We start from the raw sequence: 267,927 nt of genomic DNA, 5'->3' as shown, positions 1-267,927 counted from the left end.
TTCAGTCAGATATGAAGAGAACCACTCCAAAGTAGACCCCTGAGAAACCCACCTGGTGTCTCAGCCTGTAGACTCTAAGAAGAGCTGATTTCAGTGGGATGAGCTCTAAAAAAGTCCGACCTAAAATAATCAAGAGTGCTCTGTTTGTCCAAAACAGCTAACCAAGAAGAATAAGACTTAGGAATGTGTTGGGATATCTCTCCCCTTTTTTGATTTGACCATTTGACCTTTATTACCATTGATTGCTAAGATTTTAGAAAATGTTCTACCTTATTCTTCTTAGTTCGGCTGCTCCCTTTTGCCTCCATCTCACCCTATCTCCAGCATCCTCTTCTGTCACACAGCCCTCTGCAGGTCCTCCTTCTCTACATCCATGAATCTTCTCTGTGGTCTTCCTCATTTCCTCCTGCCTGGCAGCTCTTATTCAACATCCTCTGCACAAGACTTGCCTCTTTAACTCCAAAATGCTCAATCTGAGCTTTCCCTCTGATATACTCATTTCTGATTTTGTCCATGCTGAAAACCACCCACTGAAAACCTGCCACCTCCATGCTGCCATGTCTTCAACTCTGCCACCTCCAGCTCTGCCTCAAGTCTTTTGATTAGTCCCACCATCTCCAAATCATACATCATAACATGTCTCGCTACAATCTTTAAACCTTCCCTTTCACTCCTGCTGGTATTCTTCTGTCACAAATGAATAAGTAATTATTACCACTAATAATTTACTTCTTAGCATTAAAATATAATCCTTCCAGCCTGTGTTGGTTTTTCTCCCCTGGTTTCATCACACAGCATGAAGACATACAGCAGAAAGGTGTGGATTTGACTGAGAGTAGTTGTCTGTCTCTGTGTGTTAGCCCTGTGCCACACTGGCTTTAATTAAAGAAAATTAGCACTGTTTAAATGTTTAAAAATTTCTAGCAGTATCATATACATTAAATACCTATAAACACAAAAGATTCCCTTGCAAGGATCTCCTGATTAAAATACATACAGCAGTGATAGCAGAGAAAACTAAAAGGGAAATCAACATGATGCATGTGGTTGTGGTGAGCGTAGCCAGGGGTTTGGAGTAGCACAGATTTGTACTTTCACCTCATCTAACTGAAGCTTATAAATATCTAACAATGCTTAGACCCATATTACTATGATACATACCTTTTGTTTAAAGGTTCAATGTGAAAAATCTCACCACTTGGTGTCAGTAGATTGCAGATTGCAGGCAACTGAATTCTGTTTTCTTACCCCTCCCAATTTGAGTGCAAAATCCTAGGTACGGTGGCTGCTGTAGGACAAACATGTTTTAGTCCAAGAGAGATCAAAAACATTAAATCTAGACTGCACGCCATAATGGCTGTGGCCAGCCACTCTGCATTTCCCATCTGTGTGGCTGGTCTCTAGCCACGTATATAAAATGCCATTAGACAGAATGGTGATGTCCATCTTGGCCACTGTGTTCAAGATGGTGGGGTACATGGTGGTTTCTACCAAATGGTGCCTGCTCCGATGTATTTTTACTGGCTTAATTCTGAGTTTGAGAATGTGCTATTAAATAATTGGAAGATGTAGTTACTCACTAATAATTGTATATTTATGAATACAGCATTCTTTTTTTCCTATTAAATAACCTCATAAATGACTTACTGTACCTTTAATGAGCACCTTATTTCACATTACTGTATAGATGAAAGGGGCTAAAGAAGTTCTCAGCTTTCTAACTTTGTTTCACTGCATTAGACTATCACCAATTTGAATAACCCACAAACCCCCCAAAACAGCCAAAAACAAAACTTTTCACTGCAGATATGTCATTACTAGAGAAAAGTTTGAATAATAGTTGCTGAATGACTGCTGCAACCATTATGCTAATCTCTAGGTGTGCAACAATAAGATGAGATTATTAAAACATCAGTCCTTCACATTAAAAGGTAGAATGCATATCCCTGTTACATCTCCTCATCACTCCACAGTTCTGATAAACAATAATTGAGTCTTTTGTTTCCCTTCAGTGCCACTTTGTGTCACATGTCTTGACTTCAGTCTGATTTTATCTATACACCAGGTTTTCCTTTTTTTCACACCCTTGCAAAGTGTTAAAACCTCTTTGCAAAGTTTTGTGCTCAGTTTTTATGTACAAAAATGAAAAAAGGTGCTTGCAGTTGTTACTGCAGGCGCAGAGGGAACAAGCTGAACTCTCTAAATCTGGCCACAAACTGTATAGTTTAATCCAGCTTTGACTAAAGTGCCTCTCACTCAGGAGCTAAACTCTAAAATGGAAGCCTTTGTACATTTTTTTGTGAAAGAGCAGCTGTGACATGCTGAGAGAGAAAAGCACAGATGAGAACTACAAAATAATGAGAGGATTTTGGAGGTTTTGGAGTTTAATGGTCTCTGCTGAAGCCAAAGATCAAAAGGTCAGGACCAACAAGACAGAAATGAGGAGCTGCATTTGTGGGGGGTTAGACCAAAAATACCATCAGAGTTCAGTTGGAGCAACAGATTGGTGCACATAAAGACTTGTCAGACTTGACGCCACAAGAGTTGATAAAACTCAGTAACAGAAATTTTTATAGTTTTTAAAAGTTACCAGAAGGGCAGTTATTTAAAAATCTGTTATGCATAACAGTGATATACAACAGTCATGTGAGAAGAACCATTATGAATGTGTTTTAGCATATATTTGGCAAAGATGTATTCATAATGTATCAACATCAGTAGCGACAATTTGTACAATATAGAGTCTTGCATTTTTTGTGTCAAGTCAATTTATGTATGAGCACATTTAAAAACAACAAACATGGACCAAAGTGCTCCAACCAAAAGAATAAAACAGTAAAAACATTAAAAACAATGCAAACAGAAAAATGAAAACATGAAAAATCAAATGTAAAAGGGCCCCAATGCAGGACTCAGAGGCAGGAGGTAAATTTAAACTTTGGCTTTGTTTGTGAGAGGACACATCATAAAGCTGGACTGGTTGAGAGCCGGCAGCACAAGACATAAAAGAACTTAGAACTAAACTAAAAAACTATGAACTACAAGTTATGCACGTAGCATGAAACATGACGCACACAGCAGGGCAACACTGACCATACAGAGACAAGGAACAAGTGAGAAGACTGACAATACACAGAGGGATAATGAGGGAATGGGCAACAGATGAGGAGCACAGCTGAACACAATACACAGACGAGACAAGAAGAAGCAAAACTAAACACCATCACACAGGACAAGAGACTGTCAAAATAAAACAGGAAGTAACCAAACCTAGAATATGCAGACTTAACACACAGAGAGACTGGCACACAGACAGAACCTAAACATGACCAAAACAGAAACCTAAAAACACACAGAGAAACACGGGGAAGTCAAACTAAACACAAGACATTAGACAAGAGACTAAGACATGAGAACAAAACAGATAAGCTATAACAGAAAACCACGGTAACCTAAAATCTTAATTCATAACTCAAAGAAACAAGGCGCACTGGGCCAGTGGCCCAGGAGCATGACAATTACTTTCTCAAAGTCAGCAATAGAGAGACAGGGCTTAATGTTTGCAGGGTTCCTCAGCTGGAGAAAACCAGCTCTGACAAAAACATTTATTTGTTAATCTAATGGGAAGCTGTTGTTAAAAATCACTCGCAGGTCTGCAAAGGGTATTTTGGAATTTTCTGAAGGGCCAAGATCACCTTTAAAAGAGGAATGAGGGTTATTATGTCTGAATAGTACCCCATCTGTTTTTTGAAGACATTTAAAGCCATCCGTGATTTCATGTCTGCGAGACAGGTTTTCAAAAGGCTTTCAAAAGAGAGTGAAAAACAATTTTCTTGGTATGTCATTTAAAAAAAACCCCAACGTAGAGTCATGTCATAAAACCTGAAATGCTCAAAATAATCACACTGATACAAATAACTCTAATAAATTAGTTGCGGGAGGTGGTGTGCTGGTGCCAGCTAGGGGCAGTGAGAAAGGTACCGGCACCGTCCCAGCTTCAGGAAAGAAGGGTGACAGGGTTAACCATCCTAATAATTAATGTTTTTGAATCCCCTCGAGACGTCTATATGGTGCCGAGTCCGACCCTGTGGGTTTGATCCCTTTTAAAACTGCTTCCTGAGGAGGGAGACAGTTTATTAGGGATTGACAGATTTTCTTTGCTTTGATGACTGACCCAGCTTTGTATAATCTGTTTAACAGTCAAATCAAACTAATCATACAACCTTCATGGCAGAAGAAAAATAAAATAAGCAAGCAAAAATAAATAAATAAAAAATCAGGCCAAAAACACTTGGACATAGGCATAAACATGGTGGAACCTAATGACACAACAGTCAGAACACCCGTGTTAAGGCGAGGATGTACTTGCATGACGAATCCAACTGTGGAAGTGGGTCCAGCTGAGCTCACTGGGAGGACTGGCAGCTGATTAAGTGGTTTTGTGCAGCCAGGTGACTGGAAAGACTGAAGACATCTGAGGGAAACACAGGAAACAAAGCAGGACTTCTGGTGGCGACTGGATTGTCAGTTTAGCTCAGGGAGGTTCCTAACAGAGTGAAATGACCCAGAAGTAAAATAAGAGCTGGTTGAATTCTCTAAATGTTAACAAAAGGTGCTTCAATGCTTCCTTTAATACCTCTTTTAACATAAGATAACCTGGACCATCCTTTAAGAACGGAAAGGAGATAATGCTGTCACACAGCTCCAAGTGAAATTTAAAAAGTGATGTGTGGTATAAATGCAGTAATTTACACTTTCCAGCCAATAACCGGCTGTTATGTTTTGAACAGTTTGTTAAGCCCACAGGTGAAATCTGAATGCAGCTCTGATTTATTAAAATATGCTGTTATGATGCGGTTTTCTTAAATGAAGCACTGCAACATGGGTTTCAAAGCAAAGTGTGAATTGGAGGATAATGTAGTTTGCATTGGACATGTCCTCATTTACAACACTAGGTTTTATTGGTGTTTTGCCAACATTTCATCCTTGGTAATAAAGGAATGTTTTTCAACAGTTTTTTTCATGTTGGTGTAACCAGCATAAAACAACACAGTAAGATCTCATGGGGCAAAGTATCTAAGATGGACTTTTGGTAGGTCATCTTCAGGGCACTGCAGCAGACCCATGTCAGCATCATCTGATATTGTATTATTAAGGAGCCTAGTGAAAGTGATGTTTGGTTATCTTGTCCTTCACATTTTTCTTCGACCTCACTGATTTCACAAAAAAGGGATTAAAAATAAATAAATAAAAAGGGAATTTTCAGCTATTTTACTGCAACCTCAGAGCAAAACTTTGCACATAATCAAACTCACTTCAGTCACTTCAATAGATAGCATTATGAAGTGGTAGTAATCATTCATGTCTGCAGCTCATATCTCTCCAAGCCAATCTGATCCAGTGACCTTGAAGTTATTAATCTTGTTTTCCAACCAACCAGCTGCTTCCACCCTGAATTATAATGAACCATTTTGATGTCACTGATTTTATGTACTTGGGATTTTCTTGATGAGATTTTTCTGCTAACATTGAAATTGCACAGTAGCCGGTGGTTCCTCCACAGAGAGGCTGTTGTGGCTGCGCCCCAGGCCCAGTGTCAGGCTCTGTCAATGGGGACAATCATTAGCCGCCTCCCTGAGGAGCTTTGTTTCCCCTCTCAGCATCCACTCCACTTCACCCTCAGCCCTTTGTGGTGCCTGCTGATAAGGCCAAGCTAATATCTGCTCGGCTGCTAGCTGCATAGAAAATGATAAACAGGGACTGAGCTGCTGTCCACAACATCAGGACAATAGAAACTGGATTCTAGCCCCAGGGCTATTGTTATTCTAGCAGAGGATGGTGTATGCACAGCCAAAATCCTGGCCAGGTAGTTTAAACAAAACATGAGACGGTGAAAGGGTGACAGCAGTTACAATGGCTGAGTCAAAAGCAAAATGTCACGATTTCAGCCTGGTGTTCACAATCTCAACAGGTCCCTGAAAAAGATAATATAGCCGCTGGTTGTTTCATCGATTGTAACAGCATATACATATGCTAAAGGCTTGGTTTGCCCATCAGACATGCAGCAAGACAATTTATACAGTACCAGTCAAAGGTTTGGACATATATATAAGCTTTATAAACCCTTCCCACACTCCTATAAATCTTTCCCACTATCTTCCTACAACTTGAATGATGAAGATGATGAATTATGTAGCTGTGCAGTACTGATGGCGATGAAGGTGGTGCAGTACCTTTGCCCTCTGCCATTACTTCTATTTCCACTAAAGCCGTAAGAGTAACTTATCGCTTCGTCCATGTGATGAATATAGTTACGGGGTGTTACAGAAATACCTATATACTGCAAAATCCCACAATATAGTGAAAACTCAGTGAAACAGAATTAGTAATATTTTAAAAAAAAAATCCATGATACAGTGAAGCCGCAATAAGTGAACCACATTCTCATATTGTTCCCCTGCCAATGAGAGTACACCTTGGATGGCCCAGTGGAGAACATCTGGTTTATTTTCCTGGTTTCCATAGCTCTTGTATACGTTTTCATGTGGTTAGCCAAGGCTGTGAGTCTTTGCTTGGCCGTTTCTAAGCCGTCAGATATGGACAACTTGTTGTACGTCCTAGCCACCCCTTTCTTCATCAACCCTTTCTGGAGCTCTGATAGCTGCCTAACTTCCCTCCATGCCGCCTTGATCTTGGCCTCTAGTCTCCTTATCCAAGGAGGGATACTGCTCCTTGTGGCTGTTCAGCTTGGAGCCAGTCATCTCAAGGATGATTGTTGCTCTGGTATATATATCAGCTGTTTGGTTTCAGTGATTGTCGCACTAGCGATTGTCTGTAGTACTTCAGGCAGGCTTGGTAATCGGCCATGGAAGGTCCAGATTTCCAGCTTAGTCATGAGCTTCTCTTTCAGGTCAGCTGCTCTGGCATTCAACATACCAGCTGTTCTTGGGTCTTGGTACCCAATCTTGGAGTGTGAGGATGATAACATCTCCCCTCTTACACTAGGGCAGTGGTTCTCAAATCCAGGCCTCGTGGCCCGGTGTCCTGCAGGTTTTAGATGTGTCCCTGATCCAAAACACCTGAATCAAATGGCTGAATTACCTCCTCAGTATGCAGTCAAGTTCTCCAGAGTCCTGCTAATGACTTCTATATGTGATTCAGGTGTGTTGAAGCAGAGACACATCTAAAACCTGCAGGACACGGGGCCATGAGGCCTGGATTTGAGAACCACTGCACTAGGGTGACATGTGTACTAGCATTCCAGAAGTTCCCTCTTCTCCTTACTTGTCCACTTATGCTGTAGCCTCATTCCAGTAGCCCATTTCTCATCAGTATATCCTGGTTCTTCAACATCTGCTGCGGACCTTATTAATTTGGGTAATATCTGAGCTGGTATCACAGTTCAGTGACTCCTAGCAAACAGCTTCTGGATACAGAGGTCATGGCAATTAAAATGGAAACTTTAAGCCTTAACAAAATTTAACCAGGTGGGTTTAAATGAATAAAATAAACCTGCATACAACAGATACAAACAGGGGAACTTAGCCATAGACAATAAAACTGTTTTGTAGCAGTGGGGCCCTGGAGAATCATTGTCAAGTGGCTACTAGAGGAATTGCAATGTGTGGCACTTCTGAGCTACTTTTAGCTGCTCCTTTATTCACAAGGGGTCACCACACAGGGGTAGCTCTGCATGCTTGATTTGGCAGCTTTTTGAACCAGATGAACTTCCTGATGCAACCCCCAGAGGGATTAGTTTTTATTCCCAGAACTTAAATGCGGAGCTTTTGCTTATTAGGCGAATATGTAAACTTCTACAGCATGAAGCCACATTGGCTTAAATTTTTATCCAAACCAAACAAGTATTTCCATTAGAAGAAGAATGCCTTTATTGTCATTATACAGGATGTACAATGAGATTAGAGAAACAAATGGTGGATTTGAACCCAGACCTTCTCGCTGTGAGGCCAAAGTGCTAACCACTGTACCAACGTGCCACCCCGTTGGTACAGGACATTTAGTAGATAAATGTCTGTGGCAGGAAGTTGGTACAGTGGTTAGCACTGTTGCCTCAAAGCTAGAAGCCTTTCTGTGTGCCTGTGCTTATGCTGGTTCTCTCCAGGTTAGATTAGCTGGTGATTCTAAAGAGTAAGTGGGTGTCTCTCTCTGTGTTAGGCCTGTGACAGACTGGCAATTTGTCCATGGTGTACCCTGCCTCTTGCCCTAAGACAGCTGAGCTAAGGTCCCAGCCCCCAATCACCCTGAACTGGATAAGCTAGAGAAAATGGATGGATGTGAATCTCTGTATATTTGTATACTTCCTATTTTGTGACCTTTTTAAAAAATTTTCTGCATAACCCTAACCAAACAGTGAGAAAACACAAGACTGTGTGAAAACCAAACTTAAAAATGGCTCCAGATGTGAGTCAAACTCTAGTCTCCTGGTATGTGTTTTAATCCCCAACATATCTCTGAATGACAACTTTATTGCTCTTTTGAAGTGGAGCTTTCGCATTGGTGGTTTCAGACTGTAGGAACTAAAAACCGATATGATCATGTAGTTGGAAGCCTTGTTACCTTTAAATCTTCCAGTTAAAGATGGATTTGTGGTTTGGGGGATTTTTCTGTGATGTCTTTTTGCTATTATCAATATAAAGATTGTCACAAAAGGAACATTAACCACAACTTGAAACATATGACACAGATGACCTAGTTTTATCTTAATAAAATCAGAGGAGCAATCACTTAGAGAAAATCTTGCAGCCACCAGGAGATAAAATATTCCTGGCAGAAGTGGCTTTAAGCACACAGGCACTTCACGCTTTTACTCTTTACCCCACTTTTTTTTTTTTTTTAGGCATTTATGTGGAGTGTGCTGTTTGGGATTTAGGGTGCAGGAGGTGCTGAGGAAGGAAGAGGCAGAATAAGATACAAGGATTTATAACAAAATTGCTGCATTCATGACTCCACGAGTTCTGAAATTGCTTTTTATATTTGTGTAAACAACTCATTACCATTTTAGCAAGAATAGTGCAATTTCCAAATAAGATGGCAAATATCCTTTTGAAAAATCATTTGTGTAAGCGCCGATAAGATGGCTTTGCCTCTTTGCTAAGAATTGAACACATTGTCAATCATTGCCTCCACTTTTCTATAGTAAGCACCAAAAACAAAGTCTGATTTAATTTAAATTTTAATTATTAGGATCTGAGTGTGAGTGGTTCCTTGTCCCACTGTGTTCTCCCCACACATTCACAGATAAGATAGACTCCAGTGCCCCCACAACCCTAGTTAAATAAGTGATTAAAAAACTGACTTATAGTGCTGTGAGAAAGTATTTGCCCCTTCCCGATTTCTCACTTTTTTTCCACATTCGTCACAGTTATGTTTCAGATCATCAAACAAATTTTTATATTATTAACCTAAGTAAATACAGAAGGCAGTTTTAAGTGATGATTTCATTTATTAAGGGAAAATAGCTATCCAAACCTACCTAGCCCTGTATGAAAAAGAAACTGCTCCCCCTGTGATTAACCACATTTTTTGGAAAGCTGAGTTCAATTTGACCAGCCACACCCAGGCCAGATTACAGCCAAATTAAGAAATCACTTAAATAGAGCCTATTTGACAAAGTGAAGTAGGCAAAAAGAACAGATAAGAAACAGTCACTGACATCTATCAGTCTGAAAAGGGTTACAAAGACTCCAGTGAACCAAGGGGAGTGCCATCATCCCAAAGCAGAGAAAACTTGGAACAGTCGTGAACCTTCCCGGGATTGGCCGGCCTACCAAAATTAATCCAAGAGTGCACTGACAACACATCCAGGAGGTCAAAAAATAACCCAGAACAACATCTAAAAGAACTGCAGGCCTCACTTTCCTCAGTTAAGATCAGTGTTCATGATTCAACAATAAAAAAGCAACCAAAATGGCATCCATGGGAGAGTTCCAGGGTGAAAACCACTACTGAGGCTGTTACGTCTGGCACAAATCTAACAGGATTTCATAAAAAAGAACATCATACTGGCAGACAAACATGGTGGTGGTAGTGTGATGGTCTGGGGCTGCTTTGCTGCTTCAGGACCTCGATGACTTGGCGTAATTGATAGAACCATAAATTCAGCTCTGAAGGAGGATTCATGACCTGAAGCTCAAGATCATTTGGACAATGATCTGAAGCACACCAGGACGGTCCACCTCCGAGTGGCTCAGATTCCTGTTTTGTGAGATATTTTTAAAAAAGTAATTTGCTTTTATTTTTGTGCATTACCCCAAAACAGTGTGAAAATGTAAGACTGTGTGAAAACCAAACTTAATGTGTTTTAAGCCCCAACATATCTCTGAATGATAACTTTGTTGCTCTTTTGAAGTGGAACTTGGTGGCTTCAGGCTGTAGGAACTAAAAAAAACTGATATGATCATGTAATTGGAAGACTTGTTACCTTTAAATCTCTCAGTTAAAGACAGATTTGTGGTTTGATGGATTTTTACCTCTTGCTCTGTCTATGATGTCTTTTTGCTTATATCACTGTACAAAAGATTGTTACAAAAGGAACAATGACCACGACTTGAAACATAGGAAACAGATGACCTAGTTTTTATCTTAATATGACTCACTTAGAGGAAATCTTGCAGCTATCAGGAGATAAAATATTCCTGGCAGAGGCTCAAAGAAACCAAAATGAAGGTTTTGGAGTGGCATAACTAAAGTTTTGACTGAAATTTAATTGATATACTTTGGCATGACCTTAAATAGGCTGTTTATGCTTGAAAACCCTCCAGTGTGGCTGAATTAAAACAATTCTGCAAAGAAGAGCGGGCCAAAATTCCCCCAGAGCCATACGAAAAATTCATTGCCAGTTATTGCAAAAGTTTGATTGCAGTTTTTGCTGCCAAGGGTGGCACAACCAGTTATTAGATTTAGGGACAATTACTTTTCCACACAGGGGCAGGTAGGTTTGGATAGCTTTTTTCCATTTAATAAATTAAATCATCATTTAAAAATATCTTTTTATTCAATTCAATTCAATTTTATTTATAGAGCACTAAATCACAACAGTTGCCTCAAGGTGCTTTTTATATATACTCAACTTATCTTTGTATTATATTAAAATGTGTTTGATGATCTGAAACATAAGTGTGACAAATGTGCAAAAAAAAAAAAAAAATCAGGAAGGGAGAAAATACTTTTTCACAGCACTGTGAACACAAATGTAGACTTGGTGAGCTTAATTCACCAAACCTTAACCAAAGCACTTTAATTCCCCAGAATAACCAGAAATAAAACATGAATGCTGAAGTGGCTCTAAGTAGATAATGTAGTGTGTGTGATGATCACCATTATTTATTTCATTTTATTTTTTTTTGTGGAAAATATATACAGTATACTTTTATTAAAAACCCTGCCAGAAATAAACGTGAGAGGCGTAAACTTGCCCATCACTGGGGGTGAGGTCACTGAGGTGGCTAAACAACTCCTTGGTGGCAGGGCCCCTGGGATGGATGAGATTCACCTTGAGTTCCTGAAGGCTCTGGATGTTGCAGGGCTGTCTTGGTTGACACGCCTCTGCAACACTGCGTGGGGATCTGGGGCGGTGCCACTGGATTGGCAGACCAGGATGATGGTCCCCATCTTTAAGAAGGGAGACTTGAGGGTGTGCTCCAACTTTCAGGGGATCACACTCCTCAGCCTCCCCAGTAAGGTCTATGCCAGGGTGCTGGAAAGGAGGGTCTGTCTGTTAGTCGAACCTTGGATTCAAAAGGAACAATGCAGTTTTCGTCCTGGTCACGGAACGCTGGACCAGCTCTTTATCCTCTCGAGGACATTCGAGTGTGTGTGGGAGTTTGCCCAACCAGTCTACATGTGTTTTGTGGACTTGGAGAAGGCATTCAACCGTGTCCCCTGGGGTGTCCTGTGGGAGTATGAGGTGACTGATCCATTGTTGCAGGCCATTCAGTCTCTGTATAACTGCAGCGAGAGCTTGGTCCCTAAGTCGGACTCATTTCCTGTGGGTGTTGGACTTCATCAGGGCTGCGCTTTGTCACTGATTCTGTTCATAATTTTTATGGACAGAATTTCTAGGTGTAGCCAGGTGGCGGAAGGCTTCTGCCTTGGTGGCCTCAGAATCTCTGCTCTTTGTGGATGATGCGGTCATGTTGGCTTCATCAGGTGGTGGCCTTCAGCTCACAATGGTACAGTTCGCAGCCGAGTGTGAAGTGGCTGGCATGAGAATTAGCACCTCTAAGTCTGAGGCCATGGTCCTCAGCTGGAAAAGGGTGGAGTGACCACTCTGGCTCAGGGTTGAGTTGCTGCCCCAGGTAGAGGAGTTCAAGTATCTTGGGGTCTTGTTCACAAGTGACGGGAGAAGGGAACAGGAAATTGACAGATGGATCGGGGTTGTGTCTGCAGTGATGCGGACGCTGCACTGGTCTGTCGTGGTGAAGAGGGAGCTGAGTGTAAAAGCGAAGCTGTTGATTTACTGGTCGATCTACGTCCCTACCCTCACCTATGGTCATGAACTTTGGGTAGTGACCGAAAGAACGAGATCGCAAATACAAGCAGCAGAAATGAGCTTCCTCCGAAGCTGGCCTCTCCCTTAGAGATAGGGTGAGGAGTGCAGCCATTCCCGACGGGCTCAAAGTAGAGCCGCTGCTCCTCCACACCGAGAGGAGCCAGTTGAGGTGGTTCGGGCATCTGACTAGGATGACTCCTGGGTCCCTCCTGGGTGAGGTGTTCTGGGCATATCCTACCGGGAGGAGGCCCTGAGGCAGACCCAGGACACGCTGGAGAGATTTTATCTCTCGGCTGGCCTGGGAACGCCTTGGGGTCCCTCCGGATGAGCTGGTGGAGATGGCTGAGTAAAGGGAGGTCTGGGCTTCTCTGCTTAGGTTGCTGCCCCTTCAACCCATCCCCAGATAAGTGGAAGAAAATGGATGGATGGAAAATATGTACAGTATACTTTTATTAACAACCCTGTCAGAAATAAACATGCTTTGAAAAAAAAATCAAATACATGAATCTAAAAAGCAAAAAAAAAAAAAAAAAGGAACAATATTAGAGCTGCAAGGTTTTAATCAGTGTTATAATTAGAAGGAAATTAGAAGCAATTTTTGGAGTGATTTAAGTTTCAGTTCAGCAGGTTTTGAATTTGAAGAGAGAGAACTCAAATGAAATAAAGAAAAAATATATTTTTAAGAATCCTTAAGACACACTTGATTAGATTTCAATATTTGTGAGAAATTGAAAAGTCCACCAGTGATTTGTTTACAGTTAAAAAGGGTCACAATCCGTAAACCTCTGATTCGTCCAACCATGAAGGTTCAGTCTCCAGCTCCATTGACTTGCGCAAAGTCATTATTAACGTCATCTCTTTTATGAATGCGAAGAGTTTTTTTCTCGTGAAGTTGGCTGTTTGTCTGTCTGTTCAACTTTAATAGAAACATTTTCATATTTGGCTTTCATTACGCGGCTGAGTGCAAAAATCTCTAGGCAGAGGAGTGCACATATAATTTTAAGAGTGGCCAGGAAACACAGACTTCCCAGGCCTGCGTGAATGTTATCACCCACACAGGAGCTGCCCCACAACCACGCGACCTCTTCTCTGACTCTGGTTACTAGGTCTGCATGGTAATCATACACTCCTTAATCATTAAAAAACACACACTTAGAGCCCAACAGGCTTCTTTGCAGATTTCTGCGGCCAGATCTGCATGATGATTATCCTCCTCACAGTGAGCTGCATATCAACTCTCTGCACGTCACTGTGCAGCTCACTCATCCAGAAGCCACATCAAATGAAAAAACTGAGAATCTGATGCTTAGATCTGTCTGCACGGAGCACAGTGTGGCTTTAACTACTTCCAGTGCACTGTGGGGGGCAAGGGGAGATTGCACAGCATAAATCTGTCATGTGTGCTCTTTTCTGGGTTTATGGGGCTCTTTTATGGCATTTATATATGTGAGGTAGAACTTAATAATGAATAAGATTCCCACAGTTAAAATTACATATTTTAATGCCATCCAACAACTCACAATGTCAAATTCAAGTGTTTGCAGTGTATATTTTCCTTTATTATTCAGCTCCAACAAAGATATTCTGAATAATAAGAAACTTATAAAAGGCTTTGTGCTGTTGTGCTCTGTTAGCCTAACCATATATTTGTAGTTAACACTGAGATGTCATGTTAAATGACAGCTAGCCTAACATTACTAACCCTTTAAAAAAAAAATCAAAGCTATAGCAATAACCCCCATTTTTTTTCAATTCAGTTCAATTTTATTTATATAGCACCAAATCACAACAAACTGTCACCTAAAGGCACTTTATATTGTAAGGTAAAGACCCTACAATAATTACAGAGAAAACCCAACAATCAAAAAATATGAGCACTTGGCAACACTGGGAAGGAAAAACTCCCTCTTATCAGGAAGAAACCTCCGGCAGAACCAGGCTCAGGGAGGGGCAGTCATCTGCCATGACTGGTTAGGGGTGAGGGGAGGGAAGCAGGAGAAAAGACATGCTGTGGAAGAGAGCCAGAGATTAATAATAACAACTTTTTAAATGTAGTGGTTTACACATTCATGTAACAAGCAAGATATATAAATCCCTTTGGGGTTGTGTCAGGAAGGGCATCCAGCATAAAAATATCCTCTGTGGCAACACCTTGTGAATAAAGGCACAACCAAAAATAGCTTTAAGTAAGCCAAAATATCAAAATGCTACCATTAAACAATAGGGGTCACCAACTGGTCTTTACTAATCCTGGTCCTAACTGCTTGGTCAGACCAGGGTTTAGTCTGCTTTAATCAAGCATGTTTTTAGAATAGATACCAGTCAAATCGCTCCTCCAAATGACGGAGGATAGAAGTTAAATAATAAATAAGTAAATACATAACACCCTCTACAGTGAGCATAATACACCAACCACATAATATGATTGCTGTGAACCAGCTGAACTTAATAACAATCAAGAAGAAACAGTCAACGAGGAAATAAACTATTGAAGTATAGTTCTGACCTGGACATTCTTTGCTCATAAAACACTAATTTTATTAGTTTATATTACATATATTATATATCAACAGGGGAAATAATTGGTTACAAAAAAATCCATTAAAGAAAGGGACCTACACCAGAAATGTGGGTGGGGGGGAGCTGCTTATAAGCCTACACAAACTGTAAGTCTAGGGAAGCTCTTCTGTAAGTTCAAATAGATGTCTCTAAATCTCAGTAAGCTCCCGGCTGTTTGATATGTTGAGTAAATTGTTTTCTGTCCCTCCCATTTAATAATTTGGTAAATGTCCACAAGCTGTACAGAAATTACTAGACTTTGTGAGCTGGTGCTGTATAAATAAAACTGAATTGAACTGACTTGGTCTGACCTTCACCCAGGAGACTGGGGTTTGTCTCCTGTGTTGGGATGGCTATTTTTGGATTTTATGTACATTTAACATCAGTAGTTTTACTTCCACTAAGATATACATCTGAACCATCACTGTGGTAGAGACTCAACAGTTATAAAAAAAATGTTGGGTTAACATTACAATATCGATAAAACTCAACAATAGGATTATAGCGACGTTTGAACAACACTGATTTACAGCTGTCCTGATTATAACTGATAAGATATCAGCTGATCAGAAGCCAGTAGGATTTCATCTCATCCAGGTAACTTCAGGGTTGACCCTGAATATTTTGTACTATGAAAATGGTTCACTTCTTACCTATGTATACTGCCATGGTAACTTATGCTGCGAACCCAACCTCTCCGTAGCAGCACAGGGGAAACCCTGTTTCTTTGCGATTACTACTGCTGATAAAACCCAGAGCACAAGAGAACTGATGCATGTTAATTTTAATGGGCTTTTTTTTGAAGCTCTCATTTATCTGTACTTCACAGTGTGTGCAGTCTCAAAGTAAAAAAGAAAGTATGCACTAATAAAATCACAGAAATCTCTGGTTGAATTATTTCAGATTGGTTGATGAGAAGTTGTTTCCTTCTGTCAGTTTGTTATTCAGCATGCTTAACTAACTGCAGTAACAGCTTAACTAACTAACCGCACCATTGTTCAGTTAATTAATCCCAAATTATGTTACTATTCACAGAGATGATCTGGGAACACAAGGGAAACTGACACAAGTACACAAGGAATATAAACTGGCAAAATAAAGATGGGGAATGTCTGCGAGGCTCGATTGCATTAAGTGACAAGACAATCTGGCAGGTGACAGAACGAAACATGGGAGTCAGGAGACTGACTGGATAACTGAACACGTGAGACAAACTCAACACTGTTGGAACAAATGAGGCTGAGGGGTAAATTAAGGAGAGAAAACTGGTGAAGACAGGAAGTCAAGCTCACAATAGTGCAAAAATAATTACAAAGTGCAAAAGAAGCCAAAAATGACTTTAAACAGAAACTCAAAAATAAATTGACTAAAAGCTGAAGGTGATTTAATCTTCTGACTGTTTACTAGGGTTAGCACGGTGGCGCGGTGGTTAGCACTGCTGCTTCACGGCTGGAATAACATCTAGAAGTCCTGGGTTTGATTCTACCTTGGCCCAAGCGCCTCTCTCTGTCTGTGTGGAGTTTGCATGTTCTCCCCGTGTCTGCGTGGGTTTCCTCCGGGTACTCCGGTTTCCTCCCACAGTCCAAAGACATGCAGTTAGTGGGGTTGGGTTAATTGGTCACTCTAAATTGGTGTCAATGGTTGTCTTTTTCTCTGTGTCAGGACAAAAGACATGCTGTGGAAGAGAGCCAGAGATTAATAATAACAGAGTGAAGTATAAACAGAGTAAATAAGGTGAATAAAAAGAAACAGTGCATTATGGGAACCCCCCAGCAGCCTAGGTCTATAGCAGTGTAACTACGGGATGGTCCAGGGTCACCTGATCCAGCCCTAACTATAAGCTTGATCATAAAGGAAAGTTTTAAGCCTAATCTTAAAAATAGAGAGGGTGTCTGTCTGAATCCAGATTAGGAGCTGGTTCCACAGAAGAGGGTCCTGAAAGCTGAAGGCTCTGCATCCCATTCTACTCTTAAGTATCCTGGGAACCACAAGTAAGCCAGCGGTCTGAGAGTGAAGTGCTCTGTTGGAGTGATATGGAATACTTTTATCCCTTCAGTGTCCCTAAACTAAATCTTACAGCTAACGTAAGTAGTTTTCGTACTAAAGAGTGTGGTGCATGTTTTAAAGGGAGATGTGGAAGTTTGGAAATTAAAAAAAAAGAGATTTGGAAGAATACTAATCATCACAGGAATGGTTTGCCCCATTGCTGTTATCTGCAGAAAAGTTAAGAATTTAAATATATCCGTTTAATACTATAAATTCTATTATGCTAAATGTTTTTTAGCTGTGCTGTGCTGAAGCTGGGCTGGTTTGACAGGTCTTCTGTGCTTCGCTTACTTTCACAAAGAACTTGATATTAGAGGCATTTAACTTGAATGCAGTTTGCCTGTTTGAATATTCATTTTCTGAAGGGATTAATGAAAACTAAATTGACCCTGACTAAAGTGACCCAGAGTGTTTGAAATTCATGGTCTCAATTCACTCGTTAATGAATGGAAATTTAATGCTCAGCGTAGCTCTGCTCTCCCATCTTTGCTAACTGAACTTACTTCACCGTGAAATCTGGTGACCTCTGATTCATTAGCTGAATTACCATTTGTGTGTGTGTGTGTGTGTGTCTGTGTCATTGCTCTTGGTAGCAACTTTTGTTTTTAGAAGGCTTTGCTTCCAGGAATAAAGGGGTTTGAGTCTTTAATCAGAGAAAAAAAATGTCAGGAATGTCTGTTAACTCCTTCACCTTAAACGTTTCCTTTTAATTCCTTAGAAAAGTGAGAAAACATTTTCTCTGCTGTGACATTAAACCACTTGTAGAGGAATTTCCACTGATTCTTTGAATTAATTTGTGAGCTACACAACATGATTCTTCAGCAGAGTGGCACACATTTAAAATGAACCAGTCGTGAGCTGTTATCACACACGTGCTCTGGAAAATGTTAGTAATATCATATCGGACCATTGTTGAAGTTCTCATATGTGGCATCGAGTTGGAGAAATCTCAATATTGGAGTAACACCTTCATCTCCCGTGTACATAATATAATGCAGTTTTGTAAATTGCTTTCTGGGTCTCCCCCATTACACACAAATTGTCCTTGGGTTTTGGTGCCTTGATGTACAGTACTGGCCACAAAGTCCAAAACAGGATGTTGGAGGTCACCAGTATTAGCAGACTCAGATACATGTTTAAGGCATTTATTTAAAAATTCAAACCAAAAGAGCGGGACAGGTAGATGACTACAGTGGACAAGAGTTTTTCCTTCCAGAGATCTGGGCGTAATTTCAGCAAGCATGCAGGTCCAGACAAGCTGAGGGATCCAGCTACTGTACTAGGAGGGCAGATATACAGTCTGATGAGGTACGGTTGACTAGACCGCTCCTTACAAGAGGCTGATGAGATGATTGCATGCAGGTGTGTTGGCCAGGTCCTCAGTCAGGGGCTGTTCCAGGCTGGCCTCACAGGAGCAGGAATGCTTGGCACAGTGCACACATGCCCACCTGAAGGGTACATTACAAAGCAAGATTAATGGGTCAGTGAACTATGCTGAGCTTAAAGTCAGAGTTTTCAGTGTCATGAAATTGACTCTCTTTCGACCTGGTAAAATCACTGTGGTAACTTATGCTGTGCTTATGCACAGTTCCGGTTTAAAATCGTCAGGAAGAGTCATGTTTTCACTGGTTCTTTTATTTACAGCATCTTTATAAGTGCAATATAGATTCTCTGCTGAGGGAATATGTTTTATATATGCTACTTGTTAAGCTGTACCTTACTAATATCACAAATGGAGCTGAGTTGTAAATGTTACTGCAGTGCAAACTGTGCATGTTTATTCATTGTAATGTGCATGTAACCTATTCATTTGCTGATGCAGAAAATGTATAAATGCTGGTATATTTAATTCTAATCAGCTGCTGAATCTCTTTTGTACTGCTTTTATACACCAAGATGACCTGTTCAATCAATGAATTAAATCATTTCACTTTGATCTGCGACAGACTAAAGTGATTTGCACATCTCCTTTATAGACTATGGAAAGTAACATTTAATGTTTAAGTGTATCCAGTTTAAAGTTACAGAGCTCTAATGTGCAGTCTTCACCTCAGAAATAAAGCACAGAGAGCGCACTCAGATTTAAAGTAACTTGAATTAAAATGTTTAGTTTACCGCTTAATCGCAAGATTAATGATTTTCTGCATCATTAATCCCTTGTCTTATTTGCAACAGTATTACATTTTACTGTTGTTTGTTGAACTCAATAGGAAGAAAAAAAGTTGGATTGGAGCTATTGAGGTTTTTTGTGTAACCATGATGGCAACCATTGCTTCCTAGCAAAAAATGTGTATTCCTCGACCGGTGGGCAGTGCCTCCTGGAGGTTTCTGGCTGTTGCTGCACCAAAAACGACCTCCGGCGATTGCCTTGGTTGGTAGCAGATTTCTACAGTTGCCTGTAGTTTTTCATGCTTTTCAGACTTAGCAACTTCTAACCAAGTAGTTGTAAAAGCCTTCGAAGTAAAAGCTTTTGAAACATGTTGGCTGCAGCGCTGAGGCACAACTTTTACTTTGAAGGCAAATCTTAACATCATGTGGCAGTGGTCCCATGGATGCAAAACCTCGATACCCCTCTGGGAAGAGTGATGGGGAGGGAAAGAGAGTTTGAAAGAGAGTTTGGTTTGAAAACATCCCTTTACAACTGTAACCCCGTAGTAGTGAGTGACAGATCCATCTTACTCATGTCATAACCTGCTTCAGAGATGTCAGACTGTGTGTTTATTAAATGTGCAACATCAGTGGCTTTGACAACATGACAGTGATTGATAGCCCAGTAATTAACTTGCCGGATCTTATTTATGCATTTCTTAGTTTTTATTGTCTTTTTCTTTCCTTGCTTTGTTTCTGTTCAGTAATCTAATACACAGAAAGCAAAGAGACATCAGTCTTAAGCTTTTACACCTGATGTAAATCCACAGGAACACCGCCTGTTCTCTCGTTTCATGACACACACCGATACTCCTACATTTCATTACTCAGAATTAGGTGACAGCTGAATAAATAATCAAAAAAAAAAAAAAAAGATGGATTCTGTATTGTATTATAAGTAATTGCCTGTCATATAACCTAGGTGTGCTATATGTGTGCTCCAGCTATAGATGCAGAATGTTTGTTACAGGGTTGGATGGATATCCAATCCCATTTTCAGTTAAAAAACAAAACAAAAGAAGCCACTGTACACACAACCTGCTTATCTCCAAACAGCAGACTGACAGTCAGTAATGAACTGGTGAACACAGCAGAACATCTGGTTACAACAAAGCAAGATATTTTCTGAGACAGACCAAAAAAGAGAGCCTGTAGTGATCCTGGACCTGTTGGAGGCTGACAGATTAACCAGAATTACCATCTTGTTGTTGTATACTTCAGTCACACAGTAATGTGGATGCTTTACATCTTCAGCCTGGCAGCACAGAAATTCAAATTGTACAAATGTTGCAGCCCTAACTGTAAGCATAATCAAAAAATGAAAGTTTGAAGCCTAATCTTAAATAATGAGGGTCTCTGTCTGTTGAACCCAAACTAAGCTGGTTCCACAGGAGAGCTGCACAAGAGCCGAAGGCTTTGAGCTCTAATCTGAGAATTTCTTACAATAATTAAAACATGATCAAATTCAACAAGCTTATTCTTAAATGTTTGTGTCAAAGTTCAGTTAAAGGGATGTGTTCACTTTCAGGTAGGGCCATTCCATTAGAAGCAAGCAGTGTTTGTCCAGCAGCATAAAAAATTTCATATATTAAAACATCAGTTTAAACCTATGAAAGTTAAAGAACTGTTTTGTTATGGCGCTTCTCGCTTGTTTGCATCCATCCTTTTAATTTCTGCCATCTTGTGGTCACAGTTGACTATTGTCTCTGAGAACAGGTTTGACCCTGCTTGACCCCGATTCTGCTGAAAGCTGTAGCTGACTCTTTAGTCCTTTTAACAATAAGTGTTTGTGCTTGTCAAGCTGGATGGCATTGCCTCTGCTTGACTCTGTGAAAGTCACTGCACTGGAGAAGGGACAGATGGAAAAAGCAAAAGCATAAAAATATGTCACTAAACTGTTGATAACTGAGTCATATTGAGTCACACCTGGCGCTGAAAGCTGTTCACAGTCAACATTCAGCAACATTGTGCACCATTACTGCAATAACTTGGCATAAAAGGCAAAAAAAAAAAAAAAAAATCCAGCTACATTAGAAACACTGGTAGAATCCCCAGAAACTATCAATGAGAGCATCAGTAGCACCATGTTATTTTGTTGTTTTGGATGACAGAGCTCAAAAATGTAGCTGTGATACAGATCTGTACTAGAAGGCACAATATCAGATAAGTGCTAGCGTTTCTTCAGCTTGCCTGAGGGTGCAGCTGTCTCCATCAAGGGCAAATGGAGGCAAATAATGGAGCAAAATTTGCATAAAGTGTCAGAATAAGCTCAGGGATTTGTCGCCACACAACTCCAGCATGGTCTTTGCAGCAAATTTAGATATTCCCTGCATAAAATAGTGCAAGGAAAAACACATCCTGAAACTTGCTTCAAGGCTGAATGGCTATTTTGTTTTTGTTGTTGTTTTTTTTTAAGACACTGGGCACAGAAAACCCTCCATTTGAATTTATGCTTCACTAAAACCTGTGGACTGTGGCAACAACTGTGAACATAGCATGCTTGTTTATATCTGTGAGCTTCCTACTCCACAGGGACACTGTTGCACAAAAGCAGGACGAATGCTGTGTTGTGATTTTACATGCTCGGTTAGGTTTGTCCACCGTGTCAGCTTTGAGCTTCGCTGCTATGCCTGATTACTTTCAACAAGTTCCACTTCTCCAGTCATTTGATGCTGACAAGTTCCAGTGGCAGACATCACACGCTTTGATTTGTGGAGTCGTTCGCATAATAGGTGCCCTCTTTGTCACTTTTCTCTTTTCCCTGTAATTTCTATGAGGATCTCAAACTTTGTGATATAGGAGAAAGGACATTTGATATCTTTAACAAATGAGAAATCCAGCATGAAACCTGTTGCCTGTGAGGACAGAGGAGGCGTGCTGACAGGGACAGGAGGCTTCATGTTTTCACCAATAATTACTGCTTGACTCCAACCTGCAAGAAAGCAAAGCGAGAGGCTTCAGTGTGAATTAGAGTGATGGAAGTAACAGTAACAGTAATGCAAGTTAACAGGCTTAACGGTGGAACCGAGAACAGCTGCAAGATTCCATGGGAGAAAAATACAAAGCAGAGATGCAGAGAGAGAAAGACAGGCATTCACTCTGAGTTATGTAAATTTCTAGAAGCTGTTTCCAGTAACCATTTCCATTGTAGATGGTGGTTTAATTGTGCTGGTGTTTACTGCTGATAAACCTTTGGAAGAGTCCGGTCTCCACTGGATTCTATCGGGGTGTGTCAGACAGAAAGTGTTGGCTCAACTGGGCAGCCAAGGGCTTTTTTTTTTTGGTCGTGGTAGCAGTAGTTTTTTCCTCTTTGTCTCAGCACCAGCAGCGTGCAAAGAGAAGACAGAAGCAGCAGACAGAGACGGACATCAACACCTCCGTGTCATCATATGTACATGCAGCTCGCTGGATGCTCTTATCTGCAGCAGCTGGCGGTGCTGAAAGCAGAATCGCCTCTCAGTTTAGATGTTCCCAGTGGAAATAAAACCACTGACCGTGGAGCAGCTCCTCCATTCGGTGAACTTCACAGGACTTCTGTTTGTGTTTCTCTGCTGTGGCCCTGTCAGAAACTTTTCTGACAGTTTGCTCGTCAACACTGAGGAAATAGTGAAGCCAAAGACCCGCCTCCCCAAAAAAAGTAAATGTATTTATTATGTGTGAGTACATAATGTTCTTGTCAGTTTTAGCATCTGTTAAACCATTGCCTTTAAAGGCTGTATTTTAATGATTCATTGAAATTCTTCTCATCTTCAGAAGAGACCACATTGATGTGAACAAAAGCTGAAGTTGTGTTTGTTAGCTCCGGTTGTTTGAGTTTGTTGAATACCCGTGGCTTCGTACGATTCATATGTGTTTCTGTAAAGTGAGGGAATTGTTCACATTCACTTCCCGACACAGAGAGAGGATCCGTCAGGATTGAGGTAGACCAGGTCACCTACTAATCGCAAGGTTGGTGGTTCGATCCCTAGCTGCTCCAGTCTGCATGCCAAAGTAGAATACTCAACCCCAAGTTGATCTCTGATGAAACCATTGGAGTATGAGGATGTGGAAGGATACTGGAGCACCCGGAGAGAACCCACGCAGACACTCAACACTGGAAGGCTCCAGCCAGATGGTGGGTTCAAACCCAGGACCTTCTTGATGTGAGGCAACAGTTTTAACCACACCTAACCAGCCTGTCTCACAACAAATGTCAGCTGGGACAGGCTCTGCCCCCCTGCGATTCTGAATTGGAAAAGCGTTCTCACAACAAATCACAGTTTTAAATAATTTGTTACACAGCAGCTGTCTACAGATTCAGGAGTCCTGAGCTGTATCACAGCTGCCACACAATAATATTTTACTGTTAGGTTTTCCTATTTTAATTCAAAGTCAACATGTGCAGTAGTAGTTATTGCATTAATCTTGTGTTCATGGATGTTTCCCATGGTATGATTGTGACGGAGCGCCACCGTGGTCACTGATTACGGGCAGCGGACATGAAAGCGTCTCCACCAGCATGCCCACATTTCAGGGGTTATTTACATCGGCAGTGGGAAACAGCATTATCTTCATAGGAGACAGGTAAAACCGCAACCACCGCACAGCGCTGCCGAAAGCCGGTAGTGAGTAGTTTTATGGTTTTGTTTACTTACGGGTCCTCAGGATGGGGTGCGTAGTCTGCCGGGTGCCCGCTATTAGGGGAGTCGGAAGCGCAAGACGAGCCACAGCGCTTCCGGTGGTTAAATGGGAGGTTTGCGCGCACATTTGGGGTCACGTGAACTGCATTATTTTGTTTGTTTGGTTATTTTTCCTTTTTTTTTGTTTTCTTCCCCAATGGACCTACCTGTTTAAGTTACCAGTAAATAGTTATGTCAATGTGTTTCCCTTGTTTAATTCATTTACAGCATAAATGTGAAGACATACTGCCTAGAGGGGAAAAATATCCGAATTAATGCCTAGTGGGAGGGGCAACTGGTTTAAAAGAGGGCTCAGTAAAGCAAAGAGTCAGTCTGCTGATGGTTGCAGTGAAGGTAGCATGTTGATTGTAGCACCATAGAGTTGGGGAGAAGCGGAGTTCCCAGTAATGTGTAAAATACTTTATTTTTTTTCCGTATTGTTTTTTGTATTGTTCCTGCTTGGTGTTACTGTAAATAGTTTTGTGCACTTTGGGAGGCCGGCTAAATAAAAATCCAGTCAGAACTTTCCGACTACACCATCAATTTTTTTTGTGAGGAGTTTTTTCTGGAAAGAACCCCGTGACAGATGGTGTCAGGAGTGGGATGGCTAGTCGGAAAACAAAAACCCGCCATCCCGTGAAGCGCACAGGCCTGCGCTCTCAGCGGGGAGGTCTCCATGAGGAGAAGCCCTCCGTGAAGGACGAGTCAGCGTGGGAGACAGCCCCCACATCGGCTCCATCCGCAGAGGATGATGACGTAGAACCAGGCGTGTCAGGGCTGGCAGCACCTAGGCCGTCGTCCATGCCAGGTGAAACTGATGGAGAACTGCTGGCCATGATGAGGGATTTCCTGGCAGGTCAGCAGAGGAGGGAGGAGGTTCTTTTGGCTGAACTCCGAGGACTGAGAACCTCTGTCCGCCCAACTGGGCAGGGGCAAGGAAGTCCTGCTCACCCACAACCCGGGGAGGACCGGGCCGCTGAAATGGCAACCCCGACTACAGTGACGGCAAGCAGTCCCCGACTGGTCCTGCCTACACCTGCACGCCAGTGGCCACCCCGAGATCCTGCAGAGGAGGCCCCCTCTCGTCAATCCCAAGAACTGAGCAACCAACTGGACCAACCAACATCAGAGGGTAGGCACTATGCAGGCCCAAAGATTCCCCCCTACCAGACAGGGGAGGACATTGAGAACTATTTGCTACGTTTTGAACGTATGGCCAGAACCTGGAGATGGCCAGAGAGTGAGTGGGCTTGTCGACCGGTTCCATTGCTTTCTGGGAAGGCGCTGGAGGCCTACACTGCCATGGATGAAGAAAGAGCTCATTGCTATAATGACTTAAAAGGGGCACTGCTAACAAAGTTTGACATTTCACCTGAGACCTACCGACAGAGATTCCGGGCCCACCAGATCCCACCTGGTGAGAACCCCACGGAGACGTACTACCGCCTTAAGGGACTCTACAGGCGCTGGATGCGGCCGGAGCAGCACACCAAGGAGGAGATTGGAGAGGCGATCATCTTGGAGCAGCTACTTCGAGTGCTTCCAGGAGAGTTGAGGACCTGGGTGAAGGAGCATGAGCCAGCGGATGGACTAACGGCTGCTAAGTTGGCACTGCAGTACCTCAACGCGCATAAAGGAGTTCCAGCGGCACGTTCCATGGGGGCAGCACCTCGAGCATTGCACCAGATGGCCCAGCCAGGCCCGACCAGGAGAGAGAGTAACCCGAACCCGTCCGAACACACCAGACCAGCCCCAAACCTGCGAGCTTCTGGTAAGGATATTGTTTGTTATTACTGCCAGCAGACAGGCCATAAAGCTTCTGTGTGCCCCATACGCAAAGCTAAAGTCACCGGGGCTTGCTATGCACCTCGACTAGAGATGGAGCCCACCGGGGAACAGAGATCGGGACGGCAGCACTATAAAACTGTAACTGTCAATGGTCAGCAAGTAGCTGCTTTGTTGGACTCTGGTAGCTTCATGTCCTTGGTCAAGCAAAGTCTGGTACCAGTGAGCAGTGTAGACTATGGTAGACAAGAGACCATCTTGTGTGTTCATGGTGATAAGCATGTGTACCCCAAAGCTGAGTTAACAGTGACTATTGATGAACAACCCTACATTTTGTCAGTTGGTGTAGTTCAGAACTTGCCAGTAGATGTCATCCTGGGAATGGACTTGCCTGTACTCCCAGACTTGCTGCGAGAACAGGAACAGCAAAAAGAAACTGATTTGGGGAAAGGGGAGAATGATGGAGTGACTGTCTCTGGTCCAGTGATGACTCGAGCCCAGACAAAAGCCTGTGGTCAGCCCCTTCCAGATCTCGACAGTAGTCTGTGTGAGGGTGGCACCAAGTGGCCAAGAAAGTCCCGTCGCCAACGCCGCTTTGAAAAGCAGCTATGGATGACGGGACCAGACAGGACAAGTTCCACGTGGGAGGTACCTAATAATATTGCCGTGTTACAAAGGGAGGATGATGCGTTGAAAAACCTGTTTGCTAAGGTTAATGATGGGGGAGTGGGAGGTGTCCTGGGAAATGAAAGGTTCATTGTTGACAAAGATGTGTTGTATGCAGTTGACGGTGACCACCAACGCCTCGTGATCCCAACTAGCTGTAGAAACCTCATCATGCACGTAGCTCACACACTCCCCTGGGCCGGGCACCTCGGCCGGCAAAAAACCTACATGCGGGTTAGCTCACGTTTTTTTTGGCCATCTATGTACACAGACGTACAGAAGTATTGTAGTACCTGTCCAACATGTCAGAAAACATGCCCTGCCCGTAAGTCAGACCGTGGCCTTCTGCAACCACTCCCCGTCATCTCCACTCCATTCCGTCGGATAGCTATGGACATTGTGGGACCTCTGGTGAAGAGCAGCCGGGGTCATCAGTACATCTTGGTGGTGTGTGACTATGCAACGCGCTTCCCCGAAGCTTTCCCACTGCGGACCATCACTGCACCTAATGTTCTGCGTGCGCTGATACAGTTGTTCTCCAGGGTGGGAATACCGGATGAGATTCTCACAGACCAAGGAACAAACTTTACCTCCAAGTTGATGCAGCTCTTCCATAACCAACTAGGTATCTCGGCAATCAAGACGACACCTTACCACCCCCAGACAGATGGCTTGGTGGAAAGGTTCAACCAAACTCTGAAGAGGATGTTGCAGAAATTTGTAGCAGACACAGGAAAAGACTGGGATCGGTGGCTGCCCTTTCTGCTGTTTGCCTACAGAGAAGTTCCTCAAGCCTCCACTGGCTTCTCTCCTTTTGAGTTACTCTATGGCTGGGATGTACAGGGGCCTTTGGATCTGCTCCGGAGACGCTGGGAGACTCCGTCCCCCTCCCCCGCCAGTCAAGGAGTTGTGCAGTTTGTTCTCGAGATGAGGGATCGACTGGCGAAATACCTTGGGGAGGCTGAGGTTAACCTGCGGGAGGCTCAGAAAAACCAGAAGACCTGGTATGACCAGCAGGCTCGACATCGTGAGTTGCAACCAGGCCAAAAGGTCCTGTTGCTACTCCCTTCGGCCAACAACAAACTGCTGGCGAAATGGCAAGGGCCATACACAGTTATCCGCAGGATGGGGCCAGTGACCTACGAGATCCATCACCCCGAAAAAAAGAAGCCGAAGCAGACCTATCACGTGAACCTGCTTAAAGAGTGGAAGGAGAGTCCAAGCCCAACTAGTGAAGCCTTACTAGTAAAGGAGGTGACCCTCAAGCCTGAAGTGGATCCAGGGAGGGAAACACCCCAGCTACTCCCTGTGCTGGCACATCTGGCGCCACAACAGGCGGCCCAGCTATTCCGGGTGTTCCAGGAGGTTCCCTCATTGTTCTCTGCCAACCCTGGCCGAACCACCCTCGTTGAACACGTCATACGCCTAAAAGATGGACGACCCATACGCCAACGTCCTTACCGGGTTCCACAACAGCTGGTGGGGAAGCTGCGACAGGAAGTGGAGAAGATGTTGGAGCTTGGGGTGATTGAGCCGTCCTGCTCGGAGTGGTGTAGTCCAGTGGTCATCATCTTCAAGAAGGATGGTTCCCTGCGCATCTGCATCGATTTCCGGAAACTCAATTCCATTTCCGAGTTTGACGCTTACCCCATGCCACGAATCGAGGATCTGTTGGAGAAGATTGGAGCTGCCCGGTACATCACCACCCTGGATTTGTGTAAAGGATACTGGCAGGTACCCCTGGAGAAGTCCTCTCGACCCTACACGGCCTTCCGAACACCTGCGGGACTGTTTCAGTTCACAGTGATGCCCTTTGGGCTACATGGGGCACCAGCTACCTTCCAGAGGCTGATGGACCGAGTATTGCAGGAGTGTGACCATTGCAGCGCCGCCTACCTGGATGATGTGGTGATCTTTAGCAACACCTGGGAAGAGCACCTGCAACACTTGACCGATGTCCTTGGAAGGATCCAAAAAGCCGGATTGACACTCAACCCCTCTAAATGTGAGTGGGCACGTCAGGAGGCACGCTACCTTGGCTACCAAATCGGACAAGGGGAGGTCCGACCCCAGGTGGACAAGATTGAGGCTATCCAGAAGTGCCCTCAGCCTCACACCAAGAAGGAGGTTCGATCCTTCCTAGGACTGGTCGGCTGGTACAGAAGATTTGTGCCACAGTTTGCAACCATTGCCGCTCCTCTTACCGCACTAACCAATAAAGACCAAAGAAACCCGGTAACCTGGACGGAAGAATGTGAAAAGGCCTTCTCCACCCTGAAAGCTTGCCTCTGCACTTCTCCAGTGCTGAAGAGCCCTGACTTCAGCAAGAAATTCCTGGTTCAAGTGGATGCCTCCGCAGTCGGCCTTGGAGCAGTGATGTCTCAGGGAGACCCTGGAGAGGAGCATCCCGTTCTATACCTAAGTCGTAAGTTGCTGCCACGGGAAACCAGATACTCCACCGTAGAGAAGGAAGCCTTAGCTATCAAGTGGGCCCTGGAGAAGCTACGGTATTATTTGCTGGGACAAGAGTTTGACCTGGAGACTGATCACCGAGCACTCACGTGGATCAATTCCATGAAGGATCACAACAGTCGCCTGACCCGGTGGTACCTTTCGCTGCAGCCTTTCCGCTTTACCATCCGACATCGGCCGGGGAAGTCTAACGTGGTGGCCGATTACCTTTCCAGGTTGCCGCACCTCGTCAACCTCCGGGTGGAAGGGGATGATGTGACGGAGCGCCACCGTGGTCACTGATTACGGGCAGCGGACATGAAAGCGTCTCCACCAGCATGCCCACATTTCAGGGGTTATTTACATCGGCAGTGGGAAACAGCATTATCTTCATAGGAGACAGGTAAAACCGCAACCACCGCACAGCGCTGCCGAAAGCCGGTAGTGAGTAGTTTTATGGTTTTGTTTACTTACGGGTCCTCAGGATGGGGTGCGTAGTCTGCCGGGTGCCCGCTATTAGGGGAGTCGGAAGCGCAAGACGAGCCACAGCGCTTCCGGTGGTTAAATGGGAGGTTTGCGCGCACATTTGGTGTCACGTGAACTGCATTATTTTGTTTGTTTGGTTATTTTTCCTTTTTTTTTGTTTTCTTCCCCAATGGACCTACCTGTTTAAGTTACCAGTAAATAGTTATGTCAATGTGTTTCCCTTGTTTAATTCATTTACAGCATAAATGTGAAGACATACTGCCTAGAGGGGAAAAATATCCGAATTAATGCCTAGTGGGAGGGGCAACTGGTTTAAAAGAGGGCTCAGTAAAGCAAAGAGTCAGTCTGCTGATGGTTGCAGTGAAGGTAGCATGTTGATTGTAGCACCATAGAGTTGGGGAGAAGCGGAGTTCCCAGTAATGTGTAAAATACTTTATTTTTTTTCCGTATTGTTTTTTGTATTGTTCCTGCTTGGTGTTACTGTAAATAGTTTTGTGCACTTTGGGAGGCCGGCTAAATAAAAATCCAGTCAGAACTTTCCGACTACACCATCAATTTTTTTTGTGAGGAGTTTTTTCTGGAAAGAACCCCGTGACAATGATATTATTTCCAGTATATGCATTTACATAAGGAAGCACATGTGTGTTGGCTGGTATCTAAAAAGGCATGACAATCAGTGGCCTGGTGACAATGAAAATACATTTAGTTGTGCCAATGCTTTTGAGTTTATACACTCTTTTTTAGTGTTTAGAGTTTTTAGTGTTTGGAAAATCAATAATGGATAAGAAAATATTAATTTTGCGAGCAACACATAGCAGATATTGTGCTGATAATAATTCATTATTTGAATATTAATGTGCTGTGGGACTTTTCCCCTGTCCTCTTACATACACAGGGGCATGTCCAGACTTTTGAGGTTCATCCAAAATTACTAAAAAACAGAACTATCCTCATTCCTCTACAATAACTACAAGTTGCGCACTGCCAGAGTTATTTAGCCCAAGTTACGGCCTAAAGCTGGCATTGACTTATTAGTAACAAAGTTGCTTGCTGGATACAGTGACATGCTGAGCATTAATCAAGAACTAGACTGTCTTTACGTCTTCTTGTTTTGATCTGAACTGGAAATGTACCCTTTGGGCTCATTAGTACTTGGAAGCTCTTCAGTCAGCAAAGGAATATTATTTTCTAAAGTGTCATTAAACTCAACAGTCACGCCTGGAATTTGGCAAGAGAGAGACTGAATAATGACTGCTGTCTTGTCCCCAATTATGATTTTAGTTTAAGTGGTCTATTCTGACCCCACACAGTGTTCATATGTGAAGGTAAGCCTTACATCATTACGTCCTAATTAGAGATTTTATCATATACAAACAAAAACAATGTGACAACTAAAGTGGACTACTGAGGCAGTTTTAGCCTGTGTGGTATGAGTCCTCAAAGTTTGGCCATCTGGTCTCCGAAAAAGGACCAATCTTTATTGTGCTTACACAATTTAAATGTTAAAAACATTCAGTTATGTATGCACTTTTATTCTTACAGTGTTGTTCTGGAATATTTAAGATCACAAGGTAAATGAAAATATATAAACAAAATAAAAATCCTTAATAGTAGAAATCTGAGCTGAATGCAGCTTCAGTGGTTTTACATGTGTGTGAAGTTTATGAAAACTGTGAAAAATGCCACACATCAAATATTGCCAAGCTGCTCAGTTTAAACCGAGTATCAGAATGAGGGAGAAAGCTGACTTAAATAACTTGTAATAAGACATTGTTGTTAGTGCCAGACGGGCTGGTCTGAGTATTTCAGTAACCGCTGATCTACTGGGAATTTCCCAACCAACAAGCAGGATTTGTGGAGAATGGTTTGAAACAGAAAAAAGAGGCTTTGATACCAGAGGTCAGAGGAGAATGGCTTTAAGCTGGGCAACAACCAGTGTATGCAGAAGACCGTCTCTGAAAGCACAACATATAGAAGCCAATGGACAACAGCAGCAGATACAGGCGCCACTCCTGGAGGCTAAGAAGAGTGGGCTACAGTTTGGACAGGCTCATCACCGTGGACAGCAGAAGATTGGAAAAGTGTTGCTTGGTCTGATGAGTCTCAATTTCTGCTACAACATACAGATGGTAGTGTCAGACTTTGGCGTGAACACCATGAAAGCATGACTCCATTCTGCCTTGTAGGGGATATTTTCTTGGTACAGTTTGGCCCCCTTAGTACTATTTGAACATTCTTTAAACACCACAGTCTACCTGACTATTGTTGCTGGCCATGTCCATCCCTTTGGGAACACAGTGTACCCATCTTCTGTTCCAGCAGGATAACATATCAGGTCAAAAAGCTCAGAGCCTCTCAAACTGGTTTCTTGAACATGACAGTGAGTTCACTGTACTCAAATAGCCTCACCAGATCTCAGTGCAGTAGACCAAAATCTCTGAGGAGCATGTCCAACAGCTTGTTGAATCTATACCATGAAAAAAGGCAAAACAGGGTCCAACCTGGTACCAGCAAGGTGTACTTAATAAACTGTTTGAATGTAGAACGGAGGAGCTTGGGTTTTACACACACACACACACACACACACACACACACACACACACACACACACACACACACACACACACACACACACACACACACACACACACACACACACAGAGGAAGTGTGAAATTTAGAAGTAACTGCATCTATTTTTGCTGCTATATTTATGTTCAAAATGCTCCTTAAAGATACACCTCTCTAAGGACTGGGTTCAGGACTCTCTCATTTTAATGACAAATTCATCCTTTATTTGCCTGCCTTTATTTATTCAATTTAATCTTATTAAACCTAACTCAAACAAATTGAAAATGTTAATGATTGAAAGTTAATTAACTTGTATTTAGTTCACATTGAACAGTAAATCACAGCATCCTCAAAGTCTCCTCTTCAGTCGTTTTCTAATCCAACATGCTTTAATCAGTGTTTTAAAGGAAAATCCTCCTCGCTAAATAAGTTCAGTTAACTCAGGCGTTGTGCAGAGGACCAAGTAGTTTGACTTGGCGGCGTTAAGCCATTTCCAAATGAATACTTCTAATTACTCCAAAGGACCAAAGAGAATTCAAAGGCTGTTAATTACACAGTGAAATAAAGTTTTCAGAAATACGATCTAAGAGGATTTGCTCGCTGTATTTAAAGGTGATGCAGCTCAATGAAACAAAACAGAGAATTAGTTTACACACATACACATGGAAAGAATGAATCATACATTACTTACCCAAGGGCAGTTTTATGTGGTCTACATAATGCATGAACAGGCATTTAAAATACAAACGAAACTAAAAAAAACAAAATTCAGATTTAAGAAGAAGAAATGAGATCCAAAATGAGGCAGAGGCGAATGCCTAAAAGTTGCCTCGGGCTCTAAAGGAGAAGCTCAATATTCAATGAGAAATGTTTTCTTTTTTCCCCGTTTTGTGCCTTTACAGTTGTTGTAGTGTATCAGTCTGAGCATTCCTCCTAAAAACTGAAAAAATGAAAGAGCACTCATGTGCTCTGTTCTAATCTGAATAAAGATATGCTGCGTGTGTTGTGGAGCTACACCTCATTTTGTGCAGGAAAACATCTACAGAAACATAAATGTGTGGATTTCAGACCCCGCACGGAGCATCTTAGAAACTTCTCAGCCGGAGAAAGTCAGTGAATCACTTCAGAGGACAGACAGAAGGCTTTTATTAGCCACCACAGAGCGACTCTTAACGACCCACCCAGTTGGGTCTGAGTAAAGCCTGATTGGATCAAAGCTGCCACTCCTGCAGTGCAGAGGCTAAAATAATGTGAGCTCATTAAGAGTGCAATTTAGGATAATTAATGGCAACTAATAAACCCTCTCTGATCCTCAAGTTAATCAGTTTTGCAGTTCATATCTCGCTCTACAGTCACGGTAACTCTGGGCAATCAAAGTGACAGCGTGCTGAACATGCTCAGCAGGTATTTATTGACAAATATTTGTGATTTCAGGTTCACAACTTTCGAGGGTTTAATCTGTAAGGATGATTGAGATGGTGGGCTGACAAAAAAAGCTTTAATAAATATTTTTATAATAATGTATAAAATGACTTCATGTTGTTGCACGATGTCACCCACAGAAAATGATCGCTTGAATCTGCTCCTTCCCGTGTTTCACCTGTGTGGGAACAACTGTTTTGGTTCGCATGACATTTCTGCCCGAGCAGGCGGTTGCTTTTAGAGTAAAAGCCCTAAAACACAACCTGTTAAGTATCAAATGTCAGACAGAGACTGTGAGGGGCCAACTGGTGAATAAAAGCTGTTAAAGAGACATATGTCTCACATGGGTAAAGACAAACAGAGTGTTAAATGATAGGTTTTAAAGGTTTAGGGTTTACATTTGTCAGGTGGACACAAAGACACCAAACAAACAAAAAAAAAAGAAGGCCAGAAAGTTCATCATTTCACGCCAGCAGATCCTAGAATGCATTTTCAAACTGTATTATGTTAAAGGTCAGGGAAAATAATTTGAATAAAGGAAGTGCAGTCATAGGCTAAGAGCTGCATAACTGTATGACTAATTCAGAAGATCACCAACCTTGTTAATAGTGAGTGCAGTTGAGCTCTAATAGGTTAAGGTAAAGTGTTCTGCATTATCTTTAGCAGTTCTTGAAATAGTCACAGCCTCTATTACACAGTTCTTTTCATTTGTCCAGTTTTATGTGGACTGATTCATTTCCATGGGCACAAAATGAATAATTACCACTTTTGGTGGTGGACAGTTGCAGCTTATTTTAAAGTACTGTTTTGTTGTAGCTGTCCATGACTTTGCCCATGACAAAATACATGCTGGGAACAGGAAATAAACTTCTTTAATACATTAGTTACAAAGTCGTGTTGAATGACACAACAAAACATGACATTTTGTGTCTATGCATGGAAACAGACCACTTTTTCCTATTTAAGATTTGATTAAAAAAAAAATGATGGCCAAAACATGACCAGAAAAAAGACAGAAAATGAGTGAGCAACAAGTGTCTGCAATGACAGCATCCACAACATGGGGCTAGAAATTAATATTTGCTTATAAAAATCAAGATCCTTTGTTTATTTGGACAGCACAAAAGAACATTATGCATATATTCAGGTACTTATGCTTGTGTTGAAAGCATTAACATATTGCTGTCTAGCACACTGTGACTTTGGGAGCTGTAATGTACAAAGCTTTGCTTACAGGCATGCTTCGTGTGTACATTGCTAATAAGAAAACTGTACAAGGGCAGAATAGACACGGAATGGTTTTAGATTCATGCCTATTCAAAATAAGAGAAAAAACATTGCTGCATGTTCAAAAGATGACAGCCTGAGCCCCCTTAGAAGCTTGAACAGGGAAGCATTATTACTGCAAGATGAGCAAACACAAAAAAGCCTTTCAGAAAATGAAGTGGTTTAATAGGATGATATTGGTGCTTAATGGGAAATGAAAGAATTCTTTTGGGCAACCCATGCTATTTCATAGTATTTTTCTTCTGTAGTCCTTTTTTAAAGTACCACAGCTTTATGGTAAAATACCAAAAAAATTGTCTCCTATGTATGTTTTTAAATTTAATTCCAAACTTACAATCTATGTAAATTACCAGAATAAATCTAACTAGAGTTTAATTGTTAATTGTCACTTGCACACACTCTGGGGGTTGTGAATTTAAAAGGTTGAAAGCACAAAGTAGATTTCAGAGATGCCTCAGCACCACGGACAGAGACGGAGCTGATGTGATTATTAACTATCACCTGCCTCCCATTATTCATTAACCAGATAATGATGTTATTAGGGAGCATGGCTGGCAGCTAATGGAGCAGCTGTTTCACCCAAATACTAAACACCACACCTGCAGCTTGAAAGTGAAAGCTAAAAAAGACAGTCGATGTCTGGCTCTCCGAGGAGCCTTTGCTACAGCTGAATGTTGACAGCAAGCACTAAACAGCTTTGTTTCCAATTCTCCGTGCACTGAAAGTCCAAGGTCATTTCACACTTGTAACAACAAGAACAACAACAGGGGATGTTTTTGTCCCATGGGAGTTAGGGTTGTACAGCAACTGGAGCTTGTTGGAGTGGACGGGTGTCCTTGGCTAATCTCCAGCTTCAGTGTCTGAGCAGACAGGATGCATTGTGATAAAAGAGAAGCTGGCAGAATTTGAAGACTCTAGAAAGTCATTTAGCATTCATATGTGCTCTGAGAAAAAAGTATTCTGAGCAGAAGATCACTTTAATCTTCATTCAATGCATTTTTAGAACTTTAGTTGCAGACCAAAGCCTTTTTTCCCCCCCTTTATAAGTTGCAGCAGAGTAATACCAATTCTGCAGCTCCAGAGAACAGACGGAGGATGGTAACATGTCCCAGACCTGCTATCTGCCTAGAGGAAGCCAGAGGCATGTTTCTGTTTACTGCAGGGCAAAGTCATTATTTCATAATTACATGTGTAAAAACGTGTCGACCACTGCTGCGATCTAAAATAAAGAAAAAGACTTATGAAAAAGGCTAACCCTGTGAAATTAAAAACCATGAAGTGCTGCAATTTCAGGTTTGAATTAAACATCACGTAAATTGGAGAGCGAGTGGAAAAGGTTCAGCACTTAAAGGAAGGATGAAGAAGTTATTGTAGGGTTGGAAACGAAGCTGCAGTAGTCACAGTAAATTAGTTTAAAGGCATCAGCTAAGTAATGGTGAATTTGGATTATGCAGGTCTGTTTAACCCCTTCACGAATTGCCACCTTATCATGGTGGAGGGGTTTATGTGTCCCAGTGATCCCAGGGACTAGTTGTCTGGGGGCTTTTCCCCATGGTAGGGTCTTCCAAGGTCAATTGGTCCTTGGTGAGGGGCCAGACAAAGAGCGATTCCAATAACTCTTATGGAAGAGAAATGAAGGGTACAGTTTACCCTACCCGGGATAGGGTTACTGGGGACCCACCCTCACCTCAACGCATGGTCTGGGCTCTGGAACCAGTCTCTGCCGGACTCTGTTCCAGTCTGGAGTTGCCCTTGGTGAGTGGTGTTGGGCTGGGGTGGGTATCCTTGTATCATCTTGGCTTGCTCCCTGGAGGTTTCACCAGTGGACGAGAGGATGGCTTCGCTGCGCCTTTAGGCTGGGGAATGGGTCCTGACTGTTGTTTGCGCGCATGCACCATATAACAGGTCAGAGCACCCAGCCTTTTTGGAGCCGCTGGGCAGGGTGCTTGAGGGTGCTCCATCCGGTGACTCTGTTGTCCTACTGGGAGACTTCATTGCTCGTGTGGGCAATGAAAACAAAGACAAAACCTGCCTGAGGAATGACCTGCCTGATCTGAACCTAAGTGGTACTCTGTTATTGGACTTCTGTGCAAACCACAGTTTGTCCATAATGAATACTGTGTTCAAACATAAGTGCATGTGGCTCGGGTGATAAGAGTAGCTGAGCTGTCAACTGAATACCACCTGATGGTGAGTTGGATCACTGGACAGACCTGGCACACCTAAACATTATAGTGAGGGTATTCTGGGAACGCCTGACAGAGGCCCCATTCTGCAAGTTCTTGAACTTCCACCTCTGGCAAAACTTCCACAGCATTCCAAGGGAGACTGAGGACATGGAACCTGAATGGAGCATGTTCCACTGCTCCATTGTTGAGGCTACTGCACAGATTTGCGCTTGCAAGGTGGTTGATACCTCTTGTGGTGGTAATCCCTGAATCAGATGATGGACACCGGAGGCGAAGGGAGCCTTCAAGCTAAAAAATATAGTCTTATCAGGCTTGATTAGCTTGTAGTTGGCACTGGCAGGCCAAGTGTAATGCGGTTTGGGTGGTAGCTGAAGCAAAGTCTCAGGTGTGGGAGGAGTTCAGTGAGGTCATGGAATAAGACTTTCAGACTGGCTCGAAGCAATTTTGGCAAACTATCAGGTGGCTCAGGAGGGGAAAGTGGTGCTCTACCCACATGGTTTATAGTTCAGGTGGGGCACTACTGACTTCAAATGAGGATATATTCAGGCAGTGGAAGGAATACTTGAGGACCTCCTTAATCCCACTGATATACCTTCTGTAGAGGAAGCAGAGTCTGGGGACTGTAGAGTGGTAGTGATCACTATCATCAAGGAGTGGGACTGGAGGGTTTGCTCCAACTATCGGGGGATCACACTCCTCAAGCTCCCTCGGAAGGTCCATGCCAGGGTGCTGGAAAGGACAGTTGGTCCAAACCTTGGATTAAGAGGAACAATGCAGTTTTCATCCTGGTTGCGGAATGCTGAGCCAGCTCTTTATCCTCTCAAGGATAATTGAGTGTGCGAGGAAGTTTGCCCATCTAGTCTACATGTGTCTTGTGGACCTGGAGAAGGCATTTGTTCGTTTCCCTCTGGACATCCTGTGGGGAGTGCTAATGCCAATATGTGACCCACTTGCCACTGGGACACAAACTTCAATATAAGAGCAGTAAATTTAGGTTAGAGTAATGAGCAATATCATAAACTAACCACCTATTAATACCAGTTTTAATTTACTTTTTATATAAATTATTACAATTATATAAATATGTAACTATGTATACTTGTAGGTAATTTCAAACTGAATTTCTGTTATTACCTTCGCAACCGCGGCCCACACTTTGGGAACCACTGCTCTAGAGCCATAGTTAATGTAAGCATGTATGCATGTTTATTACATATATGGCAAAACAAAAGTAAATGCACAAAACAAAGCTTCAAATAATCATTTCAGGGTATGTACAAGTAATCATTGTGAGCATAGGGGTCAGATTGCTCTAAACAACTAATTTTAGACAGTTTCTTCTACTATTGGAGCTGTATGATGTCAGTGAAAATGGATATCCCAATATGGTCATCTCAGACACACAGCTCTGGCTGTGAGCAAAGAAGTCTCACCCACTTGCTGTTCAAACTTTGTGAGGGGCAGCTACATTTCAGAGCCTGTACTTTTTCACTTTTACTTGAGTAAAGAAGTTGATTCAGTACTTAACCAGAATATGTGTTTAACTCAAGTATCTGTACTTCTACTTAAGTAAAGAATGTCTCTACTTTTGCCACCTCTGCTGACTTGAGAACTCGTGCAAATGACTTTTCTCATGTGAGAATTGCACCAAAGCCATTGAGAAAACTTCAAAAAGTGTGTTGACCTCTTCATCAAACTGTCGATTAAATTTTTAAGGTTGAATTGACTTTTGCCCATTAATCTATAGCCAGTAAACTATAATGATATAATTAGACATGCTTTTTGAAATTTAGCAAATTTATTAAAAAAAACAAATCAACAACGTAAATGTACAATATTTACAAAAGTATCCAGCCCCTTAATTTAGTACTTTGTAGTTTGGCAACAATTACAACTTTGAGTCTTCTTTGATAAGTCTCTTAGAGCTTTGCATAAGTACATTTTGGCACTTTGTCCCATTCTTCCTGGCAGATCCTGTCAAGCTTTGTCAGATTAGATGGGGACCATCTGTGAAATGACATCTTCTCCACATTTCTTCTTGAAAGTTTAAGTCTGGACTTTGGCAGGTACACTCAAGGACAGACTTTTCCTGAAGCCACTTCAGGCATGGTCATGCCTGTAGAACTTTCTCAAGTTGGAGTGACACTGAATACTTTTTGATTTGTAATAACTTCACAGCACTTGTATAAACTAATGTGAATGTAGGAATAAAAGGCCAATTTTGCCCATTTACTGTGAAATGATAAATATTGTATTTGCAAAAAAAAAAAAAAAACAGTCTCAATGCTTTCTGAAGTGAGTGTACCTTGAAAAGAATTGCATTTCCACTGACCTGTATTGTAAGTACTGTTTAGTACCAGTTTTGAAATTTGGTCAATGTCTCTGTATCCTCTGAAGTTACAGAAGTATATCCACTCTGCAGCTATCCATATATTTAAAATCTCAAAACTACGGCCTTTAGTCTTGTTTCTATAGCAGCATTAAGATAGGAAAAACTTTGATGTTGCATTCTTTAGATCATTCAATGTGAAAAAGACAATTTTTAATCACTGATTTGTCAGAGTAGGGTTGCCATGGTATCCTGGTATTGACAATGAGGATGGCATTTAAATGTGAAAATTTATAACACGGTAAAAGCACCCAGTTCCTGGACAGTCATGGCCTCTTTTCCCTTCCACTTACTACTTTACTCTCGGCTCAGCCTGTCTGCACACTTCACGGCTGACTGAAGTAAGCTGACTACCATTACTGCTTTCAACTTTCTTTTGTTGCTGCAACTCTACACACCTGGCCAAGCCCACTTCTCACAACAAAGCCGATAGGTTAGACTGAGTCACTCACACAGGTGTAGTCAGGCTGTTGTTACTTTGCCGAGTGCAGTACTGGAAGCAGGTGAAGTGTTTAAAGCTTAATTCTCTGCTTTTGAAATGCTCTAAACTGCACTGCTGACCCAGTGCCTTGGCTCACAGGTGTTTCTACAGTTTGTGGGGACCTTATGAGGCTCTTTTTTTGGGGGTACAGTACTTTCAGTATAGTTAATGAAGCCATGCAAAATTTTAGCATCACACTGTTAAAATTGTCTGAGATACAGAGCCTCACATTTTATAATTTGCTGTATGTTTTCCAGCATTTTCTTTAAATAACTTCAAGTGTACAGGAGCATCAATACAATAACATATATTATAATTTTAATAACAAAATTCCATCAATTTAATGTGTATGACATAAAGTAAAAGAAAAAACATGGAAACCCTGAATGCTTTATCATAAATAAATAAATAAAATAAATCACTGCAGAAAACTTCAACTTCAGAATCATTTTGGGTAAACTTTCAAGGGTCACATAGTATCACAATGTGGGACAGGTGGCTGATTTGTAAGGTCTCCTTATCCACCTACATTTTGAGACCAGGCTCATTATTTTGGATGTGATTCCTTCTTGTAACGTAGTCATAATTTAACACATACCAGTTTGTTAAATTGGAGATTCTACTTACTTGAGGAATTAAAACCATCATGATGCTGAGCAGGTGAACACTATAAAAAGGTACTCAAAGGGTCTCACTGATTTTTTTCCACTGAGTTTCCTGGTTTAGCCATTTGATAGCACACTTGCAAATTTTTGCCTCCTGTTATTTTGTCTTATTCATGTTCTAATGTTAAATACTTTAATGTGATAACATTTCAGTTTGTTTGGACTCTTTTGCTCCAGTTGATCTTTCAGAGTTAACTTCAATAGTTACTTCCTCCAAACCAGCAACATGTTTATTAGATCCCATTCCTAGTAGACTGTTCAAAGAAGTCTTTCCAATTATTGATGCTTCAATCTTAAAAATTATCAATCAGTCTTTATTAGTTGGCTATGTACCACAGACCTTCAAGGTGGCTGTAATTAAACCTCTGCTTAAAAAGCCATCACTTGACCCAGCTGTCTTAGCTAATTATAGGCCAATCTCCAACCTTTCCTTTTCTCTCAAAGATTCTTGAAAGAGTAGTTGTAAAACAGCTAACTGATCATCTGCAGAGGAACGGTTTATTTGAAGAGTTTCAGTCAGGTTTCAGAATTCATCACAGTACAGAAACAGCATTAGTGAAGGTTACAAATGATCTTCTTAGAGCCTCTGACAGTGGACTCATCTCTGTTCTTGTCCTGTTGGACCTCAGTGCAGCTTTTGATACTGTTGACCATAACATTTTATTACAGAGATTAGAGCTTGCTATAGGTATTAAAGGTACTGCACTGCAGTGGTTTGAATCATATTTATCTCATAGACTCCAATTTGTTCATGTAAATGGGGAGTCTTCTTCAGACAGTAAGGTTAATTATGGAGTTCCACAGGGTTCTGTGCTAGGACCAATTTTATTTACATTATACATGCTTCCCTTAGGCAGTATTATTAGAAAGCACTGCATCAATTTTCATTGTTATGCAGATGATACTCAGCTTTACCTATCAATGAAGCCAGATGACACACATCAATTAGTTAAACTGCAGGAATGTCTTAAAGACATTAAGGCCTGGATGACCTCTAATTTCCTGCTTCTAAATTCAGATAAAACTGAAATTCTTGTTCTCGGCCCCACAAATCTTAGAAACATGGTGTCTAACCAGATACTTACTCTGGATGGCATTACTTTGGCCTCCAGTAACACTGTGAGAAATCTTGGAGTCATTTTTGACCAGGATATGTCCTTCAATGCACATATTAAACAAATATGTAGGACCGCTTTTTTGCATTTGCGCAATATTTCTAAAATTAGAAACATCCTTTCTCAGAGTGATGCTGAAAAGCTCATTCATGCATTTATTACTTCTAGGCTGGATTATTGTAATTCATTATTATCAGGCTGTCCTAAAAGCTTTCTGAAAAGCCTTCAGCTGATCCAAAATGCTGCAGCTAGAGTACTGACAGGGACTAGAAAGAGAGAGCATATTTCTCCCATATTGGCTTCTCTTCATTGGCTCCCTGTTAAATCTAGAATAGAATTTAAAATTCTTCTCCTCACATACAAGGTCTTGAATAATCAGGCACCATCTTATCTCAAAGACCTCATAGTACCATATCACCCCAACAGAGCACTTCGCTCTCAGACTGCTGGCTTACTTGTGGTTCCTAGGATACTTAAGAGTAGAATGGGAGGCAGAGCCTTCAGCTTTCAGGCCCCTCTTCTGTGGAACCAGCTTCCAGCTTGGATTCGGGAGACAGACACCCTCTCTATTTTTAAGATTAGGCTTAAAACTTTCCTTTATGATAAAGCTTATAGTTAGGGCTGGATCAGGTGACCCTGAACCATCCCTTAGTTATGCTGCTATAGGCCTAGTCTGCTGGGGGGTTCACATAATGCACTGTTTCTCATTCACCTTATTTACTTTGTTTATAATCCACTCTGCATTTAATCATTAATTGATATTAATCTCTGGCTCTCTTCCACAGCATGTCTTTCTCTCCCCTCAGCCCAACCGGTCGCAGCAGATGACTGCCCCTCCCTGAGCCTGGTTCTGCTGGAGGTTTCTTCCTGTTAAAAGGGAGTTTTTCCTTTCCACTGTCGCCAAGTGCTTGCTCATAGGGGGTCGTTTTGACTGTTGGGTTTTCTCTGTATTATTGTAGGGTCTTTACCCACAATACAAAGCGCCTTGAGGCGACAGTTTGTTGTGATTTGGCGCTATATAAATAAAATTGAATTGAATTGAATTGAATTCAGTTAACATCACTTCAAAAAGAGTCACATAAACAGATGATTGATCATTTTCAGGAAAATGAACAATATATGCCCTTGTCATTGTCCTTAAATAGACAGCAGATGCTAAACGCAGCAGAGTATTTTATCAGTGTAAAAACTGGTTTAACATGAGTGCTGGGAAGAGAATTTCTGGCTTAATTTATGCCTCTGTGCAGGGAAAAAAAATCCTTAACACCGAGCCCTCTGATGTTGACTGACAAAGACTAAATCAACTAAAGGGCGAGGACAGGTCCAAACACACTGCCAGACACACACAGGAAACAAACACTAAGGATGAGGAGGAGGATTAACATTGATGGTGGAGCTGCTGATGGGGAGCTAAGTGTGTTGGTGAGCTGATGTGATTTAAATGCAGTTCTTTGTCCCTACTTTAATCTCTAAGTAACTAGCATTTAGATTTCGACACAGCGGATAATTAAAGAGGAAAAGGATTCTGACTTTGACTGGATTAAGGTACGCTTGAGGGTTTTTATACTGTGACACCTCAGCATCAGTTGACTTTATCGTGTGAGGGTTTTCTTCGAATCTGTTGAAGTTACTGTATTGTGCAAAAGTACTGAGCCAACCCTAATTTCTTAATATGTTGTGTCCAAGGAGCCACACTTTCTTGTAATTTTTGTTTTAAGTCTTCTTGAGCAGTAGTTCTCCAGGCATTCTGAAGGTTTTTCAAAGTCTTTCTTTGGACATTGGCTGCATTTTCACTCGGTTTTTTGCCCATTGGAGGACAAACTAGAAATTTTTGTTTCAATCTGTTGTCACTATGTACAGAGGAGGGTCAGGAGAGAATTACAACAGTGAGTTTCTACAGCCACCTGTGAAAAACGGTGGAGGCTCTGTCATGGTTTGTATCTGCTTTTCAGCCAGTGGTGTTGGAGATCTTGTCAAAATTGATGGACTTGTGAACGTAAAAAAATTCCATGTACGTTTGCATGTTTCAATAAATCATGTCCCATTGTCATAACAAAATCTAAAGAAATGAGGGGCGGACTGAGACTTTTGCACAGTACTATCCTTTTTGATAAATTGTTTTGAAAGCTAGAGGTAATCATCTTATTTTCCTCTGGCTTGTCGATTTGGTTAACTTTCGAAGCTTTGAGTGACGTGTCCTGACAGCTATGCAAGTTATAAGCTGAAACCTGACTTGAATACAGTGTGTCTGCTTGTTTCACCAACTCCCTGCTGAATATTTGGCTGTGATACTAAACCTTCCACCTGGCAGGGAGATACTATCATTGTGTGTGTGTGTGTGTGTGTGTGTGTGTGTGTGTGTGTGTGTGTGTGTGTGTGTGTGTGTGTGTGAGGTGTGGCCATTTCACCCCAGAAATTTCTAATTTCAATTTTCCTGATGTGTTCAGAGAGGTTTTATCTTATCAAAGATTTCTTGTTCAGAGATTCTGGGTGGGTCACTCGTCTGTTTTACCACGATTCAATGCTGAACCTCAGTTATTGGCTCGCTCTGTTTCCATAGAAACCATGAATGGACAGGAGCATGGCCAGAGGACCTTTCCTCCTTCTCCTCATCTCTTTTGTGGTGATAGATTATTTTTAATGACGTGATAGGATAGGATGAACCAATCTCATAAATAAATCATCATTTATAGTTCATCTCTGTGTTGAATGTCGCACAGCTTCCCTCTGTATCATCCTTTTCTTGTGCTTTGAAGTTTAAAGCCAAGACAAGCGACCACATACTATGTGCATTAAATATGCCCCCAGTTAGCCTACAGCCTGAGTTTCTACCCACATTTTCCTTAACCACTTTTTCCCACTGGGACTGCAGATCTCTTTCATCTAGCATCAACATGAGCGGGAAGGTGGCACATGTGCAGCACGCAGCAATTAACCAAAGGCGATCGAAATTAATCTGGGGGGTAAAAAAATCACCTTCATATTCAGTGCTCAGTGATTTAGCAGTTGAAAATAAATGTGACCAACTGAGCAGAAGAATCGAGTGTACAATCTTCTGTCTAAAGTCATTTTTTCCCCCTTTGTGATGTTGAACATGACAAAAACAAGCTCGTTTCAGTTTTTCATTTCCTTGTTTTACACATTTCAATCCCACATCTGCTTCACTGGGAACTGGGAATCAACTGGGAGCCTGCGATGAACAGCTGATGTACTGTCTGTGATTAAACCACAACTATTAGACAATTGCTTAAGGGAGTAAAACAATTTAAGTTAAATGATTATGTGCTGTGTGTGAGAGGTTTTTGAGATTTGATCAGTCAGTTTTAAACATGGCTGTGTTGTACTCTTGGTGTTGGTAGTTACAAATGTCAAAGCTGCTGTTCTGGGTAACACTATGATCTTAGTGCTTAAATGCAGAGGTTCCTTCCAGCTGAGTTTTGTGTATATGCCAGGTCAAGCAAGAGGTGTACACTTCTTGCTTTTGGGATATGGATTTTATTGTCATTAGAATTACCCAGAAAAAAACTGTGGGATGCAGTGGGGACAGTGAGTGATAAGACCATAAATGTCTTTGGCACATTGAGAGTTATTATTCCAAAGGAGATGTAAGAGGTGAAAGAAGTAAGAGAAACAGCAACACAAAATACAAGCCAACAAATGAGATCAAGCAGCGGGAATGTGGCCAGGAATGTGTGCGCTGCCAACACAGTCTTGTATCAAAATGTGTGAGAGCCTCATGACTCTGAAGTTTCTTTCTCTTTGCATGCAGAAAGTGAGCAACAGATTCCACGTGATGAGTGACTGAGGCGAAAATCTGGTACCAGTATTTTAAGAATTGTGTGTATCATTTCTAGACTTTGCTTCATAGTTGTTATTAGACTTGGCTTTGGTCTCAGCATTTTGAAGCTTCAACATTGCCAGTTTGGCTGTAGCCACTTTGTTTTTTTTTTTGAGTCAGAAGTGACTACGTGTGGACCGAAAGTTGGAGTGGTCAGCTAAAGCTACCGCATGAAGCTTGGCTAGCAAGTTGCGTCCCTAAATTGCACAGGTGCAGTACGCAGACACACATACCTTTACTGTTTACACCATTTACAAATAAACATTAGGTCTGATATGAGTGATGTTCAGGCTCCGTGCTTTTTATTTCAGCGTCCATGTGAACAACCACCATCGAGCAGCACGACTAGGTGCACCGCATGAAATTAAAATCTTTATTACAAGCTGCAGTGCCAGCAGTATGTTTGATCTACTGGAACACTGGGAAGCAATAGTAGAAACAGATTCACAGCAGCATGTGATTATATGTCTCACATCTCAGTGATAAAAAGGGGGTTTTCATTCATGAACCTGCAGCATAAGTTACCGGGACACACGATCAAAATGTCCTTCACAGCTTCTCACTTTCATGTTCTTCAGTTTTGTAGGTCATCAAAACGTTTGCCAATGTGTCAAATATCATGATTCATACCAACAACTCTGTCAACACAGGGTTACAAGTGGAATAAGTGAAACCTTTTTTGACCTTTGCACAAAAAGGAAATGTCACGGTTTGTATGTAGCTGAGGTACATCCCATAAGGTCACACTGAAATGGCTGCACTGCAGGTAGACACTGTCCTCACAGAAAAAGCACTGGATGTTGTACAGTAATACATCTACAACAAGAAAGGTAATAGTGATTTGATAACAGGTGAGTTCTTCTAACCCCAAATCTGATTTTTTCCCCTACATAAGCCATAGATTTGCCTTTAAAAAAAAAAACAACAAAATTATAGTACCACTAGATGAAAAAGCAGCCAACGTGTCCTGCCAATTAAAGCGTCAGATTGGAAATCATGTAATTCTGGAGGAAGTGGGCAGACCGCGCTTCTTGTTTAATTTACACGACTTGTTTGCAGGAAAGCAGCAGAAACATGAAGTGTTGGCATGAAGCAGGGTGCCAGTCCTAATTTTTAAGTTATGAAGGTGGCTCTGTACACCTGCACCAGAAGAAGAATAGTTTAATGAATTAATTACAAAAAAAAAAAATTTGGTTGAAAATAGCAGAATATATAGGAGGAGTAGAAAGAACAAAACAGTAACGACTGAGCAGGACGGGTGCACAGTGGGAGGTGATGAGGAGAGTAGAAGCAGCATGCTGACTCCAGCCCTCTCATTATAAAGGTCATTAGTGGTTCCACTGCTCCGGGTGGTGATTTATAACATAATTTAGATCAAAAGGCCGCTTAACTCAAAACCTCTGAATTACAGTTTAGAGAAAATAAGGTCATCAGAGAGTAAGGCAGAGAGTTATCAGGCAGTTCTCTCTCTGCAGTGAGCAACTTTCTACTCTTGAATAAAAAGGCTTTTATCTTCAAACAGTCAGATTTGCAAATGTCTAAAGCTACATAATTACAAAACTATGGACTGTGTTTAATCAGTAGGAGCCTTTGTGAAACCCCAAAATTAAAAAAAAAAAAACATTTGTACAAATGTTTAAATTAGAAAGCGGCCAGCTGCTCTTAACTCCCTCGAAAATGAAAGGAAATTTTCTTTTGTGGTTTAATCTCTTTGTATCCGTCACCTCTCCTGTCTGATCCAGAACCAACTGTTGATGAAGAGAAATTCAAATTCATGAAGTGTCAAACCAATTCCCACCTCTCTTCAATTTGATAATGTATTCAGTCCCACCTCTTGGTCATGCTTTCTGTCTAATTTCATAAACCTGGCAACACACTTGACTCTCTTTTTCATTCAACAGTTCACCTGCCTCACTCTAAATTTTAATTTCTCCTCTCAGTGATGTTCATTATGTGTGTAATTGTCCTGTTTCTTTATTGACTGACTTTGCCTGCAGCTCAGAGAGCAGAACAGAGCTGCAGCTGAGTTGTTAATGACAGCAGAGAAGAGGCACAAGACTGCAGGTTCAGGAGACTCACTACTGTTAGCTAGTTCACTGATGTAATCAACCATAATAGACCCAGATGTTTTAGTATGCTTTTTCATAGTGCACTCCAGAATGCATGAACCTTTATTCCCATTATCTTCTTCTGCTTCAACTAAAGCGACTCTTTTTAGCAAAAGAAATGTGGCATTATTGACACATTATTTATCATTATTTATTTACTGTGGGAACAGGTGCAGAATAAAGCATTAAGGAAGATAAAAACATAAAAGGTTTGGATGAAAAATATCTAAAAATAGGGTAGGCCATACCAAGAAGGAGATTAAAAAAAAAAAAAGGATGAAACAGAGCATGTTTTCATGCTACTTCCTCCTGGCAGCCGTTGGACATATTGTCATGGTCTCTCCTGTTCTCCAGCTGCAGCACTTACCTTTCTCTCTTCCTCTCCCTCTGGTTTTCTCTCTCCTGTCTGTGTGACTGTGGGTGTGGCTGGAAACTAACCAATCGCTTTCAGTGGTGGGCGTGGTCACAGGAAACCCCGGGCGCTGGTGCTCCCGACTGCCAACTGCTAAGTGTTTTTGCATATAAAACCAGAGGATTTACACTTACATTTCATGCATTCAACGTGTTCCAGAGCGCTGTATCCTTCCTCTAACGGGTTTGCAAAAATCACGTAGAAAGCGCTAACAACAAAACGTTCTCCATGCACTTTATCACATGCATTAGCATGTACAGCTATGGCATTTCTGTATCTGGACTGTGTCTGGACTTGTTCTATCTACTTGCGTGGTAGTGTAGCTCGGGCCTCTTGTTATGCTGCTTTTCTTACTTGCTTCTTTGAATTTTCCTCAAATTTGTACTTACCTGTTTCCTCCTTCTTCTCAGGGAACCTGCTAGAAAGCCTCTGTCATGTTTACATGCATACCTGCCTGATCCAGTCTAACCCCACCTGCTGACTTCAAAGACCCAAGTACTGGAAACCCTAGCCCTGAGTAAAGAGGAAAACTACTGCAACTCTGTTAGCCCCCTTACCTGAAGAATATTTAACCATCTAGGAAACCGGCCCCCAAGCTCAACATGTTCTGAACTAAAGACTTACTGGAAAGACTACTTAGATCATCCCTGTTGTTGTACTACCTGTACCATTCTTCACTAGGGCTTACTGATTGCCTAGTCACCAATTAGTAAGCCCTAGTGAATATATTCAAATGTGTTTTCAGGAAAAAAAAAAAAAAAACTAACTATATGACTTAATTCTTTTGGAAGAAAATGTAGCATTTGTAAAGCTTGCATCTGTGTACTTTTTTATTCAAATGATTTGTCAATAGATTTCCTGTCAAATTAATAGCTACTGAAAGAGTCTAACATTCCCTAATGTTATTTTTCTCTTTCTTGTTTCCCCTATTTTTATTTTATTGACCTGAACATCTGTTCTCAGAGTTTGAGAACCATGAAAAGCTGGAAAGTGCTTATTGGAATCACAGAAAAAAGCCTAGCTTGATGTGGAATTTAAGAAGAAAGAGAAACAGCATGTGCTGGAGCAGGTGCAGTGAAACGCTTCATATTCAACACATCATATTAGCAGCAAGTTTGGCTCTGCTTTCACTCCTCATCTCAAATTCTCGCCTTTCCCCGCATACCGTTTAACGCCTCAATAGTTATGAAATCATTAATTAAGCCTCCCTCAAATCTACTCCCACAGAGCCCGGGCTGTGTGTGAGTGCTTGTGTGTGCGCTCATATGTTCGTGTGTGCATGCTGTGCCCTACAGCTGTGAACATACAGAAAGTCGTCCATGTCGAGGTCTGATGTTCAAAGCTCATTGACACAAATCTTGACTTCTCTGAGGGGGAAATGCTTTTAATTATTTTACACTATGAGCTGAATTAAACATGACAGGGTGCCCGTTTCTGAATAACTAAGAACAACCCATAAACCACTTCTTTGTACTGACAAGCAGCAGAAGATCAAACTGAAATTCATGATGGTACAGCATCTTGGTGATGACCTTACCTTTTGTAATTCCTCCAGGTAATGACAGACACAAGTGGCTCTCTCTACTGATGCAGTTTATTGAATCGGTTTGATCAGGATTCATAAACACACCGTGAAAACTAAAAACACAGACAAGACAATGATTAGCTTGGTTAAAATAAAGACAATTGGCGAATAAACTACTTCCAAAACATAAAACGAACAAAATACCTCGTTGGCTGAGTACCACATGAGGAATTAAGCTTTCTTCTTGGATTGCTTCTTCTTTCCTTAAACTTCTGCGTCTATAGCTTTCTTTCTGCTTTCTGAAATCGCCTTTCCTTGTTTCCCTTCCGGGATCTCTTCTTCTACTTATCTATACTTCTAACATCATAGCACCCCCTAGTGGCGCTACACCAAGTTAACATAGAAATACACAAATGTAGAAATAGAAATGTGACAGTTACACCTTTTATGTTGCTTCTTACTTTTCAGATTTGAATAAACTGCCAGATTTATTGTATATTTATGTTGGTATTTTTTATCCATCCATCCATCCATCCATCCTCACCAGTTTCCCCAAAGCCCCAAAGCATAATGTTCCCATCTCTGTGCTAGACTGTGGCGATGGTGTTCTTTGGTTTATACTCAGCATTTCTCTTCCTCCAAGATCATGGGGTTGAGGTGATACCAAAGACCTCGATTTTCGTTTCATCTGACCACAGCGCTTTCTCCCAAGCCTTCTCTGAATAATTTAGATGTTCACTGGAAAACTTCTTGAGCGTGGGGACCTTGCGGGCACAGCAAGATTTCAGTCCATTATGGCACAGTGTGTTACCACTAGTGTTCTTGGTGACTGTGGTCCCAACTGCCTACAGATCATTAACAAGCTCCTCCTGTGTAGTTTTGGGCTGATCCACCACTTTCTCATTCTTCCTCACCGTATGAGGCAAGATCTTGAATGGAACTCCAAACCAATTTTATATTTCTTCCATTTTTGACTAATCACACCAACAGTTGTCACTTTCTCACCAAGCTTCTTGCTAATGGTCTTTTAGCCCATTCCAGCCTTTTGCAGGTATACAATCTTGTCCCTGACATCCTTTGTCAACTGTTTGGTGTTGTCCATGGTGTTGGAGAGATTGGAATGGAAAAGAAAAATTTCTATGGACACATAAAAAGTTAAGATCAGGAGTATCTGTAATTGAATCATTGATTGATTGTAACCTATGTTCTACATGGGCACACAGTCAATCAGCCAGAATTCTTGCAGGGTTGTAGAGGCTCAAATACTTCACTCAGTGATATGCACATATATTCATAACCTTTATGTTCTGTGGGTTTTTTTTTTGGTTGATGGTCTGTTTCTCTCCATTAAAATGAAACTACCCTAAAAAATTAGAAACTGTTCATTTCTTTCTAAGTGAGCAATGTTATTAATGCTATTATCCCAGTGGATGAATGCTGCTTCAACTGGATTCTATCTAAGTTTTGTCTGGCATGAAACATCCAAAACACCTGCTTTAGAAAATCAACCTTAACATGATCCACCTGCATTACTTTGTATCTTGTGGTGTGCCTTCAGTACTATGAAGCAATCAGACAACAGTCATTAACTTTGCAGATCAACAAAAACGCATCTCTATAAAGAAATGATAAAAATTATGACAAAAAACCCCCCACTTTGACCTGCTTTGACTGAAATTGTTGCCATCTTGTTGTTATGTCAGGGATACACTCAAATTTAAGGGGCTTAACTGAGAAAGAACCACATTTCCAAAAACAACAAACATTCATCTGTCAGCACAATAATTAATTGGAGAGGAAAAAGCAACCGTATTATGACCGTTTCAGATTATGGCTTTGTAAGCGAGCTGGTTCAGCACTAAATATGTTTTTCTTCGCTGTCTCACAGATGCCGCTCGCAGAAAGTGTCATGCTTCAACAGAGCACGCAGACATTCTGTCAACGGGCCGGTAAGCAGAGCTCAAACTGAAAACATCTGTCAACACAGCAATAAACAAACTCACTCTGATTCACTTTTGGCCCGTTTCTGTGTCATCTGACTGGATTTAGCAAGAAGCTAAAGTGGAAGATAATTATGAGCTTTGGTGTAATGACGGATACATAAAATCACCAGCTGCTGACATCCACCATTCCTGTGCAACAACAACACTGGTGTAATAGAGGGCATACTGTATCATTTGCCAATTTTACACCCTTGTTTGTTTGTTGTTTTTTCTTATATGATCAGCTTTTTCCCTGAACATTGCATCACTGTAGCTCCAGAGATAAACAAGTCAGTTTTGGGGAAAATAGTAACCCTAACAAGCAGGTATCAGGATGAAAGATTAAACACACACACACACACACATGGACGCACATGTTTAATTTGTCTATTAGCTAACAAAGATTACACAAAATAATGCACATGAAGTATTTCTGAATGCGTCAGCTTGCCACAGCTTGCGGATTATCTACAGTGAGCTGATTGCGCCTTGTCTTGCTTGCTGTCAGTTTAATCAGTAATAAAAAAACAAGGATGGCACTTAATGCACAATCTTGTTGTTACTTTTAAAGATCCTTTCCAGACATAATTAACGGCATAAACAAATATTGTGCTTGGTATACAAATCATATACACTAAAAGAGATCTTGCCTTATGGAACAAGCTGCCGTACCCTGCAGATTGCCCTGAGACTTTATGTACCTAAAAAACCTGAAAAGTCAGTCATAATCACAATGATCTTTGCCAAGTCCAGACCAGTTCAACTTCATGACCACATGATGACTCCTATTCACTCCATCAATAGTAAAGATGCCTTTTTTTGACTACCCTCATGGTTTCTTGCCACTCTGCCAAGTGGCTAACCTGGGGACTTATATATGTACATTTATTGAATTGAATATGCAAGAATGGTTGTCTGTGGTGCACCCGTTCCAATTACTGGAGATAATTTATCTGATTTTCAGGAGCAGGACAGCATCTCATACTCTCCCCTTCCAGTAAAGCTGAAATGCAGCTCTGGCAACATTTCCTCATCAACTGACCTTCCAAATGCTTTCAAAACTGCTTCTCATCATCTTTGGCTGTTTATTAAATCTACCCAGTAGTCATTTCTGGTCAACTATGGGGGCACGTGTGGTCAAAACAATCCATCCTCATCCACTTGGACAATCTTGCCATAGTAGACCTAATTAATAAAGGCTGGAGCATCATGCCCTTTGTGTGGCTGTCAATCACTCTCCAATTCTTACTCAGAGCAGAACCTATTCCAGGCCACCACAATGCCATTGATGACACCTTGTGTAGTCTCTCCCTCCAGACATTCAGAGCCTTGGCCCCTCATGCAGAAGCAGATCCGATACCAGTACTTCCATTTTCAGCCACAATATTTGAGATTTTAAACCTCAGCATTGCAGAGCTTATCAGCCTTTCTCACAAAGCCCTCATTAACAGCCTTGCTCCCAGCACTCTGTCCGCTTAGTGCTTGGAATGCATTTCATTCCTTCCATTCCTGCTTCAGTCTTCTCTTCCATTCCTTCAACGTCGCTAGCTTTGTAGCATATGCACACTGATTTCTGTCTGTCAAAATCAGCACAATTAAATCTTATCTCAGCGGCATCAATTTCTTTGGAAAAATAGTCAGCATGGGTTACATGCTTCCAACATCAGACTCCCCCCTTCAATCAAAAACTGTCTATCACTAACTTTCAATCTTTTCTCCCACTGCATTGTCACGCTCCGTCACAACTACACACATAACCACCTGGCTCTCACTCTCCTGCTTGCCTTCTTCGGATTCCTATGTTGTTCAGAGTTCACTTCTTCAATGACCAAATTCAATCCAGATTATCATCCCTGAATCGGTGACCTTTACTTAATCCCTGAAGACTGTTTCACCTTCTCCCTCAAGCAAAATAAGACTAACCAGTCAGGCAGCCCCCTTTCAATATTCTAAAAACTTGCCCCTAAACCCTTACAAGCCATTGGTCCATTACCTCCAGCTTCAAGAATCCCAGCATGCTTCACCTTCAGATCCTCTATTCGTCACAGAGTCCGGCCACACTGATATCAGATTCTGGTTTCTCTCACATTTCCGTCACATTCTCTCATTGTCTGGAATTTCTCCTGAACTCTTCTCCGGCCATTCCTTCCGTATTGATGCAGCTACTGCTTCTCGCAAAGGGATCCCTGTCCACCTAATCAAAGTCACTGCTGGTTATTGCAAACATACTAGTTATACATTCCCAATAATCTTCAAGACCTTCATAATGCTCAGTCATCACTGCTTATGGGGGAATCCCTTCTTTGGTGATCTGCCTGGTGTGGGAGCCACCGCCAGTCCTCACCGGGACCTTCCTCAAATTGCAGCATCAGATCCATGCTTATTCTACCTGCTATTTTCTTACAAAAAAATTGTCAAATCTAACTGAGGATGTGGTCCCTGCTGGTGAATTGGAGATAATTTATCTAAATTTCAGGAGAAGGACAATACCTCACACACTCCCCTTTCAGAATTTGACTGGACCTGCCTTCCCGCACCACTGACGATTTGTTCACATTTTCATGACCCACCCTCCCTCTCCTTTTTTCTTATTTGTCACACCCCTCATTAGTAGATAAAAAGCTGCCTGGTCTGGGATCCACAGTCCTCACTGAGGCCTTCCCCAAACTGCAGCCTCTGATCCATACTTGTTCTGTCATTCTCTTAAAAAAATGGATGTGGTCCCTGGAAAAGTGGACAACAGTAGTATGATAATGCTCTATCTTAGAAAAATAAAAGAGGAAGGAGAGACCACTATATCCTGACTTGTATTTCCCATCAAGCTTAAAAAATGCTGATTAGCTTACCCTTCTAATAACACAAATCAGTATTCTTGAAACTTTGCCTGGATGGTATAAATACCCATGTCATTAAAACTCACTTTGCAAAGATTTGTAGACTTTAAAATTAAACTCGAGAGAACCTTGATGACAATATCAAGGTTATTTTTCTGGCTGAGTGGGGATCCCAATCACGAGTTAACTGAACTGCACGTCTGTAATCCATGGAGTGCCCTTTTAATCTGCCAAGAGAATGATGAAAGAAAGTTTTAGCAATCAGGGAATCTAAAAATAGTTAAATGTGCAATAAAATTCTGAGCACAGCACAGAGTAGCTTCTTTTTCCGGAGCGCAAACTGCAGATATTTTCTTTCTAAAATGTAATCAGAGCTCTTTGATTGAGCCCAGCCTCAAAACCGACACAGAGCCTCTTCTGTCTTAGAGGACACAAACTGAATGTTAAACTGCCAAACAAAAGGATGCCAGCAACCTCTCAACACAAAGGAGACAGGACAAAGAAGGAAATGATCTCAGGAACAGGCGGGAAAAGATTTTTATTTTCATGTCATCTTTTAAATTTGGCCAATTATTTACAGACAGAATGCATTAAACCAGTGAGGAAATTGACATAAATGTTCCAGTAGGAGCTCTTTATGTAGGTTTAAGATGTCCTGTAGAGATTGGAGAATAAAATGCAAAGAATGCATTTACAGGATTGTTCGGGTAAACAACGATAAGGGTTTCTGTATGGCAGAGGGCTCACAATTTTCCCTTTTAAAACTGACTCTGGTGGGACTCGAACCCACAGCCTTTGAATGGCTTCTCTGGAAGTCAGCTAGAAGTCCAACGCGCTATCCATTACGCCACAGAGCCTGTTAACCCTGGGATACAACTCCAAAAAAGACTGCTGTATGACTGGAATTGGCAGTTTGCAAATCCAGTTCCTTAGTTTTCCAGCTACCAGAGTCCTTTGCGGAAGATGCTTCTGTAGTTAACATGAACTTTGGACATTTTCATGTTTTTGTCTGTAATAATGATGATCTGTGTTCATTCATTTGCCTGCTTTCCTGGACATTCAGGCTGCTAGTCTATTCTTCATCACTTTCCCTCGCTGTCAGACTGACATCATTGGTCTAGTCCAGTCATTTTCTTGCCCGCCTTCTGTGAGCCAGTCAGCCTCTGCTGTGTGTGCTTTAAATCTTGGTGCTCTTCTGCCTTTCAGGCTTGCATTTGTGCAGCCTGCCTCCCCCCATCTCCCCCTCCATCTTCATCTTCACCGCCACCAGCATCTAGACTCGGGAGGAGGAGGCAAATGAGTGAACACAGTGATAGGAATTAGTACAGGACCTAATTCCCATCACTGCTGGTCTCTGTCCTTCTGCGATGGTTCAATTCAATTCAATTCAATTCAATTCAATTTTATTTATATAGCGCCAAATCACAACAAACAGTTGCCTCAAGGCGCTTTGTATTGTGGGTAAAGACCCTACAATAATACAGAGAATAATACCAGATTCTAATCACCAAATAGCTTTTATTCAAATTCTGCATCTCAGTAAATCACATTTATTTTATCCAAATAATCTTTCCTTACTGAAATACAAGTAAAGTGTTTTGTGTGTCAAGTCTCTGTGGGTATCATGTTTGTGTTACTTCCTGTTTTATTTTGACAGTCTTCTTGTCCCTGTGTGTTATGTTCTGTTTTGCTTCCATTGCGTTGTTAGTGTGATTAGGTTCACCTGTGTTCCCAGCTGTTGTCACTCCTCTCGTTACCTCGTGTGTGTATATATTGTCTGTGTCAGTTCTCTGTTGTGTCCTTGTCATTGTCAAATGTTGACTTCCGGTTCTGCTGTGTAGTTGCTGTCCTGGATTATGTTTTGCCTTTGTTCTTTGTAAAATAAAGCTTACTTCAATATTAAGCTTTACACCTGGGTGTCCTGCACTGGGGTCCTCTGCCTCGCCTGCCACAGTGTTTCATGACAATTATGTATCCCAGAGAAAGTGTTTGATAACACTAAATAAGACTATAGAATTTGTCAATTCAATTTCAATTCCAATTTATTTATATAGCCCCAAATCACAACAAACACTCGCCTTAATTAAGGCACTTTATATTGTAAGGTAAAGACCCTACAATAATTACATAGAAAACCCAACAATCAAACGATCCCCTATGAGCAGCACTTGGCGACAGTGGGAAGGAAAAACTCCCTTTTAACAGGAAGAAACCAGAACCAGGCTTGGGGAGGGGCAGTCATCTAAACTAAGTGTAACTATGGGATGGTCCAGGATCACCTGATCCAGCCCTAACTATAAGCTTGATCAAAAAGGAAAGTTTTAAGCCTAATCTTAAAAATAGAGAGGGTGTCTGTCTCCTGAATCCAAGCTGGGAGCTGGTTCCACTAAAGAGGGGCCTGAAAGCTGAAGGCTCTGCCTCCCATTCTACTCTTAAGTATCCTAGGAACCACAAGTAAGCCAGCAGTCTGAGAGGGAAGTGCTGTATTGGGGTGATATGGTACTATGAGGTCTTTAAGATAAGATTATTCAAGGCCTTGTCAGGGGCTTTCACCATCACCATTACACATCCAGGAGCTTAGAAGTGGTGAAAGTGTCTGGTTGTCTATCTCTATGTGTTAGCCGTGTGATAGCCTGACACCTATCCAGAGTGTACCACATCTCTTGGCCTGTGACAGCTGGGGCTAGGCTCCAGCGCCATCGAAACCCTTAAATGGTTGAGTAGCTAACAAAATGGATAAATGGACATTGCTGCACAACATAGTTGACACGGATTGTTATGTTGTACTATTACATATACATATGCGTGAGCATGTGCTGTGCTCAAACAGAACACTGACTGCTTCCATTAACACTCACAGGCGTGAATAATAACAGTTTTATGCTGGTCATGTGGTCATGCAGAAAACCGTATGTGAGAAAACAACTGAAAGAACACGTAGTTCTGATATAAGGGAAATACAGCAATAAAATGTTGTTTTGTCACATGTGGATACAGTTAGAGGGACTGTTTCCTGATACACTTCTGTGGCCTTACAGCGGCTCGTGTAAATAAATCAGACTCATCACCTTACCGTCCTTTTTGATGCTTTTGTAGATTCTTTTGTGTTAGCAGTGAATCAAATTTCACTGAAAGACCATCTCATGTAACTGCAGGCAGCAATGTGTTTACAGTAAAAGTGTTTAAAGGAGCAGACTGTCTAGACTCAGTGAGATCTCAGGTCCTTTCATGCCAACACAATCACTGCCTTGCTCCTGGGTTCACGGGGAGCTCATCAGGAGATTAGATGACTGAGATGTGACCTTGATAAACGTGAGAGAGAAAGAATAAATGTGTGTGTGATCTCCCTGAGGAGCTCCGTTCACCAGCTGAACACACAGCTCCAGTGTCCTGTCTCACTTCATTGACCTCCTGCCAACAGATGAAATCTGCTCTGTCTTTTATTTCCACACAGGCACCTTGAAGGCTGATGTGTTGCACAAAAACAACCTTTATTCCTCTTTTTCTATCGCTTCTCTTTTTCTGCGGCTCTTTCATCCTGTTCATGTTGTAATACATTAAAGGAAAGTGAGTGAATATTGTTCTCTTGGTGCCTCTTTCTTTCTCTTATTACCTGCAATCTGTCCTTTATCTTTTTCCTTCTCTGCCTCTATCATTTCCTCCTGTTGGAAATCCATTATTATACCTGAAAGCGGTGTGAATGTGCTGAGACTGTGCTGAGGTTGTGGTACCACGGCTGTTAAAACCCACACAAGAAGCACACGTTCAGAAGCACCTTGAACTACTTGGAAAAAAATACATTGTGGATCTTCAAAAATGTGTTTCAAAGTGCAACTCACCAGAGTTTGGCAAAAATTTTTGGCAAAAATTTGTCCTATTTAAATTACCCACTTAAATATCAACACCAATAACAGCAGAGTTTTTTTTTTTTTGTTTTTATGATGAGTTGGAAATATCTTTACCTTCTTTTGTAATCTTGACCAATGAAATGGGCACATATACAATAAGGAGTGCAACAACATGGAGTAAAAACATCATAATTTCACAAAAATGTTATTTAAAATTGTATCATCTTGCAATCATTGATGGATTGATAATATAGTAAACTGAAGCTTAGGGTACATTTGATCTTATGTAGAACGAAAACATAAAGTTGTTAAAAAAATGAAATATAAATACACTCATGCACACTTATTATGCACTCCGTTCCACTCTTCATTAACACAGATATCTTATCAGCCACTCACATAGCAGCAACTCAGTGCATTTAGGTATATAAACATGGTCAACACGACCTGCTGAAGTTCTAACCAGGCATCGGGCGTGACTGTAAATGTGGCATAGTTTTTGATGCCAGATGGCCTGGTCTGAGTATTTCAGAAACTACAGATCTGATCTAGTGAATGGTCCAAAAATAGAAACTATCCAGTGAGCAGCAGTTCTGAGAGAGAAAATGACTTGTTGATGCAAGAGGAGAATGGCCAGACTGCTTCAAGCTGACAGGAAAGCAACTGGTGGTTTAATGGTAGGGTGAAAATTTGCTTAGCGCCATCATTTAATTACCACAATCTATGACAACCAAGGTTACAGAAATGCACAACATGGTAAACCTTGAAGCAGGTGACCTAAACCATCAGAAGAACAGATTGAATGCCAGTCTGGTCAAGTAAGAACAGTAAGCTGAGGCTACACAGGCTCACCAAAACCAGACAATCGAAGATATTGCTTGGTCTCATGAGTCTCAACTTCTGCTGCCACATTTAGATGGCAGGTTCAGAATTTGGTGTAAATAATGCATGGATCCAACCTGCCTTGTATCAACGGTTCATGCTGGTGGTTTAATGGTGTGGGGGAAATTTTCTTAGCACCAAGTGAGCATCATTTAAATGCCACAATCTACCAAAGAGGTCCAAAGCGTACTGAGTATTGCTGCTGACCATGTTAATCCCTTTATGACCATAGTGTACCCATCTTCTGATGGCTGCTTCCAGCAGGATAATTCGCCATGTCTCAAATCATCTCAAACTGGTTTCTTGAACATGACATTTAGTTCACTGCACTCAAATGCATTCCACAGTAACCAGATCTCAATTAAATTGAGCACCTTTGGGATGTGGTGGATGTGCAGCCAACCAATCTGCAGCAACTGTGTGATGATGAATGTTTCCAGCACCTTGTCGAATCTATGCCATGAAGAACGAAGGCCGTTGTGAAGGCAAAAGGGGGTCCAAACCTCATGAGGAAACAAATGAAACAATTGAGGTGGCTAGTGAGTATATATTTGGATATGTTTTTGTACTTTTTGACATATTAAAACAGCATCACTTCTTTTCAGTTTCTTCTTGTGTGATTTTTGCAGTGTGTTTGGGATCAGTGGCCAAGCTTCTTGAGACTGGGAATCTGTTCTTTCAGTTTTTGGGTAAGCAAACTTGTATTCACAGCACTATTTATTAATGTCATCACCCACCCCATTTACTCAGGCAGCCTCATATGTGCAAGCACTCCCACCTGATGATGATGCCACTGTGTGGTGGTCATGGCCAGGTCCGTGCCAGCCCTGAACCCCAACTCATGCTTGATTTTCGTTTCCTCTGTCCAAACATAGTGCTGTCGGTATTCATCAGGCTTCTTTTCAGGATTATGTTGCACTTTTGTGACCAGTGTGTTTTTTCTTGATCACCATCTGTGGACCTTGTCCTTGTATCTTGTCCTTCACATGAGCAAACAATAAAATCCAGTTTTCCGCAGACAATATAAGTGCCAAAAAAAACCCCACTTATATATTTTTTTTTAATTCCAAAAGCTCGGTAAATAGCAAAATGTACAATTTTCTTTTCAGAGCAGTAATTGTGAGTTCTAATGCTGCATGCAGACAACCCACCCACTGCTGCAGCTATGCTTCAGCTTATATTTGAAATCCTTGTCATGCTTATACACCCTGTCCTGTCTTTATTAAGTATCACACTCTGGTTTCCATCATGTTCAGGCGATTCCCTACCCTAGCCAAGCTCCTTTAAAAACCTCGTTCATGCATTTATCCTTAATTGTAAATTACATGTGATCTGATGCTTTGCGGTTGTATTTGTGGATAAATATTGTACATAGCTGTAAGATCAAATACCCTTCACTAATACAACTGTAAGATGAAACAATTTTGAAGCTGATGGTGTTATTTTTAGGAGGGGAAATATCTAGTATAGTTGTTTATGCATTGTTTATGTTCTTTAGCAAAGCCATTTACAATAAGCTCCATATGTTTGCATGCCAAAAGGCATCCTGGCTAATGACCCATTTCACTCTAGAGTAAAATGGAGCTCCTCATCTCGGTCTCGGCACAGAGGAGCAAATAATCATATTATCCATATATTTATTTTTCCTTATTTTCTGTTAAATATATGCAAAATGGCCATTGTGTTACACTGTACATTATTACAGCTGATCCATTTGGTGCGCTGCCTTTTTAATGTGGCAGGGTTTATATACACATCACTACTGACGAGGTAACACAATACATGGCTGTTGGACATGTTGTTCAACACGTAAAACATTGCACACTAGTTTCAGATTTGGTAGCTTTTGTTTTAAATTGTATTATTTGAGGGGCAGCCAATTAGAAGACAGTTGCTTTAAGGGTAGCATTAAAGGAAGAGGTGTTATAATTACTCATTTAAGATGAACTGAGGGGCTACACCAGAGCCCAGTATAAGATGAATAAGGAACTGTGACTCATGCAAAGCTGATAGAGGTCAAGAATAAATATATGGGCCTACAATTAGCATAATGGAGCCACTTTAAGATAGTTGGAAGCCAAATCTGAATGTGCAAGTTTAAAAAAAGCATAAAAAAGTGGTTATATTTTGTAAAACTATATGGTAAAATCACCAGCACTGAATGTACATTTCCTTAGCCTGTAACTCCACAACTATGAAACTGCACAGGAGACAGCAAGAGAAGAAACTCACCTTTACAATCTGACATGGCTTCAGTTTGATTCTTCGCTCTTTGCCCCAGTTGTGTCCTGCTCCTCTTCACCCCAACTGACATGTGGAAAACTTCTGGTGTCAGATTTAATCGCCTTTTCCTCCAGACAGATGGTTGGACAAAGAGACAGTGCTGTGTAGGCTGGAGCTTGGTGGATAAAGGTCATGGTTGAGATGAAGATTTAATGATTTTGTTTTGCTTCTATACCACATTCTGCTTGTCTGGGATTTATTTTAATTCCTCACACAGTATTAGTTGTCTGTCTTGTCAGCATCGCTGCAAAGTCTTCTGCACCTTAATTGGAAAGAGAAAGACATTTGTCTGGCTTAAAGTCTGTTGAATCCTGGCATAATCTCTTATAATTTTAATTGTACTCTCCCTCTCTCTCACCCTTTCTCTGTGTGTGTGTGTGTGTGTGTGTGTGTGTGTGTGTCTGCATCTGTTTGCGTCAAATTTAATTTGTCAGTTAAGTTTATGGACTTTCTAAAATTAATTTGTTTTCTTCCTTAAGTTTAGTCCCTCAGCATCTGAAGTGTTGCATAATCACTTGTTTATTCTTGTCAGCTCAGTGCAGTGTGTTGATGTGCAAGGCAGGTGAGCGTGTTTATGTCAAACCTTGGGTGCATTTATTTTCATCGGCTGGATGCGCTTACTGTACACCCAGCCCTGTAGAATTTATATCAGCTCACACTTAAGACCCGTTTCTGTGAGTCTGTTCTGAACACAGATCAGTCTGGAACCACACGACTGACAGCATGAACAATAAGCAGCCAAAGTGCCAATGACTCTAACAGCTCCACCAATATGGCCAGAAATCAACTGTAATGATGTGGTTAGCAACAGTGTGTTGAACAGTGTGAGCTGTGTGTGAAACAAGAAATCTGTGTCCCCCCAGCAAACCTAAATGTCCCCAACAGTGTTTCAATTATATGACAGAGGAGACCTGAGATCACCTAGAAAGCTCCCGTTGGTTCATTTGTGACTGGTGCACTCTTAGCTAGTTTAATTCACGTTGAGAGATCATCTGGGACTCTTTCTTTGGGAAGCAACAACTGAACAGCCAGTTCATCAGAGTGGCCATTCCTAAACTTAAGACTCCCGCTGTGAAATCTGCAAATGCTCTGTGGCCACCAAAACCTTTAATCACCACACCCAGGATGAAGAATTTTCTTCTTGGTGTTTTCACTCATTCGTTTGTTCATTCTTCTGACTGCTCGTTGAGGTTTTGTCATCTCTCTGTTCTTTTTTTTTTGTTTGTTTGTTCTGTCTTTGCTTTCTATCATGCACACATGGGTATGTGTAGGCATGAACTCTGCTTACCTCCTCAGGCTCCTGCTGGCACACCTGTGTCACATTGCGCACTCATCTGCACTATTTAAACCTGGTTCACCTCGCTGCTCATTGCCAGATTGTTGTGCTACTGAGTGTGGTAGAGTTGCTCACTCCACCTTTACTTGCTACTGTGAAATTTACCTTGTTACCTTTATTTACCCTGCCTCATCCTCCTTTGTCAAAGGAAACCCACCTACCACACCACTCTGCCTGCCCTCGTAAATCCTTGCCCACCTTACTCTTGCTCCCTGCCGGAGAACACACCTGCAGAAACAGGAAGCCTGGGAAACAAATCTGTGTAGTGACTGGGGAAATTTGGGAAAACCTACGTGCTTTTGGATCTGTGGACTCAAAACTAAGGAAAGAGAGACAAAAGAGAACCTCACTGACTAATTCACTCTTTGAAAACACTTTGCAAGATCTTGACCTGTTGTGCTTTACCTCAGTTGTCTCATTAAAACCTGCTGAACAAGTTTCTTCTCCATTAACAACTTTACATCCACCACATAATAGACACTCCTCCATTTTAGTTCTTTTCTGCTAAAGTTCAGGATGAAAAGCAGGTCAGAAAATGAAGAATAATGTGTAACTATTGAATCCCATGGCTTAGTTCTGATTATTATTTTTTTTTAGATATAACTATTTAATAGCTATTTTCTTCTTCTTCTTTTTTGTATTAGGCTTCAAATCTGCTTATTTCTGTTGTAAAGTTGGGTTTTTAAATCATCAGTCTATTGGGATTGAGTCACCTCTGGAGCCGGCCTCAAGCCGCCACTCAAGGAAGTGTAGTTTTTGTCATTTTGTGTAGGCTTTGGAGGTTGCTGCTTGGTTTTAACGCAGCTCTGTGTCACTCAGTGTATGACTTTATCTGCTGTCGATGCTGCCTTAACATGATTGATTAGTACATGTGCAGCATGTTAATGGCTCACTGGCTGCTTTCATGGATTGTTCTTTGTGCCCTGTGTATAATTATTGTTCATTGATTTGGTGTCAGCAGTTCTCAAACAGTTCACTTCCTGTCGTGCATCTGGTTGGTCTCATCAACTCCTCCCATGCAATGTGATGGCAACATAACATTTCATATATATCATAATATTCAAGTTTTATGGATATAATTTACGTGAAATTAAATGGGTCATTTTAGCCAGTTGGTAGCTGGTTGTTAGGCAACATGATGACATCATAATATCTGATATACATAAAAAACCTTCAGGGTCCTAAGATGTACCTGTTGACCAAGTGTGGCTGCTGAACTTCTGATTGTGGAAATGAGCTGTTTGAGCTCCTCCCCCTTTGAGCCAACTTTCTTCTAATTGGCTGCACTTTGAAAACAGAAGGTTTGAAAAGCAGGTGGAAAGAGCTTCTGTGCTCACAGTTAAAGCTGTCTGACTGAAACTGCCTGAATCTGTAGCCTGACTTTTTGACTCACAGGGTCAACTTGTATATATGGTGACCTAGTTTGAAATCCTGGTCACGTTCAACATGGGCATTCGCCATTTTGACTTTTCAGATATGACGGAAAATAAAGACAAACATAATGGGTCATCTTTAAGAGATAAATGACTGCAGAAGCCAAGTGAGTTCAGCTGTGGGGTAACTATGTTCTGTAGCTAACCGTACATAAAAAATAATGTAATGTTATGTAAATAAGTTGTAATTGTCTGCTGTTCATTCTAATGATCAGCCAGAAATGATCAACTACATTTTGAGATACATAAAGTTTGTCTGAAACAGCTTTGACTGTACCGCAGCAAAGACGAATCCATAACCACGAGTCTGTAACCTAAAACTGAAGTGCCATGTGGCCCGGCTTGGCATTATAATAATGCAGCTGGTCCTGTTGGTGGGTGGGAGGCTAGTGAGGAATGATGTCCTGGATTTTGCAAGTGTTCCAGTTATTTATGTTACATAACAGTCATTACATTCAGAGGTTTTTTTTGTTGTTGTTGTTGCAATGATGCATGTGTTGGTAACTAATGAGAAAACTTGCATATGAAATTTGTTACTGGAATATATTATTCTGCATATGTTAAATAAAAAAAGCAAAACACTGTTGAATCCAATCCAACTTTATAGCGCACCTTAAAAACATCATAGTGGACCATATGTTTTTCAGCATGTTCCCATCATGTTTTTAACCCCCTTTTGTAAAGCAGTGGTTACTCTTCATTACACAACTGCAGCACACAGCGGCATATTGATTCTTCCACCATACGTGTGCTTTTTTTGTTCTTTCCGTGTTGTTCTTATTGCTGGCCAGATGAATGCCCGACATGACATTCTTCTGATTTCCATTCTCTGAAATAGAAGCTTCTGAGGTCCAATTAACCAGCAGGGCCATTAGCCTGCCAGTCCGGCCTTGACGAGGCAGCGGGGGCCTTCCGCTGTTTTTCACTGCAGGATCTAATGATGCTTATCAGAGTCAGCTGATCTTGGGAACATACATTATTTTTTAAAACTACAGTCAGAGCTGACAAATCATCTCTGCAAAATGAGAGGAGGTCTGTCATTAGCAGCATTTGAAAGGTCTTAATAAAAAAAAAATGGGACATGTTTTTTAGACAGCGGTGCTTAGTCATCGCTCTGTAAATACCAGGGATGTGAGCTATCCTGATACGTCTTTCAACCTTCACCGTCAAAACAGCCTCAGCAATTAACACGCTTCCCTTCAGCGACTTCAAAAGCGATTTGGTTTCTTTTGTCTTATATGGGCTCTTAGAAGAAGCTGAAACCAAAGGATTTCCTTTACAAGGCTGTCTTTGTGTGTTTTGGATTAGCATATTTTACGAAGGTCAAGGCTAAAGAGGATGTTTGAAAGGCCTGATTCCTACTTTGGTTCGTCAGAGGTCAGTAAACAGCATGTGATGACAAAATACTTGTACCTGACCTCTGATATGTGGGAAACAGAGTCCCACGAGACACAACGCACACAAATCGTTAAGCTCTTATTAGCTGCATCACTAAAAGCTTTTCACATCAATAGCAGGTCTGGGCTTTATGCCATACAGCCTCTACAAACCTGCAACACTGGCTGATATTTAGGATTTACAGCAGGAATTCACCTCCCAAAGGAAGTAAATGACCAGCTTGAAGATGGACGGAAGCAAAGTGGCCACAAATGAGATAATTGGTGGGTGTTAGTGAACGCTCGGCGAGGACAATGAGTCGAAGCGTTGCTAATACTTTCAGGTACGAGGCTCCGGTTCACTGTGATCTCTGTATTTTTATCTTCCTCATTCATATTCCAGACAAGATGCTCAGACTGTGTCAAATGGGTAATAATTGCACAGAGCAAAGAGAGTCCCACAGCCAATGTGATGTGACTGAGCCCAGTCCACCTCTGAGGATGGGAGGAGTGGTAGAATGCCAACAGTATGCAAACCACAGCTATGCTTCATTATAGCTCCAGACTCTCATTGGCTGATTTCAGATTAAGCTGGGACTCATTTTTTTTTTTTTGTGATCGCCTTTGCGTAGGCTTAACATCTACTGTATATTGTAAATGATCAGCTTCACTTTCTGTTGATGAGTTGAAACAGAATCAGGTCATACGCAGCAATTCATACAGAGGCATAAAATACGCAGCCGGCCACGAACTTGCTGAGGGAACTTCTAATTATAGCATCAGCTAATTTCTGGTTTGAAGTTCATTAAAAGCTGCAGTATTTATTTATTAGAACAGAGAGGATAGAAGACAACAAACACCATGACAAACAACACATGTAAACTACGACCTTAAATACACAGGGGACTAATTGGGGAAACACAACACAGGTGGGGAAAAACAAGTGAATAGAATCAAACTAACGAGACAGAGCGGAAGCAAAATTAAACACAATGCACAGAATATGAGAGACTAGCAAAATAAAAGAAGTAACTAAAAACCAGAGACAATGACGAACATATGAACTTGACGGAAAAGGGAAGGCAAAGAAAAACAACAAGAGACAAAACCAAACAACCCCAAGCAGAATGCTATTTGAGACCTTAACATTAGGATTAATTGGAAGTTAATAGGCATTAACTGAAACTTGAGGACTAAATTATAACCAAGAACTCAGAAACCCACACACACATAGTCCAAAACATAATTACAAAAACACAGGAAATCATACATAAGAAACACCCTTATGAGGGAAAAAGAATAAACTCAAAACACCAGGTTGTGTGCTTGTGTTTGTGTTTGGACTCCAAATATTTTGCCCTTTAGCTGGTAAATGCTCTGCTAACCTGTCTCCAGCTGTGTCTGCCTGGCTCTTGGCACTGATGAGACGGAGTATAGAGGATTTACGAGAACCTTTTTTTGCTGAAAACAGCTGCTGATGACACTGATGACAGAGGGTAACCCAAAACAGTACATTTGTGAGTGGGAAAAGCAAAAATAATGAGTTCAAATATGCCAAAAACTTACTGCTGAACTTCAAGGAGCTGCTGAGTTACATTTGATTCATGTTATCATAGAAACAGTCATAGAAAATGGAATGTGCGAACTAAAGCTCTCTACATCAGTCAGTCACTTCTGAATTTAATGGGTCCATTTGCAAAAAGTGAACACTTTCTACTTCCAGCTCATAGTGCTTATTGTGTATTTTGCATTTATGTATACATTATAAACTTTATACTAAGGCTGGAGGCACCACATACACAGTCTTCTCAGTGCTACAGGTCAACAAAGTCAAAAAGGTCAGGCCAGAATGATGCAGGAAAATAACATTTATCACCCCTGTGCCTTTAAATACTTTTTAATAAAGTTCAAAATGTCTTTAACACCATGATCTTTAACACTCCATCTAAAAGTGATGAGAACAGTTCAGCTGCTAGCAGTCCCTTACTGTAACTTTAGCATGTATCTATATGCAGTAATAAGAGGGTCCTGGGACAGTAAAGTCTTGCAGTGGGTTGTACAATGATGTAAAACTTTTTTAAACACTGTACCAAAAACCATTGCCAGATTTAGAAGAAAAAAAAAAACTGGCATATTTTCAGAGATTAAAAAGTGGTCAGATGAAACCAGCCCTATCTGCCTGGCAGCTATGTTTTCTTAAAGGTTTATATTAACAATTGCATCTACAGTATTGTTATCTAAACTAGACAACATCCTGGACTGATGACACAAACCGCAGTCTCCGATGTCTCAGACATGCACTTGTCCAACAGGCCTCCCACTGAAGAATGTCGTTGATTGCTCTTACTGTGTGAAAGCAACCATGTAAGCCTTTCTGTGAACAACATATCAAACATTTCCCAGTAAAAAAAAAGCAGTTTCTCACTCTTGACATGGAGACTGGAGTTCAAACTGGGAAATGTTTTTGAATTTTGTTTCAATCGCTGGTTATCTTCACTTGTGATTAGATGAGGTTTTCTATCATGTTAGAAAGCGGCATCTTCCTGTGTGCCACAGTGTTGAATTATCAGTTAATTCAATTTTATTTATATAGCGCGAAATCACAACAGACAGTCGCCTCAAGGCACTAAAAGGTAACAACAGCAGTGAATAACATACTTGCACTCATTCATACAGCTGCTATAGGTCACTGACTTTTAAAACATAACTATATGTTGGAATGACTGCTTTCATAAATGACCTGCATCCTTTCTAGAGCAGGGTAGTCCCAGTCATCCAGTAGAAGAGTGTAGCACTAAATGAAATTTAAAAATCATTGTCACTAAACATTATCTGAGCAGTAATTACTGGCCATCCATTTTCTGCTGCTTATCTGGGACTGGGTTGCAGGGGGCAGTAACCTAATCAGAGAAGCCCAGACCTCCCTCTCCCCTGCCACTTCCTTCAGCTCCGCCAGGAAAACAACGTGGTGTTCCCAGGCCAGCTGAGAGACGTAATCCCTCGAGCATGAGCATATCCCGGGCTTACCCTGGGCCTCCTCCCAGTCCTAATAGGATGCCTGAACAAGCTCAGTTGACTTATTTCAGTGTGGAGGAGCAGTGGCTCTACTATGAGTCCCTGCCAAATGACCGAACCTCTCAACCTATCTCCAAGGTAGAGCACAGCCACAGAGCGATCTCATTTCTGCTGGTTGTATTGTGATCTCATTTTTTATGGTCACTGCCCAGAGCTCGTGACCACAGATGAGGGTAGGGACATAGATCAACTGGTAAAATAGCAGGTTCGCTTTCATGTTCAGCTCTTTTGACCACGACGGACCGGTGCAGCATCTGCAGTGACACTGCAACAGCACCAATCCATTTGTCAATCTTAGCTGGAAAAAGAGTGGAGTGCCCACTCTGGGTCACGGACGATTGCCCCAAGTGGAGGATCTTGGGGTCTTCTTCAAGAGCAAGGGGGTGCTAATTCTCATTCCTGCCACTTCACACTTGGCTGCAAACCGCTCCAGTGCAAGCTGGAAACGACCACCCGATGAATCCACCAGAACCATGTTATCCACAAAAAGCAGAGTTGAGAGGCCACCAAAGTGGAAGCTTTCCACCACTTGGCTAGTACTTCTGCCCAGAACACTTATGAACAGAATCAGTCTGTCACCCCACAACAATTACGACTCCTAGAAAAATGTATTAAATTCATCAACAACATCAAATTACAAAGTTATTTGTATTTTTAGGATTAAGTACACACAATTTCATGTAATCTGGGTGAACTGAACCTTTATTAATATTTGTTTAAGCCTGCTCTATAAAGCCTTGGGTTCACAAGAGCGGAGACTTCATTTCTAAATCACCTAAATAAGTTCTTAATTGTTAAACACAGCAGTCATTCAATCACAATTAGATTCTGATCTGCTCAATGTCAACATAATGGCCCCAGCTTTCATTTCAATATTTATTCATTACCGAAAGAAATAGATGATGTGGTGAGAGATTTTTTTTTTTTCCGCCGCTTTGGTCGGGTCAGGGCAGCAGTTAATTCTACCATGACAAAAAGCGAATATTAAGCAGCTAATTAGTCTTAGCAGAACATAAATGAGTGTAGCTGTGATTAAATGACTTGCTGAATCTCAGCTGCTAAGCACCTGCTTCAGAACCTTGGAGGAGACTGAAAAGGAGTTTGAAACTTAAGATAATATTTTAAAGAGAAGTTATAGAAAAGATATATGACTCTCTCGTGGTCTCGTGCGTGAACTCTCTCATTTCCTCAGACCTCACCACTTGATTTGCCTTCCAGGCTGTATAGAAAAAATAATCCATTAACGCTAAACCTGCAGCTACCGAAGCACTAACAGCTTCGCTCTAATTTACTATAGTCCTTAGTGTCTAATTTGGCATTAATCAGTTCAGCTCGTGCAGACCACAATTCAAACAGCTCTTGGACCAAATAAGCAGGTCTGCAGTTAATGCCAAGGATCATTACAGCAAAATAATTTAGTTCTTCCGAACGTTGAGCTCGGAGGGAAAGTCACAATTCAAATGTAACAGTGCAAGCAAAACATTGTGACACTGAATCAACAGACGAATGGTGACATTTTGATGGTGAGTGCAGGGACAGACCAGAGCTCTGAGAAATGGTGAAGACTGCCCATAAAACTGCTGAATTTCTCTATGACTGTTTGACCTTTTATGGGAAAGTGCTGATGGAAAATGAGGTGTTTAACTTATTCTCTGTCAGTCTGAACATTACTGTCAGCATAGATTGAGCCTGACCTTTGACGGGCATGAGCTGGGAAATGACGAGGACCTGACAGTTTTACAGTGTTATCATTTCAAACGCATCACATTCTTGTTCAAAGAAACTGCAGTGTAAAGTGTCACCATATAAGGCTTCAATAGGACCTTGGTTTGATGTTACGTATATCGTAATGAAGGAAGCAAATGTTTAAGATGAACTGGTACAGTAGCAGCAGCAGCAGAGGATGAGGAGGTGCTTTTTAAATTACAGCAACAGATTATCAAAACAGTTTTCCAAATTTGATGCTGTCCATAAAACAAAAGAAGCTTCCCGCAGTCCTCATTAACCTAATTTCTAGCAGCTGCATTAAAAAGTTAGTGTAGATCACACTTGAGTCTTATGGCTGCAAATATCTAAATATTTTGGTATCAAAATAGGTATAGGTTCTAACAGGTTCTTCCTGTACTTGTGCTACAATCAACTGATTTCAGTTCATGTGCATGGGTGAGTAAATTGGTGGAAAATCTACATTTTTTTGAAGAATGGAGATATGGACATGACTTTGATTTTTATGGCACAAAAGAACAAGAGCACATTGGTAAAGTGCAAACTGCATCCAGGACAGAAACAATTGCAGTACACAACATTGGATCTTTGCAAGCATTTGCACAGATAGCATGCTAAGACAAAGCTAGTGAAGAACTCAGAGTGAGTGTGCGCTGGTCCCAGGCCAGCCAGTCACACCCTGAGCTTCAACAGGTTTTAAACTTTGCTTTGTTTAAATGTAAACTGTCATGAACTGCTGTTAGCCAGACCCGAATGCAGGAGTTGGCAGACAGGACATTCTCAAAAAGCAGCTTTAATTTTTTTTCATAAACACAAAAAATCCAAACAATGGCAGCACCGGAGCCAAGAATGTAAACACTTGGAATAAAGGAGAGCAAGGAATCATGCAACTACAAAAAACACAGAGAAGAGGAGCACACAAAAGATGGGATAAAGGACAAGACGAGATCCAGACAATAAATACACACCAGATAATGAGCAGAGAGGTGGGAAACATAGCAGGAACAAGGAACAATGAGACGAGGGAGCTTTAAACTAGATACAAAGCACAGGAGCATTAAAGCCACCAAAGTAAAACAGAAAGTAACCGATGACAGACTCACACATGCAAACATGACATAGAGACAAGACTGCAGGAACAGAATGGGAACACAAAAAGGGAACTAACAAACCTATAATTAATAAAGCACAAAAACTCACAAGCACAAGAGAACATGAGATCAAACCACAAACAGAAGACTATGAGGCTTGAACATAACCTTTCTCAAACCCAAAGACTCAGGAACCATGACATAAACACTAAAAGAAAGCTGGTATGTGTTTCCTCATTAAGATCAAGATTTGTGTCGGTGTGTGGGACTGTAGCCTCAGGTTTATATTGTTAATTATTATTTGACACTATTATAATTTTTGACAATATGTTTCGGGTCACATTATAGACTAATACAAAAGTAATGTAACGAGTAATGTAGCAAATTACTTTCTCCAGTGACGTAACTAATGACTTTAAAAAGTAACGAGTAATACATTGACCTCGTTTTGAGTAATACCCCGACACTGCAATTGACTCCAAAGTTTAGCTGCGTATGTCTTGATGCCTGTTCAATAACCCAAGCAAGGAAATCCCAGAAAGTGGATTCAGTTCACACAGTGTTTTCAGTGGGATAAATGTTTCATCACTCATCCAAGTTGCATCCCAATTGAATCAAATTTCTGGGTTTTGCCGCATGGATCTCAGCTTCCTTAGCTTTTGTATTGGTTTTCCAGTTCAGCCTATTGGGCATGCAGATGCCCAGGTACTCTGTCTGTCCTGTCCCAGAATAGATAGAGTATAATACTGATCACATCAGTGACAGAGCTGCAGATGTGAAAAGAGATGCATCTGGTGTTCTAAGGACTTTGTTGTTTCAGTAGTTATACAGTATTTTCCTAATATCTACTCATCTTCTGCCACTTTATCTGCTGCTGTGTTTGTTGCCTCTGTATGGAATGACTAATGCTGAGAGTTTTGATAATGGAAACGGAAACCTTCTCACCTGCCGCGGAATTGAGGTCAAAACTTTCACAAGATTTGTTTTGTGGAGTACAGCTGAATCACATCAGCCGCACATGAGCACCTTGTGGAATCTTACATCGCCCAGATCCCCTCCTTTCTCAGTGGTCAGTAATGGATGTTTACACGGAAGGAGAAATGGTTTGCTCAGATCATCTCTATTACTGTCAGTGGAGAAGATTGGTGGAGGTGAAATAAGTATCTGCTGTGACAGCAAGAAGCCCAGCTGAGAAAAATGACAGACTGACAGGAAGACAGAAAAAGGAGGAGTGAGGGAAAGAAGAAAAATGAGCTGATGCGAGAAGGACAGTTAAGACGAAGCGTTGATGGTGTAGACACACTGAAACAGGAGGAGCGGTGCAGGAGGAAATTACATATGCAAAGCAGAAATTTAATCTGAATGGCTAATGTAGCCTAAGGCAGTGCAATATGCATTAAGAGTTAGTAAAGATCTGGACATCATGTTAATACCAAGGAGTGAAACAGGTTATTGGAATAAGTAGTTGTCAAAGTATATATATGGGCAATTTCCTTTTCATAGGTTTGAGCCTCGAAACCAGTCCAGTACTGCAGTTTTGTAAAATGACATGCAAAACCCTCAGAATACTGTAGTTTTGACTATAGGACTCTTCCATCCAGCTTTGTACAACTGAAATGGCTTTTCTAATTATAATTTGTAGTAGGGATGGGACGATATCACTTTTTTATGTCCGATACCGATACCAATATTTTACATTTGGATATCGGCTGATACCGATATAAATCCGATATTTAAAAGGCATTTAAAAACATAAAAAAAAAGAAGTCAACAGTCTCTCACACAACAAAATCAAAGTCTTTTAGTTGTCCCACATACAAGACTAAGGACCAGGGCGGACAGAGCTTTTTAGGCAGTGGCACCAAAGCTCTGGAACTGTTCACCACTCCAGCTCCATTTAGCTGACTCTGTGTCATCATTTAAAAAATAGTTGAAAACTCTTCTGTTTAACCAGGCTTTCTGGTTTCTGACTTTATTTTTATTCTTTTTCTTTTAATATGGTAATGTTATTATGTTTTTAACATAGTGTTTTCTGGGGGTGTGGGGGGGTGATATTGTGTTTTAATTATTGTACAGCGCTTTTCTGTCTGTGAAAAACGCCATATAAATAAACTTTACTTACTTACAACAATAACTGTCACCTGAATCCTGTTGCTTCTGTGTGAGAAGGTGATGCTTATGGCATGTTGCAAATTTCATTAGGGCTGCAACTATCGATTATTTTAGCAATAAAATAATATTGATTACCCAAGTAACTGGATAAGAAATACTTTTTTCATATTAACAGTTCATCTGCATATTTTAACTTCCGTACTGCAGTTTTTCCCTGTGTGAAACAAACAGGGTGGATGGAGCAGCTACAAAGTTCTCTTTTCTTCACTTACTGATCAGGTGGTTGATGAAGGATCTCCAGCTGTTTCCCAGTAAAGGTTTAATGGAGGTTACAGGGACGAAAAGGCTTCTTTTGGACACTAGAAAAACATTTCCTTCTGCTCCATCTGAGTGCACCGCCTCCGCCTCTTTCCGCTTGTGAAGACAGACTGCACGTAAATCAGCTGACTGCTGCTGTTGCGTCTTCAGTGTTCACGTGAAAAACTAGGGGCTGCATGAGCGCAATCTTGTAATGCTTTATATTCACAAGCATTCTCCTAAATACGTTTCTACTGCAGGTCTATATTTAGTCACAAATCAGAGATTAAAGTATCAAAAATATTTTGACGGGGAAGGGGTCCTTCCGGTACCGGACAGTCACTAGTGCTAATAGATGCGCTCGCTAGTAGTATGTCCGGGAGCTGAAGTAGAGAAAAAAATAACAGCTGATTCTCAGCACAGCGAGCAAAACACACAAACAAGGCAGAGAGCGGTGGAGGCGGAAAAACATGTCAGCGATGATCGCTCAGTGTCAAAGGGAATCCGTCGCAACGACGGAGGATCTGAGGGGGTTGTTTTCTAACTCCTGATCCCCCATTCCATTCCAGCAGGTGGCGGTAATGCAGCTCTAAGCTGGTTTGGTCAACCGCAAACCGACAAGAAGAAGAAGACGACTGAGCCCTGTAATGCAGCTAATGTGAGCGAAACGTTATTTAATGTATCGGATTACATTTTTTAAAATTTCTTTCCGATATCCGATCCAGTAATTTAGGCCAGTATCGGACCGATACCGATACTGAATATCGGATCGGCGCATCCCTAATTTGTAGCATGGTTAGACTACAACTGCAATCAAGAGAGTTTCGTGACTGCAGACTTCACACCATCCATAAACTGAGTGCCTGGAGCCTATTTAAGCCACACCTGTGGTAAAAATTTCATGCAAATTCATCCACAATATTTTAAGTAATTCTGCTGGATAACAGACAATCTAAACCAATCATATAACCCTCTCGGCAGAGGTGACAAGGTTTTAGGGTAACAATATTACAATGAACCTCAGATAAAAGACAGTAATATAAAATTTGGGGGTGCCACACTTGTGTTTATCCTCTTTTAGCTTCAGAGTCTCTCTTTTTAGCTATTTTGTAACATATCAGTGAGAACATTTCAATGAATGGGTCAAGCACTATGCTTCTATAAGTGTTCATTTGCACCAAAATCCATTTTCAGGAAGTCTTATTTACACTTTCAACCATATTTAATCAAATACTGTAACTTGTCAACTCACCCTGGCAGTCACTGATGGCCCAGCAGCAGTTCAATATGTGCAGTTATTACTAAAGATACAATGAAAAAGCAGCAATCCATACCTTCACAATGAAATGATTACCTATCCCTCTGTTATATTAGGTGCATTAATGACTTTTGCTGCTGAACAGAGGCTGAGGTTGAGGCTCAAGTGACTCTACAGATCTACTGGTACACTAAATCAACCAGTGGGTATGTTTTTTGTTTGTTTTTGCTCAGCTGGCAGAGCTGTGACAGAATATCTATCTGAATTTATGGGTTTGATCACAGCTATAACTTAATTTGAGTGGAGCCAACAATGAAATTGTTTGCACAGACAAAGAACCTTAGTACAGTTGTCATCTCGGATATGCACAAAATATTCTTCATGGTTTAGATTAATAGGAAGACAAGGTGGGCATTATTGTTTTTAATGTGCCGGATTAAAGTTGTGAAGAGACATATTTTATCCCAGGCCACAGGTTTTTCCTAAACCTAAGTAATGGTTTTGCCTAAACCTCACCCAGTTGTTTTTGCACCCTAAACCTATATGACAATGGGGAGGACACTTAAAAGGTAGAAAAAAGAAAAAAAAAAAACAGGAAGCAGGGACAGTAGAGACACACAAGTTTAGAAATATTTTCAAAATAAAACAGGATAACAAAAGGATATTAAAATGCAAATTCTTGCCCACCTGGAAAACTAACCACAGCCTGCTGGCAGACAAATGTGAGACTTACTCCATCACCAGACCTTTAGCCTCCCAATGCAGCCTTTTTTTTTCCCCTTTAAAAGTTGAATTCTATTATAACAATATTGCTCTAGCTGATGCTTTAAGGTAGTGCCACACCCTGTGTCTACCCCCCGCAATGCCAACAAGATCTGACCGAGTAGCAGTTGGCACTCTGAGGTGAGAATGTGTGGAGTGGGCTTTGATGAACTAAATGTAAATTTGCTTTTTTATCCAATTTTAAGACATCTCTGCAATGGGGGAAATAATTATTTGATCTCTTGCTGAATTTGTAAGCTTGCTCACCTCCAAAGAATTGAACAATCTCCAATTTTTATGGAAGTTTCATTTTAATGGAGAGAGATGGAATGCCAACCAAAAATCGAGGAAAAAATACACATTACATAAAAGTTATAAATTGATTTGCATGTCATTGAGTGAAATAAATATTTGATCCCCTACAACCCAGCCAGAATCCTGGCTCCCACAGATTTGCTACAATCAATGAATCAGTCAATTACAGACACTCAGGATCTCAATTCATTACGTGTATAAAGCACATCTATCCACAGAATCAATTTCTTTCATTCCAGCCTCCTCACCACCACGGGCAACACCAAAGTGCTGACAAAGGATGTCAGGGATAAGATTGTAGACCTGCACAAGGCTGGAATGGGCTAAAAGACCATCAGCAAGAAGCTTGTGATGGTCATAGAGCTCGTGATTATTCAGAAATGGAAGAAATACAAAACGACCAACAGTGACATTAATCACCCTTGGTCTGGGGCTCCATTCAATATCTTGTCTTGTGGTGTGAGAATGATAAACCACAGTTGCCGGGAACCCCATTGGTATCACATTGGTAACACTACGTCATAATGGGTTGAAATCTTGCAGTGCCAGCAAGGACCCCTGCTCAAGAAAGCGACATGTACAGGCCCATCTTAATTTTGCCAGTGAACATCTGAATGATTCAGAGAAGGCCTGGGAGAAAGTGCTGTGGTCAGATGAAACCAAAATCGAGCTCTTTGGAATCAGCACAACCCTCTGTGATTGGAGGAAGAGAAATACTGTGTGAGACCCAAAGAGCACCATCCCCACAATCAAGCACAGAGGTGGAAACTTTATGCTTGGGGGCTGTTTTTCTGCTAAGGGTACAGGGCAGCTTCACTGCCTTAAGGCACCAGTGGACAGGGCCATGTACCCTAAAATCTTGGATGAGAACCTCCTTCCCTCATCCAAAACACTGCAGATGATTGGGTCTTCAAATATGACAGTGATCCAAAACATACTGCCAAGGCTACAAAGGAGTGACTAAAGAAGAAGGTTAAGGTCATGGAGTGGCCTAACCAATCTCCTGACCTCAACTGAATGGAAAATCAGTGAAGGGAGCTGAAGTTTTGAGTAGCCAATAAATCTAAAGGATTTAGAGAGTTTCTGTAATGAGGAGTTGGTCCTGAGATGGGTGCAAAACTTGTGACATGGTGACAAGAAAAATCTTACTGCTGTGCTTGCCAACAAGGTCATGTTTTACTTGGGGATCACATACTTTTTTCATTTAATGACATACAAATCAATTTATAACTTTTATGTAATTTTTTTTTCTGGATTTTTGGTTGATATTAAGTGTCTCTCTCCATTAAATGAAACTATAATAACATTTTGGAGATGGTTCTTATCTTTGGAAGTAAGCAAACGTACAAATTCAGCAGGGGATCAAAAAATTATTTCCCCCACTGTGCTTGATTTCGTGAAAAAAAAAAAAAAAAACTTCCCCCATTCAATTTCCTGTCCTTACCGCTATCCAGTGACAACTGAGGTTTGCTCTTATCAGTTTCTGTACACTATTCAGTTTTCACTTTGATTTGTTTCGTCATGTCCTGCATTGATCTTTGGTCAGGAAATAAGCACTTTTCCCTAGAAAGTCCTGCCTGTCCTGGGCGTTCAACCTCATCTTTCAGTTGAGTCCTCATTTTCCGTGATCTCCAGTATCGCCCACTGTGCTCTTAGCAGGTTTACAGCCTGGCCTTGACCAAATCCATCAGTCTTTTCAAGGTGCTCAGTAAGCTGTGGACAATCATTCTAGTAATAGCAGGTTTGGTCCACTCACCAGCTTCTTGTCCTTTCACACTTTCTAGACAGCCTCTCTCTTTTAGCAGAGTTTTGTTTCAGATGAGAGCAGCCGCCAGTCACAGTTGACAGGTCGGAGATGCTCAGAGGTTGTTAGGACTCTGAAGCCTCCTGCTGTGAACCTCAGGGTCTAATATCACGCTTCACAACACTCAACAGGCACCCCAGCAGGATGCAAACCTCAAAAATCAGTCAGTCAATCAGGCAGTCACCCACTCAGTCATTCACTCAGCCCTGCAGTGAAGCTCAGGGCTAATGTCATGCTCCACAACACTCTCGGCAACCCACAGCCATGAAAATAGCCAGTTATTTCATGAGCCAGTAAAACATTGATAGTCAGTCGATCTAGTGAACTATCCTCCTGAAGCACTGAAAATAGCTTTACCTGATTCAAAAAGCAAAATATATACTCTATCTATAAAAATAAAAAAAAAGCCATTTATTTTCACAGATGATAAAATAACTTCTTTATATAAGATGGTTTATAATTGTGAGATAATGAAAGCACAAAACAGGGATTTTAAGCAAAATGTTGCATGCATCTCTGAATCCTACGTTTCTCTAAGCTCATAGACATCCTTTTCTGTGATTAGTGGCACTAATATAATTTCATATAAATCACTTTTTTTCTGAACATTTGCAGTGGATGAAACTATTAAACCCATGCAACAGCTTTCTAAACTACGCTTGTTATCTGGCCTACTGCTCTACAGAAAAAACAAACAGCATGGCCCTTGGTTGTAACTGTCACATGAATCTAAACTGCAATTCGAGGTCAAGAAGACCTGCTGAAGTTCAAACTGAGCATCAGAATGGGAAAGAAGGGTCATTTTTAAGTGACTTTAAACACGGCATAATGTTAGGACCAGATGGGCTGGCCTGAATATTTCAGAAACTGCTCATCTACCTGAAACTTCCCACACAACCATCTCAGAGTATCTGTAAATACGCTAAATGTCAAACCTTGAAGCAGATCAGAAGACCACACCGGATCCCACTCAGGACAGGTAAGAATAGGAAACATTAACTCACCAAAATTGGACAACAGAAGACTGGGAAAACATTGCCTGGTCTGTATTTCTTCTGCCACATTTGGATGGTAGGGTCAGAATTTGGTGTAAACAACATGAAAACATGAATCCATCCTGCCTTGTATCAACAGTTATGGCTGCTGCTGGTGGTGTAATGCTGTCTTGGTACACTTTGGACCCCTTTCTACCAACTGAACATAATTTAAATGCCACAGCCTACCTGAGTATTCTTGCTGACCATGTCCATCCTGTTATGACAACAGGATTGACAACAAATGACAACAAATTGATTTCTTGAACATGACAGTGTGTTTGCTGTACTCAAATGGCCTCCACAGTCACCAGATCTCATTCTAATAGAGCATCTTTTCGGTGTGATGGAACAGGAGATTCACATCATTGATGTGCAGCCAACAAATCTGTAGAAACGGCCATAAAGAAAGTTCTGAAGGCAAAACAGGGTCCAAGCCAGTACTAGCAAGCAGTACCTAACAAAGTGGCTGAGGAGTGTATAAGCTCTCCAGTCTTTGGCTTCATTCCAGAGAAAAGATAAGTGCAAATACATTTGTTGGTCCTCAATCGGCATTTTAAGTTATCTGAACTCAGTGTCCCTCACCTCCTCTTTAAATAGACAGGCCTAGTTAATGGCTAATTAGTGGATTTATGTAGTGCTTTTATCCAAAATGCTTTACAATTTGCTTCCCATTCACACACACACACTCACACTGCTCAATAACCTGAAACAACTATTGGGTGCAGTGTCTTGCCCAAGGACACTTTGACAAGTGGACAACAGGAACTATCAATCGAACCTCCAACCTTGAGCTACAGCACAACATCTGCCCATTGAATATATAGATCAGTTAGTTTTTCAAGCAACAATTAGTCTTTGCAACAGTAGTTGCTCAGGAAAATACATTTTTGTCCTAATGGATTCAGACTAAATCTGCAACTATAGGCAACTGAGCCCCTGTTTGTTATCAATTCCTGAATACTTAAAAGGGTCAAGAACATGTTTAATGTTTAAAGCATGCTGAATGTCAAATGTGGTATACAATTAAAATGAGCTTAATATGGCTTGCCCTTGCAGCTTAGTTATTCACAAACCAGAGCAATAGAACACACATGCTGAAACTGTAAGACCAGTGATATACTTTTGTTTATGCAGTGACAGATGGGTTCAAGGTGAAGGTGGGATTACATCGGCTCTGAGCCCCTTCTTGTTTGAAGTGGTGATGGACAGGCTGACAGATGAGGTCAGGCAGGAGTCTCAGTGCACTAAAAGTAAGATTAGGGAGCAGGTGGAAGAGAGCCTGGAGAGCTGGAGGTATGCTCTGGAGATAAGAGAAATGAAAGACAAAATACATGTAGGTGAATAAGAGGAATCGAGGTGTAGCAGTGAAGATGTGAGGAGTAGAGGCTGTGAAGGTAGACAAACTTAAATACCTGAGGTCAAGCATCCAAAGTAATGGAGAGTGCACAAGAGAGTTGAAAAAGAAAGTGCAGACAGGATGGAGTGGGTGGAGATGAGTGTCAGGGGTGATTTGTGACAGATGGATGGCAGCAAGAGTGAAACAGGAGATTTGCTAGATGGTAGTGAGACCTGCTCTGGTTTGGAGACTGTATCACTGACAAAAAGACAAAAGGCCAAGCTGGACGTTGCAGAGCTGAAGATGTTATGATGTTCATTGAGAGGGACCATGATGGACAAGATTAGAAATGAGTACATCAGAGGAAAGCTCAGGTTGAGCACTTTGGGGACAAACTTAGAGAGGCGAGTTTGAGATGGTTTGGACCTGTGCAGAAGAAGGATGGTGGATATACTGGACAAAGGGTGTTAAAGATGGGGCTGCCATGCAGGAGGAAAAGAGGACCACAGAGAATGTCCATGGATGAACTGAAGGAGGACATGCCGAAGACTGGAGTGGCAGAGGAGGCTGCTCAGGATAGCGTGAGATGGAGGCAGATGTGACCCCTAAAAGGAGGAGCCAAAGGAATATGTTTTGCTGTTCATTTCAGTTTCCTCCTCTGTTTAGCCAGCATTAGCTGACAAAAATTCCACCACCCATTCTCCCAACATGCTCATGAAAAAATCTGTAAATTCATTGCAACATTTTACTTTCTCTGTGGAAAATATCAAAACACTGAAGCACCTCACTGACTTTATATCTATTTTTTATCTTTTTCTGCCCCAAATGCCTCAGAGAAAACTATCCAGTTTAAGAGAGTTTTATCTAAACAGATAAATATAAGGGAACATGGACAATAAAAATGGTCAAAATGGACGATGCTGTCTTGGTTCAGATACATATGTTAATAATGTCTCCTTTAAAGCTCAATTCAGGATACCACTCCCCTTTACATCAAAAGAAATGAAAGGATTTTGCACACTGAGAGATAAGCTTTGAATCAGCATGACATTTCAGCCAAGCACGAGAAACTCTGTCACATCACCTGATCAGATAAAAAAAAAAATAATTGTATATCCTTCATATAGTTGAGAAAGCTTGAGGAGCACTGCTGTCTCTTATCTTGAAAGAGCTGTTAGTGTGTCACGAAAGATAAACCAAATGCTGCTTCTTACTGTAAGTGAAGTCAATGCGCACCATTCTCATGCATATTTTTGCACCTCTTGGACACTGTGTGAATAAATCTGATCTGAGGAAAGAGCAGAGATCTGAGCCATAACTTTTACAAAGAAAGAAAGAACATTTCTATTTCCGAAGTCTTTCGGTTTAAATCAGATACATTTGTAGAAGTGCAGGTAATTTATTCCTTATTTAGACATATTTCTGTGGAGACTGTTTGAATAAATTCAATAGATACTAATAGTCTTCAGAAAAGAATCTTATGCCTATTTATAGAGCTTGATTTATATTCTCCTACATGTTTTCAGCACAATAAACCAACCGAGGAAAGAAGCTTGACTCATAAGAGAAACCTGGAAAAAAAAAATCACAAACTGGTTTTGGACAACTTTTCAATATTATATGAATAGAATTATAACTCTTTAGTAAATTGGGAAAACACAAATCCAGTATAGAAATGACAGAGGTCATCTCAGCATGACATAATAAAGTAATTACTAGAACTACATAAATAGTTCCCTTTCACTTCCCCTTTCCCATTCATCGTCTTTGGAAGACAGGGTAGACCTAGAAATGAATCAGACAGACCCGGTGCACCTCACTTATAGTGAGGGTGCACTGGGAATGCCTGGCACAGGCCATGAGATCTTCAGCTCCTGCCTCCAGCAGAACTTAACCAGCATTCCGAGGGAGGCTGATGACATTGAGTCCGAATGGACCATGTTCTGCACCCCCATTGTTGAGGCTACTGCACAGAGCTGTGGCTGCAAGGTGGTTGGTGCCTCTCGTGGTGGTGATCCCTGAACCAGATGGTGGACACCGGAGACGAAGGGAGCCATCAAGCTGAGGAAGGAGTCCTATTGGGCTTGGTTAGCCGACATGAAATATAATATAAATTAAACATCTTTAGAAGCGGACATTTTTTAAGTTGCTCTTGATTACAAGGCCAGGAAACACTTCTGAAATGACTTTAAAGCCATTAAAGTGGGATTTATGCTTCTGTGTTAAACTTAGCTTGCCTTACGTAGGTCGAAACTGCAAAGTCTTCTACGCCATAGCTTGTTTGGTAACCTGAAGTGCACTTCCCTGGAAATGTAACACACAATTAAATTTCATTGCATACAGTTTGCAACAACACAGGTTGCAAAGACACAGGTTGCAACCACAAAGCTTGCAACATCTGTAGCCACTTCAGTACCTTTGTTTCCTTCTTTGCATTTCCCACTACTTCTTCTTAATTTCTTCTTTATAATTTTTTAAATTGACCAGAAGAGAATGAGTCAGCTCAAAGAGAGAAACTCCATCACCATGAAATTGCAAAGCAATCCAAGTACATGGCGCACAAGTATGAATGCTGGTAATGGCATCAGTTACTTGAGTTGGCTATGTTATAGGCTCTATGTAAATTCATCTATGTAAAAAATGCAAAAGTATAAATTACTGTACTCAGTACTGACACTAACTGAACCGGGACCTGTACAAGCAGATGACAGAACACATAATAGAGGGCTGACATTTAGCCTAAAATAATTACTTTCTGAAAAATTCTTCAGTTAGTCACTTAATCTTTGTTTAGACAAAATGCAGTTTTAGCTGTCATTTATCTGACCACCGTGTGTGTGTGTGTGTGTGTGTGTGTGTGTGTGTGTGTGTGTGTGTGTGTGTGTGTGTGTGTGTGTGTGTGTGTGTGTGTGTGTGTGTGCTGTGCACTATGCTTTATAATGTACAGTATATTGGAGACCTCCTAAACAACTCACAAACACACATGAATTTCCCAAGCCCGTGCATGTGTATGTTAGCATAGTGTGTGTCTGGTTTTGTGTGGGGTGGCTGTCTTCCTGTCTCCTATTCTGTCTGGTAGCAGTATTTTTCCTTGCAATAATCCACTGCACCTATCAACTAATGATAAGATTGTGGCAGAAATGAACTGAATTCCTCCAGAATAATTTCATCCTTTCCCAGCTCTGCTGGATGACCATCCATCCAGCCCTCAGTCTATCTGGCTTCTTTTCTGTCCTCCTGCCTGTCTGCGCCCCATGTTAACCAGCCAATATTCTGGGTAATTGAGCTATTTTGGATTAAATGTCTCTTCTTTGCTGCAACACAGCATAGCTGTACTGATAGTGAGGAAGGACTGTACAGTGGCAACAGTGACTGGAATGAGCAAACCCGCCTACACTGAACAACATCAATATAGAGTTAAATAAATAAATAAATTAGTGCAGTTACAAGTAAATCCATATTCAGTGTATCCAACATTAGAATAACGTCATTCACTTCTTTCTCTGGACTGAAGGTTGGAGACAGAGACAGAAGGGTACAGCCAGTGTTCAGGTTGATTCAGGTAATTTCATTACCATAGCTAAGCTGTTGCTCTCAATAATGGATGATTTGTGCTCTGATGACAAAATTTTTAATGAAGGTGGTAAATTGAAATGCTATTTTGGGGTTACTGAAAACCTATTTCCCTCCTTTTCTCAAATGAGGTCATTAATGAGTAAAAATAGTGAGACGCAGGTGGAATCAAAGTAGGCTATAATCTAATGATTTATATTGTCTACAGTATTAGAGTATACCATATTACAGTTTTTCTCAATGGCTTTGCTGCAGTTATTACACCAGAAAGGTAGAAAGAGCGAGGCCAGTAACACACTGTCAGTGGCAGCAGTGAAACTGCCCTTCACTCGAAAGCAAATATAACCATGTTCTCAGAGGAGGTTCAGTTGAAACATATAGAAATACAAGTTTTGTGTTTCAGGTGCATGTCATAGCACTGCTAATTATGCACAAGCATATACTATACATTTGCACTCATTGACCACTTCATCAGGCACGCTGCTAGTACATGGTTGAACCTCCTTTTGTCTTCAGAGCTGCCTTAATTCTTCACAAATTCAACAAGGTGATGGAAACAGTCCTCAGAGACATGTTGACAGCATCACACAGTTGCTGCAGATTTTTGAGCTGCTCATCCGAATTTTGCTTTCAACCACATCCCAAAGGTGCTCTACTGGACTGAGATCTGGTGACTGTGGAGGCCATTGGTGTACAGCATTTTTCCAATCTTCTATTGTCCAATTTTGGTGAGTCTGTGTGAAATGTAGCTTTAGTTTCCTGTTCAGTGTGGTCTTCTGTTACTGTGGACCATCTGCTTCAAGGTCAGATGTGTTGCATTTTCACAGATGAGTATTTTCTGCAAACCTGTTCGTAATGCGTGGTTGATAGAGTCACTTCCTATCAGCTGGCAGTAGTCTGGCCATTGTCCTCTGACCTCTGACATCAACAAGGTATTTTCTCCCAGAGAACTGCCGCTCACTGGATATTTTATTTGGACCTCTCTCTGTAATAAAACCTGGAGCTGGTTGTGAGGGAAAATCCCAGCAGGTCTGCAGTTTCTGAACCACTCAGCCCAAGAACCCTGCCACTTTCACTTACCTTTATTCCTGATACTCAGTTTGAACTTCAGCAGGTTGTCTTGACCATGTCTATATGCCTAAATGCTTTGAATTGCTGACCCGTGATTGGCCGATTGGAAATTTAAATTAACGAGCTGTTGCACAGGTGCACCTAATAAAATGGCTGCTGAATGTATGTACCAGTACATGCATGCATTAGCTTCACGAGTGTCATTTTGCATTTCACCATTTCAGCAATTTTGTAAAGTTTCAGTTGCATTTTTTATTACATTATATTTGCAATTAAATCAGAGAGAAAGGCACTTCTCTGAGACACCTTCAAAGTCCTGTTTATTCACATAAAATCATGACCACTGGGGGGTCTTTAAATGTTCTGACAGCAACAGTTGGTTCAGTTAAACCAGAGTCCTTGAACGGTAGGAGCCGCATCAGAGGGTTTCAGAAAGCACGATCATCATGTGATTCATAGACTTCACATAGTTCCTGGAGTGCTTGGAATAAGGGAACGAATGCAGAGTTCCATTTTTTGGTAATTATTGCATCAATCTGTTTTTATAACACAGTGAAGTGTATGTAGTTAAATGCTTCTATATGTATAAGCAAAATATTCAAAGATTAATGTTAACAGCAAGTATTAGCAAACCTTACATGCCTTTTTTGCATATTTAAGCTTATATTACCATAGTCAGAGCATGCTGCTGTTATTTTGATGCATTGTTTCATTGTCTTGTTTTATTTTTTAACATTGTATGTTAATCAGTTGCAGTCACAATTTATTTATTGTTATATCTTGAGGAAATAGAATTAATGTTTCAAAATGAATTATTTTCTACCTACCAGTTTTTCTTCTTTATGCTTTCTGTAATCCCAGGATCCCATCACGGGATTACAGAATCCCATGCAGAACACGTATTGTGTATCATGTGTCACCAGGCATCTACTTGTTATTATAAGACACTTTAGTGGTATTAATGCCTATTTATATGTTTAACAAATTTCTGTTTTTTCACATACAAACACACTGTGATTTATTTCTTTTCCCTTGCAATAAGTTGCCACAATGGACGGCAATTTTTGTGTCCTTTCCTCACTGTTATCCTTATATACAGCTTCTGCTGTTGTGTGTGGTGCTGCATTGGGGATGCTCCACTCAGAGATAATAGTATACATGTACAATTATCTGACACTAAGAGAAGAAAATGCCTGGCTTAATTTAGGAATAACCATTTTATCTGTGGATTAAAACAATGATAACAAATATGTAAAAATTAATTATACTCAGGCACGACATTTGAACTTTTTTTTCTTACAAAGACCAGACTACCAGGCAGCACAATCAGAAGCAGGTAAAGCTTGGAAAACTCAGGGAGACGAGGCTCAGGGTCAGAGTGATGTCTCACCGCGGGGAGTATTTAGGCTGAATCCCCCTGTGGTTTCTGTGCTGAGAGACGAGGGAGGACAAAATAGAAAATGTCAGACACACCTGTGTAGGCTCGGACAGGTAAATGCATTAAGAGATGAGTTGTGGTTTTTATTACCAAACTTAAATTATGGAACTAAATTAGTTGTTGATGTTAAACAAAATGTCATCAGTTACTATGAATTTGGGTAATCAGCATATGTATGACAGCATACACAATACAGTTGGGAAAATTTCTTTTTTTAAATACGTGCTATAATTCCCCATTTAGCCTTACACAACTGTTTTTGTAAAAACTGGCGTTATATTTTAAATTTGCCTTCTATTTTCAGTTTCATTTGTGTCCTCCAATATTCCTTTGCTTCCACCATCAGCTGAGTTGTAGCATAATACAGACTGTAACCATCAACAGGACCACAAAGCCTAAAAACATCGTTTATGAGACTTCTCAAAAATGCTCTTTGATTCTTTATTTATGGCTATATACTACAAAAATAGATGTTTCCTTTACTTATTGTGCAATTGTCATTTTATCATATTAGCTCATACTCACAATGGATACATTTGTGTAGACAGACCAGACAGCTAGATGCCATAATGTGATATTTAGCTAATATTTCCCTTTGTTAACACAAAAAGCCACATTTTAAAGCCTTTTCCCCCCTTATTTTATAAGATTTAAAATAAAATACAATTAATTAGGTCACCAAATTTGGCATCAATTAACAGGTTCAAACCTGCTAACTAACTGGGGACAGTCAATTTAATTTATGTGTGCTGATACCAGAAAGTGAAGTATTTTTTTAACATCTCACCTTTAAAAAATGCTTTTCAAACTTCTGTGTATCTCTGTGGCGTGGCCAGTGTATGTCACTAATTTCTGAGAACCATTCAGAGGCGCCGAGATCTGCAAAGAAATGGTCCATTGGAGTGAACCGAGATGATGCGACTCTCACATTTGAAGGCTCTGAGTTAAACATTCGTAGTTGCTACTAGAAACCCTGATTGGAAACATTTCATCCATCCATCTGCTGCTGATCCTGTTCAGGGACACGGGGAGGCTGAAGTCTACCCCAGATGTCATAGCGCAAGAGGCAGGGTACACCCTGTACAGATCACCAGCCTGTTGCAGGCTGAACACAGAGAGAATTTAGAATCACCAATTAACCTAACCTACACAAACATGGGGATGGCATGCAAACTCCACACGGACAGACCTGGGACAAGGTGGATTCGAATCCAGACCTTCTAGCAGTGAGGTAACAGTGCTAACGTATGTCTGTGTAGATTCTCAGTCATCCAGGTCATAGTAGTCTCTGGAGCTTGAAAAAAGGTGACTGGACTTCTTTTTTGTTTCTTGAAGACGTTTCACCTCTCATCCGAAAGGCTTCTTCAGTTCTCAACCAAATGGTGGAGAGACCCAGGTATTTAAACCCCTGTGGGCGTAGTCCCCTGGAGGTGGTTTTGACCCTCTATTGTTCATGTGCGTAAACACATGTGCCCAGGTGTGAAGGGAGGCGTGGGTCATTTCAATCAGTGGTTTCAGCTGAAACCAATTTAGGACTTCGCTCTATTGTTTCCTGTGGCCTATTGAGGTCACTGGAACAAAGGTGTGAATGGGGGTTGAGACGTCTGGGAAGGGAGCTCAGGACAGCACTGTAAGCGGGGGAAAGTTGGTGACGTAATCCACCTCCTCTGTTCAATGATGGTTGTTCACAGTGGACATAGATGGCTTCTTTCACTCCTCTTTCAAACCATCTGTCTTCCCTGTCCAAAATGTGAACATTGGCATCCTCAAAAGAGTGCTGTTGTATCTTGGATTCTTGGAGAAAAAATCCTCGCTGACAAAGTCTTAATGCATATAAAAAGTTTATTACAAAAAAGACAATATCAAAACAGGCGCTTTTTCTTGCTACCTGGGAGAGGATGCCCAATCTTCCTAACTCAACTCAACAAAGAAAGAACAAAAGGTTATATACTTGGTGAAACCCCCCACATTCCTAACTTTCCATATATGGCTATGAAAACAGCTTCATCCTATATCTGAACATATGGTCAATTCCTTACATGGAAGGCCAAAGAGCTACAAGAGGCCCTCTCTGCATTCCTTTTGAGCTGAGGCCAAACCTTTATGTTAAAGCTCAGGTTACTCCTTTTACACAAATCAATAAAGGCCTAAAGGAAAGAGACCATATATGCATATATAGAGTTTAACATAGCAGTACAGACACCACAGTGCCCTTTCTCCTTCAGATGCAGATGTACAGCTGAGTCTTGTCCTGTCGAGGTGGCTCTTCTATGTTGTGCCATTCGTTTGTGAAGAGGCTGTTTGGTTTCTCCAATGTAGAGGTCCGAGCACTCTTCACTGCACTGGACAGCAAACACTACATTGCTGAGCTTGTGTTTGGGGGGTTTGTCCTTGGGATGAACCAGTTTTTTCCTTAGGGTGTGACTTGGTTTGAAGTATACTGAGATGTCATGCTTGGAGAAAATTCTTCTGAGTTTCTTTGACAAGCCTGACACATATGGGATGACAATGTTGTTCCTCTTGTCCTTCTTATTCTCTGTAGTTTGTGTTTGGTCTAGTGCTAACCACACGCCACCGTGCTGCCCAGGAACATTTCATTTATCTGTTAAATCTAAACTAATTACTCATTTACACAAACTCCAGGGTTAAAAAACATCCAAATTCTTTCAGCTTTCATACTAAATTGTTTTCAAATAATCTTGACTAGAAATCTATGGGAGAGTTCCATATTGGTAAAGAAGGTGCTTGTCCTACCCCTGCCCCTAAAGAACCAATCAACAGCCAGAAAGGGAAGCATATGAGGCCCGCATGATGTTGCTTTGACCGTGTGCTCAGTAGAGGTTTGTGAAAGTTTCGACTGCGTGGTTGCAGGCGCATCAGATTGATGCAGGCAAGTTTACTTTTTTATATTGGCTTGCTCTATTCATAATGTGCATAAACACGCCATTTGTACAAGTGCTTTGATGGGATGAGTCAAAGACACGGGGCAATGAAACAATAATTTTGTTTGACTTTGCAACAAGAAACATAAATAAACCTTATTTTGGGTAAAGTTAAAGCCCCTGTGACTATTAAAGTAAAGGCTATGGAGCACAATCCCAACTCTGCCCAAAGAAGCCCAAATAACTGCATATTGGCTCGACTTAGGCGTGTAGTCCCTTTCACTGAGCACATTGCTGCCAGCTCCTCCATAATCTCAAACTCTTCCGCTTCCACATTCAAAGATGAGTAACCGGGATATGTCGCGGACATTACACCACTCGTGCAGAGTCAATAAGAAAAAGTCAACGTTGTCTGCTTTATTTTTCACCTGAGGCTCCAGATTTCCTGCAATGTCTGCAGTCTGTCTTATTACAATTCACCTGAGAGGCTTCTTAAATGCTTCTTTTTTTCTCAGGGTATATTACTGCAACAAGTCCCCAGAGAATGGCTGTTTTACACAATTTTGTGGGAAAACACAAAGTTGCAAGTTCTCCCATACATTTCAATTCAAGATTCTTCAGGTGCTATTCATTTCATCTTAAATGTTGTTGGCAAGACTTACTTAAGATTAAGATAGTGTTTATTTGTCACATGCACAGTTATACACAGTACAATGCACAGTGAAATGTATTTTGTACCTGCAACCATATATACACACACATATAAATAAGAGAATAAAAATTAAAAAAAAAGTAATTCACACTATACACTATACTCTATATACTATACACTATACACACTTTTTAAATTATGATATTTACACTGTGCAATAATGGTCCAGTTAGGGATCAGAGTTGAGCAGACGGATGGCTTGTGGGTAAAAACTCTTCTTCAACCTTTCAGTCTTAGCCCTCAGGCAGCGGTAACGCCGGCCTGATGGGAGCAGGGAGAAGAGAGAGTGTCCGGGGTGGCTGGGCTGTTTTAGGATCTTCATGGCCCTCAGCCTGCACTGCTTGGTGTAAATGTCCTGCAGGTTGGGGAGGGTGGTTCTGATGGTCCGTTCAGCTGAACGAACCACCCTTTTTAGGGCCATGAAGTCCTGCTTGGTGCAGTTTCCCATCCAGGTGGTGATGCTCCCACGCATGATGCTCTCGATGGTGCAGGTGTAAAAGTTCCTGAGCACCTTGAGTGGGAGCTTGAAGTCTCTCAGCCGCCTGAGGAGGTAGAGACGCTGTCTGGCCTTCTTCACAGTGATGTTTATGTGATGAGTCCAGGACAGGTCCTGTGAGATGGTCACTCCCAGGTATTTGAAGGTGTCCACTCTTTCCACCTCAGCACCACTGATGACAAGTGGATGGTAGTCCCTCTGCTGCTTCCTGCTGAAGTCCACGATCAGTTCCTTTGTTTTGCTGACTTCGAGCAGGAGGTGGTTCTCCTGGCACCAGTTCTCCAGGCGGGAGACCTCTCTCCTGTAGGCTGTCTCCTCATTGTGAGAGATTAGTCCCACAACAGCAGTGTCGTCAGCAAACTTGATGATGACGTTGGACTCTGACGTGGCCTCGCAGTCATGGGTGTACAGTGAGTACAGCAGAGGGCTGAGCACACAGCCTTGGGGGGATCCAGTGTTGAGGGTGAGGGAGGATGAGGTGAGGTGACCCACTCGTACCACCTGTGGTCTGCTGGTCAGGAAGCTGTGAACCCACCTGCACAGGGATGGGCCCAGGCCCAGGTCCAGCAGCTTAGAGACCAGCCTGGAGGGAACTATGGTGTTGAATGCTGAGCTGTAATCTACAAACAGCACTCTCACATAGTTCCCCTTACCAGTGTCTATGTGTGAAAGGGTCTTGTGGAGGAGGAAGGATATGGCGTCATCTGTGGATCTGTCTGGCCGGTATGCAAACTGTAGTGGGTCGAGGGTGGTGGGCAGTGAGGAGGTGATGAATGTCTTGATGAGTCTCTCAAAACACTTCATCACCACAGAGGTGAGTGCTATGGGCCTGAAGTCATTGGGGCTGCTGGGGTGTGGTTTCTTTGGGACAGGGACTATGATGGACTTTTTAAAGCAGGTGGGAATCACACACAGTTTCAGTGAGAGGTTGAATATCAGTGTAAACATAGGTGCCAGCTGGTCAGCGCAGGTCTTAAGGACACGTCCACTAATACCGTCTGGTCCAGCCGCTTTCCTGGTGTTTACACATCTAAACGCCCTCCTCACGTCGCGCTCCGTCACAGTGAGTGTCTCCGCCCCTCCGGCCGGGAGCGCAGCGGGCTGTCGGCTTCCCGACTCAAAGCGCGCAAAGAAGATGTTGAGTTCATCAGCCAGAGAAGCGTCGGCACTCACCGGGTGTGTGTGTGGTGCTTTGTAGTCCGTGATGGTGCGTAGTCCCTGCCACAGTCCCCTGGAGTCAGACTGTTGTAGTTGCTGTTCCAGTCTGCGGCCGTAGCGATGTTTAGATGTAAAAAGGACTTTGATTCTGTCTTCATATAAATGTACATGTTTATATATGCAGCACAGACAGTGAAGCCAGCTGACGGGGTGGTGGACATGATCTAAGCACAATGAAAGCAGAGGCCAACACTGGAATACACAGAAGAAGAAGAAGAAGAAGAAAAAATACTCAAGATGGCCTGAGAGGAACAAATAACCACGATGGGTGACAGAAGAATCTGCTGTGGTTGAAGAAGCTGTGGAAGATACCACACTCAAAGAGGTGACATGGGTACATCAGCTGAAGAGCAAGCAGGACCAGGGACTGAGAGATGAAGCAAGACACACAATGATTAAAAAGTTTGTGTGGGAGCCAGAAAGAGACGGAGAGAAAAAAAAATAATGTATGAGATTTTTGCTGTTAAAAACGATGGATGACAGGGGGACATTTTGTTGTTTTGTTTCTTTAAAAAAAAAAAAAACCCCACAAAAAACTGACCAACTGGATTAATGTTGTTTTACTTACCAAGAAAGATGGACACAAATTATTCTATTAAATTCCAACATCAGAAAGAATTATTTCTGCGTTGTAATTTTGATATTTGTTTGTTTAGGATTACAAATGTGTGGATTAGACTGTGACATGTTGGCTTTATTACAGTGAGAGAAGTTTGTACTCTGTGATGTGCTTGTAAGAGCTGCTGTCTGTTGCTGTGTAATCCATCAGTAAGCAATGTTAATTCCTGGAAGCGATGAACTGCGGTGAAACAACCAAAACCTCAACTGTCTGATGTTTCCCGGAGGTTGCTGCCAATCACATCGGCTTTGTTCGAAAACAAAAAGAAAAAGAAAAAAAAAAAACACCTCGAATGCTCGGAAAGACAAACCAACAGGATTAGTGAAGCTGCTGTCTGCAGCTGCCTAATATCAGTGATTCAAGGATAAAACAGAGGAAAGTTATACTCAGATCACTTCTAATGCCTTTTGGATCTCCTTTCTTTTCTGGCCTGATTTCATAAATCCGGGCTTACAAAACACCTTCAGGCTGTTTTTAACAGTATCGAGTAAAAGCAACATACATATTTATAGCAGCAGCCGGGAGCAGTTGTACAAGGTGAGGGAAGGTCAGGCAAGATAACGCAGTCACATTTAGTGATATGGTCAGCGTCACCTCCAACACAGTGATGATTTCAGTTTCATTTATCAGCAAAAGGGGATGTTTTGTTTGTAAAGGATTTATTGGGTTTTTATGTTGTTGTTTTTTTAAGTCACTCATTCCTCAGATATGTAAGAAAAGACTACAGTGAGCAGCTGCTAGCAGCTCTGTGAGGCTGTGCTTTAGGATCAACGCTGTGAGCATGCAGAGCACATTAACAGTGCTAACATACTGATGTTTAGCAGGCACTGTTTTTACCATGTTCGTCGGCTCACATTGTTAAGGATGTAATGTAAGCGCAATGCAAAAAGAGCAGAAGGTGGAAAAAGCAAGTGCAGCTGAGGCCAGTGGGACTTGCAGTCATTATTTGCACATTTTCTCATCAATAGTGGAGCACGTTTTGGAATTCCCCAATAATGCTGCCAGGTTTAGGTGATAATAAAATTCCTTACAATTCATACTGAATGGGACATGAAAGCGTGTCCTAAAATTCATGGCAATTGGCAGGATTGTTGTTGACATACAGTACTTAACAAATTTATTAGATTAACACCCAATATTTTAATTGATAAAATGTAATTATTATTGTTTATGAATTTTCAAATTTACAGCATTAAAAGTTTTTTATTTGGCTTGTAAATGACAATATAATGTTTAGTTTTAAATACATTTTTGACAGGTTTCTAAAATAGTTCTGTGTCTAATAAATTTGTTCATCACTGTAGTTCTTTTTAAAATCACAATCTTCAGTCTCGTGGTGGTTCCAAGAAAACTCAAGAAGTTTCCATCCTGTGAAAACAGAAGACCATTTTATGGCAAGTGATCAAAACTGTTTCAGTGATTATATTTACAAAAGGCGATAAAAGCATAAACTGGCATTAAGGGCACAAACTGGAAAAAGATGATTCCTGGGACACCCCTATTAGAACTGTTATAGCCTTCGAAAAATGCTGAGATCACAGCTGACATTTAGATTGCATGTATTGAACTTAATCTTGTTGTTTGGTGGGTATAAATGAGTAATATCGTGTGTCAGGGTCCTTGTTGTGATTGCTGTGCTATTTACTCTGCAAAATAAATAAACTCAAATTTCATGCTCAGAAAGCATCTGACATTTAAAAGCCTGAAGTCTGGAGCCGAAAGGCGTTGCACCAGAAAGACAGGGAGCCACTTTTCATCATATATTGTTGATATGCCTCTTTGTACTCTGGAATATGGCATTAAAATACCATCAAATTCAGATGCACTCTTTATAGGAAAACGTTGCTGGTGCAAAGCAAATACATTTTATTGTTATATGGAAGGTTTGTACAGTCTAACAAACACTTAAAGGGCAAAAATAAAATTATCATCATAATTACTGTAATAATAATTATTATATACAAATATTTAGGATGACAATGGTATGCATAATATCAGCACTAAAAAGTAACATATAAGAATAAAAGAGAGGTATAACTCATAAACACTACAAAACCCAGGAAGCCTGTTTCCAGGGATAACAGTGTTTCTTTGGCAATATAATTAAAAAGTAAGAGTTAGCAAGTCTTTAAAAATGTGTTCATTCAAAAACTTTTGTTTCCAAAATTATAGATTTTTATTAAGTATTAACCCCAGTATTATAATCCACCTAGTACTGTCTCTGATGAGCCCAGCAGACGTCTTTATCATCTCATCAGCAGCCTGCAGGCATTTCATGACATCAATACTGAAGCGTTTGTTCCTGGTGCTCGTTACCTCCCCCTACATCCTCGCATAAAAACACAGGAGCAGAATAAAAATAAAAGCTCTGATTTGTTTTGATTGTGTCCACAAATGCAGCATTAGGTTCCCCAGACAAATTCAAGTAAAGATTGCTGGCATGTCTGTAAGTTAGTAATCAAGTGGCAACATTTGGACATTCATTAGTGATGAAAAACATTGTCTATACCAAATTTTTTTTTTTAAAAAAAGAAAAAAAGTGGGTTATTCTGTCAGAAACATGATGTGCAGAGGCTAAATTATTCTTCGTGTTTTGCTGTGTGTGTCCATTGCGTTAGCTGAATGCAGAGTAAAGAAACATTTGTTCCTCCTGCACTGTACAAAAATAAGCGTTAAATGAACATGAGTGCATCCCTCACATAAATTCTCCTAGCTTCTTCTAGCACCTAAAAAGCACAAGAGTGTTCAATCATGACACTGAAGCTAATCACAGGGTGTAAAGTGCTTTGAAGCACTGCAAATTACAAGTTATCATTAAGCGGTGAGAGTTAATAAGGCCTGCCGTATGTTCCCTTTTAGACTTTTTTTTTTTTTTTAAATATATGACCCATAAGACATTTTTCCTCCTGTGCCTGAAACCTGCTTCATTAAATCTTGGTAACTTATTGAGCTCACAATAATGAGCTTCCAACCTGTATCGGGAGTTCAAGTTTCTGATCTATTAGGATGCTAAACTAATCTCCTTTAATGTGCCCTGCTGAGTAAAGTACCATTAAACACACAGGCATGTGTCTTTTTATTTTATTATTTTTTATTTATTTACTGCACTTTGTAAATAATAACTATTTACTGAATTATTTTCTGAAAACACCCTTACTTTATTTTCAACATCTAAAACCTTTGCATAGTACTGAATTTCTAGCCAAAAAAAGAAGACAGAAATGATTATATCAAAGTGTGTTGGCAGCCAGCTCTGTGACTCTTGGGAGACTGAATGCCAGCTGGAAACTTTTTGTGGTGTTCTGCCAAAGTAAAATCTGTAACATGAATAAATTAATTAACTCTTATTAAAACTGGAACAAGACAGCCTGAAGATTCAGAAATGCACTGAGATGCAAAAAAATGTTGTAATGCATGGAAACTTAGTGAATTATGAAAATAATGTCCTGCTCAAAAAACGTTAAAGGAACACTTTAATCACACAGTGGATCTTTATGAATGAAGCATACAGGTTCTTTACTGACATACTGTATAATTTCTTGAGAAATAAATTACATAACAATGGTCCCACAGAACCAAACTCCACCAAAAATGAATTAATTAAAAAATTAATTTTTTTACCAGTATATTTTTAATTGCATATTTTCATACAATCAATTAATGCTTGACAAATGTTTGTGTCATGGTCCTGCTCTGGTCATCTCTGGTCATCTAACACCTCTTTAAATCTAGGACGGGTTGGACTGGTTTCAACTCTGCCTTCCTTCAACTCTCGGCCTTCAGCTGTCTCATTGGTCTCATCACCTGCCAGTATTCAAGGACCAGCTCCACCACCTGGTCTCAGCCAGGTTGGTGTCCACAGTAGACTATAATCAGGCTCTTTCATGGCTCTTGTGCATTTTTGCGTTCTCCTAGTGCTAATGTCCTCATTCTTTCACCTTCCATTAACTCACCTTTCCCATTGAACTGGTCCCTGACTTCTGGGAATCCTTAACTAAAGATTCATATCACTGGCTTACCTGCCTGTCCACCCTGATTCCAGCAACCCACAGAGATGTGACCAGTAGCCCTCCCTGATGAACTCTCCTGACTCTCTCCAAGTAAGTGCTCTCACTAATGCTCTTAAGCACCAACTGGAACCTCTTATAAACTGACTCATTTCCAGAATCAGTCCTGACTGACACTTTTGTCTCTCCCAGAATAACCCTTCTGAGTTGCTGGCTCCGTGCCTCTGGCCCTTCTCTTGCACTATTCTTCTGTTTTTGCTCAGTCAGTGACAATAAAGCCAGCGAACAAACAAAACAAAACAAAAAAACAAACAAACATTTGCCTTTAGGTCTTGCTGCAGAGTCTGCACATTTATAAGAGCTTTAAAAGCCATCCTGGCCTCTCCCAGTTCATCACATTTACCCATTGATGGCATGAGAATCAGCACCTCTAAGTCTGAGTCTGAGGCCATGGTCCTCAGCCGGAAAAGGGTGGAGTGCCATCTCCGGCTCAGGAACGAGTTCTTGCCTCAAGTGGAGGAGTTTAAGTATCTCGGGGTCTTGTTCACGAGTGATGGGAGAAGGGAGCGGGAGATCGACAGGCGGATCGGGGCTGCTTCTGCAGTGATGCGGACGCTGCACCGGTCCGTCGTGGTGAAGAGGGAGCTTAGCGTAAAAGCGAAGCTCTCGATTTACCGGTCGATCTACGTTCCTACCCTCACCTATGGTCACGAGCTTTGGGTAGTGACCGAAAGAATAAGATCGCGAATACAAGTGGCAGAAATGAGTTTCCTTCGAAGGGTGGCTGGCCTCTCCCTTAGAGATAAGGTGAGGAGTGCGGCCATCCGGGAGGGGCTCAGAGTAGAGCCGCTGCTCCTCCACATCGAAAGGAGCCAGTTGAGGTGGCTCGGGCATCTGATTAGGATGCCTCCTGGCCGCCTCCTGGGTGAGGTGTTCCGGGCATGTCCCACCGGGAGGAGGCCCCGTGGTAGACCCAGGACACGCTGGAGAGATTGTGTATCTCGGCTGGCCTGGGAACGCCTTGGGGTCCCTCCGGATGGGCTGGAGGAGGTGGCTGGGGAGAGGGAAGCTTGGGCTTCTCTGCTTAGGCTTCTGCCCCCGCGACCCGGCCCCGGATAAGCGGAAGAAAATGGATGGATGGATGGATGGTACATGTTAATACACTGGGTCAGTCTTGTGGGGTTAATTTTATGAAGGAGTGAATTTTGCCCTGAACAATGAATGTGTTTTTTAAATACGAGTAACCGAGTAGCTTTGTTTTCTAAACCTAACCAAAGAGTCAATCTGGAAGTGAAAACAGCACATCCAGATGGCAGTGCTGTGGACTTTGCTTCCAGTGTTAGGTGCACCTTGTCTGTATTTCAAATAGGACACCGTTAAGCCACAAGTGTCCTTCAATTCTGTAACTGAAGTTATACAAACAAATTAAGTAAATATTGCCATCAATTTGACAACACGAGTGCCACAGTCATTCACAGTGGACACAAATGTGCCGTAAATACAAACACAAACCAATATGATGGTTTGCAGGTAGCAAGAAAGACTGGATTCACCACTAACTAACTAACCCCTAACTATAAACTATATACTAGTGCAGCTTAAAAAAATATTATGATTTATTTTTTTTCTTGTCAGTCAATTCAAAAAGTTAAATCTTCATATAGTCTGCATCTATTAAACAAAGGGAACAATTTCAAGCCTTTTTGTTTTTCTTTTGATTATGTTTGTGAAGTTCTGCGAGCTCAGTACATGTAACCACAATCACAGGGAAGACTGCTGTCCCTGCACACAGAGCATAAGCCACAGAACATCATTGCTGAAATGGATGGCTGTTGACAGAGTGCAGCATGTAAGCATATTAATGGAAAGTAGATTGGAAAGGAAAGGTTTGGTAGGAAGAAATGCATACGTGACAAAGATGACCACAGAGAAACAGATTCAATGATTTAGGAGAGCTTCACAAGAAGTGAACTGAGGCTGGTGTCAGCACACAGACGTCTTCAGCAAAGGGGCTGCAACTGGTGCATTCCTAATTTCACATCATTCCTGAAAGAGAGGCAATGTTCGAATTTAAATTTTGGATTAAATTATGAAATGTAGTTATTTGCATGTGGTTAATGCATTGATCCATTGACCACTGGAAAAATTAAGGCACTTCTTTAATCTCAGCAAGGATAGTTTCTTATTCATGTTCAATCTTTAATGATCAAAATCAATGACAGAGAGAGCCAAACATTGAAATATTCATATACACCTTGGCATGCACCTTGTGTAAATAATCACACCACTATACTTGTGGGGACATAGTCTAGTTGTAGAAAGAAAAGAAAAATTAAGAAAAGTCACAAAAATCAAGATTTTTTAAAGCTCTGAAGAGGAGAAACAACATAATGCAGTATTTCACATGGGAAAAGAACATATTCCTTTTATTTACCATAATCTTAATTTCTTTTTCTCGTGGTGCTGGGTTTTGAGTGTTTAATCCTTAGTATCACACACTGAGGTGTTCCCAGGCCAGCCGAAAGATGTAAAATCTCCAGCGTGTCCTGGGTCTGCCCCGGGGCCTCCTCCCAGTAGGTCATGTCCACAACACTTCACCCAAGAGGCATCCTAATCAGATGCCCAAACCACCTCATCTGGCTTCTTTCAATGTGGAGGAGCAGCAAGTCTACTCTGAGCCCCTCCCAAATGGCTGCACTCCCCACCCCATCTCTAAGCGAGAAGCCAGCCACCGTTTGGAGGAAACCCATTTCTGTTGCTTAAATCAGTGATCTCATTCTTACAGTCACTACTCACCATAAGTGAAGGTAGGGACGTAGATCAACTGGTAAAACAACAGCTTCACTTTTATACTCAGCATTCACATTGTAGCAGCTGCAGCTCTAATCCATCTGTCAATCTCCCTCTCCCCTCACTCGTGAACAGACCCTGAGATACTCAAACTCCTCCACTTGGGGTAGTAACTTGTCCCTGAGCTGGCGTGGGCACACCACCCTTTTCCAGCTGAGGGCCATGGCCTCATAGATGCTAATTCTCTTACTTGCCGCCTCACATTCAGCTGTGAATTGCACTAGTGCAAGCTGGAGGCCACCACCTGATGAAGCCAACATGATCACATCATCTGCAAAAAGCAAAGATGAGATTCTGAGGCCACCAAGGTAGAAGCCTTTCACCACTTGGCTATGCCTAGAAATTCTGTCCATAGAAGTTATGAACAGAATCTGTGAAAAAAAAAAGGCCACCATTGTGGAGTTCAGGTAATGCAGACCAAGCTCTCCCTGCAGTTGTACAGGGACTGAATGGCCTGTAAAAATAGCCTCTCCAAACTCCTCCCACATCCGGGTTTTGCTTCAGCCACCCCATGAGCCATGTTCCGCTTGACTTGCTGGTACCTGTCAGCTGCCTCTGAAGTCCCACAGGCTAACCAAACCTAATAGGACTCCTCCTTCAGCTTGATGGCTCCCTTCACCTCCGGTGTCCACTATCTGGTTTGGGGATTACCACAACCACAGGCACCAACCACCTTGCAGCCGCAGCTCCTTGTAGCAGCCTCAACAATGGAGGTGCGGAACATGGTTCATTCAGACTCAATGTCCTCAGTCTCCCTCGTAATGTTATCAAAGTTTTGCTAGAGGTGGGAGATGAAGATCTCATGGACTGGGGCCTCTCCCAGTGCACCCTCACTATACATTTAGGTGCGCCAGGTGTGTTGGAACTGTTTTTGTGTTGTTGCCTCTCCGAGCCTGTGGGGGGCGCAGGTTTTCACAATGCGCTATGTTAGGCTGATTTGTAAATAGAAGAAGTGAACGGAAGTAGTTTTCTCAGGAGGTAGAGAAAGCATGGTGCATCTCTGACAATCCAAAGCCATCCGCTCCTTCATATCCCTTTGAGTGGCAATATGAGTAAGTTTCAAGGTTGTATGTGTTTGTAAGATATTATGCGTGTGATTATTCAAATAAGTTTGAGATGTTTGATATGCTATATGTGTCAATCTAGTGAATCCAATCTGAGTTCATGCAGTGCGACCGCTAAATTGGAATGAACCCTTTAATGTGCCTTATATATCAAAGGAGATGTTAATTTGATTTAAGTGATCATATTATAATTGTATTCTGAGTACTTTTTCTGTATTTTGTATTGTTTCAGTTTCACACTTTTTTACATTAAATCCTGTCCAACTACAACACGCGCCTGTTCCTTGGAGGAAGTGATGTAAGAGAGAGTTTAGCTGGCTGTGAATCTCAATATAGGACACGGGGTCACATTGAGTGCAACAGTACAGTGAAATCATAGCACTCGACAAGGGTCCACGAGCGGCAGTCGACTTGACCATGGAGAAGTCAGACGCTGAACAGCAAGGCAACGAGGAAACAAGGTCCACTCACTCAGTAGCATCTGCAAAGTCTTCGGGGAAACTTACCATTAGGTCATCAGCAGGATGTTCAAGTAAGTCATCAGCCTCAACCCGAGCTAGTATGGAGGCAGCTCGGGCACAAGCAGAAGCGCAAGCAGCAAAAGCCAGATTAGCCTACGCGCAAAAGGAAATGAGCATCAAGATAGAAAAGGCCCGTTTAGAAGCGTCTCTTGACGTACTCAATCTCCAAAAGGAAGCTGATGCAGCCGTGGCTAAAGCAGGGGTGATGGAGGCAGCAGCAGCTCAATTTGGCATAGCGGAACCAAAGGAAGACTTGACATTTTTGGCTCAACAAACAACCCCAGAGGAAAAGGTGAGTGAGTATGTGAATAAGCACAATTATACTGACCTGGCTCAAGACAATAGAGATACATTTCAGCATGATGACAGCAATTATCGAAATGAACAATGCGAACAACCAGTGGTGTACACACCTCGCAGTCCCAAACAGGAACTGATGCAATACCCGTTTATGCCACAATGGGGACTAAGCCCACACAATAATGCTGACAGCACAACGAGTGACCTAGCCAGATTTCTAGCTAAGAGCCAGCTAGTAACTGGAGGACTGTCGGAATTTGATGATAAGCCAGAGAGTTACCTTAGCTGGAAAGCCACATTTCAGAGCACCATCAAGGACCTTGGTCTTACAGCCAGTGAAGAAATGAATCTACTCATAAAGTGGTTGGGACCTGAGTCTTCTGAACATGCCAAGAGACTGAAAGCAGTTAACATAAAGCATCCACCTGCCGGTTTGAACATGATATGGTCAAGACTAGAAGAATGTTATGGCTCACCAGAGGCAATAGAAAACTCCCTGTTTGCTAGGATACAAAGTTTTCCAAAGCTCTCCAGTAAAGAACCACACAAGCTTCGTGATCTGTCAGATCTGCTGTGTGAACTCCAAGCGGCGAAACTAGATGGATATTTACCAGGGTTAAGTTACCTTGACACAGCCAGGGGAGTAGGACCAATAGTGGAGAAGCTGCCCTTTCATCTCCAAGAAAAATGGACAATGGTGGGTTCAAAGTTTAAAGAAGACCACCATGTTAGCTTCCCACCCTTCTCAGTCTTTGTGGAATTTGTGAAAGGTCAAGCCAAAGCAAGGAATGACCCAAGCTTCGCCACAACTTTCAACACAATGACTCTCTCACATGCCAATCACACATCCAGCTACAAAAAAGGAAAATCAACAGGTAACTACAACCAAAAGCTATCAGTCACAGTGCACAAGACAGACGTAGCATCAGAGGGATGCAGGACCAAAGAAGCAGGTGAAGACATTAAAAGACAGTGTCCTATACATCACAAACCCCACCCACTTAAAAGATGCAGGGGTTTCAGAACTATGCTGCTTGATGACAGGAAAAGGCTGCTCAAAGACAATAACATCTGCTATCGCTGCCTTGCTTCCACCAGCCACCGAGCCAAAGACTGTACAGTCACGATTAAGCGTGAAGAGTGTGACAGTGAGAAACACCTGGCAGCTCTTCACCCTGGCCCTGCTCCACAGATGTCCAAGCCTCCCTCATTCCATAGAGAGCACGGCGGGGAGCAAACAACTGCACAGGACTCAGATGTTACTGCCACATGTACAGAGGTATGTGGAAATGAGATTGCAGGGAAATCCTGTTCTAAGATCTGCTTGGTGCAAGTCTATCCCAAAGGTCAGCGAGACAACATCAAAAGAATGTATGCGATAATCGACGATCAAAGCAACCAGTCTCTTGCAAAGACCGAGTTTTTTGACATATTCGATATACAAAGCCCAACTGAACCATACACACTGAGAACCTGTAGTGGTATAGCACAAGTGACTGGTAGAAGAGCGTGTGACTACATAGTTGAGTCATTAGATGGAAAAATGAGTTTTTCTCTCCCCACTCTCATAGAGTGCAATGCCATCCCCAACAATAGAGAAGAGATACCCACTGTAGAAGCTGCTTTACACCACCGCCATTTGAAAGCAATAGCTGCTGAAATACCGCCTCTCGACCCAAGTGCAGATATACTGTTGCTAATAGGACGAAACCTTCTGAGAGTGCACAAGGTGAGGGAGCAAATTAACGGCAAACACAACGACCCATTTGCACAGAAGCTTGACCTGGGCTGGGTCATCATCGGGGAGGTGTGTCTTGGCAACACTCACAAGCCAAGTGAAGTGAACGCTCTGAAAACACATGTATTGGACAATGGCCGCCCAAGCTATCTCACTCCCTGCAACAGTCGCTTCAGTGTGAAGGAGGACTTTAGTCTGAGCCGAGCCAAAACCATTTCCAATAAGTTGCTACCTGTTCACCCACACGAAAAGCTCACAGTTGAGAATTTAGGAGAGGCTGTGTTTTGTCGCACCAATAAAGATAACCAGCTCGCTCATTCCGTTGAAGACATGATCTTCCTGAAGAAGATGGAGGGATTCTTCAAAAACTACACTAACAGCTGGGTTGCACCACTCCCATTTCGAACCCCCAGACGCAAACTTCCTGACAACCGGTCCTATGCCTACCAGCGGCTCATGTCCCTGCGACGTATGCTTGACAAGAAACCAGAAATGAAAGCACACTTCGTTGAATTCATGCAGAAAATGCTCGACAACCAACATGCAGAACTTGCACCACCTCACAACAAAGACAAAGAGAACTGGTACCTCCCGATATTTGGTGTATACCATCCACAAAAGCCAGGAAAGATACGTGTGGTGTTTGATTCGAGTGCGCGGTTTGATGGAGTGTCCCTCAACGACATACTGCTTTCTGGCCCGGACCTGAACAACACACTTTTGGGTGTGCTGCTTCGCTTCAGGAAAGAACCTGTTGCCATCACTGCTGACATCGAACAAATGTTCTACTGCTTTGTAGTCCAGGAAGATCACAGAGATTACCTTCGCTTCCTGTGGTATGAAGACAACAACCTCACCAAAGATGTAGTAGACTATCGAATGAGGGTGCACGTCTTTGGTAACAGTCCCTCCCCAGCAGTGGCGATCTATGGGCTGAGAATGGCAGCAAAGGAGGCAGAAAGTGAATACGGAACTGACGCCCGAAACTTCATAGAGAAAGACTTCTATGTGGACGATGCATTAAAGTCCTTCTCAACCGAAGCTGAGGCTATTGACATTTTACAGAGAGCTCAAAAAATGCTTGCCCTCTCAAATCTACGTCTCCACAAGATTGTTTCCAACAAAGTGGAAGTTGTGAATGCTTTCCCCCCTGAGGATAGGGCCAAAGATATCAAAGATCTCGATTTAACAACTGACGAGCTTCCAGTCCAACGCAGCTTAGGAGTGAGTTGGAACCCTGTATCGGACACATTTACATTTCATGTTCCACAGGAGCAGAAACCCTTCACTCGCCGTGGTGTACTCTCAACAGTAAACAGCTTGTTCGATCCTCTTGGCTTGCTTGCACCTGTAACCATCAAAGGCAGACTTCTTCTCAGACAGCTCTCCAGCAGCAACCTTGAGTGGGACAGCCCGTTGCCACAAGACATGTATGATGATTGGAGAAGATGGCACGATTCACTACAGAGTCTCACAACCCTACACATTCCTCGTACCTATGTAACGTTCTCCATCTCACAAGCCACCTTCATCGAGCTTTGTCTGTTCTCAGATGCCTCGGTGAAAGCCATCGCAGCAGTGGCCTACCTGAAGGTCACACATGAAGATGGGCACAACGAAGTTGGGTTTGTCATAGGTAAGGCCAAACTGGCTCCTGTGCCAGAGCTCACCATTCCCCGATTGGAGCTTTGCGCAGCAGTGCTTGCTGTGGAGATGTCGGAGGTTCTCAAGGAAGAACTGAAAATAAAGATTGACAGGACAACGTTTTACAGTGACAGTAAAGTGGTGTTGGGATACATTAACAATCAAAACAGAAGATTTCATGTATATGTAAACAATCGTGTACAGAGGATCAAGCTGTCTTCCCTACCAGACCAGTGGAGATATGTACCAACAGAGCACAATCCCGCTGATCATGGCTCCCGGTCTGTAGCAGCAGAGAAACTTGTTAGTACCTCGTGGTTGTACGGCCCAGCATTTCTTCTCAACCATGAGAGCATTTCCCTAGAAAAAGGTCCATTTGAACTTGTTGATCCAGAGTTAGATGTTGAAATTCGACAGAATGTGACTGTGCTTGTGACCACAACTGCTCCAGATGCCTTAGGTTCATCCCGCTTTGAAAGGTTTTCAAAATGGACTCCCCTTGTCAAAGCAGTGGCCTACCTCCATCACATCTCTCACAGTTTCAAGTCCAAAGATGGTGGTGGTTGTAGCGGCTGGCACCTTTGTAAGGCTAGTCTCACAGGTGAAGCTTTAACTCACGCAGAGCACACAATCATCAGGTGTGTCCAGCATGAAGTTTACGCAGAGGAATTAAAGTGTATCATGGCAAAACGAGACATACCACGTAACAGTTCCCTTCATAAATTTAATCCAATGATTGATCATGAAAACTTACTGCGTGTGGGAGGACGACTTGCAGAGTCCAACTTGCCAAGTCATGAAGCCAACCCTCTTCTGATACCAGGAAAGCATCACATTGCTACACTGTTCATTCGACATCACCATGAAGCCGTCCAGCACCAAGGGAGACACTTCACTGAGGGAGCGGTGAGAGCAAGTGGCTTATGGATAGTTGGTGCTAAGAGATCCATCAGCAGTGTAATACACAAATGTGTCACCTGCAGAAAGCTTCGAGGCAGAACAGAGCAACAAATTATGGCAGACTTGCCTGCTGAACGCTTACAGAGTAGTCCGCCATTTTCTTTTGTTGGCCTTGATGTATTTGGACCGTGGGATGTTACAACACGCCGCACTAAAGGTGGTCAAGCTAACAGCAAGAGATGGGCAGTCTTGTTCACTTGTATGTCTACAAGGGCCATTCATATTGAAGTGATTGAAACTTTGAGCTCATCCAGTTTTATCAATGCTCTTCGTAGATTTTTTGCAATCAGAGGCCCCGCTAAGCAGTTAAGATCAGACTGTGGCACCAATTTCATTGGTGCCTCCAAGGAACTGAAGCTGGATCCTCCCAAGTCTGGTGAGATGAGTGTGGAGGACTACTTACACAAACAGAGGTGTTCCTGGGTGTTCAATGCTCCCCACTCATCTCACATGGGTGGCACCTGGGAGCGTATGATAGGCATCTCACGACGCATCCTAGACTCAATGCTCCTACAAGCAGGGAACCCTACTCTAACTCACGAGGTCCTGACAACATTAATGGCCGAGGTCACGGCTATTGTTAATGCGAGGCCCTTGGTACCTGTTTCTTCAGATCCAGAGGCCCCTTTGATCCTGACCCCCTTGACTCTACTCACCCAGAAGTTTGGTCCAATCCCAACTCCACCTGGGGACTTCACCATGGCCGACATGTATAAACATCAGTGGAAGAGAGTTCAAGCCCTTGCTGACACATTCTGGGCCAGATGGCAGAAAGAATACCTCAACATGCTCCAGAGTCGTCAGAAATGGCAGCGCAACAGACCAAACTTGAAGGAAGGGGATGTGATCCTTCTAAAAGACAAGCAACTAAAAAGAAATGAATGGCCTATGGGAGTCATTGTGAAGACCCTTCCAAGCAGAGATGGAGTTGTGAGGAAAGTGGAAGTGAAGGTTATGCATGACAAGACTACCAAGATGTTCTATAGACCTATTTCGGATTGTATCCTTCTTTTGTCTCTAAGAGATTAGTTCAATGTTTAAATAGATTATAGTGGCATTCTTACAATAATGCCAGGCGGGGAGTGTGTTGGAACTGTTTTTGTGTTGTTGCCTCTCCGAGCCTGTGGGGGGCGCAGGTTTTCACAATGCGCTATGTTAGGCTGATTTGTAAATAGAAGAAGTGAACGGAAGTAGTTTTCTCAGGAGGTAGAGAAAGCATGGTGCATCTCTGACAATCCAAAGCCATCCGCTCCTTCATATCCCTTTGAGTGGCAATATGAGTAAGTTTCAAGGTTGTATGTGTTTGTAAGATATTATGCGTGTGATTATTCAAATAAGTTTGAGATGTTTGATATGCTATATGTGTCAATCTAGTGAATCCAATCTGAGTTCATGCAGTGCGACCGCTAAATTGGAATGAACCCTTTAATGTGCCTTATATATCAAAGGAGATGTTAATTTGATTTAAGTGATCATATTATAATTGTATTCTGAGTACTTTTTCTGTATTTTGTATTGTTTCAGTTTCACACTTTTTTACATTAAATCCTGTCCAACTACAACACGCGCCTGTTCCTTGGAGGAAGTGATGTAAGAGAGAGTTTAGCTGGCTGTGAATCTCAATATAGGACACAGGGTCACATTGAGTGCAACAGTACACCAGGTATGTCCATTATCCTACCCTGCCACCTGATCCAACTCACCACTAGGTGGTGATCAGTTAACAGCTCAGCTCCTCTCTTCACCCGAGTGTTCAGAACATATGCACTCCCCTAGGCCTGGCTCCAGGGTGGGGTCCTGCTAACCCTATCCTGGGCAGGGTAAACTGTCCCTTGGTGTCTCTGCCATAGGGTCACTAGAATCACTCCTGTCCAATTTTCCTTGGGAGACCCTACCAGGGGTAGGTCCATTTTTTTTCATGGACTTTGTTGTTGGACTGTTGGACTTTTTATCCACCAAAAAAGGTGCATTTTTGGTTTACTTGGTCTGCCTCCCCTCATCTGCATTGGGGTCCTCAACTTGTAACACTCCACAAATCTCTGTAAGCTCCACAGACTCATGAGTTTCATTGCCTAAGACTGCCTGAAACCAATTCTTACACTAATCTAGGTCCATCTAACCATCTTTATTCTTAGCTGCTTTTTCAACGAATCACAAATAAATCTAATGTGCATGTGTTTTGGAGGAAATCAGAGCATCTGAGATAACTTGGGCAGGATCAGGGAGTTCAACCAAGCAAACTCATGCAGAAAGACTCCAGCTGACCAGCGGGTTCAAACCAAGGACTACATTCTTATTGTGATATGACAGTGAGAACTACTGTAACTAGATTAATTTCCCTTTGTTGAATTAGACATAAAGTAGCCACCAACACTGAAGAGCGAAGCATAAATACGCGCTAAACTTTCCAGCATCACCTAGCTTCTTGCATCATTGATGAGTCACCAGTTCTATGACATGATCTTTGCTTCACATGAAAACTTGAAGGAACTTTTTTACATCTAACTGTGGTTTTATATTTCCAGCAATTCAGGTATGGTGGTTTGTGCTGTCTGTGTCACATCACTGTCATGCATAAAACCATCTCCAAGTGCCTGACATGCAGATTCCACTTATATTGTTTTAGACATGTTATTATCTGGGCCTTTTCAGGCAGCCTGGCAGAAACCCTACGGTTTGTTTTTCTGAGAGGTTTAGCATGTCATTGCTGCCTTGACACTTCTGTATGTTTGAAGGCCTGCAGTTAACGACAGTTTGTATCTCCTGCATTTAGGAAATTTGTTGTGAAATGCACTCTGGCAGGCCATTGTGCAATTACAGGTCTAAGGTGACCATTAATCTTCCAGTGGAAGCAGAAAAGCCTTAAGGGTGTCAGTGTGTTTTTATTACCATTGTCTGTGCTACAAAGGACGACTGGTCACAATAACTTTCACTTGTGTAAACAATTTTATTTTTAATTTAAGTATTTTATGACAGAGTTGGACATGGTATATTTATTCATTATGGGCCTCTGAAGATCTTGTGAAGATGAGCTTTTCAGGATCATCTTCTCATGCCACTCTGGAACATTTTCAGCACGGTTACTATGTTTAGATCCCTTGGTAGATGTCCCATTCTGTCCCTTTGTACTTGTGCCTCTGCAATGGATGCTGGATTTCATTCAATATCTCTAAACAGTGATCCATCAAATCGGAAGTGGATATTGTCTTGTCAAACAGCACAAGCCATTACCACTAAATTTTCTCCGCAGGACATTTCGGCAGCATCCCGCATTTACAGTCTCACTCTGGGAGGTCCATTCACTCACTAAGTGACAAAACTTGCTTCTAAATGGACTTAGGCGATAAGGACAAAGTTTACAGTAAACACAGACTTCTCACTGAAGTTTGCTCCTTTTTTTTTCCTGGTGCACAGTAGCTTGATCTCAGCTCCACTCTCAAAGAAACTCTGAGTGTCTCTCTTTTTTTGTTGTTGTTGTTGTGATTTTAGCCAACTGGCTAGCCAGTCAGGCAGCAGGCCTCCAACAGGCTGCAGCTGCTGCTGTGAATATAAAGCAAAGTCACAGTGCATTGATCACCAGCTTGTTCCATCTGGTTCTCAACATAAATACAAGTGTGGAAAGAACAATGAAGCAGGAGTTCAGGAATAGCTTACATCACTCAGCAGCAAACTGATTCATGTCAGAGTGACTTTTGAGTCTTAAACTAACAGCTTTTCTGTGGCTTTGGACTGCCAACCATTCATTGTGGTGGCTCTTTAAGTTGGAGGTTTTTAAAGTACTTTTGAAAAGCCATATAAAGAAAATATGAAGTCAAAGGAAAAAAATGCCCTTCATTTGATGGAAGCACAATAGCAGATATGATTGCTAACCTATATGAGATCAATCAGGATACCACGGCAAACTCAAAACCTTCTGTTTATTATTAATATTAATTCAGAATATCACATAATTTCTAATAGCCTAATAAATTCTAAGTCAGTGTTTTTTCAAGCATTTATGCTTCATGAATGATCAGCTCTCCCACATTCAGTCAAAAGTATTCCCATCACAGAGAATAAAACCATCATTATATACTCAGTTAGTCCAAGTTTCTTGCTCCCTGTATCTCCGTTTGGTACTCTGTTCAAGTCAGCATGTCTCTTTAGCTGTTAAGACGTCCCCAGCAAATAACCATCCTGACACAACCCCCAAGGGATTTGTGTCTCCTCTCAGGCTCAAACCAGGGATCTTCCACTTGTTGGAGGCACTCACTCCTAAAATTACTGAGGTTTTGAATCAGTCGCCTTCTCAGCCTCATATTGCTGACAGTGTAATAAAATGTTCTATGGTTGCATTTTCTTCTTAATAGTCATGTTTCCCTGTATGATGTTTCCTTATTATAAATAATGCGCCAGCAAACATGCCTATCTAGGCCCACAGTGGGTAGGTGTAGGTAAACTGTGGGGCTCTATTGGCAGCGCACACCCACACTTATCCCATGTAGGCCCCAACTGGTTGTGCCCACACAAGGGTCACAGCACTGTTGCCCTTTGGGGCCCCTCTATGGATTTTATATGGGAAAGCCCACTCTGGGTTTTCCAAAGAAAACCCTCATGGGGGCCCCGAGTAGTAAAACTGCTGTGGGGCCTGCATGAGCTAACCCACGGGGGATCAGTGAGGGTTTTCTGCGTGCAAGCACACTATAGATTGCCCAACAGAAAACCTGTACAGTGGCCCCAAAGGGGCAAAATTGCTGTGGGCCCTATGTGGGCATACCCACTTGGGGCATGCATGAGTTAGCTGTAGGTTTGCCCTGCTTACCCAGCCCCACAGTCACCCACACCTACCCACTGTGGGCCCTCATGGACATGTTTGCTGGGTCAGTTGCTGATTAAGTGCTGAATCAGATAAACGGTGGGAATACTTTATTTAATCTAGGAGTGTTTTACTTATTTAGTTTGGCTCATTTGGCAATGTGAGAGCAAAGTTGTTTTTACTGCAGGGGCAGCAATTAACAGATACACCTGCAAATTCAATTTAATGTCCTCTTTTAAGAGAATTGCAGTGTGGTTTGACAGGCATGTGAACTAAATCCAGAGATGGGTAAGAATATTTTAGAGACAGCAAGCTTTGGAGTCTCACTAGGAATTTGACTAAATTGCCATGTAAATTTGTAGAGTCAGACAAGCAGACCGTCTGCAGTGGTTTAATGATCTGACAAGGCCAGCTTGGAAATATAAGGATATGAGTCAGTCTTTACCACTGTTTCTGATATATATCCATGCAGCAACTGAGAGATTCCCAGGTGACAGAAAAGGAGATTACTGTTAAAGTTGAAAAGATGAGATGTTCTACAGTGAACTGAAGAACCTCCAGAATCTCGCTGTCTCCTGTTTCGTCTTCTTCCATTCCTATGCTGTGATTTATTTATTTTCACCTGAAGACTGCAGCAAGCCCAGTGGGCCTCAAGTGCCAATATTAATGGTTATGGGGTTGTGTTTACATCACAATTCCCATGAGTGATGACCAGTAATGTCAACCATAAAAGTAGCTTAACTTAGGCTCGACTTCTGGCACACACATACCCCCAAGGGATCATGTCAGGATACACTGTGATCATTTGGGAAATCAATATTTTTTTTTCCAAGGTTTTAATTTTACCTGAATACTTCAACGGGTACCCGTTATGCTCTTTTCCAGCTCCATATTTGTATTTGCGGACTCTACTAGCATAGCGATGCATGATTCACTGTTCAAAATCATTCTTATTTACCTTATACTAGGCTCAGTTCTTAAAAGCCAGTCTCAGCTGTACTGGTTTAATACAGATAGGTTATGCATAATAAAAGAGCAATGTTTATTGCAAAAACACGAGAATACAAAATGAACTTTTAGCACCTAAACTCCTATGAGAAGCAACATCATACAATGGAGTTCAAAATTAAAGTAGGCAATGAGACGGGACCCCTGGAGCCTATGGTAGTGGAGCAGAATAAGAAGATGAGCAAAGGAATTCTAGGACAAGCCAGGTGAGATGGAGCTGGGGAAGAGGAGGAGGGAAGCACAATAGATAAACTGAAAGTCACAGTAAAGGCTACAGTGATTTTAAAGAACAGTAACTAGCCGTCATGGTCCTGGGCTTTGCCCAGTGTTTTGTGTTTTGGTTCTTAAGGTTTGTTATCATTGATTCTGAGTTTCCTGTGAGTTTTGATGTTCAGTTCATTATGTTTTGAGTCCTGTTCTTAGTCATAGTTGTTAGTATTCCTGCTCTCCTTGTTCCCGTGCCCGTTTATTTCTCCCTCAGTGTATTTTGGTCATGTCTGTTGCTTCCATATTTAGTTAGCACTTCCTGTTTTATTTTCCTAGCTTCCTGTTCCCTGTGTAGTGCTGAGTTTCGCTTCCTGTGTTTTCATTAGTATGATTCTGTCCACTTGTTCTCTCCAGCTTTCTCGTGTTCACCCTCGTCATTATCTGTGTATATATTGTCTGCATTTCCCTTTGTTCTCCGTCGTGTCGTCCCTCATTGTAGTGAGTTCTCTGCTGTGGCTCCAGTTTGGCTGTTCTTTAAATTTAGTTTATTGCCTGTTACCTGCCAGCAATAAAAGCTGTGTTTGAGTTTACGTCCATCTCTGAGTTCTGCATTTTGGGTCCACATCCTGCCTGCCTCACTACCAGATTATGACACTAGTGTCTGAATATAAGGGAGCGGTGATATTTAAAATCTGGATAAAAGGATTTTGATGGGGGAAAATGGAAGTGATAGGAATGGCTCTTCCCTGTTAAACTCACGCACAAACTTTTTTTTTTTTTTTTTTTTTTTTTTTTTTTTTTTTTAAGCCTGTCATGTCTGGTAGATCTTGCAAGCAGAACTGTGATCTGAATGCGTTGTTGTGCCAAACATATTTGCTATTTCAAGATGAGCTCTATAGGTTCTCAATAGGCTCTTCTTGTTGATGTTTTAACCCTTTATTTTATTTATCTGAGTTATTTTTCCACATACTATGTAACAGCCAGAGCTGACAGGCTGAAGAAGAGGAAAATAAAGAGAAGAAAAAGGGAGAGAGAAAGGGAGCAAAAAAAAAAAGGGGAAAGAGCACAAGTCTATTAATCAGATACTTCATCACTTTAACATATAAAAAAATACTATCAATACTTGCAAAAATAAATTTGTGTGTGAAAAACAAAACTAACAAAGCATGTTACGCACACCAACAATTTTGTTGAGTTGTGATTGAGTGGGCGTTTGTGTCTGTGTCATGTTTGTGTCTGTGTCATGGAACGTACTTACCAATGAGGGCAAAACGCTGCAGCTCCACCCATCAGAAGCCAGAGGCAGGTACGGAAAGCCCCCGGAACCCCAGGCCACCAGCAGCCCACCAAGGGCCAGGAAGACCCCCGGCCACTCAGTCCAAAGACAACCGCACACCTACCCCAGCAGACGGGAGAGGGTGGTCTCAGACGGAGCCCCCCCAGTCGAGGAGCGAGGGCTCCAGGGAACCCAAGGCGATGAGAAGCCAGCCCCCCCCCAGCGGCCAGCCCCCTGCACTGGCCGGCGGCAGGGCTCCCGGGCCCACGGCACCCAAGGACCGCCCGACCCTCCACAGAGCCCCCCCCCACGCCGAAGAAGCCAACGCAGCCCCGCATCGCACCCCCAAGGGGGGCAGGCCAGCACCCACGCCAGAACACCCAGCCCCACCCAGGAACCCCGAGGCACCCCCATCCCAGGGGGGTAGGGGGGAGGAGGCAACCAGCAAGGAGCGGCCAGGAGGCAAGGCACAAGGCCCAGACCCAGGTCCAGCCATACATACAAACACACCCAGACACCCGTGTACACATTTATACACAGATACTCATACATGCCCATACATACTTACCCACACACAGATATGCCATACATACACATTCACTCACCCACCCATACTCACGGAGACGGTGACAAATACACAAAGACACACATTCATCCATAGCTACCCACCCTCTGAAGGCGGGGCAAGTGGAAACCACCCCAGGGCCAACAGCGACCCCAGGACGCCACCAGCCCGGTCCCCAAGGAACCACCCGACCCCTACCCCGGGCGAGACGCAAGAAATCGGGGTGTAAGATGACCCATCCACCCCTCCTCCTCCCCAACTTGTAGGTCTATGTGTTAATGTTTGTGAGTGAATGAGGTGTATAGGGTGCAGTTAAAATTGAGGGGACAGTTATGCCACAAGCGCCAACTGTTGGTCGTCAGCGCTTGCCCACACTGCCCCCCCAAAACCCTCCATGTCTAAAGTGCAAATAAAATTTGGAGACAGACAGTGACGAGGATCCGAGTGGGGCCACCTCAGCGGCCCATCTCATCAACCTCTGAGTAACATGCCTGCCCCAAAGGTCCTATGTGTATCAGGTTGTAAGTGTGTATGTGTTGTGAGTTATAATGACTAAAGTGCAATTAAAACGGAGAGGCAAGTGGTGGTGCAGCTCTCCACGTGGCCTCTCCATCCTACATCTGTGAGTGATGTGTATTCTGTGTGTGTGTGTGTGTGTGTTTGTGTATTGGGAGGGGGAGGGGGGGGGGGGGGGGCATATGACCAGGAAAAATCCTGGAAGAAGAGAGCCAGCTGTCCGCTGGCTCAATAGGCACCCCGACCTCCCACACCCCAGCACAGGGCAGGGGGAGGTGAGCCCGGGGCCGCGGTGACAGCTTCCCGGAGCACTGCAGCACCCGAGGTTGGCGCCCTCGCCCCCACCGCAGAGGGCGGCCCGCTCCTCCTAGATGCCCATTCACTCAACAATAGACACAAACAGGCGACAGGACATACTGGCCTGGGCATGGAAATGCAGTGCCCAGTCCCCCCCAACCACCCCACCGCGGCCCCATCCCCCACCCCACCCCCCTGCAATGCAGGCACCCCAGGGCCCCAAAAGCGTAGACCGGACATCCCGACGTCAGGCCAACCCACCCCACCCGGCGGCGCGGCCGGGACAGCAGAGGCCCCCCCCGCGCCAGGGGGGGCCCACCGGGAGCCGGCGCGGCCCCAGTGCCGGGGCCCCAGACCCCAGCCCCCAAGCCACACAGGGAAGACCAGCCAACCGACCGAGGGCCGGCACCACCCCCCCAAGCACCCCGCCCACACCCCAGGACCGAAGGCAGCACCATCCAAGCCCCCACCACCATCAACCAGGACAGGCACACAGACATCACCAGAAGGTCGCCCCAGGACCCCAGCCCCAGGAGGCTACCAGCTACCCAGGCCCCCGGAGTCCCCCCCCACCCCCCCACAAAGCACATCAGGAGCAGAGCCCGCAGCCCATCACCCCCACTAAGTAATGGAGCTGAGCAGTGGGAACCAAAGAGAGTCAAATTCCTCCAATTTGTTTTTAGAAGAAGCAGACATTCTCTCTAAACTAACATGATCTGCTAATAAATTTCTGTACTGAGTAATACATAGTTTATTTTTTGTCTTCCAGTTCATGAGGATCATCTTCTTAGCGATGCACAAGGCAGTAAGAACTATGTGTGATATATTTAACTCCATAATTAATTCACTGACATCACCTAAGATGCATAGTCTGGGGGAAGTTGGGATATGACAGCTAAACCATGTGGATAGATCTTCACAAATCCTCTGCCAAAATCTCTGAACTGGTACACAAGACCACAGAGCGTGTAGATGATTATCCTCTGAATTGCTTGTACAGTGGGTGCATATGTTTGAGTGTGTAAGGCCCATTTGGAACATCCTTTGTCCATTGTAGTATGTTCTATGGAGAATCTTATATTGTACAAGTTGTATTTGGGGTCTTTTAGTCATTTTGAAGATATTTAAACATATTTCTGTCCATAAATTTTGATCCAGGTTGACAGAAAGATCACGCTCCCATTTTGTAATTGGGAGGGAAACTGAATCATCATCCATCCATCCATCCATTCGCTTCCGCTTATCCTGGTCAGGGTCGCGGGGGGGCTGGAGCCTATCCCAGCTGTCATAGGGCGAGAGGCAGGGTACACCCTGAACAGGTCGCCAGCCTGTCACAGGGCCGAAACTGAATCATCAGTTTTTATTAATAATTTATATAATTTTGATAACAATTTTGGGGTACAGAGGTTAAGAAATTCTGTTACCCAAGTAGGCATTTCTAGATTCAATTGATTAAGGTTAAATCTTCCCTGTAGGACGGACTTAACTTGTTGATATTCCAGAAATCTACCGTTGCCAATTCTATATTTTGATATAAGTTCTTGGAACGTGATAAAATTTCCATCTTGGATAATATGTTCTAAGTTATTTATACCCTTATCACGCCATAACGGAAAATTCAGCATTTTCTTTTTCTGACAAATATCTGGATTGTTCCAAATGGGTGTTAGTTTACAGGGGATGAGTGAAGACTTAGTTATTTTTAAAAATTCCCACCAGGCTGTCAGAGAGGTATTTATACTAAGGACTTTATAGCAGTTATGATGTTTAATACTGGAACTAATGAAAGGTAAATCTGAGATTTTTATTTTTCCACAAAATGCCTGTTCTAGATCCAGCCATGGGTTGTCTAATGAATTGGATTTGATCCACTTTGAAATATACTGCAATCTACTGCTTAAGAAATAGTAATAAAAGTTTGGTAATTCTAGACCTCCACTGTGTTTTGGCTTTTGTAAAGTTTTTAAGCTTATTCTTGATGGTTTGTTTTTCCATAAAAATTTTGAGATGTTTGAATCTAGTGACTTAAACCAAGGAAGAGTAGGTTTATTAGGGATCAATGAAAATAGATAATTAATTTTTGGTAAAACCATCATTTTAATGGCAGCAACTCTCCCCATGAGTGATATAGGTAAACTGTTCCAACGTGTGAGATCATCCTCTATTGTTTTTAATAAGGGGATATGATTTAATCGTACCAAGTCTGAGAGCCTGGCGGAAAAATTTATGCCTAAATATCTAATATTTCCTGACTTTAGTGGGGTCCTAGAGGTTCTCTGGAAATTACAATTAAGAGGCAAAACTGTTGATTTACTCCAATTGATAGAGTAATCAGATATAGATGAGAACTTATCTATCAGTGTGATAGTCTTCAAAAGAGAGCCTTGTGAATTCCCAAGGAAAAGTAATACATCATCAGCATAAAGGCTAAGTTTATGGTCCATATTTTCAGTTTGAATCCCTTTAATATTTACATTTTGACGGATTGCTGCTGCTAGCGGCTCAATGAAAATTACAAAAAGAGAGGGAGAGAGTGGGCAGCCCTGCCTAGTGCCCCTCTGCAGACTGAAACTTTGTGAAATGAGATCATTTGTCCTAACACGCGCATTCGGAGAGCTGTGTAGTGTTCTGATCCAGTTTATAAAGGATGAACCGAATCCAAATTTTTGCAGAACTGCTAGTAAGAATTTCCAATTTACCCGATCAAATGCCTTCTCTGCATCTAAAGACACGATTGTCGTCTCTAATTTGTTAATAGAACAATAGTCTATTATATTTATCAGTCGACGTGTATTATTGGCTGAGTGCCGACCCTTGATAAAGCCTGTTTGATCTGGATGTACAATAAATGGAGTAATACTTTCTAATCTTTTGGCAAGGGCTTTGCAAATTATTTTAAGATCTACATTAATGAGAGAGATTGGCCTGTAGCTGGATGGGAGTGTGGGGTCTTTGCCTGGTTTAAGAAGCAGGCTAATGTTAGCAGAGTTTAAGGTTGGAGATAAGATGTGGTCATTCTGAATCTGAGTTACCATTCTGAAAAAAATGGGAGCTAGTTCAGACCAAAATTCTTTATAAAACTCGGCTGGAAAACCATCTGGGCCTGGGGCTTTATTATTTGGGAGATGCTGTAGGGCTTCACTAAGTTCACACAATGAAAGAGGTAAATCCAGAGCTGCAGCCTGGCTGTCATTTAGTTTTGGTAGATTTATATTATTAAGAAATTCTTCAATTTCAGTATCAGATGGGTTAATCTGTGGTGAATATAAGGCTTCATAGAAGTCTCTGAAAGAGTTATTTATTTGTTGTGGGTCATGAGTAATAATACCAGTCGAGTCTTTAATAGAAAAAATAGCTGTTTTTTCTTTATTCAGTTTTAATTGCTTGGCCAGGAATTTTCCAGATTTATTTCCATGCTCAAAGTTTTCCAAACGCAGCCTCTGCAACATAAATTGTGTCCTTTTATCAATTATTTCATTTAGCTCCAGTTTCAGTTTCCTCAGGCTGATAATTGTATGTTCTTGTGGTGAAGCGGCATAGGCAGTTTCTAAAGATTTAATTTTTTGTTCTAATTCTAACACAAGTGCTTTTTCTTTATTTTTCCTATGCGAGCAGTAAGATATTATTTTGCCCCGCATTACTGCCTTTCCTGCTTCCCAAAGAACACATGGTGATATTCCTGGAATATCATTATATTCTAAGTATGCTGACCATTCCTTTTTGAAATAATTAATAAAATCTTCTTCTTTAAGTAATGATGTATTAAATCTCCAGTTCCTGATTGGTGGTGTGACTCTTTTCTGTGTCAGAGACATAGACACCGGTGCATGATCGCTAATAGTGATAGGGTGAATCTGAGTGTCTGTGATATCCATCATTATGGAGCTGCTAACTAAAAAGTAATCTAAGCGGGAATGAGATTTGTGTACTGGTGAGAAATAACTATAATCTCTCAAAGTAGGGTGATGTGAACGCCAAGCATCGCAAAGTCCAAAATCCTTCATGTACTGTTTAAGAATGTCTGCAGACTGCCAGTTCCTCTGACTCACTGCTGTACTGAGCCTGTCAATATCTGCATTAAGTACCAGGTTGAAGTCTCCTCCTATTACAAGTGTGGTGTCAGAGTGATCTGAGAGTGAAGTGAACAAAGCATGAAAGAAGGAGGGGTCATCAACATTTGGTCCATATATACTAGCAATACATAAATCTGTATTCTGTATAGATAAATTAAGTATTATAAATCTACCTTCAGGGTCTATTGTACTGTTGCTAATGTTAAAGTTTATCTTCTTGTTAATCAATATAGCTACACCTCTTTGTTTGGAGTTATAGCAGGCTGAGTACGTGTGAGGGAACTGTGGAGAGGAAAGAGTGAGCACAGATGTTTTGGACACATGTGTCTCCTGTAGAAAAACAACATCTGCTTTTAAGTCTTTTAACCGATTAAAAATTTTTAGTCTCTTTTCCCTCGAACCAGCCCCGTGCACATTCCATGAGACAAATCTGAGTGTGCTCATATTTAAACTAACTGATGGACTGTTGTGTGCTCACTAAGGATGTGTGTGTGTGTGTACATATGTTCTGTATGTTGGCGTGTGCCCTTTATATTGATGTGTGCGTGTGTATGTGCGCTGTATGTTGGTGTGTGTGCATCTGCGCTGTATGTTAGTGTAGTAAACTGTAGCATTGTAAGTGACGTAAACATATTGCTGAGTGCAGAAAGAAAAAAGACGTGTAAAAAGTGACCTAAGTGACATAAGAATGAAATTAGATGAGGGGAAAACAAAACAGAACAAACAAACAAACAAACGATCACGGTACTATGCTGACTCGTCGGCGTTAATGGTACTACTTAGACAGATTTAGACTATTTAATGGTACTGTTTAGATGGTTGAAAAAAAAACTCAGAAAAGAACGTTAATATGGACACAGATCACCTGATCGATCAGCAGAGCCATGGCGTGGTGTTTTTGTCTCGGTAAAGCTGTCCGTTTACATACAGTTTGTCCACGGCGATGACAGCCCGGGAGCCTCCCTGCATGAACTTCTTCCGGATGGGGAATAGGGCCTTGCGTCGCTCCAGAATCTCCTTTGGAAACTGGTCGTTGACGCTGAAGTCCGTCCCTCTCAGCTCCCGGCCGCGGCTCTTCACCAGCTCTTTTTCTTTGAAGTGTTCGAATTTGGCCACGATCGGTCTGGGTCTGCGTGCTCCGGGTCGCTTCCCTCCCAGGCGGTGGACTCTATGGAAGGCGATGGTCTTCACGGCGTCCTCCGGGAGCTTCAGGTGAGTTTGGATAAATTCCTTCACTGTAGCCTCCGGGTCCTCCTCTGCCTTCTCCGGGATACCTGAAAACACAAGATTTTCTCTCATGCTGCGGGCCTGAAGCTCGATAATCGATTCTTTAATTTTCTTATTTTCTTCTGAGAGCCGGGTCGTTTCCTCGGTGAGGGAATTCACCAACTCTCTGAGGACAGCGTTTTCAGCAGCCAGTGTTTCCACCTGATGCTGGCTGAACTCGACTGACTCCCGCAGGGCCTGAAACTCCTTGTGAAGGATTTCAACCAGGGCCAAGCGGGCGTCAAAGCTGGACAATTTGTTATTAATGGACTCCAGAATGTCCACAATATTGGTGGTGGGTGGCGAAGTTGCCTCTGGGGAATCTTCTGGGCGGCTTCTTTTTGTGGACGGCGTTGCTTTGCTGGTGGAGGGAGTCGGCGTCTTGTCTGTTTTCCCCATGACGACTCGCTCAAAACACCCGTCGATGTACCGCAGCAAACTATCCAGGTCCTCTTCACCGTCCTCCAGATTGTTGAAAATAATTTAAGTTAGGCTAAGAAACTACCTATATTTTTTAGTTTTAAGCCTGTCTAGTTATAAATTGGCGAAAAAAAAAAAAGGCTAATCACGCAAATGTTTGCTGATAGAGTCACGCCGCCATTAACGATACTGCCGAGATTCACAAAGTCTCGCGTGACTACAGCATAGTCTCCTCTAACGTTAAACTCACGCACAAACTTAATCATAGTGACAAGACAAACTAAGGTGGTGATCTTGCAAAATATTATACCTGCTAAGCATAAGTATGTAAACTTTGTTTACCTTACAGCTGTGGTTCTCAAACTTTTTTCTTCACAATCCACATCCATAATCCTTTATCGCATATTAATAATAAAAAAAAACATCCAAATTGATTTTAACTTAGATGAAGGTTGTGCAATAGCAGCATAAACACTTGTTCAAGTCACATTTCCCATTTTTCATCTGGTTGTCCACACTTCACAGTTTGAAAAACACTCCCTTGAAGGATTCATATGTTGATATCTCATGTAATATGTAAAATGTTATATTGAAGTTATTCTTCTTATGAGTATATGTGATATAACCAGCTTATCACTTTAGCAAAAGACGTATAATGAAATTATGCCCACATCCACTTTATAGTACATGTCGTTTTCTGATAAAAAAAAGGTTCAACATGAAAACGAGATTTCCTCCTTCAAGCTCAAAAGAAATCCCCAACGAGAATGATTTGAGTCCTCAAAGTATTCATTCCTGCAGTTTGGCTTTAGGCTGTGCTAACAGGAAAAATAACAAACTAAAACTAAATGAGCCAGAAACCATCTTGCAAGCGAATGACACCAGCTGTGATGCCAATGAGCTTTCATTTTGATGTCAGCTACACACCTGTCACGTTTTGTGACTGCAGGTTGCAAGGATGTGACTAAATCTGTCTACAGTCGCATAAACACCTGCTGAAGTACTCAAAACGGCCTCTGTGGCAGTTCCAATCATTAATGTTTCTCCAGGACCGTATTTTGCCGTGATGACAGAAAAAACAAATATACATTCAAAAGGTGGTCCCCCCAATGTCGAGGGGGGGGGGGGGGTGTTGCGGTGGCACGACGGCTCTATGTACACAGCAGACGGTGACGATGGAGAGACGTACCTGATAATGTTTCCTTGTTGCACCGTAACAATTAATCTGATGTTCAGCATTTATTGTGCATGACGTTCCTCACAGGTCATTTGTGCCCCATGACCCTGCGCCCCACCAGTGGGGCGCGCCCCACAGTTTGAGAAACACTGGCATGTTGGGAGTTACAGTAAAAATTCGAAAGAATGTAGGACAGGGGCATGGAGTAGGGAGCTAAAAGCCTCTTGGCCTTCTAATTTCAGTGCCATTTAGCTTGTGCAGTACTCACGAGTTGGATTACACCCATTTTCAGACATATAAATCCCTGCCAAAGCACTCAATAACCACCTTTGTGGTAGTTCCTGCTGTAGTAAGTGGAACACATTCACACACAGATGCACACATGCACCAACATATTGACTCAGCAGATGAAAACACAACCAGCTAGTAAGAAAAAGAAATAAAGAACCTGCACCTACTGATCCTAGAGATACTTGCATGATTGCATGTATAGTGTTATACAAAAAGTGCAGAGCACAGCATGCTGGCCGACTTTGGTAAATGATAGTCAAAAGAGAAGAATCCACAGGAGCTGGAGGATGCTGGCCTCTAACCTGCGGGTATCAGACTGGAACCAGTCAGCTCCCAAGACAACCTAAAATATGTGAGAGCGAGAAAGAGCCACAGTTACAAATGCAATGCCGCTAAACAGTCTCTGAGTTGTGTAACATTAATGAGGGAAGATTAGTGAGTAGTGCAACATGGACTTGGAGTTCAAAATCACATACTATGCCTATACCATGCACTATATTCAGTATATGTACTATTGCATAACACACCATTTGTGTAAATGAACAGTCTGTTTGGATGCACTACAGGTCACTTCCTGAGAGCTGTTCTGTAGAGACATGATTTACAAATATAGAAAGGATATTAAGCCCAGCAAAGGAAAACCATGTATTGAAGCATTTAAATGAAATTGGTATTTACCTTAGATTTCAGGCGCCTTGATCACCATCCAGCAACATCCGTCATGCGCATTATGCTTTGTGGAATATTTAGAGTTGTGTAGTTTCTGGTGCCTGCATACTCTAATAGTCTTACACCTACTATTCAGTACATATTTGGGCACACTGCTTACTTTTGTCTTCATTAAAGTGCACGCAACTTCCTGTATTACACTGAGCTTAGGCACTGCCAAATCTTGCAGATGGTCTACAGTATTTAAGTCACCCAATAAGCTGTGACAGTGGGGAAATCTGCTATGAACATGACCAGAATCACAAAGGATCTATATGAAATCTTGCCCTCTGTGCTTATTACCTGCGACTTTCATACGGTGACATGAGCAAAATGTCTTCTGCTTAAAAGTTCACATGAATGTAATTTGTAGGTAAATTGGGCTTTACTGTAAGAAGCAGATGAGAAGCAGATGTCAGATGAAGGTACTTTTGATCACCTAGACCAGGGGTGGGCAACTCCAGGCCTCGAGGGCCGGTGTCCTGCAGGTTTTAGATGTGTCCCTGCTCCAACACACCTGAATCAAATGGCTGAATTACCTCCTCAGTATGCAGTCAAATTCTCCAGAGTCCTGCTAATGACTTTTATAGACCTAGCAAGGTGACTATAAATGTTTTGCTATATTTTGCTATAAGCTCCACAAGCATACACAATGCCTTCACAAGATATTTACATACAGTATAATTAATATTCAGAGTGGGCCCAAATGCTGTTTGGGAAGATTGGCAGCTTTTCAAGACAATGATGTGTCATATTGTAGTAATTCCCATCATCTGGCAATAAGACAAATGTTCCCTTTTAGAAAAGGTTTTTAAACCTTTCAGCAGTTTGGTTCAGTTTTGGAAAATGAGTGCTAACAAAGTACAAAGTAGTCTTTATTTTCATAATTTTTTGTGCAATTGTATATTGTATAATTATGTACGTTGGACACAAAATCCCAAATCACAAGTGTATTTGCCTCAAAACGCTTAACACGTAAAAATTATAAATAAGTTTGGTGTTTACAGCACAATCGGCTGAATGCTTGATTTCACCAGGCTCTCACGTCTCCTGGAGCCCTTATCTGTAAAGATATTCAAAACCTTAATTGGTACTTTGTAAATCAGAGCACCCTCCTCGGATTTTGCTCCCTGTAGACCTTATTGCACCAACAAAACTGACGTTCTTGATCCATCTATCAAGCTTCTACTTTGCGAACAGGCTCGCAAGAAAATTAAACTCCCTAATTTGCTAATCCACCCCACCACCAGCCTTTTTTTTTCTACAGAGAATCATAACCTCTCAGTTTTGGAGTTGCAAAGCAAACTTGTCTTGAATGACAAATTTCTGGGAATCCATTAACAAAGTCATTACCCCAGGCTTAATGGTGACAAAAATTCTAAAGCCTTTTGGTCCTGATGTCATTTTGCACGAATTTCAGTGAAAGCACAGCTCAGGCAACTACGATGTAAAGGACGTTTCTCTTTGAAATGAAGCAAATTGCTTTTCCCACATTCCCTATTGTGGTTCAGTCTCACTCAGGAGTGCCAAATGATTTTTATCAAACCTTTGAGATACAGCAGCAACTAATCTGTCTCTAACAAAACAGAAACGACCCATTCTATTTTTTTCTAAGCCAAAGATTGTGAAATTTTTTTTTTTTTTTAACACTGAGAGACGAGAAGCAGTAAACAAAAACTGACATTGCCTTGTTCCACTACAGACGTCAGCTTCAGATGACAAGACTGACAGAACCATTAAACAGCCTCTTCCATATCTCACATTCAAATCATTAAAAACAATAAATAAATAAAAATCTCTCATTTGCCTGATGTGAACATTAAAAAGCCAGATGGTATCTCTGTATGAAATATGTCCATAGGCCATTTAGGGGTCTGACATTCATGTTGAGTGTGTGTGCACATGTAAGGTGCGATCACTTCTCTCTCAGAAACTGACTTCAGTGTTATTTGATTCCCCTGATGTCTTGCTGTTTGCTCTCAACAGGTTTTTTATCATCTGATTCCCCTGCTGTCTGTGCTCTCAGTAGGTTTCATTATCAGATTCCCCTGCTGACTCTCTCTGCACGCCTTCCCCTCTCCTCTTTGTTTTCAGGGCTCTTTCTTTTAATGTACAAATCCTAGTGAATGCTACCAAGAGCTCCTCTCCCATGTGGGTTCACAGTTACCCCTCTTGTCCACTGAAAGGGGTGTGCATCTGAACTAACACAGAGCTGTTTTATTCTCGGTTTTCACGGCCAACTCCGTGAGCTGCATGAAAATTGGGGTGCATTTTGTCATTTTTTTTTTTTTTTTTTTTTACACTGGATTTTCATTCCATTTGCATTATGCCTGTTGCTGGTACCTGCTGCTCTCATTTATGCTGGAGTAAATGCAGAGCTCTATGTGAGGTTGGTCCACATGCATACAATTTTAACATAATTATTTTCAAAATGACATAAAGAAAATAATCGGTTGAAAGCAGAGTGGTCTTTGTTCTGTTAAATTTTCTAACAGAAGCCTATAGAGTTATTTTATGATGCATGCCAGTGTTTGAGCTGTAAATGTTTTTTAAGCTTGCACAAAAATTGTGGTTATGTGGCTACCAACAATTCAACACTCACCTCCTGCTTGCTGGAAAAATTAATATGCAGGCTTGTTGGTGACTTCAGGCTTTGCAGAGAGTATATCTAAGTCTGCAAATCTCTCTGACTCTTTCCTGTTGTTCTTTTTGAAAATTGCAGATGGGATCATGATTGTCTATATCTTCTATCATACGCTTACTATTAAAATGGCAGATGTTCACATTAAACGTAGCCAAAGTTTTAAATAATGAGGTCGCTGTGAGCCAAAAGCTCAGACATCAGATTGCTCTAAACACTTGGTTTCAAACAGGATTTATTTTAAACTCTTTGCTCTATACAATGCCAGTGAGAGCAGGTATTCCTAGTCCTCTCATCTCAGCACCAGTGACCCGCTGTTCAAGCTTTCTGTTTACAAGGTGCAGCCACCCAGAAGGTTTTCTTAAAGTGAAGATGGAGTTAAAGGGAGGGGAACTAAACAAGCTTGTTTCAGATTGCAGATGAACTGTGGGGCTGTTAATCATGCAAAGCTATTGTTGTAAAATCCAAGAATGAAAATACGGAGGTCCAAATGATCATAATATGTCTGCGTATCCAGCCCTCAGGGTTTGGAATCAAGTGGTGCAAAAGGTTTCTGTGGTTCTTTTGACCATAAAAATGACCAGTCTTTAAATCTACTGGAACCTACTGAATTTAAGTTGAGCACAACCATCTTACTCTTTCAATCTTCCTCACCAGCCATCCATGAATAATTACAGCCACAATAAGGTCAAATGTCTTCATTATCATTTCATTTGTGTGTAAGGAAACTAATAAATCTTATGGAAGAGTGTATATGGGAAAGTGTGTATTTATAGATTTTTTTTATGCACCATATCATGGAGTACTGCCTAAATTTCATTATGCTTGCATAATGACAAAGTGTCTTGAATCTTGAAAGTGAATAAAATTTGCATAAAGATGCGTTCTTCTAGCTGCGACAAATGAAACAAATCGAGAGTTGGCTTTATGTTGTACCCTTCTTGCCTTTTTTTTCTTTTTACATATGATAAGAGAACCGGGTTCTCTCATGACCTGAATATGACAATACAAATCTTGTCATGTTGATTCTAGGTTTGTTATTTAATGAAAAGTCTGTATGATCAGCTTCCCACTCACTGTCATGCTCACTCCCTCCTATTGTCTTTCACGCTACTGTACATGCTGTGTATGTCACATTCACCCTGGGGTAATACATTCATGTACTTCCTCTGTTATCTCTTCTGAAACACTGTCTTCATAATAAAGGTGGAAGAGAAAAGGGTTTCTTGTGCTGTATCTGCTTTGCACTATAGGTTGTTGTTTGTGAATATGCTTCTCTTTCATATTACACATCCATCAAAACTGCTGCACAGCTATACTGTACAACAACACGTACGCAAGCCTTTATTATTGTTTTTGGCTATTTGGGGCTAAGTGACTCATATACTGTGCAAAAGTGTTGAGCCACCACTCATTTCATTATATTTTGCTTCAGAGGAGCCAGACGTTCTTGTAATTTTTAAAGTGGTCTTGACCAACAGTTTTCCAGGCTTTGTGAAGACTTCTAGAAACCAGAAGAATTTCTTTTTCTTCATTGTTAAGCCACTTAAAAGTGTCCTATGAATTGTTCAAGCATAAAAAAAGGCACCAAACTCAAGGGATGAACCAGTGTTGTGTCTACAACACAACTATGAGTACATCAGGAAGATGGCCACAAATGATCATGTGCTTATTGAATATCTCAGGCAGCAGAAACCCGAGAAAGAAGAGGAGAAAGAACGGGAACCGTCATGGAAGGACAGGCCCCTGCATGCTGTGGAACTTCCAGATACAGACAGACAAACTGGTGATGGCTAACCAACCAGACGTAGTAGTGGTGGACAAGCAGAAGAAGAAAGATGTAGTGATACATGTAACAGTGCCAAGTGATAGTAACATTAGGAAGAAGGTACACGAGAAGCTTGAGAAATACCAAGAACTGAGAGAAGGACTAGAGAGGACAAGGAAGGTGAAGGGAACAGTGTTCCCCGTGATAATCGGAACACTCTGGGAAATGACCCTCCCGAAACTGAGAGAATGGGTCCAGCAGATAGTAGGGCATCTACTGTATTAATCTGAAGGTTGGTGGTTTGATTCCTGGCTGCTCCAGTCTGCATGCCAAAGTATCCTTGGGCAAGATACTGAACCCTAAGTTGCTCTCCGATGCAACCATTGGAGTGTGAATGTTAGAAAGCATTTAGTTGCAGAAGGAAGTACTTGTAAGAATGGGTAAATTCAATCGTGTTGTATAAGGGCGCTTTGAGTGCTCAGCTAGAGTAGAAAAACGCTATAGAAGAACTAGTCCATTTATTTATTTATTACTACAAGCCTCATTTCCCCAAACACACATATACGTGCAAATGAATTTTTTGTGTACCTAAACCCCTTCTCTAACATTCGCACACACACTCCAATTATTGCATCAGCCCAAGTATACTTAAACACGCAGACTGGACAAGCTGGGAAGTGAACCAGCGACCTTCTGATGTAGACAAACCGCTCTACGGCAGTAATATGAACAGGCAAAAACTGGAAAATACTAGCACATTGAATATGAGGATGAAGTAAACAGCTTAGCAGCAACAAGTTCACATGACGATATTTGCATCTAGCTGAAAGCACCACTGGTTAAATAGAGTAACAAGAATTTCTTTATCACCTTGTAGCAAAACTAAGGTAAATGTCTCGCACTGTGGGGAAAATAAATAAATTAATAAAGTTTTCAAATAGTCTGTGAGCTGCGTATTTATAGTCTATGCATAAAGCCTGTGCACAATTAATTTTGACTCGAGCATGCAGAGATGTTGAAGGTCTGATAAACTGGACAGGGACTGCACAACACACTCCAACCCTCCTCTCTCTTTTTCTCTCTACCCCTACGCCTCCTCCTCCTCCTTCCTTCGCGCTTCAGGAGATCTCTCTTGTCGCTGGAGAGGAGAGGTCGACCGTCTCTCCTCCAGCAGCCGCCTGGTTTCTCTGCAACCTCCTGCCGCTTCATCATGGATCTGGGGACTAAAAGAGCCGCTTGGATTATAGCTCCGCTCGCCCTGCTTCTCTTCAGCTCGTACGGGACAACTGGAGAAGGTGAGCCGGCTGCGCGCTTCTTACTTTTCCCGGAGGAGGCGCGGGGAGTGCGGGCAGCGCCGAACCAGAAAAGAGTGTTTAGTTTCTTTCATTACCTGTCTGGAAATTATAAGTTTTTCGAAACTGTGTGCAGATATATTGACTTGGTTGTTTGGTAAACTTATGATCATGAGGTGCTGTTTCTTGTGAGAGCCTTGAGAATTGGCGCGCCTCTGTTGCGCATCAGTGTACAGAATTGGTTTGATGTATTAAGAGTAATCGGATTTTCTCTTATTTACTAGAACTCTATCAGCATTAATGTTGCATATATAAAGTGAAATGACCTCATTTAAAAACCAAAATTTCACCTTTTCCATATTGACTATTCAATTATCTATTTTATTTAGCTGGTGTCAGGTTAAAATATTTCCTCTCGGGGAGCTTAGCCACGTAAACGAAGATGGTGTTCCTCTGGAGTGCCATCATTCCAACATAAATATTCACCTTTTAATGTCACCTGTAGGCGGTAGATTCCAGTTCATTTGCTGTGTGCATAAAGGAACCTTGTTGCTTCATAGTTAATTTAGTGTTCACCACACCGTGATGAGCGTCCTGGCGCTTAGCCACGTTTGTTCTAGCACACACACACACACACACACACACACACACACACACACACACACACACACACACACACACACACGGAGAGGTGATTTGATTCTATAACTTCCTTATCTAACTGTGCACTTATTTTATAGCTCAGCTCAGCTGGAAATGTGAAGGCAGGTCTGAGTTCACCTGCACTGCATTGGAATTGAACAAAGAGAGGAATTCATGGACAGAAATGGAGATAAATTGACATGAATCTTGCTGAGTAATAAGAGGTGGTTGTTTTTAACTAGAGCAGATGGAAAAGTTCTCTGCATGGTTTTATTCCCTCTTCCACGTCTCCCTGATAATCACCTGATATTTTATTTATTCATTTTTTTTTTATTTCTTCTCCCTCTCAGAATTTCATGTTCTCCCTTATGTTATCTTACGTGAAGACCCAACATCATCATCTTTGCCCCTTGTGGTCCTCCCCTTGACATCACAACACAATTTTATGATAATGTGTCAATCATAAAAGTGTCATAGGAAGCAACGTGCACCATCACTGGCTCTGCAGCAGCTTGATAGAAAGACAGTCACGTGAAATACAGTGAAGAGATTGATGGGCAGTCAGATTCTTTCTTCTTCTGCAGCCGGTTTTATGAAAGGGTGAAGGTGACGTTGAGTTATCAGATGCTCTGTTCTTATATCAATGAAAGAAGCATCTACTGCTTTACCAAAAATAGCTTAATTTTCTCAGCTGTTCAGCTGTATTGTCTCCTTTCTGCCTCTTTTCCTCCTGCTGTGCCTCTCCACCAGCTGCTTAAATGCACTCATGTCTGCTCATTCCTGTTCTCTCTTTGTGTTCTCCTGTTTGCTGTCAGCTCCGTCTCTAAACAACAGATTTCCTCTTCCTCGTCTTCTCGCTCTGTTTCTCTCTGTAATGCCATCTCGTTGTGCTCCTCCGTTACCTGGATCTCTGCTCTCCAGCTGCATCTGAAGACAGCGGCTGCTTGTATCGCGCCGTTTCCGTCCTCTTGTTAGTGTTTCATGACCACATCACTTTATTCTCCTCACTATTTGTACTCTCTCTGCTATCACACTGCTTCTTTAGGTCATTTCTGCTGCCTTCTACTTGTTCTCGAACGGTGAGTTGGGTTTGAAAACTCATGCCATACACTTTTTTTTCCCCTCCCAGTTCCGCTTCTGTCAAGTTGTTGGAAAAAAAAAGAGCCTCTAACAGCATTTTACTTATCAGTAGACAGTAATATATCAGTTTTCTATTGGTCCAGCTTTAAGTAGTTTTGGCCCCACTTTCTCTCTCTCGGTCTGTCTCTCTCTGTTTGTGCTGCACAGCCTGACCCAGCAGCACACTCATCATGCATGGACCATAAACCACAGCAGCATAATAAGTTAAGTGGGGGGAGATACCAGCTGCAGGTTTTAGACTTAGCCTTACATCTACATCTCCACCCCCCCTCTGGAGACGGTTCACTGTTTATTATGGCGGTGGTACTAAATGACAACAAAGTAGAAATACATATTTTAACAGCCACAGATGGTGCTCCAATGACTTGTTAGCCGGAGGAGTGGAGCGCTGTGGTTTGTGTGATGAGATTCGAGAAAGTCAGTGTGTGAAACAGCTACCCGCAGGGCCGCAGAGTCACTGCGCATTTAATCACCTTTTGATATTAACAGCATGATTGAGTTCTGTGTGTTTTGAAAATTTGTGAAAGTAGAGCAGTGAGGGCAGGTCGGTGGAGTGATTGCAAAGGCCAAGCATGTAACTAAAAGGTTTAATCCAAACTACAGACAGTAACTGTCCCTCATTGCAACATGAACCTAAATTAGGTGTTGAATCTTGTTCCTTAGTTTAGCTTAGTTTTTTTTTTTTAATTTTTACTATTACAAGCCAGTAAAAATAAACTATGAATTATGCGAACATATTACTTTTTATGGCTCTTAGGGAGGGTAGCACTGTGGTACAGTGGTTAGTACTGTTGCCTCATAATAAGAAGGTCCGAGGTTCAAATCCATCATCTGGTGGGGCCTTACTGTGTGGAGTTTTTGGTAATGCAGGTTACAGTGTACATTATTAGATGAAAACTTGTCAACAAACATTTATTATTTTTATTATTATTTCATCTGAGTTAAAAACAGGTTTAAAAAGATTAAAAAAAACAAACGAACCTGCAATTCATGGATTATTAGTTGATTTTAAAAACTATATGTATATACATATTTGGTATGAGGTTTTATTTTGAAAGGTCACTTGGTGGCCCATGTGACTGGCAGCAGCCACCCGGATTCTGTCTGTTCTAACCAAGGGCGATGCAGAAAAAGTGGTCTGCAAAGTATGTCACTTTTGAGAAGTTGCTTTTTGTTTTGCCACTTTGTCGTGGCCTTTCAGATGTTTTGTGTGTTGCTGAATGGGACTTGGTGAGTCTATAAAAATGTTTTTATTTCTTTTAAGGATTTTGTTAAGTTAAATTGATTATTTGCTGAAATTTACGAGTTAAGGCGGAAGATGTGTTGGTTTAGCATTTAAAAGCTGATTATTGCAGTGGATGTGTGTTAATTTGAGGTATAAGTTCAGTGTTCGGACTTGTCTTGGTGCCAACTTAATGAGCATCAATTAAGCAAGAAAATGGACTTCTGCTGATGTTTAAAGCAGCCCTATGTTTTGCTTTTTTATTGATATTTTATGTTCTTTGTGTTAGGCTATTAAAGTTGGGTTGAAGAAAGGTTAATAAAAAGTTGAGCTAAAGCTGAGGTTGGACCGCATATGCGGTGAAACAAGATGGCGAGCTGACTGTGCATTTGGCCCGAAACGCCATCTGCTCTCCGTTGACTGTTGTCCTTCCGAACTGGTAGGATTTATCCTCCCTGCAAGCAGCAGTGGATTCAAGACTAGCACAGGATTTACAACAGAAGGGGGGACAAAAGAGACTTAATTTGTATTAAGAGTCTGTTCAGCCTTTTGCCGAATTATTTTGAGTTTTATACATTTTGAACATTTTAATATTGAATGACCATGTGTGGTAATGCTGTGACTGGTATTATTGCAAATGTGAATTATTTTGTCGGTTAAACATAACAAACATTGAGTCCTAACATGGAAACTCAGTAGAAGTAGGTATTAAAACTGAAGAATCAAAATATATCTTGGAACAATAGAACTAAACTAGATTTATTAAACAGTGAGTTAACTCAAAAGATCAAAAAAACAAACATGAACTGAACGAACAGGCAACTTAACTAACGTTACATTAAAATATTTTTTGGTTAAAAGAACTAAAAGAGCTTTATACACCAACTGGTGTATGAGACATGTTTTCTGTCAAAGTCTATTTTTGTAATGCGTAAATAAATCCTTGCCAACCAGTTTAAACTTATTTCCTGGTCTGTGGTCCTAAAGTGTAATATAATTATCACTGCTCTCTTATAGCTGAAATTAGTATCTGGACCAGTTACTGTAATTAGTAAGGTGTTACATTTACATGTTGTCTGCATGGGTTCTTACCAGGTACTCTGACTTCCTCCCACAGTCCAAAGACATTGTTAGCTTAGGTTAATTGATGCTTCTAAATTTCCCATAGGTGTGACTGTGATGTGTGACTGTCTCTCTGTGTTAGCTCTGCAATAGAGTGGCCACCTGTCCAGGGTGCACCCTGCCTCTCACCTTATGGCACCTGGGATAGGTTCCAGCCCCCTAGTGACCTTGAATTAGATAAGTGGAAGAAGATGGCTGTTAGGGACCTTCAGCTAAATGTTGTGAGTAGGGATGTCAGAACAAATCCATGATTTTTGATACCATATAAATGTATTTATTTTAACTCCTGGTGCTATTAACACTTTGTGTTAGCCCTAACGTGATGGCCTAAGTCTTTGTGGTTGAAACTGCCACATCTGTTGTTGCAGTAGTCCTCAAAAAACATTCACAAACCATAACTGTAAATTTTTTAGGCAAGAAACTTGATGACATGTTGAAGGTCCGCAACTGAAACACTCGTACTTTGAATTTATGTACACATTTGGATGCATCTTGAGGTGCTTGGAGACATTTGAGGTGTCTGTCCTTGATCTTACCTAAATGCAAATACTGCTGTATTTCCTTCCTTCATTCAATGTATAGTTTTTCTTCTTTTGGTTGCTTCCTTTAGGAGCACAGCCACAGCAGATCGTCTGCCTCCACCTCACCCTATCCCTTGCATCCTCTTCTCACACAAACCCTCTTCTTGTACTCCTTCACTATCCATGAACCTTTTCTTGAATTTCCTCTTTTCCTCCTGCCTGGCAGCTCCATCTTCAACATCCTTTGTCCAGTATATCCACTATCCCTCCTCTGCACATGTTCAAACCATCTCAGCCTTAATTCCCTTACTCACTTGCAAACTGCTCAACCTGAGCTGTCCCTCTGATATACTTGTTTCTAATCCTGTGTCTCCTGGTCACTCTGTACGAATGCTTCCATGTATAGTTTTACTTATCTTAGTTATCTCCAGTGCCAGTGTCTTTTGAGATCCAATACTAAAACAAGTGTTATCATATTTGAGAATCTTGGTACTGAAGTGTCATTTTGACAGCTGAAGCTCTTAGCACAGTATCAAACAGAGCATAAGCTTGTATTCTCCTTTCCCTTCAGTTTTATTTCCATCAGCATCTTGTTTGACTCTGAAGCAGATTGTTGCTTCACATTGTTCACCAGCCTACTTTACATCCATCCAAAACTTGCCAAATCTTCCCTGCCAATGCCAAGCAGCTCGGTGTTGTTTACTGGATTCGATGATTGAAGTCTGAAGAAACAAGAAATATTGGCAATCTAACAGTTTATTCATTTAACAACCAGGGGCCTCAGGACCATGTGGAAGAACCGTACACAGCCACAACAGCCTGGCACCTCCTCATGATGGTCACACTGTTGTGGGATGGCCATTCTTTCCAATAAATGACACCAAACAAGAGCAGAATAAGCTGTTTGTTATTGGCAGAGAAGATTTGGCAAGTTTTTCATGGGCACAACCCACATACTCAACTCTGCTGCTCAACCCACAAATGCATTTTCCTTAAAAATGAGGCTCCATTCAAGGGGAAACAAACAGGCTTTGCAATGGTATAACATTTATTGCCACAAAGCATTGTTACAGCAAAGAAATAATTGACCAAAAGCAAACTTGCTTATTTTTTTTTTAAGTTTTTTTTATTTGTCAGTTACCTTATGACAAATAACTAAGCAATATTAAGTTTATCGAGAGTTTCTCATCCTGCACACGAACCTGGACGGCAGTTGACACGGTTGCTCTTGATCTGTGTTGCAGCCTTGGTTGCTTAACATAGCAGCACATGAACAAACTCGTTCTCCACCTGCTGCAGGTTCTAATTAGAGCGGCCCTCCAACTTGCTCCGAGCTACTGTCAGCTATTTGGACCAAAGTGGCTGAACAACAGACCATATAAATGAGATCCCCAATCCTCCAGTTATGCTACCACATCCTTGAATAACATTATTGTCAATAACAGCATAAACTGTAACAGAGCAGAGACCCTGGAACAGACTGTTCTCTTTATTCTGTAGTCTAATTGTACCCTTAGAAAGTTTTCATCTCTCACTGTGTTCAGTTTTATTTTGTTGTCTCCTTAAGCACAATTTGGGAAGTATAGCACAGCCCTGAATATAGTTCTACATTAATTAGAAGCTTATTTAATTACTTTTGGTGTTCTATCGAGACACAAGAACCTGTTGGTGTTAAAAAAAAAAAAAACCTCAAATCTTGCACTGTTGATCTTTGCAGATAATACCACTTTTTATCAGAGCAGAGCTTCAGTACAATTAAAACATATCAGATTTGTTATTTTATTACATTGTGGTGCTGTTATCATTAGCTACTGTGAACTACACAGCTAAACAGTGTTTAACTGCTATCCAAAGATTTCATAGCAGCTTGGAAGGACAAACCAACTGAGGAATGTTTACAACTGAGGTAAACTCTGGTTATTGATCCACTGGCCTTGATTTCCCCATGGCTCCTGTGTACTAATAATGAAACACAAAAGCCTGTATTATTCAAAGCTGGGTGCTGAGTACAAGCTATCTCTAATTAAAGTAAATAAATTCCACTGGACATTGTTCAGTGTCTTATGTCCAGTCACCTGAATACAGGTGCTATAAGGAGGTTCAAAATTAATTTTATCTTTTCTGACCATGTTTGTTTGTTTTTTTTTCCTGTTTATGTATGTGCATGTTCCTTGACAAACCCACACAAACAAATCTGAAACGAAATTGCAAATCTGCAAACGATGAAAACGCAAATCATGAAATCGAAATTTTATGTCTGTTTCATATTCAATAAAATGCCGTTGAACAACATCCCCAACAAACACTTCCTGTTTTGGTCAAAGAAACATGTAAAGCGTCGTTTGAAAGAGGTGCAGTGTTTTTCAGGTCTCCGTTACACTCATGACACCTTTTGCATGTGTTTAGTCTGGAAGAGGGATTCTTTGTTGCTCTGCTGCTCATTCCAAACTAAATGTATACCTACATAGACCTCATAAGGTTTACTTTCTATAGAGCCACAAGCAAACTGAACATCTTGAGTAAAGTCATTGGTGTGCCCTTAAAAGACAATTTCAATCTGTTATTGCCTGTGATGACCACGATGGAGCCCAACTGCTTCATGAGCATTTTAGTGAGTAGGTGCATATATTAAATTTATGCAAGTTTCTCTTCCCAGTGTAGGTTTAAATTAATTAGATTGGCCCTGGGTGTTTTAAGCAAACATGAGGTTAAAGTTTATGTAAGCACATTAATATGAAGATGTAGCTGCCTGAAGTGAAGGAGACACTTCTGACCTTCTGCTAAATGCACTAATGTTTCTCCTAGGAGGAGAGGACACTCCCTGTCTTTGCTCCCTCAGGCGGCAGCTGTAGATTACCAAGTATTCACAGTCTAAATTAATGCTTGCTCAAGTGCAGTAGTAGTCAGAAAACAAAGGATATAATATGCTTTAAAATTTCTCATATTGTATGTATACAGTCAGATTAGAAGAAGTTTTAAACACAGATAAAAGCTGGGCTGTTTGGGAAGGGAATAAAATAGATGAGATGCAGTTTTACTGATGGTAAATTTAGTTACTGTTAAATTACTCAAACTGTCAAGTTTTAAAATGACTACAGCAATACAGGGAATGTATGTGAAAGATATTGGTTAAAAAGTAACCATATTTGACATTTGAAAATAAAGGGGCAACTGTTCCAAATTCATGAAGTATAGCCTATATACAGTATTTTAAAGCTTACATGCACAAATTTTGCAGATACAGTTTTGAACTGGCAGGTTTAACACAGGGTGTATAAATATGGAAATCATGAAAACAAAATAATGAAACACGAAATTCATCATGCCTGGCAATGTTTTCCACAGTTTTTTTATTTTATTTTTGTATTTATTTAACGGGGTATAGCTATTGAGTTCCAACTCCACTATTTTGAATGGCACCTAGCAAAGTTAGTCCTTGTTCTGCTCTGCAGACTCGATGAGGTCAGCATAGAGAATTAACCAATACTCCACCTGCTGCAGGTTCTGGTTGGAATGGCCCTCCAGCTTGCAGCAGACCTCTAGAGCACAAGAAGCACTACTGCCTCCAGCTGCCATCCAAGTTAAGGGATTGCATCTGTCCCACTGCCAGACAAGATCCTTTCTGGAGAAGCAGCTGAATGATTTAGAAGACTGCCACAATTGCAAACTGGCTTGCAAGCCATGAGGCAAGGGAAAACCCCAAACAGGAAGGGGCAGGGTTAGCTGGTTACCAGTGACTAAAATAAGAATTAGAGGATTTTCCACTTGTAGACTGGTGATGGCATCGTTGTCTTGGAAGGACAAAAAGAAAAGAAATGAGTCACCAAATATAGCATACTTCAGCAGCTATTAATATACCTGGGTATCCTGCACAATACAAGACTGTGGAAAACATTAACTTGTTAGTTTTAAAAATTAGGATAACACATGCCACAAGCGCAAAATATATTCTGTGTGGATCTGTTCCATAAAGTGACATGTTACATCTAGCAAGCCCAGGCTCTTAGAACATTTTAGAAAGAGCAAGGTGAACAAATGAAGGAAAACCAACTGCTGTTGTACTTCCCAATAATGAATTAGTATGTTCAGAGAGCAGCTAAAAATACAAGTAATGATTTTAAAGGCTATGGAAAGATTTTGCTGCTTTGGACTGCCATCTAAGAGCCCCAAAGAAAGAAAGGAAAAAAAAAAAAAAAAAGGCCCACAGGTTGCTCAGTCCAATAGTCTAAGTCGTCCTTCAGCCTTTTATTCCCCAGAGAACCCCCACTATTGTTCATCATTCATCTAATAATTGTCCATGACTTTACTTCACAAGTCATTTGTTTCAGTGCCAGGGGCAAGGTCTGGCTGAATCTGTTTATCACAGTGAATTGAAAGGCACTACAGTATTTATTAAAGGTTTCTGGTGGTTTGTTCTGTCTTCACTATAACTACCACATTTCAGTTAATGTGAAAAAAAAAGAAAAATTTTAATGCATACTTTCTTATGCACCAGAAGATAATAGCTATAAAACTACTGCTTAGACGTGTTGCAGATTTGACCTATCGGTCACTTGCGCAACTTAAAACTCCCCTACAGCCCTTTATTTTATTTTATTTGTTCATTTTTTAAAGATACTGTACATAAAAAGATGAATGCAGCAACTGCGGAGCTATTCACTGATTAGTAAACTGTCATTTTGAAGCTTGGAGTGCAACATTTCTGTCATTAAGATGTTTTTGGGTGGCTTTGTTTTGTTTTTGTTTTAAGTAAGACATCATAACCAAGAGTTGCATCTGACACACTGACACTGTATTTTAAAAAAAGACTTAAATAGCAAATCAGACCATAAACCTTTATGCAAACTTCTTCAGAATTAATGAATTAATTGAAATAAAGTATTTACTGAGGTAAAAAAAAAAAAGAAAGATGCAGGAGGGTCGTCTATACGCAGGGACTTCTTTTGGCAACCGGAGAAGTCGCTCCCTTTGCAAATGAGGATCTATGTATTAAAAATGGCTAAACATTTAATAACAATAATTTTGCTAAACCTCTTGAATTCAGGTATGCACTTTAATCACATTTTGATTGTTGGATTTAAAATCCACTGTTGTGGTGCAGAGAGGCAAATTTGTTGTGTCATTGTCCAAATACTTATGGACATATTGACTGAGGCTCTCATCATTTCAGACCGTGTAACATTATGAATGAAAATATATTGTAGCTTGCAGTTACAGCTTGCAGTTGTGGACATAATTGCTCTCTTCCTCATCTCTGAGCTCTCAGCTCCAGTGTAGGTGGTGTGGTGTGGGCACTGATGGAAGAAATATGGAGTCAGTTTTCAATCAATAGATGGGTCAGCTATGATAACACACAGCCTATTATTTATTAACGCGACACTATCTTTTTTAGCAGCCTCTGAAATAGTTTTTCTTATCTCGTCAGTTATTAATCATATTACTCATCGTCCGCACATGACGGACTAATGATTGCACTCACTTTTCCAGTCATCATCTTCAGGTATGTTCCCAGTCTTGTGCTTTCCGTCTACTTCTCAGTCTCATCAGTCTTTCTTGAGGTATTTATCTCCCCGCAGAGCTGATTTAGAGCCACTGGAGTGTGTGCTATAATCATAGCCTAATGACAGATAATCTCAAGAACACTAAATGACTTTAATCCTAGCCTAATGACAGATAATACCACCATACTCCTACTTTGTGTGTGCTGATTTGCATTTTTCCTTGGCATTTAGATGACGGTGACTCACTGGTTTCTCTGTGTCCTCAAGGAGAGAAGTTTTCAACCTGAAGCTGTTATTAGTTGTCAGTTTACTTTCTGCCTGCAGAGAGAAGGAGAGGTGTCCTATCCTGTCCTACCTTCAAAGTCAGTTTAAGAAGCTATTTGGGAGTCAGACATTTTGTCATGTGAAAAAGACTCATGGGAAAGTGGAGGTGCTGTTCATTTGTATTCAGTCTCATTCTGATTTTTTTTTATTTTTTATAACCACCAGCTACTGGTCTGTGCATTTATCATGGTAAATTGAGGTAGACACCAAAAGACAGCTTATTATGATTTAGTTATCTGGGCACTAGTGGTTTTACTAATTAAATCAAATTAAAGACAGCATGGTTTGGTTATTTACACAGACAGGGTAATCATTAAAATACTGAATGCTGAATTGTAAATTCAATTACGGAATCGCAAACTCAATGAAAGCTCTTTAAAAAGAGTGTCATTTAGGCTGTGGAGGCTCTAGGGGAATATTAGGGAATCGTAAATGTAAAAGCTTACAAAGTATCCCAGCATTAATATGGTAATGAAAAGGCTGAGGATGGTGTATACTCAGGAGAATATTTCAGGTGTGGCACAGTCCTGTCTTGGGGGAATTTACTGCTTTTCAGTGAGCTGCTTGTTTGCACAGAGAAGAACAAACATTTAAATGTAAAGCTTTTGAGCGTTAATATATGGTGAGATTTGTTGCAAACCTCATGGTTGTTTATGATTCATATGAGCGCAATATTAGAGAGTCAGGATGAGAAAAAAAGTGGCTGATGATAAATCCTTTTCATGTGTCTTCTTTAGGATCATTTCTGGAAATATGTGCATAGAGTCATGAACAGGATATGATGGAGTCGAGGTTATAGAGGAAACAAGAAACCACCAGCATGAATCTGGATTTAATATCATAAGAAGCAGTAAGTGAGGAGCTGATAGAGGATTACAGTTATTCAATTGACATTAGGACCAGCTGGATGGGTTTATTTTTTTCAAGGCCACCCATTAGAAAAAGTTATGAATGAAACCATTCATCTTGTGGCGTAATCATCATCTCAGATAACTTATTGCCACTTCAAATTCTGGATCTACCCTCTAGCTACTGTGGTTGATGCAATAGAATATTGCACATTATATTTTCATTTAAAAATAAAAATTGCATTCACTTTAATATGCATTGTTTGATATTTATTGTGATTAATGTTAAAAATACATTGGCTCAGTTTTTTATGGTCATCATTTTGACAACAAGGTGATATTGACAGGTGGGCAGGCTTGGACAGGTGAGGTAAGATTGAAATAATCGTGAACTAATCGAAAAAATTATTGACAGATTAGTCGACTGCCAAATAAATCTGTAGTTGCAGCCCTACTACCAACCTGCAGCATACACCATGGGGTGATTTTGGTCACATATCAGCAAAAGGTGACGTGTGACCCAAGGGAGAAAGACCTCCGATTGCTCAAAGGTGAGAGGCCCTCTGATCTGGGGACAAAGGTAGCTGCTGACAGTTTTACTTCTAGTTAAAGATCTAACTGAATTGACTGACTTTGGGCTTTAACGAGTATATCGCTTTCCATTTCAAAGGAAAAGGATATGCTTGCTTTCCAACACAAGATAAAATAAATATGAATATAAAAAAGGCAGTTGTTTTATCCTGATGATGTTGTGTAGTGGAGAAAAGCTAAAAACAAAAGAATAAAAACAGGAACGCAACAGGCATGGGGAAGAGTAGGAGAACACAAGAGGCACAAACAGACAAACTGAGAAAGGCAAAGATGGACTATGCATGCACAGAGAGGAAAAACAAGACACAGGTGGTCACAAACCAAGGAGAAACTAATCAGGGCGAAGCAGACAGCCACAAGGAGGGACATTCAAGGAAAACAGTCACTAAAATAGACAAGACAGAGGAAGGCAAGATGGGAAAACACTGGGGAAACAAGGAAAATAAGAGCTTTAGAAACACAAAACAGTAACTAGAAAATCTAAAAGGAAACAAATGTCAACTAGCTGTTTTGTTTTCCCAATAATTTTAAGTCAAAAATCCATCCATCCACCAGCTAAACACATGCAACCACCGTGCATGTCTTTGGACTGTAGGAGGACGCTGGGGTACTCGGAAGAACCCACACAGACGCTGAGAGAAAATGCAAACCACATACAGGAACGGCCCAGGCTGGGTTAGAACTCAGGACTTCTTGCCGTGAGGCAACAAGAAACTTTTAATCGCCCAGATTAATGTGATTCAGTGTGAATCAATTACTGTTATTTTGTGTACATTTAACATTTACATCTCTTGAAAACTACACCTGCTCCTGTGGACCAAATAAAAACAATGCATAAAATAAATTTGCCTACTGGAGCAAGAACATGCCCAGAAGCTTCCCGAGACATTTGTAAGTATTGCCTTGTTATTAGTCATTGTCATCATTTATGTCAACCTTCCACTACTAGCAAGCTGTAACACGGACAACTCCTCTGTGACAGTTGTGCCATTGCCTTTACCCTCACTTGAGCCCAGTGAAAATGATGAAAAACTGACTCGACATCAAGCTGCAGAAAGAGACAGGTGGTGTCACCGAGCTCTGAAGACAGACTGCTGTGAGAATTTTTAATGTCACATTTTCATATGTTTTCCCCTTCCTAGAATAATAGGTTTCACCTTGAATTTCAGCATGTTCTTCCCTTAATGTGCTACATATGACCTGTGCATTACTCCACACTTTTGCAAGGCTAATTAGCAAATGTGTGTTCAGCGTCACTGCATATAGTAACTTCATGCCTCGCAGTCCTAATGTGCCCTCGTTACAAAAATAGATGCTGATCACAGCTTAATGCTGCCACTGCTGTGTATTTTTTATGAAGTCAGTACTGCATGACCACAGCTCTGCGGCCTGCTGCTCTGATATTCTGCAGCGACTGCTGATGAGGAGGAGCACGGCCAGTCAGTTTGTATTAGAGAGGAGGACAGAGCTGAGTCAGTGGCCATTAAAGACAGCAGGGTGAGGCTGAATTTCAACACAACGAGACAACAGTAAATCAGAACTAAGCACTTTGAGGTGAAACAGAAGAGGACAAAATGAAGAGATGGGAAGTGAGGAAGAGGAGGACTGGAAAGTGGGGAGAGCTGTATAAAATGTGGAAGGGTAAACTTTAGGGGTCAGACTCTGCAGGCTGTCTGGCTGTAGTATTCCCTCAGTGTTTCTCACAACTGCTGTGACATTTTCTTCTGCCTTTCCCATTTTATCCCTCGCTGATTTTGCTGTATGTGTGTATGTGCCACCATCTGCTTTCTGGATGCGCCCCCTCACATCCATGAGATGAGCTGACTCAAGGAGATGAAGGAGGATGAGGACAACAGGGAGGATAGCAGCAGGTATGACAGAAACTAAGGAAGGGAGATAGAAAAGGGGAGACAAGCAAGGAATAAAACAGGAGAAAAAAATATATATATACAGTTAGATGGGGAAGTAGGAGGGTCAAAAGAGGTGAAGGTGGGAAAAAGGAGGTGAAAAAGAAGATAGTAGTAGCACGAGAGGATGGGTTTGCTCAGAATTTAGCATTTCCTGTCTCCCTGCAGTAATATTCTCAAATGCCTCTATAATTTCATGCCCTGCTGGCTTTTAGAAGTGTGTACCTGTGTTTTCATGTTAGCCTCTCAGTTTTGCAAACCCCTGCAAGTTGTGGGTTTTTTTCAAGACTGCATTGGTATAAATATTAATGCCTGGCCATAAAAAAGTAGATCTAGTCATGTAAGGAATTTGAAGAAATAGCCTCTTTCAAACGGGGACTATTACTGTTTCTTTGTGGTATACATTTACTTCCCAAACAGTTAACCAAAGAATACAAAATTTACAGTAAGGACTTCATGTAGTGCTTCAATAGAAGGTAGTTAATGGTTCCTATTTTCATCAAGTCTTCAGGATTTAGTCAGCTTCACATTCCAGGCTAGTCCACTCAAAATATTTTATTACCACAAGGTTAGAGTCAGTAATACAGAATCTGTTCATCAGCTGTCAAGCAATAATTTTTGAGTGCTCAACTTCACCTTTTTTTTTTTTTTTTTTTTTTTAAATCTAAATGAAATCAAGAAGAGCATGTGGTGAATAATGTTATTGATATGAATCCAGAGTTTTTGTTTTGTTTTTTCAAGAAAAGACATTAACCTGCTGTATGTGAGGTCGAACTGTAGTCAATCAAATACTGAAATGCTACAAACTTTATGTTACAAGCCTTATGGTTTAGGCTAGTTTTAAAAGAAGCTTAGCCAAATAAAAGTCAGATTCAGTGTGACTTAAGAAACTCTCTATAAGGCTATCTGACTCACTGTCAGGTATCTTTTGACTATAGTTAGTGAGCCACAGCTGCAACTAAAAATTATTTTGGTAGTCGACTAATCTGTCAATTATTTTTTCGATTAGTTCATAATTATTTCAATCTTACCTCACCTGTTCAAGCCTGCCCACCTGTGAATGTCACCTTGTTGTCTCTTCTCACAATTAAAATAATGATCCATAAAAATACAAGTTTGAAACTAATCAAATGTTTTTCTAACATTAATGTGACCACCACAAAAAAAATAAATAAACAATGCATATTAAAGTGAAAAATTTTTTTATTTTTAAATAAAAATATAATATGCAAATAAGTAAATAAAAATGGCCTCTTTCCAAAATGAGGCTTCAAATTAAATCAAAAATATTTTTACTGTCCAAAACACCTAAAAAGTCTAATATTAATGCGAGGGGGAAAAAAATAGGAGCCAACATAGGTCTCCAAGTGTTCCACCTCCAATCTGTACTCTGTCTCGTTGTTATGTGAGATGAGTCAGACCACTGCTGTGTCATCTGCAAACTTAATAATGTGGGTGCTCGGGAATGTGGGTGAGCAGTCATAAGTAAGCAGCGTGTACAACAGAGGGCCGAGGACACATCCCTGAGGGGAGCCAGTGTTGAGGGTGATGGGGGAAGAGGTGATGCTGTGAATTTGGGCTGTCTGCTTCCTGTTTGTTAAAAAGGACACAGTTGCAGAGTGAGGAGCTCAGACCAAGTGTGTCCAGCTTGTGAACAAGTGTCTGTGGGATGATTGTGTTAAAGACGGAGCTAAAGTCCAGGACATAGGAGTCCCTGGTCTCCAGGTGGCTGAGAGCCAGATGGACTACCTCTGAGATAGCATCCACAGTGGACCTGTTCTCCCTGTATGCATACTGGTGGGCGTCGGTGCTGGGAGAGATTACTGATTTGATGTGTTCCATGACCAGCTGCTTGATGCAGGATGGGACTATTTCCTGTGAGAGTGAGGTGTTAAAGATGTCGGTCAGTACCTCAGAGAGCTGGTGTGCGCAGTCCTTCAGGATATGGCGGGGGATATTGTCCGGTCCTGTAGCCTTGTGGATATATAGCCTCTGGAATGACCTCCTTACCTTTTCATTCGTGAGTCTGGGATGCTGCTCGTCTGGTGTTGAGGTGAGTCGGCTGGAGGGCGATTTGTTAGATGCTTCAAAGCGAGCATAAAAGGTGTTAAGAGCACCAGGTAGGGACGCGTCCCTGGGACATACAGCATCTTTCCTGATGTGGTCTGTGATGCTCCTAATACCTGCCCGCATCCTCCGAGGATCGTTGGTGTTGAAGTGATTCTGGATCTTTAGGGCATATACAGCTTTGGCTTTTTTGATACCAGCATCTAGAGTTCTCCTTGCAGTTCTTAACATGGCTGCGTCACCTGACCTGAATGCAGAATCCCATGCTCTCAGAAGCAAACTATTGCAAGCAAACTATTCCTATAGGGATTTAAGCTGCATAAGTCAATACACCATAGTCCTGAAGACAATTATAACTTTCATACGAGCAGATTTTTTGGACAGTGGAGTCTGTTATTTCTGTTGGTCTTCAGGGAATTGAGTGTAGCTGTAGGAAGTTTTCAAGTCTTGAACAGTCATATCACAGTTGTGTGATAAATTTCACTCTGGCATTCAGGAAACAAAAAATTGAATTTCTGTAAAACACATAAACACAAAGATAAAATCCTTCAAGCTTGAGCAAAAGATTAAATCTAAGGCACAGAACAAATCTGTGCAGTACTGCTCTGGAATGATGCCATCTACAGTCCTCTGCTCCATAAAACCATCACTGACATCAGTGGCACACTGAGGAGAAACTGGAATACATAGTTGGTGTCAAATGTGTGATTTACCATTTTATGTGTACACTTCTCATTTACCTGTGGGTCTTGAATTTTTCATCTTGCTATAGATCTTCTTTATTTAAAAAAAAAAAGTTGTCAGTTAAACTAGGGCAAGACAAATTCCACGCTACATCCTTCATTTCTGAGTAGCTGTGAATTGGAGTCTGTCTGCATTTTCATCCTCTGCTGCCCACACTTACACTGTCCTGTAAAGGCTAAGGCTTAAAGTTCTGCCACATTGGTCTTTACAACTGTTGAAAAGGACCAAATCTCTTCACTAGTCAAAGAAATCCAAGTATACTCTTTTCCCCCAAAACCCTCAGGAAAGTGGAGTGTTTGAGAGGCAGGGGACATTTGAGAACATCAAATTATCTGCAAAGAAGTTTTTTTGAAGAGCGCTTGCTGTTCTAACGACTCCCCCGGGAGGGCTGGCTGTAAAGTAAAACTGAAGAGATGCAGCTGTGACTGCAGCTCTTCCTGTGTTTTAAGTTGAGGTGTGACGAGGCTGTGCACAGGCAGAGTAAAAGACTGGAGACAAAATGAGGACTTTGCGCACCAGTAGCTATTGTGCAGCTTATATAAAACTCTGATATAAGCAATAAATAGAATATTGCTTGTCTCCAAAACCTTTATTATTAACAGTTGTCCAAGGTCATTAAATACCGTATTTTCCGGAGTATAAGTCGCACTTTTTTTCATAGTTTGGCTGGGGGTGCGACCTATACTCTGGAGCGACGTATATGTGACATTTATAACACATGAACCAAAATACTCCAGCCACTTGACATCTCCGTGAACTGCAGCTTTAAGGCAGTCTTGCGTAACCTGTGGGCGCAGTGGATGATGGATGGAGAGCAAAGCTTAACGGCAACTGGGAGAATGCGCCACCCAACTTTCCTGGAAGTCATTGGATGGATCAAGAAAACATGGGCTTCAGTGACAAACCATCCTGTTGGGATTCAGAAAGGCTGGAATAATTGGAACTGCAGCTGATGACGAGTCTGACTAACGCGACACAGAAGAGGAAGCGGCGCTTCGTCTACGGAGTGTACGGAATTGTTTAGAAGTGACACCGAGGATGAAGAATTCAATGGATTGATGGTTTGGTTAACTTGTTAGTATGTTCTTTATGCTATGGTTATCTGAATAACTTAATGTTACGTTAACATACCGAACACGTGTTCGTTGTGCGTCATGTAGCTGAATGTGCTACGTTAGCATAACGTAGGCGTAACCGTGTTCGTCCTGTTCTTTAATCCATTATTATTTTAAATTGCCGTTCAAGATTGGAATTTCTGCTCTGGGTCTCGGATTCTATCACCCCCCCCCCCCCCCAAAAAAGTGCGACTTATAGTCCAGTGCGACCTATATATGTTTTTTTCTTCTTTATTATGCATTTTTGGCTGGTGCGACCTATACTCCGGAGCGACGTATAGTCCGAAAAATATGGTAATCTTTTTTTTTGTTTTTTTTTTTTAAATTGCATTGGCACCTTGATGCACTGGCTGGTGGAGTTTTGGGTACCAAGAGACAATGATCTTGTTCTAAAGAGCGACAAAGTGTGCACAGGGTGGCTGTGTAGTAAATCTCAAGTTTCTCAGCTGGGAGAATGCGCTCTGTTGGATAAATTCAGAAACGTATCAAAAACCAGAGGCCACACGATCAAATCTCCAGTAAAGGTCATGTAATTTGCTTGCAAGAAAATTGAAGGAGCGTATACAGTACAAGTTCAGTCTGAGCCACTTTTATACACACACTTGAGCACATGAACAGGAAACAGGAAGGTGCGCAGACAAAGGAAGTAAGAGAAACACTGACGTCTTTCATTGTTCTGCTTTGTGCAGTCTCTAAAGGTCTCTGAGTGAAATGGAAAGGTGATTTTTGTACCTTACTATAGCTATAGTTAAACACGTAACATTAGTATAACCTCTCACTTCTATCAACCTTCTCGGTACTACTGAAGGAAGGTCACCAGACATATGAATCTTCACATTTCTGTCCTATGTTTTGTTATTACAAAGAAACACATTCTGTACAAAGGTCATACAAGGCCCAGGCCCAAAGGTTATAGAAAAACTGAAAAAATGAGCAATACACATGCATGTAACATGAGCATAATTATTATACATATTATCATATTATGTGTGTGTGTGTGTGTGTGTGTCATCATGAAAGCTAAAATAGCAGCCTAGATAAACATTAAATATATTTCAATTGGCAAAAACTTTGACTAAAATACAATGGAGATATACTTTATGGACAAAAGTATTGCGCCGCACCTTTTAATCTTTGAGTACAGGTGTTTGCAGTCCCATTGCAGAGGTATAAAATCAAACACCGAGCATGCAGTCTGCCTTTACAAACATTTGTGAAAAATGGGCCAGTCTAAAGAGCACACTGAATTCAAGCAGGGTACTGTAATAGGATACCACCGAAAGTGATATCCTTTATGCCGTGGTGTAGCCCTCAGGCAACAAACCACATTTTTGGTTATTATGCTGTCCCTTAAAAAAACCAAGAACATGTGATGAAAGTGGCAGAAGGGCGTGACTCTGCTGTCTCAGCGTAAAGTTTTCTACCACTATTTCACTGCATGGTGTGTATTACATGAGAAAAGCGATGCGATTTTCACGGCGGTGAATTAGGTTGGGCTCTAAGGTTGAACTTGCTGCTTTGTATCAGTTCATATCACAGATAAAAGGACGTAAAGTGCGTACTTGTTGTCTTGCTCTAATCGCTGTCTGTGTTTACCTCTGTGCTGCACACAGATGCTGCTGTAGTTTGATTTGGACTGTAAAATATGTTCGCAGCACAAGAGAGGGGAGCGTGTTCTCCCACGTTTGTGCTCTTTGGCTTCCGTGTCCAGACGAGGACCCACCCACACTCATACATAAAGGATCAGCTCACAAAGCGTGGTGGAAGCGCGGGCTCGTTCTTAAGTGTTTCGCCGGTTCATTGAAACCGACACCAGCACTGGCACGAGCACGAGCACGAGCACCGGCACCTCGGCGGTGGAAAAGTAGTATAAGTAAGAGGATCAGGTTTGAGGAACAGTTCAGGAGTCAGCTAGGGGTCATACATATGTGATGTGAGTAGGTAAGCAATTGTGTGTGTATGTAAATGATGGTGTGTGTTTGTGTGTGTTGGGAGCTTAGAGAAAACTTTATGAAGGGGGATAAAAGTCAGATGACATGTGATATACACTGCTGTTTCATGAAGTTTCACGAAAAATTAGTTAGCAGTGTTAGACACATGGAAACAATTACACATACAGACTAACCCATGCATGTGTCTGTGCATGAGCACAGGGACACAGTTATAAAGTTGTTGGATATATGAAAATTAACTTGTTTGTTAAAATAAAAATGAAATAATGAAAATTTAAAAAGTAAGTAAATTGCTTGTACCCTTATAGCACATTTTTGCCCCAAGGTAACAAACCACATTTTGGTCAAATGTAGGAGCAATGGAGCAAATGTATTGATTGATATGTCAGCAATGCCCAAGTTCCCAAAAAAGTAAGGTTAAATATTTTTTTCTCTAAAAAAATAAAATAAAATTCGAGCCATAGAGGGATATTATTGCAAAGCATTTAGGAACCACAGCAACAGATTTTGGAAAGTTACACAGCGACGTCACAGAGTGCTGAAGCACTAACATTAGCATTAACATCAGCTTAAAATCTGTATGCTGGAAGCTTCATGACATTGAGTCCATGGCTGAGCAGCTTCTGCATGTGTAATATGTAGGTGGTCTAGTACTTTTGCCTGCATAGTGTATATAATCAGCTGCCTTTCCAGTGAGAGTTTCCTGAACTGCTGATGGACTTCTACAGTACTACACTGTCTTGGACTGCAGCTAAGGATTGTACTTCAAGGTCTGTTAAGCTGTCCCACTTGTGGAAGTCCAGAGCAGAACAAGAACTGCCATCCCAGCTGCAGTCCAAGATGGTGGAGCTGGAGTCTGTCCAACTGCAGGAGAGACTGCTGAATGATATAGAGGACTGCCATAAAGGCTACCTGGTCAGCCTGTAAGTAGGGAAACTTGAGCAGCTGAACTTTCAAAATTTTAGAGAGAATTTTGAACTAGCAAACTGGTTGCAGATGGTGTTCTTCTCTTGGATAAGTGGAATAAATATAAATAAAATGTGGAGATTAGTCACAACTTTACATAGACTTGGCAATCCCAAATAAAATCTAAGTGTGGGAAATACTGGTGATGCTCTTTTGTGAGGAACTGACTGTTCAGTACTTGACTTGTTTAGAGTTTAATTGAGAGATATAGCAGAAATGCTTTTTACAACTCAAGAGCTTGAAAAAAAAGGTGACTGGACTTAGCACGGTGGTTAGCACTGCTGCCTCACAGTTAGAATAACATCTCCACACAGACACCTTGGCCCAGGTGTCTGTGTGGAGTTTGCATGTTCTCCCTGTGTCTGTGTGGGTTTCTTCCCACAGTCCAAAGACATGCAGTAGGTTAATTGGTCACTCTTAATTGCCCATAGGTGTGAATGTGAGAGTGGATGTTGTCTGTGCTAGTCCGGCAGGCTGGCGACCTGTACAGGGTGTACCCTGCCTCTCGTCCTATGTCAGCTGGGATAGGCTCCAGCCCCCCCACGACACTGAACAGGATAAGTGGATTGATGGACTTATTTTTTTTGAAGAAGAAGTTTCACCTCTTATCCTAGAGACCTCTTCAGTTCTAAAACCAAAAGGCGGAGAGTCCCAGGTATTTAAACCCTAGTGGGAGGTGGACGTTGACCCCACTATTAATCATGTGCATCCTCACATGAGCCAAGTTGTGAAAAAAGGTGTGGGTTATTAGCACAAGGGGTTTTGGCTGAAACCGCTGTAAGACCTTGCCCCACCTTATCATGCAACCTATTCAGGTCACCTGAAGTAAGGTGTGAGTGGGGGTTGAGACGCCTGGGAGGAGAGCTCAAGACTGCATTGTAGGTAGCTGACACCTTTGTTCATTGCTGGCCATTCACAGTGAACACGGTCATTTCTTTTACTCCTAATTCAAACAATCTGTCGTCCCGGTCCAAAAGTACGGCTGAGTCTTGTCCTGTTGAGGTGACTCATCTGTTGTGCCATGTGTTTGTGGAGTGGCTGTTTAGTTTCTCCAATGTAGAGGTCAGAGTGCTCCTCACTGCGCTGCAAAGCATACACTGTGTTGCTCAGCTTATGACTGGGAGTTTTGTCCTTGGAATGAACCATTTTAAAGAAGTCCAGTTGCCTTTTTTTCCAAGCTCTTGAGGCTACCATGACCTGGATGTCTACAAAGATATATGCATTTGACGACATACCTCGGGTAAAACCATACCTTTTGTGGTAAGGGTTAATAGGAAAACTGCAGCTAATGTAGAAAAGTTAATCCCAAAGGTTGCCTAAAAAGGCCAGTTACCTCAGCTCCTAGTATACCCCCACAGTCAGGTTGTTTTAACCTTGAGTATAGCTGCTGGATTAACCTTTTCTTAACCATACTTGCCTTTCTATGGTCAGTATTTCAGTATAATGGACAACACTATAGATCACTGGACTGTGTTGAATATGTTGTTCTAGCGTCATTGACTCTGAGCACTGCTTATTTCATTTTTTTTAATTCAGTCTGTCATTCAATTTAATGTCTCACTTTTAAAATGAGATGCCTGGGTGATGCAAATATCTGGCATCATTTTTGCCTGAATGCGAGAACGAGACAAATTAAATAATTTTTCTGTGAAGATGTGTTGATCTTTTCAATTAAGAGTCAAATATATTCAAATCATTTACTTACTGTGGCTGACGGATTAGTAGATTTTTTTATTATACACATTTCCCCCCGGAGCCATCAGTACGAGTGATTTTTGCCTGCAGCATTCCCTCTAAATCTGCATAATTTTGTCATTATGATTCACAGTGAGTGAATGCTTTGGGTTTCAGCAGTGGCTGATCTGAACCCTCAAGAAACTCTGGTTTCTCAGCAGGGTCTTTCAACTTTTCTGTGCAGTAGTTCAAGTAAGATAAACCTGGCCATTTAAAGATGAACAGATTTTTAAAAAGTTGTCTTGCTGTTTTTGTCCACTTCATTTGGTTGATACCTGTATGCCACAAAGACTCTCACATCATTATTCATTGTGACATGTCTCAGAAAGAAGGATGATTGTTTTCTTCTTGGAAAGCAGTTGGTAGGTTATAATGCATAGTGGTGTATTCATTAGGATGCAGGTTGTGTGGGCTGTTCAATGACGCTAACAGGTCTGTTGACACCAAAGGAGAAAAACTATTGTTAAACTTAGTGTAGAGTACATGGTTGTTGTACAACAGACAGAATATTGTGCCATCTAGTGATTTTTGTTCTATTTTGCATGGTGAAAATGCTGATTGTACTTATGATTTAGGCTGATCAGACCAAAAAAAACAGCGTGAAATGGTTTAAGGTGCAGTGGTGATAAATAGCAGTTGAATAGCACGATAACAGAATGACTGAATAGCAGCATGGATTTTTAAATTTTTTTATTTATTACTTTATGAGAAGCTTAGCAGTTTTAACCCGAATGCACCCCTCACACATTTGAATACAGTCAAAGACAGATTCTCACCTTGCACCACCTTTCAGTGTTTAACTACTGCCTTAACAAGACTTTGCAGTGTTCACTGTATTACTTGGTAGTTATAGGGGAGACAAAAGATCTATCCATGTCTATAGATATCTATCTCTATATACAGTAGATCTCTCTCTCTCTCTCTTTTTATATATATATATATATATATATATATATATATATATATATATATATATATATATATATATATATATATATATATATATATATATATGCTGATTTTATATATATATATATATATATATATATATATATATATATATACATATAAAATCAGCATATACAGTTTCAGGAAGCCTTCCACGAGTTGGATCAGATGGTATGATGGCTGAAGTGGTTGTTCATATGGAGGGCTTGTTGACTGGTGTATATGAAATATGATTCAAGTGAAAACAGCTACCAGCTCTGTCCAGAATCGACCAACGATACCTGCAGAACACCTGTGAAGCTCGCTGTTAATGGGCTTTCGAGGTGTTAGTAGGCATACTTTGTTGCTTTCAGACAAAGGTAGTCTAATCATTTGCCTCATGTCTTCATGCTAAGTCAAGATGAGCTAGTTTGACCCCCAGAGTCACCTTTGTTTTACTAGTGTGATTGCTTCATACTGATTTCTGGCCCATGGGTCCAGCTGGCCTCAGGCAGAGTATGCCTGTAGTGTGATCCTAACTTTGAAAAGCAAAGATCATCAGCACTGTTAATAAATCAATGCATCACTATTTTCAAAAATTGCCCCAGTTAAGCAGCAAAATGCATAGAATTATAGACCTCATTCTGCTCTGAAGCAGGAGCACTTTTCAAAGGTGGAGAAAGTGTCTCAGTTCCTCGCTTGTACTTGCACTCTCTGAGAGGAACTGAAGCATACTTTGGCCCAAATCATTAAGCACAGTGTATGAGTGGATCTGCAGGGGAGGGGGGACATTTGTGCTCGGAAACAGTACAAGGCAACAACGCCTATCGTGAATACACCCTTAATCAGCTGCCAGTTTGAGCCTCATATGCAGTACAGACATGGTATTGATATTCTCTTAGTCAAAAAACTGCCTCTTAATATTTCAGTGTTACAATGACCTAATGTTTTGTTTTTTGTTGTCACGATAAAAATAGGGGTTCCTCTTATTGCAATTTACTATATATATATATATATATCCATCTGCTTCCGCACATCCTGTTAAGGGTCGCGGGGGGGCTGGAGCCTATCCCAGCTGTCATAGGGCGAGAGGCAGGGTACACCCTGAACAGGTCGCCAGCCTGTTGCAGGGCCAACACGGAGTGACAGACAACCTTTCACACTCACATTCATGCTCTCATTCACACCTATGGGCAATTTAGATTAGCCAATTAACCTAACCCCAGTAAGTGCATGTCTTTGGAATGTGGGAGGAAACCGGAGTACCCGGAGGAAACCCACGCAAGCACGGGGAGAACATGCAAACTCCACAGAGAGAGAGTTCATACAGGTATTTTATTAATAAAGCAATACTTTGGTTTATTAATACCTTTATTAATTGGTATATTAATACACCTTGGCCCAGAGATTCCACCCTGGGCCAAGGTGGAATCGAACCCAGGCCTTCCAGATGGTATTCTAACTGTGAGGCAGCAGTGCTAACCACTGCACCACCGTGCTGCCCTATATAAATATGCACATGTAATTTGGACTGTTGGCTACTTAGAACAGATATTTTTAGTAGCTGGAGAAAAATGGGAACCATATCATGAAAGAAAGCTTATCAGGATTTAGTGTTATTTCTTTGTCTTTCCCTCTCAAATTGCAGAATAAGTGAAAAAAAAAAAAATAAGAGACTGTTTGCGTGTCTGTTTCCCTTGTGGTACAGGGCAGGTTATCAAAGTCTGCTTTTCTATCCACTGTGCTGCACTGTCATTTTTTTTTTTTTTTAAAGTAATAATCCGCATAAATATTCTGTGGAAATAGTCTTCCTGGTTGCTAGTCTGTCTGCCAGCATAAATGAAATACTATACCCAGAATTATGTAAAATCATTCCCAAAGTATTGCTTTATTAATAAAATACCTGTATGAACTGTATTAAATTACTTATTTTGGGCATTTGCAGCTACAGTGTGGCTGTACTGTAGGTGGCTTGGTACATGCCATATGCTGGTCTAAAGCCTGATCAGCTTCTCTCATCTTGTGCTATTAATTATTTGTCAAAGCAATGCTAATTAAACCAGGAGAGGAGCGCTCCTGCCATGTCCTTACCTTCAGGGTATTAGTTAGCATAGTACACTGCTCTGCATTTCAATTAATCAATTAACAAGTCGGGCCACAGGCAGCTTTAGAACAGATATTGGCCCCTGTTGAATAATTCAACAATTTTAATCAGCTTGTTCTATCTATCAAGGCCGGAATATAAATCTTACATAATGTGTAAATGGAAAAAAAGAGAAGAAAGAAATGTTAGTGTATTTTTTGTTTACTGTTAGGGCTCATGTGAGCTGTCACTGCTTTTCTTTTAATGAGATCATTAGTTTATTTTTCTCAATTTTCCAGTCTACTTGCTACAGTAGTCATGTCTGCCTTTCATTTAGTTAAGTGAACATTATCTCTTTATTTTAAGCCTATACATAATCAATTGGAAAAAAATGAGATGCTCCTATTTGACATGATTAAAGCTGTATTTGGAAATTTTTAAATTGGGTCGCGAGTGAGCATAAAAGAAAACATTATGAAGGCTTATTTGCCCGAGGAAACATCCAGAATTCAGTTTATTTCTGTAAACAGCCATCAATGGATTTGGAAAATTTGGTAACAGATTTTTTAGACTGATGAGTTTTAAAGGAATGGAGGAGCTATAGAGTCAAAAATGGAGTGGTAGTGTTTGCCTGCGTCAGATGTCATTCTGTTAGCTTATTAAAAGGCCCTTATTGCTCTCACAGACATGCCTGTTTGAGGCTTTCCTTTACAGCTCACTGGGTTGTTATGATCTCAAATAATGCCAGTGCATAGATCATGTATACTGTAAATGAGTGTCTACTGAAATGGTGACCTAAGTCTATATTTAGTGGGGGTAGGGCTGATGGTAGAAGTGATTTGCTGAACGAGGAGTGTAACAGTTCAGACCCAAACACAGAAGACAGCCGGCAATCAAAGGTCAGAGGTCGTGCATTCAAGGACACTTAGCAAAGCAAACGAACCAGACAAATTGTAGGCAAAAAGCAAGGACCAGACAAAGGTGATATGCAAGGGGACCCAGACTGTTGTCCATTTTACTTTGATTTTCAAATAGTAGTTTTCAGTTGCACCAAAACAGCTTTCTCAGGTTTAGTAAAAGATTGTGGTTTGGCACAGCAAAAATAGTTGGTGTTGTATTTTGTGTGTGATAATATTCAAAGAGTAAAGTCTGTGATACAAATACTGAATAGTTTTGAATAAACTTGATTTAACAAATCTGTTACCTCAGGGAAGTCTTAGAGATGCACCAGTTTTTGCAGATTCCTTTTTTAAGAACTATAATTGTATATTCAATACCTCGTCTACAAAGTAAACAAATGTAAATGTTTTTCTTTTCTTCAATGCAAAATATTATTTTTGAAATAAAAGATTAAACTTTACCTCACGTAAAGTTTAATCTTTTATTTCAAAAAGTGTCTGATTAGGTTAATTGGTGCAAATATTTTTGTGTCCCCTTGCAGTTTAGTGAAGAGCTTCAGTGGTAACGACATGTGTGGCTGTAGCTGTACGCTCAACTATTAGCCTGCTGCTGTGTGTGTGTGTGTGTGTGTGTGTGTGTGTGTGTGTGTGTTGCACATGCATGTAATGGACTGGCTCATAATTGGACGTATGTGATGATGACCAACCAGTCACCGGTCAGGACTGAGAACACTGGAAACCAGTTGATTCTGGTACCTGGCCAGTCGATCGGTTATCCCTAAAACTGATCCCAAGAAAACTGTTCCAAAAAAAAACTACAAGAAAACTGTAGAAAACTATTTCTGTGAAGAAATCCTTTATCATAAAACGCCTAGTGCATCATAATTCACAGTTAGACAAAGATATGGATAAAGTTTAATGATGAGATTAATACTCTTGTTTTATTTCGGTTATGTCCTGTAGCAGTGAAAGGATTAGCTGTAAAAAGGATTGGTTATGAATAGTTTGTGGACCCACAGGATGAACTGGGACCCAGACAGGCAAATAGTTGAGAGAGGCTTTGTTAAAGATTAAGGAAGAAAAGTTGGAGAGGCTGGAGGAAAGGCTGGCAGGCTATGGCACACTGGGGGAACTGAACAGAGGGAGGAATGGCACGGAGCTGGTGAGGCTGGCAGGGAAAAACAAACAGGAGACCAACAACAAAAGCCATAAGGAAAGGGGGGGGGGGGGAAGCAGAAACTTTAGCAATTAGTCAACAGTGGTGGCAGTAGTATAGCCAGTAAATTTGTCAATCCATTAACAGAGGTAGTGATTTTATTCAAGAAAAAAAACTGGGGCTCCTCTGATTTCTGCTACATTGTGGTAAATGAGTTATCTTTGGGGTGTGAACTATTTATTGGGCAGTTACAGTGCAGACTGCACTTTTCTGCTGTGTAGAATAGTGCAGCCAAACTGGAATGGGGTTTAAGAGTGAGAACATTTACTTAAGCCCTTCTAGTTGTGTTGATGGATGCTGCTGCTCTTTTCTCAGATCAACTGTGTTTTTTTTTATTGTAGCTTCTTTTTTATAATAGAATTTTGAATAATGTAGTGTTGACCCACAAAAACAAACACACATCACTTTTTATTTTGCCGCTACACCCAGGCTCAGCCTCTTCGGGTCAAACTGGAGGTAGAAGTTGTGCATATTAGGAAAATAAACATTGGCATTTTTTTTTTTTTTTTTTGCTTGAGGATGATTGTTAGTGCTCTGGAGCAAAAACAGCCATAGCTGGAGCCTCATTATCCTGCTTACTTCTACGTGCTTTGAACAGCTAAATAAGCTGGCTACGTACATACTGACAGGCACTGAACTTTGGGTTTGTGGGGCTTATAGAGCTCTGAAGTGCAGCACCTTCTGTTTGCTGAGGTGATGGATGGAGCTCATCGGTATTCAGGGTCCTCAGTTTTGTCACGGACTCTGTGGGCACTTTCTATTCAGTAAAACAGTAAAGAAGTGGACAATGCAGGTGAATGAGCCGTGCTCTCCCTCCCTGTCTCTTCAGTGCCAAGTATTAGTGTGTCTGTCAGTCAGTGGTGATTAGTTGTGCTTGGCAATGCCAAAGCTTTGGCACTCCAGAGAATTTTTTTTTAATCTTTTGAGACTTTTTACTGTTGTCAGATTCACAGTTTATTCACCCCGAATAATAAAACTGACACTGTGGATGAATGGACAGGCTGTAGGAGTGAGGTTTAACGCTCATGCTCCTAAATCTAACTCAGGTACCAGATGATTAAACTTTCAGATGATGGAAGGATATTTTATTGAGATAGAAAGTATTGTCCCATCACTCAAACGTCAACATAATAGTTTTTTTTGTCAGTGGGGTTCTGCATTACACTGAGAACTTTCCTTCTTTTATTATTGTCACCTCAGGCAGAAAGAGCAGCTTTTCTCATCTCTATTAGATAAGCGAATTGTGTTATTTCCCACCTTAGTATTTTCTCATATCCATTCTATATTCTGTTACAGGCTAAGAAGACAAGTATCTGCAACCTGGATCTTTCTCCAATATCCTACAGTACTTTCTCTGAAGTGCTCTTATCTTGACGCAAAACAGCTCTCATTTCCCCAGTGTCATTCTCCATAATAGGCCATCTAATGTCATAAAAATGTGTTTTGTTATTTGCTGTTGAGTGTTTTATGGCTCAGACACCTTTAACTCCTCACTCTTGGAAGTCTAAAATGTAAATGCCAGGAGAGATGTGTTATTATGCGAGTCTACCCCCAATTATTAAATGTCGAGGCTAACACCAAGACTGGAGGTGTGCTTGTTTTCAGGAAGGTGCAGCAGTTTAATATTCAAGAAGGCTCTCTGCCCAACACAGCCAGGGTCAGTGTTGAGGTTCGTTGGCTGCAGAGGCCAGCAGGTATTCAACATTTAGCTCCATTTTCCTCTGAGCCGTCTGTGTTTGTGCTCTACTGGTCACACTGTCAGGGATGTCGGCTCTTAAATGCCACAGCGCTGCTGAAGAAAACTGGCCCGGTGTTTTTAAACTCCACTGCTCTCCCTCTTGAGTGTTGCCTCAGCGAGGCTGTGCTCTCACCACACATTATCTCCTCAGGGATTGCAGCACTCTGCATTGTAGAGCCGTCCCTCTCATCTCACCTCTTCAGACTACTGTAATTCACCTGCTTTTCATACTGAGAGCTCCTCCACCCCCACCCCCACTCAAGTGTCTGCCAGTACAAGATCTGGACAAACAAGACTGAAAGCAAGAACTTAAGAGGACAAAAGAGACGTCTTCTAATGATTGTTCAGTAGGTGGTAGCATTCAAAACGGTGGCATTAAATATGTACTAACGTTGAAACAAATCTGTTACTATTCACAGAATTATGAAAGATGTGCAAAATAGCTGTGATATACAGGAGTTTGCAAACAATAGGGTCAGTATATGTACAAGTAATGCCTTATGACCTAAAAACTTGGGCTTTAACTAAACCCAGTTTCTAATTTTTTACACTTTAATCTGTATGTTGTCAAAGAGACACAAAGTGCTTAATATGGTCATCTCAGGTGACAAATGGCTGTGAGCTCAGAAGCCCGACCCACAAGCTGTTCAAACCTTCTGTTTATGAGCAGCACCCATTCAGGAGAAAGCTGGCTCAAAGGGAAGGAATCTAACAAGCTTGTGTGTGACAGTGGATGAAGCCAAGACTCAAGTATAATATAAAAAATATTTTGCAAAGCTGTTTTAGCAGAGTCCAAAGATAAAAATATTTGGTTTACGGATGATGTCCTGCAATAAAAGCGTCACTTCATTAATTATGCAAAATCATAATTTGACTGTTTGCTTGTTTGTTTGTTTTACATATTTTGTTACTGTAACTTTAAGTGGTATGCTATTTGGGGCTTGAGTAGCAGTGGTTCCTAAATGCTTCCAGTTTGCAATTATATCACTTACAGTTGATTGTTGCAGTGATGGCATCCTAGCACAGTACCACGCTCAAATTCAGTGTGTTCAGTCTTTAGAACAACCCATCCTTTCAAATGTTTCTAAAGGCAGACTAAATGGCTACATTCCTCATTTTACACTCCTGTGGCAATGGGACCGAACACATCTGAATTCAGAGCTTAGGAGGTGTGGCCCCATACTATTGTCCATATTGTGTCTGTTGAATATCGATATTGTGAAATCTGTGTCACTCATTTAAATGGCATGGTACTTCTCATCAACAAGTAAAAGCACTGGACCTTGATGAATGCCGGGAGGCGGATGAAGACCTTGTGTTGTTGAAATGAAGTGTGCTGATGTTGACAGAGTAATCGAAACTAAAGCCTTGTTGTCAGAGTTGTGGGCCCAGATCCTATTGCTGCGTGAATCATAGTAATTGGCTCTTGTCTCTGTGGTGGAGAACAACATCCATTAACAGAGAGGATTTAGAGGGAGGCAGTGTTAGTTTGGCTTTAGTTTAGAGTTTGCAGCTCGAGAGGAAAACTATGAATATTTATGGGGCTGGCATTCGGGAATGTGTGTGTATATCCGTGGGATATGATTTCGCTGTGCAGACCAAAGACAATCTCGTAAAACAAAATTTCATTTGTTTTGTATGTTGATTTCTTCTATTTGCACATATCCAGTCTTAGTGCCTTAAATCTTGGGTAGGCAAGATGCGTTTGGTGTCAGTACAGGAAAAAAAGAAAATCAATTATAACCTTTCAGCATATTGTAATTCAAGTGGTCCAAAGGAAACCAGATTCCTGCTCTTCCTCTGCGCTCTGTTTTCAGGTTTTAGACACAGCAGCCTGTGAAGGGAGACTTCAGCCATTCGCTGCTGTTTCAGACCAGATCAGGTGGGGTTTCAATTCTGGGTGAAAACATCAGGACTGGCTTAATTTTACCACAAAGCCACATACTTGTCTGGTGGGAGAGGCTTAAAACAGAGAGGGGAGAACTCCAGGAGATGGATGGCTGTTTGTTTGTTTTTCTAGATGTCTGCTTACTGCAGCTTTATTTAACTGTTAGAATCAAGTGTGTAAAGAATAATTTTTACCCCTCAGCAGGTATTGTCGTCACCCTGGCATCGAGCAACGTGGACACCATCCTTTTTGAACATAACTCAAGAACGAAGCGACGTAGGATTTTTAAATTGATACCATAGATGCATCTTCTAAAAAATCTCAGATAATGTTCAAATATCAGAGGTCAGGTTTTCTGAAAATCTTGTGAACATGGTAAATAATAATGTAACAAAATATGTAAAAAAAAACCAAACGAAAAACAAGCAAACAGTCAAATTATGATTTTTTTTGCATAATTAATGATGTGATGCTTTTATTGCAGGACATCGTCTGTAAAGCAAATGTGAGAAACATGCAAAGGTTTCCTCTGGCAACACTGATTCATCCACATCCATATCCAGCCTTAAATGAGTCACTCAGGATGCCATTCATCTCCACAAGGCGACATGATTGCAACATTCATTTATCTATTGAGGCAGAATTACACCATTTACTCATCCAACTGGACATTATTAGACTGTTCATTTATCTAATATGCGGCCATTACAGCTGAAAGACCTGTTTCCACCCGGGGAACATTAAACCTGCTTCTCAATGATTAGGCTCCACTCTGCCACTCATATTGTTAGATTCAGAGTCGATAGGATTGATGAATGGCTGTCGTATGAAACTCTCATTAGATGTTAGTGTTTTCAATTTTAAGGACTATTTGCTTCTCCAAGCATTGTCTGAAGGCATTAAAAGCCCCTCAGCCATACTGGCTAAATCAAAATGCACCGTGGTGAAGTTGAAAGCAACACTGTGTTTCTTTGATCCTGAAAAGGTGATCATTTGGAGATACAAGGCTCCTCTCCTACTGTTTATAACAATTCATTGGTTTTCACACACGCTAAGAGATGGAGACTAATCCATCTCCAACTGTGTCTGATATTGTGATATCCTCAGTGTGGTTTCTGTTGTTGATTTCTATTATATGAATCACTCAGATGTGTTTTCCGCTCTGAAGACAAGTTTGGGCACTGTAATCCAAGCTCTTTTAAGATTTCGATTTGCTCAGTGAGACTGGAGACGAATGTGAAAGGCCTGCTCTGACATGAAACTTACAACTGATAACACTCCAAGTTTGTTTTGCTCTCAGTGGTATTTTAATGAGGCAAAAAATCTGATGCTGTTGTAAGTTAACTTTAGAGAACAACTATATTTGTGGAGTTGGCATTCGTGAATCTTTGTGCATGTCTGGGTGACATGATACACTGTGCAGACTAAAGGCAATCTCATAAATAACAATTACATTTTGTCTTTTTTATTATATAGTATGTTATTTTTCAATCTATCCAGGTTATTTATGTTAACGCTTGGGCAGACAGCATGCTTTTTCAACAAAAAAAAAAAATCCTTAATATTTTTAGCATATTGTCATTGAAGTGTGTAAGGGGAAACCAGACTAACAAGAGCAACAAAAACAAAAAACGGCAGATATATACAGTGTATATGCAATTACCAGTTTCAAAAATGAAAGTGGATATGCTTCATCTGTTACAGAGAACATCAGAACATCTGTGTAAAACACTGATCAAGCATAGCATTATGACCACTTGCCAAATACCGTTTGTCCCCCTTTTGCTGACAAAAAAAGCCCTGACCTGTTGGGGCATGAAGTCCACCAGGCCGTTAAAGGTATCTGGCACAAAGATATTAGTGACAGATCCTTTATCCTGTAAGTTGTGAGGATCAGACTTGTGTGTCCAGCACATCCCACAGATGGTCAGATGGATTGAGATCTGGGGAATTTGGAGGCTAAGTCAATACCTTAAACTTGCTGTTGTGCTCCTCAAACTGTTCCTGAACCATGTATGCTTTGTTGCAAGGCGCATTATTCTGCTGAAAGAGGCTACAGCCATCAGCAAATACCGTTTCCATGAAAACGTGTACATGGTCTGCAACAATACTTAGGCAGGTGGTACATATCAAAGATTCCCAAAGCGTCACACCGCCCCCGCTGGCTTGCCTTCTTCCCATACTGCATCCTGGTGTCAGGTGTTCTCCAGGTAAGCGACATACACACACCCAGCTATCTATGGGATATCAAAGAAAATGTTATTCCTCAGACCAGGTCACCTTCTTCCATTGATCCGTGGTCCGGTTTTGATGCTCATTGTGCCCATTGTTGGCACTTTTGGCAGGTCACAGGAGTCAGCACGGGGACGCCGACTCTCCTGTGACTATGCAGCCCCATATGCAACAAATTGCAGTGCACTGTGTATTCTGACACCTTTCTATCAGAACCAGCATTAATGTTTTCAGCAATTTGAGCTACAGTAGCTCATCTGTTGGATCGGACCACACGGGCCAGCCTTTGCTCCCCCTGTGCATCAGTGAGCCTTTGGCCACCCATGACCCTGCCACCACCACTGTTCCTTCCTTGGACCACTTTTGATAGATAATGACCACTGCAGACTGGGAACACCCCACATGAGCTACAGTTTTGGAGATGCTCTGACCCAGTCGTGTAGCCATCACAATTTGGCCCTTATCACACTCGCTCAAATTCTTACACTCGCCCATTTTTCCTGCTTCTAACATCATCTTTGTGGGCATAATGTTTTCATGCTTCCTAATATATCCCACCCACTAATGGTGCCACGATAAAGAGATAATCAGTGTCATTCACTTCACCCATCAGTGGTCGTAATGTTATGCTTGATCGGTGTGCAATATGAATGGGTTTTGAAGAAACACACAAATGCAAAAGGATTCTAAACATTAACTTTAAGTCAACATTTGTTTCATCTAGCACCAACAAAGTATATACTAAGAGAAGTGCAGGGACCTGAGAGTAATCCTTCATTTGCTCTACAGGTACGTGAAAGGTCATGTATTGGTCATTATGTGCAGCTCCTAATAATTTCCCTCATTTCCATTTTGTCTGCAGTGCAGAACATTTTGAAAGCACAAACATTCAACCTCTCCAGTACTGCTGTGTCTTTTTGGCCATTTTGAACCACAGAATTTCACAAAGACTGCACTTTTAAAAAGATTTTATATCAAGCTCTAAACATATGTTTTTTTTCCTCTGTGTTTTTCATTGGGTGACAGAGGTGTGTGATAGCCCACTGGTCTCCAACCTGCCACCATCATCCTTCAAGAGCTCCTCCCAGCTGTCCAGCAGCCATGCACCAGGCTTTGCCAAGCTCAACAGAAGAGACGGTGAGGTTTATGCTGTTGTTGTTGCTGTTGTTGAATGGGTCATTCAGTGGATAATTGTTGTTTTTAATGGCACTGTATTTTAATACAAAGTTTCAAAGCTTCTATATATAGATAAATGGTAAATGAGTCACCTGAAGGCACTTTTCACCACAAGGTGAAGACCTTAAAGTATTTGGGAGAAAACCAAACAATCTAACAGCCCCCCTATGAGCAAGCACTTTGCAAAGATGGGAAGGAAATGTCCCTTTTAACAGTAAGAAATCTCCAGCAGAACTAGGCTCAAACTGGGGGGGGAGGCATGCTACAGTGGTATATATATATATATATGTGAAGAGTGACTGGAGAAGAAGTGCTCAGTGCATCATAGTGCATCAAGTACCGCAGCAATCTAAGCCTATAGCAGTATAAGGGTCATGTTCATGCCGGCCTGCCATTCACAGACGTTGGCTGTGAAGCGCAACTTCTCAGCTTTCAGAAACCGTTTGAATTTTTCCGATAGGACAAATGGTCGCGTAATTAAGGTAATTCAAAGAACGTTTGATCAGACGTCTCAGAGGTGATGCGTTAACCAGCTGTTCACGGCAAGTAAGGGCAGGTAACAGGTGTATCGGCGGCGATCACCGCTGTTAAAGGGTTGATTATTAAATGATTATTAAATGCCTTGCCAGTTGGGATCTGCTGCAGGATCATGCAATGACCTCACTGTGGATGGAGTACACGGGGGTGCAGGAGAAGCTCTGGTGACAGCTGGTAGGGATGCAGGTTTCTTTTGGGAGCTTGGTCCAGTTGAATTCCCTGCAATGCTCGGTGATGGAAGCGGAGACTTCTCCTTAGTGGAGCCAGCGGAATATCCTGGGAGCATGGGATGGAATTAGGACAAGTCAGTGATTGCTCTTGCTCTTTTGTACTGTGGTTCAGGGCTTCATTGACTATGGAGCGGAGCATTTTGTATCCAGTGTGCTCCATGGATCTAAAGCACGAGATTAGGCTGGTCCTGGCCATGGCACAGTAGAGTTGCAGAGTGATTAACTGGTCCAAAAGCTACCAGAGAGTTTATTTAGTCTGGTAGAAGGTGAAGATCCTTTGCTCCAGTTCTGTGATTTTTTTTTCTTTTTCTTCAAGTGAGACAGCTTGCACACCCAGGTGGGAAGGTAAGTGGTGACATTCTGAAAAACTCAGACAAATGAGCCATATCAACAGTTGGTTATAAGCTAACGTTATTCCAGCTAACTTTAGGCTTTAGTATCCTTTAACAAATACGTCACTTTCCTTCCAATAAACAGCTTGATTATATTCTCACGTTGCATTTACAATGTTAAATTCACTTTAAAAAATTCAGGTAACAGTGGGTAACACTAGGGCTGCAACTAAAGATTAATCTGTCACTTATTTTATCGATTAGCCAATGATTATTTCAGTCTTACCTCACCTGTTCAAGCCTGCCCACCTGTTAACATCACCTTGCTGTCTCTTCTCACAATTAAAATAATGACCCATAAACATACGAGTTTTGAACTAATCCAATGTATTTTAACATTTATGTGACCCTCACAATAAATTTCAAATAAACAATGCATATTAAAGTGAACTAAATATTTTTAAATGAAAATATAATGTGCAAATAAATAAAAATGGTCTCTGTCCAAAAGTTTAAGTAAGGCTTCAAATTAAATCAGAGTTTACAGATGATTCAGTTCATGAAGAGGTTTACTATTCAGAATGAACACAAGAAAAAGAAAATAGACAACGTATCTGCTCCTATTGTCCTTCACTCGTTAGCTAACATAACTGAAATGCAAACATCATCCATGAGAGCTTGTTTTTGACAGGTAAACTAACAGAAACATTAGCGTACGAACATTAACAGGTATCACCGACGCACTAACGTTCCCATCCAGAGCTGACGTCACAGCTCCAGGGTGCCGGCGTTTTAAACGCTCAGTGTTGCAGTGATGCTGCCGTGGAAGGAAAGCTCTGCTTTGCACAGTCTGCATTCAGCTTTATTTTTGTTTCTGTGAAATGCTTCGACACCTTCTCCACCCCCTCTGTTCCACAATCGTTATGTTGTTCATGTTACTTTCTTCTTCATTGGTATTGTTGTTATTGGCAGACAATGGAGGCAATACTGCCCCCATATCTACCTGTAGTGTATTGCAGTTTTAAAAAAAGAATCACGTACGTGGTTTTAGAATGTGACGCATTGACATTAAAATTCCACATCAACTAATTTTTGTAGTCAACGTCATTGATTACGTTGATAAATAAACCCTAGGTAATACCTTCAAAAACAGCAGAGCTTACTAACAGAAAAGTTCTGGATAACTCTCCAACAGCAGCTCACCTCAGCATCACTCATTGGTCAAAAGCTTCACTGACTCATAGGCTATCGGGCTCCTTTCACATTTTATGGCCTCCTTAAGAGTAAATGGATGTGAATGTGTCACACTGGCCATGTTGACAGCTAAGGCAAACAGGGTACTGACAGCCTATTCTTACCATAGATTAATGCCAGCTAGAGCATTTGAGGTGACTGTAAAAAACGTAACATACAGCAAATATGATGCATATCAGTTTTTCATCCCTGATTTATTGCTAAGTATTATATCATTCAAGTATGTTAAACAGTGTGTACAAACAGTGTTTTTTTATACAGAGACAGCAGCAGAAAGCTTCCAGCCATCATGGAGAAATGCAGAAAGGCTGATCACAGCCATTATGGAGTACAGATTAAATTTGCTCTAGAAATACATTTTTCTTAAATATAGATGGGATGATTCAAATGATCTTATGTATCTGTTTGTTGGTAAGATGCTTTTTGAGTGGAGAATGGCATTTTAATACTGAGGAGTTGCACTGCAGCAGTGGAGATCAGCTGAGGAAACATTTTTGTGAAGCTCTGGACTCAAAGCACAAAACAAAGTTTTTTTTTTCTTTACTCAATTTACTCAGACAAACAGGCAGCACACTAGTGACTAGTTTAGAGGTAGAGAGAGGATCAGAATAATTTATGAGACAAGACAAAACAGAAGAATGCATCGGTTGCTTTGTCTTTATTCTCTATTGATGCCATTTGTATTGGACGCTGATACTAGAAGGATAACTGTGTGGTGTTTGTTTGTCCAGCATGAGAACCCAGCAGGGAATCCTGTGCTGGATGCTGATGTGAAGCTTTGACAAAATGAAGATTGTGGTTTGTTGTGGCACTTTCTGCAGGGAGCAGGCTTCAGTGCTTTATCCAGACATCAAAGCTCTAAATCAGCTGGGAGGGTGAGATGGGTTTAATCTGGATCTGAATGATTTTCTCCACCTGGGAAACAAAGAATCAGAGCATGGAAAAATTGTGCTGCAGCCGAGCCTGTTGCCAGTTTGTTCTTTGTTTCCTTACAAGTCAGTGACTGTGCTCTGAAATGCTGCTTAACTTAAAGTTAACGATGAACCAAGTTTTCTTTTCATTGTACATTGTATAATGAATATATGGAAAGTGTAGAGATTTTGGCATGTCACAGAGCAAAGGTTGTGATAAGTAATAAAAATGAGGGAACAAACGTGGATGCTGTAATAGTCTGGTAAATCAACTGAAGGTAGCTTTAAAATGAGAACAAATCGAACAAAAAAAATTAACAGGATTAAAATTATGGAAACCAAACTTAAAGAACAAAAATAGACGCAAACACAAGTGTGCACCAAATCTCAGTTTCTCTCTAAAGAGTTCAGCAACTTTCTCACACAGGTACACCTTAGGCCCCTAAAGCTTCTTATCTATATAAGAGCCACCTACCAAGTGGCTGAAATGTCCCATTCTGAGCATTTGTGCACTTAGAACATTTCATAAAAGTGTTCTAACTTTTACTTTCACAACAGTAATATCTAATCCACAAAACGTGAATACTGTGTTATGCATGAACTGTGACATGGTTGCCAGACAACCATCTACCAGCAGACTAAAATGACATTTATATAAAGAGTAGGACCTGAGCATTGAAGGGGACCCACAAAAATGGGCTAATTTTTGTAAAATGCCTCAATAAGAGGGTCACACCACGGAGCCTCAAAAAAAGAAAAGGTTCTTAATTGTCCCGCAGCACTCAAGATCCCACGTGAAAAAAGTAAAATAGCAATGAGGAACAGTGAGTCTCAAGATGAAGGACGATCTAGACAGGAAAACAAGATCTACCACCCTGTATTTTTTTAAAATTTCTTAGTGCGATTAAGTATATAAGTTGGCAAACAGCATGAACAGACCAGACTTTATGGCTTCATGAGCATGTACTATTAAATGATAAATTAATGAATACATTTGCTTGCTTCAGTTGTTTGAGCATGGCATTGTGCTTTCTGGCTCATTGTCACACTGCCGTGACTTACTGCCATTCAACTTTTGATTATGGCACAATGCTGGCACTGCTGTTTCAACATGAAAACTACCATTAACTAAACAGGAGAAAAAATGAAAAGGATTCAGTGTCACATTTTTCAGGAGACTCTCAAAAAGTTCTAGAAACATTCCTACCAACCACATACATGATGATGTATATCAGAATTCCTTACAGATTCTTATTTCAACTAATTGAACTGCAGTTGTGCATCGGGGCTGCTGTCTGCTACATCCTGCAGCAAGAAAGTCTTGCTATGAAGGGCGTCTCTGCAAAAATGTTAAGCACATAATTTGCTGGCTTTGGAAGTGATAGAGCAGCAGCTGTAATAGGCCAATAGAGAGAAGCAGCCACACTCCTGTGTGGAAAGATCAGCCCTAATCTGACAGTCATGGACTGCACAGTTAGAACCTACGGTTCATGATGCTGAAAAACACATTACAGAGCAGCCATTTTTACATATTTATTGACTCATAAACTCCAAAATTCTGCTGTTGACCTCTCTTCCTGGAGTCAACCAAATTTTAAGCACCATTTTCAGTTTCAGTGACACAAAATTAGTAAAGTTTGATGACATTTATTTCATATATTTTGGGTGTAAACCAGTTGTAATGTTGTAATCTATGTTTTTCATGATGATTTAGGAAATCTATGTTGTATTATGCATTGTAGCTGACAAGAGATGGTAGCAGTTACATTCTGATGACAACAGCATACATAACACTTTATGTACAATATTATGTATGCTAATGATTTCCAGAATTTATTGTGGTCCTATATTAAATGTTTCATTGTTGATCATTGAGTCTAGTCTCATTTCCATATAATGCCATTTTGCCAGAAATATGCAAAGGCTATCCCCTGGCAACAGTGCCAGGATAGTCAGACTGCTCTCTTTTCACATAACTGCTTGTTCAAGATTACTTGAGGCCACATTTTAAACAGCCATATTTTATCCCAAGTTATGATCTATTCCTGAACCTAACCAAGTAGTTCACAAGAACTCAGTGAGTGAAACAGTATGCTGCTGTCTCCAGGTTCACAGTCTTCTTATTGACTCCAACACCAGCACCCCATCAATTTTAATTTATATTAGACTTCTAATTATTTTTTACAAGAACCCTTTTAATGTTTAAACCTTTACGTTCTACTTGTTCAGTGCCAAAAACTTACCAGTTTGTTTTGAACATAGATGAGCATTTAGCAGCTAAAAAGCCAAATATTTCTTTCAGGAGTTGGTGAAGACTAAAAGAGAGCTTAAATGAGAGTGAGCAGTGGATTTACAGTACATTCACCAAGTGACAACAATCCATTTGCTGGATGCATATGAAGGTGGCTGGCAGCTCTAAATTATAATAATTTGTCAGGTTTGCACCCCCAAGTGGCCAGATTAAAAATAATAATTAATGAGCAATTCAGTGCCATGAGTGTCAGGTCACACGCGATAGTCGTGGTTCATAACTGTAAAAATAATCAGTAATCATGTCAAGCTGAGAAAACGTAGAGATTAGGAGTAGGAGTGTAATGAACAGCCACTGTGCTGCTGATGGCATCATAAATCAGGTCCAGCTGTCATTTCACGACTGCATATTTCAGATCTAGCTGTAGTGGCAGATCAGGAGAGCGGCGTGTGTCACATTTCCTTCCCAGCTGTATTAATGGTGCAAAGCCCACACGATCCCGGCTGTTTGCTGAGGAAATCGATGAATTAATGAAAGCCTCCATCTCATTTTAAACTTCTCATGCTGCTGCTGCTGCTGCTGCTGCTAAAACTCTGCCTGCTGTAGCTGTTCTCAGAGGAGCAGCTTCACTTTCAGTTCATTTATTCGCTAAATGAACAGGGATTATCAAAGCCCTGAATTACCTCCTATGTGTAAATGCATGTATTATTAAATGTGGGCTTTTACTTTAAAGATTTTCTGTCACTTGACTGACTCAGATTGTTGTCATTAGGTTCACTGTAAAAGTTCACATCTTGGTGATTGACAGGAAGTGGATGGTGAGTGCCTTACTGACACTGTCCTCAAAAAATTAAGATAGCTTTTTTTTTTTTTTTTTTTTTTTAATCTAATTTAAACTTGTAATCCTCAAAATGAGCTTTGTAAAACATTTTGAAGTATCTTTTACATATCTTTACTTCTCAACATTGTTTCTTAATAACCATGACTGGAAAAACATCTCATTTTGTAGCTTTTTGTAGAATACATCCCACTCAAAATCTATCTGCTGCACTGAAGAAAAAATTTGTTCACAGGCCGAGAGGGATCTTAATCTTCCTCTGAACAATATTCGGTATTTCACCATTTATTTTACAATATACCAAAATCATCACATGGGATGAACACCAATTGGTTGAATTATTCAAGATTATTTAACACTAGATGAGACTAAAAGGCCACTGACTTGCTTGACTACACCATTGAGTTGCTTGGCTTGCTTGACTACAGTGATAACACCAGTGTACGCTAATGGCTGCTTAACTCTAAGAAGTAACCATAAATTATAAAACAGCTTGCAGGCATTACCCATTGGATCATTATCTGCAGTGAGGACGCTCTTGATCATATGCCCAAAATTCACTGTGGAAATTTTGCGGTTTAAAATTGACTGTGACTGATGGTTGATGATATTGTGGTGTATTGTTAAACAATGTTTTTCAATTTCTTCATATATTAAAAAAGATCAAAAGGTTAACTTTTGATCTCTGTATGTTTCAAGAAAATAAATTGGATATTTTTCATAGCAAGAGAATAAATGACTAGATAGTTACTTATTGCACTAATTTTCCATTTTTAAGCAGTCTCAGATGTTCAAATATGTAGACACATGCAAGGTGTGTTTAAATGTTCTGCATCTCTGCTCATGAAAAGCAAAAAAGAAACAAAACCAAAAAACATAGCTACCGTATTTTTCGGACTATACGTCGCTCCGGAGTATAGGTCGCACCAGCCAAAAAATGCATAATAAAGAAGAAAAAAACATATATAGGTCGCACTGGACTATAAGTCGCACTTTTTTTGGGGGGGGGGGGGTGATAGAATCCGAGACCCAGAGCAGAAATTCCATCTTGAACGGCAATTTAAAATAATAATGGATTAAAGAACAGGACGAACACGGTTACGCCTACGTTATGCTAACGTAGCACATTCAGCTACATGACGCACAACGAACACGTGTTCGGTATTGTAACGTTGTAAACACACTTCCAAAGTCGGCGATATTCACAACAAAGGTCGTCTTTATTAACAGAAAAACAGCTGCTGTAGGCCACAGCCACGCCAACCACAACTACAACAGCGGAACAGCAACACACACACAGGCAAGCTCTCGGTCTTTTTCTCTCTCTCCATGCTGCCTTCACGAACCTCCCGAACAGTCCGAAATCCCACAACATCAACACGCTCTCTAACTAAGAGAATCGCTACAGTATGTTAACGTAACATTAAGTTATTCAGATAACCATAGCATAAAGAACATACTAACAAGTTAACCAAACCATCAATCCATTGAATTCTTCATCCTCGGTGTCACTTCTAAACAATTCTGTACACTCCGTAGACGAAGCGCCGCTTCCTCTTCTGTGTCGCGTTAGTCAGACTCGTCGTCAGCTGCAGTTCCAATTATTCCAGCCTTTCTGAATCCCAACAGGATGGTTTGGTTGTCACTGAAGCCCATGTTTTCTTGATCCATCCAATGACTTCCAGGAAAGTTGGGTGGCGCATTCTCCCAGTTGCCGTTAAGCTGTGCTCTCCATCCATCATCCACTGCGCCCACAGGTTACGCAAGACTGCCTTAAAGCTGCAGCTCACGGAGATGTCAAGTGGCTGGAGTATTTTGGTTCATGTGTTATAAATGTCACATATACGTCGCTCCGGAGTATAGGTCGCACCCCCAGCCAAACTATGAAAAAAAGTGCGACTTATACTCCGGAAAATACGGTAATATAAATTTGGCTGACAGAAGCACTTCCACTGACCTTAAAACAATTTAGTGTGCTGTAAGCGGTCCTGAGGTGAACAAATCAGATGTAGGTTTTTGAGTTTTTTTCCTAATCTGGGCCAAGCCACATTCCCAATAATGAATCCAACAACCTCTCTGTCCTTTGTTTTCCCACTTTGCGATTCATTTAACACAGACTTGTCGTTTTCTTCATTTGCCACCAACAGCATCTTCTAACAGTACAAGCCTATGCACGACTGGAAGCAGCCAGCCATTTTTGCCAGTTTGTGGGACTTGGCAGAGACATGAAGTGTGCTTAGCTGACTTGCCAGACACCTGAAATGACCACAAACTCTCTTTGATGTTATTCTTTGCTGCATAGTTTTATCACACAAAGCTCAGCTAAGTGCTGATGAATGTGTTTGTCTTGTGTAAAGCGTTCAGAGCGATGCATGTATCCTTTTTCATAGATAGCAGATTCTTTTGAACAGTGGCACACTCAGTGTTTTGTGCAGTCGCTGTATTTTTACATCTGGTTGCAAAAAAAAAACCTGGAAAGCTCTGCCAAGAGGCTCGTTGAAGATGAATTTCTTTTTACCAAAAACCTGCAGGATGAATCACTCACTATTTTGAGCTCCCCACCTCTCTGTTTAGATCCTCCTTCATTTTGATTTCCTGTTCTTACAGTTTATCGCTCAGTTCTGGTAGAAGCCTCTTTTTTTTTTTTTAAATCCTAGTACTATTTTCCCCCCTGTCCCTTCCATCTGCTTTCTATGTTTTAAATGAGCTTCTTAGAAGTTGTCCCCTTTTCTTTCCAGTCTGTTTTCTGTTGTAGTCATTAGTTTCACTCTGTCTGCAGTCACATTTTCATCAGTAAAAACTAATTTAGTAAGCCACATCTTCTCTCCAAATGTTAATAGCAGTGTTCGTGTTTAAACATTTTCTTTCTCAGGCAGCGCTGACAATTATCAGTGAAGCTGGTGCAATTATGCTGGAATAGACGTTAAGACTTATTGTGCCACTGTAATCACTTTCTTAGTGAATTTGATTTAAAATGCGAATTTAACTTTAATTGGAAACCTGTTGTGTTTACGGCTTGCCAACTAATCAAGTATTGATTTACGCCTGTGTCTGTGTGTTCATTGTTCAAAGTTCCAGTGTTTCACTTGAAGCTTGAGGGGAAATCGGCTGTAGTTTCCCTGCAGGAGATATCCAATGTTTCCCAGCCTGTTGCTGCTGCATTGAGCCCATTAGGCCTTCTGTTCATCTGACATATCATCAGGCTGCTGAAATTACCATCCAGGCTTGCTATTCTCATGTAAATGATTAACTTTCATTCCAGGCCTGTCTTTCCCTCTCGGCTCCCTGTCTGCATGTAGCACTGTCTGTTAACTTTGCTGCCTGTCTCTCACGGTAACATCTTGCCTCTTCCTCTACCTGTCTGTCCTTTCAACTTCTGACTTTTCATTTTGCTCATGTCTGTCTCTGTATGTTCCTGTCTGTCTTCTGTACCTGTCAGGTGGAATTTCGATGCATTATTAATGATTCAGCAGTCCTTTCTTTGCTTATCTATCTATCTGCTTCTTACAGTGGTGCTTCAGTCCATGGCGGCTTCATGTCAGCCTTGGTCTCCCTTCAGCAGTAAAGCTGAAGGGGAGTTGTGAAGCCTGGCCAGCTTTCCTTTTTACCTGTTACATACACTCCTTATAGCTCTAGTAATGAGACAAACTGAGTTGGTTTCAGATGTCAGTCCTTACAGGTGAACTAGATTGCTTTAGTGTCAGGGATTTAGTGAGAGGGCAAACCTATCTTACATTAGTTTATATCAAGCTTTGTGGAGCAAAATTTGCCCTCAATCTTGCCAGAAAAAAAGTATGACTTGTACTAAATATTAAAAGTCATACTTTATTTGGGGACTTTTAAGGGGAAATGAGGATAAATTGCTTGTACTTTAAAAAATGAGAGAATAAAGATAGTGGTCAGTTAGGTCAATTGCTTTTAATGAAGTCCAATTAATTGGTGGCATAACCCAGTCTTTTACTCAGCATACATTAGGTTAACAGAAAGTGCAAAAGAAGAGTTTATTCACTAAGTACTTTATTAGGAATGCCCATGTAGCATAATAAATAAATTCTACCAATATGAAGCCTATATTTTTCACTTTTTACTGACATTGTCAGAAAACATAATTCAGCAACTCAGACTCTGCAGTGGTTTGACTTGAACAGTTTCCATTTCTTTTTGCCGTTGTAATGTACTGGGAGTTCAATAGGAGTCTGTCTGAAATAGCAGGCAAAAATGTTCAGCTGGCGTTGTCAATGACATGTAAATAACTTAATTGAAATGTCAGAGAAGCTTCTTGTAAATGGGAGAAGTACTTTCTGACAAACAGCTGAGCAATTTCATCAGCTGCCTTTCATATGAGTCTTTCATCCTGTGGGTGAACTGCAACTGACAACATTCAGCTGTAGATGTACTATAGAAATTGCTCAACAATAAACTATTGGCATATTTAAATAATAATGCTCCTCAAATAAATTAATGCTTTTTTCCTCCATAACAAAAGACTCACAGCTGTACTATTAAAATGTAAACAGAAAAGATACAGAGCATAAACAGCAAAAGTCTTGACTTATTCTTTAAAAAAAAGCCAGTCTCCGGTGAAGTAGACTTCACCAAAGTGCTTCCTCCTGTGTGTGCTCCTGTACATCTAGTACTCTGTACAAATAACAAAGCATGTAAACAGACTGACTGAGCAAAATTCCATCCTTCAGTCAGCAGGATTTTAGCCAGCTCAGTAAATCCATAGACATATGCGCAACGAGCCCAATGCAGCATCTATGTATCTGCCGGCTGCATCACGAACACACGAAACAGACCCACTTCTGCTATTAAGGTCACGTGACTTATGGTACAAACCAACTTCCGCTATGGAGTGTATGGCAGGGCCCTCTTGCCTGCAGCCAGGTACTCTTGGGGGTCCAGGTGATGAAGGCTGTATGTACACAAAACACGGCGACAGCAGAGGATTTCAAGAGGCTCTCCAAAAATCACCGACATCACCGGAAGAAGTCGCTAAATTTGTCGTTAGTCAATTTTTGGGGAAAAAAAGTTGCTTGGGGGTCTGAAGAGCCACTAAATTTCACCAAGTTGGCAACACTGCCATACTGTTGCTTCCTGCATGATTTACGAGTGAGGGAGAGAGGCGGGGCAGTGTGAAGTTGTGCAGAGACAAATTGGGAGAAGAGAAAGGTGAACTGGTGGATCTACAAATATGATTGTAACGTGACATAGACAATATCGATATAAACGATAATGTCTCATCTTATATCGTGTATAAAATATATTGATATTTCTTAAAAACTCGATAAATTGCCCAGCCCTACTAGGGACCCTTACTGGTTGCATGCCCCAGCCACCACTTAAATCCCGATTCTCTTCTTCCAGAGATAGTGTGGTTGCCTCTATACTATCCAACTGTAACCCCCATTCTTAGCACAAGATCAGAGATCTCTGTCCATAAGAGTGAACCCTCAACCTCTGAGGTCTCAGGTAGAGAAAGGGTAGAGATGTTCACATATCTTGAAGTACTGTTTAGGGAGGGAAGATGGGACAGGGATATTGACAGACAAACTGATGCACATCTGCAGTAATGCTGGTTTGTTGGGGTGAACTGAAGCTGTTGATTTACCAATCTACATTCCTACCCTCACCTATGATGACAAGTGAGTAGTGACCAAAAGAATGAGAATAGGGATACATGTGGTGGAAATCACACAGAATAGCTTGGTCATTTTTAGGAATGTAGAGCTACTACTCTTCCACATCAAAAGGAGCCAGTTGTGGTGGTTCAGGTATCTGACCAGGATCCCTTTTTGGCAGCATCTAGGTAAGGCGTTTTGAGTATAGGCACCCAGCACATGCTGGAAAGACCTCAGTGTACCCCTGGAAGAGCTGAAGGATGTGGCAGTTTGGCAGGGCAGCCATAAATGTATTTGTGGTACAGGTAAAATGGTAATAAGTCACAAGAGGATCTAAAATGTATTAGCTAACTGTACCTTTTTTGTGTTAAAAAAATAAAATAAATAAATATCCCAGTGTGTACAACTGTCCAGGGGCTTGTAACGGATTTGGGGAAACAATGGAAATGAAAGACTTGTCTTCTGATTTGAGATCTGCAATTGTACATACAACATCTGCCACATTAGGAGGTTGAAGTTCTGTGGCTAACATTTGATTGTGTGGCTGCTCCTAATAAGTACTTGTTAAGTGTAGACATGTACAAAAACATCTGGAAAATCTAAACTCAGTCGAATGTGTCGAATTTCCAGAACACTGGTTGTACTTCAGCTGGTATTACACTTGCTTGTTTGTATCACAGTTTCTTCAGATTTGGAACTGATTAATAATTCAGGTTTCACCCCTCAGTGTAGCCCAGATGTGATGAAATGCATGTTCCAGTGCACTGTTCTTGTCTATTGTCTGAAGTAACTTTTTGTTTGAATTTGAGTTGATTTGAATCAAATTGAAAATAAGTACACACACACACACACACACACACACACACAAATCTCTTGGTGGTGTTATGTTAGTTTTGCAGTGCTTTGTATTCTGTTTGTACAGTTTACACAGTGCTCCATCTGTTGTGGGGGTTGTTTTATCTGACAGGACATAGTAAATCTTTGCAGCGTCTCTTTGTCTCAGTCATTTGCTTCTGATCTCTTTCTCTTTGCCTCCACAGCCTTATCAACATGAGTAAAGGTCAGAGTCTCTGCCCCGTACTGTTCTGCTGTCACTGGACATGTCTGAGTCAAGTGCTTATTAGCTTTGGCCTTTAGCTCTTTAAAGATCAGCCTCCACCAGTCACCACACCAAGGGTCTTTCAGATTTCTGCTTGGCCTGCTGGCACACATTTTTCAATTATTTTTGATTGTTGAGTAAATGCTGAAAGTTTTCATTTTTCTCTTGCAAAAAACACTCAACATGCAGATAAATACATAAGGGACATTCAAGCAAAATACCAAAGTACCATACTAAATCTCAAAATGACAAACGCTGGGGCTAATATTTAACTGTCACTATTCTCCACTTGTTTTACTGTAACCATAAATGTAAACCCCCATTTAGTATTCTCTCTTTATTTTACTTTTGAAAATGACATGTGCTTGAATCACATGTCAAATGTCTTGTAGGGATCTGTAAGTGTGGTGAGTCTATAAAGCACGTTTATTTAGGAATGACACTGCTCAGTGTCCTGGAAAAGCTTAGCAGTGCCAGCGTGCTGGAAGGAAGGCTCCAGTTTGATTCATGCAAATTCTGTCTTGGTTCTGGGACAATGGAGAAATTCTTGACTCCTGCAGTAGAATTGTTGGGCCATGAAAGTCTGCACATCCAGGCTAATTGTCCTGTGTAGACTTATTCCAAGATGGCTTATGACCATCTTGTGGCTGTTACTGTGGGAATCTGGGCAGCTGAGACTGTAAATCCCAACTCATTCACTCTGCCTGTTCATTGGAAACAGCTTGCACACAGAACAGTAGAGTACAGTAACCTGAAGATTTGGAGTACGTTGTGGCATACAATGCCTTGGTTAGGTCCCAAACACACTCACACGACACTCTGGTGATTTCCACAGCAGCCTTTTTGTTCTCCGTTAGACACTTATCACATTTTTCCGTTTTGCATCTCGGCTAGGTATCCACTTTTGGCTCAGCTCAGTCCTCCCCTCTCCTCCTGCCAGCTACTGCATAAAAAGACACATACACACAATCGCTGCACGCTGCCCGTCCTCCCTTGATGCCCCTGCCTGAACCCACTGCCCCATTTCTCGCCTGCAGCCATGCCCCAAACCACACCCCACCGCCACATATGTCTAAGACATAATCACACATATAACGCCTTAAAGTGACTGTTGTTGTGATTTGGCACTATATAAATAAAATTGAATTGTACTGAATTATTATCACTTTAACAGAACTAGAATTTTGATGGCACAGTATTTTTTCAAGGTTTTAGTGGGTTTTATTAGTGAGTAGATAAAACACCATTTTTAAGTTAAATCAAGTAAATGCCCAAAGCAAGTTTTGAACTTTAATGAATTAGGTTGCATGGGTTTTATAAATATTAGTACACTGAACTCAGACTTATTGACAGAATATTAAAGAAGAGTGAAGGTTGATTAACCCTTTATAGGGCAAGTGCCTGTTTTTAGTAATTTCCAACACTTTATACAGTATGTGACGTCCATCCCGTTTTTAAAAATCATAATGTGTATGTTGTAATGTTCCCAAAAAAAGTGATGATGATAAAAATCTGTTATAATATTCTAAAATTTATGTTACTTTCACCATGTGTGTTTTTCTTGTATTATTTATATATGCACTAATTGGAATTTTTTTACTACTACTTACGGGCAAGGAGCCAAATATGGTAACTTTCCTGATTTTGATTTTCTACATGAAGATGAAACGTTGTGAAAAATGTCACAAAAGTAATTAAGTCTTATGTCCTCCAATGACACTCAACAAAGTTGTAATTTTCAATTTCAGAGTATTTCAGTGAGTGCCCTGTTAAGATTAAATATTAACAGATGGTTCAGGGTCACCTGATCCAGCCCCAATTATAAGCTTTATCAAAATGGAAAGTTTAAAGCCTAGTCTTAAAAGTAGAGAGGTTGTCTGTCTTCTGAGGCCAAGGTAATGCCATTCAGAGTACGTATCTGGTTAGGTATTGTGTTCCTGAAATGTTTAGGGCCGAATACAATAACCTATGTTTTGTATGAATTTAGAAAAATAAAATTACAGGTCATCCAGGACTTAATGTCTTTAAGACATCCCTGAACCGTCTGTAGTTTACTGATTGATTTGTGTCAGCTGGCTTTATGACCCTATGGAATTCCACTTTTACGTTTTGTAACTCTCCACTAATGTGAACAAACAGGAAAAGAACAAAGGAAATCCACCACACATTTCCTGTAATACTAATAGTGTATTTAAGTCTTTGTAGTAAAATACTGTAATCAGCTGTTCCAAATGCTGAGGTCTAGCAGGACAAGCATGGCCACTATCTGAGGCCACAGGGGATTCCTCTTCTGGAACCTTATAATTTTACTTTATAATTTGCAGGGCTTGGGATTGTCAAATCCAATAAAACTGAGACTTAACAGGCAGATTGGGTAGGTATACAGGTCAGCAGACCAGCTGCTCTTGGAGGTACCAAGATCAAGAAGGAAGCTCAGAGGGGACAGGGCTTTCTCTGTTGTTGGTCCTAAGTTATGGAATGACTTGCCTTTGCAGGTTAGAGCGGCCCCTTCACTGTCCACTTTTAAAGTTCGTCTTAAAACCCATCTTTTTTCCTTGGCTTTTAACTCCAGCGGGATCTAGTTTTAAACTGTTTTTTTTTTTTTTTTTTTTTTTTTTTTTAACCTGAAAGAGTTATTAAATTGTTATTTATTTGTGTTTTAATGTACAGCACTTTGTGTCAGCTGTGGTTGTTTTAAAGTGCTTTATAAATAAAGATGGTATGGTATGGTATGGTATGGTATTAGCACTGATGTGGGTGTTACTAATCACACGGTGAAGGAGAAGTTAGGCTTGATAGTGAAACAGTGACTTTAACAGCTAAGAAGTGAAGAAGTGCAGACCCAAATGCAGAGAGACAGAGTTCAGAATACAACCAGAGGCCTTTATTAAGGCTAATTAAATTCCAGGAGAAACCAAAAAAGCTAAATAAGGCATGAGGATTACAAGTATCACTACAAGCGCTTGGAGTACAGGGAATATGCTGCAGGATCGAGCAGGAAACGAATGGGCAGACTACACAGTGCAACACAACAAAGAACAGAAGCAAAGCGAGGGCTTAAATACACAAGAGGTAATCAGGAAAATGGGAACATAAGGTTAATTAGACACAACTGAACCTAATGAAGGATGATAAGACAAGGGAGGTAAAATCAGGAATAACACACATAAGATAACAGCTACCAAAATAAAACAGGAAGTAATGTAACAGGGGACTATCTGACACCAGAGACAAGACTTAACGTGATACAAGGAAATCCAAAGAATAAAATATAACTATATATATAACTAGAACTCTGGCCATAAACAGAAATATGATGACAAAAGGTAGCAAGAACTAAAACTAAGAAGCCCTAAAGACTAAACTGAGAATATAATCATAAAAAAACTAACCAGAAAATATCTGCTACTTAAAAGAATTCCAAACACCGCAAACACAGGAATCCAAATATTAATCAAAAAAGCTCAAAACTCAGGCACAAAACCCAGGGTGCGTGACACACAAAGGCTTTCTGGGGTTAAGAGTTACATGTGGCTTCCAACTGCGATTTCTGCTTTTGCACCATCAAATAGCCCAGCATTGTCCCCTCAGGGTGTTTTTAGCTTTGTTATAAAATATTGACAGAACAGGCAAAGGCTTGGTCACATGAGGACAGGTGGTATTTACTTTGCTCTTTTAATGCTTTTCAAAGCGTGTTGACCCTAAATTTTCTCTGTGCAGTATTTCCTCTTCTCTTTAAGCTGTCTGTGTGTACTTATATTATTGATGTTGTGGGACAACATGTGGGACACCTGTTTACCTGGTCACATTGTGGGGATCCACAAGTCCACATAATTAAATAAAGAAATAATTACATTTAGGTGTGAGAAATTGTTATGGTAATTGTGGTTAGTGTTACAATAATTCCACAGGAAATGAATGTACATCAGTGCAGTGACATCTGAAGTGATGAAAATCGTGTGTGTATGCGTGTGTGCGCAGTGGGGCTCTGGTCAGCAATCTCCTCTTTCAGAATCGACCATCTGGTGTTTGAGCTCTGAGGCGTTACTTTGGCCTGACAAAGCACTTTCACACACTCACGCACATACTCACATACACAAACACACAAATACAGATTCTGGCTTCTTCTTTCTCTTAGAACTGTTGTCTCTGCGTCTGAAAGCACACATTTAATTATAATAAGCTTGTATATTGCAAATCAATAGCTTACGCCACCACATTCAGGGACAGTGTTTTCGAATGAGATGCATTGCTGCTAGCAAAATGTACAACAAACCAATATTATTTGTTGTGGGGAAAAAAGAACATTTTCAAAGCTCGGCTTGTTTTGGGAACCGTTCTTTTGGTTTACTTTTCTTCTTTCAACCTATTGACCTAGAATACATCCAGTCGATATGCTACCACACCGCTCCTTATTGGTGATGTGTAATATGGAAAAGGAACCTGCACAGCTGCTGTAAAACTAATCAATGCTTGGCACTGCAACACCTTATTGATGATATTTTATATAGCAAAGGATGCAGTCTTGCAGGCAAACTTTAAAACTAATCAATAGATCACACCACAGCTTCTTAGCACTGCAATATTTAGGAAAGGATACAAATGGCCTGGCAACTAATCAATGCATGGAACTGCATCATCTTATTGATGATGCTTTTTCTGAGAAATGTTAGTAGAGAATTCACAGCAGCGTGTGGTTGTTTATAAGGAGCAAAATATCTTAAACAAGACGTAAGACGTTTTGAGGATTGTATTGTATGCCTTATTGCTTATCCAATTGCCAAGAAGGCAGTTAAAGGCAGCAGTACACAAAAAGCTGCATTGTAATGGATGATGAGACTATTGCTAAAGATTTTGTTTAGGCAGAAATATCACAGCAACTACTGCATGGGTTATCATTGGATTTTGTTCATCTGTGCATGTGCCACTCAAGATGAACTGCATTAACTTTGATGATCTTTGGTAAACATGGGTCTCTGAATGGGGAAGTCACAATACTGAAAATTTTGTAAATGGTAACAATACCACAGTTACACAGATTCAATTCTCAATGCCCAATTCAATACCTAAACAAAAATGAATATCCCTTGAATATCTCTTTAGTTAAAGGTAAACTAAAAAAAGTCTAAACAAAAAAAAAAAGTTTAAAATGTTAACATAAGTTATATGACAGCATACAGACTGAAATGTTGTTGGATAGTTGTTGAGAAGCCTGCTAATGTTATTACGACATAATCACCTTGAATTCTTTGAACAGAGCTGGATGCCAGTCTTTAAGGCGCTTCACTAAATTGGAAGTATTTCCTCCCTTTGTCTGAAAAGCACAGTATTGTCATTTGCATAATGTGTTTTGTGAATCCTTTAGCATCCGAATCTTACTGTCTTTCTTATTAAGTCAGGGCGGGGCTATCACGGCAGCTGGATTAGTCGTCGTCTTCCATGTGTGAAGGCATCGGAAGTATCCGTTATAGGGTGACATCCGTACCTGCAAATGTTAACATGAGCTCAGAGATTAGGTTTGTGTTCACTACAGTGTTAGTTTGGGGGTTTTTTTGTTTTCATTTCGTTATTGTCTGGTGTGATGCAGCAATTTTACCAAGACAACACAATCACAATTTCCTCCTATGAGAAAAAATAAGTAAAAAAAAAGTAACCTTATTTATAACATAACATTTTATATCTATTCATATATCTTTATATGTACTGTCTGTGCTTGTAGCAAAGAAGCACCACATTGCACTCCATCTGTAATTGCACAATATTGGAGATGGGGAGTTATGATTTATGGTGTACTTGTGTATGTGTGTGAAGGTAAGAATATCTGCAAAACAACTCACCCAAGGACAAATGAGAGACACAAATGAAAAACTGTAAAGGCTGAAAGTTTGTAACTCTGAAAATTGTTGTTGTAATTTTTTTTTTACTCTTCTTTTGATTTATGAAGGCAAAACGGACTCGTGATGAAATTCCAACACGTATCAAGTGTGAAACAGCTATTAGGAATAAAAAAAAGGGCAATAAAACAGCAGAATCTGAGTTCCTTGGGACCTTCAAATTAAGTTTTCTGCATTGAAAACACCAAGTCCTCCGTTTGACCAAAGCAAGTAAAGAATAACCTAGAAACAGCGTCTTCAGCTATTGGACAGAAATGGGTTTTAAAATGCTAACCAGATTTTTGCAGTGCATGTTTATTTCTGCATCTGGAACAACGAAACATGACTTAAAGGTCAAGCTATTCTTTAATCTGTCACACTCTTGCACACTGACACACACACCCTCACACCCTTATACGAATGAAGGTTTATTACTTTATACCTCAAAGGTTGAAATGTAATAAATCAATCTTTTTTTATTACTATTATTTTTGTCTCTCTGCAGGAGCTGGAGGTTGGTCACCTCTTATGTCAGACAGGTATCAGTGGCTTGAGGTTGACTTGGGTGAGCGGACTAAGATCACCGCTGTTGCCACACAGGGCCGTTATGGCAGCTCTGATTGGCTAACGTCTTACCTGCTGATGTTCAGTGACACGGGACACAACTGGAGGCAGTATAGACAGGAGGACAGTATTGGGGTGAGTCCATACAGCAAATGTACTCCCAAACAACAATCTGAAGACCTTTAGAATTCTTTTTTTAATGGTTTTAATCACTGAAAGCAGTATAATTGAGGCTAATGTAACAATACCACCTTAAAAACTGTAAAGCACTTATGCAGAAGCATCAGTACATAAAAACAATCATATTGATTGCAGCTAATTTTCCTGGACTACCACAGTCATATTTACATGTACAGATGATTTGGTGTTTAATAGGTCTGATTTGCATGAATCAGTCAGTCCTGCAGAGATAATCACAGTCATCAGGAGCCCTTTGACTCTTCATTAATAATGGATGAACCAATGAAAGGGCCCTGCTGACTCTGCGGACCTGTTGCCAAAACACTTAAGCTGCTGTTGATGGACACGGAGTGAGACAAGGAGATTGATGCCATGCAATTCGATTTAAAGGCCTTCTGAATGCTAAGATGATACAAGTGACTTTTCAGACTTGGAACTGTATTCTGATAATGTTCAAAGAAGAGTTTTGGCAGAACCCGAGTAGCTGTTTGACCTTTCTTACAGTCTTCGTGGTAAACTAAGTAAAGCCAGCTGTTGGATATAGCTTTATTTTTTTCCTCTTTTACTTGTGGCTACAAAGTTCAGAACAGTTTCCACACTGAGTGACTCTTAGCTAATTTCACTTAAACATAAACAGCTGTAGTCTTTGGGATAAATTAAACCCATCTATAGCGATGGTACCTTTACGTAGATTGCACATCTTTCTTTGAATGTCAAAAGCAGTCATCCCTGTCAGAAGAGCTGCTGAAGCACTGAGGCATTACCTCCCAGCACTTCACTTCAATGTTTTACCTTCACACAAGGGTCACGTCAGACTTGTACTTGGCTCACTGTGAAGACATGGATCAGTTTCATAGGGATATTCAGTAGTTTTTGAGTTTTTCTGATCTGTAAGAAAACAGCAATGAATCCTGTCAGCACAGTGATCCTGTTGTAAATATGCCTCCAGTGGCTTTAATGTCAAATCCAGTGGTCTAGCAAACATGTAAAACATGGTATATTGCCCCACTGTGAACATGACCATTTATCCAGGGTGAAGCTACATTTGTTACAGCGCTGCAGAAAGAAGCTTTCGATTAGAAGTCGAGCCGGGGCAATTTGCTACCGTCAGAAGAATCCAGCTAATCTCAGCACAGAGGATCTTCTTTGAGAGAGCAGAGGACAGCTCTTTGCAGCTTAAAAACATGTTGATCTGATGCTCTACATAAACTCTGCACAATCCCAGTCACATTTCAAAGGGTTTCTGAACTTTTGTGAATCAGGCAGCTAGGCTTAGAGAGCCTGTCAGAGGAGAAAGTTGATGGCAAAGCTGCCGGATCAACCACGGCGCTTTTTCTGCTGGGGTTCTGCTTTCAGCATACTAGGCTGAAGACCAGGGATGTATTTTTCATGCCATGAGAAAGGAAGACTTAGGGGAGGATGTTATAATTGTATCATTGTTCCCAGAGACACACAGGGTAAGCAGGGTAAGTAACTTTACAAAGTAAGACAGCAGGTGCCCAAAAAGAGCATCAAAGAGCACCCAAAACCAGAGGACAGCACAAAAAACAAAGGAAAAGATTAGACTTAGAAAAAAAAATAGAAACTAAGCCATGCTATCAAAACTATGACAATCATCTTCCTTTGTCTGCTTTCTGTCTTGTGTTGGCTCTGTGGTATAAATAAAATGACACTGGAATAAATGAGCTTTCAGCTGTCTTGAGCACATGATAGGATGCACATTCATATATAAACATGAAAACTTAATTTGTCACCTGACAGATGTTTACAGTTGCCTAACGTACAGGCAACCGTTTTATCACACTTGTCAATTTAAGTATTAATGTGAATGCACAGTGCAAGACAGAAAACTGAGTGATTGTGTGCAAGGACTCTTCCAGGGCCCTGTGTGACTTTCAAAGGAAATGAGAAGCTGCTTTCTGCAAAGCCATTTGCTGAGCCGAACGCTCTTCTGGTTCATCAGCTGGGAGGAAAAACTATGTTCAGCTGCTTAGTCTAAAAATAAAACTTGCCCATAACCCATCTAATACATGGCTGCTAGGGCCATCTGTACAGTACTGTCAGTTCACATATTGTTGGTGTGCTGTTGGTGTGGGTGTGTGTGTCCAACACTGAAACCAATTTGTTCCTTTTAGCAAAAACAACAGCAGAAGCCTTTATTATAAAAACATAATCGGGATCCAAACACACATTTACATGCATTATTTTAAGTTACACCTCATTCTTATACATACAACTTCCCTATCTCATTATTATAGACAAATTAATGCATTAATTATGTAAATAAGCTTGGGGAGCACGGTGGCACAGTGTTTAGCACTGTTGCCTCACAACAGGTTCGAATCCACCTTGGCCTGGACCTTTCTGTGTGGCGTTTGCATGTTCTCCCTGTGTTTGTGGGTTTTCTCCAGGTACTCCGGTTTCCTCCCACAGTCCAAAGACATGCAGTTACTGGGGTTAGGTTAATTAGTGACTCTAAATTGCCCACAGGTGTGAATGGTTATCTGTCTCTGTGCATTAGCCCTGCGACAGGCTGGCGACCTGTACAGGGTGTACCCCCCCTCTTGCCCTATGACAGCTGAGACTGTTTATTTTTATTCCAAAGCAACATTATAGCAAAATATAGTTTACTTTTTTCTGTTGTTTCACTTCCTCAGTTTTGTCTGAAATATCCAATGATCATCTGAAAGATTGAAATTAAATTTTGTACAGACATTTGTGGTTATGCAAATGATGAGCTGTTGTGAAAATTTTGATGACAAGTGTCATCACTGCAGAAAGAATACTTCGGGGGACTCAGATGTAAGTTACAGAAACATTTATTGGCCTTTGGTATCAAGCAATTTTGCACATTATATTATCACTCCAATTCTAAGGACTCTCGTCCACAGTAGACGTTTTTGTACTTAAGACAGACAGTCCATGGCCTCGGGGTTAGGATTCATACTGTGTGATTTGTGTACTGATTTCTGTCTGTACCCATTAAAACTTACAGCCTAAAAGATATCTCAGAAAAAAAAAAAACTTAGTGCACTGCCATCGGTCTCAGAGAGAAGTTCTGTAATGATGGTAGATATTATGCCATTTGTCACTGTAAGCATGTTAGCATGCTGATGTTAGCCTTTTGCTCATACTCATAATTGTGTCAGCAAAGCTGACTGTAGACTCTTAGTCTTCTTAAAATGATTGATATACACTGTATTTGCACAGCTGTGTTACTAAATGCTAATGCCGTTTGGTGATGCATGCAGATATACTCAGAGATGCATTGCAAAAACCAAAGTAGTCACTCAGTGGTCTGTATAACAAAGTATAACAGGAACTGACTCCCAAGCCATCCAAAATCCAAAACATTTTTAGTTTACAGCAGGAGGCATACACAGTAAGACGGTCCCTGTGGCTGAGCAAGCAGCAAAAGTACAGAGTCTAGAATTCAAAAAACAAACCTTAAGTAATGCTTGTAAAAGCAGAATGGACTGATTCTTATGTAGTGCTTTTCTACTCTACATCAGCACTCAAAGTGCTTAATACAGTTGGTCTCATTCACCCACTCATATACACATTTATATAAGCACTTTCTGCATCCAAGTGCCTTCTGACTAATATTCACACACTCAACAAATACATTGGGAACAACATAGACTTCAGTATCTTGCCCAATGATACTTTGGCATGCAGGCTGGATCAGCCAGGGATCAAACCACCAACCTTCTGATTAATAGATGACCTGCTCTACCCTCTGAGCCAAAAGCATGCAATAAAAGACACAGAAACACAGTAAAACACGGAAGTGCTAAACTCAGATTTGAAAGGAAAACGTCAGACATTTGGGAAGTGCCACAAAGACACATAGATACAGTTGTGGTCAGAAGTTTGCATACACTGATCATAGGTGTGAATGTCATGGTAATTTTGGGCTTTTAATAATTTCTTTGAATGGTTTCCAGAGTGGAGTGATTGTACAGCATACAACTTTAATGACTTTGTAACCAAAGTAGTCACTCAGTGGTCTGTATAACAAAGTAAAACCTGTTTGGAGGAGTAAGACTTACAAACCTAAGAACACTGTACTAGCTGTCAAGCATGGTGGTGGTGGCATCATGCTCTGTGGTTGTTCTGCTGCCAGTGGCGCGGGTACATTGCACAAAGTGGATGAAATAATGTTGATAGAAAATTACCTCCAATTTCTTGCATTTCTTCAACTTCTAATCAACAGCTACTGTTGATTGTCTCCAATCTCATTGTACATCCTGTACGATGACAATAAAGTCATTCTATTCTATTCTATTGAAAATTTGTGGACTACAGTTAAAGGCTGGGTCTGTGTCAGGAAACCAACCAATATACATTAACTCTATCAATTCAGCCAAGAAGAGTGGTCAAATATCCATCCAAAAGCTTGTTGTTGGCTACCAAAACCATCTGGTCAAAATATAATTTTCTAATGGACATTTAACCAAATATTAGTGGGCTTGTATGTACAGTGTATCACAAAAGTGAGTACACTCCCCACATTTCTGCAGATATTTACCGTATTTTTCGGATTATAAATCGCACCAGCCAAAAAATGTATAATAAAGAAAAAAAAACATATATAAGTCACACAGGACTATAAGTCACATTTTTTTTGGGGGGGGGGGGGGGGTTGATAGAACCTGAGACCCAGAGCAGACATTCCATCTTGAGAGGCCATTTAAAATAATAATAGATTAAAGAACAAGCTGAACACGGTTACGCCTACGTTATGCTAACGTAACACATTCAGCTACATGACGCACAAAGATGTGCACGTGTCTGGCCAAACTCTGAAAAAAAGTGCGACTTATAGTCCAGAAAATACGGTAAGTATATCTTTTCATGGGACAACACTGACAAAATGACACTTTGACACAATGAAAAGTAGTCTGTGTGCAGCTTATATAACAGTGTAAATTTATTCTTCCCTCAAAATAACTCAATATACAGCCATTAATGTCTAAACCATTGGCAACAAAAGTGAGTACACCCCTAAGAGACTACACCCGTAAATGTCCAAATTGAGCACTGCTTGTCATTTCCCCTTCAAAATGTCATGTGACTCGTTAGTGTTACTAGGTCTCAGGCGTGCATAGGGAGCATTTGTGTTCAGTTTTGTAGTACAGCTCTCATACTGGTCACTGAAAGTTCCAACGTGGCACCTCATGGCAAAGAACTCTCTGAGGACCTTAAAAGACGAATTGTTGCGCTACATGAAGACTGTTATATAAGCTGCACACAGACTACTTTTCATTGTGTCCAAGTGTCATTTTGTCAGTGTTGTCCCATGAAAAGATATACTTAAATACCTGCAGACATGTGAGGGGTGTGCTCACTTTTGTGATACACTGTATCTATTTGAGCCTATAGATAGACTTTTGACACTGTGTGGATTAGAGAAAATCCAAAATAAATTCAAAATTGTGCACCCAGTTCTTTTTTTTTATACGTCTTTAAGGCTTTGAGCATCATTCCACCCTGGAAAAATAACCGTGCAAAGAAGTCATTAAAAGCCCACAATTACCATGACATTAATGCCCATAATGAGTGTATGAAAACTTCTGACCACAACTTTCTGACTGTCATCACAGTCTGATGGAGGAGTAAACAGAAACCACATGGGTCAATCAGTCTGTATAGTGAAAAATAAATTACAGCCTTTTCTTGTAAGGAGAGTGCAGTACATGTTCTCTTGTTTGTGTTTTTAGTCTTTTCCAGGTAACAGTAATGCAGACAGTGTGGTTCAGTACAAGCTGCAGCAGCCGGCGATTGCCCGCTTCTTCCGCCTCTTTCCTCTGGACTGGAATCCGAACGGGCGGATTGGACTCCGACTGGAGACCTATGGATGCCCTTACAGTAAGTTTCATCTTCTTTGCTGGACCAACTGAACCCTATATGGATGTGTATCTGTATCACCATGGCAGTTCAGGCTTTGTAAGTGACTCGTTGACTCAGGGCCTAGTAAAAATTATAATCACATGCTCCCCAAAATGCATTTTATGGAAATTACTTAATTTTTATTGAGTCACTGTGTAAGAATGCGGGCCTATAAAGGGTTCAAATTTTAAAAAGTATACAATATTTGATATGTATGTTTCAGGCTGATGTACCGATAGTTTTAAAAGACTAGATCATTTAAAGTGGAAAAAAATATTACTTTATGATATTTTTACAGCAGTTTTTGGGAAAGGGGACACTTTTTGTCCGGAAGACCACGAATGTAAGTTTTTTAAAGGATTAAGAGTGGACTACACAGGTCCAAAGTATTTAACTCACATCACTGAGTAAGTGATACGAGAAATTGTACAAAGCAGACATATTAAACTAATGTAATAAAAAAAATTATAATTGGGAACATTCATAAAACACTAGCAGAGCCACTAAGCATTATTAGATTATTGATGTATTGAAAGCCATTTATTCATGTATAAAAGCTATCGTTAATCAGATTCCAGGACTATAAGTTTATTACAGTTATTAAAAGCAAATTAACTTAAAGTAATATAGATGGCTGCATGTAATCTCACAGTGGAATGATTGAAGAGGCTGAAGATCAAGTTTTTGATAGAAATGAAATGCCAAGCTCTTAAAAAAATAATTTTCTAACCTCTAATTAAAGAGAAAAATTAACATTTTTTGTAATGTTTATTGAATAGTTTGTTTTCAGAAAAAAAAATGTATTTGAATCAAAATGTTCTTTTTTTCACCATTACTCCTAAATATGCGTACATATGTACATACTACAGTAATGAGTCCTCTGAGTACTTTAACTTTTCTTGTTTCGCGCTTCATTATTTAAAGTATGTTGTGTTCTTGGTTTACACTATTTTCATAACCAACGTGTTAACACATCACTTATCACCCCTTTTGATTCTGTTATATTGTGTTTTTTGTTCTTTTTACACCATGAAGCCTAAAGCCTGCCAGCTATTATCTCCCTCTCTCACATTTTTAATTTTCACCTCTGTAACCAACCCTGACAAGCATCCATTTCACACGTTTCTCACTTAAACCAAAAAACATACTGTGATAGCAGTTTAATTGGCTTTTTTTCAGTTTGCAGATTAACAGATTCACAAAATTAATGAAAGTGAAAGTAAACCCGTACCACACAACTTAGTTTTCAGTCACACGTGTAAGTCGTGGACCTTCCTTTTTCAAAACACATTTTTTTGTCATTTTTACTCCTACTCAATAAATGTGAAGTATATCACAGTTTCTTTATTGCATTCATTCACTGTTTGCATTAAAAATGAAAATGTCACTTCTGCTTTCACAGCTTTACTACTTTAGCCATGCTGTCAGTGAAAAGTGTTGACTATAAAAACCTTATGGGGGAAAAAAAGCTGTTTTATTAAGCAGCGTCAGTCAGACTGAAGGCTTCTGCCTTTTTACACTGAGAATTATTGCTCGTTAAAGGTGTTTTATGGAGTTTTCTTGTAAAGTTTGATTTTCTTTGTTTTACAAAACAAACTACCATGTGAGGACTGTATTAATTAAAAGTGAAAAAAAAAAAACAAATATTTTGATCTGATCAAGTCCAGGTACATGATTGCTGTTAAGCTTATGTCCTGATGTGACTGCGTCCCTCCTTTACAGCACAGTGTAACATTATAACTTCTGAACATAAAGTCCTAAGTGATCTACTGATGTTTGGTTTCATTTTCAGCCTCTGATGTGGTGAGTTTTGATGGCGGCAGCAGCGGTCTGGTGTACTGGTTGACTTCTGGGCTTAGGCGGACATTCAGAGATGTTATCACTCTGAAGTTTAAAGCCCTGAGGAATTCTGGGACACTGCTGCAGGCAAAAGGACAGGAAGGACTCGGCCTGAATCTGGAATTAGAGAGAGGAAAGCTACTGCTGCTGCTGAGACAAGGTAGAACACACCGATCTATTGATTGATATTGAGTATTTACATCTGTTAATAATATATTGGTGAAGAGAAGAGAATTCAGTACACACACAATATCCATCAGCAAAAAAAGATGGCGCATTCAAATAATACTCTGGGGTCTTTAAAATATGAAGCACATTGAGATGAGTCGTTAACTGGAGCTACATAAATAGAATTTAATCTCATCAAACTCAAGAAGACCTTTATTATATGAGAAGTTTCTTGGCTTATATTGTTGGATTTATGTCTCACTTTGATATTTCTTTAAATTTTAAAAGAGAAATGTTTTTATTTGAGACAGCTCATTGTTCTTGGTTTCTTTAGACAACAATCTGTTTAAACAATTTAATAAGAAAGGAAGTCTTATTAGTTGTATGTAAGTCACTTGTTTTTGTTGGTAAACAGCTGTTTAAAGGTCAAGGACAATATTCAAAACTGCTAAAAAAATTTCAGATTGGCTTTTGGTGGAAGGAGATCAATTACATGTATGCTGCCACCTGATTGGTTTAAATCTTGGCTCCAAATACTGCTTTTGGAGCTCTGTCTAGTTACAACCATGATGGATGGCACCTGTTCAGTGTAGCATGTGTTAGGGCTGGACTATTCAAGACTTAATACATGGCAGGTGTGTGCGTGCATGTGTGTAAATGGGGTTAAACCAGAGGTTGTCTGGCTGCTATGCTGAATCATCACCATATGGCACACCTCTCCTCAGGAAGCCCATCTGGTTGCTAAAATACCTCATCCATTTATCCATCTTCTCTCTCTTGCTCCATTTCATGAACTTCAGAACATCTTTTCCTCTTTCATTAGCAGCTAAATGCACCACTGTGTTCATCAGCTTGTTCTTAAATATTGCAGGAAATTAAATGAAGAGCTGACAGTAATTTTAAAACCTTGTATTCAAGTTCAGGTTGAAGTTTATTTGCCACATACACAATAAATATGCAAGTAAAATGCGCAGTGAAATGCTTATTTACCAGACTGTCTGTACAGGTGAACAAGAAGACACAAATAGAAGACAGAAATAGAGAATAATTCAACTTTTTAAAATAATAACTAGTTAACATAATTAACTAGTAGCTGAACCACACAGAGATGATTGTTGAGTAATAGAGTAGTGGGTAGGTACTGGGTGGGGTGAGGCTGCAGTCTGCTTTAGCAGTCTGGTGGCTTGAGGGTAACCCTAACCCCCTCCCCCACAGTGTGTCTTTTGTCCCGTCTCTCTCCCCTCACCCCCAATCTTTACCTTACAATATAAAGTGCCTTGAGGTGACTGTTGCTGTGATTTGGTGCTATATAAATAAAATAAAATTGAATCAAATCCCAGTGGGCAGATTTGTAATTTTTTGAGATCAGACCCACTACTGCTGTATCATAACCATACTCGACTATGATGCTGGACTCAGCTACACAGTTATGGGTGTTATGGTTGTTTTCTGAACTGAGGTGTAGATTCAGATGATAAAAAGGTTGCACTGCATAAAAAGTGGGGTTTCTGTCTGTAAGCAGCACTCTACATTGTTATGGGATTGTTATGGAAAGTCTGTACTCTGGAATTTAGAGGCACCACAGAAAACTTGATGTAGAACGTTTGCTTCATTTCCGGCCCCTGAACCTTGGGGGGACCTTCACATGCCTTGAGCTATACACATTGAAATCAGGACAGCTGGAAGCATCTCTAATCAGTCATTCACACCAAAATTTATGAAACACCCAGGTGTGGACTTTGTAGACTGTAAACAACTGGTAATTGTCAGTAATCACTGATGTATGATGGGTGTTCACGGTGAAAGTAATTCTTTTCATGCCATGTTAAACATACTCAAACAGCAGCTTCACTGTAACTTCAAAAGCTTTATCAGCTTAATAACTCGGCGACTATATCATCTTCAAGAAGACAAAAAGAAGACTTTCATCATAAAGAGAGACCACAGCTCAGTGGAAATCAAAGCTGCCCACTAAAATGACAGAGATAGTAAAGGGTCCTAGAAACATTAAGTGTGGTATCTTTTCTTTCTTCTGCTAATTTCTAAATATTTTGTTTCCTGTTTTGATTATTGTTTATCTCCCTAGATCTCCTGCTCCTTAGTTTTGGAGGCAAATATATATATAAGAAATATATATTTGCCTCCAAAACTGTCATTTTTGTGTCTCATACATTCTGTTTTTCTCTTGCAACAATACTTTGCATATAATATACACTGTTTTTCTTGGCTGAATGCCCTTCATCTTTATGACTGATTCTTTCAGTCTCTCCCGTCTTTTTTTTAATCTTTTTTTCCTCCTTGTTCTTGCCCCCTTTAACACTACATATGCTTTTTAGGTTACATATTGTGTAATTTAGTTCATCTGCTGCACGCGTTGACTCTGAACTCACACATGGTTTGCTTTGGTGAACTATCCCCAACACAACCAGGTCTGATCCTGCTGCTACAGAGGCAGTTTCATTTATGAGGCAAGACTAAGTAACAACCAGCACAGGAAACAGCATCACTGCTCTGGAAACGAAGGCAAAATGTTATAACAGTCACATGAGTTTAAGTTGATTTTTCTCAGACTGAATTTAATATGAAACCAGTTACTATAATCAGTGTGCTGTGCAGTGCATTATGTATTATAGTCTTTTTTTCACTTACTTTTGTCAATTTATGGAAACAAACATGATGCTTGTTCTTTTTTCAAGCTCCAGTAAATGATACGAGCTGTAAGACATTGTTTTGATCAGCAGACTTCATGCTGGGATACTCGTTTACCCCTTTAATACAAAGGGATCAATTTACAGAACCTTCAGCAGCTGACACTAAACTATATCTGGACTGTTTGTACTCTGTAAAAACTGGCCAAAAGTCATCTCACCTTACTTTTAAACCCATGAGAGACTCTTAATACCTGCCAAAATATTTGGTATTCCAAAGTTTGCAAAGTATGTCTGTAGCTCAATGTAACAGCAGCTGCATCTGCATCTTCCTGCATAATGAGGTACAGTCAACAACACATTAAACAATGTTAGCTTGCACCAAGTGTGCAGCAAATACTGTGAAAAAGAGGTAAACACATCCTGTCTGACCTGCTTCGACATTAATAAAATATGCTGTAGTCACTGTAGTTGTTTTAGTTATCTATCCACAGATTTTGCTCTCTTGTTCAGCACCACAGTCTGATTTCTTGGGCTTCCTGTAGATACTCTACACATTAAAACTTACTGTGCATAGTGAAGTTGAAGAAAGAAAAAGGGGAAAAAAAAAATATATATATATAATTAAAAAAATTTATATATATATATATATATATATATATATATATATATATCCATGACCTTTCTTCTGTGCCACCATCACTCTAACCTTTGAATTTTTTATATCTGGTGACCTGGTCCTTGTTAATATTTGCTGTGTGCATCCTTGCTTCCATCAGGAAGTAACCTATTGATTTTTGATGACCCCAGCATCACAATTTAAATAAAAATGTAGCTCAAGGACCCATTTTCATTTTGAATTCTGCACCATGATTTTTCTTACTTTGTTCAAAAATTCAACCCACTCCAAGTCATCGTCTACATGTGTACTTTTTTTGCTGCTTAGAAAAAACGATGTGATTTATTTTTTTCTCCCTGATGAGCTCTGTACTGCTTTAAAAACAAATAACAGGGAAGAGAGCAGCGCTGTATTTATTAATATCACTTCATTTTCTCTTTGTTTGCCCTCTCATCTTTCATATTGACTCCGGTTTTCTCTTCACTTATTCAAGCTTCAATCAAATCATCTATCATACTCTATCATAAGGTCCTCTTCTTCTCTTTGCAGCTGCTCACAACATAATAAGGGCTGCATTAATCAATGCCTACAAAGAAACCCTATTTGTCTTTAAGTCATGCCATCCTTCCTCTCATATTGATTGTGCTGTCTCTTCGTATTTGTCCAGGCTGTAATAAAAAAAAGACTCATTCCAATAGCTGCGTTAACAGGACAGACAAAACATCAGAGCTTTTCTTCTCTCAGTGAAGTTGTTTTTGTGCTGCAGTAAAATATCAAAGACGCATTTGTCCGTCATTTCCCAAACTTTGTGAAGTTGGAATTGTCTCTCTGTAAAGGGTTTCTTATACATTTTTAATGACTAACTGTATTCAGCTCATTCTATGGCTTCTTCTCTCAGCAGAAACACCAAGTTTCTCTCCCAGTTCCTTGGGGGATGCACAAATCTATCCACTAATTAAGACCTGGTGGTGCTCATCTATGATTAATGATTTCTCAGCGTGTTTCCTCTGCAGTTTTTCAGATTAGGCATTATTGTGTATTTGGTATTAGATGCTAGTATGCAGATATATTCAGTAGTCCTCATCAAGAATAGAGAGGTTGAACCTCTCGGTGGGATGCTGAGAAAATTAAAATATTCATCATGTTAAAGAAGTCTTTATTGGGCACAGGGTCAAATCGGTGGAGTTCCTCATGCTGCTAACTGCTGGTTTGTTTTCTGTGGCCCCTTTCACAGGTAGGACTTCATCCACTGATCCCCAGCGGCTCGTTTCCCTCGGCAGCCTGTTAGACGATCAACACTGGCACCATGTAACGGTGGAGCGACGCAGCTCTCACCTCAACCTCACTGTTGACAAACACACAGAGAGGGTTCAGATCCCTTCAGAGTTCAGCCACTGGGGCATTGAACAGGTTTGCTGAAACACAGAAAAGGTTAAATTACACCTTCTGTGCAATCAAATTAACAGAAGACAAAGTCCACAGTTGCAGATATTGCGTTTCCATCTTTCAGTGTGACATAATCTTCTGTGTATTTGTGTATCACTGTTTCCATACAGCTGAGTTTGGGGGCAGTTCAGGGTGAAGTCTCTCAGAAACCAGTAACCTCCAAGAGGAACTTCCACGGTTGCCTGGAAAACCTGCTGTACAATGGCCACAACCTGATAGAACTAGCTAAAAACAAAGACCAACAAGTTCATATTTTGGTAAGTTAATTTAACAAAACACAGCTTTGTTTTTGAAATTATCTTTTGGGCTTTTTCACTTTTATTAAATACAGTGAGGGGAGACAGACGCAGCAAAGGGCCCTGGGTAAGAATTGAACCAAGGCTGCTATATTTAACCCTGTAGCATATGATTGTCTGTTCAACCTGTGAGCTGAACCAACACTCTGCAACTCATTCATCCATTCTCTTCCACTTATCCTGTTCAGGGTCACGGGGGGCTGGAGCTTATCCCAGCTGTTACAGAGCAAAGGGCAGGATGCACCTGTACAGGTCACCAGCCTGTCGCAGGGCTAATATGCAATATGTAAATTGAGGTAATATCCTATAAACTATGAACCCAAAATACCTGTAGGCTACAGAAACAGATATTAGAAAGTTGTCTTACTAGCTGTATTAAATGTGTCTTCATATACTGTAACTATGTACTGTAGGAAATTAACGCTGTGTAATAAAATAATACTCATTGAATAGATATGCTCAGCTTATTTTCTGGTAAGTAATCAAATTAACTAAAAAAGAAGTAATTGGGGAAAAAAGTTTATTTTCTTCTTTTCAGATAATTTTGTTTGTACACTGTTTATGTAGTTTAACTTTTTACAAAAGTTTTTATCACCATTAAAGAAAAAAGAAAAAAAAAGCTTAATTAATTTCAGTAGATAAAACTAGCAGCTAGATTTAGACTGATTCAGTCCAGGACATTCAGTCTGTTGCTGATCCAAGTTCAGTTTAGTTCAAAGCTTGTTCCAAAACATCTGTACATCAGATTAACAGCTCAGCAGCAAAGCCATCAGACCTTCATTCTTTTTGTTGCCTCTGCCGTCTTTTAATGGTTGAATGAGGAAATAACCTGCTAAGGACACACTGGGTCAGTGAAATGTTCATCAAATACATTTTGAAGCTTGATTGTGAATTCTTTATACATGTTAAATAATCTCTATCTGGCTCAGCCATTGCAGTTTAAATTTAGACACATTGTAGTACCGTATGTCTATATGGATATACAGAAACCTTGTTTTATCTGATACAGTACAAAGTTCATTGTTTTTAATATCCATGTATTTTCTTCCATTTATCCAATTCAAGGTCGCAGGGATACATTGCCAGAATGTCACAGAGATAGCTAACCATTCATGTACATTCACACCTATCAATTTGCTTAACCCATGGATGTCTTTGGACTGTGGGACAAAGCCGGAGTACCCGATGAGAACCACAGGGAGAATGTGCTAACAGAAAGGCCCCAGTCAGCCGGTGGATTCAAACCCAGGGCCTTCTTGCTGCGAGGAAATGTGGGTAATTGGAGAGCAAATCCTCAATGGAAGAGCTTTTAAGAAAGTGATTCAGTTCTGCATCAAAATTTTATGGATTTTTGATTTGCCTTCCATTTAATCACCAAATTTAATATAATTCAGCCTGGTAGTCATGCTGACAGAAATATGTTAAAAAAGAAAAAAGATAAAAACACATGCACTTTTGTCATGATGTTCAGGAAAAGGAAGGACCCAACTGCAGAGGCAGACGTAAAATGTTTCCAGTTTTTATTTTCACAAATCCAACAAAAGTTTTGAGTGAGGAGGTCCGGGATTACACAGGCTTGTCTCCAACCCTCCGTCGGTCTGGCAGCACGTTTACTGACCCACAGAATTCTTGACTCGCACCCCAACAGACCCCTGCTCAGCTCTGCACACAAACAGCAATTAATCCAGAAGGCAAAAGAACGTTGGAACGACACCAAAATAAAGTGCTTAGTTTGGCTACCTGATAGAGGCAACGATCCGGCAAGGACTGAAGACTTCCTTTGGCTTAAATACCCAGCAAGTGAGCCTCAGGGAAAACAGGTGAGTAAACAGTGATTGAGATCAGGTGTGCCACACACGGCTGGAGGAGGCCGGCCAGAGGGTGGAGCAACTGTCGAGCCTGCCCAAAGAACAAAACACACCCATACAACACACTGCCGGCCCGGAGAGGGCGGGGACCATGACAGTACCCCCCCCTCAACGGGAGCCTCCCGGCGACCGCCCAGGCCTGTCTGGGCGCCCCCGACGGAACTCCCGGACCATGGAAGGGTCCAGGATCGCAGAACGAGGCACCCAAGTACGCTCTTCCGGACCATACCCCTCCCAATCCACCAGGTACTGAAGGCCACGACCCCGCCGGCGGACATCCAACAACCGACGGACGGTGTAAACAGGCTGGCCACCAACGACCCGGGTGGGCGGAGGGGGTTCGGCCGGAGGGCACAGGCGGCTAGATCTGACTGGCTTGATCTGCGAGACATGGAAAGAATTACAAATCCTCATGTGGCGAGGTAGGGTCAACCGGACGGAGACAGGATTAATGACAGAGCTGATCACAAAAGGGCCAATAAATGAAGGAGATAGTTTTTTTGATTCCGATCGGAGATTGATATGCTTAGTAGACAGCCAAACCTTCTGCCCGGGGGCATACGTGGGTGCAGGACGGCGGCGCCGGTCAGCCAGTCGTTTATTCCGGGCAGAAGTGCGAAGAAGGGCAGCTCGGGTAGAGTTCCACGTCCGTCGACAACGACGAAGATGGTGCTGGACTGAGGGTACATTCAAGTCGATCTCCTGATTCGGGAACAAAGGGGGTTGATAACCCAAACTGGCTTCAAAGGGAGACAATCCGGTAGCCGAGGACGTCATGGTGTTATGGGCATATTCCACCCATGCCAGCTGAGTACTCCAAGTGGTCTGATTAGAGGAGGTCACACAACGGAGAGCCGCCTCCAGTTCCTGGTTCATACGTTCAGTCTGGCCGTTGGTTTGAGGATGAAAACCTGAAGATAGACTAACCCGAGCGCCAATGGCAGTACAGAACTCCCTCCAAACGTGAGACGTGAACTGGGGGCCGCGATCTGAAACGACATCCTGAGGAATTCCATGAAGACGGAATACATGGTCCGTGAGCAGGCGGGCTGTTTCCAGGGCTGTCGGAAGCTTAGGCAGAGCAACAAGGTGAGCTGCTTTTGAGAAACGATCAATGATAGTCATGATAACAGTGTTACCTGAGGATGGGGGCAAGCCTGTGACAAAATCGAGGGAGATGTGGCTCCAAGGACGTCCAGGTACGGGCAAAGGTCTTAATAAGCCAGTGGAGGGAGACGAGGAGACCTTATTCCGGGCACAGACGGTGCAGGCACCAATGTAGTCGCGGACATCTCGGGTTAATGAGGGCCACCAGAATGAGCGCTGAAGAAACGTGATTGTTCGGAACACACCAGGATGGCAGGTAAAGCGAGCAGTGTGAGCCCAATGCAGCACCTGGGACCAGACTGAGGTGGGTACGTACATTCGGTTGGCAGGACCGGTCCCGGGATCCGGTTCGTCCCTTTGCGCAGCTCGGATCAAAGACTCCAGTTCCCAGGTCAAAGCCCCAATCACCCGGGACACTGGAAGGATAGGTTCTTCTGGCCGAGGGAGCTCAGGATCAGAAAACAGACGAGAAAGGGCGTCAGGTTTGCCGTTACGGGAGCCAGGGTGGTAAGAGATGGTGAAGTTAAACCTGGTGAAGAACAGTGACCACCTAGCTTGGCGTGCATTTAATCTCTTGGCCTTTTGAATGTATGAGAGATTTTTATGGTCCGTCCAGACAATAAAGGGTTGTTCAGCTCCCTCAAGCCAATGACGCCATCCCTCCAGTGCTAGCTTCACAGCCAGGAGCTCCCGGTCACCAATATCATAGTTCCGCTCTGCAGGAGAAAGACGGCGAGAGAAGAAAGCACATGGATGCAATTTATCATTCTTTCGCTGGGATATTACAGCTCCTACCCCAGCATCTGAGGCATCCACCTCCACAATGAACGGTTGTGACAAATCCGGTTGTATCAGAATAGGGGCGGTAGCAAAGAGATCCTTGAGGTGGTCAAACGTCTCCTGAGCATGAGTCGTCCAGAGAAAGGGCTGCTTAGGGGAAGTGAGAGCGGTTAATGGGGACACAACACGACTATAGTCTCTGATGAATCGACGATAGAAATTGGCAAACCCTAAAAAACTCTGCAACTGTTTCCGGGTGGAAGGCGTGGGCCAGTCCACCACAGTTTTTACCTTAGTTGGGTCTGGTTGAATGCTGTCAGGCGCGATGACAAATCCCAGGAAAGACACCGTTTGGACGTGGAACTCACATTTCTCCCCTTTAATGAATAACCGATTTTCCAGCAGTCTCTGCAGGACTTGGCGAACGTGTTCCTGGTGCTCTTGCGGGGTTCTTGAAAAAATTAAAATGTCATCCAGATATACAAATACAAAACGGTTCAGAAAATCTCGAAGAACATCATTTACCAATGCCTGAAAGACAGCTGGGGCATTGGTCAGACCAAACGGCATCACCAAATATTCAAAATGGCCGAGATGGGTGTTAAACGCCGTTTTCCACTCATCCCCCTCACGGATGCGGACTAGGTGGTAGGCATTTCGGAGATCTAGTTTTGTAAATACAGAGGCCCCCTGCAACAGTTCAAAGGCTGAGGAGAGTAGCGGTAAAGGATATTTGTTCCGCACCGTGATCTGGTTAAGCCCCCGAAAATCAATGCAAGGCCTAAGAGTCTTGTCCTTTTTCTCCACAAAAAAAAAACCCGCAGCTAATGGAGAGGAGGAAGGACGGATTATCCCAGCTTTTAGAGAGTCATGAATATATGTCTCCATCGCTTCTCTTTCAGGTTTAGACAAACTGTATAGTCGACTCGCTGGGAGTGGAGCTCCAGGAAACAACTCTATCGCACAGTCGTAAGGGCGATGGGGAGGCAAGGATAATGCTAAGTCTTTGCGGAAAACATCTGCCAGATCATGGTAACAAACAGGTATATTAGAGAGATTGGGAACCTCAGAACCAGGGGTTTCAGACGGGGCAGAGGATGGAGGCTGGGCTGACAGAAGACACTGTTTGTGACAATCCTGGCTCCAGGTGGAAATTTTGTTGTGTGACCAATCGATCACGGGGTTGTGTTTTTGTAACCAGGGATGTCCCAGGACCAGAGGGCTCTGAGGAGAGTGGATGATGAAAAAGGAGAGGTACTCACGGTGATTGCCAGAAATGAGTAGTGAAATGGGTTCAGTTTGACACGTTACTTCCGCCAGCCAGCGACCATCAAGAGCTTTGACCTGCAGAGGATGTGGGAGGTGAATAAGAGGTAGTTTTAATTGTTGAGCAAGAGCTGAATCCAGAAAGTTTTGTTCAGCACCGGAGTCCACCAATGCCTGCAGGGTGAAATCATCATCATTAACAGACAGAATAACTGGCACCATTAGACGTGGTAGGGAGGAGGACTCACCCGCCAGCACCCCTACTTGGACTGACGGGCCCTGCCTTTTGGCCGCCGTGGGCAGGAGAAAAGAAAATGACCCATCTCACCACAGTAAAGGCACTCACCAGCTGCCAACCTGTGACTACGTTCTTCTGGGGTGAGGTGTGTGCGGCCCAGTTGCATGGCTTCCACTTCATTCCCAAAAGACGGGCCTGCGCCCATCAATTCATCAGAAGGAACAGGCTGAGCGTGAGGATTCTTGGGTCTGGGGCGAAATTGTTTGCGTCGCTCATGGACACGGTCATCTAATTTGGTGCACATTGCTACTAACTGATTCAGAGAAGATGGGAGCTCTTTAGTTGCCAGTTCATCATGGATGTAGTTCGCGAGACCGTTGAGGAAGGCCCCCCGTAAGGCTTTCACCCCCCATCCTGTCTCCTCAGCAAGAATCCAGAAGTCAATGGCATAATCCGACACACGCCGTTCGCCCTGTCGTAGGTTAAACATGCGCTGGGCTGCTTGGTCACAGCTATCCCTTTTTACAAACACGCACTTAAACTTGTTCAAAAACTCAGCATATGAAAGATCATCATTAGCATTAATAACCGTCTGTGCCCAATGTAATGCCCTTCCTCTCATTAGTGTAGACATGTATGCAATCTTTGCACTGTCCGCAGCATATGTCCTCTGGAGCTGTTTAAACACAAGTGAACACTGCATCAGGAAGCCTGGAGCCTCTTCTAACTCACCGGAGAAGAGAGCAGGAGAGGGAAGAGCTCGTTCCGGGGGCTCCGGGGAACTTGAGGAAGCGGCAGCGCCCTCCGGGGAATGCACAGTGCCAGACTGCGAAGTGCTCTCTTCCAGAGGAGAAGCTGTAGGAGAGGCACGACTGGGTGAGCATAGCATTTGCAACACATTTCCAATTTCGTCCATCTTACGAGTCACCGCTGCTTGATCTGCCATCAGATGCCGGAGTACTTGATCGTGTTTCTGCAGCTGCTCTCCGAGAGATGAGAGCACTCCCTGCAGTGACGCTGCTTCTGCTGGGTCCAGCTGGCCGGATCGTTCTGTCATGATGTTCAGGAAAAGGAAGGACCCAACTGCAGAGGCAGACGTAAAATGTTTCCAGTTTTTATTTTCACAAATCCAACAAAAGTTTTGAGTGAGGAGGTCCGGGATTACACAGGCTTGTCTCCAACCCTCCGTCGGTCTGGCAGCACGTTTACTGACCCACAGAATTCTTGACTCGCACCCCAACAGACCCCGGCTCAGCTCTGCACACAAACAGCAATTAATCCAGAAGGCAAAAGAACGTTGGAACGACACCAAAATAAAGTGCTTAGTTTGGCTACCTGATAGAGGCAACGATCCGGCAAGGACTGAAGACTTCCTTTGGCTTAAATACCCAGCAAGTGAGCCTCAGGGAAAACAGGTGAGTAAACAGTGATTGAGATCAGGTGTGCCACACACGGCTGGAGGAGGCCGGCCAGAGGGTGGAGCAACTGTCGAGCCTGCCCAAAGAACAAAACACACCCATACAACACACTGCCGGCCCGGAGAGGGCGGGGACCATGACAACTTTGGCTTTTCCCCAAAACAAGGAACAGGTTTTTACAATAAGTCCATGGTACAGTAGGGTTCAAAAGGAAACAGCAGAAGATGCATCATGTCGTAAATCAGAAAAAATATGCTGAATTGGGGAAAAAATATAATGAGAGAAAAGGAAATTGAAAAAACATTGTCCCCCCCAAAAATGTGAAATTTCAGTCTTTTGCTTCACACTGATCTTACACAGGTACTACACTGCAGTCTGGAGCCTTCAAAATTTGGCTGCATATAATGGAGCCCAACTGAGGTGTTTGTGTATCTATAATCATGTAGAGGACAGCAGGTTTGTGTTTTCTGCGGGGGGGGGGGGGGGGGGGGGCAATTTGTATTCCTTTATTCTGAGCAAAATAGAAAACATCAAAGTAAGAATGTTACATCCTTCAATTCTGCCAACCAGTAGGGACTCAAACTGGTGACTTACTGTTGGGGGCAGTGTGCACCATAACCACTTGAGGTTAGTCCAGGTCTATAAAGCTAAGCTGTGCATAGTCAAATGGGCTCATGAGACTGGACCTTACCTGTGTGTGACAGCTCCGTCTGAGCAGCATTGGCTTGCACATGAGTTCACACCACCAGTGCTGCTTCTGCCAGCAATTTATTTTTATTATATCCCGATATGTAAAACCTTAAAGAGCGTGTGCTTTCTTTTTACCATAACTGCATATGTCAGTTATTCTTAAAGTTGTGAGTTTTGTAAGCTGAGTAAGTTTCTGGTTGATCTGTACGCTTGAGCTGCTTCCAAAAGACCTACTGGGCTGGTTAATGAAGCCAAGACAAAGCAGTGTAGTGTGGTTAGACTCACTTATGTCTCCTCATTGTGGGAATTATGGCCTTCAGATGTTTCTGCAGTTGCAATGAGTGGATCAAGCTCATCTGGGAGCTGTGAAGCACTTCTGACAGGAAGAAGAAATGTTCTCTCATTACAGTAAAGGTCCAGACAGCAGGAGGAAACATGAATTCCTGGTAAATAGGTTCAAAGATTTACATGGATGGCTGGAGATCTGATATGGGCAGTTTTTGAGTGTGCTGTGGCTCTTAAGGTACTAGCCACAAAACTGTGGTCTAATCTACTACAGACACTAAATGGGTCTTCTTACAGCTCTTTGAGGAGGCAATAATAGGAAGAAAGTGTGTGTGTGTGTGTGTGTGTGTGTGTGTGTGTGTGTGTGTGTGTGTGTGTGTGTGTGTGTGTGTGTGTGTGTGTGTGTGTGCAAAGGAGGAAAAGTGTGCTGCTGCTGGAGTCTTAAGGATTTTGAGGGTTTTTAAGGTAACTTTTTACTTTGTGTTGTGCGGCAGCAAACCCCACTCCAACATGAATAATTGTACATCACTTTTAACTGCACCACAAAGGGCTTTTAGGTGTCATCTGTGTTTCCAGAGCATTGTAAAGATAGCCGACTGAAATTCCCAGCAGAGAGTCGGGACTGTAATAAATTACTGCCACAGCTTTAGCAGTGAACCCGGCGTCATTACCACTACTCAAAACAATGGACTGTAACAGAGATGTCAGATATTGCAGTACTGGCCATGCTGTATGCTCCCTTCATTTTATTTCCATTCTTTATCTCTTTTACCTCCACACTAGGTGACTTTGGTATTTTAGAGTTTGCTTTTCTAATCTTATCCTAAGCTCTGCTGTTATCATTATGGTAATACCAACGTCCTCTTTAAGGAGACTTGCTGATGAGATCACTGAGACATGAGGTCAGATCAACACACCTTCTGCAGCTGATTAATATTTATGTTTTATGTTGTTTTATCTCTCTAGTAATCTTCTTTTTTTCTGTCTCACCTCCTCTCTCTCCACACTGCATGTTTCTCTCTCAGGGCAATGTCACCTTCTCATGTGCTGAGCCAGTTTCTGTTGCGGTGACGTTCACTGGGCCCGAGAGCTTCCTCCAGCTACCTAGGACTTTAACGTCTTCGTCAGGGGGCGTATCTGTGGGGTTCCAATTCAGGACATGGAACAAGGAGGGGCTTCTGCTTACTTTTGACCTTCCTCAGCAAGGGGGCGTGGCCTGGTTGTACCTGAGTGAGGCCAGACTCCAACTACAGATCCATAAAGGTGGCAGGGCGCTGCTGGAGCTCAGCACAGGTCAGTCTGAATCCAAACCCTTAAACTGTAAACCATGCATCTTTAGGTCCACAGTTAAGTTAGTGGTACCCCTCATATGGATAGCAAATCATGAATGTGTCACCACTTATTTGAAAAACAGTGGGTTATGGCTTTTGTCAATCTAATCTTAAGCATTTAGAATTAAACTATAGCTCAGTAACTATTCTATGTAAATTATATATAGAAAATATAAATGGCCAGATAGGTAGGACAGTACTCTCCCCTGCCCAATTCTAGCCCATTAAAATTAACAATCACTGTTTTCCACACTGATTTATTTATTTATTCTTTCATGTTCTAACATACAGGTGATCAAAAGGTAGGGATGAGGATGGCATGTACATTTTATTGTCATCAGTGGGCGAGGTATGGTTGGCATGTAGTTTTTTGGGTTACAGTGACTAATGGGTGGTGTGATCTTGATTGAAATGCAAGGACACAAGTAGGAGAATGTCTCCAGACACTACTTAGTTGTGTTAATCTTGTTCATTACCGGTCACACAAAACAAATTACAGGGAAACCCAAAATAATGTGAATGGAATGTGAGTCGCATTGATCAGACTTCAGTTTCCATTTTTGTATCACATGTGAATTCCATTTGTAAGTTTGATTTTTGCTTACGTTAGAGGAGGCAAACACAATCATTAATCCAGTCATTACAGTTCAGCTGCTTTGGTTTTGGTTTTGGAAAAGCAATTAAAACAGACACAAACGTCCTACAACAGCCTCACTCGTTAATAGCAAGCAGAGAACGATCATCACAGCTCGTGAAGGGTTTAGGAAACACTTTATTCTAAATATGTTTCTTGCAATGTTTAGATGCAATATTTATGCACTGCGTTGTTCTGATTTTCAGACCTTTGTTACAAGTAGCAAATGGCACTGTAGGATGATTAGGATGTCTTCTTGAGTAAAGAAGTGCAAGTAAGGAAAACAGTGGAGATAATGAGATATTGATTTATTCCCTTAACTCCTAATGACATACAGATCCACATGGCTGGCACAGTGCCGTCTGTACTTGCTACAGGTCAATCACTCAGAGGATGTACGAAGTAGGAAGCTCACCTGCTGCAATCAATGTGTTAGATTTGGCCCTTCCTCTCTGTGCTGTCTGACACATGAGGTGATGGGCAGGTATCTTCACTTGAGCAGTTTAGGCCATTATAACTTTTTCCAAAGTGATCATTTACAAGCTGCTTCCAAAAAGAAATATGGTATATGTGTAAATTGGATGTATGTGTAGCAAGCTGTGATGAGACAGGATATCTAATTTGGACATTACTACACATGCTTGGTTTCAGCCTGGGAAAAACAATCTTGCCAGCATCTGCTGCAGGTCTTAATGGCTCCGTGCGCAACCATGACACGTGGGAAAGAGCTTATTTTCAGCAGTGTGTGTTAATGGATGTTTGCTTTCCAGGTGCTGCTCTGAATGACGGTCAGTGGCATTCAGTGGAGCTGAATTCCAGACGAGGACGTCTAACCATCACAGTGGATAAAGAGGAAAGAGACAGCACTCAAGCCAGCCCATCATTTCCTGTCACTGTAGAAAGTCACCTCTTCTTCGGAGGTGAGGCTTGAACAGTTCAGCTGTGTCACTCCATCCAATTATACTTAGTCAAGCTTCAGTGTGGAAGTTGTTGAACACAAGGCAGAGTATAGAATGTAAAAACGGAGTAATCAACCGATAAATTGTAATTCTCTAGCCGCAGTACAGTAGTTAGCCAGTTAAAGTCACAGTGTGCATCATAATACAAACCAGTGTTTGTGGTACAAGTAATGCCACTTACAGCAAATCTCTTTATCTCTAAAAATCTGCTGTATTTGTCCTTTTAGTTCACTTTTGTTAGGTTAACTGCTGCCATTTGCTCTGATTCTCTTCTGCTCAGGTTGTCCTGCTGAAGATGACAGTCAGAAGTGCAGGAAGCCCTTTAATGCCTTCCAGGGCTGCATGCGTTTATTTACTATGGACAACCAAGAAATGGACCTGATTAAAGTGCAGGAAAAGCATGTGGGAAACTACAGCAACCTGCAGATTGACATGTGTGGAATCATTGACAGGTGAGCTTATAAAAAAAAAAAAAATGCTGTTTGTTTAAACACCTTTTCTTTTAGCTCTGATGCAGCTCTTTTCTAAGATTCAGCAGAGATATAAAATATGATAATCTGGAAAGAATTCAGTCTGTCACAAGTAGAACACTTTGCTTGAAGCTTTAGCATACACAGTACAATCTGTCCAAAATTACAGTGCTGACCTGTAATATGAGAATTATTTCTTCTATTTGTCATTTTCTGCTTGGAATCGGGACCAATTTTCTATTTCAAATCGATTCTGTGTATACAAAGTCCAATTTGACCTCACAAGGACTGTTATCTGTTGCATCTTAATTGTAGTACCTTAACCACTTTTCCATCCTTGTAAAATGGGCAAATATAAGGTGGAAATCCAACCATAGCACGATGAAGAGGTGAGCGGAAAATCAAAGGAATCTGCTCATGCCTGTCCTAAGTTTTAGTAGTTTGGTAAAAATTGATTTTTAAAATTGCTGGGTTTTTTTTTCTGTTTGTTTTGTTTTTTGTTTATTTGTGTGTGTTTTACAAGCAGTGTGATGTGTTCCATTCTTCTTTTCACTTCCATTTCAAGGTCAACTTACACACTTGCATGATTGGAAGGAGAAATACTAAGACTGCATGTTCCAACTTTAATCACTTCAAGCTTTTTCTCTCGAGGTCTGTTTAGCTGAGATAGGCTCAAGGAAATTGATATATTAATGTATCTGCATTACTACCACATGAGTACCACTAGCCTTTTTAGGAACACATTATGGGTTTTTTTGTACCATATCAGCATAACTGTATTAAATATTGCCCTTACACAATGTGGGATTTTAACCTTCAAGGTCTTATGTCCATTGCCTCTTGAGCCAGTTAAGTCCTGGAGGATTAAGTGATTAGAGCTTAGTGATTAGGCCTTAGGTGTAGATGGAATTGGGCCAATTTTTCGTTGGAATTTAGGAGCAACTGAGCAGCACTGAGATTAAGTAAATGGCAAGACAGATTGCACAAAGAATTGTGTGTGTTTTATTAATGTATGATTTCAAAGATAGGTCCAGTAATTAAAACTCATCTCTTTGGAGACTTATTTGAAGGATAAGGACTGTATCCTTGATATCTTGAGTGTTTTGCCTTAACCACTCACCTATCCTGGTGTTATGAACAAGTCTAAAACCAGATCAGTGGTTGACCACCGCTAGTTATTGATTTATTCATTTTGTTGAGCTGATATGTTTACTTCGCTAAAGCTGCATTTCCACTAGCACCTACTTGGCTTAACTCAAGTCTACTCTACTATACTCAGTTTTTGTCACTTTCCATTACAATTGAGTACCATCTTAAGGTGGTTGTGGTTCTTATTGTAAAGTGGACCGAAAGTCCCGTGACATCATGTGTATGCGACACCAACAAAAAGGGTGACTTCGTCTAGCTCACACATTGGACCACGATGTTGGTTAGTGTGTAGCCATTTCCTTTGTTGCTGGGTTTCAACAGCAGTGGGTTTGATTCTTGTGAGTTGATTCTTGTGAGTTCTCATGACTCATCGAGTAACACCATTCCCTGGCCAATTAGAGGCATGCAGCCTGCTACCATCACAATTCTGGCTAGACTCAGCTCGCTTGGAACCCTGGCTGAGTAGGTACTAAAAAAATAACTGCTACAGTACCAGTTACTACCACCTAATGTAAATCCTTAAAAACTGAGTAAGTCGAGTCCAGTTTGATTTGATTTACATCTGAAAAAAAAAAAAAATGGATTTATGCCAGTATGGTTTGAACCCATGAGGACTGTGCATCACGCAGCACTAGTGCAAAATTTTTAATGAGAACATAAAAAACATACTAGCTTACCAGAAGTAGGGCTCAAGCCCACGAGGGCTACTGCCCATTGGCTTTAACAGCTCAGACATCCTGTTTAGTGTAAGCAGAAAAAAGGAACATTATTATCTCTTCAAGACAACCAGAAAACCTGGGTGTCTTATTTTGAATGCCAAACTTGATGAGGATGGCATGCTCGTCATATCAGTCCTGACATTTTATATGGAGTAATATCTGAAACAAAATACATATCTGTGGGAGTGGCGCAGTGAGTAGGCGCTCGCCTTGCAGCCGGAAGGTTGTCCCTGCGCTGCGTTGTGTCCTTGGGCAAGACACTTAAACCACATTGTCTAACGGTAACCATTCAAAGCACTTTACACCATACGGCACATTCACCCATTCACGTCAACCAATTTCTTGTAGACCTATTCATGTTTGCAGTTTGTCAAAAGCTGCAAACATGACCCAGTGTATGTGAACCTGCTTTGCATTAAATATTTACAACCCCAGTTCCAAAAAAGTTGGGACACTGTGTATGTACAATATACCGTATTTTTCGGACCATAAGGCGCACTATCAATGAACGGGTCTGTTTTCACACATAAGGCGCACCGGGTTATAAGGCGCATGATAAAACATATGTAGAGTGAAGCAAAAGCGTCAGGTAAGTCGAACTTTATTCAACTCAGTTGTAACAAATACAGAAAAATACACACATTTTAAATCATTCATCATCAGTTGGGTGATTTCGGCATCAAGCAATGCCGGGTTCCCCCTCGTCATTATCCGAGTCAGTCTTGTTGTTACTGTTTTGTTTTGGTTGCTGCACACAGCAACCATTTAATTGTTAATAAAAGGGCAACTTTTGCTGGCAATCTCTCGCCATCTTCTTCATCTTAACAGACACTGCAATATATTCTTTATTAATGAGGGTAAGAACAAGTCATTTTTTCATTTTATATATAAGCCCTTCATAAATCCTGTGCACCAGTATATTTACTGATATAAGCAAAGAAAAATATAAAAAAAAAAAACCATTTAAAAAAAAGGAAATCCCTTTTTGACTCAACACCGGAAACCTGAAAACTCCGCTGTCACCGTGTTTTGTATACATACAGCGCTCGTACTGCGTCCTGTCATATGCTGTGGCATTGCCCGGACCTCGCTTTGGCACCGAGGAGAACAGCACACACACACCCGGGCCTCGATTCGTCCTTTAGCAACTTTTGAGACGGTCAACAGCAAGTTTTGTTACACAAAAGTTGGCAACAGCGCTGATCGCCAGATTACGCACAAATATACGGGCAAGCATAGATGGAAATAGGCCGGAACATGTAGAATAAAATCCATCATCGTTTTCTGCGGTTTACTGCGTACGGTTTCTATTTTTGGAACAACGCTTCCACTTCTTGTTGAATTTATCTCCGGCTGCTTTCCACACCTGCTGCGCTGCACTCGCAGCTTGTTCCTGTCTAATATCATCAGTAGAGTCATTTTGTGAATCTGTGATGGGCCTTTGAACTGATCTGCCAGACCGGAGGAAATATCGTGTGGATTCTTCGGCCATCGGCAGTTAGACGGCAGCGCTCAACTATTTGAAAACCGTACGCTGGGTGTTACCCCCCCCCCCCCCCCCCCCCCCCCCCCCCCACACACACACACACACACACACACACACACACACACCCCCACCCGTTGTATGCTTACGCTTTGGAAAATGTCGATATTTATTAAACGTCCCTTACCAAAGTCGCATTAAAACATTTCGACAGATTTTTGAGCGCAGTGCACCACATAAAATTGTTTCAAGGTCAGTAAGCACAACAAGAATTCTTACATAAGGCGCACCGGATTATAAGGCGCACTGCCGATTTTTGAGGAAATTTAAGGATTTTAAGTGTGCCTTATAGCCCGAAAAATACAGTAAACTAAAAACAGAATGCAATGATCTGCAGATCTCATAAACCCATATTTTATTCACAGTAGAATATTGAAAACACATCAAATGTGTAAACTGAGATGTCTTCCATCTACATGTATGTTTTTCTTTTATAACCTTTGCATTTTGTTTGTATTTGAGGAAAATTTTAGACACAGCTGAAGGAAGAGATCAGCTATTTAACAAAAAATAGTTTTGTGTCATCTATGTGATTAGTTTATTTGCTCCAAGGTAAAAAAAAAAAAAAAAAAGCTAAATGGAACATCCTCCGCGTGTGGTGATTCCATAATTTTTTCCAGAGGTTATAAGACCACTTGTTTCATCTTTTTATAATTTAATCGAAAAAGCACCAGCTGAACTTCAAGCATGCTTTGTCAAGCAGGACTCTCTATTACAGTAACATGACAGGACCATTTGTCAAGTGGAACTTTGGTTTAGGGCCTTTACCAGCAGTGAGACTTTGGAGGAGTTGTGCCCATAGCGTCGTGACTGCAACACCTTAACCGGTCTGCCTTCCTGGTGAGGACGGGTGCAAACTGGCGTAAACAGAGCAGTAAACCCAGTTGTGAATAAGCCATTCCTGATAGAGAAATAATATATATATATATATATATATATATATATATATTAAAAAGTGCTTGCTAAAATCATGGATATGATTTAGACAGAAAGCTAATTTATAAAAAAGAAAAAACTTTCAGACATGTGCTGAAGAGGAAACCCAGAAGACACTGACAGTTAAGAATAGTGGCTTCAGAAATACTTTTAAATGTTTTTTTGTGATTTTCAAGCATTCTTTTATTGTATTTTTCTCTTCCTGTGTGAGGGAAGGCTGAGCAGCCTTTTAGAGACGGAGGGTTTTCTCCATTCAGGAGTCATGCAAACAGTCACAAGCAAGCACACGTTCGCACAGTTATTAAGAGTAAATGATCAGTGGAAACCAGTGGTGTGAAATGGGTGCTGTGACAATTGCTTTCCTTGCCAATATCCTTTTTTATTGAGCTTTGATCTAACTTACTCAGTGGACCAGTTATTATATGGCCCAAAGCTTGCTGATGGCAACATGCAGTACACATCCACTATTAGATTCACCTGTTCCATCTCATCTAGTCCAAAACAACAGCTCAGCCACAATATTTATTTTACAACAGCTCCTCATGTAAAAATTTTCTTTTTAAAAAATTTTTTTTTTATTGAGGTCACACCTAAAGGTGGTGTTTTAGTGAGTTATATTAAAGTGTTTCAAATTTTTGATCTCCATATGCCTCAATAATATGCCTATAACTGGATTAACTATAATACTGTTACAAGTTAAGTTACAAGTCAAGTTACATGAACTACATGTCATTTACATGGTCTCTGGGAGACTGGAAGATGTGAAAAGGGGCTCCCACTAATACGGGGTGCAAGCAAATGGCCACAGAGTTGAAATTATCAAGCAGCAGACAACAGTTAATTTGCCTGTTAATGTTACAAGTCAACCAGTTTCACCAACTAGCCATGATGTCTTTTTGTGGGTATACGCCTAGTTTAGTTGGCAAACAGCTACAACTTAATGTGGTAATTGCATACTGATTCGGCAGTATGAATGGGAGCAATAACAACAGATAACTTCCATTCAGTTTGAAACAGGTTCAAATCAGCCGCCTGTAATTAAAACTGATGACAGCACTGAGAATGAGCTAACACTAAGGAAGAACAATGAGCTAAAAGATGCCATAAATTTCTGCAGAGCTGAGGTGAACTACAGAGATAATTCACTGCAGCTTTGTCAAGATGAACAACTCCTTTTCCACGCAAGTAGTCACGTGATCAATTGTTAGTATCAGAATATTTATTACCTCTTATGGGGCTAATGCAACTTTAAGTTAAACTGAAAAGAAGTGAAGTGAGAGCTATTTTACACCGCGTGATAAATATGTTCTGTGTAATAAATGATACAATTAAGTACAAGTATGTGTTTTATGTCATCAGTGACAGCTCAGATTCAGAGTTTGGGCCTCAGGAGAGGAGAGACAGACGAGGGAGAGAAGGCGGGAGAGCAGAACCAGTCATTTACTGTTTTGTTGGCATGCCAAATAGCAGTACAATTAATGAGACAATTACAACAATTATAAAAGCCTCTAGGGCACAGGAACAAACACACACAGAGTAGCACAAACACTCATCCTGCAAATACAGTGAACTAAATGTAAAGCATACCCACAAATATTGAACTAACCACCTACCCTTGCCAGATAAGGAGCATCTGCTTGGGTGATTTTAATTAAATGTTTTGCTGTTTCTGTGTTATTGTTATTATTATTATTCAGTAGAATACAGTTCCTCTACAGATCTGACTGCTCGGTGGAACAAAACTATAAACAAAATCTGTTTTCCAATAAAGACAGGAACAAAAATAATTGACCATATGTTTCCCCACTGTAATCCTGCTGATTGAATTTCGGGCTCATGGGAGACATTGTACTATAAAGTCAGGTGGAAAATGGACTCTGCGACACGGCTTTAATGTGGGGGTCATACTTCAGAGCAGGTTATTACTGTATATGTGCTATTGTATGTGTGTTTTAATGTCAGCAGAGCACAGCTTTGCCAGTAACAAAGCAGTTTGCTGTAGTTAATAACACTATTTGAGGAAGCTGTGGGGAAGTGCTTTATTAACAGAAAACCCACAAAGAGCTCAACACAAATTTTTTTAACACCAAAGCTGCCTGCTTATTTTAACACATAAGAAAAGGGGGAATCTCTGCTTCTTCAGGGTCTTTCATTTATATCAACATTACTATGATTTTTTTCTTCTTTATCATTTTATCATATAACACTGAAAACACCTACTGAACATATCGTAGATCCCCCTCAAGCCACCAAAACAACTCTGAATCACAGGAGCTTGGACAGTGAGGGTGTTGTATGATATGTGATACTGGGACTTTGAGCCTCAGATCCTTTGGTTGTGGGTGGCGTCTCGGTGGATTGGGCTTGTTCCAGTACATCCAGTGACTGTTAGAATGGTTTGGTGCCTAAGGAGTTTGGAAGCTGAACTACTGCCTTGGGCTCTTTTTTTGTGCTTTTTGAGGCATTCCTAAACAGTGTGTAAGGTGCATTGTACTTTTAGTATAGGCATTGCCATGGGGATATGGGTTTGATCTGCAAGTGTTTAGGTAGGTTACATGTATTAATCTAACATGCACATCAGTGCCAGGACCCAAGGAGCTCCAGCATTGTAATGAAATGATCAATATCCACTTCACCTGTAAGTGGTTTTAATATATAATATTTAATATTGTGGGCAAAACTGTGTATCATACTGCAGTACTGCAGTACACGTCTTTGTATTTATCCACCATTTTTTCCTGCTTATCCGTGGCATGAGGACAGCAGACTAAGCAGAGAAGCCCAGGCCTCCCGCTCCCCAGCCACCTTCTCTTCTGGCTGAGAACAGCACCTTCAGACCTGGTTACTAATTCTCATTCCTGCTGCTTCACACTCGGCTGCGACCCACTTCAGTGTGAGCTGGAGGCCACCACCTGATGAAGCCAACAGAAGCATATCATTCGCAAAAAGCAGAGACGAGATCCTAAGACCACCAATGTGAAAACCGGGTCTGCCTGGAAATCAGTGCATCCATCTCCCTTATTCTGTTCAGTCTTCTACAGTAGATAGATAGATAAATAGATAGATGGATAGATAGATACTGTATTGATCCTGCAAGGGAAACTGATGTTACAACAGCAAGAAAATAGTCCAGTCTACAATAAATAAACAAAGAGTAGAGTGCAAAATTATACATATACGACATTGATAAAAACAAAATAAAATATAAATATGTAGGTAGAGAAGATTAATAGTGAGACTGACATTGTGCATTAATAATTTGCACTAATAAATAATATATACTGATGTGTACACTTAGCAGTATATTCTACCCTTTTCCCATAATCATTTCCATTGTGTACTTGGACTGGGTGAAAAATAAACCCCTGTCTTTAGTAGAGAGCATTTTGCTGAAGGCTGGCAAAATGTGCTTTGGACCAGACTGAAAACAAGAATGGAGAAAGGCTGAGTATGCTGCAACACACTTTAAATAGATCAACAGGTTTTTATTGACTGCCAATAAAAGTGTGGTTCACAGTCTGAGGGAAGATGGGAATAGGGATTTCTGTGAAGTTTTGGTTTTGTTGCTCACAAGGTGGTGAGGTGGTGGGATCACGGACCCTGAATTACTGAGTAAAGAGCCAATCTCTGAATGCCTTAGGGCTGAGCATGAATGGAGAGGATGGGAGTGCGTTTTAGATTAGGTTGTTTGCAGTCTGTAGACAACTCAGCTGGTCATGTATCTGCGATTATCTGTGTGTGACTGTGCATTTCTCCAGTAGAAACGATTTGCCAGAGGCTGTTATGTCATGATATATGTGTAGGGCAGGCATGTGTTTAGAGTGAGCATGTGTGCTTTGGGTGGTAGTGGATAGTTTGTGTCTGTATTCGTTTTCTGCACTTTGAAGAACGTCGAGTGGTGCTTTGGGTATTTCAGTAAGGAAGGGTAGAAGTTAAATCATGCTTTCTTTCTTCCTCTACTTTTCCCATTTCATTTGAGTCCTCATCTCTGTCACAGTCTTCATAATCAACCCCACATCTGCAAAAACAAACTTAATTAACAGAAACCTCCAAGAGAATGCACCGCAAGGTCATGACAGGTGGGGCACAAACGACCTGGGAGAAAAGTCATGTGGAACAAATGTTGAACATCAGATTAATTCTCACGGTGGAACAAAGAAACGCTAGCAGGTATGTTAGCACAGCGACTACCGTCTAAGACATACTGCCCCATCATAACTGGACAAAGATGCTTGAGAGCTAAAAATGCAGCTAATGGCTGTAAGTGATTAAGGTGCAGCTTGCACTGCGCTGGAGTCCAGAGCCTTCTCACGATAGGCCATCGCACAGATCGCCCCACCCCCCTTAGAGAAGCATCTGTGGACACCGCCTTGCGAAACAACACCCTCCCGATCCAAGAGCCCCAGTGTAGCAGCCTGGGCTCCGTCTAAGGGCAGAGAGATAACATGCAAGATGCATTTATCAGAAGGCTCTACTGGAGGTGATGTGACACACACGTGGTGAGAGAGAGAGTCCAGCACTGAAACGCTTTCATCCTTAACAGTCCACGTAGCACTATGACATATACGCAGCAACTCTGTGCTCCGACAAACATGTGCAGCTGGAAAGCGAGCGTATTGCCAGCCCGAGGAAAGAGATCTGCTGACGACCAAGTTCTTTTGAAAATTCACAGAGAAACCCAGTTCCTGAAAGTGTGGCAGAACCCACGACAGCAGCGTCACTGCCTGCTCTCTGTAGCCCACTATGAGAGCCCAGTCATCTAAAATGTGGGCTAAAATGTGGACACCCCTCTCTTGGAGGGGAGCTAGCACTGCCTCGGCACATTTTTGAAGGTGTGAAGAGAGACAGAGAGCCCGAATAGCTGAACAGGTGTTCATATGCTACGCCCTCGAATGCAAACCTCAGAAACTGCCTGTGGTCTGAGTGTACAGCCACATGACAGTAAGCAACTGTTAGATGGTCTGTGTAGATTCTCAGTCATCCAGGTCAGAGGTGGAGAGTCCCAAGTATTTAAACCCAAGTGAGGGTTGCCCCCTTTGGGTTGACCTCACTGTTAAGCCAAGGTGTGAAAGAAGGCACGGGTCATTACCACCAGGGGTTGCAGATGAAACCACTGCGAGACCTTGTCCCACCTGATCATGTCACCTATTGAGGTCATCTGAAGTAAGGCGAGTAGGGGTTGAGGCACCTGGGAAGGGATTTCAAGACTGCATTGTAGGTGGCTGACAGCTGGTGTTGTAAACCACCACCTCTGTGATGGTTATTCACATTGAACATTGAATGGCTTCTTTACTCCTCTTTCAAACCATCTGTCTTACCGGTCCAAATGCAAACATTGGCTTCCTCAAAAGGGTGTCCCTTATCCTTTAGGTGCAGAAGTACAGCTGAGTTTTGTCCTGTCAAGGTGGCTCTTGTGCCGTGTGTTTGTGGAGTGGCTGTTTGGTTTCTCCAATGTAGCGGTCCAAGCGCTCCTCACTGCACAGCATACACTATGTTGCTTAGCTTGTGTTTGGGAGTTTCGTCCTTGGGATGAACCAGTTTTTGTCTTAGAGTGTGGCTGAATCTGAAGCACACTGGGATGTTATGCTTAAGCTTGCCAGCACTCTTGCATGTTTCCAGCTTGCCTTTGGCTAGCCCATCAACATGCTCCATGTGGTCTGCCCATCTAATTGCAGGGACATTGACCAGATACTCCTTGCCTTTGAACCTGGGCAAAACCAGCATTTTCTCTACAAACTTCACCCATCTTTCCAGGGTCAAATGCCAGAGCGGGTGACAAAACGCACATGCAGTGTTCTCCTAGCATGGACATTCCCCAGCATGCCTCATGCTGGTCCTTGTTGTGCAAAAAGAAACCACACCCCTGAGGACAGGAGCGAACAGATGATTTCTACTTTGCTTGTTTCAGTTTGGTACTCATACCAAAACACAAAGCAAAAACGCTGCACATGAAAACTCAAAATTTGTGTTCCACGGGCAACCCACACACCAACTGAGCAGTGCAGGCTAACACCAACAAGGACAGTTAAGCTGACTTCAACCCAGCAGACGAGAGAGCTAACTAGCAGTAGCTAGCTAGGTTGAGTTGGCAGAGGTGTTTGTAGCATGGTGACGAGAATAAGACCTGAAGGATGACTGTGATGACAGGTGTATATGTGCAGGTGTCTTCAGTCAGAACACATGAGGGCATGATATCCCATACTATACAGTATATGCTGTACCGAGTCAAATGACTGAAGGGGAATCACTGCTTACACAGCAATATCCATCTGGCTCCATAGTGTAGTGGTTTACACATTTGCCTAATAAGCAAAAGTTTGATCCTGGAAGGAGATATAAATTTATTTGGGGCTGTGTCAGCAAGGGCATCTGGCATAAAAATGTGTCAAATCAAACATATGGTGCTACCTGTTGTGAATAAGAAAGGAGCTTTATTTATACAGGAACACCCAGACAACATGTGGAAAAGAAAATCCTAAAATTAAGTTATAAGCACAACTGTACAGAGCACACTTATTCATCTCCTTTTATAGTGTTTGAGGAAGTGTGGTTTTCCAGTCAGTTCTGCTGAATGATTCAAGCATGGAAGTAAAAATATGCTGTTATTTAGACTGAACAAGATAAGCAACTTGCAAAGAAGATCAAAACAGGATCAAGAAACACATTGTAGGCTAAATCTAAAATTTACCAAATAACCCAGTACATAGCAAGTCAGTTAAAGTACCCAAAGAGCAAAAGATGAAAATGTGACTGAAATGTGACATACAGACAGGAAACCTGTTTCCTCAACAAATAAAACACTTTCAAAGCAACCTGCATCAGTCACATGAAAAATCTTCCTCTTGTTTCATCATTTCTCTCATTGCGTCTGTTTTCTTCTTGCCTGTTGGGTTTAACAACTACACTTGATGTCTTTATCATCCAAGTAACAGTGGAGCTGAGCTTTTATCAGAAAAACTACAACTGAAAGAATATCTGTCCTACAGAGTGAAATGAAGCCCTCAACTTTTTCTTTTTTTTTTCCTAATTATAATACATTTTGTCTGGTGTAAATCAACAAAATAGATTTTACCACTGAAACCTTGTTTTACAGTTTTTTTTCTACTGTACATTAGTACTTGGTCACGTACAACAGACCTGACCAAAAGCTTTATTGAGGCCTGGATGTTTGTCATCCTTATAAAAGCTAAACACCTACAATTTTGAGTCAGTTTTTTTGTTGTTTTTTTTTCCCAACAAAATTGTCGATTTGTTATTTTGAGCCAACTTGCTTGCAGTGTGGGGTACAGCAGTCTAAGTAGAGATGCAGGGACTTCCCTCCACTGTTTCCCACATATAGACTTTACTTGGGCAGGTAGATTGACTGACACCCAAGTATATATATTTTTAACCTTACTCTTATTTGAAAGTTCAGTTGGTACTAACCAGGTTGCTCTGGCCCTTGTTATCTAGTGTTTCTCTATGAACATATAGGTCAGGTTGCTGTTGTGGTGGTTCTTCATGTCATTCAGCTTCCTCAAATGGATTGGATGGATTTCTTAAACTCCATTGTCTTGAACTTCAGCTGGCAGCAGTAGTTCTTGCTCTGCTCTGCAGATTTGCTGCAAGCTGCAGGGCTCCTCTAACCAGAAGCTGCCTCAGGTGGTGCTGAGCTCACAGATGCTGCAGAGCTACAAGAACTACCACTGCCAGCTGCTGTTCAAGCTGGTGGAGTTGAATACAGTTGGTAATACTACATTATGAATTGTTGCAAAGTGTATTTGTTTTTTTAATTAGTATTTGTGTAAAAAAAAAAAAAAGGAAAAAAAAGCATGCATGTATGTGCGTACACACACTCACACATTCACCTTCTGTGCAATGAAACTTTCTTCTCCCCAGCTACCACCTGCAACTCTTCTCAAGCTGTGACCCCTGACCTCTGTGATCTTTTTTGTGGCTATAGGTAAAGGAAGGAATGTGTATAAACCAACTGTGCCTTAAAGGCTAGCTCTTGCTTTACCACAACAGACCAGTACAGCATCTGCATCACTGCTGTCACTGTACTCTTCTCACAGATGTTTAGCAACCACAAAAAATCTGTCTAAAAATTGTGCAGCCTAAAAAAAGGATGCCGATTGAGTTAAAGGATTTTTGTTGGTGTGGCTCAAGAGGTAAAGCTTGTTTTCTTCTAGTTGGAAGGTCAGAGATTCGACTCCTGGCTTATCAATCCCGCATGCACAGTGTCCTCAAGCAAAACACTGAACCTCAAGTTGCCCTGATGCATACAAGTGTGTGTGTGTGTGTGTGTGTGAGTGAGAGAGAGATAAATTGCTGTGTAAACTTGTGAATGTGGCTTGTAAAGTACTTTCAGTGTTAATAGAAAATCTTGATACAAATGTCAGTCCATTTAAAATGTATTCTCTCATATGGAAAGTAAGATTAAACTCAGGCTGCATGCTTTCACTCAAAAGGAAAGCTTGAGAAAGCCGTGAGGAAAGAAATGAAATGTTTCACTAAACAGGCTTTCAGTTGAATTATTTTGTGATGTTACAAAAGATGTTGTTCAACAGATTTTTCCCCACTTCATCAGCCTCCCACAACAAGTTACCCAAATGGAAAATATAACCTCCTCCAAATATTAGAAGTGAAACATTTTCAGCATTTTTTCCCCTGACCGTCCTACACACAGTTGACCATGAAGTGAGTAACGTGCTCAAGTAAGCATTTGAAACGCTTTCTATCCATTTAACAAAAGAGCTTTATATAACAGACTCATTGTGAAAATAATTTCAAGTGTACATGATTTTTGAGAGGATAGGGAGAGTTTGAAAGCATTTTTGCCAAATATAATTATCTAGTGTCATCTACACCATTAAGTAATTATAAAAGGTCAAAGATTTGATCACAACAGTTTTTCCTGTCAAAGTGTGCGTAGACGGAGTCTGCTCGCTCATTGTAGGTGACTCAGCTAAAATATAAAAGATGCTTTAGCAGCCGTTTCAAACAAAACAAAGTTCGCTTCTCTCGACAACAACGCACAAACGGTGATTTTTTTGGCATCAGCTGCTTTTGTCTTCCTTGAAAGGTTTTTAGCAGGAAAAATTGGTTCCTTGTGTTCAAGCTGCCAAACAAACAAATGAATGTTTTCAAATCTGCTGTCACAGTACGTTTATATAACAATATACAGTTATATGTGCATTTTCCTATTTTTTTTTTTTTTTGTGGCAGGACAAATAAAGACCTTCAAGTTTCCTCCACACACACATCCATCAGGATGCCGTTTGATAATCTTCTTGACTCTCTCTGTCTGTTTCAGGTGCTCTCCCAGTCCCTGTGAACATGGTGGGCGCTGCAGTCAGTCTTGGACTGTCTTTCATTGCAACTGTTCTGACAGCGGCTACGGGGGAGCGACCTGCCACAGCTGTAAGTAACCTTTAAGCGGGAATAACTTTTCAGATCCATGTGGCAGAATAACCTAAGTTTATAAATCTCTGTTACAGTATACATTTTATAAGACTCAAAACTGTAACTTGGGTGAATACATATCTTACGAAAGTCTAACTTGTAGGCTGCAGAGATATTTTTCATCAGAGCGCCCCACCCCCCCAAAAAAAACCAAACAAACAAAAAAACACTCCAGTTCTCCATCCATGTACAGATGTACAAGGACCCCTGCTGGGTCCTACCTCAGCAACAGATTGCTAATCTGTCACAGGGCTACCACAGAGAGATGCACACATTCATACCTACAGCCAACTTAAAATCGCCAGTTAAACTATTAAGCATGTTTTGTATACTCTGGGAAGAAGCTGGAATACCGTCAGGAACTCACAGGGACAAGGAAAAAACTGAAAATGCCACACAAACAGTCCCCAGCCAGTGGGTTTCAACACAGGAGGTTTTGCGTTACTAACACCAAACCACAGTGCCATCCCCTTCTCCCCTGCTGGGAAACATATGTAACTCCCCTGTTTTCTTAGTGTTTAGTTAATCTATGACTAACTGTAAGAAACCAACAAATGTATTAAAACTAGGCACTGTCTGAGGATTTGGTCATAATGCAAGAGTTTCTATACGGTAGTGATTCTTTTAGTTTTTAATCGACCGTAAACTTCCCACAGGATGCAAAATTTTCAGCTTCTAAAATGTGAATCTTTGTTTTCAAAACAAAAGTTATTATTCAAAAATAAATGTTACTCATCAAAGGTGAGTGTGTGCGTCTTTGAGGTTGTACAAATGTGATTAATGCTTTTATTCATCATAGAAACAGCCACTTTTTATGTGTTCCTAATCCAGTACTATTTACATCTCCTTTGAGTAGTTTCCTTTATTAACATGTTGCGTTACCTCTGCCTCATCATGTAACACCATTTGTTGGCATCTTGTTCAGGGATGAAACAAACTCCAAACTTTCAGCCTGAGGGGACAGCGAAGGACATCTTTAAATGTTTTGGGCTCTTGATTGTGCAAAATATAGTAGTTTAATGCCAAAATGAATTGATTGATTGACTGTTTGAAATAAAACATGTACACATAAAGTAACAACAAAATACATAATAAACAGAAGACAGTTTGAAAAAAATCAAGTTGCCACAAATATCTCTATAACCCACACAGTTTACATCCTTGAAAACAAATAGGGTGAACCTCACACTTATTTAATCCATCTATCCTCCTCCACTTATCCTCTTAATGCTTTATGGTGAAAGAATAATTCACAATAAAATAACAGATAGCTGCTGCTTTGGTGTGGTATAATTAGTCTCCCTTATCCTCAAAACAAAAAGCAGTTTTTCATATTAATGAAAAGACAGAGATAGTTTTGACAGAAATACTTTTTTAATTAAATTCAACTGGGAAAAAAAAATTTTAAGAGAAGAAAAGAACAGTTAATTCAGATAATTAATTGCCTTGTACATAATGTAACTGGATGACTTACAACTGAAAAGTTTGCAGACAGTTAATTTTTCATCCCTTTTCATTGTTTTATTACATTATTATTTATTAACAGACAGATCCGCCTTAATAATGTGTTGTGCTGCTTTCATCTACATAATGGTCTCAGCCCGCTCCCCATCATTCACACGAGGGTTTTTAAAGCAGCATTAAGAGCTTTTCTTTGGACTAACTAAGAGACGATTTTGATTTAAGAGCTTCCTGGTGTGCCTGTCCAGGACACTTTTTGATGGTGAGTGATGGGAAAGATGGTGATGACTGCGCTGTCAGATACTGAATAAATACATATATTTATGTATATACGGTGATTTCATTGGAGAAAGTTGCTATTTCTGTGCTGCTTATCTCAAGTCAGATCCTCGAGACTTGAAAAGAGGAGATTTTCTGTGTAAACCTTTTTCTAACCCCGGTGAATAAAAGGCCTTTTTCTGGGTTGAGTAAAAGAGATAAACATGTGAAACTTTTATATCTGAGTATCACTTTAAGGGCTTGAGCACATAAAGAAGGGAACAAAGCAGAAGTTTATTTATTGACAGTATTCCCGCCTGTCATTACTATTGTCTCCAGTCAGATTAACCTTTAATTCATGAGAACTACCCAAATGGAACCTCAGATTATTTTCTCCACTCTCATCATAAGACACCAATTCAGTGGTGATACATACGTATGACGCAGCACCCATACTCGTCCATAGCTTTGATCTTGCTGTCCTTACAGCTCCTGTGGGCCATCGTGTTGTTGATCTCATTATTTTCCTCCCAGCTGTGTACAGACAGTCCTGTGAGGCGTACAAACACAGTGGCAACACATCGGGACATTTTTATATCGATGTGGACGGCAGCGGACCGATCAAACCGCAGCTGGTCTACTGCAACATGACAGGTGACACGCACACGCTCACTTGTACCCCCTGTTAATACCACTATCAGTCAACATTTGCTTGTATTAACATTTCCATAATTGCACATCTCATCAAATTTTGATGCGCCTTATAAGCCCACTTTCCCTTTTTTTTAAGGCTCTCTCTGTTCTGGCACTTTATATTATTTCTGCCATGATACTATAGAGCTTGTTGTTCTGTTCATTATTATATTAATTTTTCAGTCAGTCTCTATCAGTGCTCTGCATGTGTAAATATTTTGGTTTCCTTCTGTGTTTGCTCTATTCTATCCTTTTTTTTTTCTTTAAATACAGAAACACATTTAGTGAAAAAGAATGTGGAAACTGAACATTACAAACATATATGACTATTTAACAACTAAGCCAAAATTTTCATACATTCATCTACACTATCATTTGACAAATCAGCCACTCGTGTTGTCTAATCATGCATCCTTGTGTGTTTATAATCAGTGGGGCTGGGATTCCTCCTAATAGAGACTGCAGCTTTTTGTGTGGTGTATCTATAGAGAACCTAGCAAAGTTCTCCAGCCCTTAGTTGGATTTTCTGGATAAGTTGGTGTTGTATTGTTGTGTTGGTTTATGTATGAAGATTTTTGATCAGTAACGGTACATTTTTTTAAATGTTTGTCCTCTCTGAACCTTTTGACACTATTACATCTCTTACACAAGGACCTGGATGGCATTTTCTTTCTTTAACAAGTTATTTATTTATTGACCACTTATCTTACAATTTAACACACTGAAAAAGAAACAGCTGTCATGGCCTGTGGGTTATTATTCATTATTATTCAGTCGTCTATCTGACTGTTGTTCTATTTTAGTTTTTGTTTGGTCAGGTAGTGTAGTTCTCCTAGTCTTTATAGACTTTTTATTATAAATATTTGATTCTTTGGGTTTTAGGTTATTTATATACTTGCAGTTTGTCATTAAGTCTTTGTCTCTGTTATGTAATTCCCCATTTAGCTACTTCATGTTTTATTTTGTAAGCCCTCTGTCTCTGGTGCCTCATCATTAGTTTAATTTCCTTTGTTAATCAGTTTCAGCTGTGCCCTGTTAACTTGGTGTTTCCACTGTCCCCGATTACCTGGGTCCTGTACTACAAACAAGTTCAGCATACTCAGGGTATCTTACTGTTATCTTGATTCACTTACCCTAACGTTGGCGATCAGGATAAGCAGTCACGCGAAGCTACTAAGTTAACCCAGGCGTTCATATGAAAGGGGTGGGGTTGGCAGCAATGGGTCACATGACTTTTCTTCCAGAAAAAAATGATCCCTATGCCAGCTACACCAGAGGTGTCCTCAAATGGTGATCAAAAATCTACAAAGAACATTAAAATATAACAGTAAAACGCAAGGACAACAGATGCTGCTGAAAATCATGAATCTGGTGATTTAGTGCACAGAGCAGAAACAAACATTTTAATTCCAAATTTTATTACTGAGTGTGCTGATTGAACAGGTATTCTTGTCTGTGTTTCCAGCAGTGTAAGAAAGACTCAGCGGCAGATTAGAATCAAGTATAACGACATCTTATACGTGTAGCGCTCCCCGTAAATAGAAATATTAATAGGGGTAGGGCTTTTGGGTTCTTATGCTATATTCACTATGTTTTAACCCTGATTAAGTCAGTGTCAATTTAAGCCTTGGATTTGGGTTACACAGTACCAATAAAACATTTCGAAACACACTTTTTAAAACTCACCTTTAAGGGTTTCTGTCTCTCCAAGAGTTTTAATCAAAAAACCTGTAAACACACTTTTCAGATGAAATGGTTTCTATTTATCTATAAGCTATAAACAAACTCACGGCACTCAAGTTTTAAGAAACAATATGAACAGATTTACTTAAAACTATTAGTTTTGATCAAAAGATAGAAAAAACAAATACAATTACATTAAACGGTCTTCAACATTTAACTGACTCGAACCCCTTTGTATAAAGTCACAACCAATATCATATGTGGGCCCACATACACACACACACACACCTAAAGCCGGCAAACTCAAAATTACTTAAAACCAAATAAAACGTTGCAGGCCTGGTTCGTGGCTAGTGTACGTGGAGGCCCAAAACACAATGGCCGTTTCACTCGTTAATGAGCCAAAATAAATGGGTGGTACCTTAGTATTTTGGTTGCTAGTCTGTAATCCAACAGTCAGGTAATTGCTCTGAAGCAGATCCTTCTCACCTCACCGGCACAGCAGAGTCCACCGTCTCCTCGCTCACCTCGCTTCCAGAACAGGTACAGATGAGGCTCTGTCAATCCTCGAGCAGGGTATTTACTCCGTTCCCGGGCTGAAAACAGTCTTTCCCCTCTCGCACAGTTCAACTGGGTTAGTCCAACTATACGCAAACAGTCTGTACACTTGTAGTGTGCTGACTCAATGCTATCAAGCTCGTTAGCTTAGCCGTAGCACACGCGCTAACGCTCGGGCTAACATTAGCATACGGGCCACAGTCATACACAGTCTTTGACAGAAGAATTGGCCATCCCTCTCGTCCTCGCAACAGGAAGAACTTGTGCTCTAACGACAGATTGTCGAGCAGACAGTCCCACAAGAAACACAAGAATCCCCGCTTCTGTGTACTTAGCCTTAAAACTCGCTTCCGTCCTGTTCCGACACACTCGTTCTTAGCTCCTCTCCTTCTCTCTCCCTCTCTTACTCTTGACACTCCCTCTGCCCTCTCTTACTCACGCATTAACCCCATAAATGCTGGTTCAAACAGTTCTTTGTCACACTTCACATTTTTAAAAGATAACCAAACAAACAAATTACAGTATTAAATGTATTTAAACCTTTCATTACATAAATAACAGTTTTTAACTGAAACATTTAATATTAACTGGATTTGAACAATCGCTTTTAAACCAAACCAAACACATTTTCTAACCGGGTTACATACGTTTCCTAAATCACCAAATTAATACATGCACATTAAGGTACGGGTTAACAAACTGCACATATAAATCGTATTCTCCTAGCAGAAAATCTACAGTATATTGTGCTTAAAACATGATGCAAATAAAAGAATCAGTGAAATTGTGTCACTTCCTGCTGATTTTAAAATGACTCTCTGAACATAACGTGCTCCCAACAGTTTTAGCTTTTATTCTCTCAGCTGCAGATTTGATGCTGTTTAACGGTTTCACAGTAAAGATTAAATATAAGAGCAGAATTCAAACATAGGCTCAGTCTACGCACAATCTTGATATGAGGTCTGCAGGTGCAGTGTAGGTGTCCTGCTCCGGAGCAGGTTAGGTTCACAGCATGAGTTACCGCAGCGATTTACCTGAGTAAAACGTGAACCACCGTCGTAGTAACCCAGGGTTAACCCTGACGTTACCTGGATAAGCCTGCTTCGTAGTACAGGCCCCTGCTGTGTCTGTTTAAAACTTCATCTTGCATCTCTTCATTGTCGAGCCATCCTGCGTCACTGTTGCGCTGCTTTGTGTGTGCACTCACTCACTCACCAATTACCTTCATGGCCTCGGCTTGTTTTCTGTTGAAGAAGTTGGTCTCAGAATTCTGCATTTGTGTCGGCATCTTACATGTTATGACAGCAGTAAGATAGATGGTGTACAGAAGGTTTTGTTTGTTTGTTTTATAATGAAAATAAATAACAAAAAAAACCCTGCAACACTGATTTGGAACAAGGACGTATCTGTTTACTCTCTCCTTTCACCGTGTGGTGTAATTTGCATCCTCATGTGTTTGTATATCTGTCTGTCTGCAGAAGAGAAGACATGGATGGTGATCCAGCACAACAACACAGAGCTGACCAGACTCCGACCATCTCCAGGTGTAAACCAATATTCAGTCCACTTTGACTACTCATCTGAGGAGGAGCAGCTGTTTGCCGCCATTAGCCAATCGGAGCACTGCAAACAGGAACTGTCGTACCACTGCAAAAAGTCTCGTCTCCTCAACACCCCAGGTGAGAACTTTATTTAAAAATTTAAAAAAAAAAAGAAGAAAAGTATGTATGCAACTGCTCAGCTGACACAAAGCAGACAGTTAAAAAAGTTTTTAAAAAAATGTGGTCATCTGCTGACTTTGCCTTTTAGGTTTGTAACCACCAGGAAGAAAAAAACGATTTACTCACGATAAATGACAGTAAAGCAAATAATCATCTTTAGGATCGTAAAATATTCAAGCCATGACTCTCTGAATCAAATTTTATGAGAGTTATAAGAGGCATATATCATTTTGTACAAAAACAAAGCTCTCGAGAAAGCAATCAAACACCCCGCGGCTCCACACGTCTTCCTCGCTCCACTAGAGAAAACAAAATGATTGCTATGCTCGTTGCTGCAAACTTAATCAGCATCAGGATTTTCTTCCTGTTTACCAGTGAGCCAGACTAATGGATCGTGTTTACATGTCTCCTTCTTTTAGATTTGAGAATTAAGTCCAATTACTTTGTCTGTGTTTTTCTTTTCAGTGTTTTTTTTCACGGTCTTGCAACTCTTTAATTGACCCAAACACAGTCAGTTAGATTCAGCTAAACTACAATGAACAATCTTTATATCCAACAGGAAACTATTCATGTTTGTCAGCCAGCATTTATATTTAATCCTTTTGGTAGGCAAGCGGCATACAGAGGAAAAGTGCAGCAGAGCATTGGGTGCTTAATATGAGCTCGTTGGGCACTCATTATGCATTTATAATCCTCTGCCCATCTTCTGTCTGAGGGCCCGGGAAGGCATGTAGCTGGAAAACAAGACAAAGACTTGCACAAATAAAATGGGTGGAGGGATTGTTATGTCACTAACAATAAAAAGGTCACACTCCACATCAACATCACAAGAAAAGAGTAGTGCATAATGTGGTCACAACAATGATCAAGATTGTCCAGGTGGGCTTTATGGGCACAGTGTAAGTCTTAATGCACTTTGTTTGTATTAAACCTTCATTAAAAAAAAAAAAAATAGAAAACACATGATTTTGGGTGCAGTCTTTTATTTTTCTTGGTAGGTTTAAATCTCTGAATGCTTAATTTTAAATTTTTGAATAGTTTTCCCTGTGGTCTGTAGTTCTAATCCATCCAGTATGTTTTGCCAAATATTGTAGAGTTTTGGAGATACCAGCTCTTCTCTTAAGTATAAATGGAACTGGCTCAAAGTACAGACTTGAAGAACTCAACAGCATAACAGTCAGACTGTAATTTAGTTCTAAAAACACCCACAGAGGTAAATGTGTGCAGCTTCAGTTTTTCACAGCACAATATCTTCTCAAAGAGCACTCAGTAATTTTTTTTTAAGCCTACCACTCTTTGTCTTGTTTCCAAATATTTGAATTTGTAATATCAAAAAGAGGAGAAACGCAGAGTTCAGAACAGAAACTTAAAATAAAATTCAATATTTAAGAAGCTGAACTCGACCAAACAAAAGTTTTTAACGTTGGTTTTTGCTTGTCTGTGTTTCAGAGGGCTCTCCACTCAGCTGGTGGGTCGGTGGTCCCGGTGGAGGTCGAGTCCAGACTTATTGGGGCGGAGCTCAGCCGGGCAGCCAGCAGTGTGCCTGCGGCCTGCAGGGTGACTGTGTGGATCTACAACACTACTGCAACTGTGATGCTGACCGTATGGAGTGGTACTGATCTTAATGAATATTTTTCATAGTTTTCTTGCCATATTGTCCTTTCTTCCTTGTCAAATGTTGACACGTGTCTATAAATATAAGGACGTACTCTGAGCAGTCAGTCATATTTTTAGTGAATGGAAGCAAGTGAAAAAAGTATGTTGCTGTACATTTTTACTTAAATATTTAATGACAGGAAAAGATATTGATTATAATATTATAATATTACATATATTTATGTGACAAAAATTAAATCTTTGGAGTTTATAATGCTGAAAATGATGAGACACAGATTTATGCTGATTTTGTTGTTGTTGTCATTTATAAAAAAAGAAAAATAGATGTTCAGCCATGTTTAATGGAATGCTCTTAATGTCTCCAACATTGAATGCACAAAAAAAAAGGAAGTCTCATTGTGGGTAAAAAAAAAGAAGTTCAAGGGGGTACAAAGAAAACTTGGGAAGCTAACAGTGACCCCAAAGGCAAATTTAGAAGCCGGAGGTAGATGACTTCACAATCCAGCAAAGACTGTGGAAAAATACAATACACAGCAGACAGAGAAGGGCGATAACATACTGTACAGGTGAAATCAGACACTAACAAAGGTGGGAAAACACAGAAGACCACATGAAGAAATCTTCAAAACAAAGCAGGAAGTAAACTGAAAGAGGAACAAAGACAAATCAGGGAACAAAAACCTATAACATAAGACACATAGGTCACCATTTTCCCCTTAGTGTCCTTCTACACTCTGTCAAATAATAGTTCATATCAGTCATGTACTTTATTTTGAAGCAGTAAAGCAGTCCAGTATGTTTAGATCTGTCATATACAATAAAAGTTGTACATTTATTGCAAATGACAATAAATGTTATTTATAAAAATGACATTGAGGGGGAGCAGTTTCATTCAAAATTATTTTGTCATAGATAATCATAGATTAGGAAACTGATTTTATTTTTTTATTTTTTTTAAAAAAGGAAACTGATTTTAAGAAGTAGCACCTCGATCTTTGCCAAAAAGATTGGCAAATCTGATTGGCTGAAGTTAAAAAGCGGCCAGTTATTACAGCAAATACACACACTGTACATCTCTCTGAGTTTATTCAGAATGTGAAACATGATTGACTTGCAACTTTGGCAGTTTAACAAACACCACATCAAGTGGGATAAATTGAGCAGAGGAAGAAACAAAAACAGCTTTGACCTTTCCTCGTGTTGTAAGCAATCTCGCCATGCTTCACTTCTTTCCATCATTTCCCAGTCCAAACTGCTTGTGCAAATCTAACTCTATTTTTTACAGGCCAGAGCTGTTACTGCCGCTCCTCAATATTTCATCAGATTCACAAAGTGCTGTCTTTGCGTTTCACTTTGAGTCCCGGATGCATTTTTACACTCAACTTTCCTGAGGATGAAGGATAACCAGCAGATTATCCAAAGTGCAGGAAGCAGAGTGTGAGCGTAAATGGACTAGGGATTTCTTATTTCGAGACTAGTTGTTAGCATAACTGCCAACGATAAAGTTTTGACTGGCAGGAGGGCTATAATTTGGTTTTGAAATAAATAGGTCCCCAAGAGATTGCACCTACACTCTGCAATGTTTGCATCAGACTGTCATATCATGTAATCTTACTGCAAGAGAGATATGACATTAAAACACACAAAGCAATAAATCTGTAAATAAATACCCAGTGAGGATAGTTTACAGTTTGTTGTCGTATATTTGTCTTCATCTTTTCTCTTCTATCATATATTAATCTTCTCCTCATTTTCCTACTTTCTTTTGCCCCATGTTTTGTTCCCTTTTTCTTTTTTCCTCCAGGACCGAAGACTCAGGCTTGCTCACCCATAAGGAGAGCCTCCCTGTCAGATCTCTGGTGTTGGGTGACATACAGAGGCCGGGCTCAGAGGCTGCCTACAGAGTAGGACCGCTGCAGTGTCACGGCGACAGTAAGACCCCCATGGGTTTCAGTTACCCATTGTCATTATGCCTTTCCTTATTTTCTTTAATATATACAGTGCTTAACATAAACCGCCTGTCATAAAAACAAGGAAACACAAATATTTTAGAAATCTGTCAAAATAAATTACATGGTTAATTGTTAGGCAAATAAACTGAAATCACATTTTTAGACCCAGATTTGGGCCAGTACACTGATATCCCTGAGAAGTGAGAAAATATTCAACAAACCAAGTAAATAACTGTAATTTGGCATTTTAATCAAACAGTACATTTGAAAATTCATGGATCAGAATATTTTAGCATTAAAAATCTCATTTTGATGAAAGAGCTTGCCCATAAAAAAAATTAAAAGGAAAACAATTTTGGTAATTAGCAGTTTAGGGCTGCTGTGGCGTAAATCTTGCATTGGGTGGTGGTCTAATAAATTTAAGCACTGTATACCGTTATTTGGTGGATGTTTATATTAAACATGGCCAAAGCTTCAAATGATGAAGTTGCCATATGAGGGGCAGCCAGTCAGAACAAAGCTGACTTTAAACTGAGGGGCTCCGCCCACACTGCATAATAAAAAGGTTATTTTTAACAGTGAATCATGCAAAGCTACTCTAATAGAGAACAAGGATAAATATACGCATGTATATGAACTTGAAAAAAATCTGTGCACTTTTGTGGTTTATTTCTCTTCTTTTTTTTTTTAGAAACAAACTCAATGAGCCAAACTGTGACTGAAAAGCTTTCTAATTACTGTTGCCTCACATTTGTTTAAATTTTACATGATGGAAAACTGTTACTTTAACTCCAGAACATTTAAAGTGAACCTCATTCTTTCTTTCCTCCTTTCAAATCGTTCTCTAATTGTCTTAAATTAAACGTTCCAGCTCAAATGTGAGAATCAATTAGCTTATTTAGTTTAACAGGCTGGCTCATTTGTTTTTTGACGTGACTTCATTTTAAAGATGCTGAAGGTGACTTTTGGGATGGTGTGTGGGTTTTGTTTATTTTTTTCTTCAGGGAACTTTTGGAATGCTGCATTTTTTGACAAGGAGACATCGTACCTCCACTTTCCTACTTTCCACGGAGAGCTGAGCGCAGACATCTCCTTCCTGTTTAAAACCATGGCCTCCTCCGGTGTGTTTCTGGAAAACCTCGGCATCAAAGACTTCATCCGGATCGAACTGAGCTGTGAGTAAGAGCTGGAGGATAAACACGGGCTCCAAATCAAACACAGATCAAAGGAATGCGGCCGTCTCTTTCAGCGTATGACAGCAAGAGTATTTGTTTAACTAACGATGTATTTCTGTGCCATGTATGGTAGTGTGCGGCTCTTCAAATCTTTTATTTCTATTTATGGATCTTACCAAATGCTCATATCCTTGCAACTTTTTCTTGTATTAGAAGTGAAGTGTTTGAACTTGTTCTGGGGGTCCTACAGTAGAGGGTGGAAACAGTGAACTCTTCATTTTTGTTCAGTGTTTTCATAGACAGCCTGATTTCTTTCTGTTCTGCTTTTGTGTTTCCAGTATTTCATTAAACTTTAGGCTGCATTGTTTATTTTCTAATAAATTTTCTTCCCCCACAGGCAGCAGTTGAATGCATTTCACAGTCATACACCTACACTGATGATATATGCCGACCCACAGCACGACATTCGCCACACAACATAAATGTGAATAAGACTAAACCCATAAAAGGGAACTCATAATTACTGCTGCAATTTTTTTTTTTTTTTTTGCACCCTTGCTTTTAATTTTACAGTTGTTTTATGAACTCTCAGGGGCATTTTCACCCTCACCCTCCATTAATTCTTGTCTCTTATGTAAAGCACACATTAAGGGTCACCACTGTTGGCCATTTAGATTATGGCAGTAATAACCAGTACAGTGTGATTTACTTTATGGATGCCATGGAATTGTTCCTTAGTGTTGGATGTATGCTTACTGCCTACCACAGATTGTGCACTTTGGAATAGCCATATTACCCAGCGAGGTGGTGTTGTCCATATATGGTTATGGCAGTCAGTGCAGGAAGCATACAGCAATGGTGTGATCAGCTGTTAGTCATCTAAGGCTGCCTTTTGAAGCTTTTTAACCTCATGTTTAGACTTTGTTGTCTTCATGTGTTGCATTTTGGAGGAAGCTGTATAAGAAATAGAATTTAAGAGACACACACAGAGAAATCTCATACAGGGAAGCTAACCAGCAGCGTCTCTCCTCGGGGAAATCACTGTCAGTGTGGTTGCTCCAGCTCTGAATACTGTTGCTCGGTCTCCAGCTGCCACGGATCACCCTGTTACACTGTAGTTGGGGCCAGAGAACAATTTCTAAATGAGGTTACTGCAGGATGCTGCGACACTGCTTCATCTTGCTGTTGTGCTTCCATTGTGATACATCCTCACCTTCCACCAGTAAAGCATGAAGGATGGTAGCTTGCTTTGCCTGCGTTTTCCTAAGTCATTCTCTTTTTGTTAGAGAGAACAAAGAGAACAGAGCAGACTAGTTGCAGAATCTGATCCAAGATGGCGCCGCGAATGGATGCCCTGGTACTTCGGTGCGCTCTGTTTTGTTTGTTTTTATCTCTGTATATTTGCAATTTGTATACTTGTATATTGTCTTATAGTTTTTATACTTATTTGTTTTTTTTTCTGTAAGCACGAAGTACCGCAGCAATTTCCTAATGCTGTGAACCTGTTCACCCATATGGCAATAAAAACCTTCTGATTCTGATTCTGATTCTAAATTCCGGCATTGAGCACTGAGAAGCTGCCGGTGGTGCTGAAGCAGGGCTGCAGCAGCATGGCTTTGGTGCTGGCCCTGAGTCATGATGCTGGATCTCTGAGGAAAACTCTGCTAAGGCCAGAAGAGGGAAAAAAAAATACTCAGATCCTCATTAAAACCAACGAATTTGCTTTGTAAAAACAACCATTACTAGTACAGGTCATGCATTTAAAATGTGACCACTTTTTGACTTGAAGGTTTGTGCTTGGTTTCATTTTACTTTACATTTAATTTTTTTTATAAACAATACCTGTTTGCATACTATAAGTGCTGTAGTGGAAATGTCCCTTTTATATGTAAGTTTATAATTCATAGAAGAAGGAATGTGATGAATCTGATTAACTTCATGATATTCATGCAGCATGAAGAGAAAAACATGTGGGTGGTAATCTGAAAAAGTATGTACCACAACTGAACAGTAAGTTGTGGTATATACCCAGTATTTCACCACCACCCCCACCCCCCCGCGTGACCCTGAATAGAATAAGCAGAAGGAAATGGATGCATGGATGGATGAAAGTGTCTGAAGTGTCATTTCCCATAGTACCTGTGTCATTTGGCTTCATGCTTAGGCTCATTAGCCCTATTTCAATATAAGTATTACCAGAAGATTTCATGTCATTTAGTGATTACACCTCCATGACTGTCTTTTATGCTCCTCTGCATTTTATTCAAAATTTCTGACATCTGTTGTTGCCAACTACAGGCCTAACAATATTAATAGTTTGCTACATATTAACTTTTGAGCCTGTTGAAAATCAATAATCATGTAATTCGCACTGGATATATATATATATATATATATATATATATATATATATATTTTTTTTTTTTTTTTTTTTTTTTTTTAACTCTGGTAATCTGTAATAGTTGTGAAGGTCTTAACACCATGCAAAACTATGTTCATTATTCATGGAGGTTTCCAGATCCCAGAGTGAATGCAGTAATTGTCTTGCTGGAGAACATCTCAAGTTTCTTGCAGAGTGCCTCAGTTTTCCACCCCCTAGAATGTCCTTTGCTGCAGTCCTTTTACTGTAACAAGCACTCCAGACTCTGCTGCGGGAAGATATCCACCTCTGGTTGTTTCAGTCCTAAAAAAAAAAAAAAATAACGAGGTGCCCTGATGTGAAAACCAAACAAAGACTACAAAAATCAGAATACCTAAAAAAAATGTGTTAAAGCTTACTTGCATGATCAGCCACACCAATAAAACTACTGACAGGTGACGTGAATTACTTTGATCAACGTGATTAATGCAATATTTTGCTGGGACACTATGAGTCCTGGTATGACTTTGACACCTGTTCAGGTCATTATTTAAAAATATCAGTGGCAGAACTTAAGTCGAAGAAGCGCAGTGGAAAATCTGCAAATGCCTGACTCGCTTTAATGATCCTGTGAAGTTTCTCGTTTAACTGTGTGTGTTTCTGTTCAAGATGCTCTAAGCAATCAGACTTTCTTCTATGTATTCAGTACACAACCTGAATTTGATTTCTCTTGTTTGTTATCCTATGAGAAGTGTTCCCAGTTTGCTTCCTTAGCAGCTTTGTTGGCTTCGATGTTTGTTGTTTTGTTGTGAGGGAGTAATTAAACTTCATTCCGTAGAGCTCTGCATCCCCGATGTCTTCTTGTTTTGTCTCCAGACACTTGAGTCAAACCTGCTTGTTAAAACTCCCGTTTCTATTCCCACTCTTGCCATTGGCAGGTTTCAAACCGACTGTTGGAGCTGTGTGGAAACATGCAGCTATGAGTGAGGATTGATTATAGCTGCGCTTGGCAAGAAACACCTGTCTTGTCAAATTAAATAGAGGTTTCAACAAAGCTGTACAATTCTCATTAATTGAGATGTAGTGAATGTGCATTGCTTGCATAAATTAAATGCTGATGTTGGGTCTGCCACTTTCTGTCTTCACAAGGAGCGGCGACTGAAGACTTCAGGGTTTTCTCGACAGCAGCAGCGATGAATAGGCATTGTTTCAAACAAAAGTTGGACTCATTATTTTCAAACTTTTGTGTCTTTAAGTTTCTAAACTGGAAGATTTTTTTTTTTTTTTGCACTAGGCATTATTGTACCGCTACAGTTAAAGCACTGCATGGTCACAATGATTTACTTTGATTATTAAAATCTATTTTTTGACAGTGCCAGACAGCAGAATAACTTAATAAGATGTCTGATTAAACGGTCTTCCATGACGAGATATCAATTTTCATACTTCCCCTCACTGTTTACTCTATCATCTACATTATTTACCCTTTGCCACTCACGCTGTCCATTTTCCTTTTTCAGCCTCCACTCAGGTGGTTTTCTCCTTTGATGTTGGTAACGGCCCGCTGGAGGTTCGCGTGGAGTCGAGCGTCCCGCTGAATGACAACCGGTGGCATCGAGTCCGAGCCGAGCGAAACGTGAAGGAGGCGTCGCTTCAGCTGGATGAACTTCCTGTCGCCACGCAGGAGGCGCCTGCGGACGGACACTTCCACCTGCAGCTCAACAGCCAGCTGTTCATAGGTGAGCAGCGATGTTTTTGATATTCAGAATAAAATGTCCTCGAGGTAAAAATATGTTATATATTTTGCAGATTCATACTCTCCATGTATAAACATGACTCATTCTTTGTCATGTTCTGGTTGATTCAAGGCCATTTCTTCTGGTTTGAAATCAGCCTCGATCTCCATCTCTGTGGGGAACTGACTTCCAGACACACTTGTCTCATTTTTGGGATCTCAGTGTTCTCTGCAAATGTCAGCTTCATAAAATGAAAGAAGAACTTTTAGTCACATTAGTCTTTTTTGTGCATCTTTCTGCAGTCTAACACATTGTTTCTTTCTGAGGTTCCCATCAGACAAGATTCTATAAAACATTAACGAGTACGCTGCTTGTTTATTGAGGCATTTGGTACAGAACAGTTTATTCAGGAACCATCTGGATCCAGTCGTTTGAATCAGAGAGTACGCTGCTATCAGATGTTTCAGGTCATGCTTATTTACCATGTATCACAGACAAGGCGAAGAACAGACAATGAAAAATAAAGAATTAAAGAGCACCCTAATTAAAAAGTGAATATTGTTTATGTTTACAGCTGTGATTTCTCACTTAAACCCACAAAAAAGTCTGATAAATATGTTGAATGAATCATAAACATTTAAAAAACTGAAATCTAAATGGTTTCCTCTCAGTCTTCTGCTTCACTGCCATGACACATTACTGCAGAAATCTTTATTAGAGAAGTATCAAACTTGGCCTGTGTGTCAAATCAGCTGCATGATTGATGATTTACAAGCAGACTTGTTAACAAATTTTAAAAAATGTAATAGATTGATCAATACTCAATACAGTCAATATGCAGGACAGTAAGCATTTTCTTTATGTAGGATGTTAAACATTGTGCAGCAGTAACTTAATCTGCTGCTGTTGCTGAAACCCGTGTCTGTTCAGCTGTATTGGATATAAAAGGTGCAGCATGTGCACATTTATTCTTTGGGTCTTCTGCTGCCTCTTCATTCACAGAGCTACAGCATAAACCAGTGACATCTAACAGACAGTATAATTAGGAGGCCGGATCTCCTCAAACGTGTTGGAAAAGGAACACTAACAAAGTGCTAAAGTGTTATTGGCTAAATGCCCTCTCTGTTGAGTTCCGGTGTGCTGAGACAATGGTTTTTGACCACTGAATAAGCGTGCATCAAGGAGCAGTGCTGTAATATAGAGTGTGGTGCAGATGTTCTTAATAAACTACTTAATCATGTAAATCAACAAAAAGCTTTAACTTCAAACTTCATCAGTACTTCAGCCCTGTTTATCTCAACTTCATCACTTCATTCCATTGAAATTCTCTGTTTGACCTCTGAGTCTGTTTGTAGTTCTGCAGGGACAAAAGAAAAAATGAAAATCCATTGTGTATTATCAGGTTTTATCATTCTGTAAATATTATGCATGTCACTTCATATCAGAAAATGCACACTGGAAGGAAAACAAACTACCAAACACTGATGAGATTGGATGAAGGTGGCAGCTGCAGCGGCAGGGAGATTGAGGTGAATATTGATTTGCTCAGTGTGCTTAGCCGATAATCTACTCTGAATAGCCAGCAGGTCGCCACCAGCAGCCTAAAACCATGTATGTTTACCTCTAAATTCTCGGCAAAGTACACTGCACTAAGTATGAAGGATTTGAGTGTTTGAATGAAAACATGTCGGTGTCATTTTACAGGGTGATTTGATTTTTAGTACCAGTCAAAAGTTTGGACACACTCACCCGTTCATGAGCTCAGCAAATATGCAGTCATAAGCCACAGCACTGCTGTACCCGCTAGTGTACAGCTTTTTAATAACTTATAATCATAATCCTGCCTTTGACAAGTTCCTATAAAATGTCTTTAGTTTTGTTTAGATTTATAATCCTTTTATGCCTTTTTAATAAATCAGGTCTTATCAGGTGCACTGCACAGATGTATTAGCCCATGTACTTAACTATGATTTAATAAGGCACAGAGGTGTCTTCTTTAAATTCATAAACCATAATTCCATGAACAGTGCCTTCATGAGCCTTAATTATTCCTTACACTGCTTTATAAGGCAGCAAATTGCATTGTTTCGATTAATAACCCATGTTATTGCCTCCCGTCAGCCATAGGATTGCTTTTCCATTTTTCTTTATTGCCATTTGTTGGTGTAAAATAGTTGGACGCAGCAGTTTCAACTGAAAGATTTTTGCATTCATTGAAAGCAGCATTTCACATTACTTGTTGCATTGCCTGGTTTGAATAGATAAGCTATAGTTTATTGGCGCCCTGCGTCCATAAATTTGTGTTTTGCTTCCTGTGAGTGGTGCCATGAGACACAGGAACTGTATTTCCATTTTGTTTAATAGAAAAATTAGTGTAGCTCAGTTTGATTTGCTGAAATGTTACCCCAGAACTAAATCATCTTTGTTAATCTGATTATACTTCAGATGACTTTTGTGTTGGCTTCCACCCTTTCATTTCTCTTTCAATAAAATTTTCTCTTCCATGGCTTATATCTGATATCTGATACTCCCCAGGAAATATATGTTAGGCAGTATCTGTGTGTTTTCTCACTGTCGACGCACAGATGAAGTATTTTAGTAAATTATTTCAAGTAACTGTCACTTTGAAAAGCTTTTAGGGGAAATTTACCTCTGCACTCGTGTTGCTTTTGTGATGCCTGCCCATTTCAGCCGTATACAGTTTGTGGCTTACATCAGAGGAGAGAGGGCAGTCTAGCAGAGCTCTGATTTATTGGTGTGAAAAGCTCCCGTCGCTAAACAATAGGAAGCTGTCAGCTTTGAACACGCAGAGCAAAGCTTTGCCTCATCTCTGCTCTGAGGACAATAACGATCAAATCCTGATCTTTGCAGAAACAGGAGTTTGTCAGGTTTGAACTCTGGCTGTGCCATCGCATTTGAAAGGATAGGGTGCGTGTTTGCAAAAGTGGGCATGCATTTTTGATTTTCTTCCACTGTTTGTGTGCAAGTAAGGTAAGTGTAAAAAATGAGCAAAGTAAAATGTAGTACAGGGAAGAAAATCTGCCTTCCTGCTCCCCAACCTACACATACAGACACCAAACCAGACACCCTTTCAGACAGCAATTCATCAAGGCTGCCAAACACATAGTCAGGAGGTGGAAGGATGTTATATAGACAGACTGATGAAAGTTATACCTTTAAATCAGCCAGCTTGTTGCCTCATTGTGTTTTCATCATTGTGTCATTTCATAAAAATAGTGTTGACAGTTTGAAGCCTCTGGGGAGGCAAAGGTGACATGTGGATCTGCTGCAGATGACAGGAGGAGGAGAAATAAAAACACGGAAAGAAATAGAACATACAGGCTTGTCAGCACACTTAGAATAAAACAAAGCCTGCGACAAAGAAGACAGACACAGGAATCGTTGCATCATTGTTCTGGGGGGAGCATGCTCTGTCGTTGATTACTCGTGATATTAGCAATATAAGCATTTCAACCCCTCTGGGAGAGATCTCTGCACAGAAAAGTGGAAAGTGATGATAATGCCATTTAACTTTTATGTCAACAGGAGGCACAGCATCCAGGCAGAAAGGCTTCCGGGGCTGTATCCGCTCTCTTCAGCTGAACGGTGTCACTCTGGACCTGGAGGAGAGGGCAAAGATCACACCGGGGGTTCAGCCCGGTTGCCCAGGTCACTGCAGCAGCTACGGCTCGCTCTGCCAGAACCAGGGACGCTGTGTGGAGAGAGCTAACGGCTTCCACTGTGACTGCGGCCTGTCACCGCACACTGGAGTCTTCTGCCAAACAGGTAAACACACAGTGAATCGTGTCATACTTTATAAATGTCTGTATGCTGTAAAGAAGAATCTCCTTGTTACAGACTCTTCAACTGTAACAATTGTTCTCAATCGATTATTTTATTTGCAGCCTAATTAAATAAGTACAAAGAATAAGTGGTAGAAATTTTTGTGGAGTGGAAGACAGAAAATCTGCTTTATAGATACAAAGGAGCCGAATGCCACACTGCAGTGATTTGGTAGGAACAGGACAGGCTGGACTGGCTTACATGGTGTAAACTGGAGAAATGAGGTACTGATATATTTCGCTTTTACAGAGGTTCTGTTGTGTTAAAACATTTGAAGGTTTTGAAAGACAGTCTCATTTCTGTCTCAGCAAAACTCAACAGGAAACTTATTTTTTTTAATCAGTCACAGCCATAAAACAGACGACAGCGACAGGAAGAGTTCGCATTCTGTCTGCACAGAGTGTCTGTCTTTGAAAAGCTGAAGCCATTAAAAGGTCGTGTTTTTGTCATATTTTCTTTTGACTTGAACAACATTAATGGGTCCACCTGCTCTGATGTCTCTATAGGAGACCTTTTACAAACACTTTACAACATGCTGCACAGAGCCACTTAATGTGTCTGTCCTCTTTCCTCAGCTTTACATTTAATTTCATAAGCTCTTATGTCTCACAAGCCAAGGTTAGAGCTGTGGTTATGTGTCGGCTCGTTGTTGCTGCTGGAGGAGACCGAGTCCTTCAGCCTGAGGATCAACTCTGTGTTCACATCCCTGTGAAGTCGGTTGGAACATGCAGACACTAGAGTATTTATTTATTTATTTTTGTAAATTGAACTTTAATAGGAGAAATGATCATAATAATAAAACTCAAAAGGATGGCTATACTAATAAAATAAATAGAAGTCATAAATATTCAGAGCCTCTGAGTGGATGTTTAAAGAGTAATCGTCTACATTAATCTGTATTAAAAGAATCTTTTTCCACACTTAACACTCGTTAAAGGGTAGTTAGCTACATTTGTAACATCATGAGACTATTTGTTTGATATAAATTCACTGCATTAATGATGCGTCTTCACATTGAACTTAATGTCTGGGTTCAAACATTTCATTGAGTTCAGCAGGTTAGGACTCTCTACCCTGCTTTTATTCCAGCTGCTGCCTTTCTCTGCATCTGCTTCAGCCTGTTGATGTACCACAAGTGTGGTTCACTGCTTTAATTTATTTTGGAAATAGTATTGATACAACTGTGTTTAAAACTGCAGGGAAACTTGGAGCCAAAGTTTTTAAACACTTTATGTAATTAGTATTTGTTTTACTTCTTGTGCTGCTACTTTGTATTTTGAGAACATTCTTGTGGTCTTATGAAATTTATTTTGGCTGTGTGAAATTATTTAAAAGCTGTAAAAGTATCTTATAGAGCTAAAATAATCTGCAGCAAATTAATATTGAAACAGAGAAGTAAACAGCGAAAGTCCAGTGAGGTGCCCATGTACACATTCACATGTACAGTGCTGTGCAAAAGTCTTGAGCCACCCCTCATTTCTTTATAATTTTTGCTTAGCAAAGTCCCACTTTTAAATTGTATCTTTCTTTGGTTGAATCTATGAAAAATGCAAAAGGAATAAAAGGTATTTTTTTCACCAACAAGCTAAAAACTTGGCATATCTCACCATGGGGGTGGATGGGGTTGCAGGTTGTCCTTAAAAACATTTGAAGAAACTGGACAAATGAAGGACAAAAGAAGATGTGGCAGACCGTCAAAAAAACAAAAACTATCTACAGCAGATGAACAGAATCTGAAAGTCATTTCCTTCCTTAAGAAATAGGGGGAAAAAAATTTAATTCTCACACAGCACCTGAGAGATGCATCTGGCCTTCAGCTGATCCATCCACTGTTCACCAAAACCTCATCAGAAGGTTTTGATGGAAGGGTGGCTGTCAAGAAGCCATTCTTAAGGCAGGGAAACAGGCTGAGGTATGCCAAATTACTGAAGTTGTACACTGAAAATCAGTGGCAACAAGTCTTGTAGAGTGATATATCCACACCTTTTTCTTTTTTTTCAAATTATTCTAATTGTTATATTACTCTTAGATTTATGAGGGGTTTTTTCCCCCTAGTCTCTCTTCTGTATTTTCTGCTTTGCTGATCAGAGATGATGGGTGATCTTGTTCCTCCACCTTTTGGAGGGAGATGGCAATGTCAAGCAGGCAGATATCATCAAGATTCCTTTCCCTTTTTTCCAGAGGTGTCAGCCAGCTTCAAGTCAGGAACATCTGTCAGCTACACCTTCAAGGAGCCCTATGAGCTGAGCAGGAACAGCAGCACTCTGCCATCCTCCATCTACTCCGACCTGACGCTCAGAGGAGAGAACGTCTCCCTGAGCTTCAGGACGAACCAGAGTCCAGCTCTGCTTCTCTATGTCAGCTCCTACTACAGAGAATACCTGGCCATTCTCATCAATAAGCATGGTGAGGAGGACACCAGACTTTCTAAATTACACAGTGGGGAAAGAAAAAAAAAAAAGTGATTTTTCAAAGGGTTTTTTTTTTTGTTTTTTTTTTACACCTGATGACAAATTTAAGGGTAAGGGTACCTTGCATTTCATTTCTCCTTCCATTTGTTCTCCTCCATGTCTTTTTCATCTCCTGTTAGGTCTGCTTTCCTCCGGGTCCTTCAGACCAGAGGTTGTTATTTATGAGACTCTTCCTTGTTTGCCTCTTGCTCCTTTCACCCTCCGAACATCTTTTTCCAATTCATTCTGTCTTGTTAATGATCTGAACTTTTCCTTAGATCCTTAAATTTCACTTCTTCACAACACTTTCAAACCTAAAACAAAAAAATAGTGTGGGAGAAATAGTCAAAAAAGAAAGGCTTTCATAATTCTCCTCACCTCTTACACTCATTCTTTCCAGATATCAAGCTCTACCCTCTCCTGCTTCTTCTCCTCTCTCTGTTCCTCCTCCTCTGCAGCTTTACAAGATAACAGAATCTGTCAGATCTTTCCTCTCTCTGGATCCCCCGTCCCCATCACCCTCTACTGCCTTTTAATCCATCCAGCTGGACTGGCTATTATGTTTTGTGTTTGAAGAAGTGCTGCAGGAATAAGAATTTAGGTGGCAAGTCAGCGTGTTTCTGAATAAAACGGCTGAACACTCACTAAAATTTTGTGTCAAATAATCATGTCGTGGCTTGTGAGAGTTGCAACAGAGGCACTTTGAATTTGGAATGGCATTTTTCAGCATTCAGTAGTCTAATAAAATTGGCACTTTGTTGCTAGATTAGCTGTAAATGGATTTTTTTCTGGTGCTAATGCTCTGCTGTCTATCGGCTTCCTCTGAGTTATTCCAGCCTCGTCCTGACCGTGGAGTCGACAGGTAAATGTGCTTAAAAGTGTCTAGTGAAATCCTTAAGAGCTTTCTCTTGTTCCACTTATTTCTTTTGGCCCTTTGCTACACTTAAACCTTCTTCAGCCAAAACACAGATATTCATTGTTAATCACTTAAGTCTTGCTTTCAAGAATTTATGCATAAACCGTGTTATCAGAAACAGTAGCTCAGTGAATGAGCTTTAATGCATCGAGTAATTATTCCTTTTTGGTAAACACACCTAATTAAAAGGTGAATCAAAATCATGAAATGTTTCTTAAGGGATTATTTATAATTGAAAAATATTATACCGATAATATGCATACGTTTGAAGGACAATGTATAATTTCATATCCTTCGTTTTAATCTTCAAAGCCCAAAGAAATAGCGTTGCTTTCCATAAATCCGCTCCTAATGCTCTGTATATTAAGAAAATTAATTAGATTTGGAGTTTTGTTATTGACAGGGAATTACCTCTTAATCCTCTTAAAATGGAAAGCTTTATTAACTCAGTGATGAAGCTGAAAGATGAGAATCTAAGGTTACAAAAAAAACATTCTTAAGAAAAGTAAAGGTTGTATAAGAAGACATGGATGTTTTCATCAATCAAAAAAAAAAAAAGTTTAATGTGGGAAAACTGTGTGTTTGTGTGCTGAAGATAAGCTGGAGGTGAGATACAAGCTGGACAGCAACAGAGATGCTGAAGTGCTGAGGAGCAAAGTGAGGAGCCTGGCCAATGGACAGCTGCACACTGTTACCATCAGGAGGCTGACAGAGTCTGTGTCTGTGCAGGTAAAAAAAAACACACATTTAAAACATATAGTTTAGCTCACGTACAGTATGCAGCATACAATATAATACGTGACATAACTTCAAAAGCAGGGATTCTGCACGAGCGAGCACAGACTTGCGTGTGAGACGAGATGCTTCTCACTAACGATGCTGCCCATTCGCCTTTGGCAGCTCTGAAGTGACAGCACAGGGTAATCTCTTTTTAGCCATTTCAAAATAAAAGTTTTTTTTTTCCACCACCAGATGGAGACAAAACGTAATATGATCTGATTATTTTATTATTATTAGATTATTTTAAAGATTATCTAAATGTTTTACAGTTCCTGCCTGAACATCTGTTGTTTTAGATCTGCCATTGTGCTCTCGTTGTCAGTCAGTACTGTTTACTAAAACCCATCTTTCTTAAACCTGCTGTTTTTTGTGGTCCATAGACTTCCATAGAAATGTAAATGTGCTCCCTCTTGCAGCCTCAAACACGTATTTATGTTGGTTTTAATTCAGCTTCAAGGTGAAGACCCCAAAAACAAATAAACAAAGAGTCTTCTTCTGAAGACTTCCATCTGTATGCTGTTTCAAATGTGGCGCACAGCTTTTATTTGTCACCGACACAATGACCTTTAAGCATTGACACCTGAGGTTCCCTTCTTGTTGTAGTCTGGTTAACTTTAATAACACAGCTGTACAAAGGCTCCTTCCTTTACTTCCTTCACCATTAATCAAAACATGCAGAATAATCCTGAAACCGCTGACCTTAAATGAATAATATTGCAGTTTCCCCACAAACACAAGACACATTTGGTGATTTAAAATGATTTGTGTCCCCACCTCTGCCGGTTCTCAGTTGTCTTTTAATGAACTTCTTTTCAGTTCAATCCAGTCACATCATATCGTTTCAGCAAGGCTCACAACATTTCCAAATGGGAAGAAATGACCGCTGTGTTAACTTAGTTGGAGGACTTGTAATGAAGCTGCAGTTATTACTGCAGAGCTGTGGAGGGGTGGCAGGAATTAACCGCACACTAAAACAGCTGCAGATGAAATATGGATTGTCTTCAAAATATCTGAATCTCATGAGCGTTAACATCTTGTTAACAAGAGCCTCAGATGATAGATGAGGTAAACTTAATCTAACTGGGAGTCAGCAGCCTGAATGTCTCTATAATTATCAACACTCTGAGATGAAATATAAGGTGACCTCGTCTTGATGCAGTTTGTCAAGACTCCAGTGAAATATGAGTCGCATCTCATCTTACCAGTTTCCATCAGCTTGAATCATTACATTGTTACAACATGCTTCGGGAACATCAGGTGACCTTCATCGATTGTCACCCAGCTGTTTCCTGATGGCCAGCAGCATACACTCTCCAAAGTGGTCTCACAGTTGAACACCATCATATCTTCTCCCCTGAGCAGATGAAAAATGAATCACTAAATCTCCCTGGGCTACTAATACATCATGCCCGCTCTTTCTGTGCTCTTATCAGAGGGGCCAGTGTTTAGTTTCCTTCAGGTTTACTGACTCACTCCATTAGATCTTTAAAATAATATATCAAAGTTTTTCAGAGACAGCAACATAAAGTTCTGGACTTATCATTGTTCCTTGTTTTTTACACACTGCACCTAATTGAGACAGCAAAGGAGAATTTCCTGTTAAACAGAAACAATTCAGGTTATAATATGTGAAAACCTGTTGTTAAAGCTATATGAGCTTACCTTATTTTTATATTAGCAGAACAAGCAAATGTGTTAGTAAAGTACACTATATTGCCAAAAGTATTTGCTTGTCTGCCTTCAGGTGGATATGAACTTTAGTGACATCCCATTCTTAATCCACAGGGTTTAATATAATGTCAGCCCACCCTTTGCAGCTAAAACAGTTTCAACTCTTGTGAGAAGGCTTTCCACAGGTTTAGGAGTGTTTATGGGAATTTTTGACCATTCTTCCATTTGTGAGGTCAGACACTGATGTTGGATAAGAAGGCCTGGTTCACAGTCTCTGCTCTAATTCATCCCAAAGGTGTTCCGTCGGGTTGAGGTCAGGACTGTGCAGGCCAGTCAAATTCTTCCACACCAAACTGGCTCATCTGTGTCTTTATGGACCTGCTTTTTGCACTGGTGTGCAGTCATGTTGGAGCAGGAAGGGGCCATCCCCAAACTGTTCCCACAAAGTTGGGAGCATGAAATTGTCCAAAATGTCTTGGTACGCTGAAGCTTTAAGAGTTCCTTTTACTGGAACTGAGGGGCCGAGCCCAACTCCTGGAGAACAACCTCACACCATAATCTACACTTGGGTCAGTGCAGACAGAGAAGTACCTTTCTCCTGGCAATTACCAAACCCAGACTCATCCATTGGATTGCCAGACAGAGAAGCGTGATTCATCACTCCAGAAACACGTCTCCACTGCTCTAGGGTCCAGTAGCAGCGTGCTTTACACTACACCACTGCACTTGGCACTTTGCACTTGGTGGTGGAAGGCTTGAATACAGCTGCTCAGCCATGTAAACCCACTGAAATTCCATTGAAGCTCTCTGCACACTGTTCTTGAGCTAATCCTCTGCATTAAGTTTGGAGGTCTGTAGCTACTGGCTCTGCAGAAAGTCTAAGCAAAGTTGCCCAGTCCTCTGTCTCCCCACCTGCCTCCTTCAGCACTTTTGGGGGAACACCAGGGATAGGTGTCTTGGGTCTGTCCTGGAGCCTCCTCTTAGTAGGACATGCCTGAATACTTTTTCCATTCCTGCTAATAAATCTTGTAAATACACCCCGCGGGTCCTTTAAGGTAGCGAAGATTAACGGTATGACTTCAAGTAAATGTTACTTCAAACAGCCGATGCCTTATTAAAGTAATCATCATTTATAACTCAGACCTACAAAAGTATGTTTTTTTTTAATGGAAACTTGTGATTTTGGTTAGGTTTTCCTTTTCACAGACACACAGTGAGATACTCTCTGTGGAGCAGCCCTAATTAAAATAATCTCCAGTGGAGAATTTCACTCTGGATGACTGTTTTTCACTGCAAGTTTGGACTGTATTTCTCACTTTGAGCTGGTGAGATAAAGGGAAAGCTGAACAGTTAAAAAAAAAAAAAGTCAAATTTGAAAGGAATGGAGCTCCAGATTCAGATCGCCACAGACTGAAAAAGTAATGACTGGCATGAAAGTAAAACTCACTGAGAATTTTAATTTGATCTTATTCCACTTCCAGCTGTTTATTCCCAAGTTGATGCACTTTCAACTTTCAGTTATCTTATTCTTCTAGTATTTCAAAAACTTTCCTTTTATTAATTTATCATCAGTTTGTGTCCAAATGTCTTAATTTGTGTTTTTTTGGTACTTTTGTTGCCTTTAATTTACCATTTATTGTATTATATTTTACAAATTTAAGACTGAACGAATGTCCATTTCTTATAGTTTAACCGGCACTGATGAAATATATTTTTGTGTTCGTTTTCAGATTGATCAAAATGCCAGAGAGCACTTCAACCTGACGTCTGATGGGGAATTTAATGCCATCAAGTCACTGGTGTTGGGCAGAGTGCACGGTGAGTAAGGAGAAGCACTCAGATTCACACTCATTTGATAACAGCTCTTAAATATTTGCTGTCTGGCTCTCAGCATGAGCCTGGCGTGGAACCAGAGCTGTTAGCAGGATATTTTCGTTAGAGTGATGAGTGCTTCGTAATGTTGAGTCAAGATGTAAATAAAAGGTATTTTTAAGTAGGTTTTTTGTGTTTACATGAACTTAATTCTTTTTTGTGGTTGAGTTGAAGACTCTGCAGCCTTTAAAATGAAAAAGATTTTCATTCCTAAGAGGAAGAAAGGAACATTTCTAAAGGAATGTCATGTTATCTGCAAATATGATACTACGTATTCATACAAAAAATATTTTTGGATAGTTGTAACCAATCTCATTGTGCATTCTGTATAATGACGATAAGGGCATTCTATTCTACTATTCTAATTTATTTTATTTAAACCTAATTTATTTTATTTAAACCTTAAGAACAATTTCTTATTTACAACTGTGGCCTGGGAATAGGGCTGGATTTAATCTGTCTGGATAAATCTGAACTGTATCATGCAAAGAACTGGCATGGATGCACATTAGTTATTAGTCTTCATAAATTGAGCCATCCATCCATTTTCTGCCACTTTTCCGGGCCCAGGTCGTAGAGGCAGCAGTTTAAGCAGAGAAGCCCAGACCCCTCCCACTCCCCAGCCACTTCCTCCAGCTCATCCAGGAGAACACTGAAGTGTTCCCAGACCAGCCAAAAGACTTAACCTCCCCAGTGTGTCCTAGGCCTGCCCCATGGGCCTCCTCCCCATAGGACATGCCTGGAACACCTCGACCAGGAGGCATCCTAATTAGAAGTCTGAACCAAACTTCTTTTGATGTGGAGAAGTAGCGGCTCTACTCTGGGTCCCTCTCGAATAAGCCGGCTGTCTTTTTTTTTTTTTTTTTTTTGCAAAAGCAACTAGCAAAGTGAACCTCCCTGGAAGTCTCATTCTAACTACTTGAATATGCCTCTTACACATAGCCTTTAAATAGGAAGCAGCTGTGTTTTGCCAGTTCTTCAGTGCATTGCTTCTTCCAGTTCCACTATAGTCCTGGACAGAGACCTGAAACAGTGATGGGATGAGATTACAGTTACAATAAAAAAAAGACAGTAATTCCTCCCTCAGTGGCTCTATCAAAGATGGACTGAGAATATAAGCTGTGAATAAGAGGCTGAGCGACCACAGGCTGCAGTAAGAGAAATAAAAGAAAAATCATCTTTACATACCATGTTCCAGAGGAGGCCATCAGTACTCTTTTAAGATATATCATGAAAGAAAATTATCAATTTTGCAAATATAAACTGGTGTTGAAAGGAACCACTTTGGTGGGATATAAGTAGTGAGTGTGAACTTACATGCTCATTTATGTGATGCAGTTTACTTAGTTTTTGTGTTGGCCCTTAACCAATCTCAGAAAACCTTAACTGGATTCCACACAAGAACGTTGCCTGAATCTTCCTGTGCAGTGACATTGTGATCAGTTATAACAATTACATTTAAGAAACAGGTGATGTAAAGCACCAGTACTGTGTATTGTAATATACTCTAGTACAGCACACCATGTTTTAAGCCTGTCATGCCAGCATGTTACCCCTCTGTCAAACTAGAGGAGGCAGCGATTCAGATCAGGATCAGGAAAACATAAGGAAAGTGGATTTTCTGTCACTGTCCTCCAACCCTGACATCCATCAGCCTAACTAATGGACCCGGAAGGAATACAGAAAGACAAACTCGGGGAGAGAGGGGATGTAGTGAAGAGTGTCAGCTGAGAGGGGCTTACAGGCTGCAGAAGTGTCTCCTGCTGCTCTCATCAACATGCAGATGTGTGCTGGTAAAACCGCAGTCACCTCTCAGTCATCTGAACAGATACTGATGCAGCTGCTTCCAGCATTAATGTGGGCTTTCACAGCTGCTGTTTACACTGCTGTGAAGGAGCAGAGGTGAATGATGGAGGGATTTAAGTCAATAAAATGAACAGAGATGGAGAGAGTCTCATAACGTGACGGGTGCAGACTGAAAGCAGAATAACTGACTGTCTGCTGTAATGGAGGTGAGTGGGTGGATGCTGATGAGCATTTTGCTTCATATAAAAGATGAACATACCCACCTATTGATTTGTAGAGATCAGTTTTGATGCTTTAACTTTCGATTCTTGGTAATCATGTACATTGTAAACTGAATTTCAGAATTTACAGCAAAAAGCAGCATTTACTGCTGTGACCAAATCCCAGAATTACAGCAAAGTCCAAAAAGGAGATCAAACAGTGCCAGATACAAGGGCGGCCAAAACATTAGGCCATTAAACCAGGACTACAACAGAGCAAAAAAAAAAAAAGAGAGCGACAAATATCTAAACTATAAACACTGGAATAACGAGAAATCTCAACAAACTCAAACTACTGTACAATAAAAACTAAGTATTGTAGCCTTAAATTTGACCAATCACAGGGATCGTGACATATGGCTATCCCCACCTTTGTTTTTCAGAGCGAGAAGTCACTGTGAGAGGGTGAAGTTAGCTTAGCTTAGTAGCATGCATCCATGGAGAGACTTACAGACATACAAAGACAATATTAGAGTTTAACTCACCAGAACTGGTGCTGACTTCTTAGATGGGCTCTTGGTACCACCAATTAACCACTTAGCAAAGCATAATATTAGTCAGATACTTGCATTAAAAATGCAGCAAACAGTTTTAAAAAGTTGAGAAGTCCAGTTAAGTGACTTGAATAAGTGGAGGAGAAGCCAAACAGGCATCTACTTATCCAGCTGTCAAAGTGGCTGCTTTAAGTTTTAAAAAATGTAATGGTTGGGTTAAAAATTAAAAAAAAAAGATCCATCCTGTGGTTCTGACTAAGAGAGAATATACTTATAACAACTGAAACTGTTGATGTAAACATGCATTTTGGATGTAAATACAGGTATTTTTACATATTAATGGGTTTAACCTTGCGTTTTGAACCATGCACTAGTGGCCATTCAGGGCACTGCAGTATTTGGCATTGCAGTCCTTACATGGCAGTATCAATTTGTGTCCTGCTGGTGCCGTTACCCAAGTAAGCATCCCATTCTGCAACTGCAACTGATTTGCATTTTCTTTAGGGATGCTTAACCAGTTCAAGTTAACATACTGCTAAGAATGAATAAAGCCACGAGTCAGTGAGTCCGTCTCTGTGTGCTGCCAGTAAATAAATGGAGAATTTGTCACTTTTAAAATTATGTGTATATGATAATCGGGTGAGCCCTGAACATCGGCGACCTGTCCAGGGTGCACCCCGCCTGCCTGTCACTCTGTGACAGCTGCACCCCTCTGCCCATCCTGAATTGGAAAAGTGGAAGAAGATGGATGGATGGGTGGATAATCAGATGACACTGCATCTGCACTGCTGCATGTTAAACTGCTTTAGCATGCGGCAGTTTCCACAGACATGGATTCAACTAATAAAAAAAAAAAAAAAACGTGTGCCCATTGGGCCTCATAAATTTTTACTCTTAATTTAATTCAGCTATTAATTATGAACATTGGTACATACATTCATAATATTTAATTGGAAGATGATGCAGCAAATTATGTGCTTTATTATAAAAACAACCTGAATCCTGAATTTTACTGAGTGGTCCATTAGTATTAAATTTATAAAGGAAGAGACACAGTAGTTCATGTATGTCTGTTGGTGCTTCTTTTTGTTAATGCAGTGTCATGGTTTTGTTGTACACAATGTTTTGTGTCCTTTGGATAAATTGCATTGTTTTTTTTTTACTTATCCTTTCCAGTGTCTCCTGTGTTTCCCTCTCTGCATGTTTCTTGTGTCTCGGTTTTCCATTTTTGCTTATTTTTTTCTGCTTTTTTAATTCTGAACTTTTTTTTTCCCCCCTCCCTTATTTTTATTTAATTTGATTCACTTCTAGTTTGTATCATTGTGGGTATTCTATTTTATACACACTGTCTCTCTCTCCCTCCCTCCCTCCCTCCAGAGTCTGATGGCTTGGATGCAGACCTGGCCAGGTTGGCATCCCTCGGTTTTACAGGTTGCCTGTCAGTGGTCCACTTTAACACCATCAGCCCTTTGAAAGCAGCTCTGCTGCACCCTGACTCCAGCCCTGTCATCATCTTTGGACCTTTAACTCAGTCCAACTGTGGCTCTGCAGCTTCGGCCAATCCCTACTCAGCTGAGAACACACACCACCTGTCAGGTGAGAGAAGGAAACATCTGACCTCCAATTATTTTTGGTTCGTGTTTCAAAATATGAGGTTACATTTATTGAAAGTTTTAGGTGAATATGTCTGAGTTTTGCTTTAAGCAAATGTCACATTTTAGTTTGAAAGGTTTGAACCATTATGTGGGAAAATATCTGAAAGATATTGGAGTAATAAGAGCATCCTGTACTTTCAGACTTTTCTCACCCTTCCTCCTGAAGTCCAGTTAAAAAAATGTTTTTAATGTTATCAATAGACACAGTTTTAGAAGAAGAGGATGGTTACATTTTGAATCTTAAGTAGGCTTCTAAACTGAGCCATGATACATGCAGACTGATGTGACTTGTCCACAATGGCGTGAAAGTAGAACAGTCCAAAATGATTCTTCCAGTTTGGAGTTTCATTTCAAACTCCAAAAAAATAAGGATAACAAGAAACGCTCCACTCGGTGCAGCTGGTAACAGTCACTGTGCAGTTTTGCCAATCTGAGGCACATTTATGCAGCTCTAGGTTAAAGTGTCAAATACAAAGCTTTTGTTATATGTCATTACAACCTGCACTGCTCCAGTCATTCCAATTTACCATTCAAATCTTTTTTTTTTTGCTCATAATAAAACTTCAACCCCACTGGAGCTATATCAACAATGCATTTAATCATAATAATATCAAACTATTTACTTCCCAGGATAGATGCTGAAGGCCATTGTAACTGATGGCTCTATGACACTAGAAGTATAAAGAACACTTTACTACAAAGGCGTGTCTGATGCCATATAATAGAAACAGATCTGGGATTGGGATTTGGAGTTTATTCAATGATTAGAGTGGCATACATCTCCTGCTGTCTTTAATTTTTGTACTGAAACTGGATGAAAGCTGCTTTTCCAGCTCATAAATGGTTCACTAATTACATGAAGTATGCTGCTTGTTTTGGAAGTCTAATGACAGTATGACTGATGCTTTAATTAATTTGAGACACACAGGAGATTCATTTGGGATTTCCATCCTTTGGGCTCTTTCTAATCCAGTTTGCAGTGCTTTACTCCAGACACTTGTAGAGCTAAAGTAATCTTCTCTGATCTGAATTATGTTTTGATCAAGTCTCTGGTTTTCATTTGCGACTGATTTGATCTTATTCGTTCCTTTATTCCAATTTTGCCTCTTGTTGTGCTGCTTTCTTCCACTGTAAATGATTTCGTCTCTTCTTACTTGTTTTTATCCTCGGCATCCTTTGGTTTTTCATATTCTTGTCCATATCCTTCTCCACCTTTCTCTTTTCCTCTCTCTCCCCTGTAGACCAGTCTGGTTCAGTGGGTTCAGGTCAACCTTTAGTCAATTCCATCAGGACTGACTCGGCTCTTATTGGAGGTACTAGACTGTTTTACCTTCGTATCTTCTTCACTGGACTCAATTTCACTTACAGCTGTTTTCCACCAATGCAGTGCTGGTGTGTAGCCAGTTATGCCTTGTTACCCACATTTTGAGAGGTTTATGTGATTTCTGTGTGAGGAGAATGATTGCAGACAGAATCTGGGCTTTGCTGAGGTCCAAAGATGTATAGCCCGGCATCACGGGCTGTCTTTTTTTGATGGAAGATTGGGCACCAGCACTGCCTTAGTGGAAAAGGGTTGCCATGTCAATCATATTGCCTTTCACTAAAATAATCAAATTTAATGTGCTTTTCTGGTGCCTGTTTTTTTTTTTTTAAGTGATGAGTTCAAGTTTTATTCGTGTGAATAAAGTTGTGGAGAGAGGTTGAACTCCAAAAAAGAGTAAAATGATGTGCCAGGCAGGAGTCCATTTAAAACTCATTTAAAACTTTGCTGCTCTGCCAGCACGGATTGATTCAAAGTGAAGACTGAAAAGGTTCAATCTATAATTGTGTAGATAGAAAAGGTGAGACTCAGAAAAGTCATTTAAAACTGTCCATTAAACCGTCCAGTACACAAAGGGCAGCCAACCTAATTAAACCAATGTAGAGATGATTTGCTGATGGGAAAACCTCTTTCTCTCTTATCTTAAAATGTGTGGTCACTTTATGATGTAATGTAGTATGAAATTGATTTCGGATGGATTCTGGAATTCCAATTAAATGAAACCTGCTCTCGTATTCCCAAATGTGCTCAGCAGAGCAGAAGAGATTCAAAAGATTTAAACTGGTGTTTAATGTTCTCTAAAGTGAGATTAGCAAGATAATCAAAACACTTAGAAATGGAACTACAGGGGAAAGAGTTTGCTTTAAAGGCAACAGCTATGATTAAAATCAGAACATTCACCCATGTTGAAATTTGTAAAGACATATCTGATATCTCATTAAATCCCCCTGCCTTTCAGGTGTCATCGCAGTAGTCATCTTTGTGATCGTGACTGCCCTGGCGATAACGGCCAGATTCCTCTACCGGAAGAAGGACACATATCGAAGCAAGGAAGTGAAGGGAGTCAAACAGGAGGACAGCCAAGACTTTCCTTTTAACAACCAGGCTGACTCCCAGAATCTCTCCACTGAAAACCCAAAGGAGTATTTCATTTAACTGGAGACCTGATGTGCTGCTGGGTTTTTGGAGCCGAAGTTGCAGACATACACATCTTGACATGCCTTGGGACTTTTCAGTGCACTCAGGAGCCACTCAGACACTTCTCTGGCAGAAGTGGCTCTGCAGCACGTGAAAAGCAAAGAACAACAATTTTCTGTTGCTTAATGCAAAATGTGAATACACCGATACAATCGGGCAACAGTGTTGGACTTTAAGGTGTTGATATACTTGTTTAAGCAACTGTAAATATTCAAAAATGTAAACACTGAATTAATGTCTTTGTAACAATTTCTGGCTAATGTTGAAATGTCAGAAATAATGGAGGTAACAGTATTTTTTATTGTGCATGGGCAGGGAAAATGTGAAACTATGTCCGCTTGTGTTTGGATTTCACCTGGAGAAAGAGTAGGGGGTAAACTCAAATACCTGTGAGAAGTTTTGCCTGAATTTCAAAAGATCCAACAAGAGCCATCCATGGATATTTTATATTTACCTTTTTCATGTTTCCCACTATTATTCAGTAACTGTCTGTTTTTTTAAACACCTCTCAAGTTCTCGTTTATGTTTGTGAGTTCAGTCGTCTAATTATACAGTATACACTGATTGCATCCATAGAAATTTTCATTCATGTCACAAAAAAAAACAAAAAACAAACATTCAACAGTTTTAAATTTAATCACTGTTGACAGAAAAGGTTTATCATGGCAGAAAGAAAGCAATGTCAAAGGTCGTGGGTGGTCGCTTAAAGATTCCGGTGATGGTTCATTGTAAGATTTTGCTCATTTCTTTTAGTTCACTCTCACCACTCAAAGCATCTTTGGTGCCAGTAGGCAGCCGTATGTACAAAAATGGCTCACTGCGCTACCGGCCCAAACATCAAGCTCAACGTGTTAGCTGGTGAACGTAACGGAGCATTTCGCAGCTAAAGAGCCAAATATCTTCTTAGAGGTCAGAGACCAAACTAGAACTAAAAAAAAAACAAAGTCATGATACCATGAGGGCTGGATGTGTACCAGGGATGTTCCTGGCGACTAATCTGCTAGTCGTTTAAACGAGAAAAAATTAGACTAGTCGACTAGTATGAAATACAGAAAACCCTCAGAAAGCATTTAAAACTGAGCACGCTTTAAATGGACAAAGTTAAACACAGGCCAATCGAATACTTCATGTGTATTTTAGGAGCTCTGTGTTAATCACATTCCTCACTGAAACGTTTGCATAGTTCGGCTAACCTTAGCATCAGTAGCCTTGATTTCTTTGATGCTAGCATGCAGAATATGGTTACACCTGGCTTCAACTGCTTGGTTCTATTCTAGTTTATTCTGACAAATCAGAAAATCAAAAACACAGCTGTTTTCTTTTTTCTCTGCAGAACAGTCCTGGTTAGCTTGGTGGTCACCTGTTGGCTTGCTGCTACACATTAATCAAAAAAATATTTCTGGCACCGACTAAGACGTCTAGTTGTGGACACGTGGTCAAACAGCTACTCTGTTTACCTACTATAAAAGCACACCAATCTATTGTATTCTACTTTATTAGTGACAGTCTGAATCTAGCGCTGAATGGTGGACTCCCCCAATAAACTTCTGCATTGAGAGGCTATTGCTGGAGAAAAAAAAAAATGCAGTCCACAACCATATCCAAAATGGATTAATAGTCTTAGTATTGTGAGCCTAAAGATACGTTCTTTAAGTGATTTGTTGTAGATTCGTGTAATTTCCGTCAGATGTCTTTTAATATAGTTTCAGGCTAGTCTGACACTTTACCTCTAAAGCTTTAATTAAAACTGATGCGCTGAGTCGCATGTAGCTTCAGGTGACTGCACAAAATTACCAATTTGAAACAGGGTATCCCAAGAAAATTCCTTATGAAAAGAAGAAAAATCATATATAGAAGCCATTTCTACTTTAAATGGATACTTCACAGTAGTGTAAATTCTTCCCTGTCAGTTTTCTGGAGTCATTTATGCAAACCTTTGTATGTGTTCATGTCTGTTACAGTAAAGGTTTGACTTATCTAAGCCACAATTAGGATAGTGATACTGATTTGGGTTTTATTCTGTAAAGGGCATCGTTTACACTTGGTCATATTTCTGCCATATGCATGCTCTTATGTTGGTGCATTCTCATATTAAACATGACCAAAGTTTGAAATATTAACATCAGCATATGTAAATGTGATCCCTGTGAGCTAAAAGCTCAGGATTCAGGCATCTCTAAACACTTGGTTTCAGACAGTTACTACTCGGCTCTGTATGACGACAGAAAGGGATATCCCATATATGGTCATCACAGCTGGTGGTAACGAGTAAAAAAGACCCAACCATCTGCTGTTCAAATTTTCTGTTCATGTGCAACAGGAAATCAAGCCTTGGTGGCACAGTAGTGCAGTGGTTAGCTCCATGGCCTCACAGCAAGCAGGTCCCGGATTTGTATCCAGACGGGGGGGGGCTTCCTTTGGCTTCCTCCCACAGTCATGGGGTTTGGTCACTGGCAGCTGAGATAGACTTCATCCCCCATGAATTGGAGAAGTGGATTAAGATGGATGGAGGAAATTAAAGTCAGTTTAAAGAGAGGAGCTAAAGCAGCTTGTTTCAGACAGGATGAACCAAGTCCTTTTATTAAGGTAAATGATTACTTCGAACTGTTAATCATGCAGAGCTACTTTAATAAGTCAAAGAGTAAAAAAGTGGAGCTGGAAATTGGCATAATGGGCTCCTTTAAACAGCCAAAGACCTTGATCATTTCTAAACTGCTATTGCACGTGCAGTTTACTCAAGTCTTTGCATCCTCCTCACTTTGCTTCCTCCACTTAAAAGTTTTCTCCTCCCTGCTGCATTCTGCCTGCTGGGAGCTTCCTCACTCAGCTCCCTTAATGTCTTTGAACAGTGAAACTTTTAACACCGACAGCGGCACCACCTCTGTAACAGTGTGGCTGTCTGTCACCTCGCTCGCTACACGCAGAGGCAGTTAATGTGTTTTGGAAATGCTAATCTGCTTTGAGCTGACAGGTGGATTGTGATTCGATAGAAAGCAGAAGGAGATGAGGAGAATCAGACAGAAAGATAATCTGGCAGACACTGTCAAGCACCCATGGCTATAATGAAAATTCACTCTGATATTAACACTTGAAAATCAAGCCAAGCCTTCCATGTGTTAATCCAGCTCATGTGTAAAGAGTACTGCTGATACGGAGACGGAGACTATGGACGGAGACGGAGACTATGCTGTAGTCACGCGAGACTTTGTGAATCTCGGCAGTATCGTTAATGGCGGCGTGACTCTATCAGCAAACATTTGCGTGATTAGCCTTTTTTTTTCTCGCCAATTTATAACTAGACAGGCTTAAAACTAAAAAAATATAGGTAGTTTCTTAGCCTAACTTAAATTATTTTCAACAATCTGGAGGACGGTGGAGAGGACCTGGATAGTTTGCTGCGGTACATCGACGGGTGTTTTGAGCGAGTCGTCATGGGGAAAACAGACAAGACGCCGACTCCCTCCACCAGCAAAGCAACGCCGTCCACAAAAAGAAGCCGCCCAGAAGATTCCCCAGAGGCAACTTCGCCACCCACCACCAATATTGTGGACATTCTGGAGTCCATTAATAACAAATTGTCCAGCTTTGACGCCCGCTTGGCCCTGGTTGAAATCCTTCACAAGGAGTTTCAGGCCCTGCGGGAGTCAGTCGAGTTCAGCCAGCATCAGGTGGAAACACTGGCTGCTGAAAACGCTGTCCTCAGAGAGTCGGTGAATTCCCTCACCGAGGAAACGACCCGGCTCTCAGAAGAAAATAAGAAAATTAAAGAATCGATTATCGAGCTTCAGGCCCGCAGCATGAGAGAAAATCTTGTGTTTTCAGGTATCCCGGAGAAGGCAGAGGAGGACCCGGAGGCTACAGTGAAGGAATTTATCCAAACTCACCTGAAGCTCCCGGAGGACGCCGTGAAGACCATCGCCTTCCATAGAGTCCACCGCCTGGGAGGGAAGCGACCCGGAGCACGCAGACCCAGACCGATCGTGGCCAAATTCGAACACTTCAAAGAAAAAGAGCTGGTGAAGAGCCGCGGCCGGGAGCTGAGAGGGACGGACTTCAGCGTCAACGACCAGTTTCCAAAGGAGATTCTGGAGCGACGCAAGGCCCTATTCCCCATCCGGAAGAAGCTCATGCAGGAAGGCTCCCGGGCTGTCATCGCCGTGGACAAACTGTATGTAAACGGACAGCTTTACCGAGACAAAAACACCACGCCATGGCTCAGCTGATCGATCAGGTGATCTGTGTCCATATTAACGTTCTTTTCTGAGTTTTTTTTTCAACTATCTAAACAGTACCATTAAATAGTCTAAATCTGTCTAAGTAGTACCATTAACGCCGACGAGTCAGCATAGTACCGTGATCGTTTGTTTGGTTGTTTGTTCTGTTTTGTTTTCCCCTCATCTAATTTCATTCTTATGTCACTTAGTTCACTTTTTACACGTCTTTTTTCTTTCTGCACTCAGCAATATGTTTACGTCACTTACAATGCTACAGTTTACTACACTAACATACAGCGCAGATGCACACACACCAACATACAGCGCACATACACACGCACACATCAATATAAAGGGCACACGCCAACATACAGAACATATGTACACACACACACACATCCTTAGTGAGCACACAACAGTCCATCAGTTAGTTTAAATATGAGCACACTCAGATTTGTCTCATGGAATGTGCACGGAGCTGGTTCGAGGGAAAAGAGACTAAAAATTTTTAATCGGTTAAAAGACTTAAAAGCAGATGTTGTTTTTCTACAGGAGACACATGTGTCCAAAACATCTGTGCTCACTCTTTCCTCTCCACAGTTCCCTCACACGTACTCAGCCTGCTATAACTCCAAACAAAGAGGTGTAGCTATATTGATTAACAAGAAGATAAACTTTAACATTAGCAACAGTACAATAGACCCTGAAGGTAGATTTATAATACTTAATTTATCTATACAGAATACAGATTTATGTATTGCTAGTATATATGGACCAAACGTTGATGACCCCTCCTTCTTTCATGCTTTGTTCACTTCACTCTCAGATCACTCTGACACCACACTTGTAATAGGAGGAGACTTCAACCTGGTACTTAATGCAGATATTGACAGGCTCAGTACAGCAGCGAGTCAGAGGAACTGGCAGTCTGCAGACATTCTTAAACAGTACATGAAGGATTTTGGACTTTGCGATGCTTGGCGTTCACATCACCCTACTTTGAGAGATTATAGTTATTTCTCACAAGTACACAAATCTCATTCCCGCTTAGATTACTTTTTAGTTAGCAGCTCCATAATGATGGATATCACAGACACTCAGATTCACCCTATCACTATTAGCGATCATGCACCGGTGTCTATGTCTCTGACACAGAAAAGAGTCACACCACCAATCAGGAACTGGAGATTTAATACATCATTACTTAAAGAAGAAGATTTTATTAATTATTTCAAAAAGGAATGGTCAGCATACTTAGAATATAATGATATTCCAGGAATATCACCATGTGTTCTTTGGGAAGCAGGAAAGGCAGTAATGCGGGGCAAAATAATATCTTACTGCTCGCATAGGAAAAATAAAGAAAAAGCACTTGTGTTAGAATTAGAACAAAAAATTAAATCTTTAGAAACTGCTTATGCCGCTTCACCACAAGAACATACAATTATCAGCCTGAGGAAACTGAAACTGGAGCTAAATGAAATAATTGATAAAAGGACACAATTTATGTTGCAGAGGCTGCGTTTGGAAAACTTTGAGCATGGAAATAAATCTGGAAAATTCCTGGCCAAGCAATTAAAACTGAATAAAGAAAAAACAGCTATTTTTTCTATTAAAGACTCGACTGGTATTATTACTCATGACCCACAACAAATAAATAACTCTTTCAGAGACTTCTATGAAGCCTTATATTCACCACAGATTAACCCATCTGATACTGAAATTGAAGAATTTCTTAATAATATAAATCTACCAAAACTAAATGACAGCCAGGCTGCAGCTCTGGATTTACCTCTTTCATTGTCTGAACTTAGTGAAGCCCTACAGCATCTCCCAAATAATAAAGCCCCAGGCCCAGATGGTTTTCCAGCCGAGTTTTATAAAGAATTTTGGTCTGAGCTAGCTCCCATTTTTTTCAGAATGGTAACTCAGATTCAGAATATCTGTATGGCATATCTGTGTGTGGGTAAGTATGTATGGGCATGTATGAGTATCTGTGTATAAATGTGTACACGGGTGTCTGGGTGTGTTTGTATGTATGGCTGGACCTGGGTCTGGGCCTTGTGCCTTGCCTCCTGGCCGCTCCTTGCTGGTTGCCTCCTCCCCCCTACCCCCCTGGGATGGGGGTGCCTCGGGGTTCCTGGGTGGGGCTGGGTGTTCTGGCGTGGGTACTGGCCTGCCCCCCTTGGGGGTGCGGTGCGGGGCTGCGTTGGCTTCTTCGGCGTGGGGGGGGGCTCTGTGGAGGGTCGGGCGGTCCTTGGGTGCCGTGGGCCCGGGAGCCCTGCCGCCGGCCAGTGCAGGGGGCTGGCCGCTGGGGGGGGGCTGGCTTCTCATCGCCTTGGGTTCCCTGGAGCCCTCGCTCCTCGACTGGGGGGGCTCCGTCTGAGACCACCCTCTCCCGTCTGCTGGGGTAGGTGTGCGGTTGTCTTTGGACTGAGTGGCCGGGGGTCTTCCTGGCCCTTGGTGGGCTGCTGGTGGCCTGGGTTTCCGGGGGCTTTCCGTACCTGCCTCTGGCTTCTGATGGGTGGAGCTGCAGCGTTTTGCCCTCATTGGTAAGTACGTTCCATGACACAGACACAAACATGACACAGACACAAACGCCCACTCAATCACAACTCAACAAAATTGTTGGTGTGCGTAACATGCTTTGTTAGTTTTGTTTTTCACACACAAATTTATTTTTGCAAGTATTGATAGTATTTTTTTTTATATGTTAAAGTGATGAAGTATCTGATTAATAGACTTGTGCTCTTTCCCCTTTTTTTTTTTGCTCCCTTTCTCTCTCCCTTTTTCTTCTCTTTATTTTCCTCTTCTTCAGCCTGTCAGCTCTGGCTGTTACATAGTATGTGGAAAAATAACTCAGATAAATAAAATAAAGGGTTAAAACAACAACAAGAAGAGCCTATTGAGAACCTATAGAGCTCATCTTGAAATAGCAAATATGTTTGGCACAACAACGCATTCAGATCACAGTTCTGCTTGCAAGATCTACCAGACATGACAGGCTAAAAAAAAAAAAAAAAAAAAAAGAGTACTGCTGATAGAAGGATGAGAAGCAGAGGGAAGCTCAACGGCAGCTGCTTGCCAAACACACACCACTGTCTCTGTGAGATCCCAAAGCCCAGATGAGATTTTAATGATAGAAGTTACTAAAACTTGAAAGCGAATCCTTAAACTTCATCTCCCTGTGTATTTTGTGTTTCGTCAACACTAATGGCAGGCACCGCTTTCTCCTGTGTTAGTCTTCTCACTGTGAACTTGATGCTGGAGTTGATAAGTGGTCCCCATGCTACAGATGATTTCTGCTGCACTCACTTTTAACATACAGGAGTAAAACTGAGCTGTGCTCAGACCAGCAAAGTGTTGTAAAAGGGGGTTCCATTGAACTCAGATATTTCATTCAAACTAAGCCTATATAATCGTGTGCACTGCCTTTTTAATATGACAGTGTTATGTGTGTGTCACTGATTCAATGTGTGAGAAGCGTTATCCAAGTGAGAGTAAAAGGTACCTTTTAGCCTGTTTTAAACCCATTTGAGATAAACCTGACATTTCAGCCTATGTGCTGGAGTCGAAACCTTGGAGAGTATATTTCAACAGCATCAAGAACAAGGGTGGTAAGAGAGCCTAATTTATCAATCTTCTTACAAAGGGTTGTTTGATATACACTAATCAGCTAGAACATAAAAACCACTGACCCTTTAATGGGGGAGTTTCCCAAAGGCAGTGACCTCCAGCACCAGGAAAATGTGCCCAACACACAAACACAAAGAAATAAGTCATTTTTAGGGACAACTGTGATTTTAAGACAGAAATGCAGCTTGAAGTGTGCTGAAAAAAATGTAACTGAAATCTAGTTGGGAACTGTGGTTTTGATCCAGGTAATGGTGTCCCCAATCAACTGATGTGTGAGCTGATAAAAGTCAGTTTTTTTTACACGTCACATACACAGCAAAAACTGATTGAAAAACTATGATCACAGGCCTGATCCACTGAGGCTCCACCTTACAACACACTGGTGCCGGACACCACGGGACCCGCCCTGAGATTCTCTGTCAATACCTTGGCACATTAAACCATTTTGGAAGCACGCGGGGGGCCTTCTCAGTTACTGGGCAGGTGCTTTTAATTTTGTGGCTGTTTAGTGTTGAATTTATGCAAATGTTTACAAGGGTGTGATATTCAGCTATTATAGCAGCATGGTCGACTGGTCTATCACGGTGGATCATACTAAAAGACTGACAGCGATCAGACTGCGTAAAATCTTTGTTCCCTAACGGTTAATGCCTCCCTGTCTTGGTGATACGGTTGCTTTCCCATACTGAAACCGTGAGGTTTATATGTGGTTGTTTTGTGTTTTTTTTTTTTTTTAAATTGAACTAGACATGACAACTGTTCTTAAATTGGTTACAGACATTCATGCTCCCCTGTAGAGGAACAGTAATAACGTGATGCTTGGCCGTTCATTTAGTACCAATCAGGCATCTGCAGCTGTTCAGCTTCATGCTAGTTGGCAAATATTAGTGTGGAAACACACCAAACTAACAAGGTGAACATGGTTAAAACTGAATGCGAAACATTAACATTTGAGCATTTACCTAAAGTGCATCATCTTTAAGGTATTTTGTGGTTTTTCTCATTTGAGATGCTGACACGTTTCTGTCCATCCAGTGTTTTGATACAAGAATGTTCAGATGAAATGAACGTCAAATATTATGACGCTATAAATGGAAGTTGATGATTTTGAGAATTACTTGTCATATTAGTATACAGAACAGTTATATTAAGATGGCTGCATATTTGAGTCTGCCTAAGTCCGTCTGTACACTGAAAATGTTGTTAAACAACACTGCTGACAGCGGTTTGGTGTCTTTTCTAGCAGGATGTGAACTTCAGCTGAATGGTTGTGTAACTTTAATAATGTAATTGTACACAGTCTTGGTGATTGGTGAATAACAGTGATGTCATTGAGTTTGAGTGACATGCCATGAAGAAAGAAAAGAAAAATATCCAGAACATTTTAATCACATTCTGGTCATTTAGTTACAAAATCCTGTTTGAAAATAAACATGCTTTTTTCCAGAGAAAAGGGGCACTTTCTGTCTTAGTGGATTTCAGACAATAGGGTGAGATTGCACGCATATTTTACCTCAGCGCCAACTAAAGTCATACAGGACATGCCTTAATTAATATATTGCTTAATAAAAAAATTTTTTAAATCCACCTAATTTTAATTTAATTTTCCAAAAAACAACTATCAGGAGAATCTTGAACTGAATTAAATATGAAATTAGGTTAAATGAAAAGAAAAATAGTCGATGATACTCAGGTATCATCGATAGATGGATCAATAAAGTATTGATCCATCTATTGATTTATTGACCAAAAGGGTGTAGCTGTGCAGAAACTTTGTCATACCACCTTGTTTTGTATGACACATCTTTCTAAGTAACCTTTTCTTTACTAAGTTTAAACAGTTTTGTTTTCCACATTTGTTTAGACTATAGCAGCCATTCCCACAGTGCTGAGGCCCACTTAAACACCAGAAAATTCCCATGGGGCCCACCCAACCCTAAATCTTCACTTGAATAAAACAAAAACAACACGATGTAGTTCCTTTAAACTTTTATTCAAAAAACAAACAACACAGGCTGTTGGCTATAATTTTCTAATGGTACTCAGTTATATGAAAACTGCTAATGCCAATATGTGACCCACTTGCCACTGGGACTCAAACTTCAATACAAGAGCAGCAATTTTAGGTCAGAAAAAGAGCAATATCACAAATGAGTCACCTCCTATTACCAGTTTATTTCAATTTTTATATAAATTTCTGTCATTACTCCGGCCCACACTTTGGGAATGACTGGACTATAAGTATGATTACTATTGTCAGCGAACAAGGTTTTAAAACATTCATTTAAAATTGTATTGAATTTAGATGTAACACGGAATTCAATTTGTGCAGGTCAATTTTTAAGTGCAGCGAAGTGGGGGACAGTTTCCACTTAAATGGGCTCAGGATCATATCCCTGTTCTTCACATATGATGTGGTTCTTCTGGCCTCCTCAGGCTGTGACCTCCTGTGTGCACTAAAGGTGGTTTGCAGTCAAGTGTGAAGCAGCTGGAATGAGGCTCCTCCAAGTCTGAGACAATGCCCCTCGGACAGACCAGGGTGGAGCGCTCACTCTGGGTCAGACAAGTTGCTGCCCCAACTGGAGAAGCTTAAATATTTCAGTCTTGTTAATGAGTGAGGGGAGAGTGAATAATGATAATCTCCCATTTTCTGCATGGTGTCTGCAGTGGTGCAGATGCTGGACCGGTCTGTTATGGTAAGGGGAGAGAGCTGTGTGAGAAAGCAAAGCTGTCAATTTACAGTCCTACCGTCACCTATGGCCACAAGCTCTGAGTAGCGGCTGAAAGAATGAAATTGTGGATGCAAGTGGAAATGAGCTTCCTCTAAAGTGCCGCTGTGCTCTCCCTTAGCAGCAGGGTGAGGAACTCGGTCACTTGAGAGTAGTGCCGTTGCTCCTCTGCATCGAAAAGAGCCAGTTGAGGTGGTTTGGGTATCTAACCAGGATACCAGGAGGAGGCTCCAGGGTCAGACCCAGGACATTCTAGAGAGCATTTGTCTCTTGTCTGGCTTGGGAACTCTTGGGTGTCCACCCAGATGAGCTGGATGTGGTGGTCATGGTGACCAGGGAGAGGGAGGTCTGGGGTGTCTGCTTACACTGCTGCCCTGTTAGCTGAACCTAGATAAGTTCAGAAAATGAATGGATAGATGATTGATGGACGGGTCCAACTATCCCACAAGTTTTATTATCATTTCTCTTGTAGCATAAGATAAGATAATCCTTTATTTGTCCCACATTGTGGGAAATTTACGGACACATCTACACTGGAATTAGAAATCTGATTCTGAATGCATTTCCAGAAACTCTACATGTTCACCCTTAACAAATGTATTTTAAATTTTTTTTTTTTGCCCTTTTATTAGATAGCATACAGTGAAAAGAGACAGGAAAGTGGGAAGAGAGATACCATACCACTTTATTAATAAAGCACTTTTAAAAACAACAGGGCTGACCAAAGTGCTGTACAATAACACCGAACATCAAACACAGGCCAGAGGATAAAACGATACACAAACAGGGGTAGACATGTAGTCACTGAGGTTACATGACGGTTCTGCTGCCTCAGTTTAGTAATCCCTACTTTCTTTCGAAGGTTGTGATAAGAGTCCAAACGTTAATGGAAATCTTTAGCATCAGTGCTGATATCAAAGACGCACTGAAGGAAAATCAAATACAGCAGGTATAAAATAATCTTGACAGCCAATTGGAATTTAAATGATAAATATTTTCTCTCATCTTTAGTGGTGCAGAATATAGATAACAACTAGGTCAGTGGAACTCAGGTATCATCAAACTTTGGGTAAATATGCTTCTTTTCTGAACTTTGAAGTGTTGAGGAGAGTGAAACCTGACATCACAACTGAACAAGACACAAGGCCAGGAACACTGCAAACAAAAGCACCTTCCTCTTGTTTTAGGATCGGCACGTTTTCAGGTTTTAATTGCATAAAAGTACCATTTACATTTGTTTATTGCATCGAGACTTTTTGACTTTGTCAGGAATCTTTAAACAAAACAAAACAAGAATCAATTTCACTAAATCATAAAACGCTCTGGTGAAAATTATGACCTTTTTGTTGTTATGATAGAAGATTATAAAATGATTAGTGGCCAAAACTGAAATCATAAAACACACTGTGAGCTCGCTAACCACTCATACTCTGCTTCCAAAAACTGAAAAGGTCATCCAGACGGACACGTAGAGACATGTACGGTATGTACAGACCAACTCTCACCATCTCAGTTGGTGAATGCAGAGCACACGTCTCCAAATTACAGCATGCCAAAATGAGAAGATACAGATGAGCCCGTTTCTAAGGAAGCTCTTCCCTCTCTTGCTGAAACATACAAATCCAAAAGCGGTAACATCTCTTGGAGCACAGTATCTCCTGGCTTACATGGCAGGGCAGCTGCTGCAAATGTCATCAAAATGACCCCTGGGATTATAAGATTTGCTGTGACAAGAATAAGAGACATTAAGATGTGTTTTGATCTGTTTTTGCCATTGTCACTAAAGAAAGTCATCATTGCTATGACAAACCTTGAAGGAAAAAGTGACATTTGGAATGACACTGATTAAGAGAACCTGGAACCTGTTTATTGGTGTCCTTCTTGCTGGAGTGTGCAAATAGCCAAGCCAAGCCAATTTTACTTATAAAACACTTTAAAAACAGCAGCGCTGACCAAAGAAAACAGTACACAAGAAAAGAGTAGATAAAAAGGTAACACACAAGATAAAAGCAACAATAAAATACATACTTTATCATAAGTCAAATAATGAAATAGTGTAAAATAACTAGATAAAAATAAATAAGAAATAAATACACAACAACTAAAATCAACATCTCAAACCTTGTCAGAAGCCAGGTGAAATAAGTGGGTCTCAGCAAAGAGGCCTGTCTAATATTCAATGGCAGTGAGTGCCACAGGGTAGGGACTGCCACAGCAAATGCTCTGTCGCCCCTAAGCCTCCGCTTAGTCCTCAGCACATCCAAAAGCAGTTTATCAGCTGATCTGAGCACGCGGGAAGGAGAGTGTAGGTGCAGTAATTCAGAGAGGTATGATGGAGCAAGGCCATTTAAAGACTTAAAAACAAATAAAAGAATTTTAAAATGAACTCTAAAATAAACAGTTAACCAGTGCAATGACGAGGAAACAGGAGTACTGTGCTCCCTCTTACGTATTAAAGTCAAAAATCGTGTGGCGGCATTCTGGACCAGCTGAAGACGAGCCAGAGAGGACTGGTTAACGCCAATATACAAAGAGTTACAATAATCCAGCCGGGTTGTAACAAAGGCATGGATCACAGCTTCAAAATGATCTTTCAACAAGATGGTTTTAATCTTGGTGAAACTGGATTTCACCACAGCAGTAATCTGACCCTCCACAGCTTTTAAGACTCTCATCCATCTTTACACCCAAATTTGTGACCGCAGGCTTTACATACTGGGATAAAGGATCCACAGAAGTTGACCCCCCAGTGACGCCCAGACTAAAAATGATCACCTCCATCTTATTTTCATTAAAATTCAGGAAATTCAAAGCCATCCAAGCTTTGATTTCATCAAGAACTTTGTCTTGATGAAAGTCTGTAAGGAGTTTGCATCGCTATGTTTTAGGGGCATATATATCTGGGTATCATATATAGAGAAAACAGCAACGGTCCAAGTATTGAACCCTGGGGTACCCCATACGACAGAGTACAGAATGATTTAAAATCATTTAAGCAAACAGTGTTCTCTGGGTCAAGTATGATCTACAGTAAACCACTCAGCAATGATGCAACTGATGGTCTCTGGGATGCATCAGCATCAGCAGGCAGAAATGTTCACCACACATCGATTGTTGAGTTTTGGGGATATTTTTTTTAGGGGGGGGGTGTCTACCACATTGTATGGATTCATTTAGTTTCTCTTCTCCCTTTCTTGTTCCCTCAGTCTCATCATTGTCAAGTTCACGTGTGTAGGTCCCTTGATGGTCACTTGCTGATTTACTTTACTTTGCATTGTGCACTTTGTATTCAGTTTTGCTTCCTCTTTTCTCAGTGTGTTTCACCTGTTCTCCCCAGCTGTGTCCACTTACCGCTCATTACCTCTTGTGTATTTATTGTCTGCTTCCTCCTCCTGTTCTTTGTTGTGTTCTCCCGCTAGTTGTGCAGATTACTTGCAGAATGCTTTTGTTATTTCTGGCTGATGACCTGCCCACCCATTTTTGTGTTTGTTTCTTTTTGGAAAACTCCAGCAATAAAAGCTTTTTCTGAGTTCTTGTCCTGCATTGGGGTCCCATTTCTGCCTGCCACACGATGGTGTCTTGACAGTAATAGTAGCATAAAAAAACCTTCTATTTATTTATAGAATTCTCAAGCTTTATTTTATTTTTTTTTAGATTTAAAATGAGAAGTATGCTGTGAAAAAAGGCCCTGAAGGCCACACCAAAAATATTAAAATCATTTTTTCCATGGATAGGGAAGCCTAACAAGGTAAGAAAGAGGTAACAAACTAATTGGATAATAAACCATTGTTTTGAGTGTATTTCTTTGGCTGATTTAAGACATGGGTAAAAACCAATCCATAACACGTGAAATAGTAACCTAAACCTAACAAGAGGAAGTTTAAGGTTATTTGACTTTAAGCTAGAAATAGTCTTGTGAATTTGCTGGGTCCGGGAGAAAGTCTCTTGGATAAATCAGTGAGCCAAACTAGGATCCAGTGGGCCAGGCTGACTGGTCAAGTGGACAGGGAGTTACTGATGGTGGAAACAGGGGGAGCTGAACCTAAGCCAGGCACCAAGGGGCACTAAGTGGAGCTGAATTGATCCAAAAGATGTCTGATGAATTGAGTAGTGAAGAAATGCACAAGATGACTATAACTGAACATAGCCTGAAGCAGGAGCCTGCCACAAGGAAGCTGAAGGTAAATGCACTAAAAGACTTGAAGACCACTACAAGGCTGAGGTAGATTTAGATGACTGGATAACACTCAAGATGACCTCTCCCGTAACAAGGACACAAATGCATATGGAGAGGGAGGAAATGACCTGATTAGGAGAAAGAGGGAGTTCAGGCAGCAGACCCAATAATTCTCCCTTCATGATATTTTTTTAAACTACCAAATGTCTTCCAA

General features: G+C 40.9%; 1 protein-coding gene, 1 long non-coding RNA gene and 1 other non-coding gene across 5 annotated transcripts; 1 reads left to right on the top strand and 2 right to left on the bottom strand.

The window, feature by feature from the left end:
* Positions 1-54,891: 54,891 nt before the first annotated feature.
* On the bottom strand, positions 54,892-54,983 carry trnar-ucu (transfer RNA arginine (anticodon UCU)). Its single transcript is given in 2 exon segments — positions 54,892-54,927; positions 54,947-54,983. It is a non-coding gene; the product is annotated as a tRNA-Arg (tRNA).
* A 72,366-nt stretch (positions 54,984-127,349) lies between these two features.
* LOC115795488 (contactin-associated protein-like 4) lies at positions 127,350-256,077 on the top strand. 3 transcript variants are annotated; one of them, XM_030751434.1, is made up of 24 exons: positions 127,350-127,492; positions 161,895-162,005; positions 181,496-181,689; positions 187,458-187,605; positions 189,419-189,625; positions 194,135-194,310; positions 194,457-194,603; positions 203,320-203,587; positions 205,030-205,179; positions 205,499-205,670; positions 219,331-219,437; positions 221,733-221,852; positions 225,611-225,811; positions 227,303-227,465; positions 229,275-229,402; positions 230,427-230,597; positions 234,477-234,695; positions 238,239-238,478; positions 240,717-240,941; positions 242,497-242,630; positions 246,083-246,170; positions 250,162-250,380; positions 251,681-251,752; positions 252,719-256,077. In XM_030751434.1, exons 1-24 carry the CDS (start codon positions 127,408-127,410, stop codon positions 252,913-252,915), a joined length of 3,942 nt encoding a protein of 1,313 aa, XP_030607294.1. In that variant the 5' UTR covers positions 127,350-127,407; the 3' UTR covers positions 252,916-256,077. The 3 variants fall into 3 exon arrangements, with proteins under 3 accessions (XP_030607294.1, XP_030607295.1, XP_030607296.1); XM_030751436.1 differs by lacking the exon at positions 127,350-127,492 and adding an exon at positions 145,161-145,192; XM_030751435.1 differs by lacking the exon at positions 251,681-251,752.
* On the bottom strand, positions 221,651-224,291 carry LOC115795489 (uncharacterized). Its single transcript, XR_004021265.1, has 3 exons — positions 223,996-224,291; positions 223,025-223,193; positions 221,651-221,748 (listed from the first exon to the last, which is right to left on the bottom strand). It is a non-coding gene; the product is annotated as an uncharacterized LOC115795489 (long non-coding RNA).
* Positions 256,078-267,927: the final 11,850 nt, after the last annotated feature.

This window comes from Archocentrus centrarchus, chromosome 17 (genome assembly GCF_007364275.1).
Source record: "Archocentrus centrarchus isolate MPI-CPG fArcCen1 chromosome 17, fArcCen1, whole genome shotgun sequence".
Classification (NCBI taxonomy): domain Eukaryota; kingdom Metazoa; phylum Chordata; class Actinopteri; order Cichliformes; family Cichlidae; genus Archocentrus; species Archocentrus centrarchus.
This window is presented reverse-complemented; position numbering and strand designations above follow the sequence as displayed.

Bases quoted from the DNA above. Each gene is read 5' to 3' on its own strand.
- LOC115795488 (XM_030751434.1), top strand. From the start codon at position 127,408: ATGGATCTGGGGACTAAAAGAGCCGCTTGGATTATAGCTCCGCTCGCC. The intron at 162,006-181,495 runs GTGAGGTTTATG...GTCTCTCTGCAG, and splicing joins CAAGCTCAACAGAAGAGACG to GAGCTGGAGGTTGGTCACCT. The intron at 181,690-187,457 runs GTGAGTCCATAC...TTGTGTTTTTAG, and splicing joins GACAGGAGGACAGTATTGGG to TCTTTTCCAGGTAACAGTAA.